The sequence below is a fragment of the Nerophis lumbriciformis genome, linkage group LG15 (assembly GCF_033978685.3).
Source record: "Nerophis lumbriciformis linkage group LG15, RoL_Nlum_v2.1, whole genome shotgun sequence".
NCBI lineage: Eukaryota > Metazoa > Chordata > Actinopteri > Syngnathiformes > Syngnathidae > Nerophis > Nerophis lumbriciformis.
In genome coordinates this window covers 13,247,538-13,535,895 of record NC_084562.2, presented here as the reverse complement: position 1 = coordinate 13,535,895, position 288,358 = coordinate 13,247,538, and the positions used below count along the sequence as shown (strand labels likewise).

At 39.9% G+C, this 288,358-nt stretch overlaps 2 protein-coding genes and 1 long non-coding RNA gene across 4 annotated transcripts in view; 1 reads left to right on the top strand and 2 right to left on the bottom strand.

The window, feature by feature from the left end:
* trpm5 (transient receptor potential cation channel, subfamily M, member 5) overlaps positions 1-29,351 on the bottom strand; it is an 87,246-nt gene extending 57,895 nt beyond the window's left edge. The window contains exons 1-9 of the mRNA XM_061974818.2: positions 29,284-29,351; positions 20,600-20,741; positions 20,352-20,532; positions 17,313-17,479; positions 17,047-17,224; positions 10,612-10,676; positions 6,436-6,621; positions 1,416-1,515; positions 1,142-1,260 (exon numbers count right to left, since the gene is read on the bottom strand). Of these exons, the coding sequence (XP_061830802.2) occupies positions 1,142-1,260; positions 1,416-1,515; positions 6,436-6,621; positions 10,612-10,676; positions 17,047-17,224; positions 17,313-17,479; positions 20,352-20,532; positions 20,600-20,741; positions 29,284-29,312 (1,167 nt within the window). The 5' untranslated portion in view covers positions 29,313-29,351. The remainder of the gene's footprint in view (positions 1-1,141; positions 1,261-1,415; positions 1,516-6,435; positions 6,622-10,611; positions 10,677-17,046; positions 17,225-17,312; positions 17,480-20,351; positions 20,533-20,599; positions 20,742-29,283) is intronic.
* A 17,454-nt stretch (positions 29,352-46,805) lies between these two features.
* On the top strand, positions 46,806-47,585 carry LOC140679443 (uncharacterized). Its single transcript, XR_012050861.1, has 3 exons — positions 46,806-47,107; positions 47,236-47,328; positions 47,473-47,585. It is a non-coding gene; the product is annotated as an uncharacterized lncRNA (long non-coding RNA).
* Positions 47,586-63,662: 16,077 nt separating this feature from the next.
* Positions 63,663-190,959, bottom strand: kcnq1.1 (potassium voltage-gated channel, KQT-like subfamily, member 1.1). 2 transcript variants are annotated; one of them, XM_061974820.2, is made up of 16 exons: positions 190,440-190,959; positions 169,390-169,480; positions 155,056-155,182; positions 154,690-154,768; positions 152,534-152,630; positions 141,567-141,689; positions 138,014-138,124; positions 137,404-137,499; positions 137,143-137,259; positions 131,398-131,536; positions 116,556-116,685; positions 89,131-89,206; positions 79,865-79,959; positions 79,514-79,560; positions 76,413-76,474; positions 63,663-63,731 (listed from the first exon to the last, which is right to left on the bottom strand). In XM_061974820.2, the coding sequence occupies exons 1-16, from the start codon at positions 190,796-190,798 to the stop codon at positions 63,675-63,677; spliced, it is 1,806 nt and encodes a 601-aa protein (XP_061830804.2). In that variant the 5' UTR covers positions 190,799-190,959; the 3' UTR covers positions 63,663-63,674. The 2 variants fall into 2 exon arrangements, with proteins under 2 accessions (XP_061830804.2, XP_061830803.2); XM_061974819.2 differs by lacking the exon at positions 63,663-63,731 and adding an exon at positions 66,795-70,652.
* Between the last annotated feature and the right edge of the window lie 97,399 nt (positions 190,960-288,358).

The window sequence follows — 288,358 nt, the reverse complement described above, 5'->3', positions numbered from 1 at the left end:
GGTCTGTAAAACATAATCTATGCAACATTTTTGACCAAAGAACCACCATTACATGTTATGTAGACCTGTGATTTTCAACCACTGTGCCGCGGCACACTAGCGTGCCGTGATATATTGCCTGGTGTGCCGTTGGAAATTATGCAACTTCACCTAATTGGTCCAAAAAATATTTTTTGCAAATCAATAATCATAATAATGTGCCGTTGTCTAGTGCCTGTGCTGTGTAGAGCTTGGCAGGGTAACCATGTAATACTCCATATCAGTAGGTGGCAGCAGGTAGTTCATTGCTTTGTAGAAGTCGGAACGCGTCGAGGATGGTTTGTCGTGATCCCAATAGGCAGAGCACAGCGGGAGACAGCGTGCAGGTAAAAAGGTATGTAACGCTTAAACCAAAAATCAACAAAAGGCAAGTCCCGCTAGGAAAAGGCACAGAAGCATAGGGATGGCTATGTAAAACAAAAGTAAAACTGAACTGGCTGCAAAGTCAACAAAAACAGAATGCTGGACGACAGCAAAAACTTACAGCGTGTGGAGCAAAGACGGCGTCCACAAAGCACATTCCGTACATGACATGACAATCAACAATGTCCACACAAAGAAGGATAGCGTACGCACAACTTAAATAGTCTTGATTGCGAAAACAAAGCAGGGACGGGCAATAGCGCTCAGGAGAACACGAGAACACCAACAAAACAGGAAGGGTCACCAAAATAACAGCGCAAGACAGGAACTAAAGCAATACACACAGGAAACAACAACAAACTCAAAATAAGGCAAGACAACCTGGTAGAGTCTAATTTTTTAACCATTTCTGCTGGTGGTGTGTCTCCGTATTTTTTTTTATGAAAAAAATGTGCCTTGGCTCAAAAAAGGTTGAAAAACACTGATGTAGACCACAAGGAAGTGTTTTCCATTTAGAAAAAAATTATAATAATATGACTCCTTTAATGCGCCCTATCATCCAGTGTGCCTTATGGATGAAAAAAGATCAAAAATAGACCATTCATCGGCAGTGCGCCTTATAATCCGGTGCACTTTATGCCTCGGAAAATACGGTATTCATTTTGAGAAATCTATATGGGCACCATTGTATATGACTTGTTAATTGGGCGGGGGTGAATAATAACCATGCGTGTCTCACCTTCCACTCCACATCTCCATTGAAGATGTCACTCTTGGCAATGTCCACACGGTTCCAGGCGACGGCCAGCTTCAGTTCGTCAAGGAAGTCCTGAGCTTCCTGACTTTGGCTCTTACAGGCTGACACACGCACACAAAAGCACACAAATGTCAGCGTGTCATAACCCGCAAACGGCTCACATTTCAAGCTCCGATATCCACTGAAGTGTCAAGCCCAGTGTCCAAAAATGTCATGTTTGTTGAATAGTATCAAAGAGGAAAAAAGTGCTCTTTACCTTTGACAAGAGCTTTGAGGATGACTGTGTCTAACTCGGAGCTTTCTTGTTCAGGGTCATGGACTGTGAGAAGATGTCCATTATCCAGTATCCTCTGGATCTGATGGACGACAGAGTACTGTTTTACAGACTTTCCCTTTATTTACGATGCTAGTGGAGATGTCCTGATCGATATTTGTGGCTTCTGATCCCGTTCCAATTTTTTGGACTCAGATCCGATCTGATTTTGAGTCCAGATCAATGAATTATAGAACCTAAAATGTTTTATAGCAAGTAACTAGCGGTAAAGACATTTGTATAAAATGTGTCTTATAAAATGTAAAATGTGCTTCTATTGTTGTAAATCACATGATGTATTAAATGTGTGGTTGTGGGGGGGCGTGGCCTGCGGACCTGCAGCGAAGCGGGGTGTGTCAGGATCGGCTTCGAGATTAGTGACAGGTGCGTAGAAGACACAGCTGTGAGTGTTTGTCTGATCACCTTTCGATCTGTTAAAGGCAGCAGTCGGGAAGGAGAGGAGGTGGTTGATGGTGGAGAACGAGCGAGAGATACTTTAACATGGCTGAAAAGCACAACTTATTGCAAAATAAATCATTGTTCGCAAAGATGAACACGGCTGTCATGTCCGTCTTTGGTGGTCCAGAGAACCCGGAGGAGCAAGACCTCCACAGTGGTATTGAATGCTAGCTGCATTGAATTGTTTTTACCACAATAAAGTGGCTAGTGCACAGCAACTAAGCAAAAGCTATTATTGGCTCCTACTTCCAAACCCCAAATCCAGTGAAGTTGGCACGTTGTGTAAATCATAAATAAAAACAGAATACAATGATTTGCAAATCCTTTTCAACCTATGTTCAATTGAATAGACTGCAAAGACAAGATACTTAACGTTTGAACTGGAAAACTTTGTTATTTTTTGCAAATATTAGCTCATTTGGAACTTGATGCCTGCAACATGTTTAAAAAAAGCTGGCACAAGTGGCAAAAAAGACTGAGAAAGTTGAGGAATGCTCATCAAACACTTATTTGGAACATTCCACAGGTGAACAGGCTAATTTGGGAACAGGTGGGTGCCATGATTGGGTATAAAAGCATTTATCAACAATACCCAGAAACGCCGCCGGCCTCGCCGGGCCCGAGTTAAAAAAGTTAAAGTACCAATGATTGTCACACACACACTAGGTGTGGCGAAATTGTTCTCTGCATTTGACCCATCACCCTTGTTCACCCACCCCATTGGAGGTGAGGAGAGCAGTGAGCAGCAGCGGTGGCCACGCCCGGGAATCATTTTTGGTGATTTAACCCCCAATTCCAACCCTTGATGCTGAGTGTCAAGCAGGGAGGTAATGGGTCCCATTTTTATAGTCTTTGGTATGACTCGGCCGGGGTTTGAACTCACGACCTACCGATCTCAGGGCGGACACTCTAACCACAAGGCCACTGAGTGTTCTGTAGTCTGACGAGTCCACATTTCAAATTGTTTTTGGAAACTGTGGACGTTGTGTCCTCCGGAACAAAGAGGAAAAGAACCATCCAGATTGTTATAGGCGCCAAGTTGAAAAGCCAGCATCTGTGATGGTATGGGGGTGTATTAGTGCCCAAGACATGGGTAACTTGCACATCTGTGAAGGCACCATTAATGCTGAAAGGTACATACAGGTTTTGGAGCAACATATGTTGCCATCCAAGTAACGTTATCATGGACGCCCCTGCTTATTTCAGCAAGAATATGCCAAGCCACATGTTACAACAGCATGGCTTCATAGGAAAAGAGTGCGGGTACTAGACTGGCCTGCCTGTAGTCCAGACCTGTCTCCCATTGAAATTGTGTGGCACAATATGAAGCCTAAAATACCACAACGGAGACCCCGGACTGTTGAACAACTTAAGCTGTACATCAAGCAAGAATGGCAAAGAATTCCACCTGAAAAGCTTCAAAAATTGGTCTCCTTGGTTCCCAAACGTTTACTGAGTGTTGTTAAAAGGAAAGGCCATGTAACACAGTGGTAAAAATGCCCCTGTGCCAACTTGTTTGCAATGTGTTGCTGCCATTAATTCTAAGTCAATGATTATTTGGAAAAAGAAAAAAAAATAGGTTTCTTAGTTCGAACATTACATATCTTGTCTCTGCAGTCTATTCAATTGATTATAAGTTGAAGATGATTTGCAAATCATAGTATTCTGTTTTTATTTACGATTTACACAACGTGCCGACTTCACTGGTTTTGGGTTTTGTACATTATACATACTACATTATATATCAATATATATCAATACAGTCTGCAAGGGATACAGTCCGTAAGCACACATGATTGTGCGTGCTGCTGGTCCACTAATAGTACTAACCTTTAACAGTTAATTTGACTCATTTTCATTAATTACTAGTTTCAATGTAACTGTTTTTATATTGTTTTACGTTCTTTTTTATTCAAGAAAATGTTTTTAATTTATTTATCTTATTCTATTGTATTAATTTTTTTTTAAAGTACCTTATCTTCACCATACCTGGTTGTCCAAATTAGGCATAATAATGTGTTAATTCCACGACTGTATATATCGGTTGATATCGGTATCGATAATTAAAGAGTTGGACAATATCGGAATATCGGATATTGGCAAAAAGCCATTATCGGACATCCCTAAATACTACTTGAAGAAACGTTGTTTATTTCCTGCCACGCCAGTGAGATTTGGTTGGTTGGTTGAAGTTTATTTGAAAAATGTGGACAGTTACAATATGACACGTCACATATTTTAATGTCTCTTTACTTGTCCGAAAAGGAGTAGGAAGAAGCAAAGCTTATTTTGTCCTATACCTTTTCCATTTTAAATACAACAGTTCTCTTAATAAATAGGTCAGTTGTGATTCACATCATGAGATGAACTCGATCATGTCGAATTCTTAATAAGTTCAAGACGTTCATCATAATTCTTCTTCCTTGTACTTTGTAAACACTTGTAGCCTCTTAAACTGGATCATATTAGTACATTGTTTGACTTACTTGCCTAATCCGTTCCATGATTTAATTCCACATACTGATATGCTAAAGGTTTTAAGTGTTGTACTTGCAAAAAAATCTCTAAGGTTATATTTCTCCTCTTTTGTTTGGAGAAATTGTTGTATATTTTCAAGTAGCAGGTTATAGTTTGCTTAGTGCATAATTTCAGCCGTTTGCAAATGCACAAAATCATTGAATTCCAATATTTTTGAAAGTTCTTTATATCCAACATTATGTATTCTACCAACTGACCTTTTTTTTTTAAAGGGGAACATTATCACCAGACCTATGTAAGCGTCAATATATACCTTGATGTTGCAGAAAAAAAGACCATATATTTTTTTAACCGATTACCGAACTCTAAATGGGTGAATTTTGGCGAATTAAACACCTTTCTATTATTCGCTCTCGGAGCGATGACGTCACATCGGGAAGCAATCCGCCATTTTCTCAAACACATTACAAACACCGAGTCAAATCAGCTCTGTTATTTTCCGTTTTTTCGACTGTTTTCCGTACCTTGGAGACATCATGCCTCGTCGGTGTGTTGTCGGAGGGTGTAACAACACAAACAGGGACGGATTCAAGTTGCACCAGTGGCCCAAAGATGCGAAAGTGGCAAGAAATTGGACGTTTGTTCCGCACACTTTACCGACGAAAGCTATGCTACGACAGAGATGGCAAGAATGTGTGGATATCCTGCGACACTCAAAGCAGATGCATTTCCAACGATGAAGTCAAAGAAATCTGCCGCCAGACCCCATTGAATCTGCTCGAGTGTGTGAGCAATTCAGGGATAAAGGACCTCGGTAGCACGGCAAGCAATGGCGGCAGTTTGTTCCCGCAGACGAGCGAGCTAAACCCCCTGGATGTCTTGGCTCACACCGTCCCTTATGCCACCGAAGATGATCAAGAGAAGAATATCAACCCTAGCTTCCCTGGCCTGCTGACATCAACTCCAAAACTGGACAGATCAGCTTTCAGGAAAAGAGCGCGGATGAGGGTATGTCTACAGAATATATTAATTGATGAAAATTGGGCTGTCTGCACTCTCAAAGTGCATGTTGTTGCCAAATGTATTTCATATGCTGTAAACCTAGTCCATAGTTGTTAGTTTCCTTTAATGCCAAACAAACACATACCAATCGTTGGTTAGAAGGCGATCGCCGAATTGGTCCTCGCTTTCTCCCGTGTCGCTGGCTGTCGTGTCGTTTTCATCGGTTTCGCTTGCATATGGTTCAAACCGATATGGCTCAATAGCTTCAGTTTCTTCTTCAATTTCGTTTTCGCTACCTGCCTCCACACTACAACCATCCGTTTCAATACATGCATAATCTGTTGAATCGCTTAAGCCGCTGAAATCCAAGTCTGAATCCGAGCTAATGTTGCTATAAACTTGCTGTTCTATCCGCCATGTTTGTTTGTATCGGCATCACTATGTGACGTCACAGGAAAATGGACGGGTGTATATAACGATGGTTAAAATCAGGCACTTTGAAGCTTTTTTTAGGGATATTGCGTGATGGGTAAAATTTTGAAAAAAAAAAAAAAAAGCCACTGGGAACTGATTTTTAATGGTTTTAACCCTTCTGAAATTGTGATAATGTTCCCCTTTAAAATCCAGCGATAAAACATGTATGGTCGTTACACGGAACGTAGAAAAGGCAGGATATTGCTCATTGTGTGATCCTCGGATCACACAATGAGATGCGTGTCTGGTGTGACTTGGAAAACACTCGACAGACATCGCCTCCAGCACCAAACCGAGTAATATTTCACACTCCTGTGACGCCGTTTTGTCACTCCACACTCACAGCTCTGATTATACCTCCGAAAGTGGAAGATTTAATTGCGTGGTTTTCACGCTCCTCTCTTCAACACAAAATGATGCTATCTTCCCCTAATCAGGCCGTCGCTTTTGGACAGAGTGAATCCCATTTTTCGCCGATCTCTTTCCCAGCACGCCATATTTCACATGCTTCACCGTACGCCCGCCGACAGGCCGCGCACATCACCCTCACCAGCTTGACCCAGTTTCCCATGTCCTCGCTGTGGTGGGCATCGGGAAAGGTGTCCAGCAGCAGCTCGTCAACACCTTCCGTATCCCAGCCGCCCCTGTTTATGAGCGTGACCAGCATGTCAGCCACGCCTCCCGAGCCCGCTAGAATCAGCCATGGCGTTGAATTGCCGATGCCTTTGCACATCCGCTGCGGGAAAAAAAAAAAAGGACACATTTATCGGCGTCAAACTCTTCCGTTTTTGGCGAAGAACCCAAACAGACAATTACAGAAAACATTGCCGGCGTTAGTTTGTATAATCTTCTCATTGACGGATGTATTTATGCAAATAACTTGGTGGCATTTTCCTGGCCAAGGAGATTATGCTGAGAGAAATAAATGATGTGTTTCTCCGTCTGGCTTTGGGCTGCTACTTCATGAGGGCACACGACCAGAAACATAATTCTCAGCTACTGAGCCACCATTCAGCACCAGATAGTGCAGTTAAGTGGCCAACAATGGCTGTTTTAAGGCCACGCTCACGCTGCACGATAAGATGCCCAATTTTCTTTCTTAAATCCAATCTTTTACATGTTGTCGTTCGCATGCAAAGAAAAATTGTGCGACTTCCTTAATCCGAACAAAAATGTGAAACGTGAAATGATCATGAATACACTGCAAAAACTGAACTCTAAGTAAGATTAAATATCTCAAATAAGGGTGATATTTGCTTATTTTCTGTCTGATAAGATAATTCTTCTCACTAAGCAGATTTTATGTTAGAGTGTTTTACTTGTTTTAAGGGTTTTGGTCCTAAATGATCTCAGTAAGATATTACAGCTTGTTGCTGAGATTTGATGACCTATGTTGAGTAAAACATGCTTGAAACTAGAATATCAACTGTTGCAAAGCTGTGTCATCAACACTCACAAGTACAAACCCCGTTTCCATATGAGTTGGGAAATTGTGTTAGATGTAAATATAAACGGAATACAATGATTTGCAAATCATTTTCAACCCATATTCAGTTGAATATGCTACAAAGACAACATATTTGATGTTCAAACTGATAAACTTTTTTTTTTTGCAAATAATCATTAACTTTAGAATTTGATGCCAGCAACACGTGACAAAGAAGTTGGGAAAGGTGGCAATAAATACCGATAAAGTTGAGGAATGCTCATCAAACACTTATTTGAAACACCCCACAGGTGTGCAGGCTAATTGGGAACAGGTGGGTGCCATGATTGGGTATAAAAGTAGCTTCCATGAAATGCTCAGTCATTCACAAACAAGGATGGGGCGAGGGTCACCACTTTGTCAACAAATGCGTGAGTAAATTGTTGAACAGTTTAAGAAAAACCTTTCTCAACCAGCTATTGCAAGGAATTTAGGGATTTCACCATCTACGGTACGTAATATCATCAAAGGGTTCAGAGAATCTGGAGAAATCACTGCACGTAAGCAGCTAAGCCCGTGACCTTCGATCCCTCAGGCTGTACTGCATCAACAAGCGACATCAGTGTGTAAAGGATATCACCCCATGGGCTCAGGAACACTTCAGAAAACCACTGCCAGTAACTACAATTGGTCGCTACATCTGTAAGTGCAAGTTAAAACTCTCCTATACGAGGCGAAAACCGTTTATCAACAACACCCAGAAACGCCGTCAGCTTCGCTGGGCCTGAGCTCATCTAAGATGGACTGATACAAAGTGGAAAAGTTTCATGTGGTCTGACAAGTCCACATTTCAAATTGTTTTTGGAAACTGTGGACGTCGTGTCCTCCGGACCAAAGGGGAAAAGAACCATCCGGACTGTTCTAGGCGCAAAGTTGAAAAGCCAGCATCTGTGATGGTATGGGGGTGTATTAGTGCCCAAGACATGGGTAACTTTCACATCTGTGAAGGCGCCATTAATGCTGAAAGGTACATACAGGTTTTGGAGCAACATATGTTGCCATCCAAGCAACGTTACCATGGACGCCCCTGCTTATTTCAGCAAGACAATGCCAAGCCACGTGTTACATCAACGTGGCTTCATAGTAAAAGAGTGCGGGTACTAGACTGGCCTGCCTGTAGTCCAGACCTGTCTCCCATTGAAAATGTGTGTGGCGCATTATGCAGCCTAAAACACCACAACGGAGACCCCCGGACTGTTGAACAACTTAAGCTGTACATCAAGCAAGAATGGGAAAGAATTCCACCTGAGAAGCTTAAAAAATGTGTCTCCTCAGTTCCCAAACGTTTACTGAGTGTTGTTAAAAGGAAAGGCCATGTAACACAGTGGTGAACATGCCCTTTCCCAACTACTTTGGCACTAAGTTCATTATTATTTGCAAAAAAAAAAAAATAAGTTTATGAGTTTGAACATCAAATATGTTGTCTTTGTAGTGCTTTCAATTGAATATGGGTTGAAAAGGATTTGCAAATCCTTGTATTCCGTTTATATTTACATCTAACACAATTTCCCAACTCATATGGAAACGGGGTTTGTATGAAACTACTTTTTTAAAGTAATCATTTCTTATTTCAAGCATGAAAAAAAACATGACTTTGACACAATTGTGTCCCATATTAAAACAGATTAGACTTCCTTTTTATTGTCATTCAAATTTGAACTTTACAGTACAGATAAGAACGAAATTTTGTTGCGTTAGCTCATGGTAGTGCAGGATAAAAAAGCATTAAGGTGCATATTTAAATAAATAAATAGGTTACTGTACAGATAAATATATTGCACTTCTTCATATGCATCCATATTTATGGATGTATGTTATATTGTCTTTTTTATTCCAGCGAGTTAATCCATTTTGGGGGGAGTTGAGGGTTTAATTATGATGCGTTCAAGAGTCTTACGGCCTGAGGGAAGAAGCTGTTACAGAACCTGGAGGCTCTGCTTTGAAGGCTGCGGAACCTCTTTCTAGAGTCCAGCAGTGAAAACAGTCCTTGGTGGGGGTGGGAGGAGTCTTTGCAGATTTTCTGAGCCCTGGTCAGGCAGCGGCTTTTTGATGACAGCCAAATGGACTTTGCTGATTTATTTTCAATGAAACAATAGAAAATACGTACTCGTATAGTAGTACAGTTGTTATTAGTGAGAATATACTTATTTTAAGGTATTTTTGGGTTCATTGAGGTTAGCTAATTTTACTTGTTTTTGAAAGTCTTGACAAGCCAAATTTTCTTATTCTATTGGCAGATAATTTTGCTTCGTTCAAATAAAATACCCCTAATTTTTGTATTTTTCTTTCTCGTTTTTGAACACTGACTTTTTGTAGTGTACGATTCGTTTGGGTGTTTGTCCTGGTGCATTTGTGGCAATTTCAAGGAGTTTGTGCGATCATTTATTATCTTTTTTTTTTTTTTTTCTTTTCTTTTTTTTTTTCCCTACGCTTTGAACTCTGCGGCTAGTTTATGGGTTTGTCTTCGCTGACGGCCATAAAAAACATAGTTTCGGAAAAGAAAAAAAAAGAAAATACACTGAGGTGTTTTATTATTTGTGCAATGGCGCCATCTTTTGGATGAGTTTGCTCACTGCAGGTGCTGCAGTGTCTTTCCATTTACCGTATTTTTCGGACTATAAGTCCTACTTTTGCTCAAAACTATGATGAATTTCGTCTTTTCTGACATAAATGTTGTTACAATGTCGGATGCACGTGTTAAAATCATAAAGTTTCATGCATTTTGGCATACGCTTTCACACAGTTTGCTGGGTTTTGCAGTCTGGCTAACCAGTGTACCGTATTTTTCGGACTATAAGTTGCAGTTTTTTTCATAGTTTGGCCGGGGGTGCGACTTATACTCAAGAGCGACTTATGTGTGAAATTATTAACACATTACCGTAAAATATAAAATAATATTATTTAGCTCATCCACGTAAGAGACTAGACGTATAAGATTTCATGGGATTTAGCGATTAGGAGTGACAGATTGTTTGGTAAACGTATAGCATGTTCTATATGTTATAGTTATTTGAATGACTCTTACCATAATATGTTACGTTAACATACCAGGCACGTTCTCAGTTGGTTATTTATGCCTCATATAACGTACACTTATTCAGCCTGTTGTTCACTATTCTTTATTTATATTAATTCCAGGTCTTGAGTTTGACACCTGAGGCCTGAACTATTTTTTTTTTTTCACAGTCACGACTTAAAAATATGAACCAACTAAGGCACATTGTGTGAAATGAGACTAACCTTTAGTATCTGAGGTTCTCCGTGGACGAGTAGACACAGGACAGGGATCTCAAAGCTTCCAGTACCTTCAAAACAAATTAAAAGCTCATTTGGAAATGTAATGCTACTGACCCACACACAAAAGTAGAACAATATTTACTTGTTGGATTGTAGATTGTGAGGACATTTTATATGAATGCTTGGAAAAACTGTCACTCAGCCAAAATATTAAAGAAAGAGAGGATTTGGGGACACTGATGCAGAAAATTCTGCTAATAAAAAAATATACCCAGCAGGCACAACGTTGATTATAAATACAAAACCCAAAACCAGTAAAGTTGGCATATTGTGTAAATTGTAAATACAAACAGAATACAATGATTTGCAAATACTTTTTAACCTATATTCAATTGAATAGACTGCAAAGACAAGATATTCAATGTTCGAACTGGTAAACTTTTGTTATTTTTTTAAATTTGATGGCTGCAACATGTTTAATAAAAGCTGGCATAAGTGGCAAAAGAGACTGATAAAGTTGAGGAATGCTCATCAAACACTTATTTGGAACATCCCACAGGTGAAGAGACTAATTGGGAACAGGTGGGTGCCATGATTGGGTATAAAAGCAGCTTCCATGAAATGCTCAGTCATTCACAAACACGGATGGGGCGAGGGTCACCACTTTGTGAAAAAATGCGTGATGAAATTGTCGAGCAATTTAAGAATATTTCTCAACCAGCTATTGCAAGGAATTTAGGGATTTGACCATCTCTGGTCCATAATATCCTCAAAAGGTTCAGAGAATCTGGAGAAATCACTGAACGTAAACGGCAAGCCCGAAAACCAACATTGAATACCCGTGACCTTCGATCCCTCAGGCGGTACTGCATAAAAAAACAACAACATCAGTGTGTAAAGGATATCACCACATGGGCTCAGGAAAACTTCAAAAAAACACTGTCAGTACTTACAGTTGGTCACTACATCTATTAGTGCAAGTTAAAACTCTACTATGCAAAGCGAAAGCTATTTATCAACAAAACCCAGAAATACCGCCCGCTTCGCTCATCTAAGATGGACTGATGCAAAGTGGAAAAGTGGAAAAGTGTTCTGTGGTCTGACCACATTTCAAATTGTTTTTAGAAACTGTGGACGTCGTGTCCTCCTGACAAAGAGGAAAAGAATCATCTGGATTGTTATAGGCACAAAGTTCAAAAGCCAGCATCTGTGATGGTATGGGGGTGTATTAGTGCCCAAGGCATGGGTAACTTATTGATTGATTGATTGATTGAAACTTTTATTAGGAGATTGCACATTCCGTACAATTGACCACTAAACGGTAACACCCGAATAAGTTTTTCAACTTGTTTAAGTTGGGGTCCACGTAAATCAATTCATGGTACAAATATATACTATCATCATAATACAGTCATCACACAAGTTAATCATCAGAGTATATACATTGAATTATTTACATTATTTACAATCCGGGGGGTGGGATGAGGAGGGTTTGGTTGATATCAGCACTTCAGTCATCAACAATTGTATCATCAGAGAAATGGACATTGAAACAGTGTAGGTCTGACTTGGTAGGATATGTACAGCGAGCAGAGAACATAGTGAGTTCAGATAGCATAAGAACAAGTACATACATTAGAAATACATTTGATTATTTACATTTGGTTATTTACAATCCGGGGAGGTGGGATGTGGCGGGGTGAGGGTGTTAGTCAAGGGTTGAAGTTGCCTGGAGGTGTCTGTGAAGGCACCATTAATGCTGAAAGGTACAAACGTATATAGGTTTTGGAGCAACATATGTTGCCATCCAAGCAACGTCCTTTTAATGGACGCCCCTGCTTATTTCAGCGAGATAATGCCAAGCCACATTCTGCATGTGTTACAACAGGGTGACTTCGTAGCAAAAGAGTGCGGGTACTAGACTAAATATTTCCACCTGAAAAGCTTCAAAAATTGGTCTCCTCAGTTGTTAAAAGGAACGGCCATGTAACACAGTGGTAAAAATGTCCGTGTGCCAACTTTTTGGCAATGTGTTGCTGCCATTCAATTCTAAGATAATGATTATTTGCATTAGTTTGAACATTAAATATCTTGTCTTTGCAGTCTATTCAATTGAATAATTTGAAAATGATTTGCAAATTATTGTATTCTGTTTTTATTTATGATTTACACAAAGTTCTAACTTCAGGGGTTTTGGGTTTTGTACATGTCCTCTAAAACAACGGTGCAAAACAATAGTATTTGTAAATTGAGACATTGTTGATGTCCAACATTGGATCCACGTTATTGGTTGGGAAATTACCACATTTCAATGGTTAAATCAACGTCAGAACCTGACATTGAATAAACGTAGTCAAAAAGTATGTTGTTTCAACGTTGTATTTGTGTTGTAAAAGTTTGGGTGAGAAATGACCAACATTCAATGGTCAAATCAACGTCAGAACCCGACATTGAATAAACGTCGTCGGAAACATCTTGTTTCAGCGTTGTATTTGTGTTGTAGAAGTTCGGTTGGGAAATTACCAAAATTCAATGGTCAAATCAATGTCAGAACCCGATATTGAATAAACTTTGTCGAAAAGCATGTTGTTTCAACGTTGTATTTGTGTTGTAGACGTTTGGTTAGGAAATAACCAAATTTCAATGGTAAAATCAACGTCACAACCCGACATTGAATAAACGTTGTCAAAAAGTCTGTTGTTTCAGCGTTGTATTTGTCTTGTAGAAGTTTGGTTGGGAAATGACTAAAATTCAATGGTCAAATCAACGTCAGAACACGACATTGAACAAACGTCGTCGAAAAGCATGTTGTTTTTGTGTTGTAGAAGTTTGGTTGGGAAATGACCACATTTCAATAGTCAAATCAATGTCAGAACCTGACATTGAATAAACGTAGTCAAAAAGCATGTTGTTTCAACGTTGTATTTGCGTTGTAGAAGTTCGGATGGGAAATTACCAAAATTCAATGGTCAAATCAACGTCAGAACCCAACATTGAACAAACGTCGTCAAAAAGTATGTTGTTTCAGCGTTGTATTTGTGTTGTAGAAGTTCGGTTGGGAAATGACCAAAATTCAATGGTCAAATCAACGTCAGAACCCGACATTGAACAAACGTCGTCGAAAAGCATGTTGTATTTGTGTTGTAGAAGTTTGGTTAGGAAATAACCAAAATTCAATGGTAAAATCAACGTCCGAACCTGACATTGAATAAACGTAGTCAAAAAGTATGTTGTTTCAACGTTGTATTTGTGTTGTAGAAGTTCGGTTGGGAAATTACCAACATTCAATGGTCAAATCAACATCAGAACCCGACATTGAATAAACGTCGTCGAAAACCTTGTTGTTTCAACGTTGTATTTGTCTTATAGAAGTTTGGTTGGGAAATAACCACATTTCAATGGTAAAATCAACGTCACAGCCTGACATTGAACAAATGTCGTCAAAAAGTATGTTGTTTCAGTATTGTTTTTGTGTTGTAGATGTTCGGTTGGGAAATGACCAAAATTCAATGGTCAAATCAACGTCAGAACCCGACATTGAACATACGTCGTCGAAAAGCATGTTGTATTTGTGTTGTAGAAGTTTAGTTGGGAAATGACCACATGTCAATAGTCAAATCAACGTCCGAACCTGACATTGAATAAACGTAGTCAAAAAGTATGTTGTTTCAACGTTGTATTTGTGTTGTAGAAGTTTGGTTGGGAAATGACCAAAATTCAATGGTCAAATCAACGTCAGAACCCGACATTGAACAAACGTTGTCGAAAAGCATGTTGTATTTGTGTTGTAGAAGTTTGGTTGGGAAATAACCACATTTCAATGGTCAAATCAACGTCACAACCCGACATTGAATAAACGTCGTCGAAAAGCATGTTGTTTCAACGTTGTATTTGCGTTGTAGAAGTTCGGATGGGAAATGACCAAAATTCAATGGTCAAATCAACGTCAGAACCCGACATTGAACATACGTCGTCGAAAAGCATGTTGTATTTGTGTTGTAGAAGTTTAGTTGGGAAATGACCACATGTCAATAGTCAAATCAACGTCCGAACCTGACATTGAATAAACGTAGTCAAAAAGTATGTTGTTTCAACGTTGTATTTGTGTTGTAGAAGTTTGGTTGGGAAATGACCAAAATTCAATGGTCAAATCAACGTCAGAACCCGACATTGAACAAACGTTGTCGAAAAGCATGTTGTATTTGTGTTGTAGAAGTTTGGTTGGGAAATAACCACATTTCAATGGTCAAATCAACGTCACAACCCGACATTGAATAAACGTCGTCGAAAAGCATGTTGTTTCAACGTTGTATTTGCGTTGTAGAAGTTCGGATGGGAAATGACCAAAATTCAATGGTCAAATCAACGTCAGAACCCGACATTGAACATACGTCGTCGAAAAGCATGTTGTATTTGTGTTGTAGAAGTTTAGTTGGGAAATGACCACATGTCAATAGTCAAATCAACGTCCGAACCTGACATTGAATAAACGTAGTCAAAAAGTATGTTGTTTCAACGTTGTATTTGTGTTGTAGAAGTTTGGTTGGGAAATGACCAAAATTCAATGGTCAAATCAACGTCAGAACCCGACATTGAACAAACGTTGTCGAAAAGCATGTTGTATTTGTGTTGTAGAAGTTTGGTTGGGAAATAACCACATTTCAATGGTCAAATCAACGTCAGAACCCGACATTGAACATACGTCGTCGAAAAGCATGTTGTATTTGTGTTGTAGAAGTTTAGTTGGGAAATGACCACATGTCAATAGTCAAATCAACGTCCGAACCTGACATTGAATAAACGTAGTCAAAAAGTATGTTGTTTCAACGTTGTATTTGTGTTGTAGAAGTTTGGTTGGGAAATGACCAAAATTCAATGGTCAAATCAACGTCAGAACCCGACATTGAACAAACGTTGTCGAAAAGCATGTTGTATTTGTGTTGTAGAAGTTTGGTTGGGAAATAACCACATTTCAATGGTCAAATCAACGTCACAACCCGACATTGAATAAACGTTGTCGAAAAGCATGTTGTTTCAACGTTGTATTTGCGTTGTAGAAGTTCGGATGGGAAATTACCAAAATTCAATGGTCAAATCAACGTCAGAACCCAACATTGAACAAACGTCGTCAAAAAATATGTTGTTTCAGCGTTGTATTTGTGTTGTAGAAGTTCGGTTGGGAAATAACCACATTTCAATGGTCAAATCAACGTCACAACCCGACATTGAATAAACGTCGTCGAAAAGCATGTTGTTTCAACGTTGTATTTGCGTTGTAGAAGTTCGGATGGGAAATTACCAAAATTCAATGGTCAAATCAACGTCAGAACCCAACATTGAACAAACGTCGTCAAAAAATATGTTGTTTCAGCGTTGTATTTGTGTTGTAGAAGTTCGGTTGGGAAATAACCACATTTCAATGGTCAAATCAACGTCACAACCCGACATTGAATAAACGTCGTCGAAAAGCATGTTGTTTCAACGTTGTATTTGTCCTATAGAAGTTTGATTGGGAAATAACCACATTTCAATGGTCAAATCAACGTCACAGCCTGACATTGAATACATGTTGTCAAAAACATGTTGTTTCAACGTTGTATTTGTCTTATAGAAGTTCAGTTGGGAAATGACCAAAATTCAACGGTCAAATCAACGTCAGAACCCGACATTGAACAAACGTCGTCGAAAAGCATGTTGTATTTGTGTTGTAGAAGTTTGATTGGGAAATAACCACATTTCAATAGTCAAATCAACGTCAGAACCTGACATTGTATAAACCTAGTCAAAAAGCATGTTGTTTCAACGTTGTATTTGTATTGTAGAAGTTCGGATGGGAAATGACCAAAATTCAATGGTCAAATCAACGTCAGAACCCAACATTGAACTAACGTCGTCGAAAAGCATGTTGTATTTGTGTTGTAGAAGTTTGGTTAGGAAATAACCAAAATTCAATAGTAAAATCAACGTCACAACCCGACATTGAATAAACGTCGTCAAAAAGTATGTTGTTTCAACGTTGTATTTGTCTTGTAGAAGTTTGGTTGGGAAATGACCAAAATTCAATGGTCAAATCAACGTCAGAACCCGACATTGAACAAACGTCGTCAAAAAGTATGTTGTTTCAACGTTATAATTGAGTTGCTCAACATCACGACCTAATTCAACAAGTTCCCAACGTTGTTTCAATGTCTTGTGCCGACCCTCCTGAAAACCAGCGTCCTCCTCTGTGGATTTGTTTTGGGTCTATTGTCAGAATTGATCATGTTTGTTGCAGAATCACACAAATACTCTCAAAATGTACACAATGGATAATGAATCCTCCAGCCTGCATCAACACCCCCCCTCCCCCCCAAATTAAATCTGATAAGATAAACATCTGCAATGCTTCCCTCTCAACCAGAACAGATATGATATGATGATGTTCAACAATCTATTTACCGCCATAGCCCGTGCGCTGAAGAGAGATGTGTTTGAGCAGCTTCACTGTCATCTCGCTGGTCGCTCCAGGTCTGCTCGGATCCTCCTCCACGAGCACAAAGTGGGAGTGGTGGCTGTCGAGGGCATAAACCGAGCCGTGGGGCAAGTCATGTGGCTTGTACACTGCTGGCTCGCCCAACTTTAAAAGAGAGACACACAAGATGCCAGTATTTGCTTAGGGACATTACTCTTGGCTGGCTGAGGATTTGACGAGTGCATCGTGACACCTTGGCACCGAGTAGCGCCTCCCGGTTGTGGATCATGTTCCAGGGCGCGACGCCAATGGCCACGACACAGACCTTTGCAGAAGTGCTCGCCAAGGAGTGATCCCGTACAGCCTGGCCCAAGTGCTTGGTGATGCCGAATCGAAGACCGTTGGTTAAAATCCACGCCCCTGCAGCACATGGTGGTACACTGCAAAAACTGAACTCTAAGTAAGATGAAATATCTCAAATAAGGGTGATATTTGCTTATTTTCTATCTGATAAGATCATTCTTCTCACTAAGCAGATTTTATGTTAGTGTTTTACTTGTTTTAAGGGTTTTGGACTTAAATGATCTCAGTAAGATATTACAGCTTGTAGCTGAGATTTTATGACCTATATTGAGTAAGACATGCTTGAAACTAGAATATCAACTGATGCAAAGCTGTGTCTTCAAAGGCCTACTGAAACCCACTACTACCAACCACGCAGTCTGATAGTTTATATATCAATGATGAAATCTTAACATTGCAACACATGCCGATACGGCCGGGTTAGCTTACTAAAGTGCAATTTTAAATTTTGCGCGAAATATCCTGCTGAAAACATCTCGGTATGATGACGCCTGCGCGTGACGTCACGGATTGTAGAGGACATTTTGGGACAGCATGGTGGCCAGCTATTAAGTCGTCTGTTTTCATCGCAAAATTCCACGGTATTCTGGACATCTGTGTTGGTGAATCTTTTGCAATTTGTTCAATGAACAATGGAGACAGCAAAGAAGAAAGCTGTAGGTGGGAAGCGGTGTATTGCGGCAGGTGTTGTGCCGGATAACGCACACCCGCCGTAGAATGCACCCCTTGACTGTTGTGCCGGATAACACAGCCGGTCTTTCATTGTTTACATTCCCGGAAGATGACAGTCAAGCTTTACCATTGGCCTGTGGAGAACTGGGACAACAGAGACTCTTACCAGGAGGACTTTGAGTTGGAAACGCAGACGCGGTACCGTGAGTACGTATGCAGCTGCGGCTTCCAAACATTTGATCGCTTGCCCGTACGTGCGTTCCGCTATGTGCATGTCACGTACGTAACTTTGGGGACTTTGGGGAAATATATGTGCTGTATGAACTTTGGGGAGGTGAACTGTACTTTGGGCTGTGGGATTGAGTGTGTTGTGCAGGTGTTTGAGTTGTATTGGCGGGTTATATGGACGGGAGGGGGGAGGTGTTTGTTATGCGGGATTAATTTGTGGCATATTAAATATAAGCCTGGTTGTGTTGTGGCTAATAGAGTATATATATGTCTTGTGTTTATTTACTGTTTTAGTCATTCCCAGCTGAATATCAGGTCCCACCCGCCTCTCACAGCATCGTCCCTATCTGAATCGCTCCCACTGCCCTCTAGTCCTTCACTCTCACTTTCCTCATCCACAAATCTTTCATCCTCGCTCAAATGAATGAGGAAATCGTCGCTTTCTCGGTCCGAATCGCTCTCGCTGCTGGTGGCCATGATTGTAAACAATGTGCAGATGTGAGGAGCTCCACAACCTGTGACGTCACGCTACTCGTCTGCTACTTCCGGTACAGGCAAGGCTTTTTTATCCGCGACCAAAAGTTGCAAACTTTATTGTGGATGTTCTCTACTAAATCCTTTCAGCAAAAATATGGCAATATCGTGAAATGATCAAGTATGACACATAGAATGGACCTGCTATCCCCGTTTGAATAAGAAAATCACATTTCAGTAGGCCTTTAACACTCACAAGTATAAAACTACTTTTTTAAAGTAATCATTTCTTACTTCGAGCATGAAGAAAAAAAAAATCATGATGCCGAGCGCATATCATTATGTCAAGATAATGACACTAGCATTTACTTAATTTAAGAATATTTTTCAACATATTGAGCAAAAAGGTGTCTTTTTTTTCTACCAAGAAAAGTTCACTTGTTATTAGTGGGAATATACTTATTTTAAGGTATTTTTGGGTTCATTGAGGTTAGCTAATTTGACTTGTTTTGGAAAGTCTTGACAAGCCAAATTTTCTTGTTCTATTGGCAGATAATTTTGCTTAGTTCAAATAAAATACTTGTTTTTGAACACTGACTTTTTCCAGTGTACCGATATATACAGTCGTGGAATTAACACAATATTATGCCTAAGTTTGTTGTGATGCCCCACTGGATGCATTAAACAATGTAACAAGGTTTTCCAAAATAAATCAACTCAAGTTATGGAAAAAAATGCCAACATGGCACTGCCATATTTATTATTGAAGTCACAAAGTGCATTGTTTTTTTTAACATACCTCAAAACAGCAGCTTGGAATTTGGGACATGCTCTCCCTGAGAGAGCATTAGGAGGTTGAGGTGGGCGGGGTAGGTGGTAGCGGGGGGTGTATATTGTAGCGTCCCGGAAGAGTTAGTGCTGCAAGGGTTTCTGGGTATTTGTTCTGTTCTGTTTATGTTGTGTTACGGTGCGGATGTTCTCCCGAAATGTGTTTGTCATTCTTGTTTGGTGTGGGTTCACAGTGTGGCGCATATTTGTAACAGTGTTAAAGTTGTTTATACAGCCACCCTCAGTGTGACCTGTATGGCTATTGACCAAGTATGCATTTGCATTCACTTGTGTGTGTGAAAAGCCGTAGATATTATGTGATTGGGCCAGCACGCAATGGCAGTGCCTTTAAGGCACGCCCCCTATATTGTTGTCTGTGTGGAAATCGGGAAAAATTCGGGAGAATGGTTACCGCGGGAAATTTGGGGGAGGGGCACTGAAATTTGGAAGTCTTCCGGGAAAATCGGGAGGGTTGGCAAGTATGACTGGGAGACGCAACTGCTCTGTATTTCTCCCTACGTCCGTCCGTTTACCGCTCCGTACAGTGGGGTTTTAAAAAGTCGTACATTTTACTTTTTGAAACCGATACCGATAATTTCCGATATTACATTTTAAAGCATTTATCGGCCGATATTATCGGGCATCTCCAGTTAGAGTGCACTATTTCAATTATTTCTGGACTCCAGTCTACAAAGACCAAAGCTTGTTTTGGCTCCGAGTCTCATACCTGTGCTCTGTGCCGCTTTCACCAGACCTTTTCTGAGGGTGTCCCTCAGCCAGGGCTTCATCTGAGCCAGCTCGTCTCCTCCCACGAGTGCGACTACCAGGTGCGGAGCAGCGAGACCCCACTCCTCCGTCAGCGTCTGGAAGATGTGCGCTGGGTCGGCATCGCTCTGCACTCTCAAAAACTGGAATGGAAGTGGAAAAACATGCAAATGACCTTCTTATTAATTGCCTTCATTGTCTCCGCTCTACCTTTCCTTTTGTTTTGGTGGCACCGACGAAGTCAATGTCACCCACTCTTCCAGCTGGCCAGTGACCCTCCTTTGCCTTGATTGTGGTTACATTCTCTGTCGTTTCATCCACTGTGGAGCAGCATGAACACCCCTGGAGGATGCTGAAAGTGAAAATGCAAGATGTGCTGCCGTTAAAGAGGAACTGCACTTGACATGCATCATTCAAAACAAAAACATGCATGTCTTTGTAAGTGACAAAAAACTGCTAGCAAGAGGCAGATAAAAATGCAGGGAATGGGGATTTACCTATGTCTTGTTTTTGTTATTACAAAACTCAAAACCAGTGAAGTTGACACGTGTAAATGGTAAATAAAAACAGAATACAATGATTTCCAAATCCTTTTCAACTTATATTCAATTGAATAGACCAGTGTTTTTCAACCACTGTGCCGCGGCACACTAGTGTGCCGTGAGATACAGTCTGGTGTGCCGTGGGAGATTATGTCATTTCACATATTTTGGTTAAAAATATTATTTGCCAACCACTAATTATAATCTGCAAATTATGTGCCGATGTTGAGTGTCGGTGCTGTGTAGAGCTCGGCAGCGTAACCGTGTAATACTCTTCCATATCAGTAGGTGGGAGCCGGGAATTAATTGCTTTGTAGATGTCGGGAACACGTTGTGTGAGACGACAAGGGTTTGTCGTCGTATCTAATGCTTAAACCAAAAGCAAACAAAAGGTGAGTGCCCCTAAGAAAAGGCATTGTAGCTTAGGGAAGGCTATGCAGAACGAAATTAAAACCTAACTGGCTACAAAGTAAACAAAAACAGAATGCTGGACGACAGCAAAGACTTACTGTGGAGCAAAGAAGGCGTCCACAAAGTACATCCGAACATGACATGACAATCAACAATGTCCCCACAAAGAAGGATAAAAACAACTGAAATATTCTTTATTGCTAAAACAAAGTAGATGCGGGAATTATCGCTCAAAGGAAGACATGAAACTGCTACAGGAAAATACCAAAAAAATAGGAGCGTAAGACAAGAACTAAAACACCACACACAGGAAAACAGCAAAAAATACAAAATAAGTCAGGGTGTGATGTGACAGGTGGTGACAGTACACCTACTTTGAGACAAGAGCTATATTGATACAGTACACCTACTTTGAGACAAGAGCAATAGTGATGCTTGGTTGGTTATGGTTTAAAGTAAAATCCAAAAATTGCGACAACGACTTTTTACTGTCAACTGAGTTTTGTTATTTAGTGATTTCTGCTGGTGGTGTGCCTTTGCATTTTTTCAACGCAAAAAATGTGCCTTGGCTCAAAAAAGGTTGAAAAACACTGGAATAGACTGCAAAGACAAGATATTTAATGTTCGAACTGAGAAACTTATTTTTTTTTGCAAATAATCATTAACTTACAATTTAATGGCAGCAACACATTGCAAAATAGTTGGCACAGGGGCCTTTTTACCACTGTGTTACATGGCCTTTCCTTTTAACAACACTCAGTAAACGTTTGGGAACTGAGGAGACCAATGTTTTAAGTTGTTCAGGTGGAATTATTTCCCATTCTTGCTTGATGTACAGCTTAAGTTGTTCAACAGTCCGGGGTCTCTGTTATGGTTGTCATAGCGAGGGGGTTTTGGCATCTTACTGCGAGGATTATTCTCCCAGGAAGCAAACTGACTTTTCCGGACAAAGGTAGCAGGTAGGAACATATTTATTAATTAATAAAACCTACACAGGACAAAAGTCAGGAACTAAAACAAAAAGGAAAGCGTGCCGATTGCGTGAGAGGCTAAGGGACATAAAACTTAAAACAGAAAACATACGCTAACTCTTAGCCTGAACTATGGACATGAAACAAACACAACTTACTGTGGCAAGAAACGAGCAACATGAACTAAGCATGAAACAATCAGCATGAACTATGGTATCTCCAGAAAACAAGCAATGACGCCAGGATGACTAACTGGCAAAGACAGGCTTAAATACTGGTCTCTTGATTACAGACAGGTGTGACCCGAACGCAAGAGGCAGGTGAAAATCATAAGTCGTCATGGAAACTAAAACAAACGAGGGTGCACAAAAACAGGAACTATTGGAGTCTTAATCTAACAGAAAATAACAAAAAACATGACCCAGACCTCAGATCATGACAAAGGTATTTTAGGCTTCATAATGCGCCACACATTTTCAATGGGAGGCAGGTCTGGACTAGGCACGCCAGTCTAGTACCCGCACTCTTTTACTATAAAGCCACGCTGTTGTAACATGTGGATTGGCATTGTCTTGCTGAAATAAGCAGGGGCGTCCATAATAACGTTGCTTGGATGGCAAAACCTGTATGTACCTTTCAGCATTAATGGTGCCTTCACAGGTGTGTAATTTACCCATGCCTTGGGCACTAATACACCCCCATACCATCACAGATGGTTCTGTAACAGCTTCTTCCCTCCAGCCGTAAGACTCTTGAACGCATCATAATTAAATTATCCCCTCAACTCCCCCCAAAATGGATTAACTCGCTGGAATAAAAAAGACAATATAACATACATCCATAAACGTGGACGCATGTGAAAAAGTGCAATATATTTATCTGTACAGTAATTTATTTATTTATTTATATATATTTATATATATTTATTCATTTTATATATATATATGTATATATTATTTATATATATATATTTATTTATATATGCACCTTATTGCTTTTTTATCCTGCACTACCATGAGCTTATGTAACGAAATGTTGTTCTTATTTGTGCTGTGAAGTTCAAATTTGAATGACAATAAAAAGGAAGTCTAAGTCTAAGTCTAAGTCTCTAAGATGCTGGCTTTTGAACTTTGCGTCTAAAACAATCCGGATAGTTCTTGTCCTCTTCGTTCTGGAGGACACGACGTCTACAGTTTCCAAAAACAATCTGAAATGTGGACTCGTCAGACCACAAAACACTTTTCCACTTTGCATCAGTCCATCTTAGATGAGCTCGGGCCCAGCGAAGCCGGCGGAGTTTCTGGGTGTTGTTGATAAATGGCTTTTGCTTTGCATAGTAGAGTTTTAACTTGCACTTACAGACGTAGCAACGAACTGTAGTTACTGACAGTGGTTTTCTGAAGTGTTCCTGAGCCCATGTGGTGATATCCTTTACACACTGATGTCGCTTTTTGATGCAGTACCGCCTGAGGGATCGAAAGTCACGGTCATTCAATGTTGGTTTACAGCCTTGCTGCTTTCGTGCAGTGATTTCTCCAGATTCTCTGAACTTTTTTATTATATTACGGACCGTAGATGGTGAAATCCCTAAATTCCTTGCAATAGCTGGTTGAGAAATGTTGTTCTTAAACAATTTGCTCATTTTGTTCACAAAGTGGTGTTTGTGAATGACTGAGCATTCCATGGAAGCTGCTTTCATACCCAATCATGGCACCCACCTGTTCCCAATTAGCCTGTTCACCTGTGGGATGTTCCATATAAGTGTTTGATGAGCATTCCTCAACTTTCTCAGTCTTTTTTTTTGCCACTTGTGCAGCTTTTTTGAAACATGTGGTAGGCATCAAATTCCAAATTAGCTAATATTTGCAAAAAATAACAAAGTTTTCCAGTTCGAACGTTAAATATCTTGTCTTTGCAGACTATTCAATTTAATATAGGTTGAAAAGGATTTGCAAATCATTGTATTCTGTTTTTATTATGTCAACTTCACTGGTTTTGGGTTTTGTATTTCTCCTCTATGTTAGTGTTAATTCCTGTTGTGATCCCAGAATGCAGAGGCAGAAGCAGCATGCAGGTAGGAAATGTCTTTAATTCAAATATCAAGGCAAAAACACCAGGGAGCGTGCTGCTGAGTAGCGCACGTGAAGCATAGCAAATTCACAGCTTTTAGCATAGCGTAATAAAACAAAGCTCGAAGGTCAGCAGTCGCCAAGGGCGAACAATAATCCTGCGCCGACTGGACGGCGAGACGGGTTTATAATGGGCAATGATTAGTGTTCGCAGCAGGTGGAAACACTCATCATTGAACGGAGGCAGGTGTAGCAAATGGGCTCATAGGCAGTGGTCAAGTCACTGCAGATAAAACACAACACAGGAAACGGAAACCAAAATAAGAGCGCTAGACAGAAACTAAACACTAACAGAGGGAGGAAATATTAGCAACCGGTCATGACAATTTACCCTCTAAAGCCCTCAAAAACCATTACCTCCAACAATGTTTTATACATTTTGTAAGTATGTATGTAATGTAGTATTAGGTACATTCATAATAACGTGCAATATTTACAGTATTTGGGTCATTTTAAGCATTACCGAAACTTTTTTTCTGGGCATTTTGAATTAACAGAGCACAAAACAACAAACGTAGTTTGTCAGTGTTAGCTCCTACAATAACAAATTTATGCATGTTGGCTGTTTTGGGGTGGGTCTTTTTTAAGGGCTTGAGGCAGAATAGATGATGAGCATTGTTAGCCGCCTCTTGTTAGCATTTTTTCACTGTTTAAAATGCACAGAAAAGACATGTGTCAAAGGGGAATTCAATTTTGCCCATCTTTCAAAATCCCTATTTGAGACAAGACTACACATTTGTTTCTCTTTTCCAGTGCGTACTAAATAATAAACTGCTAGCAAGAGGCAGCTAAAGATCTAGGTCAGGAGTCGGCAACCCAAAATGTTGAAAGAGCCATATTGGACCAAAAATACAAAAACAAATCTGTCTTGAGCCGCAAAAAATTAAAAGCCATATTACATACAGATAGTGTGTCATGAGATACAAATTGAATTAAGATGACTTAAAGGAAACTAAATTACCTCAAATATACCTAAAAATGAGGCATAATGATGCAATATGTACATATAGCTAGCCTAAATAGCATGTTAGCATCGATTAGCTTGCAGTCATGCAGTGACCAAATATGTCTGATTTGCACTCCACACAAGTCAATAACATCAACAAAACTCACCTTTGTGCATTCATGCACATCGTTAAAAGTTTGGTGGCCAAAATGAGACAGAAAAAGAAGTGGCATAAAACACGTCCTAGAAAGTCGGAGAAAGTTATACATGTAAACAAACTACGGTGAGTTCAAGGACCGCCAAAATTAGTAGGACAAAACGGCGCTCGCCAAATACTCAAATCAGTGAGGCATGTTTAATTTAAACAGTGTGCTTTATAACAATTAGGGAGGCTTGCGTCATGTTTGTCCTCCTACGGAAACCATATTAAAACAAACAAAAAATTTTTTTTACCCTCATCTTTTTCCATTTTTCATACATTTTTGAAAAAGCTCCAGAGAGCCACTAGGGCGGCGCTTCTAGAGCCGCGGGTTGCCGACCCCTGATCTAGGTAATGGGGATTGACATATTTTGCCTATAAAGCCCTCAAAAATCCTTGTTGGGTCATTGTTGGCGGTATTTGGATGTTTTTTTAGAGGGGTTTTGGCGGAATAGATGGCTAGCATTGTTAGTCGCCTCTCGTCAAAGGTTTTTCAGTACCGTATTTTCCGGACCAAAGGGCGCACCGGATTATAAGGAGCACTGCCGATGAATGGTCTATTTTTTATCTTTTTTCATATATAAGGCGCACCGGATTATAAGGCGCATTAAAGGAGTCATATTGTTTTGAAAACACTTCCTTGTGGTCTACATAACATGTAATGGTGGTTCTTTGGTCAAAATGTTGCATAGATTATTTTTTACAGATCATCTTCGAGCCGCTTTCTGACAGTCGCTTCAGGATGCGCCGTTTTGTGGGCGGTCTTATTTACGTGGCTCACCTTCGGCAGCGTCTTCTCCCCGTCATCTTTGTTGTAGCGGTGTAGCGTGCAAGGACGGGAGTGGAAGAAGTGTCAAAAGATGGACCTAACTGTTTTAATGACATTCAGACTTTCCTTAAATAGAAAATGTGTCCCGTGAAAACCCGTCCAACCGGAACTCTCTAAAAACTAAAGTTCCTTGGGTGAATAATGTAAAGTCACTACACCGGTATGTTTTAGCGCTTTCATGGCGAGTTTACTGACAGATATAAGTAAGAACTTTACACTACTTTTATATTAGAAATGGCAACAGCGGAGGATGAATGTCCCATAACAAGAAGATAGAGAAAAAGAAGAAACTTATCGATTACAAAGGCGGATGTGCGCAATTTTTCAGAATTTATGCAGATCCCAAATACAGATCAGCAGGTAACAGAAGGTAAGATAAGTGGCTTTTGCATAATATTGCAAAACAAAACACAATATAATATGTCTTACCTTATACACACACCATAACAATACTCGTATAGTTAATGCGCCGACAATCCATCAAGCGGTTATGCTTACCAAAGTCGTACTAAAACATTTTGACAGATTTTTGAGCGCCGTGTGTAATGTTGTATATTTTCAATATAAAATATAAAATGTTGTTGTTGTTTACTTGAGTCATATTGCAGTCTACACGTATCTCTTATGTTTGACTGCCATCTACTGGTCACACTTATCCTTACACCATGTACCAAATAAAATTGCTCCGAGGTCGGTAAGCAAAACGAGAATTATTCCGTACATTAGGCCGCACCGGGTTATAAGGCGCACTGTCGAGTTTTGAGGAAAAAAATGATTTTAAGTGCGCCTTATAGTCGGGAAAATACGGTATTTAAGACGCTCAGAAAATAAATGAGTGTCCCATAAAGACAAAAAGTGCAGTTCCCTTTTAATGCTTTGGGTTTCTTGGAAAACCATTGAGTGAGCTTTGATTGATATATTATGTAAAAAAGTGTCTGTATAATACTGTAATATACGAATATATTTGCAAACACTTGGTTTAGTGTCGCATATAGCATACTGTTTTGAAATGAGATGCACTTCCGGAGCCGTGCTGGGTGTTGTTCTCCTGAGCGCTGGCATCTTCTTTGTGTTTCGCATAACAGGGATATTATTATTTTTTCGAAATGTGTAGCTCTGACAAAAGAAATTGACAAAAATGATAGCCCACTGCACCTCGTTGCGGGTCCTTAAGGGGGTCATTAGTTAATCTCATAATGACTCAAACCCCAGCAAGTTTCAAATTAGATTACATTTGTGAATGAGTATCTCAGCGAGACGCAAAAAAAAAATTAAATTGAATGTTCAAAATGCCTCATTCTTAATACATTTACTGCACAGTGCCTCAGTTATTTGGAATTTTAATAATAACAGTTTTTCTCAATCGCTTTGGAGCATTTCTCTGATCAGAATTAAAATGTTCATAACTGTTAGTCCAACCTCAACCATTATACTAAAGGTTAGCGTGTATTAAAAACGCATGCAAACTTAAAGGCCTACTGAAACCCACTACTACCGACCACGCAGTCTGATAGTTTATATATCAATGATGAAATCTTAACATTGCAACACATGCCAATACGGCCGGGTTAGCTTACTAAAGTGCAATTTTGAATTTCACGCGAAATATCCTGCTGAAAACGTCTCGGTATGATGACGCCTGCGCGTGACGTCACGGATTGTAGAGGACATTTTGGGACAGCATGGTGGGCAGCTATTAAGTCGTCTGTTTTCATCGCAAAATTCCACAGTATTCTGGACATCTGTGTTGGTGAATCTTTTGCAATTTGTTCAATGAACAATGGAGACAGCAAAGAAGAAAGCTGTAGGAGGAAAGCGGTGTATTGCGGCCGACTGCAGCAACACAAACACAGCCGGTGTTTCATTGTTTACATTCCCGGAAGATGACAGTTAATCTTTACCATTGGCCTGTGGAGAACTGGGACAACAGAGACTCTTACCAGGAGGACTTTGAGTTGGATGCGCAGACGCGGTACCGTGAGTACGCTTCCAAACATTTGATCGCTTGCCCGTACGTGCGTGCCGCTATGTGTATGTCACGTACGTAACTTTGGGGACGTTGGGGAAATATATGTGCTGTATGAACTTTAGGGAGGTGAACGGTACTTTGGGCTGTGGGATTGAGTGTGTTGTGCAGGTGTTTGAGTTGTATTGGCGGGTTATATGGACCGGGGGGGGGGGGGCATATTAAATATAAGCCTGGTTGTGTTGTGGCTAATAGAGTATATATATGTCTTGTGTTTATTTACTGTTTTAGTCATTCCCAGCTGAATATCAGGTCCCACCCGCCTCTCACAGCATCTTCCCTATCTGAATCGCTCCCACTGCCCTCTAGTCCTTCACTCTCACTTTCCTCATCCACGAATCTTTCATCCTCGCTCAAATTAATGTGGAAATCGTCGCTTTCTCGGTCCGAATCGCTTGATTGTAAACAATGTGCAGATGTGAGGAGCTCCACAACCTGTGACGTCACGCGCATATCGTCTGCTACTTCCGGTACAGGCAAGGCTTTTTTATCAGCGACCAAAAGTTGCGAACTTTATCGTCGATGTTCTCTACTAAATCCTTTCAGCAAAAATATGGCAATATCGCGAAATGTTCAAGTATGACACATAGAATGGACCTGCTATCCCCGTTTAAATAAGAAAATCGCATTTCAGTAGGCCTTTAATCTCATAATGACCATCGTCCTGTATGGATGCAAAATATTACATGCATAGTTTGCTAAGGATGGTACACATTTTCAACCAACATTTTTCACAATAAAACATATTTTGCCATTTCTTTGGCTATGAAACAAAACAAAACAAAAAAACTGGCTCGGGACTCAACTGAATGTGACAGCCAGCCCACGCACAATTACACACCCGCCATGCTCCTCTGACCAGTGCAGCATGTCCCCACATCGCAGGCATCGCGTCCTTGGCTGTAGCCCCTGCAAAACATGCAAACATGCCAAAATCAAATCCACTCATGACTCACTCACCACACTTTTCCGCATAATAAAAAGGTTCTTAGGGGCACTTGTGGTCAATGCAAAATTTGCAGGATTTCCATCCTTGCTTCATATGCAAAGTGTCTCCGGTCTTATGTCTGATCTGGAAATGCACAAAGCAACCATGGCTCAATGTCGGATGCCAACCACGTCTGAATCCGATCCGCCTGATCTATTCGTGTTTGTTTGTGTTCCATGAAAGACGTTTAGTTTCTAATTAATACTCAGAGTCTCAGTAGTTCTGCTAGTTTCATTCTATAGATGATGCGTTTGACTAAGTGTTAGATACATGGAAACGTCTTGTAAATTAAAAACGCTCATCTCCCGGGACCTTGAAGTAATCAGTGGGTATGAAAGAGCCCCAGGTTGTCAGAAAGGCTGCGAGTCAATTTGTGTTTAGTCGTCTGTTGTAATGTACAAACACCAACCTGTTGTGGAAGACATTTGATTACAGGTTTGAGTTTGGTCAACTAAAGACCATTGGTTATGCAAATTAACTCATTTGCATACAATAAGGAAATAGGCGCCCGACTGTTTGTACAAAACAAACACAACTTTGATGTGTATTGGAGGCACACAAAAAGAAGGTTTCCCCTTCAGGAACAACATTACTAAATTCATTGGCGTTGTTAGGCCTATTTTAGGGGGGCTCAAGCCCCCCTAAAATATTCTTAAGCCCCCCTAAATAATTTGGTGTTTTTTTGTTTTTTTTTACAAATAAATGTCGACATATTCATTATAAAGTGGCCCAAATATGAGTTTAAATAAATAATCATATAACCTGTTATTATTCACTCAGTTTCCCCTCACTTCGTAGCGTAAGGTAGAGAGCCCCTTTAGTGCGTCGGTATCCAATCCATTCCACTTGTTCATATAGAAAATTCCCACATCACTCAAATTCCAGCCCGCATTTTCTCTGTGACCTTGCCTGCGGTCCTGCAGGTGTACGAAGCACATTATCTTCCTTTACAATGAGTTAGCTGCACAAAACCTTGTGTGTGCAATTGTAAATAATTAATTTTTTAAGTTTTGTGTTTCTTGTAGAATCTATATAAAGTAATATACATTAGCCCATTGTTAAAATAATGAAAAAAACATCATTAAATATATTTGTTTTATTGTATTGTTACATTAATAGCTGTTTTATTATTATAGGATGGCTTGTTAAACATTTCATAGGATTTTCAGAGGGAGGAAAAACCAAGACATTTAATATAAAATGTAAAATGAATAAATACATAAAAAGAAAAAGAAAATATATGGTTAAAAGCCATCGTCCCGGGGAGCATTTCATTTCGTCCCGTGCATTTTTTTTAAATAATAATAATAACAATGAATAATTTCTAAGTCTTTGTTAGCCGTTTGTGAAGTTTTGTGCTCGTGCGTAACATTCGCTCGCATCCTGTGCATCTCTTGGGGGCAAAGCCCCCCCTGTCCTTAAAAGCTAGTGACGCCCCTGACTAAATCTATACCTGGACATGTAGAAAATACAAACCCCAAAACCAGTGAAGTTGGAAACAGAATGCAATGATTTGCAAATCCTTTTCAACTTATATTCAATTGAATAGACTGCAAAGACAAGATACTTAACGTTCCAACTGGTGAACGTTGTTATTTTTTGTAAATATTAGCTCATTTGGAATTTGATGCATGCAACATGTTTCAAAAAAGCTGGCACAAGTGGCAAAAAAAAAAAAAGACTGAGAAAGTTGAGGAATGCTCATCAAACACTTATTTGGAACATCCCACAAGTAGACAGGCTATTTGGGAACAGGTGGGTGCCATGGTTGGGTATAAAAGCAGCTTCTGTGAACTGCTCAGTCATTCACAAACAAGGATGGGGCGAGGGTCACCACTTTGTCAACAACATTTCTCAACCAGCTATTGTAAGAAATGTTTCACCATCTACGGTCCGTAATATCATCAAAAGGTTCCGAGAATCTGGAGAAATCACTGCACGTAAGCGGCAATGCCCGTGACCTTTGATCCCTCAGGCGGCACTGCATCAAAAAGCGACATCAGTGTGTAAAGGACATCACCACATGGGCTCAGGAACACTTCAGAAAACCACTGTCAGTAACTACAGTTTGTCGCTACATCTGTAAGTGCAAGTTAAAACTCTACTATGCAAAGCCAAAGTCATTTATCAACAACACCCAGAAACGCCGCCAGCTTTGTTGGACCTGAACTCATCTAAGATGGACTGATACAAAGTGGAAAAGTGTTCTGCGGTCTGACAAGTCCACATTTCACATTGTTTTTGGAAACTGTGGACGTCGTGTCCTCCTGACAAAGAGGAAAAGAATCATCTGGATTGTTATAGGCGCAAAGTTCAAAAGCCAGCATCTGTGATGGTATGGGGGTGTATTAGTGCCCAAGACATGGGTAACTTACACATCTGTGAAGGCACCATTAATACTGAAAGGTACATACAGGTTTTGGAGCAACATATGTTGCCATCCAAGCAACGTCTTTTTCATGGACACCCCTGCTTATTTCAGCAATACAATGCCAAGCCACGTGTTACAACAGTGTGGCTTCATAGTAAAAAAGTGCGGGTACTAGACTGGCCTGCCTGTAGTCCAGACCTGTCTCCCATTGAAAATGTGAGGCGCATTATGAACCCTAAAATACCACAACGGAGACCCCGGACTGTTGAACAACTTAAGCTGTACATCAAGCAAGAATGGGAAAGAATTCCACCTGAAAACCTTCAAAAATTGGTCTCCTCGGTTCCCAAACGTTTACTGAGTGTTGTTAAAAGGAAAGGCCATGTAACACAGTGGTAAAAATGCCCCTGTGCCAACTTTTTTGCAATGTGTTGCTGCCATTAAATTCTAAGTTAATGATTATTTGCAAAAAAAAACAAGTTTCTCAGTTCGAACATTAAATATTTTCTCTTTGCAGTCTATTCAATTGAATATAGGTTGAAAAGGATTCGCAAATCATTGTATTCTGTTTTTATTTACCATTTACCAAACGTGCCAACTTCACCGGTTTTGGGTTTTGTACTAGCTCGCTAGCTGTGTCTAATAGTTAGTGAGATAGACAGATAGCTAGTTAGACAGTTAGCTAGTGAGCTAGCTAAAACTAAAATTAACTAGTTAGCTACTTAGCAAGCTATGTAGTTAGTTAGATAACTAAACAGTTAGCGAGTGAGCTGACTAAAAAAATTGCTGGTTCGTGAAGGATTTTAATATTTTTCAAGCTATCTACAAATTTTGCTAGCATACAAAAACACCTAATAAAATAAGTATATTGATATTACCATCATATTTCTGCATTATAACTACCATATAGTTGTTTTATTAAATCATTAGGTATTACAGTCAATGGTTAGTTCTAAAATAACACATTTAAAGAGACACACAACAGAGCCCTGACATGGCCGTGTGAGGTATTTGCGAGTGGCAATGATCATCAAGATAAGCCTGCAGAGGAACAGTTACCATAGAAACCGGAGTCAGACGAGCCAGAGACAACCCAACGCCCCTAATTTGGAACAGTTTATCAGACTTTGTGGGGAAGGAGAAGACGGACATTTTGCGAGGAACCAGAGGTGACAGGATATCTCCCTTTCTTTGCTTGTGGCCATGAAGGAATTTTATTCATTTGCTTTAGTCACACTGTAAAATAAATCGAAGATGGTGAGTCTGAAAACGACTTGGTGAGCTTTATTAGAGATTTAACAAAGTTCTCCTCCCTTCATTAGCGAGCTGGACAAATTATTAGTTAGCTAGATTGACAGTTATCTAGCTCGAAAAATAGCCAGTTAGCTTGCTCGATATATATATATATATATATATATATATATATATATATATATATATATATATATATATATATATATATATATATATATATATGTATGTATATATATAAAAAAAAAAATAAAAAAAAATATATATATATATATATATATATATATATATATATATATATGAAAGGCCTCACCTTTTCTCCTCCAAACATATTGCTGGGTATTGTGGCCAAACAGCTCGAATTTTTGTTTCATCTGACCGCAGAACTTTCCTCCAGAAGGTCTTATCTTTGTCCATGTGATGTCAGATGAAACAAAATTTATGTTCATTATGTTATTTACAAGTGTATGTAAACTTTTGATCCCGACTGTATATATATATATATATATATATATATATATATATATATATATATATATATATATATATATATATATATATATATATATATATACAATTTTTTTTCATCTGACATCACATGGACAAAGATAAGACCTTCTGGAGGAAAGTTTTGCGGTCAGATGAAACAAAAATTCAAGCTGTTTGGCCACAATACCCAGCAATATGTTTGGATGAGAAAAGGTGAGGCCTTTCATCCCAGGAACACCATTCCTACCGTCAAGCATGGTGGTGGTAGTATTATGCTCTGGGATTGTTTTGCTGCCAATGGAACTGGTGCTTTACAGAGAGTAAATGGGACGATGAAAAAGGAGGATTAACTCCGAATTCTTCAGGACAACCTAAAATCATCAGCCCGGAGGTTGGGTCTTGGGCGCAGTTGGGTGTTCCAGCAGGACAATGACCCCAAACACACGTCGAAAGGGGTAAAGGAATGGCTAAATCAGGCTAGAATGAAGGTTTTAGAATGGCCTTCCCAAAGTCGTGTGGACTATGCTGAAGAAACAAGTCCATGTCAGAAAACCAACACATTTAGCTGAACTGCACCAAGAGGAGTGGTCAAAAATTCAACTAGAAGCTTGCCAGAAGCCTGTGGATGGCTACCAAAAGCGCCTTATTGCAGTGAAACTTGCCAAGGGACATGTAACCAAATATTAACATTGCTGTATGTATACTTTTGACCCAGCAGATTTGCTCACATTTTCAGTAGACCCATAATAAATTCATAAAAGAACCAAACTTCATGAATGTTTTTTGTGACCAACAAGTATGTGCTCCAATCACTCTATCACAAAAAAATAAGAGTTGTAGAAATTGTTGGAAACTCAAGACAGCCACGACATTATGGGATTTACAGCTCTTCGAAGAAAACCGGATCTTGGTGAGCCGTTAAAGAGTTGTTCAAAAGACCGGGTCGACTTTGTAACTCAAATATCAAGAAAACTATCACTGGTAGCAGTTATAAGGTCCGAATATCAAAAATAATTCCAATTTACATATTATACATTATTGGGTTAATTACTTTATTGGTAAAAAAAAAATTCTGAAATATTATTAGAATTTAAAATTTTGTTGTATTTTTGTTGTCTACATTTTACAAGGTGGTGTCATGTCCCCATGATTTGACAATCAGATCGCTATTTTGCGAGCCGTGCAAATTTAAATTTGGAACATTTTAACAATACAGAAAAGCTATACGAATAATAATCAAATGCTTATGTGTTTATAATACATATAAATACAACTATATACATATACTTAAAAGGAGCTTTTGAAATGACTCGAATCGTTCGCAAACTTCACATCGCAAATAATGTCCCAACTGAACAAATTAATCTGAATTCAGTGATGGAAGGTTTTAGACATCTTTGATCAAATATACAAACTGGACTTACAAACATAAAATAAGGACAAAGCTATGAACAATGGGACTCCGAGCTTTCTGCTCCCAGTCTGTGGAACTCTCTCCCTGACCACCTGAGGGCACCACAGACTGTGGATGCTTTCAGGCTTAAAAGCACTTCTTTTTAAAAAAGCCTTAAAAGCCCTTCTTTTTAAAAAAGCATTTTTTTTTAGATATATGCATACTAGTTATAGCTATTTGGCTGTTCTAGTTTTATCTTTATTTATTTCTATATTATCTTTTTATTTATTTACTTATTTTTTATTTTATTTTTTAATACACTGTAGCACTTTGAGATTGTTTACTCAATATAAAGTGTTTTTTTACAAATAAAATCTATTATTATTATTTATTATTATTAAAATAGGTTGATCAGACTTTTACAACAAAGCAACAACATGTGTTCGGAGAGATTGTCCACATATATATTTTTTTATATATAAATTATTAGCCGGATCATGAAGCATTATTTTTTTTAATGAAAAGATAATTATTCTCCTCCTTGCAAATGTCAATACAAAATAACTAAAATAAAAATAAATACATTAAAAAACTATGCTAATTTACATTGGATTTGCCATATGCATGCTACTAATTAGCATTAGCGATTTGACATGGCGATTTCAACACATCCAAATTTGGCGATGAAAACTACAACTAAAATGCACGTTACAATCAAACAGCTGGTGTGTAATGAATACAATACTTACAGTATAAACACTTTGTAGGCTTTAAATGTGGTTTTTTTGGTTAAAAGTTACATAAAATATGCAGAATATGATTTAATTGAATAATAATATAGTTTTCAGTAATATGAGTCTCACACATATTTCTATCTAACTCCAAGCAAGGTTGACAATTTGACGACTCACCAGAACATCGTCTCGTTTGTCCGACATCCCTGAACGATCCTCTCCTGGTCGCGCACACCTGAGAGGGCTGAGGTTCACCTCAGGAGCTACATCAATCCGGTTAACCAATCCCGTCCCTGCACCAATACCAACAACAACACACCTCATTTGCATACTAGTCAGCCACTGCACATGCGGACTTAAAAGTCAATTTAAAACAATAACTTTATTTTGCTTTTCAGCTTGTCTAGAAATGCCACTGCAGCTTCTCTATTCTGATGTATAATGTTGCTCTGCTTTATTTGTTATTTATTGGATGAGCAACAGGTTTTGCACGGGCAATAATCAGATGTCTTTTTTCTGGACTTTTCAGACTGCCGAGCATATTTATAAAGGGGATTTCAAATTAAAATTGGATGTCATTCATTTTATTTTATTTTATTTAAACAAAATCCACAGCTTTTAATTACCCGGTGGCAAAAAAACATCATCAATCCATCAAAATGCAGTAAAAATACAAATGTATTTTGACATTTTTTTCTCATGAAACATGGGTTTAAGAGATTGCATTTTACCTGCATATTATAAAAGCTTGAAAATAGGTATTGACAACCTAAATTTGAGTCAATGCCAAATTAATATATAATATTGGTGAATCCCAATACATTTGACAGCATGCAAATGTTAAAGGAAAACTGCACTTTCTTTGGAAATCGTTAAGTGAGACAAGAACACACGTCTTTCCCTTTTCTGTGTGTTCTAAATAGTGAAAAACTGATAGTACGAGGCGGCTAGCAATGCAGGTGCACGTGTCTTTCCTGTGATCCCCGGGTATAAATTGAGAGTCAAAGATGACCAACTTCTCAGTTTATGGCCACAACTTTCTACAATACCGTCCTTCATACCGACAGCCATCAGACTGCATAATGCATATGTTCCTTTTTGACTGTACTTAAATGTATAATGTATGTATATTATTTACATGTGAATAATGCTGTATAATAGACTGTATTTATGTTATTCACATGTGAATAATGCTGTATAATAGACTGTATTTATATTATTCACATGTAAATAATGCTGTATAATAGACTGTATTTATGTTATTCACATGTGAATAATGCTGTATAATAGACTGTATTTATTTTATTCACATGTAAAAAATACCTAAGTGTTTATTGTCTATTGTGAGCAAACTGTGGTGCTGAATTTCCCCCAGGGATCAATAAAGTACTTTCTATTCTATTCTATACAAGTAAGAGGCATGATTTACAAACCTCGTTTCCATATGAGTTGAGAAATTGTGTTAGATGTAAATATAAATGGAATACAATGATTTGCAAATCCTTTTCAACCCAACACGTGCCAAAGTAGTTGGGAAAGGGCATGTTCACCACTGTCTTACATGGCCTTTCCTTTTATCAACACTCAGTAAACGTTTGGGAACTGAGGAGACACATTTTTGAAGCTTCTCAGGTGGAATTCTTTCCCATTCTTGCTTGATGTACAGCTTAAGTTGTTCAACAGTCCGGGGGTCTCCGTTGTGGTATTTTAGGCTTCATAATGCGCCACACATTTTCAATGGGAGACAGGTCTGGACTTCAGGCGGGCCAGGAAAGTACCCGCACTCTTTTACTATGAAGCCACGTTGATGTAACACGTGGCTTGGCATTGTCTTGCTGAAATAAGCAGGGGCGTCCATGGTAACGTTGCTTGGATGGCAACATATGTTGCTCCAAAACCTGTATGTACCTTTCAGCATTAATGGCGCCTTCACATATGTGTAAGTTACCCACGTCTTGGGCATTAATACACCCCCATGCCATCACAGATGCTGGCTTTTCAACTTTGCGCCTATAACAATCAATATGGTTCTTTTCCTCTTTGGTCCGGAGGACACGACGTCCACAGTTTCCAAAAACAATTTGAAATGTGGACTCGTCAGACCACGGAACACTTTTCCACTTCGTATCAGTCCATCTTAGATGAGCTCAGGCCCAGCGAAACCGACGGCGTTTCTGGGTGTTGTTGATAAACGGTTTTCGCCTTGCATAGGAGAGTTTTAACTTGCACTTACAGATGTAGCGACCAACTGTAGTTACTGACAGTGGGTTTCTGAAGTGTTCCTGAGCCCATGTGGTGATATCCTTTACACACTGATGTCGCTTGTTGATGCAGTACAGCCTGAGGGATCGAAGGTCACGGGCTTAGCTGCTTACGTGCAGTGATTTCTCCAGATTCTCTGAACCCTTTGATGATATTACGGACCGTAGATGGTGAAATCCCTAAATTCCTTGCAATAGCTGGTTGAGAAAGGTTTTTCTTAAACTGTTCAACAATTTGCTCGCGCATTTGTTGACAAAGTGGTGACCCTCGCTCCATCCTTGTTTGTGAATGACTGAGCATTTCATGGAATCTACTTTTATACCCAATCATGGCACCCACCTGTTCCCAATTTGCCTGTTCACCTGTGGGATGTTCCAAATAAGTGTTTGATGAGCATTCCTCAACTTTATCAGTATTTATTGCCACCTTTCCCAACTTTTTTGTCACGTGTTGCTGGCATCAAATTCTAAAGTTAATGATTATTTGCAAAAAAAAAAAAAAACGTTTGTCAGTTTGAACATCAAATATGTTGTCTTTGTAGCATATTCAACTGAATATGGGTTGAAAATGATTTGCAAATCATTGTATTCCATTTATATTTACATCTAACACAATTTCTCAACTCATATAGAAACGGGGTTTGTATAATAGAGCACACACTTTAACCAATTTAGAGGCGATGCAGCAGCTCCTTATGTCAATATAGCAGCATAAGCTCGTTACTAGGGGCGTAAAAAAAAAATATATTTTCGAATTGGTCTCCTCAGTTCCCAAACGTTTACTGAGTGTTGTTAAAAGGAAAGGCCATGTAACACAGTGGTAAAAATGCCCCTGTGCCAACTTGTTTGCAACGTTTTGCTGCCATTAAATTCTGAGTTAATGAGTATTTGCAACAAAAAACAACATGTTTCTCAGTTGGAACATTAAATATCTTGTCTTTGCAGTGTGTTTAATTGAATATAAGTTGAAAAAGATTTGCAAATTATTGTATTCTGTTTTTATTTACCATTTACACAACGTGCCAACTTCACTGGTTTTGGGTTTTGTACATGATAAATGCAATCATTTGTGATATATTATTTTTGACATCCCTGGTCAAAATATGTGAGAAAGTGAAACATTTAAATCCATCCATCCATCCATTTTCAACCGCTTGTCCCTTTTGGGGTCATTACAGTGAAAATGAATCAACCTGAGAAAATATGTGCACTTATTTTTGTTAAATATTTTTAATACACTGATGTATTTTTCAAGATCCACCACCAAAACTTGAATTTTCAGTTTCAAAGTTATTTCAAGTAAAAAAACTTTTATCATCCGTTCTTCTTTTTTTTATTGAGTTGTTTTAATTGAACAATTGAACACACAGATAATATATATTCACAATGTACAAAGGAATTAATGCACTTCTTTCAATATTTTTAAAAATATCCACTAGGTTTAGCAATCCACACTCTAATACAAACAAAACGATGTTTAAAGAAAGTAAAAGTAAGAGACAATAATACAATACAAATATATATTCCGTTTTTTTCTCCTGCGTGTAACGCGATTCAAACGAACGTCATAAAAACAAAGCTCTTTGTGACGTCACAAGTGCTGCAACCAATGAGCAGCCGGTATTTACAGCATGTGGGAAAAAAAACCTTTGTTTCGTTTCGTCGCGCCGCTCTTTAAAGAATGTGACCTGAGCTGGGAGCCACAACACAACTTTCGAGAAGATGAAAAGCAGCGTGTGCAGATGTTTGTTCGGCCCGGCGGATCACGACCAGCGACGCGGGGACTTGAAGCTGAGACTCGGTGAAATGTCGGCGGAGAACAACGAGCGATGGAACTTTAACTTCGTCACCGACACGCCGATGCCGGGGAGGTTCGAGTGGGAGTCCACCCACGTCACCGCCGAGTTTTACCTGGAGATGGAGGCGGCCTCCCCCGGGAGGGACTCTTCCACGCTGGAGGGGAGCAACCGGGAGAACCGCGGCAGCTCGTCCAAGAAACATCCCGATGAAGTGACGCCTGTCCGGGGGAGGAGGACAGTGCAGAAGGCCCGGAGGAATGCAAGAATCACAGGTTAGGAAATGGATTATTAATTCATGCAGGGGTGTCCAAAGTGTGGCCCCGGGGGCCATTTGGGGCACATTTTTAAAAACACTCTAAAAAAAAACAACAACATTAAAAAGTGGAATTAAAGAGAAAACAGGTTAAATGTAAGGAGAAAAAGAAAGCTACTTTTTTTTTTTTTAACTATAAAACTGTCATTAAAAAAGACAAAAAATCACCCATCCATCCATTTCTACCGCTTGTCCCTTTAATGTTATGAATTATTGACATATTGAAAGCTCCATACTTCACACCAAATATTCCACTTTTAAATACTTTTTGGCGGGAAATATTACATATGTTGTGTTTATCATATAACAAAATAAAGTTTTATTTGACAAAAAACAGACTTTGTGTTTAAAAATGTATAATTGATGGATAGGTCTGAAGTTTAATCAAAAAAAGAATATACGACTTATTTTTAAGACTTTTATGACTTGGGGCCCTTTTGGATCCCTGAGAATTTTTGTTTGTTTAAAAAATAATAAATAAAATCAATGTTGTTATGAACTATTTACCTATTTCGGGCATCAGATATTCCACTTAAAATATTTTTTCTGGGAAATATTGTATATTTGGTGTTTATTTAATATTTATTTTTATATTGGTTTTATATTTATTATATTTTTTGTTTTTATTCAGTCATTGGTGGAGCTAAGGATAATATTTGAATATTGTTTTTAATATTGTTGTGCAGCACTTTGGAAACATTTTTGTTGTTTAAATGTGCTATATAAATAAAGTGGATTGGATTTATCATATAACAAAACAAAAGTTTTATTTGACAAAAAACAGACAAACTAAAAAAATAAAAAAATGCTATATAAATAACGTGGATTGGATTTATCATATAACAAAACAAAAGTTTTATTTGACAAAAAACAGACAAACTAAAAAATAAAATAAAATAAAAATATATGTATATATATATTGATGGATAGGTCTAAAGTTAAATCAAAAAAAGAATGTATGACTTATTTTTAAGACTTTTATGACTTGGGGCCCCATTGGATCCCTGAAAATTTAACTGAGATTTTTTTGTTGTTGTTTAAAAATGTATACATAAAATCAATGTTGTTATGAATTATTGACCTATTTAGGGCATCAGATATTCCACTTTAAAATATTTTTTGGGGGAAATATTGTATATTTGGTGTTTATCATATAACAAAAGTTTTATTTGACAAAGAACAGACAAACTAAAAAAAAAAAAAGTATAATTGATGGATAGGTCTAAAGTTAAATCAAAAAAATAATGTATGTTTTTTTTTAAGCCTCTTATGACTTGGGGCCCTTTTGGATACCTGAGAATTTTAGTGAGATTTTTGTTGTTGTTTAAAAATTCATAAATAAAATCAATGTTGTTATGAATTATTGAGCTGTTTAGGGCATCTGATATTCCACTTTAAAAATATTTTTTGGAGGGGAATATTGTATATTGTATGTGTTTTGCCTTCAAGGTTTTCTTTAACAGAAAGGGCATAAAACATTAAAAAAGGATTTCAAACTTTATATTGACAGATCTGAAGTTTGCCCTTTTGGATCCCTGAGCATTTTTGTGAGATTTTTTTTTATTTTTTTTGTTTAAAAATTGATAAATAAAATCAATTTTGTTGTGAATTATTGACCTACTTAGGGCATCAGAAATTCAACTTAAAAATACTTTTTTGCGGGGTAATATTGTATATTGTATGTGTTTGCCTTCAAATTTCAAGGTTCTCTTTCACAGAAAGGGCATACAACATTAAAAAAGGATTTCAAACTTTATATTGACATATCTGAAGTTTGATTTAGAGATGTAAGCGTTGTATGACTTATTTTTACGACTTTTATGAGTGGGGGGCCCTTTTGGATTCCTCAGAATTTTAGTGAGGCTTGTTTTTAAACTGTCATTGTTCAAAAAGTATTAATTAATGTTAATTAAAATTAATGTTGTTGTGAATTAATGATTGTTTAAGGCTCCAATTACTCCACATCAAATATTCCAGTTTAAACATTGATCTTTTTGGTCTTTAATCTGGAGATTGAAGTGTTGAAAATATAAATACATTATTCAACACTTATTTTGTAACATTTTAATGACTGAGACCCTTTCTGGGACTAAACTTAAGAGGAGCTCTAAAGGTTAAAAAAAAAAGTCTATATGTTGTATTGGGCCCTGATTTAATGGAAGTTATTGATCTCTTAACTTGTAATAACATGTAATGCACTTTTATTTCCTTGCAGACTTTTTTGTCAAGAGGAGGAGGACCTGCACAGAAAGCAAACTCAGCAACTTTGTGACAAGTTCCACGGACGCATCTTTGTGCAAAACACTGAGATGATCGTTTTGCCACTTCTACCCTATGTGGCTAACATACTCTTAACTCATGGGGGGGCAAAAACTGATTGTCTGACAGTGCATTTTTGCTGTATTTTGTTCCATTTTACATCGTTTTTCCTGTAAAACCAACATTTTTTGATGTTCAATAAGTTACTCCAAAGTTAAACAGGACATTAAAAGTCCTTAATTTTTAAAATATCATTTTTGTTTTTACTTATTTTTGCTCACTCAACCAACTTCAACAGAAATACCAAACATGTTGTCAATATTTTAACCTTTTATTCAAATGATGTCACCATTTTCAGTTGGTCTAAATTTGCATAATTACTTATTTTTCTTCAAAGGGTTTTAATTTCTAAGTTATTTGCATCAACATTGTCGCTTTTTCTGCTTTAAATTATGCCTTGTTTTGTTTTTAGTTTCTCTTTTTTCCCTGTTTGTTGTTGTTAGTGTTGTTGAGTTCCTACAATGTGCAGAATGTCACAAGTGGCCCCCAGGCCTCACTCTGGACCCCCGTGCTGTACACCATGTATGGGAATTTCTCTGCTGCTTTTATTTATATTCTTAATTTTATTCAATTGAAAATTTGTATTTTTTTTATTTATTCTATTTATCTTCACTTTAATTTAACATGCTTGTTTTTATTTTTATTATTTTAATAATTATTATTGATTGATGAGTAGTTAGTTTTTATCATTTTTAATATACGATGCTGTCTTTGTGAATTATAAGGAAAGCACCAGTGAAACGAAGTGATGTGCAGATGAAACCCAAAGTTGTAAGTTTTAATAAACTATTCATAAAAATATCTATCAAGTGTTTGGTTCATTAATGGATGCTTGACTAACATACACAAATTATAAATGAAAAACGCTAGTTACCAATATACAATGCATCTGGAAAGTATTCACAGCGCTTCACTTTTTCCACATTTTGTTTTGTTACAGCCTTATTCCAAAATGGAATAAATCTGTTTTGTCCTCAAAATTCTACACACAATACCCCTGTGGAGGTCTTGCCCCTCCGGGTTCTTCAGACCATCTTCCAAGTGTTTTATTTTACAGTAAAAACGTGCAAAGTCTTTTGGGTGCTTTTCAGCAGTTGTCTACCAAGTGAGCACACGAATGGTTTCTCTCCAGTGTCGTGTCTCGTCTTCGCTCACCACCATCAATCCAACCAACTCTCTCCCCACTCCTTCCCGGCTGCTGCCTTTTAACAGAGCGACAGGCGATTAGATAAACGCGCCCAGGTGGGCCATCTACGCACCTGTCGCTGATCTCGAAGCCGGTCCTGGCACACCTCGCTACGCTGCAGGTCCGCAGGCCACGCCCCCCCACAACCCCATAATGACAATGTATAAAGTTTTTTTTTTTTTTTTTAAATAGAAAATACAAACCCCGTTTCCATATGAGTTGGGAAATTGACTTAGATGTAAAAATAAACTGAATACAATGATTTGCAAATAATTTTCAACCCATATTCAGTTGAATATGCTACAAAGACAACATATTTGATGTTCAAACTGATAAACATTTTTTATTTTTTTTGGAAATAATCATTAACTTTAGAATTTGATGCCAGCAATGCGTGACGAAGAAGTTGGGAAAGGTGGCAACAAATACTGATAAAGTTGAGGAATGCTCATCAAACACTTATTTGGAACATCCCACAGGTGAACAGGCAAATTGGGAACAGGTGGGTGCCATGATTGGGTATAAAAGTAGATTCCATGAAATGCTCAGTCATTCACAAACAAGGATGGGGCGAGGGTCACCACTTTGTCAACAAATGTGTGAGCAAATTGTTGAACAGTTTAAGAAAAACCTTTCTCAACCAGCTATTGCAAGGAATTTAGGGATTTCACCATCTACCGGTCCGTAATATCATCAAAGGGTTCAGAGAATCTGGAGAAATTACTGCACGTAAGCGGCTAAGCCCGTGACCTTCGATACCTCAGGCTGTACTGCATCAACAAGCGACATCAGTGTGTAAAGGATATCACCACATGGCCTCAGGAACACTTCAGAAACCTACTGTCGGTAACTACAGTTGGTCACTACATCTGTAAGTGCAAGTTAAAACTCTCGTATGCAAGGCGAAAACCGTTTATCAACAACACCCAGAAACGCCGTCGGCTTCGCTGGGCCTGAGCTCATCTAAGATGGACTGATACAAAGTAGAAAAGTGTTCGAGTCCACATTTCAAATTGTTTTTGGAAACTGTGGACGTCGTGTCCTCCGGACCAAAGAGGAAAAGAACCATCCGGATTGTTATAGGCGCAAAGTTGAAAAGCCAGCATCTGTGATGGTATGGGGGTGTATTAGTGCCCAAGACATGGGTAACTTACACATCTGTGAAGGCGCCATTAATACTGAAAGGTACATACAGGTTTTGGAGCAACATATGTTGCCATCCAAGCAACGTTACCATGGACGCCCCTGCTTATTTCAGCAAGACAATGCCAAGCCACGTGTTACATCAACGTGGCTTCATAGTAAAAGAGTGCGGGTACTAGGCTGGCCTGCCTGCAGTCCGGACCTGTCTCCCATTGAAAATGTGTGGCGCATTATGAAGCCTAAAATACCACAACGGAGACCCCCGGACTGTTGAACAACTTAAGCTGTACATCAAGCAAGAATGGGAAATAATTTCACGTGTTGCAGCCATGAAATTCTAAGTTAATTATTGTTTGCAAAAAACATAAAGTTTATGAGTTTGAACATCAAATATCTTGTCTTTGTAGTGCATTCAACTGAATATGGGTTGAAAAGGATTTGCAAATCATTGTATTCCGTTTATATTTACATCTAAAACCATTTCCCAACTCATATGGAAACGGGGTTTGTGCATTAATCAAAAACAAAACATGTACATACAAATTCACAGCCTTTGCTCAATACTTAGTTGATGCACCTTGGGCAGAAATGACAGCCTTAAGTGTTTTTGAATACGATGCCATAAGCTTGGCACGCCTATTTTTGGGGCAGTTTCGCCCATTCCTCTATGCAGCACCTCTCCAGCTGCGTCAGATCGGATGGGAAGCAATGTTTTTTTTTTTTTACCAGGATGTCTCCGTGCATTGCACAGTGTTTGCACCATCCAGAGAAGGACAATAATCATAATGGGCACAGACGTTCTTATTAGAGACGCTGTGACATAACATAATGAGTAAACATCGTGAACAGTAAAAGTATGAATGCAATGCGTGGATGCTTTCTAGGCCATGTAAGTCTGCAGAGTTTTACTTTATTACGTCTTGTTGGTCTCAGCTTGCAAACTGCAGTCTCACTATTGATATTAAAACCATCACGACACACACAAAAAAAAATCAATGTCAACCTTTTTGATGATCTTCCCCATCAGGCTCTGATCCAGGGCTGTTAGGTAGTGTGAGTTGTTAGCGACGACTCTGCAGGTCTGATATGTGTCTAAAAACAAACAACACACATGAACTAGACCAGATCTAGGAAAAATACGGCCCGCGGGACACATGCGGCACGTTAAGATTTTCAATCCGGTCCGCCGGACGGTCTACATCATTTTTTTTTAGACCTTTAACATCAAAACCGTCGCCGCCATTCAATCAATCAATCACTGTTTATTTATATAGCCCTGAATCACAAGTGTCTCAAAGGGCTGCACAATCCACAACGGCATCTTCGGTTCAGATCCCACATAAGGGCAAGGAAAAACTCACAACCCAGTGGGATGTCAATGAGAATGACTATGAGAAACCTTGGAGAGGACCGCAGATGTGGGTGACCCCCCCCCTCTAAGGGGGGCCGGATGCAATGGACGTCGAGTGGGTCTAGCATAATATTGTGAAAGTCCAGTCCATAGTGGATCTAACATAATAGTGAGAGTCCGGTCCATAGTGGGGCCAGCAGGAGACCATCTCAAGCGGAGATGGGTCAGCAGCGCAGAGATGTCCCCAACCGATGCACAGGCAAGCGGTCCACCCCGGGTCCCGACTCTGGACAGCCAGCACTTCATCCATGGCCACCGGCAGAGCCGGCCCAAGGCATAAGCGTACTAAGCGCTTGCTTAGGGCCCCGCGGCCACCAGGGGGCCCCCAAAAGCAATTAACAAAAATTTCTTATTTTTTATTTTTTGCATGTACGAGTCTGACTGATGATTTCTAAATGATCAAAGATATATTATTGTACAAAAACACAATTTTAGGTCAACAGAGTGCTGCTGCTGATCTAGGCCTAGTGATTCTTCCTGCGTCTCTTTAAATGTAAAACTGCCTCTGCTGCACCTGTGACGTTTGCCGCCCGCCGTGCAATGCCAGTGCGCACTGGGCATCAAAAGCGCAGATAGAGGCAAAACAATGTCACAAAAAAGGACATATCCTTCAGGTGCAGAAAAAAGGAAGAAGAAGAAAGTGGAAGAGGAGAAAAAAATGCCATGATAAAGGTATGTTTGCATGACTTGGTAATAAAAAGTTTATCAAAGAGATTTGTAGCTGTAATTAGCTTTAGCTAGGTGACGTTAGCTAGCTAGCAATATGTTTTTAGCATCAGGTGCTAGCAATATGTTTTTAGCATCAGGTTACTAGTGAGATATGTTGTTTGCACAAATTGTTTGCAGCAGAGCACGGTAATTTATTTGAGTAAAATAAACATTATTTTTTACATCAACTCATAAGTTATGTGAAACTTCCCCAGGAGCATTGTTCAAATACTTTGGAGGCACAGAATCAGCCCAGAGCCAGTCCACATCCTCAGGCTCAACTGTGAGTGATGAATCAGGTGAGGAAAAGACTGTCACGGTATACATTTAATTTCTTAGTATAAACATTACACTTGAAGGGAAATTAATTAATATAGTCAAAGTATCTCATTAATATGTGTGCCTATATGTATGTATTTCATCTTAGGTCCATCTCCATCCTCTACAGTGCTCTCTCACACACCTCCACCCTCTGTGCCCACTGTCCCCTCCATGTCTGAAACCACAGCTGATTTATCTAGTAAGTTAACTGCAAAACACCCTTTGTAATTGCTCATTGTACTGCAGAACATTCTGAGATTAATAATTATGTCCAACAGTGCAATTTAATGACCTTATAGGTCCTTCTTTTTTAGTCATTGTCTTTCTTTGGTCACTTCCTCAGCAACTTCCACCACAACGTCCCCTTCACACCATGGACCATCATCAGCTCCGCCAGTTGACCCAGCTGAGTGGCCTTCTTTCCTCTCAGATTCAGACAGGACTGAGCAGATGATCAGAGGACCACTGTCTATTAAGGAGAACTTTTCATTCCCCAAACGGCATGATGGCCGAAGTTTTCATTATCATTATACCTACAGACAGCTAGTCAATGGAGAAAAAGTCAAGCGTAGCTGGCTGACTTATTCAAGAAGTAAAGATGCAGTCTATTGCTTTTGCTGCAAATTATTTTCCAAAAAGTCCTAAAAACTGGCAGCCGAGGGACAGCTGGATTGGGTCAACATAGGTGCACTGCTGAAACAGCATGAAAACAGTGAAGATCATTGTAGCAACATGGTGAAATGGAAGGAATTTCCCTTGCGTCTTTCAAAGGGGAAAACTATTGAGAATTTAACTTCAGTAGACTGCGCTCTCTTTGTACAAAGTAAACATTAAATATGAACAATTAACTAAAAATATAAACTAGTAATTAAAGACTAATATGTACAAGACTGATGAGACAAGATGACACTTTTACCGTAAATGCAAAGCTTTATCACTTGGACTGTTCAACCCCAGGCCACTCTTGTAGCTGAATGTTTTCTACATTTTAAGATTAGGAACCATATGTGGCACTCTGGACATCATTCGTTCATTCATTGGTATTATTTATGTTATAAACTGGGCCACCCCCATATCTTTATAAATGACATGTCATTTGTAAAGACATGCCAGGCTGACAATAGGATAATGTAAACAACACTGCCAGAGCCGCAATGAGTTTATAGTAGGTGTGTGAATGATCAACAATCAATATTATTGGCAGAAATAGAGGGCCCCAAAATCTAATTTTGCTTAGGGCCCCATGGAGGCTTGGGCCGGCACTGGCCACCGGACCTGTGCCGCCCCTTCCACAAGGGAGAGGGGGGCAGAAAAGAAAAGAAACAGCAGATCAACTGGTCTAAAAAGGGGTTCTTTTTAAAGGCTAGAGTATACAAATGAGTTTTAAGATGGGACTTAAATGCTTCTACTGAGGTAGCATCTCTAACTGTTACCGGGGGGGCATTCCATAGTATTGGATCCCGAATAGAAAATGCTCTATAGCCCGCATACTTTTTTTGGGCTCTGGGAATCACTAATAAACCCGAGTTCTTTGAACTCACATGTTTGTTTGTTACATTTTTGTTGTGTTTTGCTTGATTGTAAAAGATGTCCATCGAGGAGCTGGTCTGGGAAGTAAAAGACGAGGGATATGTTGTTAATATTCAGTGTTTTATTGTTCGTAGTTAATATTGTAAATCTCACTTTCTTTATTTTAATGTACATTTTGGGTGTCCCATTCAGTAAAAAACTATAAAATTCCATTTCGTTTTTTTTTTGAGGTGGTCTCGCATAACTAGAGATGTCCGATAATATCGGCAGTCCGATATTATCGTCCGATAAATGCTTTAAAATGTAATATCAGAAATTTTCGGTATCAGTTTCAAAAAGTAGAAATTATGATTTTTTAAAACGCCACTGTACAGAGTGGTAAACGGACGTAGGGAGAAGTACAGAGCAGTTGCGTCTCCCAGTCATACTTGCCTACCCTCCCGGGAGACTCCTGAATTTCAGTGCCCCTCCCGAAAATCTGGGGGCAACTATTCTCCCAAATTTCTCCTGATTTCCACCCAGACAACAATATAGGGGGCGTGCCTTAAAGGCACTGCCTTAGCGTGCCGGCCCAATCACATAATATCTACGGCTTTTCACACACACAAGTGAATGCAAGGCATACTTGGTCAACAGCCATACAGGTCACACTGAGGGTGGCCGTATAAACAACTTTAACACTGTTACAAAAATGCGCCACACTGTGAACCCACACCAAACAAGAATGACAAACACATTTCGGGAGAACATCCGCACCGTAACACAACAGAACAAATACCCAGAAACCCTTGCAGCACTAACTCTTCCGGGACGCTACAATATACACCCCCCGCTACCCCCTACCCCCAACCCCGCCCACCTCAACCTCCTCATGCTCTCTCAGGGAGAGCATGTCCCAAATTCCAAGCGGCTGTTTTGAGGCATGTTAAAAAAAAGAATGCACTTTGTGACTTCAATAATAAATATGGCAGTGCCATGTTGGCATTTTTTTTCCATAACTTGAGTTGATTTATTTTGGAAAACCTTGTTACATTGTTTAATGCATCCATCACAACAAAATTAGGCATAATTAATGTGTTAATTCCACGACTGTATATATCGGTATCGGTTGATATCGGAATCGGTAATTAAGAGTTGGACAATATCGGAATATCGGATATCGGCAAAAAAGCCATTATCGGACATCCCTACTCATAACGTTTTTAGAACTCTATGGGTCGACTTTTGGTGTTAGTGTTCCTGAAAAAAAGGACCCACACACATATACTGTACAGCAGATTTTTAAAGCTAAATGTGTATATATCATTTATACACACATACACTTTGGCCCCACAGACACATTTTTTTCTCTCAATGTGGCCCCCGAGGCAAAATATTTGCCCAGCTCTGAAATAGACTCTAGTGTGCAAGGATCAACGATTAACACAACTAAGCTTGCAATCACATTTTTCTATCAAACCGCATATTATTATTATTTTTTATTGATCCCCTCTTTGAAAACCTTGCAGTAGACATGTAAAGTAAAAAAACACATTTTCAGCAGTCCACAAGGCTTAAAGTGAGTCACGTAATGAGTCATACTTGAGCTGGTTTACAGCAAAAAGGAAAGGACTTGACTGTGCCCATCGAAAGGCAATCAATACATCTTGTCAGCAGAGAACTAATATTTCAAATTGGAACGTCTCCAGCAACATTTTTGGCCTCAGATCCTATCCCATTTCGAGTCCTGATCCGATACTTTGACGATAGATTGAAGAAGTGAAAATGATTCATAGCAAGTAACTAAAGTAAACACAAGCTTATATTATTAAAGGGGAACATTATCACAATTTCAGAAGGGTTAAAACCATTAAAAATCAGTTCCCAGTGGCTTATTTTTTTTTTCGAAGTTTTTTTCAAAATTTTACCCATCACGCAATATCCCTAAAAAAAGCTTCAAAGTGCCTGATTTTAACCATCGTTATATACACCCGTCCATTTTCCTGTGACATCACATAGTGATGCCAACACAAACAAACATGGCGGATAGAACAGCAAGCTATAGCGACATTAGCTCGGATTCAGACTCCGATTTCAGCGGCTTAAGCGATTCAACAGATTACGCATGTATTGAAACGGATGGTTGTAGTGTGGAGGCAGGTAGCGAAAAAGAAATTGAAGAAGAAACTGAAGCTATTGAGCCATATCGGTTTGAACCGTATGCAAGCGAAACCAACGAAAACGACACGACAGCCAGCGACACGGGAGAAAGCGAGGACGAATTCGGCGATCGCCTTCTAACCAACGATTGGTATGTGTTTGTTTGGCATTAAAGGAAACTAACAAATATGAACTAGGTTTACAGCATATGAAATACATTTGGCAACAACATGCACTTTGAGAGTGCAGACAGCCCAATTTTCATCAATAAATATATTCTGTAAACATACCCTCATCCGCTATCTTTTCCTGAAAGCTGATCTGTCCAGTTTTGGAGTTGATGTCAGCAGGCCAGGGAAGCTAGGGTCGATATTCTTCTCTTGATCATCTTTGGTGGCATAAGGGACGGTGTGAGCCAAGACATCCAGGGGGTTTAGCTCGCTCGTCTGAGGGAACAAATTGCCGCCATTGCTTGCCGTGCTACCGAGGTCCTTTGTCCCTGAAATGCTCACACACTCCGGCAGATTCAATGGGGGTCTGGCGGCAGATTTCGTTGACTTTATCGTTGGAAATGCATCTGCTTTGAGTGTCGCAGGATATCCACACATTCTTGCCATCTCTGTCGTAGCATAGCTTTCGTCGGTAAAGTGTGCGGAACAAACGTCCAATTTCTTGCCACTTTGGCATCTTTGGGCCACTGGTGCAACTTGAATCCGTCCCTGTTCGTGTTGTTACACCCTCCGACAACACACCGACGAGGCATGATGTCTCCAAGGTACGGAAAACAGTCGAAAAAACGGAAAATAACAGAGCTGATTTGACTTGGTGTTTGAGAAAATGGCGGATTGCTTCCCGATGTGAGAGCGAATATTAGAAAGGCGTTTAATTCGCCAAAATTCACCCATTTAGAGTTCGGAAATCGGTTAAAAAAATATATGGTCTTTTTTCTGCAACATCAAGGTATATATTGACGCTTACATAGGTCTGGTGATAATGTTCCCCTTTAAACTTACAATTTGGTACTACGGTGGTACCTCAACTTAAGAATGCCCCGACCTCGGCTAATTGTTTTGCCGTTCACAATCATTATGAAAGACATGATGAGGAATATGAGGATGGTGTTCTGCTGACTTCAACTGCGAATGTTGTGGATCGGTGGAGGGAATACTTCAAAGACCTCCTCAATCCCACCAACACGTCTTCCTATGAGGAAGCAGTGCCTGGGGAATCTGTGGTGGGCTCTCATATTTCTGGGGCTGAGGTTGCTGAGGTAGTCAAAAAGCTCCTCGGTGGCAAGGCCCCGGGGGTAGATGAGATCCGCCCCGGAGTTCCTTAAGGCTCTGGATGCTGTGGGGCTGTCTTGGTTGAAAAGACTCAGCAGCATCGCGTGGACATCGGGGCAGTGCCTCTGGATAAGCAGACAGGGGTAGTGATTCGTCTCTTTAAGAAGGGGAACCGGAGGTTCCAACTATCGTGGGCTCACACTCCTCAGCCTTCCCGGTAAGGTCTATTCAGGTGTACTGGAGAGGAGGCTACGCCGGATAGTCGAATCTCGGATTCAGGAGGAACAGTGTGGTTTTCGTCCTGGTCGTGGAACTGTGGACCAGCTCTATACTCTCGGCAGGGTCCTTGAGGGTACATGGGAGTTTGCCCAACCAGTCTACAGGTGCTTTGTGGACTTGGAGAAGGCATTCGACCGTGTCCCTCGGGAAGTCCTGTGGAGAGTGCTCAGAGAATATGGGGTATCGGACTGTCTGATTGATACTATTACTGGCCATGTAGTACTTTATTAAATTATTATGTCGTGGGCATGCCGTTAAAGTGCATCCAGCAGTGGAGGCTCCTCTATGGGGTTTTGGGGCACTAGGACGTTAACCCCTGTACTAGTTACCCCAGGTGGCCCTTGGCAAAGGCCTAGTACCTGACTGCCCCCTAGCCAGGCATACGGTGAAGACCTCAACGGCGAAGCAGGTGGAAGACGGTAGATTTAAGAACTACCACAACGGCTACGATGGCGGAAGAAGGCTGCAGCAGAAAAGGGTCCCCAGTCGTCTTGGACTCCATGCCACTGGACCCTGAACCGATTCTGTCAAGGATCGGGTGGTGACTGTCTGTGCACCAGTCTCCCCACGTAAAACAAAGTCACGCACAGGCATCCTCCATAAAGGGATACACCCCTACCAGGAGGACCGTCATACTCGTTCAAGTGACCGCCGATGACTTTATTAAATGTACACTGCAAAAACTAAAATCTAAGTAAGATTAAATATCTCAAATAAGGGTGATATTTGCTTATTTTCTGTCTGATAAGATAATTCTTCTCACTAAGCAGATTTTATGTTAGCGTGTTTTACTTGTTTTAAGTGTTTTGGTTCTAAATGATCTCAGTAAGATATTACAGCTTGTTGCTGAGATTTGATGACCTATATTGAGTAAAACATGATTGAAACTACAATATCAAGTGTTGCAAAGCTGTGTCATCAACACTCACAAGTATAAAACTACTTTTTTTAAAGTAAGGATTTCTTATTTCAAGCATGAAATAAAAAATCATGACTTTGACACATTTGTGTCTCATAATTAAAACAGATGACAGCCAAATGGACTTCGCTGTTTTATTTTCAATTAAAGAATAGAACATACGTACTCATATAGCAGTACAGTCGGCACAGTACAGCAAACTGACAGATAATATTGAAACATTTAACATGTGACATTTTAAAACAATTTTGAACAGAAATAGTCCATGCACATTCAGATAAATTCTTCAAAATTACAATAAAAAAAATGTTGGGTCGGGGGCCGGGCTGTAAATATATATATATATATATATATATATATATATATATATATATATATATATATATATATATATATATATATTCCTTGCGCACTAATTGACTGAAAGAGCACGCATTTGGCGCGATGATGTCATGTTATCGATGGAAAAATGCAAGAAATGTAATGCCGAGCGCATATCATTATGTCAAGATAATGGCACTAGCATTTACTTAATTTAAGAATATTTTTCAACATATTGAGCAAAAAGGTCTCTTTTTTTTTTTTTTACCAAGAATAGTGCACTTGTTATTAGTGAGAATATACTTATTTTAAGGTATTTTTGGGTTCATTGAGGTTAGCTAATTTGACTTCACTGTAAAAAAAAAAGAAAGTTGAGAAAACGCAAATTTTCCAGGCAACATGATGCAACAAGATTTTTGCGTTTTCTCAACTTTTGACTACTGCTGGCCAGACACTGTTTTGGTATATTTTGGTGGACTAATTATAGTTTTCAAGTTAGTCGGACTCAGAAATAAGGTTTCACTATGTTTAACTACCAAAACAGTGTCTGGCCAGCAGTAGTCAAAAGTTGAGAAAATGCAAAAATCTTGTTGCATCATGTTGCCTTGAAAATTTGCATTTTCTCAACTTTTTTTTTTTTACAGTGTTGTTTTGGAACGTCTTGACAAGCCAAATTTTCTTGTTCAATTGGCAGATAATTTTGCTTAGTTCAAATAAAATACCACTAATTTTTGTATTTTTTTTAACTTGTTTTTGAACACTGACTTTTTGCAGTGTAGTTTCCACCAAAGTAACGTTACCATACATAGGCGTCCAACAATACATGGCAAACGGCTGATTTGGTGCGACAAAAACTAATCAGAAGTGCTAATAACCGATTTTATAGAAACCTATATCATTGTGGGGCGTTCCAGTCGAAATTCCGATGAGGAACTTGGAAATCCTGACTTCCCAGCACAAATTTGAAGCGCTCCGCACTGCGGATAGATGAGCCAGTGTTCTGGCAGGACACTTTATCCCATGATCGGGATTGGGACATCTCTAATTTCAAGTCATAGATCAAACATCCGTCACAGAATATTCCTAAACAGAAGCATTGGCTGAAGAATAGATACAAATATGCCAAATGAACTCATTGAGGCCAAGTCCCAGGGATAAGAACACACTGACATTATGTTGGGTTTTCAGCTCTAAAGAATTCAAGAGGCCATCTGGCCAGAGAACAAAACAATGGCCACAAAGCAGACATGTGCCATCTATTTCACCTGCAAATCAGCTTTTGGAAGGGCTTGACCCCCCGAGGTCTTTCCTAAACTCTTTTCACTTGCTCCCAAAGCCTCTTTTATCACCGACATGTGCCCAAACCTTCTAATAATCTTTACTCTCTTGTTGGCTCATGTTTACTTGCAGCTCGCTGTCCCAATGGAAGCCTCTTTTTTTTTTCTTTTTAATTCCGAGTCAAGAAATAACGACATAAAAGTTACATTTCAACAGTTTAAACTTTAATAATGGTAAATATGATGTTTCATAACTTACCAGATCCACAAGTTTGCATTTGCTTGTACAAACTTTTTACACCAGGGGCCGCACACTGAAAAGTCAAAGTATGCAGATATTTTTTTATTTTGTAAAACAATTGATTACTAAAAAAAAAAGCCATTACATATATTTAAAGACAAAACTTCCTGTCATATTTGTGTTGTAGGTCAGTGTTTCTTAACTATAGTGTCGGGGCCCTGGACAGAGGGCTACCAAAAAATATCTGTGGTCCGTATGGGCTGCAACGGTATTCGATTGTAATACACTTTTCCACCACTTGCGGCAGTAATGATAATAATAAACAAACAGAAGAAGTCTGGAGCTAAAGTCATGGAGAAGATTCTCAAGCGCAGAAATTATGACTAACGTAGTAAGGCTATATTTTCATTTTAACTTAATTTTTATTAACAATTTATTAAGAAACATATATTATTATTATCTATTATTAATGTAGTTATAATTTATTAATTTTAGCACTCTGTCTGTATGTACATTAATTTTTCATCAGTTTCTATGAGTCCCTTCTTTTGCAGTATATTTGATTAGTATTTTTTTTTGGTAATCAGCCTGACCTAAGCGGTATTCGGTTGTAATACACTTTTTCACCACTTGCAGCAGTAAATATAATAATAAACAAACAGAAGAAGTCTGGAGCTAAAGTCATGGAGAAGATTGTCAAGCGAAGAAATTATGACTAACATAGTAAGGCTATATTTTCATTTTCATTTAATTTTTATTAACAATTTATTAAGAAACATATATTATTATTATCTATTATTAATTTTAGCACTGTGTCTGTATACAAATTAATTGTTCATCAGTTTCTATGAGTCCCTTCTTTTGCAGTATATTTGATTAGTATTTTTTTTTTGTAATCAGCCTGACCTAAGCGGTATTCGGTTGTAATACACTTTTCCACCACTTGCAGCAGAAAATATAATAATAAACAAACAGAAGAAGTCTGGAGCTAAAGTCATGGAGAAGATTCTCAAGCGCAGAAATTATGACTAACGTAGTAAGGCTATATTTTAATTTTCATTTAATTTTTATAAACAATTTATTAAGAAACATATATTATTATTATCTATTATTAATTTAGTTATAATTTATTAATTTTAGCACTGTGTCTGTATGCAAATTAATTTTTCATCAGTTTCTATGAGTCCCTTCTTTTGCAGTATATTTGATGAGTATTTTTTTTTTCTTAATCAGCCTGACCTGAGCGGTATTCGATTGTAATACACTTTTCCACCACTTGGGGCAGTAAAGATAATAATAAACAAACAGAAGAAGTCTGGAGCTAAAGTCATGGAAAAGATTCTCAAGCGCAGAAATTATGACTAACGTAGTAAGGCTATATTATCATTTTAACTTATTTTGTATTAACAATTTATTAAGAAACATATATTATTATTATCTATTATTAATTTAGTTATAATTTATTAATTTTAGCACTGGGTCTGTATGTAAATTATTTTTTGTATCAGTTCTTTTGCAGTATATTTGATTAGTAATTTTTTTATAATCAGCCTGACCTAAGCCTTGATAATAATCCTTGTGATTAACACATGGTTTCATATCATTTGACAAGTTTTAAGACGGTTAGATATAAATATTGAATACGATTCAAATCAAAACTAAGGTTACTTATCCAGTGTTAATATTTGAGTGGGCCCCGGGGCCTTTGTAGTGGAAAAGTTGGGCCCCGAGGTCAAAAAGGCTAAGAACCCCTGTTATATGTGACAAAGTGTATCCCGAGTTGTCACAGGGATGTCCAAAGTGCGACCAGGGGGCCATTTGTAGACTGCAGCTCGAGTTTTTATGGAAATACAACAGTGAAAATGTAAGAAAAAAGACAAAAAGCTGCAATTTTGATACCAATAACTATAAGAATATTCATATAAGTTGTCACTTATTACATAACACTGACACTTAGCTTTGATATAAGGGGATTCATATGGCCCCATTCGGTGCAGTTTACCTGACACATGAAGAGTGACGAATTGGAGGGGGTGAACGATCCACTGTAGCCGCCAGATGGTAGTAGTGTGTTGAATATCTTAAAATGTGTTTTGTGGCAATTCCAACCTTGAACACAGCGTCAGTTGTAATATAGAGTGGCACTTTCCATAATTTTCAGCAGACTGCATTGCAAAACGATCAACCCTCCACCCTTTTGCAGCATTTTTTTTTTTACAGATGTCCCCCACATAATTAGACTTTTTACATTTTGTGTCAAACTATCAGCTTTTTTCTTTACATTACCCACATTTTTATTGTTGTTTTTTCCCCCCAACATGTTGTGGGCCAACAAAACTAAAGCTGTGGGCTGCAAAAGGCCCACAGCCACACTTTAGACACCCCTACTTTAAATGTTCCTTCATTTTGATGCAGTTTCTTATGAGTCCCAACAGTTTTCGCCAAGCCACAATTCTAATTAGAATTGGCTTCAAAATTATCATCAGTGTCGTTATTAAGTTCGGCTGCGAGTGTGTAAAAACATTATTCTAATATGAATAAACTGCAATCTTGTGGATGCCACAAACAAGTGTGATGTTATGTCTTGGGTATTTTTTCGTTAATTAGGTAAAAATCCCGAAGGAATACCATTAACGATACATGTTATTAATAGCACTGTCAAGAATTCTAATTTAGTATTGACAGACACATCTTTCACATTGTTTGTTTATGACTGCTACCCTGATTACTGATTTCCTGTCAAAATACCCAAAATAGCACAAAGACCAGCCACACTTTAAGGGGGTGCGGTCTATTGTTTTTGAGACCAGAGGCAGATGGTCACTTCGGCCTAGTCGCCACATGACCACTTGTGCGGAGGAATGCTTGGTCACCCCGTGGATGACCAGTGAAGAGAAGGTCACCATCTGCTGCCCCAGAGGTCACTGGTCTATGGAGCATGGTGCTCGGCATGCTTTAAGCATTTGCATACTCCCCCGCACCCAACCACTACAACCTCACAGTGACAAAGGAATCCTCGCTGCCAACATGAGTGATGTACGACTCCGAAGGCAGGTCATTTGAATGCTACTAATTCAACTGAAAGGGGAGGGGAACCATTGAGTGACGCCTGAGTCGAGTAATAGGATTACAACATTTACTGACAGCCTTAAAAGTATGGAAGAAAGTGAATAAAGTCCTACACATGAGATGCTGATAGTTTGCACTTGAATGGTGATATCATACGTTAGCCCAACTGTACTTGTAGACCATTTAATCGATCGCAACCGGACTGTTTAGTTTGTCTTAGAAGAGCTTCCGTCTTTCATCCATGTAGGCTTCATCAGTTCATTCTCATAGACTTAAGACTGGTCTTAGACTTACAAACCCCGTTTCCATATGAGTTGGGAAATTGTGTTAGATGTAAATATAAACGGAATACAATGATTTGCAAATAATTTTCAACCCATATTCAGTTGAATATGCTACAAAGACAACATATTTGATGTTCAAACTGATGAACTTTTTTTGTTGTTGCAAATAATCATTAACTTTAGAATTTGATGCCAGCAACACGTGACAAAGAAGTTGGGAAAGGTGGCAATAAATACTGATAAAGTTGAGGAATGCTCATCAAACACTTATTTGGAACATCCCACAGGTGTGCAGGCTAATTGGGAACAGGTGGGTGCCATGATTGTGTATAAAAGTAGATTCCATGAAATGCTCAGTCATTCACAAACAAGGATGGGGCGAGGGTCACCACTTTGTCAACAAACGTGTGAGCAAATTGTTGAACAGTTCAAGAAAAACCTTTCTCAACCAGCTATTGAAAGGAATTTAGGGATTTCACCATCTACGGTCCGTATTATCATCAAAGGGTTCAGAGAATCTGGAGAAATCACTGCACGTAAGCAGCTAAGCCCGTGACCTTTGATCCCTCAGGCTGTACTGCATCAACAAGCGACATCAGTGTGTAAAGGATATCACCACATGGGCTCAGGAACACTTCAGAAACCCACTGTCAGTAACTACAGTTGGTCGCTACATCTGTAAATGCAAGTTAAAACTCTCCTATGCAAGGCGAAAACCGTTTATCAACAACACCCAGAAACGCCGTCGGCTTCGCTGGGCTTGAGCTCATCTAAGATGGACTGATACAAAGTGGAAAAGTGTTCTGTGGTCTGACGAGTCCACATTTCAAATTGTTTTTGGAAACTGTGGACGTCGTGTCCTCCGGACCAAAGAGGAAAAGAACCATCCGGATTGTTATAGGCGCACAGTTGAAAAGCCAGCATCTGTGATGGTATGGGGGTGTATTAGTGCCCAAAACATGGGTAACTTACACATCTGTGAAGGTGCCATTAATGCTGAAAGGTACATACAGGTTTTGGAGCAACATATGTTGCCATCCAAGCAACGTTACCATGGACGCCCCTGCTTATTTCAGCAAGACAATGCCAAGCCACGTGTTGTATCAACGTGGCTTCATAGTAAAAGAGTGCGGGTACTAGACTGGCCTGCCTGTAGTCCAGACCTTTCTCCCATTGAAAATGTGTGGCGCATTATGAAGTCTAAAATACCACAACGGAGACCCCCGGACTGTTGAACAACTTAAGCTGTACATCAAGCAAGAATGGGAAAGAATTCCACCTGAGAAGCTTAAAAAATGTGTCTCCTAAGTTCCCAAATGTTTACTGAGTCTTGTTAAAAGGAAAGGCCATGTAACACAGTGGTGAACATGCCCTTTCCCAACTACTTTGGCACGTGTTGCAGCCATGAAATTCTAAGTGAATTATTATTTGCCAAAAAAAAAAAAAAGTTTATGAGTTTGAACATCAAATATCTTGTCTTTGTAGTGCATTCAATTGAATATGGGTTGAAAAGGATTTGCAAATCATTGTATTCCGTTTATATTTACATCTAACCCAATTTCCCAACTCATATGGAAACAGGGTTTGTAGATTGGTCAGATAAAGTCTAGTGGCTGGTGCCCAAACCCCAACTATGTATACTCCAACACAAGGAGGGTGTGCCTGGGTAGTTCTAGAAGGAACCAAGAACAGAGTGGATGAGGAGGAAAGGGGTGCCAGAGGCAAACATATTGTTATTCCATACGTATTAGGTCTAACTGAGAAACCCAGAAGAATTTTAACCAACACAACATCTCAGTACACTTCAAACCAGGCAACACCTCAAGACAAAGACTAGTGCGTTCTAAAGACCGGACACCCCGCACCCATAAAAACAATCTGGTGTATGCTGGCCAGTGTAATGACTCGTATATCGAGGAAACAAAACAACCACTAAGCCGACACAAACTCAGGTGTCTACCTGCACCTCAGGGAGAAACGGCACTTCTTTGAGAAGAAAAATGTACAGATTCTGGACAGGGAGGACGGATGGTACGAAAGAGGAGTGAGGGAAGCCATCAATGTCAAGGTTGAAAAACCATCCCTGAACAGAGTAGGTGGTCTGCGACACCACCTGTCTCCCACATACAACACCATCCTAAAAGACTCAGCAATTCAGCCTCCAAAAAAATAACAGGAGTTAGAAACATTCTGGTCACAGATGCTCCTTTTGTGCCATTTGTTGAATAGAACTGAATGGACTGCTAACGTGGGTGATAGTAGTCGTTGGTAGTAGTCTTTCCACAGCAATTGTTTTGCCAGACAATATCTCAATGCAAAAGAGGGGAAATACCACTTTAACGACTGTCGTTGGCATTGACAGTAGGGTTGCTCTTTTGCATCGCAACAGTTGTTTTTCTCACTACAATAGGGCAGAACCATCCTTGCCCAGGCACATCCTCCTGGTGTTGGAGTATAAATAGTTTGGGTTTTGGCACCAGCTGCTAGACTACATCTGACCAATCTAAGACTAAATCCGACCAATTTAAGTCTATGAGCATGAACTGATGAAGCCTACTTGAATGAGAGGCGGAACGTCTTCTAAAACAAACCAAACAGTCCAGTTGCGATCGTTTGAGTGCCCTGAAAATACAATGACCTGAATGAACGAGAACATCCATAGACATAGTGTAGAGATTCCAGAATGTTGCACTAATGAGCAAACCCTATCAGTCCGGTCTGTGTCAATCTACCTAACACACAAGTATAATTTATGCCGAATGGTAATGTGGTTCTTCTCCGTGGATCACCTCTTTATCACGGTGGAAGGGTTTGAGTGCCCAAATTAACTTAAAAAAGCTATGTTATCCAGGGCCATATGCCCCTGGTAGGAGCCCCCAAGGCAAACAAGTCCGAGGTGAAGGGCCAGACGAATATTAGTCAGAAAACCCTTTGGAAAATATCAAAACAGACACCACACTTCACTTGGATGTGGGACAACAGAGCCTCACCTAGTAGCTAGTCTCGGGGTAAGGGCTTGCCGGTCTGCGTCCGGTAGTCCAGCCTACACCTGTGGGAGAAGGCTTGGTAAAGCCCGAAAAACCCACACAGGAACCCTCCCGCTGTATACCCACCACCAGCACGGTTAAACATTATGGTCATACGCATTGTGTGTTGGGGGGAAATCGAGGGCAGTTACCTGGGGGACCTGGTCTCCGTCCGTCAAATCTGGTTCATCACCATGAAATGACACCTCCCTGGTGGGAAAAGAGCCTGATACCGTGTGATAGGTAGAGAATCAAATCAAATCAAATCAACTTTATTTATAAAGCACATTTAAAATTTACCACAGGGGTAGCCAAAGTGCTGTACAATGAACAGGTTAAAAGATAAAACGAGTACCGAGCAAACACAACACAACAGAACACGATAAAAAATAAATAATTAAAATAGAATAAATAAAAACATAAAAACATAAAAACAGGTTCACAGCAGGTGTATTATGGGGCGCCATTGCAGGATGGATATCACGCAGTGTTAAAAGCCATGGAATAAAAGTATGTTTTTAAGAGAGATTTAAAAACAGGAAGAGAGGAGGCTTGTCTAACACTCAGGGGTAGGTCGTTCCAGAGCTTGGGAGCAGCAACGGCGAAAGCTCTGTCACCTCTAAGCTTCAGCCTTGTGTCAGGGACCGTCAACAGCAGCTGATCGGCTGATCTTAAGGATCGGGTGGGGCAGTAAGGCTAGTTCCGACTATACATATTAGGACTCACCTTAACCCACAGTTCGTGTTCTTGAACCAAACTCCCTGAGAGAAGCTGGATCTTGTTCTACTCAGGCGTTGTGGGTATATTAACAGCTCCTCAGCTTGGTGTCTACGTGTAGAGGTAATCCCAAGCAAAAGAGAAAGTTACTTGAATTGATTAACATGGACCCTGACTTAAACAAGTTGAAAACCTTATTCGGGTGTTACCATTTAGTGGTCAATTGTACGGAATATGTACTGTACTGTGCTAATAAAAGTCTCAATCAATCAAAACAACTTTCCCTTTGCCGTTGGGTCAGAAAGAGCGCCCTGAATGTCATTGGTGCATGTGCACCAAACGGCAGTTCAAAGTAACAGGCCTTCTTGGAGTCTATCAGGAAGGTACTGGTGAGCAACCCCACAGGTGAATCCATAGTTCTACTGGGGGACTTCAATGCCCATGATGGCAATACATGTGTGACGTGGAGGGGCCTCCCCGATTTAAATCCATGCACTGTTATGGTATTGGGCTTCTGTGCTGACTACATGTCCATAAGTGCAGCTGGCATTAGGACACTCTAGATCACATGTCCATGATTGACTTTGTAGTTGTCATCATCAAACCTGTGTCTGTTTATTTTTAAAGTACGGGTGAAAAGAGGGGCTGAGCTGTCAAGTGATCACCACCTGGTGATGAGTTGTATTAGAAAGGGAGAATGCTGGCAGTCCTGTAAGACCCAGGTGTATAGTCAGGGTGGGCTGGAAACGTTTGGCGGAGTCTCTCGATTGTGGATTTTTCAACTCAGACCTCTGACAAAGCTGCACTTGCATGCCGGGGGAGGCCTGGAAATTCTGAATCTGAATGGGCTGTATTCCGTGCCACCATTGCTGCAGCAGCCGATCGGAGCAGTGGTCCCCAGGTGGTCGGTGCCAGTTGAGGCGGCAATGGCAGACAACAGAGGATAGAGAGCCCCCAGGTGGAGGAAATGGAGGCGAGGCAGGAGTGCGGGATAGATTAATCTGTGCAGTCTGCAGTAATGTGGTTACTTTACCACACCCTTGTGGTGAGGAGACAGCTGAACCAGAAGGCAAAGCTATCTATTTACTGGTCGATTCTATGTTCCTATCCTCAGCTAAGCTTTGGTAGTGACCAAAAGAGCAATGTCGCGGATACAAGCAGTCAACATTTATTTTGTGTATAGGGTGGCTGGACTTACTATATTGGTGAAGAGCTCGGTCATCCGGGAGGAGTTTAGAGTAGAGCTGCTGCTCCTTTGCATCGAGAGGAGCTCGTTGAGGTGGCTTTGGGATCTAATCCGGAAGCTTTCTGGACGCCTCCCTGGTGAGGTGTTCTGGGTATGCCTAGCCAGAAATGGCCACAGGGCAGACCTAGGACACACTGGAGGAATTCTGTCTCGCAGATCCGTCTTTCCGTGGTGAAACTAGAAGATGTAGCCAATCCGTCTTTCCGTGGTGAAACTAGAAGATGTAGCCAGAGCCTGGGAAGTTTGGGTTTTTCCACTGAGACTGCTTCCTCTGTGGCCCGGATAACCGTAAGAAAATGGATGAACGAACAGGTGATGGAAAACACTGACCATTGCTTCTTTAATCAACGAAGAAAGCAAGTGATTACATAATTAAGGTTGAACCTCTGCAGCTGTCAATTCTGCAAGGCAACAGGACATAGCAACAATATTTGCTAAAAGCATGTTAAGTACCATGGAGAGATTTGATAAACCTTTTATTGCGAATAATGAATACATCAATACAAATACCATGGCGTTCATATAGTTAGTAGAACATGTAATAGTAATAAGTGTTTTAATATTGAAATATAAAAAAGTGCTTTCAAAAATGAGGCACTTGGAAAAAAGACAACATCATCTGATCCCAGGTGGAACAATCCCAAAACACAGGAGGGAAAAATACATACACTGGCCAAATAATTCAGACCTGTCAAGCCTGCGTTTTACCGAGCGAGGTAACAACCGTATTTTACCCTCCTCTTTGTGCGCCCCCAACCATCGCTGTACTTATCAGTATTTTTAATTTCATGAAAAACAATCCTCTCCATGGCCTCATGTACAAACCCCGTTTCCATATGAGTTGGGAAATTGTGTTGGATGTAAATATAAACGGAATACAAATGCAAACCCTTTCTAACCCATATTCAATTGAATGCACTACAAAGACAAGATATTTGATGTTCAAACTCATTAACTTTATTTTTTTTTTTTGCAAAAAATAATTAACTTAAAATTTCATAGCTGCAACATGTGCCAAAGTAGTTGGGAAAGGGCATGCTCACCACTGTGCTACATGGCCTTTCCTTTTAACAACACTCAGTAAACATTTGGGAACTGAGGAGACACATTTTTTTAAGCTTCTCAGGTGGAATTCTTTCCCATTCTTGCTTGATGTACAGCTTAAGATGTTCAACAGTCTCTGTTGTGGTATTTTAGGCTTCATAATGCGCCACACATTTTCAATGGGAGACAGGTCTGGACTACAGGCAGGCCAGTCTAGTACCCGCACTCTTTTACTATGAAGCCACGTTGATGTAACACGTGGCTTGGCATTGTCTTGCTGAAATAAGCAGGGGTAACGTTGCTTGGATGGCAACATATGTTGCTCCAAAACCTGTATGTACTTTTCAGCATCAATGGCGCCTTCAAAGATGTGTAAGTTACCCATGTCTTGGGCACTAATACACCCCCATACCATCACAGATGCTGGCTTTTGAACTTTGCACCTATAACAATCCGGATGGTTCTTTTCCTCTTTGGTCCGGAGGACACGACGTCCACAGTTTCCAAAAACAATTTGAAATGTGGACTCGTCAGACCATGGAACACTTTTCCACTTTGTATAAGTCCATCTTAGATGAGCTCAGGCCCAGTGAAGTCGACGGCGTTTCTGGGTGTTGTTGATAAGCGGTTTTCGCCTTGCATAGGAGAGTTTTAACTTGCACTTACAGATGTAGCGACCAACTGTAGTTACTGACAGTGGGTTTCTGAAGTGTTCCTGAGCCCATGTGGTGATATCCTTTACACACTGATGTCGCTTGTTGATGCAGTACAGCCCGAGGGATCGAAGGTCACGGGCTTAGCTTCTTACGTGCAATGATTTCTCCAGATTCTCTGAACCCTTTGATGATATTACGGACCGTAAATGGTGAAATCCCTAAATTCCTTGCAATAGCTGGTTGAGAAAGGTTTTTCTTAAACTGTTCAACAATTTGCTCACGCATTTGTTGACAAAGTGGTGACCCTCGCCACATCCTTGTTTTTGAATGACTGAGCATTTCATGGAATCTTCTTTTATACCCAATCATGGCACTCACCTGTTCCCAATTTGCCTGTTCACCTGTGGGATGTTCCAAATAAGTGTGTGATGAGCATTCCTCAACTTTATCAGTATTTATTGCCACCTTTCCCAACTTCTTTGTCACGTATTGCTGGCATCAAATTCTAAAGTTAATGATTATTTGCGAAAAAAAAAATGTTTATCAGTTTGAACATCAAATATGTTGTCTTTGTAGCATATTCAACTGAATATGGGTTGAAAATGATTTGCAAATCATTGTATTCCGTTTATATTTACATCTAACACAATTTCCCAACTCATATGGAAACGGGGTTTGTACAAAGAGTTGCGTGGCTTTCCTACTAAATACGGATGTGCGATCAAATCCAGAAAATGCCGTACGCCAGTAAAAATTCAGATGTATGAAAGTGTTTGCACGCTCAAATCCAAGCACGTTTCTTTGTTACATGGCAATCTACCGCAGACGTCTGTAATGGCCAGATCACGGCCACTAATCAATACAAAAATCATATAGCTGGTATTCCGACATGTGATTTCTTCCCGCAAGTGAAAACCAATGGTGGTCGACCAAGCTAAAATGGCAGTGCGCCTTATAATCCGGTGCGCCCTATGGTCCGTAAAACACAGTATCTGTATTTTACACTGTTGTCTGAATGTAAAACTATAATTACTCTCTATAAAATCTGTTTGTGTTAAAGGGGAACATTATTACAATTTCAGAATGGTTAAAACCATTAAAAATCAGTTCCCAGTGGCTTATTATATTTTTCGAAGTTTTTTTCAAAATTTTACCCATCACGCAATATCCCTAAAAAAAGCTTCAAAGTGCCTGATTTTAACCACCTGTCCATTTTCCTGTGACGTCACATAGTGAAGCCAACACAAACAAACATGGCGGATAGAACAGCAAGCTATAGCGACATTAGCTCGGATTCAGACTCGGATTTCAGCGGTTTAAGCGATTCAACAGATTACGATTGTATTGAAACGGATGGTTGTAGTGTGGAGGCAGGTAGCGAAAACGAAATTGAAGAAGAAACTGAAGCTATTGAGCCATATCGGTTTGAACCGTATGCAAGCGAAACCGACAAAAACGACACGACAGCCAGCGACACGGGAGAAAGCGAGGACGAATTCGGCGATCGCCTTCTAACCAACGATTGGTATGTGTTTGTTTGGCATTAAAGGAAACTAACATCTATGAACTAAGTTTACAGCATATGAAATACATTTGGCAACAACATGCACTTTGAGAGTGCAGACAGCCCAATTTTCATCAATTAATATATTCTGTAGACATACCCTCATCCGCGCTCTTTTCCCGAAAGCTGATCTGTCCAGTTTTGGAGTTGATGTCAGCAGGCCAGGGAAGCTAGGGTCGATAGGGGGTTTAGCTTGCTCGTCTGCGGGAACAAACTGCCGCCATTGCTTGCCGTGCTAGCGAGGTCCTTTGTCCCTGAATTGCTCACACACTCCGGCAGATTCAATGGGGGTCTGGCGGCAGATTTCTTTGACTTTATCGTTGGAAATGCATCTGCTTTGAGTGTCGCAGGATATCCACACATTCTTGCCATCTCTGTCGTAGCATAGCTTTCGTCGGTAAAGTGTGCGGAACAAACGTCCAATTTCTTGCCACTTTCGCATCTTTGGGCCACTGGTGCAACTTGAATCCGTCCCTGTTCGTTTTGTTACACCCTCCGACAACACACCGACGAGGCATGATGTCTCCAAGGTACGGAAAACAGTCGAAAAAACGGAAAATAACAGAGCTGATTTGACTCGGTGTTTGAGAAAAAGGCGGATTGCTTCCCGACGTTGTGACGTCATCGCTCCGAGAGCGAATATTAGAAAGGCGTTTAATTCGCCAAAATTCACCCATTTAGAGTTCGGAAATCGGTTAAAAAAAAAAAAGGTCTTTTTTCTGCAACATCAAGGTATATATTGACGCTTACATAGGTCTGGTGATAATGTTCCCCTTAAATATTTTTGTGTGTTTGGAACGGGTGAATTTAACTTGCACTATTTCTCATGGGAAATTTTTTCTTTACGGTTTTTCGTACGGTTTGATCTTCATAGGACCATTTGGAACAGCTTTCTAACTAAAACCGAGTTACCACTGTACTTGTGTGTTAAATTGTCCACAATTAATTTCCTTTATTGGTATTTCAGCTAAGCACACAGCTGGCCTGGGGGAATATGCATTTGTGGTTTAACAATACATAGTACATCTTAATATTGTGCGTCGTAGTGAGAGGTCTTTTTATACTAGAACTCTCAGCACGACTAGGTTAGGTTTTGTTAGTCATCTTTCTGTCAATCAAAACATAATTATTTAGAATTTGTAGTTATAATCGTTAGATTTAACCTGATTGTTTAGGTATATTATTTCTGGTGTATATTGAATATATACTTTATGTTTATGTCTGTAAACAAAAAGTAATGTATACAGTCGTGGTCAAAACTTTACATATGCTTGTGAAGGACATAATGTCATGGTTGTCTTGAGTTTTCCAATAATTTCTACAACTGTAGTAAATTGTCTCATTTACTCTCTGTAAAGCACCAGTTCCATTGGCATCAAAACAGGCCCAGAGCATAATACTACCACCACCATGCTTGACGGTTGGCATGGTGTTCCTGGGATTAAAGGCCTCACCTTTTCTCCTCCAAACATATTGCTGGGTATTGTGGCCAAAAAGCTCAATTTTTGTTTCATCTGACATCACATGGACAAAGATAAGACCTTCTGGCGGAAAGTTCTGTGGTCAGATGAAACAAAAATGGAACAATGAAAAAGGAGGATTACCTCCAGGTTCTTCAGGACAACCTAAAATCATCAGCCCGGCTGTTGGATCTTGGGCGCAGTTGGGTGTTCCAACAGGACAATGACCCCAAACACACATCTAAATCAGGCTAGAATTAAGGTTTTAGAATGGGCCTTCTCAAAGTCCTGACTTAAACGTGTGGACAATGCTGAAGAAACAAGTCCAAGTCAGAAAAACAATACATTTAGCTGAACTGCACCAATTTTGTCAAGAGGAGTGGTCAAAAACTCAACCCGAAGCTTGTGGATGGCTACCAAAAGTGCCTTATTACAGTGAAACTTGCCAAGTGACATGTAACCAAATATTAACATTGCTGTATGTATACTTTTGACCCAGCAGATTTGCTCACATTTTCAGTAGACCCATAATAAATTCATAAAAGAACCAGACTTCATGAATGTTTTTTGTGACCAACAAGTACGTGCTCCAATCACTCTATCACAAAAAAATAAGAGTTGTAGAAATTATTGGAAACTTATGGAAGTGTATGTACACTTTTGACCATGACTGTATGTTTTAACTGACCTCTAAAGGGAGCTAAAGACCCACTGATGGATTAGATCAGGCCTGGGCAATTATTTTGACTCGGGGGCCACATTTAGAGAAAAAAATGTGTCTGGGGGCCGGTATATCTATTTTTAGGAACACTAATACAAAACCTCACAATAATGTCTGATTGAATGCTAAAAACGTTATGACAGACCGCCTTAAAAAACATAATGGAATTTTAAATTTTTCTATGAACAATAAAACACTGAATATTGACTAAATATGAACGTCACACCCCCTTTCAATCGACATATTTTACAATCAAGTGAAACGCAACAAAAATGCAACAAACAGTGAAATATGAACACGAAGGGTACAAAATAAACCCACCTTCAATCTGATAAATCACTAAGCTTTAGAACTTTGTTGTGAAAAGCTCCTTCCGCGTCTGTGGAAACGCTTCCCGCCCACACGGCTTGGTGCCTCGTCTGAGCTGCTGTGACGTAGATTACCATAGTAACTAATTAGACTATAGTAACTAGTTTTAATTTTCCTGAGGGAACTCTCCTGAAGGAATCAATAAAGTACTATCTATTAGATCAGTGTTTTTCAACCTTTTCTGAGCCGAGGCACATTTTTTTCCATTGAAAAAATTCTGAGGCACGCCACCAGCAGAGTTTCATTAAAAAATTTAACTCAGCAGCCGATATTGACAATAAAAAGTCATTCTCGCAATTGTTTGATATGAATTCAAACCATAACCAATCATGCATCACTATAGCTCTTGTCTCAAAGTAGGTGTACTGTCACGACCACGCTGTGACTTATTTTGAGTTTTTTGGTGTTTTCCTGTGTGTAGTGTTTTAGTTCTTGTCTGCGCTCCTATTTTGTTGTAGATTGTCATGTTATTTACGGATGTACTTTGTGGACGCCGTCTGCTCCACGCGCTGTAAGTCTTTGCTGTCGTCCAGCATTCTGTTTTTGTTTACTTTGCGGCGAGTTCAGTTTTAGTTTTGCACAGCCTTCCCTAAGCTTCAATGCCTTTTCTTAGCGGCACTCGCCTTTTGTTTATTTTTGGTTTAAGCATTAATACCTTTTTACCTGCAAACCATTGTCGCTGTTCCCGACATCTACAAAGCAATTAGCTACCTGCTGCTACCTACTGATATGGAAGAATATTACACGGTTACTCTGCCGAGCTCTAGACAGCACAGACACTCAACAACTGCACATTTACGGATTATAATTACAGGTTTGCAAAAAAATTTTTTTTAACCCAATTAGGTGAAATGACATAATCTCTCATGGTACACTAGTGTGCCGCGGCACAGTGGTTGAAAGACACTGTATTAGATGACCATAGTATCTAGTGTATCATGCATAAGCGCAGATTCCAACCATTGAAATACTTTGTTTAGTTCAAGACTTACGGTCATTAGAAAACATGAGTGCACATCATAATAGCAGCTACACTTTCCATCTAAAAGATCTAAAAAAATTATTTGGGAATGTCCGGCGGGCCAGACTGAAAAACTTAAGGGCCGCATGTGGCCCCCGGGCCTTAATTTGCCCAGGTCTGGATTAGATTGATACGTAGATATTAGTTGCTATCCTCTGATGTGCCAGACATTGTGATTGGACAACTTGGCGACAAACTCAGCTGCTCATAGCTTGGCAGGCTATCCTGGCTGTGTAAGACATTGGTCGTCTGTCCAGGCTGTAGCCTCAGTCTACCGCCACCTTCAACCCCACTGGCGTCCCTCTGGTCCAGCAGGGAGTTCGCAATGCGCTTCAGCATCAGATCCATGTTTGTCATCTATGCAGAGTTAATTGCATGTATGAATAATAGTTGAGAAAGTACAACTTTTATACTCATGATGCAGTCAGCTTCGTAGTAAAACTCATTTACGGACCTTTAAATGGATGAACTCACAATTGGAGTAAAGTTACTCTCAGTTCTGAGGAAGTTGGTAAATACGTTTCAACAAAATAAAAATGGCAGCAGGACGCAGATACATGCTATTTGTGTTAAAACAAGTGATTCACAATTAAGTTGCCATTTTTATTTTTTCAGATTCTAAATCGATTCAAAATTATAAAATGTAATTTTAAAACGTTGTGATTTGATTTAATTTTTTATTTATTTTTTTATATTTAATTTTTTTAAGAATTAATGTTTTGATTAGTAACATTAAACAACTAATATTGATATAATCATTGATACTGTTTTCGTTTTTTAGTATCGTATTTTATTCAGTTCAGTTCAGTTTATTTTGAACATGCATACGATACAATGTAATGCATCACATATTTCCAGTTGTTTCACGTCCGAAAAGGAGTAGGAAGAAGCTGAGCTTATATCCAACCCATTTTCATACCATAGCAATTTTATCCCATTTCCTTGTTCTCTGTAACAGAGCAGTGAATAAATACCGTATTTTTCGGACTATAAGTCGCAGTTTTTTTCATAGTTTGGCCGGGGGTGCGACTTATACTCGGGAGCGACTTATGTGTGAAATTATTAACACATTACCGTAAAATATCAAATATTATTTAGCTCATTCACGTAAGAGACTAGATGTATAAGATTTCCTCGGATTTAGCGATTAGGAGTGACAGATTGTTTGGTAAACGTATAGCATGTTCTATATGTTTTAGTTATTTGAATGACTCTTACCATAATATGTTACGTTAACATACCAGGCACGTTCTCAGTTGGTTATTTATGCCTCATATAACGTACACTTATTCAGCATGTTGTTCACTATTCTTTATTTATTTTAAATTGCCTTTCAAATGTCTATTCTTGGTGTTGGGTTGGGTTTTATCAAATACATTTCCCCAAAAAATGCGACTTATACTCCAGTGCGGCTTATATATGTTTTTTTTCTTCTTTATTATGCATTTTCGGCACGTGCGACTTATACTCTGGTGCGACTTCTACTCCGAAAAATACGGTAAATGCTAAATAAATAATATACCATAGTAAGTAAACAAATATTAAATACATAAATAATCTTGATCTAAAAAAAATGCATTGTATTTGTATGTCTTCGCAATTGATTTGTAAATTTCTATCCCAGGTATTGTAAAGCTGGAATTGGGTTGGAGTTGGGGTTCTTTTTTTTTAGATCGGTTAACATTCTTTGATGTTTTAAAATAAGAACCACCAAAAAAATTTGGTGTGGAAATACACTTTTCCACCATTAGTGGCAGTAAAGACAATATCAAACAAACAGAAGAAGTCTTGCGTTAAAGCAATAGAGAAGTTCCTTAAGCGCAAAAAATTATGACTAAGTGGTGAACTTGTATTTTCATTTGGACTTTAATTACATTGACAGTTTAGTGTATTTATTTTAGCACAACATAATTGAATGTAAATTCATTTTCCATGAGATATTTATGAGTATTAGTATTTATTGTTCTAATTAGCCTGACTTTGGCCTAATGTTTTGAGATTAACACATTATTTCATATCATTCGACACGGTTTATCTTGTTAAACTGTAAGTAGGTTAGATATAATTATTGAATATGATTAAAATCAAGAGTAAGGTTACTAATTCAGCGTTAATATTTGAGTGGGTCCCGGGCCCAAATGTAGTGGAACATTTGGTTCCCAAGGTCAAAAAGGTTAAGAACCCCAGATTTCCAGTATATATCAAATACTACTAGCAGATAGTATTTGTGGATTGTCTTGAATCCTGAATTATAAGCACAAAATAAGTGCATGTTTCAAATAAGTGCACGACTAATTTCTTAGGGTAAAGCAGATATGGTAAATAGACCACAATATAGCCATCTTATTCTGCAGTCAACGTTCCATTCAGCCCCCACAATAAAACTATTATAGTCATGATAGAGTCCCGGCACTGAATCTATTTCGAGTGGGACATTTTATTGTGAAAATCCGAGACAACCAACAGCAATTTCCTTTCAGCTTTGTAGCGCATATTGCAAGCACAGACAGGCATTTACTGTGAGTTCACCGAGGAGATTACTTTTAAAATAGCAAGAAATATTACTGACAATCAGAGGTGGGTAGAGTAGCCAGAAATTGTACTCAAGTAAGAGTACTGTTACTTTAGAGATTTATTACTCAAGTAAAAGTAAGGAGTAGTCACCCAAATATTTACTTGAGTAAAAGTAAAAAGTATGTTGTGAAAAAACTACTCAAGTACTGAGTAACTGATGAGTAACATACACACACATATCATATATATACATATATACACACAAACATATATATATATATATTTATAAACACACACACACACACACACACACACACATATATATATATATATATATATATATATATATATATACACATATATATATATATATATATATATATATATATATATATATATATATATATATATATATATATATATATACACACATTGATATATACAGTATATAATTTATATTTATTTATTTTGCCGTTTTTGTTTGCATGTTAAAGGTGTTTTAATGAATATACATGCATGTTTAACACATATAGATTCCTTTCTTTCATGAAGACAAGAATATAAGTTGGTGTATTACCTGATTCTGATGACTTGCATTGATTGTAATCAGACAGTAGTGCTGATAACGTCCACGTTTTCAAATAGAGGAGAAAAAAAGTTCCTCCTTTCTGTCTAATACCACATGAAAGTGGTTGGTTTTTGGCATCTTATTTGTCCAGCTTCCATATTCGTTTTTATACACTTTACAAGAAATACATTGGCGGCAAACTCCGTAGCTTGCTAGCTTGTTTGCGCTGGCTTTCGGAGACTCTTATTTTGAAAGCGCAGGCGCGATGGAGCGGCACTTTTATTGTGAAGACAGGAACTGTGCAGTCAGTCTTTAGGCATTTGACGGGATGTACGGTTGAAATGGAAAAGGGTCTTTTTTCCTTCACACTTTTGATTGATTGGAACTTTTATTAGTAGATTGCACAGTACAGTACATATTCCATACAAATGACCACTAAATGGTAACACCCGAATAAGTTTTTCAACTTGTTTAAGTCAGGTCATGTGACCCCTGGCTCTGTTTGATTGGTCCAACGTCACCAGTGACTGCATCTGATTGGTGGAACGGAGTGAACGTCACCAGTGACTGTATTTGTTGAAACGCAGGCACTTTGAAGGTCTGTCTGACAGACCAAAACAAACAAAGCGTGCATTAACAGATCAATAAAAATTAGTAGCGAGTAGCGAGCTGAATGTAGATAAAAGTAGCGGAGTAAAAGTAGCGTTTCTTCTCTATAAATATACTCAAGTAAAAGTAAAAGTACTCTTAGAAGTACAATTTATCCCAAAAGTTACTCAAGTAGATGTAACGGAGTAAATATAGCGCGTTACTACCCACCTCTGCTGACAATACAGTGAAACCTCAATTTAAAAATCCCTCATTCTAGAAACTTTTTGATTTACAAACCACAGACTGAATCTGCGTTGTTATACGACCCCTGTCTCAGTGTGCCCGGCAGCACATACATTGTCAGCAGAGCACTGCTGTCATTAGCAACTGTGCTAATTACAATTTTATGTGCCTTTTAACTGCTTTCAGGCTTTTTACAACATTTTTCTAGTTTTGCTAGCTCCATATGTGTCCGAAGAAAAGGTGGTGTGAAACATTCAGGAAGTATCTACAGCGTTGTCGACACTGCCTCCCCCTTTCTTCGGCTGCACACCAAAAATATGAACCAAATAAAGCGGTAAAGGGGATTTTTTGTTTATAATCATTGTAGTGACCTGGCTGTTAAAGTTAAGGAGATTTGTGAGTTCAAACTGTGAGTGCACCACAGGGCTAGTGACAATGTGTGTGTGTGTGTCGGCAGGGCGACTACAAATGAAGACAGTTCTGTTGTTCTTGTTCTGTTATGTTTGTTGAATATAAAGTACTGGATAGCGCTTTATATTATGTTCAGAGTGTACAAACTTTTACTAAAATATATACTTTTGTCAAGGCATTATTCATATTTACATTGTTTCTTATGGAGACATTTGCTTAGATATACAAACTTTTCTATTTACAAACCCTGTTTAAGAACTAATTAGGTTCGACTTTATTATTTGTAGGGAATTAACTATCACTGACTAGCTATCATGCATACCTATTAATCTTACCGTATTTTTCGGAGTATAAGTCGCACTGGAGTATAAGTCGCACCGACCGAAAATGCATAATAAAGAAGGAAAAAAACATATATAAGTCGCACTGGAGTATAAGTCGCATTTTCTGGGGAAATGTATTTGATAAAACCCAACACCAAGAGTAGACATTTGAAAGGCAATTTAAAATAAAGAATAGTGAACAACAGGCTGAAAAAGTGTACGTTATATGACGCATAAATCTTACCGTATTTTTCGGAGTATAAGTCGCGCTGGAGTATAAGTCGCACCGACCGAAAATGCATAATAAAGAAGGAAAAAAAAATATATAAGTCGCACTGGAGTATAAATCGCATTTTTAGAGGAAATTTATTTGATAAAACCCAACACCAAGAATAGACATTTGAAAGGCAATTTAAAATAAATAAAGAATAGTGAACAACAGGCTAAATAAGTGTACGTTATATGACGCATAAATGACCAACTGAGAACGTGCCTGGTATGTTAACATAACATATTATGGTAAGAGTCATTCAAATAACTATAACATATAGAACATGCTATACGTTTACCAAACAATCTGTCACTCCTAATCGCTAAATCCCATGAAATCTTATACACATAGTCTCTTACGTGAATGAGCTAAGTAGTATTATTTGATATTTTTCGGTAATGTGTTAATAATTTCACACATAAGTCGCTCCTGAGTATAAGTTGCACCCCTGGCCAAACTATGAAAAAAACTGCGACTTATGGTTCGAAAAATACGGTATGTTGTATTTTTCCGCCATCTAACACAATAATATGATGGACTGATCTGTTTAACATTTGATTTGGCTTTTGAAATTGAATTTAATGTTGTTTTTTTAAATTGAATTACTTACAAATAGTTTAGTATTGATTGTATAAGAGCACAAATAGGTTAAGTTAACTTAGCATCCGACCCTCAAAGTGTCTGCTGAGAAAATGTTGGGGAGAAATTGTAATACTGTATAAGTGACAATTACATTTTGGTACAGTTAGCAATTAACTAGTGGTCAAGTTTGTTATTACAGACTCATAATTTTTTTGAAACCTCTGACTAAAATATTATTAATTTATAAAAATTGAGGGGGATATACTGTCATTTGTACCACATGTTGATATAAATAAACTGAGAAATGCAGTGTGTAACAATTAATTTTAAAGCCTATTATAGCCAGATGTATGAATCTAATGCACTGTATTCTGTTGTTAGATTTAATAAGTACTTATACGCAAATGTTTGCTATAGATGTCCCATTTACTTATGTTTGATGCAGTTTAATTTGGACATTGTCAAAAAGACAACAAAGCGACTGCGGATGTGGTGCATTTCCCGTTTGTGAGTTTAAAGCACTGTTTCTGACCTGACATTTTTACAGAATGACACCATTAGATAAAATGTGTAGACAGGCAGCAGAAATCTGCCCAACATGACATAAACCTCACCTTGTCCTCCATCCTGCTGAGACGGGTTCCAATGGAGTTGTTTCCCCTGTCTCTGGCACCGTCTACAAACAGAAACAAATCACTAATTTAGCCTGCCTCTTGGTAATGTTGCAATTGTCCCTGCCAACAAAGCAAGAGTGCCTGACAGAAAACACCTAACGTAGAGTAAGGCTCTACTTTTCAAAATGTGCTAGCTGGATGCTAGTTTACGTTGGATTTGCCACAGACATGCTCCTGATTAGCTATTGCGATTTTACATGGTGATTTAAACACATCCAAATTTAGTAATGAAAACTACAACTGAAATTCACCTTACAATCAAACAGCAGGTGTGTAATAAGTACCATACTTACAATAACAACACTTTTTGGGGCGCAACAAAATACAAGCTTCAGCTTGATGGCAAAAACTACTTCCTGGCTAGGCAACACATGATAGTTTATACAATCCTGCTGTCTATCGTCTTGAAACTGCAACTGCATGCAATGTTCTATTATATAATACTTGCAAATGAGACGCAGGAGTGTAAAAAATATAACAATTGGACAGCACAGTTAACATAATCAGCTCATTGGTAAATTGTACATTCTACAGAGGCACTATAGAGAGCCTACAGACCAACTGCATCTATGTCTGGACTGGAGCCTGCAGTGCCTCAGACTGGAAGTCTCTGCAGAGAGTGGTGAGGACGGCGGAAAAGATCATCAGGACTCCTCTTCCTCTTATACATGAATTGATTAACGTGGACCCCGACTTAAACAAGTTGAAAAATGTATTCGGGTGTTACCATTTAAGTGGTCAATTGTACGGAATATGTACTGTACTGTACAATCTACGAATACAAGTTTCAATCAATCAATCAAAATCCGGGAAATCGCAAAAAGCCGCTGCCTGACCAGGGCTCAGAAAATCTGCAGAGACTCCTCAAACCCCCACCAAGGACTGTTTTCACTGCTGGACTCTAGAAAGAGGTTCCGCAGGCTCCGTACCAGAACCTCCAGGTTCTGTAACAGCTTCTTCCCTCAGGCCATAAGACTCTTGAACGCATCATTATAATCCCCTCAATTCCCCCCAAAAACGGATTAACTCGCTGGAATATAAAGACAATATAACATACATCTATAAACGTGGATGCATATGCAGAAGTGCAATATATTTATCTGTATTTATATCTGCACCTTATTGTTCTTTTATCCTGCACTACAATGAGCTAATGCAACGAAATTTCGTTCTTATCCTTACTGTAAAGTTCGAATTTGAATGACAATAAAAGGAAGTCTAAGTCTAAGTCTGAGTCTAGTCTAAATGTTAAATATATTATATTAAACAAATTAACATCGGATCGGTTAATCGGATCGGTTCGCAGCTGAGTGTGAAGCGACTGGGATGAGAATCAGCACCTCCAAGTCCGAGTCCATGGTTCTCGCCCGGAAAAGGGTGGAGTGCCATCTCCGGGTTGGGGAGGAGATCTTGCCCCAAGTGGAGGAGTTCAAGTACCTCGGAGTCTTGTTCACGAGTGAGGGAAGAGTGGATCGTGAGATCGACAGGCGGATCGGTGCGGCGTCTTCAGTAATGCGGACGCTGTATCGATCCGTTGTGGTGAAGAAGGAGCTGAGCCGGAAGGCAAAGCTCTCAATTTACCGGTCGATCTACGTTCCCATCCTCACCTATGGTCATGAGCTTTGGGTTATGACCGAAAGGACAAGATCACGGGTACAAGCGGCCGAAATGAGTTTCCTCCGCCGGGTGGCGGGGCTCTCCCTTAGAGATAGGGTGAGAAGCTCTGCCATCCGGGGGGAGCTCAAAGTAAAGCCGCTGCTCCTCCACATCGAGAGGAGCCAGATGAGGTGGTTCGGGCATCTGGTCAGGATGCCACCCGAAAGCCTCCCTAGGGAGGTGTTTAGGGCACGTCCGACCGGTAGGAGGCCGCGGGGAAGACCCAGGACACGTTGGGAAGACTATGTCTCCCGGCTGGCCTGGGAACGCCTCGGGGTCCCACAGGAAGAGCTGGACGAAGTGGCTGGGGAGAGGGAAGTCTGGGCTTCCCTGCTTAGGCTGCTGCCCCCGCGACCCGACCTCGGATAAGCGGAAGAAGATGGATGGATGGATGGAAATTAACATGTATTTACACATGAACACACACAGAAGTACCGTAAAATGGTACTGTTTTTAACTTTTAAACTGTTTTTTATCAAACAAATTGTTCTTAGGGTAATTTATATTTGCTTTTTCAATGTGTATTTTTATTTCTGTTTTAACTGTTATTTTTTAGTCTGTCCTTTGCCTCTATTTCTTTGTGGTGTACAGCCCTTTGTTTTTCAACTGTGCTTGTTTTTAAAGGGCTTTATAAATAAAGTTGGTGTGGTATGGTATGGTATGGTACTGTTGAGTATTCGTATCCATTTTTAGGGTACTGGTGAATTGGTACCGTATCGTTTTTTTAATAAAAATGCAGACCTCGGATAAGCGGAAGAAGATGGATGGATGGATGGGGTTTAAATAAACCTTGGTGGCTTATACAGTGTGTGTATAAGTACTTTTTGTGCACATTCAACAATACCATGATGATAATCAGGGGCGCCGCTAGGGATTTTGGGCCCCATGAAAATAATCTTTACAGGGCCCCCAACACAGTGTCATTATTTTTTCTGTATTATAATTTCATCATCATTAGGGGCCTCTCTGGGCCCCCCTCCATCATGGGCCCCTAGAGTCCGTCTCCTTTACACCCCCTTTTCAGCGCCCCTGATTGATAACCGTGATAATTTTGGTCACAATACCCTGTTTTTTATCGTTACAGAATGTAGTGAAGTGTGAAGTGAATTATATTTATATAGCACTTTTTCTCTAGTGACTCAAAGCGCTTTACATAGTGAACCCCAATATCTAAGTTACATTCAAACCAGTGTGGGTGGCACTGGGATAAAGTGGGTAAAGTGTCTTGCCCAAGGACACAACGGCAGTGACTAGGATCGCAAAAGCGGGGATCGAACCTGGAACCCTCAAGTTGCTGGCACGGCCATTCTACCAACCGAGCAATACCACCCCAAAAAAGGTGTAAAAGTTGTAGCACTCAAAAGAGGAGTGAAACCGTGAATTACCTGCTCCTGTCTGGAACATAGTAATCTTCCCTAATGACTGGTCCAGTCTGAAAGAAATAAGTAGACGTTCAACTCAAATCAATTGGTCTGTCATTTGAAAAAAACCCTGTAAATTTAATTTCCCAAAAAGATAAAGTCAATTTGATTGCACTGCATATGAGTAGCTCACAGTTGAGAACAAGACCACACACATGCAGGGATGCTGGCAAGGATGAGTCAGAGCGATGGGGATTCAAAACCAAAGCTAATGCAGCCCCTACTCTCTTATCGACCCAACATCTTCCGTGTCTGCTGTTCTGGTGAAATCGTCGAGGGCTTATCTGTGCAAAGTTTGTCAGTGACGACATTTACCTTCTCTGGACTTCTTTGATTCGCACCATGAGGTTGAGGTGACCCTGGGAGTATTGCTCAATCACATCCCGGACATCATATGGCTTACGAGCTTGCTGTTAAGAAAAAGCACATTGGGGTCTCCTTTAAAAAAAAAAAAAAACAGTTCTTAAAAAAAAAAGTTTGCTCAAGCACATTCACCACTGTATGCTTTCTTCGAAATACACCGCGAGATACTTATAGGAGGACTGCACTTTTTGGGGAATTTTGCCCGTCATCCATAATCCTTAGGATACAGCTCTATTTTAAAGTTAAAGTTAAAGTACCAATGATTGTCACACACACACTAGCTGTGGCGAAATTATTCTCTGCATTTGATCCATCACCCTTGCTCACCCCCTGGAAGGTGAGAGGAGCAGTGAGCAGCAGCGGTGGCCACGCCCGGGAATCATTTTTGGTGATTTAACCCTTCAATTACAACCCTTGACGCTGAGTGTCAAGCAGGGAGGTAATGGGTCCCATTTCTATAGTCTTTGGTATGACTCGGCAGGGGTTTGAACTCACGACCTACTGATCTCAGGGCGGACACTCTAACCCAGGCCTGGGCAATTGTTTTGCCTCGGGGGCCAAATTCAGGGAAAAAACTGTGTCTGGGGGCCGGTATATTTATTTTTAGGAACACTAACACAAAACCTCACAATAATGTCTGATTGAATGCTAACGGCCTTAAAAAACGGAATGAAATTTCACATTCATGTATGATTTACAATATTAACTATGAACGATAAAACACTGAATATTGACAACATATGAACGTCACACCCCCTCTCGATTGACATATTTTACAATCAAGCGAAACGCAACAAAATGCAACAAACACACTGAAATATGAACACAAAGGGTAAAAAAACCCACCTACAATCTGATATATCACTAAGCTTTAGAACTTTGTAGTAAAAATCTTCTTCCACGTCTGTCCCTGACACCCGCATTTCAGGCTATTTGCTCTGGAAACACTCTGTGGAAATGCTCCCCACCCACACTGCTTGGTGCCTCGTCTGAGCTGCGGTGATTTAGATTACCATAGTAACTAATTAGATTACCATAGTAACTAGTATATCATGCAAAACGCAGATTCCAACCATTGAAATACTTTGTATAGTTCAAGACTTACGGTCGTTTGAAAACATCACTGCACATCTTACTGGCAGCTACAGTTTCCATCTTAAAGATCAAAAAAAAAAAAATTGGGAATGTCCGCCGGGCCAGATTGAAAAGCTTAACGGGCCGCATGTGGCCCTCGGACCTTAATTTGCCCAGGTCTGCTCTAACCACTAGGCCACTGAGCAGGTTTTGAATTTTCTGTGCATTCTAAATAGTGAAGAACTGCTAGAAGAAGGTGGCTAACAATACAGGTAATGAGGATTAGGCCAGGGCCGATATTCTATAAGTCAATTAACCAACGATAAATGAAAATTAAAGTCGGTAAGTTTTCCAGCGTCGATAAATTGCCATGTGCATGCTTCAAGACCATTTATGCTTTTTGTCGCTTCTAGTGGGTACGTGCGTTTGTACATTAGCGGAATGAAAAGACGGGGGTGAATTATCTTGTCCTCATGAAGTGTTTTGACTCTTTGTGCCGCTGTCCTGCTAGCACCATCCAGTTAGCATGTAGCAGCTAACCTGGACAAAATGATCACCACCAATATTTTAGTTTAAACCTTTGGAACAAGATGAGCCTGTCAACACTGAGAAGCCAATTTGCCGAATGTGCGCGACTACAACAACGCCCACTTTGAACACAATCACTCGACATTCCACACTCCCTTTGCGATTGGTGAACAAGCCAGGTCAAAATGGTAGGTTCAGGTGCCTAATATACTCCTGCCCGAAGTTAACTGCCCGCCTGAGTGCATGCGCACGATAGCGTTCACATGAATAGAGACTTCTGGGACGACTTTAACTCAGTGATGTCCTTAATCCTTCAATAGTTTAGTTTTATAATACACCTCACGGTGCAACCTGGACACATCATCAGTGATTCTCCCGGGGTCATAGGGTGTTTCGGGTCTTAATCAAATACCCTCACCCGGGCGACCCAGCCGAGGGTGATCAGTCCCTCGACTTGTGTCCAGGTAGCGCTCTATGCCACGCGTCCCCCCTCCGAGGGTCTGCCCTCGGGCTGCGCCGGTGGTGCTTGGAGGTTCTGGGCACTGTGGGGAGTGTCTGGGCACTGTGGGGAGTGTCCGGGCCTGGATCCTCCTCCGTCTCATCAGGTGCCGTACAGAGTACTGGCACTGTGCGTTGCACCACGGGTTTCCCTAGGCAGCCTATCTTGGTCTGATGTATCTTCAGGGTTTTTCGTAGCGCTGTATGGGTGCTCCCTTGCGAGAGCTGCAGCTTGGGATGCTACCCCTCCCTGCCCCGGTTGCCGTCTTTCCGGGCAGTCAACTGTCTCTCCAGTTGTCACCACTCTTTCGGGGTTGTCATCCTGCCTCTTCCTGGAAGTCAATGGCGATGCCATACTAGAATAGTTTTATAATACACCTCACGGTGCAACCTGGACACATCATCAGTGATTCTATATTCTATAAATAAAGCCAATGAAGCTGATTTTCATTCTGATTCTGAATGTGATTATGCGCAATTTGCATAAAGAACAGCTCTCTAATGAAATATTTTTCGGTTCTCATCTTCACTTGAAAAAGCCGTTCAAAAAATTTCACTCGTTCGCTGACGTCAAATCTCGATTAATGACATTTTAAAATAAACTTTCTTAAGACGAGTTCAATGCCGATGTTCTTGTGAACAGCCATATTACTTCAGTTAAGGCGTCATGTAAGCTACGTCATATAGCTGGAGGCGTGTCTTAATGAAATTAAACAATGGATGTTTGCTAACTTTTTGCAACTCAACACTAAGAAAACGGAAATGCTGATTATCGGTCCTGCTCAACACCGACACCTATTTAATAATACCACCTTAACATTTGACAACCAAACAATTACACAAAGCGACTCGGTAAAGAATCTGGGTATTATCTTTGACCTAACTCTCTCGTTTGAGTCACACATTAAGAGTGTTACTAAAACGGCCTTATTTCATCTCCGTAATATCGCTAAAATTTCTTCCATTTTGTCCACTAGCGACGCTGAGATTATTATTCATGCGTTCGTTACGTCTCGTCTCGATTACTGTAACGTATTATTTTCGGGTCTCCCTATGTCTAGCATTAAAAGATTACAGTTGGTACAAAATGCGGCTGCTAGACTTTTGACAAGAACAAGAAAGTTTGATCATATTACGCCTATACTGACTCACCTGCACTGGCTTCCTGTGCACTTAAGATGCGACTTTAAGGTTTTACTACTTACGTATAAAATACTACACGGTCTAGCTCCATCCTATCTTGCCGATTGTATTGTACCATATGTCCCGGCAAGAAACCTGCGTTCAAAGAACTCCGACTTATTAGTGATTCCCAGAGCCCATAAAAAGTCTGCGGGCTACAGAGCGTTTTCCATTCGGGCTCCAGTACTCTGGAATGCCCTCCCGGTAACAGTTAGAGATGCTACCTCAGTAGAAGCATTTAAGTCCCATCTTAAAACTCATTAGTATACTCTAGCCTTTAAATAGACCCCCCTTTTTAGACCAGTTGATCTGCTGTTTCTTTTCTTTTCTCCTCTGCCTCCTCGCCGGGTTATTCCGGTTCCGGTGACCATGGATGAAGTGCTGGCTGTCCAGAGTTGGGACCCGGGGTGGACCGCTCGCCTGTGCATCGGTTGGGGACATCTCTGCGCTGCTGACCCGTCTCCGCTCGGGATGATCTCCTGCTGGTCTCCTGCTGGCCCCACTATGGACTGGACTCTCACTACTATGTTCTTTCACAATATTATGTCACTCGACATCCATTGCTTTCGGTCTCCCCTAGAGAGGGGGGGTTACCCATATATGCGATTTCTCATAGTCATTCACATCGACGTGCCTTATGTGGGCTCTGTACCGAGGATGTCGTTGTGGCTTGTACAGCCCTTTGAGACTTTTGTGATTTAGGGCTATATAAATAAACATTGATTGATTGATTGATAGTATGTGATGTTTATTTAACACATTATTAAGATAAATGACTGCAACAAAATGTGTTTATGGTCCCAGGGACAGGCCTGCAACAGCAGAACTAAAGAAAAGTCAGCAACCTTGTTGACACTCAGCAGCAGCTGGGGATTAAATGTGTCGATCCAGCTCTGATATTGCTGGCTAGTCCACCCCGCCATTTAAAATCCGCCCACGGTCTGTGATTCAGCACCTCTCGTCTTTCAACATTTCGCAATTCTCATCAACGGTACTCAATTTGAGTGTTTGGAAGAATGTGGGGAAACAAGGAGTGTTATGTTAGTTAACGATTGGGAGTGAAAACCAACGGAAAGTGTCAGAACTCTGTCAATCCAACAGATTTTTTTTCGTAAGAAGTTTTCTGAGAACCCCTTAAAACATTCTCATAATCATATTGGTGAATCAGGCCCATTGTCCTGAGTGGCCGTAGTCGATTCGCGAGGGTTAAATTCTGAGACCATTCGAGGATAGCAAATGAACGTGAGTAATTGATAGGCCCATAAATATTATCTTGAACTCTGGCTCAATCCTGAACTCTCCTTTAAGCCACTCATTGATCTCATTGTTAAAAAAAAACACTTTGGGCCTGATTTACTAAAATCCAAATACCATGCGCTAAACTATGAATTAGCATGCACTATAGAGGGCTTTGGATTTTTGGCTAAAGTTTCTCACAATGCATTGCCAGAAGCCATATTGAAGAGTTACACGTACAATTTCCTAAATATTCAGTGGAAAACAACATTGCACCATCTTTGATACGATGGAGAAATACTGTGAGTCATTGGATAAGAAGTCCCTTTGTTGTTACAAGGAGAAAACAGTCGTAATTGGATACAAGGATCCGTACAAGAATGACAATGACGATCTTCCCTCCATTTTTCAACCAAGTCCACTTTATACCTTGAAGGACTTTCAAAATGAAAGTCTAGAAAGCTTTGACCGCACAAACCAAACGTTTGTGTTTATCTCTAAAAACCCAATAGACATTGTGTCGTCAAACCAGGCCAGAGTAATGCACTCTCAGAAATGATCCGACCCAAGTCTGACACCCTGGATAATCACGGATAACCAATCAACACACTGTGACTGAAAGGCAGGATTGGGAGAATGATGTTCTTAGGTCACTTTTGTTTTTTCATATGTAAAGGCTACAGTCCGGATGAGAGAAGTGAGTACTATTTTTATCAATACAATCACAATCAAAGTTCTTCGACCAAGCACATCAAGTTAATGCAAAGTAGGGCTGTCATATATTTTAGATCCATTTTCATTTACAACATTTTCTTAATTACTTGAAATGAAATGATCCGAAGAAGTCGTCTTAGCATGTCACATCTCGGTTGATTGCAGCAATTAATGCTCGTCGTCTTTTTTTTTTCCAGAAATACACTAAAGGATGCACTAAAAGCTAGGAATGTCTCTCCCACCTCGATCGGGGCATTTGACAATCACACACGTCGTCGGCATTATGCGTATCACTACTTGAATGATCAGCAACAATGTATGTATTATAGCCATTGTGGGAAATGTATAAAAATCTGAACCCCTCTATTAGTGGGTGTGTTGCGTGTCACCTACTTAGACTGCATGTACAATTGAAAAGTAGTGCAGGCCGCCTTATTTAAATGAGGTTTTTAGCGTGTTAGACTGACATTATGTGCCTTCCACATTCATGTTAAAGGCCTATTGAAACCCACTACTACCGACCACGCAGTCTGATAGTTTATATATCAATGATGAAATCTTAACATTGCAACACATGCCAATACAGCCGGGTTAGCTTACTAAAGTGCAATTTTAAATTTTGCGCAAAATATCCAGCTGAAAACGTCTCGGTATGATGACGCCTGCGCGTGACGTCACGGATTGTAGAGGACATTTTGGGACAGCATGGTGGCCAGCTATTAAGTCGTCTGTTTTCATCGCAAAATTCCACAGTATTCTGGACATCTGTGTTGGTAAATCTTTTGCAATTTGTTCAATGAACAATGGAGACAGAAAAGAAGAAAGCTGTAGGTGGGAAGCGGTGTATTGCGGCAGGTGTTGTGCCGGATAACGCACCCCGCTGTAGAATGCACCCCCTGACTGTTGTGCCGGATAACACAGCCGGTGTTTCATTGTTTACATTCCCGAAAGATGACAGTCAAGCTTTACCATTGGCCTGTGGAGAACTGGGACAACAGAGACTCTTACCAGGAGGACTTTGAGTTGGATGCGCAGACGCGGTACCGTGAGTACGCATGCAGCTGCGGCTTCCAAACATTTGATCGCTTGCCCGTACGTTCGTGCCGCTATGTGCATGTCACGTACGTAACTTTGGGGAAATATATGTGCTGTATGAACTTTGGGGAGGTGAACGGTACTTTGGGCTGTGGGATTGAGTGTGTTGTGCAGGTGTTTGAGTTGTATTGGCGGGTTATATGGACGGGAGGGGGGAGGTGTTTGTTACGCGGGATTAATTTGTGGCATATTAAATATAAGCCTGGTTGTGTTGTGGCTAATAGAGTATATATATGTCTTGTGTTTATTTACTGTTTTAGTCATTTCCAGCTGAATATCAGGTCCCACCCACCTCTCACAGCATCTTCCCTATCTGAATCGCTCTCACTGCCCTCTAGTCCTTCACTCTCACTTTCCTCATCCACAAATCTTTCATCCTCGCTCAAATTAATGGGGAAATCGTCGCTTTCTCGGTCCGAATTGCTCTCGCTGCTGGTGGTCATGACTGTAAACAATGTGCGGATGTGAGGAGCTCCACAACCTGTGACGTCACGCGCATATCGTCTGCTACTTCCGGTACAGGCAAGGCTTTTTTATCAGTGACCAAAAGTTGCGAACTTTATCGTCGATGTTCTCTACTAAATCCTTTCAGCAAAAATATGGCAATATCGCAAAATGATCAAGTATGACACATAGAATGGACCTGATATCCCAGTTTAAATAAGAAAATCGCATTTCAGTAGGCCTTTAATATGAGTGTGATGTTGTTGAACTAGCATTAATTACCTATAATATTCAACAATTTTTCTGCAATATAGAATCACAGTCTATAGACAACGGAAACTATTTTCAGCGCGCTGATGGTGCGCTCGGCAGGGAGGCAACGGACCATCTCAACAGATTACAATTATCCAATTGGAAGAAAATGCCTAGTGGCCTAGTGGTTAGAGTGTCCGCCCTGAGATCGGTAGGTTGTGAGTTCAAATCCCGGCCGAGTCATACCAAAGACTATAAAAAAAATGGGACCCATTACCTCCCTGCTTGGCACTCAGCATCAAGGGTTGGAATTGGGGGTTAAATCACCAAAAAATGATTCCCGGGCGCGGCCACCGCTGCTGCCCACTGCTCCCCTCACCTCCCAGGGGGTGATCAAGGGTGATGGGTCAAATGCAGAGAATAATCTCGCCACACATAGTGTGTGTGTGTGTGACAATCATTGGTACTTTAACTTTTTAACTTTATATTGAAATATATTTTTTCAAATAGCAGATACAATTACAGAGTCAATTTTAAAATTATTTTACTCGTTTTTAAATCCTTACGTGGTCTTGCCTCACCTTACCTTTCTGAGCTGCTCCACCTCTATGCCCCCATCCGGTCCCTCAGGTCAGCTGATCAGCTGCTCCTGGAGGTACCCAAATCAAAGCGCAAGCTTAGAGGGGACAGAGCCTTCTCTGTTGCTGGTCCCAAACTCTGGAACGATCTCCCTCTCCATGTGAGACAGGCCCCTTCTGTGGCTACTTTTAAGACCCTTCTTAAAACCCATTCTTATTCCCTGGTTTTTAACCCAGCATGAGACTTTAAACTGTTTTTAACTTTTTAACTGTTTTTTTAACTTTTTAACTGCTTTTTATCTAACATATTATTCTTAAGATCATTTGTATTTGCTTTTTCAATGTGCATTTTACCTCTGTTTTAAATGTTATTTTTTAGTCTGTCCTTTGCCTGTATTTCTTTGTGGTGTACAGCCCTTTGTTCTTCAACTGTGGTTGTTTTTAAAGGGCTTTATAAATAAAGTTGGTATGGTATGGTATGGTATGGTAATATATCTGCTATATGAAAAAAACACTAGCAGACACCAAAACACATCAATCGTATTTGTTTTAATCAGCCCCTTAAGTCATCCAGCAGCTATGAAATTATAAAATGATATTGCTGAATAGACAATATGTCTAATACTTTTTTTTTCTTTCTGGAAGTCCATATATGTTGGCAAGCATTGTCCGTTTTTGTAGCGCGAGCACCTCTTATCTCACAGCCTTCTGCGCAACTGCCAATTTGCAAGTACTTTTCAGACGTACTAAAAATAGACGCCAAATAGCACTGGCAAAACAGTGATCAGTCTTGATAGATCACACTGCGTGTGCTGAATATCTTTATTTGCATCGTCTCCTCCCAGTATTGTGGACGTTCTGATGATCAGCACATATTCTGCATATTAATGTAGACAGACACGCTAAATGGATTGCACTCCTTATTCTGCTCACTCGAGAGACACACTCCAAGTTTAGTCGATCAGCTTTATCAAGTTTGCACATGTTTTAGTACACGCACAGCTTTAGTAGATCAGGCCCTTTATTTGCTCAGTTGACTGTTTTACACTTCAAATCAGAAAAATAATAATTTCTCAAAATTGATTATGCTGATGTTATATTTTAAATCACCCCTGACACAAACCTTAGGCCACTTAACCCCTCTGTAAATATTATCAGAATATTACTGACTTAGGGTAATTGAGATACATTTTTAAGAAATAAAATATTTTTGACAAAGATCTGCAAAGTACTAGGGTCACAACAAATGCGGAATTTTACAAAATTATTATTTACACATTTTATCTATCTATCTATCTATATATATATATATATATATATATATATATATAAATTGTTAAAATATTTAATTTTTTTTAAAATGACAATTGTAGTTCGTCAGTAATTTAGGCCTACATTCCGTAACTATGACATATTGTTCTAGCCTCTGATGAATATTAAGATATTATAAATATCAGGTTTTTTTCAGTATGATCAACACAGTTCTACACCACTGCAAACAACAACTTCAAATATGACAATATTATCCATTTTCAACTTTTTTCCACACTGTCAACTTTGTTTTTAGCTAAACAACAAAGTGCCCCTGTTCTTCACAACACAATATGTCATACTGACCTGAAACTTTGTCCTGGCCACATAATAGCACATCCTCTGGATCACACGGATGGCCCGTCTGTGAGACTCAGTTAGTCTGTTGAAAGGATTTCACATGAAAAAAAGTTTGATTATTCCTATGTATTACTGTCTAAAATGAAGAAACCATCCATAGCAATATTTCACTTCAAATAAATATATATCATGGTGTCAAGAAGAGAGAGGGGTCATATTATGATTTGTTTTCTACATTTAAAACACTTCCTTGTGGTCTACATAACATGTAATATTGGTTCTTTTGTCAAAATGTTGCATAGATTATGTTTTACAGATCATCTTCAAGCTGCTTTCTGACCGTCTCCTCAGGATGTGATGTTTTGTAGGAGGTCTTATTTACGTGCTTCCACTTCGACAGTGTCTTCTCCCCGTCATCTTTGTTGTGGTTTTTAGGGCTTTCTATATTTAGACCACTAAGTTATCGGAGTATGCATGTGCACGTACGAGCCCATCTGCCCCACAACAAGAGGATATAGAAAAAGAATGAACTCATTGACTACAACGTCGGACTACAATGGCGGACTCGGAAAAAGCTCTTCGGGTAAATCTCTACCATCTATGAAGATATTGGGAAAAACGTTACAAATTGGAAAAATTCCAAATAGCTCGTTTGGAGGAAGTATGAAGGAAGCCAAAATTGCTTTATTAATATCTCTGCCATGCCTCCATGGTTTGATTTAACATTTTCTGGACTTATGCAGATCACAAATACACAAAAACAGGTACCAATATGTAAGAAAAGTTGGTTTTGCATAATAGGTCTCCTTTGAGTGCTTATTATGATCATCTATTTCAAATTGTGACATCAAAGTAATCATTAGGTAATTTTAATACACTGTGTTCCAAATTATTATGCAAGGTACATTTTACTCAAAGTTTCAGAAATAATTGATGCAAATGTCAGTCAGTATAATTTTCAAGTCATCAGTCGTTAGAGTTTAGTTAACATTTTAATTGAACAAATCTCGAAATGATAACAGTATTTTTACAATAAATTAATACAATAAATAACCCAAAGTCCTCTGTTCCAACCTATTAAAGGCCTACTGAAATGAATTTTTTTTATTTAAACGGGGATAGCAGATCCATTCTATGTGTCATACTTGATCATTTCGCGATATTGCCATATTTTTGCTGAAAGGATTTAGTAGAGAACATCGACGATAAAGTTCGCAACTTTTGGTCGCTGATAAAAAAAAGCCTTACCTGTACCGGAAATAGCGTGACGTCACAAGTTGAAAGTCTCCTCACATTTCCCCATTGTTTACACCAGCAGCGAGAGCGATTCGGACCGAGAAAGCGACGATTACCCCATTAATTTGAGCGAGGATGAAAGATTTGTGGATGAGGAACGTGAGAGTGAAGGACTAGAGTGCAGTGCAGGACGTATCTTTTTTCGCTCTGACCGTAACTTAGGTACAAGGGCTCATTGGATTCCACACTCTCTCCTTTTTCTATTGTGGATCACGGATTTGTATTTTAAACCACCTCGGATACTATATCCTCTGGAAAATGAGAGTCGAGAACGCGAAATGGACATTCACAGTGACTTTTATCTAGACGACAATACATCGGCGAAGCACTTTAGCTACGGAGCTAACGTGATAGCATCGTGCTTAAATGCAGATAGAAACAAAATAAATAAACCCCTGACTGGTAGGATAGACAGAATATCAACAATACTACCAAACCCTGGACCTGTAACCACACGGTTAATGCTGTACCGCCTGTTGAAGCCTAGCAATGCTGTTGCTAACGACGCCATTGAAGCTAACTTAGCTACGGGACCTCGACAGAGCTATGCTAAAAACATTAGCTCTCCACCTACGCCAGCTCTCATCTGCTCATCACCACCCGTGCTCACCTGCGTTCCAGCGATCGACGGCGCGACGAAAGACTTCACCCGATCGGCGGCCCGGAGACGGAGGAAGTCAAGGTGAGGACAGCAAAGCTGTAGTCACGGTAGCGCGTCTGCTAACCAACTCAAAGTCCTCCTGGTTGTGTTGCTGTAGCCAGACGCTAATACACGATCCCACCTACAGCTTTCTTCTTTGCAGTCTCCATTGTTAATTGAACAAATTCCAAAAGATTCACCAACACAGATGTCCAGAATACTGTGGAATTTTGCGATGTAAACAGAGCTGTTTGTATTGGGATACAATGGTGTCCGAATACTTCCGCTTCAACCCTTGACGTCACGCGCAAACGTCATCATACCTAGACGTTTTCAACCGGAAGTTTCCCGGGAAATTTAAAATTGCACTTTATAAGTTAACCCGACCGTATTGGCATGTGTTGCAATGTTAAGATTTCATCATTGATATATACACTATCAGACTGCGTGATCTGTAGTTGTGGGTTTCAGTAGGCCTTTAAGCACAACAACGTTTCAAGACATTTTATAGGCTGGAAAGAACTCAAAATGGTCACATGTTGAAATTGTAAACATTATAAGACCATTTCAATTAGAATATTTTTGATTGAAATAACTTTTCAACAAACAGGCTGAGTTACTTGTTAATTTAGGATCCCTTGCTTGATTTCACTTTCATAAGCGTTGCGTCCATTGAACTTGTGAGTTCTTGAACAGTTTCAGCTTTAATTTCTTTGCAGGGTGTTAGAATCGCATCCCAGGGCTGCTGCTTGGATATGAACTGTCTCCCACCCTCATAGATCCTTGGCAAAACAAATGGCAGAACAAAGGCTACTCAAATAGTGAAAAGTAAGTGTTGTTTTGTTTTTTTAGTAAGCAGCAAGCTGTGCTTCTGGCTGCAAAGCATTGCACTTTCAAGTACAACAATGAGTAGATGAGTGTTATGTGTGTGCATATGTGTAAAGAAATGCACACTGAAATTCAAGTATTTCTTTTATTTATATATATATATATATATATATATATACACACACATATATAGCTAGAATTCACTGAAAGTCAAGTATTTGTTATATATATATATATATATATATATATATATATATATATATATATATATATATATATATATGAAATACTTTTGGTGAATTCTAGATGTAAATATACTCCTCCCCTCTTAACCACGCCCCCTCCCCACCCTCGACGACGCCCCCCACCCCCCAACCCCCCATCTCCCGAATTCGGAGGTCTCAAGGTTGGCAAGTATGTTGGGACATTGTGGCCATTCACCAACCATCCTCTGCTCCAGCCATCTGGGCCATCTAGTGTTGCACGGCACTCATCGGTAAACACAACTGTTTAAGAATGAGTCTTCATGTATTCCTGAGCCCACTGCAACCGTTTCTGCTTGTGAGCATTGTTCAGGGGTGGCCAAATATTAGCTTTAAGCACACTTGCAAACTTCTTGAGGATCCTACGCCTTAGTAATAGCTCTTTGCTGCTTTGCAATGGCCTTTTGGCAGCTTCTCTCTTAATCCAATGAAGTTGTCTGGCAGAGACTTTTTTTTATTTTGCCTTTAACTGCACAAACTCTCCTGCGCTCTAAATTAGCAACACATTTCTTTACAGTTCGATGATCACGCATACGTTTTTTGGAAAAATCCAATCATACCCTGAGCAAGGTAGTGTACTATCTTACGCTTTTCAGCAGCAGAGGGATCGTTTTTATTCCCCATATCGCTTGAAACCTGTGGCCTGCTTAAAGGTCTACTGAAATGCGATTTTCTTATTTAAACAGGGATAGCAGGTCCATTCTATGTGTCATACTTGATCATTTCGCCATATTGCCATATTTTTGCTGAAAGGATTTAGTAGAGAACATCGACGATAAAGTTTGCAACTTTTGGTCGCTGATAAAAAAGCCTTGCTTGTACCAGAAGTAGCAGACGATATGCGCGTGACGTCACAGGTTGTGGAGCTCCTCACATCTGCACATTGTTTACAATCATGGCCACCAGCAGCGAGAGCGATTCGGACCGAGAAAGCGACGATTTCCCCATTAATTTGAGCGAGGATGAAAGATTTGTGGATGAGGAAAGTGAGAGTGAAGGACTAGAGGGCAGTGGGAGCGATTCAGATAGGGAAGATGCTGTGAGAGGTGGGTGGGACCTGATATTCAGCTGGGAATGACTAAAACAGTAAATAAACACAAGACATATATATACTCTATTAGCCACAACACAACCAGGCTTATATTCAATATGCCACAAATTAATCCCGCATAACAAACACCTCCCCCCTCTCGTCCATATAACCCACCAATACAACTCAAACACCTGCACAACACACTCAATCCCACAGCCCAAAGTACCGTTCAACTCCCCAAAGTTCATACAGCACATATATTTCCCCAAAGTCCCCAAAGTTACGTACGTGACATGCACATAGCGGCACGCACGTACGGGCAAGCGATCAAATGTTTGGAAGCCGCAGCTGCATGCGTACTCACCGTACCGCGTTTGCGCATCCAACTCAAAGTCCTCCTGGTAAGAGTCTCTGTTGTCCCAGTTCTCCACAGGCCAATGGTAAAGCTTGACTGTCATCTTTCGGGAATGTAAACAATGAAACACCGGCTGTGTTATCTGGCACAACAGTCAGGGGATGCATTCTACGGCGGGGGTGCGTTATCCAGCACAACACCTGCCGCAATACACCGCTTCCCACCTACAGCTTTCTTCTTTGCTGTCTCCATTGTTCATTGAACAAATTGCAAAAGATTCACCAACACAGATGTCCAGAATACTGTGGAATTTTGCGATGAAGACAGACGACTTAATAGCTGGCCACCATGCTGTCCCAAAATGTCCTCTACAATCCGTGATGTCACGCGCAGGCGTCATCATACCGAGACGTTTTCAGCAGGATATTTCGCGCAAAATTTAAAATTGCACTTTAGTAAGCTAACCCGGCCATATTGGCATGTGTTGTTGCAATGTTAAGATTTCATCATTGATATATAAACTATCAGACTGCGTGGTCGGTAGTAGTGGGTTTCAGTAGGCCTTTAATAATGTGGAACATCACTTTCAACCAGTTTCCCTTTGATTGGGCTCACCTGGGAGACTATTTATCACAGGTGTCTGAGATTGATGTCAATGATCTACAGAGCCTTGAGACAGAATACCATCCATGAGTGTACTGGAAAAACAAAAAAATCTATGTTTTTGTCTCTTAAATCTAATTTGCATAATAATTTGGAACACAGTGTAGCTGAATAGAAATGAATCCAGCATTCATTAACATTAAGTTTAATATAATAAGGCTTTCTACCAAGAAACAGACCATAAGCCTCAGTTTAGAGGTAATACATGTATTTTCACATAGTTATGCTGATTATAAATAAAAACAATTGTTTCCCTAAAGAAAATGATCGTCAAGCCAGTAAATTGCAAAAATTAAATGTAAGCATAAATTAACTTTAAAAAAAAATACAATAAAAAATTGGCTGTTGGAATTTAGCTGTTTGATGACATCTTCACGAAAAAGACTTAAAGGGGGAACACAATTGGTATGATGAACTATTGCTACCCGTCAGGGTTCATTACACAAACAGCAAAACAACAACAAAAGAGAAAAACATAATTATGTGGAGGAGCAATGTGTATATAATATTTATATTTGGCTTTGGCTTGAACTGGCGTTGCTATCAGCCAGTCGCTGCAGCGGAATGTAGAAATAGGCTTATATCATGAATGCTGGGCATTGTGAAATAAAATAGAACGCCATTATCCACCGCAAAAGGGTGAACGGATAGACAGACACAATTTTTTCTTCCACTTGAACAAGGTTGAAGAATGAAAAAAAAATCCTTATCTTGATCAGGGTAAGTGTATAAATCCTAATCCAACACAGAGGATTTTTAGTTTTAACAATGCTTTTATCATTTTCCTTTGAGCAAGGGGAGGCTTACTAGACTTACACCAGTGATGAAATACATCTACCCACTAGACACTCGATATCTTAGAGCTTTTGAACATATCAAATCGTACATATTCCATACAAAAGCTGATACATAGCGCAGCCAGATTGTGAAAAAGACAGAGCTTCTGGCAGGCACAGATAACTCAAAGAGACTGGAAGAAAGAAATTGAAGGAGCACTTTGTAGTGTGGATGTTCCATCAGTGTCCTATGCTGCCGATTGTGATCTGTCATGAGTGAGATCCTTTAGTTTTTGCCCTCACTTCTCCCGTGTCCCGGGAATTTTTTGTAAAAACCAAAAACAACATATTGAGAAAATAAAAATATCGACCTTATCACTCTAATACCCTTGGTATCCACAATACCAATTTATGGATGGATCCACACTCTAACATGTTGTGTACTGACTGTGACAAAGCTGGCACACCAACAGTTGTTATTATATTATCCTCTCTCTAGAGCAGAGGTGCCAAACTCATTTTAGCGCAGGCGCCGCATGGAGGAAAATCTACGCCCACCTGGGCGGGACGGGTAAAATAACTTAAAAACAAAGACAACGTCAGATTGTTTTCTTTGTTTTTACTTCGGCCCAGACTAGAACAAGCACATTCTGAAAATGTAAGATGTCGCAAATAATCCTCTTGACAAAACACTTCAATTTAGTTGAAAATTCTGAGGGAAAAAAAATGGTGCAGTTTCATAAACACCAAGAAGAACACACTGAACTTAGACTGAACTTGCATCTGCAAAGCAATTAGACTCTAAGTCCCAGCCCATCTAGGATTGAACAAGAAACTAAATAAAGCATACCGTATTTTCCGGACCATAGGGCGCACCGAATTATAAGGCACACTGCAGATGAATGGTCTATTTGTGATCTTTTTTAATATATAAGGCGCACCGGATTATAGGGCGCATTAAAGGGGTCATATTATTATTATTTTTTTCTAAATGTAAAACACTTCCTTGTGGTCTACATAACATGTAATGGTGGTTCTTTGGTCAAAATGTTGCATAGATTATGATTTACAAATCATCTTCAAGCCGCTTTCTGACAGTCGCTTCCGGATGCGCCGGTTTGTGGGCGGTCTTATTCACGTGGCCCACCTTCGGCAGCGTCTTCTCCCCGTCACCTTTGTTGTAGCGGTGTAGCGTGCAAGGACGGGAGTGGAAGGAAGTGTCAAAAGATGGAGCTAACTGTTTTAATACTTAAATCAATAACGGAGCAGCATCAACAAGGCCAGAAATGTGTTACGTGAAAAATCGTCTGACCGGAACTCTCTAATAACTAAAGTTCCTTAGGTGTATAATGTAAACTCACTACACCGGTATGTTTTAGCGCTTACATGGAGAAGTTTACTGACAATTATAAGTAAGAACTTTACGCTACTTTATATTAGAAATGGCAACAGCGGCGGATGAATGTCCCATAACAAGAAGATAGAGAAAAAGAAGAAGCTTATCGACTATGGTGTCAGCACAGACTACAAAGGCGGACTCGCGCAATTTTTCAGGATTTATGCAGATTCCAAATACAGATCAGCAGGTAACAGAAGGTAAAAAAAGTTGCTTTGACTGCCATCATATTGCAGTCTACACGTATCTCTACTGGTCACACTTATCACTACACCATGTACCAAATAAAATTGCTTCGAGGTCGGCAAACAAAACCAGAATTATTCCGTACATTAGGCACAATATTGACTTTTGAGGAAAAAAATGATTTTAAGTGCGCCTTATAGTTCGGAAAATACAGTAAATAAAAACTCTTCTATGTATCAACTACCTCATTTGTCATTTTTACTGTTCACTTTGTTTAAATTTGCACAAGCCCCACTTTACCGTGTACCTCTTGCTTGGTATACTTGGTATACTATTTGCTTGCCTAACAGAATTGCTATTGCAACATCCAGTGGACACATTTAGAACAGCAGTTTCTTTCATTTAAAAATGCAGCTCAATTTTACACTTAGCAAACTCATCTCACAGGCCGGATTGAACCTGTTCGCGGGGCGCATGTTTGACATCCCTGCCCTAGAGTCTAGACTCTTAAAAATCGAATTGTTTATCTCGAGTTGATAACTGCTCACTGTTCCATCTACCGTATTTTTCGGAGTATAAGTCGCACCGGAGTATAAGTCGCACCTGCCGAAAATGCATAATAAAGAAGGAAAAAAGCATATATAAGTCGCACTGGAGCCCGGCCAAACTATGAAAAAAACTGCGACTTATAGTCCGAAAAATACAGTATTTATTTCTTAGTGGGTAGCTGAACTATTAGCATGCCTGCTCCGGTTTACTCTCGGTGTGTTACATGTTTTTGAGTTGAGTTGAGTTTGTGTTTATTTGGAACATGCATGCATACAACATGATACATCACCATTTCCAGTTTCTCTATTCAACATGTTCGAGAAGGAGTAGGAAGAAGTAGAGCTTAATTAATCCTACCCCTTTTCCTTTATATAGCAACTTTTGTCCACTTCCTGTTCTCAATGTATTCACAATATACTCCATAAGTAATAACATTAAAAATAAAGAAATAAATAATAATTAGTGAAGTAAGTTATATTTCTTATGGTGAGATACATAACATTATCTAGAAAATGAATGGATGGATGAAATCATTTCAGAATGTTTATCATAGTTGTTTGTAAACACTAAGTTTGAAGAGTTTTTTGAAGTGAATCATATTAGTACATTGTTTGATTTCTTTGCTTAATCCATTCCATAATTTAAAGGCCTACTGAAACCCACTACTACCGACCACACAGTCTGATAGTTTATATATCAATGATGAAATCTTAACATTGCAACACATGCCAATACGGCCGGGTTAGCTTACTAAAGTGAAATTTTGAATTTTGCGCGAAATATCCTGCTGAAAACGTCTCGGTATGATGACGTCAGCGCGTGACGTCACGGATTGTCGAGGACATTTTGGGACAGCATGGTGGCCAGCTATTAAGTCGTCTGTTTTCATCGCAAATTTCCACAGTATTCTGGACATCTGTGTTGGTGAATATTTTGCAATTTGTTCAATGAACAATGGAGAGAACAAAGAAGAAAGCTGTAGGTGGGAAGCGGTGTATTGCGGGCGGCTGCAGCAACACAAACACAGCCGGTGTTTCATTGTTTACATTCCCGGAAGATGACAGTCAAGCTTTACCATTGGCCTGTGGAGAACTGGGGCAACAGAGACTCTTACCAGGAGGACTTTGAGTTGGATACGCAGACGCGGTACCGTGAGTACGCATGCAGCTGCGGCTTCCAAACCTTTGATCGCTTGCCCGTACGTGCGTGCCGCTATGTGCATGTCACGTATGTAACTTTGGGGAAATATATGTGCTGTATGAACTTTGGGGAGGTGAACGGTACTTTGGGCTGTGGGATTGAGTGTGTTGTGCAGGTGTTTGAGTTGTATTGGCGGGTTATATGGACGGGAGGGGGGAGGTGTTTGTTATGCGGGATTAATTTGTGGCATATTAAATATAAGCCTGGTTGTGTTGTGGCTAATAGAGTATATATATGTCTTGTGTTTATTTACTGTTTTAGTCATTCCCAGCTGAATATCAGGTCCCACCCGACTCTCACAGCATCTTCCCTATCTGAATCGCTCCCACTGCCCTCTAGTCCTTCACTCTCACTTTCCTCATCCACAAATCTTTCATTCTCGCTCAAATTAATGGGGAAATCATCGCTTTCTCGGTCCGAATCGCTCTCGCTGCTGGTGGCCATGATTGTAAACAATGTGCGGATGTGAGGAGCTCCACATTCTGTGACGTCACGCTACTCGTCTGCTACTTCCGGTACAGGCAAGGCTAATTTATCAGCGACCAAAAGTTGCGAACTTTATCGTCGATGTTCTCTACTAAATCCTTTCAGCAAAAATATGGCAATATCGCGAAATGATCAAGTATGACACATAGATTGGACCTGCTATCCCCGTTTGAATAAGAAAATCGCATTTCAGTAGGCCTTTAATTCCACATACTGATATACTGAAGGTCTTAAGTGTTGTACGTGCGTACAAATGTTTTAAATTAAATTTCTCTCTAAGATTATATTTCTCCCGTTTAGCCTCGTCCTTCAGTGATAATGCTATTTAAGATACCAATAAATGCAGTTAATGTGCCTTAATGGAGGTGATTATTAATAAGTTAAAGAAGTGGCTTCACACTAGTGATGGTTCTTTGAAGTGAACAACGGGAGCCGGCTCGCGATGGAGAGAGCCGACTCTTAAACGAGAGCGATTTCTTTTTTTAAAATGGCCTTTTAAAGCCGCATTGTTCAAAATGTGTGGCTGTGGCAGCGTCTGTGTGACTACACAGTCCAGAAGGGGAGAGAGGAATAGTTACACACGCACACACACACACACACACACACACACACACACACTGCAGCGTACACAAACAGGAGTGAGCGAGACAAGAGCGAGAAAAGCGCAAAAGGATTTTACCATTTTCCCAAAGATGAGTGACAGGAGGAAAAGGAGTGAGACTTGGACACATTTTAAAGTGTTAGAGTACGGAGAAGCAGAGTGTACACTTTGTAAAATATACATTTCCACAAACAACCTGCACAGGCGTATGCGAATGAATCATCAAACTAATGGAGTTGGAAAAAAGACCAGCAACTCCTGCAACTGTTGCCGCTCATATGTCTGTAGCACCGGCCAGTATATTACCACCACAGAAACCAGAACTCTATGAGACAGTTTTTTGCAAAAGGCTAGTGTATGACCCCAGCAAAACAGGACTCAATTGATGAGAAACTTTTACAAATCAAAATGTTTTTTTACTTATTTCAAATGAATTTATGTATATGTTATGTGAAGTTTATTAATAAAGCCACATACAGTTGTGATCAAAAGTTGACATACACTTGTAAAGAACATAATGTCATGGCTGTCTTGAGTTTCCAATAATTTATTTTTTGTGTTAGAGTGATTGGAGCACATACTTGTTGGTCACAAAAAAACATTTATGAAGTTTGGTTCTTTTATGAATTTATTATAGGTCTACTGAAAATGTGAGCAAATCTGCTGGGTCAAAAGTATACATACAGCAATGTTAATATTTGGTTACATGTATCTTGGCAAGTTTCACTGCAATAAGGTGCTTTTGGTAGCCATCCACATCACATCACATGGACAAAGATAAGACCTTCTAGAGGTAAGTTCTGTGGTCAGATGAAACAAAAAGTGAGCTGTTTGGCCACAATACCCAGCAAGATGTTTGGAGGAGAAAAGGTGAGGCCTTTAATCCCAGGAAAACCATTCCTACTGTCAAGCATGGTCGTGGTAGTATTATGCTCTGGGCTTGTTTTGCTGCCAATGGAACTGGTGCTTTAAATGGGACAATGAAACAGGAGGTTTACCTCCAAATTATTCAGGACAAACTAAAATCATCATTAGAGAGGTTGGGTCTTGGGCAAAGTTGGGTGTTCCAACAGGACGATGACCCAAAACACACGTCAAAAGTGGTAAAGGAATGGATAAATCAGGTTGGAATTAAGGTTTTAGCATGGCCTTCCCAAAGTTTTGCCTTAAACGTGTGGACAATGCTGAAGAAACAAGTCCATGTCAGAAAACCAACAAATTTAGCTGAACTGCACCAATTTTGTCAAGAGGAGTGGTCAAAAATTCAACCAGAAGCTTTCCAGAAGCTTGTGGATGGCTACCAAAAGCGCCTTATTGCAGTGAAACTTGCTAAGAAACATGTAACCAAATATTAACATTGCTCTATGTATACTTTTGACCCAGCAGATTTGGTCACATTTTCAGTAGACCCATAATAAATTAATAAAAGAACCAAACTTCATGAATGTTTTTTGTGACCAACAAGTATGTGCTCCAATCACTCTATCACAAAAAAATAAGAGTTGTAGAAATTATTGGAAACTCAAGACAGCCATGACATTATGTTCTTTACAAGTATATGTAAACTTTTGATCCACTATACATATGTTATATTTTATGTTTTTATTTACTTTAGTTATTCATTTTACACATAATTTGTTTTGGTAACACTTTAGTATGGGGAACATATTCACCATTAATTAGTTGCTTATTAAAGTAACAAAGACTTAATTTAGTTATTTGGACACTAGCGGAACATATAAGGGTTAGGGTTACTAATAAGCAAAACATCTGAGGTTATTGAGGGAACACTCTTAGTTAATGGCTTACTGGTTCTATAATAAGGCCATGCAGAATAAGGCATTAATAAGTACTTAATAATGACTAATTAAGAGTCATTTTGTTACTAATTTGAATGTTAATAAGCAACCAATTAATGGTGAATATGTCTTCCCCATACTAAAGTGTTACCAATGTTTTATATTACTGAATCTCCTAGTATGTATGTCTTAACTTCTGTGCAGCACTTTGTGAATCTTCTATTGTTTTTTTGAAATGTGCTATATAAATAAAGTGGATTGGATTGGATTGAATAAATTAATTTAAGTAACAAAAAAATCTGAGGAACCACTTGGGACCTTTTTAAGGAGCCGAACCAAAAGAGACGGAATTCCAAACACTACTTCACACTGAGTATGGAGACACACAATTAGCTGCTGGCCACTCGGAAGCCGGGTTATTAAAAATGAATACAGTGTGGATCAGTGACGTGCGGTGAGGTTGATGGCTGGTGAGGCACTGACTTCATCACAGTCAGATTTACAAACATATGAACCCTAAAGAGTATCTTATTCACCATTTGATTGGCAGCAGTTAACGGGTTATGTTTAAAAGCTCATAACAGCATTCTTCCCTGCTTGGCACTCAGCATCAAGGGTTGGAATTGGGGGTTATTAAATCACCAAAAATTATTCCCGGGCGCGGCGCCGCTGCTGCCCACTGCTCCCCTCACCTCCCAGGGGGTGATCAAGGGGATGGGTCAAATGCAGAGGACAAATTTCATTACACCTAGTGTGTGTGTGACAATCATTGGTACTTTAACTTAACTTTAACTTTACACATACAAACTGTAGCACACCTACTCAGTGGCCTAGTGGTTAGAGTGTCCGCCCTGAGATCGGTAGGTTGTGAGTTCAAACCCCGGCCGAGTCATACCAAAGACTATAAAAATGGGACCCATTACCTCCCTGCTTGGCACTCAGCATCAAGGGTTGGAATTGGGGGTTAAATCACCAAAATGATTCCCGGGCGCGGCCACCGCTGCTGCCCACTGCTCCCCTCACCTCCCAGGGGGTGATCAAGGGTGATGGGTCAAATGCAGAGAATAATCTCGCCACACCTAGTGTGTGTGTGACAATCATTGGTACTTTAACTTTAACTTTAACTTTAAAAGCATATTTAATTAAAAAAACGTTATTATGGTCTTACCTTTACTTACAAAATAAGTCCATGAGCCGCTGTTGTGCTGGATTAATGCACCCCCTGACGAGAGTGTTATATCAACTAAAGCCCTCACTTAAACTTTCCACGTGCAAGATTGAATCTATTTAAAAAAGTGTAACCGAGGGTTTATAAATGTCGCCTATACTGTATGAAACTACAAAATAACAAACACGGAGGCTCCAGTTTACACGATGACCACTTTATTTACCTTCTTTCAAAAACTTCCGCTCCACTCCAACGTGTCATCACTTCCGCTCTTAGCGCCTTCAAAATAAGAGCTCAAGGCATATACTGTATAACAGCGCATAACAGGAACTTAACATCACAAAGAGGAAAGCCCATAAAAATAGGTTATAAAAGTTATTTAATAAGAAGCCAAAAAGTGCAAAAACAATAATGTTCGTGTTGGAGGAGTTGTGAATTAGGTACACCTGCAGTCTGCAGGTGTACCTAATGTTGTGGCCCTGCAGTCATTCACAACTCCTCCAACACGAACATTATTGTTTTTGCACTTTTTGGCTTCTTATGAAATAACTTTTTTAAATAGATTCAACCTTGCACGTGGAAAGTTTAAGTGTGGGCTTTAGTTATATAACACTCCCGTCAGGGGTTGCCGTGCATTCTACGACGGGGGTGCAGGAGGCGAGCCTCAGCCAGTGCGTCTTTTGCAGCCGTTTTATGATCGCTCAGCACAAGAAATACTTTACACACATACAGTTGTTGACAAAATACACTGTACATTATATACCTCAGCTAACTAAACTATGGAAATGTATAATATAATTCATATAGCAATATGGTCTCACTGCACAGCAGGCCAGCAGTTAGCCGAGTCCGCAATCCATGGTGAGGCACAACGCAGTGACGTGCCTCAACTGGCTGCTGTTCACCGCACCGTCTCTTCTCAGTATTTGAACGGCAAATGTGAAAATTCAGCGATTTTAAATAAAAATTATCTAAAACGGGTGAAGTTAAATGGAAAATAAGTTTATAGTATAATCACTGGATACATATAACAATTTAATAAAAATGTTTTCTTTTTACATTTTTTTTCTTTCCATGATGGCAGGTGAAGCCCTGCCTCACCTGCCTCTAGTGACTGCACGTCACTGGTGTGGATAGTCTATTGTGAACGGCATAAAAAGGCAAAAATCGACAAATTCGATCAAATACGTTTATACAGATTGCTGGCCGATCGATCGGCACATCCCTGCTTTGTAGAGCACCTAATCTCACCAAACACCGATATTCTGTGTGTGGTGGGAATGTCCACATTGTCTAGCAAAATTGATTGACAAGGCAATTCACAGAGTCTGCAGGTATTTGCAGGTTTTAGGGTACCGCATTTAAGTTTGTTAATCAATTTTAAGACACTGTTTTTACATAAACATGGATAAGTTGAGGGGAAACAGATGAACAAATTGTTACATACACTACTTACAAAGAGTCAGGGATATTTGACTTTCAGGAGAAATTTACAGATGCACAATAAAATGCACTATAACCTTTACAAATGAGTTAAATTTCACCTTCTCTGAAACCGCGTCCAACTTTTTTGGACTACTTGTTTTGCAACACGGAGCTGAACAACATCATGTGCTGGAGTCATAATAGTATGTAAACATCCTGTTCATCATGGTGTTTACATTTTAACAACATGAGACCAAGACATCAGCAGTACCTCACCATTGCGAGGTGTCAAACAAGCTGTGCTCAGAGGGAAGTGGCCACTGAGCTTAGAGCAGGGGTGTCCAAACTACAAAATGCGGGCCAAGAGCGGTCCGCCGGCGTCCTCAATCTGGCCCTGCAGGGTGATTCACAAACTTCAGCTTCTCCAGAACTCTGCAGCCCGGATAATCACCAGAACCCCTTCAATCCAACACATCACCCCTGTTCTGCAGCAACTCCACTGGCTACCCATCAAACATCGCATCTACTTTAAAATAATTCCCCTCACTTTCAAAGCCATCCATAACCTCTCTCCATCATATCTCTCTGACCTGATCCATGTCGCCACACCCTCACGTTCCCCAAGATCTTCTTCATCCATCCATCTCACTGTCCCCTTATTTAAACTGTCCATCATGGGTGCCCGAGCTTTCAGCCGCTCTGCCCCACATCTTTGGAACTCTTTACCACCAGACCTTCGCAACTTAGATTCAATATCCCTCTTCAAATCAAGACTCAAAACACACCTATTCCTGACTGCCTATTCATTGTAATAATCTTTTCTTCTCTATCTTTGTTGTTGTTGTTGTTGTTTTTTTATCCAACTAGATTTTATTGTTGTGATTTTGTACGGTGTCCTTGAGTGCCCAGAAAGGCGCCTTATAAATAAAATGTATTATTATTATTATTATTATTTATATCAAACTTAAACATCTGATTGGTGTCAATTTGTCGCCATCATGTGGAAAACGTGACTTTTCCTTTAATGTAATTGAATGTGGCACACAGCCACGGCATTTTTATTACTGCCATACTTTGAAAATAAGGGCTTTTTTTAAAACTTGTACACGAATTAAAGTAATATAATATATTATAGCCCCCAGAAGCAATTACACCTCGCCGACGCTATTTTCAACTTTTATTACCAATCTTGTGATAACACAATTCCAACAGGTTTTACTTCCAATGAAAACACTTTCGTCTCCGTGAGTCTTCGCTTCCCCCGACTAGGGATGTCCCGATCCGATATTTGGATCGGATCGGCCGCCGATATTTGCAAAAAAATGCGTATCGGCAAGGCATGGGAAAATGCCGATCCAGATCCAGTTTAAAAAAAACTCCGGTCCGTGTTTTCCAACGCACCGATTTAAATAATACATTTCACTTTTCTGCTGCTCCCTAATTTCCGTTCCGCATTTTCCAGCACACCTTCAACACATCCACAGGTCTGGGGATTCTCACACAGTTGCTTTTAGCTGCTGGCATTACACGACAGGCTCTTCTCACTCTTTCCTGTGTCTCCCTCTCACAGACAGCGAGCGCACCTTCTTACACACGTCACATACTGTCACGTCATACGTCACATACTGTCACGTCATACGTCACATACTGTCACGTCATACGTCACATACGTATACGCCCTCTCCCAGCAGAGAGCGAGGTAGCGGCATGGCTAACGTTAGCTGTGATGCTAGCACAGCCGCTAAGGTGCGCGCCTGCTCAAGCGTCCTCTGCGCACGGCAAATCTATGCCACGCACAAAATCAAATAAAAAAATAAGCGCATGAGAATTTTCGACACACGGACACGACAGAGAAAACAGTTTTCGTCATCATTGTTCAAATATTGTAACGTCTGTCGAGACGCTTATCTCCATTCGGTGCCACACGCCCACACCATCAAAATGCCGAGGCAAACATTTCCACATCAACACCGTATGAAAAAAATTGTGATTTTTTTAGTTGTGATTTCCCTCTCTGCATGAAAGTTTAAAAGTAGCATATATTAATGCAGTATGAAGAACAATGTTTTAATGTAGACACATAGAATCATCCTACTGCTGTGATTATATGCATCAAGTGTTCATTCAAGGCTAAGGCAAAATATCGAGATATATATCGTGTATCGCAATATGGCCTTAAAATATCGCAATATTAAAAAAAGGCCGTATCGCCCAGCCCTAGTTCAATGATGCCATTTCTGTTTGTCATGTATAATTTTGTGTTTATCCTTGAATAAACAGGTCAGTTTCTTGTTACCAACCATTGTGTATTATTCAAACTCCCCTAATTCAGCTGGCTAGTTGTTATCAAGAGTACTAAAACCCTTTTCAACATGATTCTGACAACTAAGTAGGCTAAATAACTTTAAACTTTAATACATGCTCGGATAGGCCAGTATCGGTCAGTATCGGTATCGGTCAGTATCGGTATCGGATCGGAAGTGCAAAAACAATATCGGTATCGGATCGGAAGTGCAAAAACCTGGATCGGGACATCCCTACCCCCGACACACAACAACACTTCCTCCTATGATAATTATTAATTATATATAAATTGTGTTATCAAAATATGTATGTAAGTTTCGACACCCCTGGCGTAGAGTGTCACAGAGTATCAACAGCAGGTGGCAACAGAGATGAACAGAGACAGGAAGAGTCATAGAAATGATGAACAAGTATTAATTGATATATATGGCTCACACACTTGTACATTTTGAGATTCAGTTCTTCGTTACAAAATAAAGTTTTGCAAAATGTAATGAAATATTGAACAGTTGCTCACAATTTTAAAGAGTGTAACATCAAGTTCACATGTGAAGGTTATAGTGTATTTTATAGTTAATCTTGAAATTTCGTCCAATAGGGGGGGGGGCTTCAGGGGAGGCTGGGAGAACGTTGCAACCCCTGTCCCAGGCCCTAGTAGGGTCCTACCTGGAACGGGGATGTGGCCCAGCTCTGGGCCGGCCTCTACCACAGTTTAGGACCGGAGGTGCTCAGGTCATGCAAACAGTTTTATTGCAACCACCACTAATGAAAGAGTATGTGGGCTTATACGTTGCCCTAGTCAGGATGAGTCATGGTTGCTAAAAACTTTACAAGACTGACTTTAGTGATTTAGAAGGTGTAAGAAAAAACGTTGTGCTGTATGACTGGCTTTTTTTTCCGCTCCCACATTTCACTTTGCGACGTGCACATTAACAAGTGGATCGACCATATTGTTTCCAAGTGTATTTTGGGTAAAATTGACATCCACCGTCCACCAATGTCATTCGTCACTTGTCAACAGAGTACAAGCTGGGTGAGCATTTTTACTACAAAGTTGCCATCAGTTCATATAAACATAAAAATGAAGGAAAGGAAACAATAAACTAAATGTAGCGGTTGTGTACTCTCTCGACTGCGTTGAGTTTTTCCTACTGCTCCGAGCGGGGCGTAAACCCATGTCACCGGCATGAGAGGCGAGCGTCCTGACCACTGAGCTAAAATCCCCAGTCTTGCCACCCGATAGCACAGGGTTTAAAGCAATGTTTTTCAACCACTGTGCCGCAGCACACTAGTGTGCTGTGAGATACAGTCTGGTGTGCCGTGGGAGATTATCGAATTTCACATATTTGGGTTAAAAACATTTTTTTGCAAACCAGTAATTATAGTCTGCAAATGATGTGTTGTTGTTGTTGAGTGTCGGTGCTGTCTAATACTCTTCCATGTCAGGAGGTGGCAGCCGGTAGTTAATTGCTTTGTAAATGCAGGTAAAAAGGTGTCTAATGCTTATACCAAAAATAAACAACAGGTGAGTTCCCTTAAGAAAAGGCATTGAAGCTGGCTACAAAGTAAACAAAAACAGAATGCTGGATGACAACAAAAACTTACTGTGGAGCAAAGACGGCGTCCACAATGTACATCCGAACATGACATGACAATCAACAATGTCCCCACAAAGAAAGATAAAAACAACTGAAATGTTCTTGATTGCTAAAACAAAGTAGATGCGAGAAATATCGCTCAAAGGCATACTTGCCAACCTTGAGACCTCCGATTTCGGGAGGTTGGGGGCGGGGCGTGGTTAAGAGGGGAGGAGTATATTTACAGCTAGGATTCCCCAAGTCAAGTATGTCATATACATATATATATACTGTATATATATATATATATATATATATATATATATAAGAAATACTAAGTCAAGTATTTCATATATATATATATATATGTATATATATATATATATATATATATATATATATATATATATATATATATATATATATATATATATATATATATATAAGAAATACTAAGTCAAGTATTTTATATATATATATATATATATATATATATATATATATATATATATATATATATATATATATATATATAAATATATAAATAAAAGAAATACTTGAATTTCAGTGTTCATTTATTTACACATATACACACACATAACACTCATCTACTCATTGTTGAGTTAAGGGTTGAATTGTCCATCCTTGTTCTATTTGTCACTATTTTTCTAACCATGCTGAACGCCCTCACTGATGATGCATTGCTGTGTGGCACGCAAAAAGTGCTTTCATCAAATGCACTAGATGGCAGTATTGTCCTGTTTAAGAGTGTCACAACATTGCTGTTTACGGCAGACGAACTGCTTCACGGTAGACGAAATGCTGTTGTTGTGTGTTGTTACCGCGCTGGGAGGACGTTAATGAAACTGCCTAACAATAAACCCACATAAGAAACCAATAACTCGCCCTCGATCATTCTACAGTTATAACGTGATTGGGCAGGTACGCTGTTTATATTGTGTGCCTGAATTTCGGGAGATTTTCGGGAGAAAATTTGTCCCAGGAGGTTTTCGGGAGAGGCGCTGAATTTCGTGAGTCTCCCGGAAAATCCGGGAGGGTTGGCAAGTATGCTCAAAGGAAGACATGAAACTGCTACAGGAAAATACCAAAAAAAGAGAAAAAGCCACCAGAATAGGAGCGCAAGACAAGAACTAAAACACTACACACAGGAAAACAGCAAAAAAACACAAAATAAGTCATGGCCTGATGTGACAGGTCGTGACAGTACACCTACTTTGAGACAAGAGCTATATTGAAGCATGGTTGGTTATGGTTTAAAGTCATACCAACAATTGCGACAATGACTTTTAACTGTCAACTGAGTTTATGATTTCTGCTGGTGGTGTGCCTCTGGATTTTTGCAACGCAAAACATGTGACTTGGCTCAAAAAAGGTTGAAAAACACTGGTTTAAAGGACCCGGTCATTTGTTCCGCCACTGCTGCAATTAACAACTATTTTGATAGTCGACAAGTCATCAACTATCTTAACGATCGATTAGTCGACTAATCGTATTATAAAGCGTACAACCATAGGTTGATTGGCAACGCTAATTTGGCCCTAGTGTGTGAATGTTGTCTGTCTATCTGTGTTGGCCCTGCGATGAGGTGGCGACTTGTCTAGGGTGTACCCCGCCTTCCGCCCGAATGCAGCTGAGATAGGCTACAGCACGCCCTGCGAACCCGAAAGGGACAAGCGGTAGAAAATGGTTGGATGGACAACCATTCACTGCTTTCAATTTAGCCATCAGTTTTTAAAATTCAGCTTGAGGTCTGCTAACAATAAAGATGAATACTTTATTTAGAAATATGTCAGGGGTCCCCAAACTCCTGCACCCCCAGCGTCCAAAATCCGGCCCGCAGGAAGTCCGAAGTAAAAAAAAAAAAAACATTTAAATTTTTTTTTTTTTTTTTTTTAAATCTGTTCTTTCTAATCAATTTTCCACCGCTTGTTACTCTCGGTGTCTCCTAGCCGCTCAGGCAAATCATATTGTCTAAAAATGCACTAATGTGACATCATTATGCTCGGACTATATAGATAGATATTTCTGATGGATTACAAAACAGGTTGTCACGGAAGTAAACAAGGTAGAAGTTAGAATATAAATATATATATATATATATATATATATATATATATATATATATATATATATATATATATACTGTATATACACACAACCAGGCCCCTGGCCAAATTTTTTTAACCAAATGCGGCCCCCGAGTCAAAAGGTTTGGGGATCCCTGATTTATACTGTAATTGTGCTTCTCATTAGGTTGTTACAACAATATTAACTCTATTAAGCTTTTGTCCATTTAAAAGAAAGGGCAGGCAAAGTAACAATTAAAAAGTAGATTAATTAATTAAATTAAAAAAGTAATACAATCATTTATATGTAAACAAAGGACAGTCAAAATAGTAGCAATAAAAACAAACAAAACAGAGCTATCTGACACTTTGATAACATTTTTTTTGATGATGATGATGATGACTTGTTTAGAAAGATGGAAACAAGTAAAAAGACAAGGTTTAGTTGGCAAAATTTGTCTACAATGATTGTTGAAAACATCTTTGTCTCTCTGTTGTTAGCCAACAAGCGAACATGCTGACATGTCTCCGCTTAAAATGCCCCCGCATCTCAGATGTACTGCCTTGAAAAGCCGGATCCGCGTTGACGTTTTTAGTGCGAAATATTTCCTTACTTTTTATGTTTTCACCCACTGTGTTCTTGCCTGTCGCCACGGCCTTTTTTCTTTTTCTGTTGCTGCTGTTCATCGTTAACTCGCAAATGTTTGCTTCCGTCCATAAAAACCCGAGCTGTGACGTCACCAACTCTTAACCGGCAAATCAATTTGTCGGCAACAAATTTTACTGTCAAGTTTTGTCGGTTAATCGTTGCACCTCTACCTCTAACTATTTGTAAGTAGGGTGTTAAATTTTGCACAGACGTGCCCTTTCCCAACAACGCCATACCAAGCATTGCGAGACTCATTACAAGACAATTTAGAAAGGAAGTCCCAAGGGTCAAAATTGTAGCCCCATTTGTTTCACTTAACTGTAAGCTCTTACATCACAGCTCAGTTACTTTACAGTTATTTCCTCTGATTAGTCTTTCACTGTCCATATGGTTTAATCGGGAAGCAAAAGTACCACTTCCCTATTAGGGAATTACAGTCTCTGTTCGCCTGCGAGTTGCCTCGCCCTCTTCTTGGGCTATGTCTACAAGGTATAGCGACATTAGCTCGGATTCAGACTCGGATTTCAGCGGCTTGAGCGATTCAACAGATTACGCATGTATTGAAACGGATGGTTGTAGTGTGGAGGCAGGTAGCGAAAACGAAAACGGCCGATTGCCGCTATTTAGGATACAACACATCTCAGATGGCAACATAGCAATGTTGAGCAACGGTTTTGGATAAGCCCTGGAAGAACGGCAGCCTGGTGGGATATGTTTGTCAACGAGTGTGTTGTGTGAGAGGAACGGCAAGAGAACTTTCAAATGTCCAGGTCAGCTGTGATTCTACTTAGTGAAAAACTTTGTCCATTTGTCTAAGGGGAGACGACAATGCAGGCTCCCGTGGACAAGAGAAGACTACAAAAAATAGCGAATGCATTTGGACTGGCAAAGCAGACCGTCAGTTATTGTCCGCGATGTATGTCGAGCGATTACTCAATGTTTAGTTTTGTACTCCATAATTATTGTGAAGCCATGAAGTGGTTGCGGCCGTCAAGTACGACCGCCGGTGTCCTGTTGTTAGTTGTTGTAAAATGTTCTTTATCACCTTGTTTACTTTCAAATGACCATTAAAGATATGATTAATATATGATGGCTCAGGTGTGATTCACTACAATAGTCTAACAGCTGCTGATGGTGAGGCAAGCAAGGTTTACTGTTAAACTGTTTACGTTAAAGTGCATCCGGCAGTGGAGGCTCCTCTATGGGGTCTTGGGGCACTAGGAGGTTAACCCCTTTACTACTGTTACCCCAGGTGGTCCTTGGCAAAGGCCTAGTACCTGACTGCCCCCTAGCTAGGGATACGGTGAAGACCTCAACGGCAGAGCAGGCGGAAGACGGTAAATTTAAGAACTACCACAACGGCCGCGATGGCGGAAGAAGGCTGCAGCAGAAAAGGGTCCCCAGTCGTCTTGGACTCCATGCCACTGGACCCTGACCCGATTCTGTCAAGGATCGTGTGGTGACTGTCTGTGCACCAGTCTCCCCACGTTAAACAAAGTCACGCACAGGCATCCTCCATAAAGGGATACACCCCTACCAGGAGGATCGTCATACTCGTTCGAGTGACCGCCGATAATAATAATTTGCAATTGCAGTCTAAGAGTCAACCACCAAGTGTACATTTATTCTCTTAAAATTGCATCTTATTTAACTGCAACATTTGATTGCATGGTAAAACTCCCCCAAAACACTGATACTACACAAAGAAAGTCAAACTATTATCAGGAAAAAAATCATAATATAACGACTCAAATTTACCTTTTTACTCCTGTAGAATTAGAACTGTATTTATAAGAGAGAAGTGAGGCCTCACTTTGTTTATATTAAAACAGATCACAACCTATGATCATTTGTTCTCACTTGAATTAAGTCACAGAACAGCTGTGACCCTGACCCGATTCTGTCAGGGATCGTGTGGTGACTGTCTGTGCACCAGTCTCCCCACGTTAAACAAAGTCACGCACAGGCAACCTCCATAAAGGGATACACCCCTACCAGGAGGATCGTCATACTCGTTCGAGTGACCGCCGATGATGACTGTTAAAAGAAATGTGGCAAGAGTCTACATAGAAACACAGGGTAAGGAATAGGGATGTCCGATAATGGCTTTTTGCCGATATCCGATATGCCGATATTGTCCAACGCTTTAATTACCGATACCGATATCAACCGATATATACAGTCGTGGAATTAACACATTATTATGCCTAATTTGGACAACTAGGTATGGTGAAGATAAGGTACTTTTTAAAAAAATTAATAAAAAAAGATAAATAAATTAAAAACATTTTCTTGAATACAAAGGAAAGTAAAACAATATAAAAACAGTTACATAGAAACTAGTAATTAATGAAAATTAGTAACATTAACTGTTAAAGGTTAGTACTATTAGTGGACCAGCAGCACGCACAATTATGTGTGCTTACGAACTGTATCCCTTGCAGACTGTATTGATATATATTGATATATAATGTAGGAACCAGAATATTAATAACAGAACGAAACAACCCTTTTGTGTGAATGAGTGTAAATGGGTTTGTGCACTAATTGTAAGTGTATCTTGTGTTTTTTATGTTGATTTAATATAAAAAAATAAAAAATAAATACAAATAAAAAATAAAAAAACGATACCGATAATAAAAAAAACGATACCGATAATTTCCGATATTACATTTTAACGGATTTATCGGCCGATATCGGACATCTCTAGTAAGGATACACTTCCAGGTCAGAGGTGACTATGACGCGCGCATTTTTCCGCGCATTGGCATTGTTGTGTGTGGACATGGGTAAGGTTAGGTGGGATTTACCCTGGATAACCTTATCCGGCTTAGTGTAGAAGGGGTCTTGTAGAGGGTGAAAAACAATGGTCAATCACTCTTTGAAATGGTCATTGATTGGCTTTCATCGTGTTTGGGCTCGTTCAGCAGAAGCGGATTGGCTCCTATTGTAGCCGTGCGGGAAAAAGGAGGAGCGATGAGTAGTACCACTGCAAGCGAGTAATTATGATCACTTTGAGAGCCAGAATGGACAATTAAAGCAGACAAACGGTTGGAATATGTTTGCTCAGCCTAACCAAAACCATTCTTATTTACAAAACGGCTTCCTCTGCAATGCTGTAAACACCCCAGCAAGACCAATTCAGCGAAAATCCCTTGCCACTTTGACTCGAGCAGAGCGACCCCCTAGGCTTATAGAAATAACACGCACCCATGAACGACGACACAGCCACGCACACGTACCCCCACCTCCTAACCTACACCTTCGCCGCTTCTACCCCCTGCGGTGATGGCTTACAGAGCAGCGCTCTGATGGCTGCAGATAAGAATCAAATCATTACATTTTGAGGATGATGTGGATAACTTCTACAACGTTATCTTACGTTTACATTGAAAGCTTCAACTTCTCTGTGTGTGTATATGCTACGGGCCCCGCCTACACTCACAGAGGAAAAGACAGTGGATGACTGAAAAGAGTCCTTACCCCATTTCTTTCATTCTTCTATAGATACAGTCGTGGTCAAAAGTTTCCATACACTTGTAAAGAACATAATGTCATGGCTGCCTTGACATCACATGGACAAAGATAAGACCTTCTGGAGGAAAGTTCTGTGGTCAGATGAAACAAAAATTGAGCTGTTTGGCCACAATACCCAGTAATATGTTTGAAGGAGAAAAGGCGAGGCCTTTAATCCCAGGAACACCAAACCTACCGTCAAGCATGGTGGTGTAGTATTGTTTTGCTGCCAATGGAACTGCTGCTTTACAGCATGGGTGTCAAACTCTGGCCCGCGGGCCAAATTTGGCCCTTGAGGCGATATCAAATTAACACTAAAGCTGGCCCGCCGATCCTCCCGGGAGTCTTCCGAACGCCAGCCAGCCAGCCAGCCAGCTAGCCCAACGAGTGCTGGCCCAGTCACATAACATGTGCGGCTTCTGCAACGCATACTTCATCAACAGCGATACAGGTTACACTGAGGGTAGCCGAATAAAAAACTTTAACACTGTTAGAAATATACGCCACACTGTGAATCTACACCAAACCAGAACCCTTTGCAGCACTAACTCTTCCGGGATGCTACAAGGTGTGTATGTGTGGGGGTGGGGAGGTTTGGTGGTAGCGGGGGTGTATTTTGTAGCGTCCCGGAAGAGTTAGTGCTGCAAAGGATTCTGGGTATTTGTTCTGTTGTGCTTATGTTGTGTTACGGTGCGGATGTTCTCCCGAAATATGTTTGTCATTCTTGTTTAATGTGGATTCACAGTGTGGTGTATATTTCTAACAGTGTTAAAGTTTTTTACACTGGCACCCTTAGTGTAACCTGTATCGCTTTTGATGAAGTATGCGTTGAATTCACTCGTGTGTGCGTACAGAAGCCGCACATATCTTGTGACTGGGTCTGAACGATGTTAGAATGGATGTAAAGCGGACGTGACGATAGCTCGTAGAGTATGTTAAAGGTTAATTTGTTCAACCTTGGCCCGTGGCTTTGTTTAGTTTTAAATGTTGGCCCACTCTGTATTTGAGTTTGACACCCCTGCTTTACAGAGAGTAAATGGGACAATGAAAAAGGAGGATTACCAACAAATTCTTCAGGAAAACCTAAAACCATCAGCCCGGAGGTTGGGTCTTGGGCGCAGTTGGTTGTTCCAACAGGACGATGACCCCAAACCCATGTCAAAAGTGGTAAAGGAATGGCTAAATCAGGCTAGAATTAAGGTTTTAGAATGGCCTTCCCAAAGTCCTGACTTACCGTATTTTGCGGAGTATAAGTCGCACTGGAGTATAAGTCGCACCTGCCGAAAATGCATAATAAAGAAGGAAAAAACATATATAAATCGCACTGGAGCCCGGCCAAACTATGAAAAAAACTGCGACTTATAGTCGAAAAATACGGTAAACGTGTGGACAATGCTGAAGAAACAAGTCCATGTCAGAAAACCAACACATTTAGCTGAACTGCACTAATTTTGTCAAGAGAAGTGGTCAAAAATTCAACCAGAAGCTTGTCAGAAGCTTGTGGATGGCTACTGTCGGAGGCAGATATTTACATATATCCGAATTTAAGTGTTACTTCTTTTATTTCATAATCATATTACAAAACAGCTAGTGTTTTTCTTCCAATTGTGGTCTTTTGGTTGTCTGCAAAACTGTGTGCTTAACCTTGAGTGAGGAATGTAAGAAAGAGAGATAATGGGCATGTGTTTTGGCTAGAGAGACATGACTGCCAGGGTGGGAGGAAGAGAGACTTAAGAGGGGAGAGGGTTTTTCGGGAGAGGCAGACCATCTTGGCGGCGCGATTGAATGTTCTATGCTGGACTGGTCTCAATGTATTTACAAAGCTTTGCAAATATATTACAAAATACCTATTCTGTCTCTGGTGGTTTTTCTACTCAGCTTTAAGTGTCGTAAAGAGCTTGGGAGCGTCTTGTGACTTGAATTCCCTGGGAGGCACAACTGGTCCAAACGCAACACTACCAAAAGTGCCTTATTGCAGTGAAACTTGCCAAGGGACATGTAACCAAATATTAACATTGCTGTATGTATACTTTTGACCCAGCAGATTTGGTCACATTGTCAGTAGACCCTTAATATATTCATAAAATAATCAAATTTCATGAATGTTTTTTGTGACAAACAAGTACTCTATCACAAAAAAAATAAGAGTTGTAGAAATGATTGGAAACTCAAGACAGCCATGAGATTATGTCCTTCACAAGTCTATGTAAACTTTTGACCACGACTGTATCTCAAAAAGGAATAGCCAATTGTTTATTAAACTATTAGGAAATGTCAGAAATGGGACAAGGAGCAAGTGAATATATTTTGGGGCTGATCCAGAACACCGTCAGGATTATTTTTTACCGTTGGGATTTAGGACCTGAAGGAGGTCTCTGCTGTCCGAGTGCTTTTCAAGATTCTAATGTTTTATTTCCTTGATTTTGTACTCAGACCGCAACATTAACTTCTCAGTATGAAGCTGTGCAGTTCTACACCACCGCAAACCACAGTGTAATTAGAAAAAACATTGTGACAGATTTTGTAATATATGTGTCAATCAAACCAGAATGTTTTTGCGAAGGTGCAAAAGTGTTAACTAAGCCCCGCCATGAAACCAGCATCATGGCAATTAACAGCTGAGAGTCAACTCACTGTGACACAGAAGTAGCCGCATCCAGACCACAGTCTCGCTCTGACTCCTGTTCCAGGTCGTCGGCAAAAGAGCAGTTTCTCTGCAGGCCACTGGGAGAATCGACATCCTGAAGGTCGGGACTTCTTTTCTCTAGAAATACACACACCGTCTTGTTTACAAGACTTTCATTCCAATTTTGTGTGAAGGGTCTTTACATGATGAGGCTTTCTGGGAACCACTCAGCGTGAATGCCAGTAATCACAGTTACAACATCACATCTGCAGAACAAGAGCAGGTGACATAAAAAATAATGAAATCCCAGACAGATTGAACCAACTGAAGAAAATACCTCCACTGAAATATTTGCAGCTATTCACCAATCATGGTAATGTGAATACTAGATGGAAATGTTTTCTTTTCTTCGGGTTTCCTTACAGACTATATAAGGAATGACAAAGAAGACAATGATTGGGTCCTTTTGAAGTACATTATTATTAGGGATGTCCGATAATGGCTTTTTGCCGATATTCCGATATTTTCCAACTCTTTAATTACCGATACCGATATCAACCGATATATGCAGTCGTGGAATTAACACATTATTATGCCTAATTTGGACAACCAGGTATGGTGAAGATAAGGTACTTTTTAAAAAAATTTATAAAATAAGATAAATACATTAAAAACATTTTCTTGAATAAAAAAGAAAGTAAAACAATATAAAAACAGTTACATAGAAACTAGTAATTAATGAAAATTAGTAAAAATTAACTGTTAAAGGTTAGTACTATTAGTGGACCAGCAGCACGCACAATCATGTGTGCTTACGGATTGTATCCCTTACAGATTGTATTGATATATATTGATATATAATGTAGGAACCAGAATATTAATAACAGAAAGAAACAACCCTTTTGTGTGAATGAGTGTAAATGGGGGAGGGAGGTTTTTTGGGTTGGTGCACTAATTGTAAGTGTATCTTGTGTTTTTTATGTTGATTTAATAAAAGAAAACTAACAAACAAAAATCGATACCGATAATAAAAAAAAACATACCGATAATTTCCGATATTACATTTTAACGCATTTATCGGCCGAATATCGGCCTGCCGATATTGTCTCTAATTATTATACATAATTCTCCTAATCAGGGTTGTCTCATAAATGAACACGGTGGTTTTGATAGTATTAATAGTCGTAGCCAATTAGTAGTATACCGTATTTTTTGGACTATAAGTCGCAGTTTTTTTCATAGTTTGGCCGGGGGTGCGACTTTTACTCAGGAGCAACTTATGTGTGAAATTATTAACACATTACCGTAAAATATCAAATAATATTATTTAGCTCATTCACGTAAGAGACTAGACCAGGGGTCGGCAACCCGCAGCTCTAGAAGCGCCGCCCTAGTGGCTCTCTGGAGCTTTTTCAAAAATGTATGAAAAATGGAAAAAGGTGAGGGGAAAAAAAAATATTTCTTTGTTTTAATATGGTTTCTGTAGGAGGACAAACATGACACAAACCTTCCTAAATGTTATAAAGCACACTGTTTATATTAAACATGCTTCACTGATTCGAGTATTTGGCGAGCACCGTTTTGTCCTACTAATTTTGGCGGTCCTTAAACTCACCGTAGTTTGTTTACATGTATAACTTTCTCAGACTTTCTAGGACGTGTTTTATGCCACTTATTTTTCTGTCTCATTTTGTCCACCAGACTTTTTATGTTGTGCATGAATGCACAAAGGTGAGTTTGTTGCTAATCAGACATATTTGGTCACTGCATGACTGCAAGCTAATAGATGCTAACATGCTATTTAGGCTAGCTATATGTACATATTGCATAATTATGCCTCATCTGTAGGTATATTTGAGGTCTTTTAGTTTCCTTTAAGTCATCTTAATTCAATTTATATCTCATGACACACTATCTGTATGTAATATGGCTTTTAATTTTTTGCGGCTCCAGACAGATTTGTTTTTGTATTTTTGGTCCAATATGGCTCCTTCAACATTTTGGGTTGCCGACCCCAGGACTAGACGTATAAGATTTCATGGGATTTAGCGATTAGGAGTGACAGATTGTTTAGTAAATGTATAGCATGTTCTATATGTTATAGTTATTTGAATGACTCTTACCATAATATGTTACGTTAACATACCAGGCATGTTCTCAGTTGGTTATTTATGCGTCATATAACGTACACCTATTCAGCCTGTTGTTCACTATTCTTCATTTATTTTAAATTGCCTTTCAAATGTCTATTCTTGGTGTTGGGTTTCATCAAATAAATTTCCCCAAAAAATGCGAGTTATACCCCAGTGCGATTTATATATGTTTTTTTCCTTCTTTATTATGCATTTTCGGCAGGTGTGATTTATACTCCGGTGCGACTTATACTCCGAAAAATACGGTACATCAAATGTAAATAACAGTGCTGTCACATCAGCCCAGTATAATCCTTATTTGTCTTTTCAGCTGACAAATAATTTGAGCCTGCACCACATTAGCACGTTCCAGTCATCTGTGCTCAAACACGAGATTCCTTTCCGTGATGCCGATAGTGGATGTCTTTTCAAGCAGACAGGATTGAGATCATGCTGCAATTACTGGGCTCGTAGCACAACGGAGTGGCAATTTGAATTTGGAAAAGGCAAAAAGAACTCAATTACTTTGGCCGTGATTGTTGTGAAAGGTACATGCGTTAACTAGAAAACGTGTAGAGTACGGGTGTGATTTGGATTTTATTTCAACATGCGGCTACAGAAAAACAAACAACATGAAGGGCAGAGGTATTAGATATACAAAACCCAAAATCAGGGAAGTTGGCACGTTGTCCATCCATCCATTTATTTTCTACCACTTGTCCCTTTTGGGGTCACAGGGGGTGCTGGAGCCTATCTCAGCTACATTCGGGCGGTAGGCGGAGTTGGCACGTTGGAAGCGGGGTCCCTACACTGCAAAAACTGAAATCTAAGTAAGATTAAATATCTCAAATAAGGGTGATATTTGCATATTTTCTGTCTGATAAGATAATTCTTCTCACTAAGCAGATTTTATGTTAGAGTGCTTTACTTGTTTTAAGTGTTTTGGTCCTAAATGATCTCAGTAAGATATTACAGCTTGTTGCTGAGATTTGATGACCTATATTGAGTAAAACATGCTTGAAACTACAATATCAAGTGTTGCAAAGCTGTGTCGTCAACACTCGCAAGTATAAAACTACTTTTTCAAAGTAATAATTTCTCATTTCATGCATGAACAAAAAAATCATGACTTTGACACAATTGTGTCTCATAACTAAAACAGATGACAGCCAAATTGACTTTGCTGTTTTATTTTCAATGAAACCAGAGAAAATACATACTCATATAGTAGTACAGTTGGCACAGTACAGTAAACGGAGAGTTAATTTTTAAACATTTAACATGTCACATTTCAAACTATTTTGAACAGAAATAGTTCATGCACATTCAGGTAAATTCCTCAAAATTGCAATAAAAAACAATTTGGCTGGGGGCCGGGCTGTATATAGATATATATATATATATATATACACACATATATATACGTAAATATATATATATATATATATATATATATATATATATATATATATATATATATATACGTAAATATATATATATATACATATATATATATATATATATACATATACATATATATACGTAAATATATATATATATATATATATATATACATATATATATATATATTTATATATATATATATTTATATATTATATATATAAATATATATATATATATATATATATATATATATATATATTATCGGGGCGGCATAGCTCGGTTGGTAGAGTGGCCGTGCCAGCAACTTGAGGGTTCCAGGTTCGATCCCCGCTTCCGCCATCCTAGTCACTGCCGTTGTGTCCTTGGGCAAGACACTTTACCCACCTGCTCCCAGTGCCACCCACACTGGTTTAAATGTAACTTAGATAAATTGGGTTTCACTATGTAAAGCGCTTTGAGTCACTAGAGAAAAGCGCTATATAAATATAATTCACTTCTCTTCACTATATATACGTAAATATATATATATATATATATATATATATATATATATATATATATATATATATATATATATATATATATATATATATATATCTCGCGCACTAATTGACTGAAAGAGCACGCACTTGGCGCGATGATGTCATGTTATCGATGGGAAAATTTTTTTTTAGACCATATGATTTGCCTGAGTGGCTTGTAGACCCCGAGAGTAACAAGCGGTTGCCTTGTTGCCTTTCCATTATGAAAAATAAACTAGTTTTTAGTGTAAGTTTGCTTGTTGCAAGAAATGTTATGCCGAGCACAGATCATTATGTCAAGATAATGGCACTAGCATTTACTTAATTTAAGAATATTTTTCAACATATTTATTTTCACTTGTTATTAGTGAGAATATACTTATTTTAAGGTATTTTGGGGTTCATTGAGGTTAGCTAATTTTACTTGTTTTGGAAAGTCTTGACGAGCCAAATTTTCTTGTTCTATTGGCAGATAATTTTCCTGAGTTCAAATAAAATACCACAAATTTTTGTTGTTGTTTTTGCAGTGTACATCTGCGGCCTCTTCCCAAGGTTTCTTCTTTTTCCCGTTTTGGGCTTTTAGAGTTTTTCCTTGCCTGGATGTGGGTTCAGATCAAGGGATGTCGTTGTGGTTTGTGAAGTCCTTTGAGGCATTGTGATTAAGGGCTGTACAAACAAACTTTGATTGATTGATTATTTTATTTCTACAATATGCCGTTCGTCCTTAAAAAAGCTGCGTTCAGCAAATGGCCCCCAGGTCTCAGCTGGTGAAATAAATAAACCAGCGGTGCTCAAATGACGAAAGTGTGTCCGTAAGCTGTGTTTTCTTAGCAAATGATAAAGGTTGGGTTTTCTGCACATTGTTCGAATGTGCACTCCCTGGGCTTGTGGTGGCGGACCTCAGCTCTCACTTGTGCAGAGAACACTTTCGTGACCGCTTGTACAAACCCTGTTTCCATGTGAGTTGGGAAATTGTGTTAGATGTAAATATAAATGGAATACAATGATTTGCAAATCATTTTCAACCCATATTCAGTTGAATATGCTACAAAGACAACATATTTGATGTTCAAACTGATAAACCTTTTTTTTTTTTTGCAAATAATCATTAACTTTAGAATTTGATGCCAGAAACACATGACAAAGAAGTTGGGAAAGGTGGCAATAAATACTGATAAAGTTGAGGAATGCTCATCAAACACTTATTTGAAATATCCCACAGGTGTGCAGGCTAATTGGGAACAGATGGGGGCCATGATTGGGTATAAAAGTAGATTCCATGAAATGCTCAGTCATTCACAAACAAGGATGGGGCGAGGGTCACCACTTTGTCAACAAATGCGTGAACAAATTGTTGAACAGTTTAAGAAAAACTTTTCTCAAGCAGCCATTGCACGGAATTTAAGGATTTCACCATCTACGGTCCGTAATATCATCAAAGGGTTCAGAGAATCTGGAGAAATCACTGCACGTAAGCAGCTAAGCCCGTGACCTTCGATCTCTCAGGCTGTACTGCATCAACAAGCGACATCGGTGTGTAAAGGATATCACCACATGAGCTCAGGAACACTTCAGAAACCCACTGTCAGTAACTACAGTTGGTCGCTACATCTGTAAGTGCAAGTTAAAACTCTCCTATGCAAGGCGAAAATCGTTTATCAACAACACCCAGAAACGCAGTCGGCTTCGCTGGGCCTGAGCTCATCTAAGATGGACTGATACAAATTGGAAAAGTGTTCTGTGGTCTGACGAGTCCACATTTCAAATTGTTTTTGGAAACTGTGGACGTTGTGTCCTCCGGACCAAATAGGAAATGACCATCCGGATTGTTATAGGCGCAAAGTGTAAAAGGCAGCATGTGTGATGTTATGGGGGTGTATTAGTGGCCAAGGCATGGGTAACTTACACATCTGTGAAGGCACCATTAATGCTGAAAGGTACATACAGGTTTTGGAGCAACATATGTTGCCATCCAAGCAACGTTACCATGGACGCCGCCCCTGCTTATTTCAGCAAGACAATGCCAAGCCACGTGTTACATCAACGTGGCTTCATAGTAAAAGAGTGCGTGTACTAGACTGGCCTGCCTGTAGTCCAGACCTGTCTCCCATTGAAAATGTGTGGCGCATTATGAAGCCTAAAATACCACAACAGAGACTGTTGAACAACTTAAGCTGTAAATCAAGCAAGAATGGGAAATAATTCCACCTGAGAAGCTTAAAAATTGTGTCTCCTCAGTTCCCAAACGAGTGTTGTTAAAAGGAAAGGCCATGACACAGTGGTGAACATGCCCTTTCCCAACTACTTTGGCACATGTTGCAGCCATGAAATTCTAAGTTAATTATTATTTGCAAAAAAAAAATAAGTTTATGAGTTTGAACATCAAATATGTTGTCTTTGTAGTGCATTCAATTGAATATGGGTTGAAAAGGATTTGCAAATCATTGTATTCCGTTTATATTTACATCTAACACAATTCCCCAACTCATATGAAAACAGGGTTTGTATTTGATTCCAGAATAAATACACAACACAACATCCACTTCTCTTCCACTTTTATTACATAACTCTACCTTTCGCTAAAGTCCATCGGAGATCATCTCTCTTAAGTCTTACAGTATTTTCTGGCAAACCAGGCGCATATGAGATGTGTTGTGATTGTGAAGCGGAATTACGCCACACCTACAGTTATGCTACACTGCCATACAGTTCCATTATTATCTTGTTTATGAGCAAGGGCGAACTGGAAGGCCAAATCCACATTTGCGACAGGCTTTCATGAGTAAGTAAACATACGGAAACTGGCAAAAAAAAAATGCAAGCTTTCTTCTTTGACGACAATTGACGCGGCTCGGAAATAGTGTTGATACTGAGGCAATGTATTTTTTTGCGTATGGATATCGACTTGGTATCAACGTATCAATACAATAACATCAACACAGCACACCAAACACATTATGATTATTTCCCACCCACAAGTCAGACTCCACTCCATAAGTCACAGGACAATCTTATAGGACAACCCTATAAGACAGTGGTCCCCAACCTTTTTGTAGCTGCGGACCGGTCAACGCTTGAAAATTTGTCCCGCGGACCGGGGGGGGGGGGTGATTTTTTTTAAATTTTTTATAAAGAAATACAATCATGTGTGCTTACGGACTGTATCCCTGCAGACTGTATTGATATATATTGATATATAGTGTTTTATGTTGATTTAATAAAAAATAAAAATAAAAAAATAAAAAAAAAGTTTTCTTGTGCGGCCCGGTGGTTGGGGACCACTGCTATAAGACATAAGATAATCAGGCATTTAATATCTTTGGTCGAAAGAGGGAAACATCGCAACAAAAAACAGCCCAATTGTCTTTATGTGTGTACCCCGCCTGAGCCAATGCTTCTCAAATAGTGGGATTTTACACTGCAAAAAGTCAGTGTTCAAAAACAAGAAAAAAAACCACAAAAATGAGGGGTATTTTACTTGAACTAAGCAAAATTATCTGCCAATAGAACAAGAAAATTCGGCTTGTCAAGACTTTCCAAAACAAGTAAAATTAGCTAACCTCAATGAACCCAAAAATACCTTAAAATAAGTATATTATCACTAATAACAAGCGCACTTTTCATAACAGAAAAAAAAATAAAAAATCTTTTTTCTCAATATGTTGAAAAATATTCTTAAATTAAGCTCCTGTAGAACTTTGTAGTGTCTGGCCTCTTTCTGTATGCTGTCAGTACTTTCAGTCCCTACACTGCAAAAAGTCAGTGTTCAAAAACAAGAAAAAACATAAAAAAAATGAGGGGTATTTTACTTGAACTAAGCAAAATTATCTGCCAATAGAACAAGACAATTTGGCTTGTCAAGACTTTCCAAAACAAGTAAAATTAGCTAATCTCAATGAACCCAAAAATAATTTAAAATAAGTATATTCTCACTAATAACAAGTGCACTTTTCTTGGTAGAAAAAAAAAAAATTAGACCTTTTTGCTCAATATGTTGAAAAATATTCTTAAATAAGTAAATGCTAGTGCATTATCTTGACATCATGATATGCGCTCGGCATCATGATTTTTTTCCCCCCATGCTTGAAGTATGAAATTATTACTTTAAATAAGTAGTTTTATACTTGTGAGTGTTAATGACACAGCTTTGCATCAGTTGATATTCTAGTTTCAAGCATGTTTTACTCAATATAGGTCATCAAATATCAGCTACAAGCTGTAATATCTTACTGAGATCATTTAGGACCAAAACCCTTCAAACAAGTAAAACACCCTAACATAAAATCTGCTTAGTGAGAAGAATTATCTTATCAGACAGAAAATAAGCAAATATCACCCTTATTTGAGATATTTAATCTTACTTAGATTTCAGTTTTTGCAGTGTAAGGGGTCGTGAGATGGCATGGGGGCATTGAGTATTGCTTTAACAACACACAAGCTTCCAGTTAGGTGGCAGCAGTGCTGTGATTAATCAACATGCTGACCAGGAAATATGATTGAAAATAGTTAAGAACCACTGCACACCGCAGAGAGGCAAAATGCTCTCGGGGTGTATGTCGTGGGCGCGCATCTGTTTGTGCAAGTGTGTGGGATGCGTGTAAAAATTGGTTCCCTGTTGCATGTACAGAAGAACACACGTACAGTTAGCACATATGGTGCACAGTCAGGAAGTTTTGGTCTGAATGTCAGCTCTGGCCTTTCTGTGTGTGGAGTTTGCAATTTCTCACCGTGCTTTTGTGGGTACTTGGTGCTACGGTTTTGTTTTCGGGATTGGTTTTGAGGGGTCGACTGGTGTCTGGGCTGTCGCCTTTGGTGGGGTTTGTGACACTGCCCTTAGACTGCTGTGGCTCGTTGATTTTCTTGAGTGGTTCTGGGTGGCTACGGCAGTTCCTGGGGCGGGCAGTCTGTATTTTAACAGTGCAATTTAATGACCTTATAGGTCCTTCTTTTTTAGTCATTGTCTTTCTTTGGTCACTTCCTCAGCAACTTCCACCACAACGTCCCCTTCACACCATGGACCATCATCAGCTCCGCCAGTTGACCCAGCTGAGTGGCCTTCTTTCCTCTCAGATTCAGACAGGACTGAGCAGGTGATCAGAGGACCACTGTCTATTAAGGAGAACTTTTCATTCCCCAAACGGCATGATGGCCGAAGTTTTCATTATCATTATACCTACAGACAGCTAGTCAATGGAGAAAAAGTCAAGCGTAGCTGGCTGACTTATTCAAGAAGTAAAGATGCAGTCTATTGCTTTTGCTGCAAATTATTTTCCAAAAAGTCCTAAAAACTGGCAGCCGAGGGACAGCTGGATTGGGTCAACATAGGTGCACTGCTGAAACAGCATGAAAACAGTGAAGATCATTGTAGCAACATGGTGAAATGGAAGGAATTTCCCTTGCGTCTTTCAAAGGGGAAAACTATTGAGAATTTAACTTCAGTAGACTGCGCTCTCTTTGTACAAAGTAAACATTAAATATGAACAATTAACTAAAAATATAAACTAGTAATTAAAGACTAATATGTACAAGACTGATGAGACAAGATGACACTTTTACCGTAAATGCAAAGCTTTATCACTTGGACTGTTCAACCCCAGGCCACTCTTGTAGCTGAATGTTTTCTACATTTTAAGATTAGGAACCATATGTGGCACTCTGGACATCATTCGTTCATTCATTGGTATTATTTATGTTATAAACTGGGCCACCCCCATATCTTTATAAATGACATGTCATTTGTAAAGACATGCCAGGCTGACAATAGGATAATGTAAACAACACTGCCAGAGCCGCAATGAGTTTATAGTAGGTGTGTGAATGATCAATCAATATTATTGGCAGAAATAGAGGGCCCCAAAATCTAATTTTGCTTAGGGCCCCATGGAGGCTTGGGCCGGCACTGCACCCGCCTCTCACAGCATCTTCCCTATCTGAATCGCTCCCACTGCCCTCTAGTCCTTCACTCTCACTTTCCTCATCCACAAATCTTTCAACCTCACTCAAATTAATGGGGAAATGGTCGCTTTCTCGGTCCGAATCGCTCTCGCTGCTGGTGGTCATGATTGTAAACAAAGTGCAGATGTGAGGAGCTCCACAACCTGTGACGTCACGCTACTCGTCTGCTACTTCCGGTACAGGCAAGGCTTTTTTATCAGCGACCAAAAGTTGCGAACTTTATCGTCGATGTTCTCTACTAAATCCTTTCAGCAAAAATATGGCAATATCGCGAAATGATCAAGTATGACACATAGAATGGACCTGCTATCCCCGTTTAAATAAGAAAATCGCATTTCAGTAGGCCTTTAAGCAAGCCCTGCCAGGAGGGTCACTTAACTTTCGGCATGGGGTGGGATCCTTTTGCTGGCCTTATCTAGGTTTTGGTGTCTTTGTTCTACTGCTTTATCAAAGCTGGGTGCTCAGCTTTTCTCCAAATTTCAGGTCTTATCGTGCGTTACTTTTTTCCTGGTAATTTAAACATATTTGTATTTATTTATTTTTTATTTCAGGGGGGAACAATGGTGTCGTCCCAGGGTCTTCGTGCTTGGGGTTTGGAGCTATGGGTCTGGGACTGATAGGTCCTGTTGCCCATCTGCACTCTGGGCGCCATGCTGCTAGAGGTTTCGTTGGGGTCCGAGTTTGAAATTTACCTCCTTAATGTTCTAGAAATAAACTGAACCATGAACTTTTGAGGGGTACTATTAAGATTTGTTTCTACATTTCAAACACGTCCCTGTGGTCTACATAACATGTACTGTAATAGTGGTTCTTTGGTCTAAATTTTGCATTTTATTTTACAGACCATCTTCAAGCCGCTTTCTGACTGTCCCTTCAGAATCTGCCGTTTTGTGGGCGGTCTTAAATTATCCTCAATGTCAGGGGTCAGGAACCTTTTTGGCTGAGAGAGCCATACAAACCAAATATTTTAAAATGTATTTCCGTGAGAGCCATATAATATTTTTTTAAACTCTAAATACAACTAAATGCGTGCATTTTTAAGTAAGACCAACATTTTTAGAGTATAATAAGTCTCTTAGTCTTTTTAATAACATTGTTATTCTGAAGCCAACCAATAATAAATAAAATACTTCTTACCATTAATGCGACTTCTTGAACAGGTGCGGTAGAAAAATGGATTAAGATGCATTATAATGTTTTATATTTTGAACGTTTTTTTCAATTGGACTTATTCATTACTTATCGTGTTAAGCAATGTCAGCTAAGATTTATCTGAGAGCCAGATGCAGTCATCAAAAGAGCCACATCTGGCTCGAGAGCCATAGGTTCCCTACCCCTGCTCTAGGTCATGCCACCTTTGACTGCGTCACCACCATGTTGTAGTTTTTAGTGCTTCCATATTGAGTCTACTGACAGACACAAGGTAGAACTATACGCTAGTTTGTATTAAAAATGGCAACAGCGGAGGATTTTAGCATGCATATGCACATACAACTCAGTCCGACTTTGGACTAAAACTGGATGAAAATGGTGGACTCGCGCATAGTTTTTGGGTAAACCATTACCATGTATGGAGATGACATAATTAAAACAAAATATGTCACTAATGTCTCAAATTTCCAAATGGTTCAAATTTGGAAGAAGGCAAGATTGTTTTGATAAATATCTCCGCCATGCATCCATGGTTTGATTCAGATTTTCGGGACTTTTGGGGAACCCAAATACAAAAAACAGGTACCATCAGGTAAAAAGACCATGATAGGGATGCCCTGATTAGCATTTTTGGCCTCTGATCCCAATCCGATTTTTTGACTTCAGATTAGACTCTAATCTTCCGATCCGATACTTTGACAATAGTTTATGGAGTTGGTGGTGAGTTCAACGGCAGTGAAGAAAAAGACGTCAAAGATGGCTGCTGATCTGCAGCATGAAAAAAAACCCAACAACAACCTCTACCAATGATGGTGACATATAATGAAACAAAGCAAGTAGAAAAACAATATTAGTCACAATTATGTTGCCAACAATGTAAATGTGCTTACATAAAAAATATTGCATCAACGGCATGTCCTCATACAAAAATAAAAAGACAGTGGCTGTAGTGAGGACATGAGAAAGACGTGTGGACACTTATCAACAGCTCACCATTTCCTTTGACAGTGTGACAAGGCGCTAAACCATGGAGACTAATATCAAGACCGGACAAAAAGATAGGAAATTAATCATCAAAAAAATCAGTCATTCAGGAGACATTCATTACCAGCTGCAGAAAGCCATTAAATAATGAAAGATGTCCTCCTCTTTGCTTTTTTTTTTTTTTTTTAACATTTTTGAACCGTTTGTCAGTATGAGGCACCTTATTATATTCATCGTTTAAAGTAGGAACTTTTCTACTTGTACTTCTATACACACACACACCAACCCTTTTGTTTGACAAAAATGGAAAGTTTTGAAATATAACTTTTAGAGATGTCCGATAATGGCTTTTTTGCTGATATCCGATATTCCGATATTGTCCAACTCTTAATTACCGATTCCGATATCAACCGATACCGATATATACAGTCGTGGAATTAACACATTGTTATGCCTAATTTTGTTGTGATGCCTGCTGGATGCATTAAACATGGTAACAAGGTTTTCCAAAATAAACCAACTCAAGTTATGGAAAAAAATGCCAACATGGCACTGCCATATTTATTATTGAAGTCACAAAGAGCATTATTTTTTTTAACATGCCTCAAAACAGTAGCTTGGAATTTGGGACATGCTCTCCCTGAGAGAGCATGAGGAGCGGGGTTGGGAAGGGCGGGGGTAGCGGGTAGCGGGGGGTGCATATTGTAGCGTCCCGGAAGAGTTAGTGCTGCAAGCGGTTCTGGGTATTTGTTCTGTTGTGTTTATGTTGTGTTATGGTGCGGATGTTCTCCCGAAATGTGTTTGTCATTCTTGTTTGGTGTGGGTTCACAGTGTGGCGCATATTTGTAACAGTGTTAAAGTTGTTTATACGGCCACCCTCAGTGTGACCTGTATGGCTGTATGCATGGCATTCACTTGTGTGTGTGAAAAGCCGTAGATATTATGTGACTGGGCCGGCACGCAAAGGAAGTGCCTTTAAGGTTTATTGACGCTCTGTACTTCTCCCTACGTCCGTGTACACAGCGGCGTTTTAAAAAGTCATGAATTTTACTTTTTGAAACAGATACCGATAATTTTGAAACCGATACCGATAATTTCCCATATTACATTTTAAAGCATTTATCGGCCGATATTATCGGCAGTCCGATATTATCGGACATCCCTAATAACTTTATGTGCAAGCTCTTTTAGACCCGATTTAAATGGCTATACTCCTGAGAAGTTACGTTTTCTGTGACGTTCGTTTGTGTGCTCGTAGCCATGGAAGCAACACACATCGAAGAATGCACCACATTGAAGACTATCATAGCAAAATATGAGAAAACTACAGTAAAATGGCAAAGTATTTGGACAGTGAGTTTTTATGAATATATACATATAATATACAAAGCAGTAGGGATGTAACGGTATTATAAATATCGCGGTATTTCGGTGGCCTAGTGGTTAGGCTTTTTTTTTACGGACGCTTTAACGCACACTCCGACAGTAAGGCTTGTGGAAGTGACCTGCATGTCTGGATGTCTGCACCCGCAGTGTCCGATTGCCGGTGATGCAAAAACCACTTCCTTTTCCTTACTAATAAATGTGCTCCGCGTAGGAATTCGGTACGCCTCTGCACCAAACCGAATGCACTATTATATTACACTAATATACACATGTGCTAATGCACTGCCCTGGTAAGCCTTGAGATCCTGATGCACTGCTGGCTTTTACGGCATATTCTTCAATGTTTTTTGATGTATTTACTGCTAAAAAACATCAGACGAAATACTCTATCCCTCTGATGTTGTTAGTCATTATGTCTTTGAACAGAATGTACTAATGGCTTGAAGCATTGATGGTGGTGCAACATTATTTTTTCACAGTCAGTGAAAGAAAATTAATTTGAAACGTGCAACATGAAATTAAAAAATAAATGTGCTTTGAGTCAGGGTTTGACAAAAACACGTGATCTAAACAATGAAAAACAGTCGACTTTTTCCATCTCGACAGATTTTTTCAATTCAACATTTTTTTTTTGACAAGGGATCGATTTTTTAATGGATTTAAGCAACTATTGCATCAAGATGCAATATTCTAAGAGCTTACAAATTGTGACAGCACCTCTATGATGGCGTGCACAATTAGGGAGGAAGTTCAGTTGAAATGATTGTTGGATTTTGTGTGGTGTTGGTAAGTGGGTGTTAAAAAGCATTCTGTATTCTGCTCATAACATAACAGGAAGTTAGAGCCAGACAGTGATGGCAAAGAAACACTCTGTCTTGAATGGGAATTACTTTTTTTTTCATAAATGTAAGAGGACATGATCAGGGTGAGCAAAGAGCACTGACACTGAAAGAATGCACACACGGTTTTCTTCTTATCCTAATGCCCACAATGACTTTATTATATCATGCAGTGCTGTGCGCTTAGGGGGGGTTTTGTAGGTTCTGTTTACTCCTTCGTATTTTGACGTCGTAATGTGCTGGTCCGTTTGTAATGATGACAGTTTGTCACACTTCAGAAACACGGTTCGAATCAAAGCATGTTTTCATAACAGTGCCTATCAGCATCCAATACATTGTTTTAATTTCAAACGCATATTTAATGCGTGAATAATTAAAAATAGACTCAATGAGTTTATGTTCAACGAAAAATCTAATGAAAAACAAATGATTCATACTCGACTGTCAACATTGGACTAAAAACATTCTGTGCCTTACCTATATCCACAGTGCTGTACGCATTAGAGTCCGGGTACCTCCTATTTTCGTAAACAGAGTCACAGGTATTGCTCGGAGCTCCAAGAAAATTTGGATTCATGTCTTCGTTGATGCTCTTCTGCTTCTTTCTCATCCTCACCTGTTCAAGAAATACAATATACATACAATATGTAAAATGTCCCAGGAGATTGTTTCTTGCGTTTGTGTTGTCTATTTATAAACTATTTTACACAAAGACGACAGCTTTACCGCCACAGATGGTTTTCTCTCCGGACAACATTTTCCTGAGGGTTTTCTTTGAATGAATATGTTTTTTGTGAACACAAAAAAATAATAAAAAACCCTAAAATGTTTCTGTTTAGTCTCATTATTTAGTGCAAGGGTGTCAAACTCATTCTCATTGGAGGAAAATCAACTCCCACGTGGGCCGGACGCTTAAAATCATGGCATAATAACTTAAAAATACAACTACAACAACTTCAGATTGTTTTCTTTGTTTTACTTCGGCCCAAACTAGAACAAGCACATTCTGAAAATGTAGATGTCGCAAATAATCCTCTTGACAAAACACTTCAAGTTAGTTGAAAAAAACGTCTGAGGGAAAAAAATGGTGCAGTTTCAAAAACACCACAAAGAACACAATTAACTTAAACTTCATCTCAGTGTATCTACAACGCAATTAAACTTTAAGTCACAGCCCATCTAAGATTGAACAAAAAACTAAATAAAGCATATATAAAAGCTCATCTATGTATCAACTACCTCATTTGTCATTTCCACATATTAATCCTGTGCTAACTCAACAAACCATACAAACTGAGGTAGAACCTATTCAAGAGGGTTGAGTTCCTCCCTGCCTTCTGGGCATATTGATAGAAAATAAAAGCTGTGCAATGTTTGAACAATTTCAAAAAAACAAAAATAAAAACTAGAGATGTCAGATAATGGCTTTTTTGCCGATATTGTCCAACTCTTAATTACCGATTCCGATATCAACCGATACCAATATATACAGTCGTGGAATTAACACATTATCATGCCTAATTTTGTTGTGATGCCCTGCTGGATGCATTAAACAAAAGGTTTTCCAAAATAAATCAACTCAAGTTATGGAAAGAAATGCCAACATGACACTGCCATATTTATTATTGAAGTCACAAAGTGCATTATTTTTTTTTAACATGCCTCAAAACAGCAGCTTGGAATTTGGGACATGCTCTCCCTGAGAGAGCATGAGGAGGTTGAGGTGGGCGGGGTTGGGGTGGGGGGGCGGGGTTGAGATGTGTGTGTGTGGGGGGGGGGTTGGGGGGGGGGGGGTAGGGGCTAGCGGGGGGTGTATATTGTAGCGTCCCGGAAGAGTGAATGCTGCAAGGGGTTCTGGGTATTTGTTCTGTTGTGTTTATGTTGTGTTACAGTGCGGATGTTCTCCCGAAATGTGTTTGTCATTCTTGTTTGGTGTGGGTTCACAGTGTGGCGCATATTTGTAACAATGTTAAAGTTGTTTATACGGCCACCCTCAGTGTGACCTGTTGACCAAGTATGCTTGCATTCACTTGTGTGTGTGAAAAGCCGTAGATATTATGTGATTGGGCCGGCACGCAAAGGCAGTGCCTTTAAGGTTTATTGGCGCTCTGTACTTCTCCCTACGTCCGTGTACCACTCCGTACAGCGGCGTTTTAAAAAGTCATACATTTTACTTTTGGAAATTTTCGATATTACATTTTAAAGCATTTATCGGCCGATAAGATCGGCAGCCCGATATTATCGGACATCTCTAATAAAAACTTAAGACTGACAGTATTGCAGTAAATCACACACTGTTCACTTTCATTAAATTTAAATAGAAGACAATAATTTTCCCAGAACTATGTCAATGTGCAGCATTTATTTTAAGTCTGGTTACCAATTGTTTATTTTACTCCTGTTTGTTTTACGTTGGGTGCAGGGGGAGGAGTCGCAACACCACTTTACCATGTACCTAATGCCTGGAATACTTGCTCGCCCCGGTATAAATTATTTGCTTGCTTAACAGAATTGCTATTGTGACATCCAGTGGACACATTTAGAACAGCATTTTATTTAATTTAAAAATGCAGCTCAATTTTACACTTAGCAAACTCATCTCGTGGGCCGGATTGAACCTGTTTGCGGGCCTGATACGGCCCGCGGGCCGCATGTATGACCTCCCTAATTTAATGCCTCCAGAAATTTGTGAGCTTTATATGTGATTGTGGCAGCTTTTTCAGAAAGTTACAGGAAATTGTTTTTAAATTCATATTTTTTGGAATGTGTTATCAGTTTCTTTAAGTGTTCCTTAAACAACAACAACCAATTTAAAACAAATAGTGTATTGATGTTGTACTTGTTTTATACCACACCGACTTAAAGTAGACACTAGATGGCAGTAGAGGCACATACTTAGAGATTATTGTCAAATTAATGTACTGTTTTAATTGATTATAACTAATCATTGTAATAATTCTAATTATAGAAAGAAACTCCACCAATGGCTTCCTTATTGTCTGCTCTGTCATCCACAAGTTGTAGACATTCTCCGTGTATGTTTTACATTTGAAAAGTTACGAACCATTTCACACTGGAATGTTAAAATCATATGTTAACTGTTAAAAGCGATTCATAGCGAAAATGTTTTTGTTGGTAAGAAAGAAACGAGGAGGGATTATCTTCAAAAGTCAACATCTCTAACAGCTGCCTCTTTGCAAATAAGAATAGGTTCTTAATTGTCTTATGTATTATATGGGCGTGCTGCTGTTTTGCAGGTTAGCTTGTAGCTAATGATGCAGTAGAGTTAGAGAAGCAAATGTTGATAACTTTTATCATGGCAAAACGAATGGGTACTATACACCCACACTCCTGCATCAAATATGCGCTTATTTTAGTATAATTTATTTAGAATGTTGTTACTAGATTACAGAAATGCTAAGAAAAAGTGTGTAATGATATTTTTTACAGACAAAAAGTTACAGGAATATACACTGCATCCCACATTTATACAGCATACATCTCATTGTGCAAAATGTGAATGTTTTAAGGTGAAAATACATTTATGTCTGAAAGACTCAAGTTCTTACAAAGCAGGAACCTCGCCCAGACATACAATACTACCAGTATGACACGGCTCATGAAAAATATTATTTTTATTGTTCGGTGGCCAAATTACTTACTGTATATTAGAAAATAATCAAAAGGAAATGACTACTGTAATGCGATTCTTGTAATAAGCCATTTAATTTGTTATGATGCCCACTTTGGGACAGGTGTGATGCTGGTGTGGCCAAAGTATGCATGTCTTAAGTTGCTCACATGTGGTCCAAGAAATGCTCAGGGAGTTTGTGTGTTTGCTCAGGCATGAAAAATTTGGGGGAACATTGTGAAGTGAATTATGTTTATATAGTGCTTTTCTCTAGTGACTCAAAGCGCTTTAGATAGTGAAACCCATTATCTAAGTTACATTTTAACCAGTGTGGGTGGCACTGGGAGCACGTGGGTAAAGTATCTTGCCCAAGGACACAACGGCAGTAACTTGGTGGAAGCAGGGATTGAACCTGGAATCCTCAAGTTGCTGGCACGGCCGCTCTACCAACCGAGGCACGCCGCCCTATTCGTCTGGGCTTCATAAGAGGACGCCAATTGTGTTATTTACACTGATTGCCCAAAATGTGCGGAAAATTGGTGCAATTATGACATGGCAAATTTCTGGAGGGACATACTATTGTTGCAGATCTGCTTCTTTTGTCACTCTTCTGGACTTATACTACACTTAAAACTGGTAGTGAAATGTATAATTTTACACACCATACACCAGTATTTCTAAAAGGGTCCTATAATGCAAAAACAACTTGTCTTACTTATTGGTACCTGCTTATTTGCATGTTAAAATTAGAAATCAAATCGTGGAGGCATTACAGACATATTCATAAAATATTCTTGCCTTTCTTCAAATGGTCCGTTTGGAATTTGCCCTAGGCGTCACGTTTTTCCCCAAGCGTGACGTCAGCGGATTACCCATAAACATCTTTGCGCAATTTTTTATTTATGTAGGATCGGGTGTACCACAATATTTTCGCGATAAAACCCAATGAACAAACTGTTGTTGGTTGCTTTAACCAGCACAAATTACTACTCAAACTTTCAGCCTCATCTGAAGTAAAAAGTGCCTTACTTTTAACTTTTATGATTTGTGGCAATGTGCCTTCAACTGTGAGGAAGTAGCTCCGACTGTGTGCAAAGAAGAGTCCTGCTTCACAAACCACAGATTCCTTCACAAAAAAATAGATTTTTCCAAAAAAGTACTTTTAATGGTGGGCTCAATGATTACTATTTATGTCAATGGAAGTGACAATGGAACGGTAAGTAATAGTAGGTTAAAAATGTGTGAATGATACTTTAGCAATGTTAGCTCAATTTGTTGTGGAGCTAGCTTAGCCTTTCAATGTAAAAATAATAGTTTTCCTAAAAAACTACACTGTAAAAAGAAAATCCTATTTTTATGGGTAATTTACTCAAAATTTCTACTGTAATTTTTCTATTTTTTTTAAGTAGTTTATAAAACTGTAGAGTTGAAGACATTATCTGCAAATAAGCAATCTGCCTGTTACTTTAAGTAATATGCCAGTAATGACAAACTATGTATATTTCAATTTTTTTTACAGAAAAATACCAAATTAATTATACATAGCATTTTCTGTTTTCTTAAATTACTTTCAAATTCATGTAATATTACGATATTTTTCCGTAAAACGTTTCATGAAAATTTCTGTAATTATAATGTTTTTGATCATTATTTGGTTTACAATGTTTTACTTTAATTTTATGGTTTTCGTTTGGCAGCAGTAGCTGCCAGTAGATGACCGTTTATTTACAGAATTCATTTTTACAGTGTACTTTTAATTGTATCAATGTCTACTGTGTTTGGCAACAGATCAGTTAGTATTATAATCTGTTGTTATGTTCGAGAAATGGCTCGTACATAGTATGTCAAGCTAACCGTGGGGCCGGCTTGAGCCTCTATTGTTTACAATGTTTCGAAGCAACAGTGCAATAAGATTATTAACATGAGGTTGATTAGAAACACATATATTATAGTCAATATACACATGTATATGTCCAGGATTTAGAATGATAGAAATAAAGGCTCGGTAGAAGTTTAACCTTAGCCAGCGTATCATACTAGATTTACAGGCCTGGCTTCTTTCCTTTCTCTCTGCGCTCGCATCATCTCCTTGAGCCGACAACAAACCACGGTGAGCCGCTGGTCTCGCTATATCATCTAGGATGTTGTGTTGAGGTGAAAGTCAAGTAAAAATTGGATGGCTGGTGGCGATCACCGGTGTCCATTTTCCATACAGTCTTAGCCGAACAAAACAAACTAACTACTGAACAAGGCTGCAGGGTCAAAAGTCTAGTTAGCATCTAACAATTCCGCCTTTCAAAATGAACAGTTTTTGAAGACAGCCAAAAAGTGGCTTGATTATAGGTCTTTACAGCAAAATCTATGTAAACCAAAATGACCAAAAAATCAAGTTTTTTTAAAATACAAAAAAAATAACAATTAATATAAAAAACATTTTAAGTGTACATATGCATGTGCAACCACAGATTAGGCTGTGGGAAGATACATATTATTCAAATTAGCTTTTAGTCAGAATTTCTCTTAGTAAACTATCTATGCTTTCATAAAGAACCTGCAATGGCAGGGAAATATTTAAAAAGGAGTACACTCACCGTTGACTTAGGCTTTGTGGTTGACAGTGATGAGTTCTGGGAGCTGGATTTCTTTTTCAAAAACATCTTAAATGTGGCTGAATCACTGTTTGCCACTGCAAAACATCTCCATGTTGTCTGGAGAGAGGAAAGATGAAATATACGAGGGTTGTACAAGACAAATGTACAATAAATGTTGTGTGCGGAAGTGTAGGGAGCCAACATTTGACAACAAATGAGGCTTGTCTCAGTCCTTTAAATTTGGGGTTTTTGGTCAAATACCTGAATAAGACTTGCAGCAGCCGGGATTTGTCGGTTGAAATGTTTCTGTCTTTGTTTCTGCTGTACTTTCAGTGCCAAGCCTGAGCCTAAAATTCCCTGTGAAGAAAATCATAGCTCATTAGGGTCCAGCAACACACTTGTAGGCGGCAGCAGGAACAAAAATAGTACAGCCAAGACTGAAACAGTTCATCTATGCAATAATGTCATCAGGAAAATAAAAGATAAAATGTGATATTTTGTTCAGGAACAACACAACTGTGAACTGCTCTAACTACAGAATATTCAGCAATGTGTGAAGTGACAAGAACAGGTCACAAGAAATTAATCAAGCATTTGAATGTTTGTTTGTAGCGTTGACAAACCATATTAATTTCTCACATTTGTTCAAATGTATGTGGATCCTTGCTTCGACAGACATACATACAGGTAATCCCAGATAGTTTTAAGGATAGTTTATACAATTGAAAATTGGCATGTAAGGGTTTAGTTCAGTTTATGGTCTACTTCAGGATTGAAAAAATACGCAAAATCTAAGCATATTTTCAAGAACCTGTATCAACACTGAACCTAAAAAGCAGACACACTCAGTGGTACCTCAATTTGCACTTACCGCAGGAAGTGCAAAGAAGGGTATGGCGAAGATAGAGAAAAACGACGCTATAGTCCTTCCAAGCCAAGTTACAGGGATGATGTCGCCATAGCCGACGGTTGTTACTGTTATCTTGGACAAACACATGCGATTAGATGCATTCTTATAAACCAATACACCAGCATGACAACAAAACATGTCTATCTTGCATTCAATTAAGAAATAAAATATTAGATATGAAAAAAAAATCATAATAAGGAGTCACAGTTTTTGTCTGACTATGAAGGTTTCAGTTTATTACCAAAACATTTTTTTATAAAAAAAATATATTTACATGTAAAATGTGTGTATAGTAGCTGGACACAGGAAACAAAGAACCAAACATATGCTATTTTTATATCAAATCTATAGTTCAATGCATTTTTAAAGTGACCTATAGTAAATTTAGTATACAATTAAAACACTTACTTGTGGTCTATATAATATGTATTTATGAATATGCTTAAGTGTAAATTTTGCTCCACAGTCACAATTATAACTCGTTTTTTGTGTCTGTCTACATGATGTTCGATTCTGGAGGCATTCCTCAAATTGCAAATGAAACCACGCCCCACCCTCCTCAAAAGTATCATCATTTATGTACACTGGTTAAATAGATATCTATCTTGATGACATCACTGCTATTTTATTTTATTCCCAGACAAGATCGAAAATAAACTTCATAAACATTATATAGATTCACCCGTTCTCAACATTAGGTACACATGCACTCGCCGATCGATTCAAAGCTCCTCTCCTTCTGGCTGAGAGCTTTACTTAATGTTTAAATAAGTGCTTCCACCTCGATGGGACGCCACGACACAGCCAGACTGCAAAATCCCGCAAACTGTGTGAAAGCGTATGCCAAAATGCATAAAGCTTTATGATTTTAACACGTGCATCCGACATTGTGACAACGTTTATGTCAGAAAAGACAAAATTCATCATAGTTTTGAGCAAAAGTAGGAATAAATACCGTAGTCATCTTATGATTTCAGCAAAACTCTTGCCAATCATCATGCTGTTTGTCAAAACTACAGAATTAGTCAAACTAAAACTATACGTGAACAACGCTACATAAAGAATCCTCACGGCCAAATCGATACTGGACTGTTCAAATTATTTTAGAAGATGTTTCGCTTATCATCCGATCAGGCTGCGGACCAAACCATCATTGTCTGGGCATGTCCCCTCTTGTAGAGGATACATGCTTTTGTTCAAGCACTCAGGCAAAATCTGTCCGATCTAAGTCTGTGAGCATGAACTAATGAAAAGTATTCTCAGACCATTTGAACAGTCCAGTTGAGATACATTCAATGCTCCGAAAATACAACCTGGATGAATGAGAATATTCACGGGCAAAGATGAACAACCAGACTGATGTTAGGTTTGAAAATAGTTTTCTTTGTATTTTTCTGGCAAGTATCCGTTTTATTCAGCTTTTACTCTAACAGCAAAGTGGTGTCAAAGCATGCATGCTAGAATATTAGACTCTAATGCCCATGAATGTGAGTTTTTTGACCAATCCAGAGTGTACCCCAGCTCCCACCCGAAGTAAGCTGGTATAGGCTCCAGCTCAGTAGAAAATAAATGAATGGATGCGTTGACTTCCTAATTCGCTACCGTTACATACTGTGTGAGTGGTATCCATCATACATTTCTCGTCAATTATTTCAAACTTGCTGTCAAACGAGTCATATTTTAAATCAGATTAACCACATTTTTAAAATGTGATTAATCATGATTAATCACAGGAAATTACTTACTGACCTAATTCAAATTACCTTGAAAAGAGACTACAATATTTTGACACAGATGCAATTTTATTGTCATATTGTCATGTACCAAACATTTTTTAAATGTTTACTTGAATGTACTTCAAATATTTGCTCAAAACGTGGGTGTACAGAAGTACCTCAACTTAAAAGTACCCTAACTTACGAGTATTTTGACATACGAGCTGTTTCTCGGCTTTTTGTTATGCGTTAAGTATAATTATAGTTACGAGCATCCTTATCGCCGCGGTAGAAGTACCATAATTGACGGACGATAGAGCGCACCTTAATATAAGCGGTACGCACCTAATTTTTAAACAAATTTTGTTTTATACATACAGTTTATTGGCCGCATATAAGCTGCAGGTGTACACATTGAAACTAATATTTACACAGGCGCTTGTCTTCTAATCTTCTTCAGGGCATGGCAGTCTGGCATTTCGGGGCCCATTTTTGGTTGTGGATTTATGGTCCTTACGGAGGCTTTTTCCTTTTTCAATGCTCGGTCAAAGTCTTAGCTTTGGGGCTGTGCTGAGTGCATTTTGGCGTGTTTTGATGAGAGTGAGTGCATAACGCACTAAATGGCTGACTGATTGTGTGAGTGCATTTGATTTAATGTGAAAAATATCATTGGTGACGTGTCTATGAATGCTCTCATTCATCCAGGTCATTGTCATCTCAGGGCATTCAGTCGATCGCAACTGGACTGTTTGGTTTGTCTTCGAAGACTTTATGCCTCTCCTCCGAGTAGGCTTCATCAGTCCGTGCTCATAGACTTAGATTGGTCAGATCAGTCAGATCTGATTGGTCAGATCTGATTTGTCAGATCTGGCCAATCTAAGTCTGTGAGCACAAACTGATAAAGCCTACTCGAGACAAAGACAAACCAAACAGTCCAGTTGCGATTGATGGAATGCCCTGAGATCATTGGTGACCATTATTGAGCTGATATGACAAGGATACATCTATTGGTGGAATGTGTATCTTGAGAACCCGTAAAAATCTATAAATTAGCCGTAGTATTGTATAAAACGCAGGGTTTAAAGCGTAGGGGGAAAAAGTAGCGGCTTATACACCGGAAATGATGGTAGTGATTGGCTACAGATCTACATGGTCCTGCACTCTAACCAACAGAATTAAGAAGCAAACAACCAAATCAAGGAAACAAATGATAAAAAATAAGTCCTACTGGTTAGTCGACCCGGTGAGTCGGCTGGTTAGTCTGCATTGCATGAAACCACAGCCAGCCTCCGCGGTATGCAGCCAAAAACACCCAAAAGACGGACATATATCTATGAAAATATTGAGAAGCTGCCGATGCGTTGTTGCTGTGTTTTAGTTTATTCTGTCTAATCCTAACTCTGCAAAGTGGACGATCGAGCCTTACCTCTCACCTACAGTCCTTGTGCAACATAACCAACAGTAACAGTTCCTATTGTTACACAAAGTCTAGGCCACCAAGAAGTCTCCTTACTCATCTTTCCACTGATGTATGAATTGACCTAATCACTGACCTACAACGCTTTTCAGGTAACCATCCACGGTTAAGGTCAAAGAGCATGAAGGGGCAAAAAACAATTATGTGATTAGTCTGAATTTCTACATTCATGTGATATATTTTTTGATTAATCATATTTGTTAACTTGTGACAGCCCTAATATATACATGTATATATAAACATTGTATTACATATAAAAACATACACTGTGCTCGTTAAAGAGACCGGAAGAACCAACTTAAGCAAATACAGAGATTCTTACCACACCCCACCACAGGGCGTCAGCATAGCTGTCTAAGTGGCCGTTTTCTTTTTCTGCCAGGTAGAGAATGTAGGAAGCGAAGACCAGGCTTAGAAAGCCAATATATAAGGTTGTGATCAGCTCCTAAAATTCACAAAACACATCCACAAAGAAACAGAAGGATAATTAGTTAAACAAAACATGTTTGTCACAGACTGTTTTGATCAGTTTAATGATGCATCTTATTCTTGAAGTGTCTGCCCTCTGCCTTATTTTGTTTGTCAAAGTTAGTTTGTTTCATAAACTACTCGTGAATGTAGCATTCTTTATCATTCGTCAGGATGGCAATACATAACAATACAATAAAGCAATGTGACCCATCTTGTTATGGTTATATAATGCTCTGCGTCTGCAGCAGTGGTTCTTAACCTGGGTTCGATCGAACCCTAGGGGTTCGGCGGACCCTCCGCCGCGGATGTCGAGACACACCTGACTCATTGTGTAAATAAAAACTTCTCCATATCGGCGTATTATGGATACGGCAACAGCAGAAGTCACACTGATTTGCAGGTGTGTAAATTGTTGTGAGTTCATGCACTGTGTTGGTTTTGTTCTTTGAACAAGGTGATGTTCATGCATGGTTCATTTTGTGCACTGGTAAAAAAAAACATATAACTTTGTCTTGAATTTGAAAAAAAAAGATATATATTTTTTACTGAAGAAGCATTCGGTGAATGCGCATATGAAACTGGTGGGGTTCGGTACCTCCAACAAGGTTAAGAATCACTGGTCTACAGTATGACAGTAAGATAGATAATATCCCACAGTCACTGCAATATCAGGAAATCTCTGTGTTGTGTATTTGTATGCAACCTGACAACAAATTGAAAACCAAAAAATGGATTTGAAAAAAGTATAAATACTTTTTTGGTTGCAAAACTGTTAGGGATTGCAAAAAATGTTTTGGGTTTAGAATTTTTTTTTTTTTGCTAACACATTTTTTTGGGGTTGTATATCTTATTTGGCTGCAAATCTTTGTTTTGGTTACAAATATTATTTTGGGAACACTTTTTGGTTGAAAACCTATTTTTTGGTTACTCATGTTTGTTTGTTATGCAAATCTTTTATTTTTGGTTGCAAATCTTTGTTTTGCTTACCACTCCACTTCAATTGTGTGGCCATGGCCTCCTCTGAACAATTTTTTATAAGTCTTTTTATTGGTCAGTCTCGGAGGATGGTGCGACCATATTGGCGTGAGTGCTGACTAAACTCTCCCTCAACATATTTGGAGGAAAAATACCAAAGATTAGGAGTGGGCGACAAAGACCAATATAGAGGTTTCTAACATATTGTTCAGAAGAGGCCATGCCCACAAGATTGAAGTTGAGTCCAAACCAAAAAAAATTGCAACCCCAAAAAATATTTTAACCAAAACAATTATTTTTAACATCCAAAAAATATTTGCAAACAAAACTTTTTTTGTTTAGTTTTTGTATAAAAAGACAACATTCTCAGAATAGAAAGAAAACAATGTACTGATCTGAAAATCTACACCACTGACTCATAGTTGAACTTCCAGACAAATATTTTTGCAGATCCGATGCCTTTTGACAACTATGTTGCTGCTCTTTAGTTTTGTAGTACGTGAACTTTCTCTTTGTTTTCACTTAAAATGTTATTTAAAATATATGCAACCACAGAGAGTACTCATTTTACTCAGTTGGACCCCATTCAATGATGTTGATTTCTTGTACTCAATTTGGTCCAGATGTTTTACCACATGTTTTTACAGCATGTCACAAAGGACAAGAGGCAGGCCATTGCACAAGTTGTTATAAAACCCCTAAGAACGGACCTCTGCATTCATCTTCAAATGTGTTACTGTTTTCACATGTGTCTTCCTGGAGTCATTACCAAAAGTTTAGTGGATCTGGCAACCACATTTAAGAGGCAGTGCTGCCCATCTGCTTCTGAGCCAGCGAGGAGCAACTGTGCAAATTGTGTTTACAAGGCAGCGGCATGAGAAGGCTATTTAGTGTGTATTTAAATTAGTTTATACCATTAAGACTAGATTGTGATTGGAGTACGGTGAATGAAACTGAACTGAATTTTAAACTCCCAGATGTTACCACAGAAGGCTGTTCACCTAACCATTACAGTGGAAACAACAACAAGAAGTATACTGGCTCACCTGCACTGGCTTCCTGTGCACTTGAGATGTGACTTTAAGGTTTTACTACTTACGTATAAAATACTAAACGGTCTAGCTCCATCCTTTCTTGCTGATTGTATTGTATCATTTGTCCCGACCAGAAATCTGCGTTCAAAGAACTCCGGCTTAATAGTGATTCCCGGAACCCCCAAAAAGTTTGCGGGCTTTAGAGCGTTTTCTATTCGGGCTCCAGTACCATGACTTGATTAACGTGGCCCCCCGACTTAAAGAAGTTGAAAAACTTATTCGGGTGTTACCATTTAGTGGTCAATTGTACGTAATATGTACTGTACTGTGCAATCTACTAATAAAAGTTTCAATCAATCAATCAAAGTACTCTGGAATGCCGGTAACAGTTAGAGATGCTACCTCAGTAGAAGCATTTAAGTGCCATTTTAAAACTAATTTGTGTACTCTAGCCTTTAAATAGACCCCTTTTTAGACCAGTTGATCTGCCGTCTATCTTTTCTGCTCTGCCGCCCTCTCCTGCGTGGAGAGGTTATCAGGTGACCACGGAGGAGGTGCTTGCTGTTCCAAGTCGAGACCCAGGAGGGACCACTCTGTGCATCAATTGGTGACGTCTCTGCGCTGCTGACTTGACTATGATCCCCTGCTGGCCTCCCAATGGACTGGACTTTCACATGAAATCGGGACCCGGGGTGGACCATTCTTTGTCACATGGGGGTTATGCAGCTTGCTGCGGTTCGTTCTCTCAATGCAAAAAGACGGCTCCGGACGAAGGTGTAAAGGTAGGATTGGATTTATTAACATAAATCACTCAACTACCAAAAACACAAACAACACAACAAAAAGAAAGGCGTGCCTAAAACATGTGAAGCTACAACTAAACAGAAACTATGGCATGGAACAAGAAATTTACTTGGTACAGGCGTGACACAAACAGTGTGACATAATCAATGAAGCCAGGCCGACTGACTGGCAAAGGTAACTTAAATAATGCCTCTGATTAGTGCTCGGGAAGCAGGTGAGCGGGCGAGCACTAATCAGAGACAGGTGAACACAATAAGTCGCCATGGTGACAAAGACAAACAAGGATGCCTATACGGGAACTAAAGAAGTCCAAAACTAACAGAACATAACCAAACAAAACATGATCCGGACCACGGATCATGACATTCTTAATGCATCAGTCGGTGACGTCTCTGCGCCCCCGACGTGTCTACATGCAAGAAGATCCCCTGCTGGCCCCATTATGGACTAGAGCAGGGGTCGGCAACCTTTACCAGTCAAAGAGCCATATTGACCAGTTTCACAAATTAAAGAAAACAATGGGAGCCACAAAAATCTTTTGAAATTTAAAATGAAATAACACTGCATACAAAGTTTTTTTTTTGCTTTGTGCTATGTATAAACTAAGGGTCTCAGACACGCGGCCCACACCTTAATATGAAAATTGAATGTTAGTGGCCCGCTGGTTGATGTGTGAGGGAGCAGTGTTGGGGTGGGGGCGGGGTTTGGTAGCAGGGGTGTATAATGTAGCCCGGAAGAGTCAGGGCTGCATGGGATTCTGGGTATTTGTTCTGTTGTGTTTATGTTGTGTTAAGGTGCAGATGTTCTCCCGAAATGTGTTTGTCATTCTTGTTTGGTTTTGGTTCAAAGTGTGGCACATTATTAGTAAGAGTGTTAAAGTTGTTTTATATGGCCACCGTCAGTGTAACCTGTGGGGCTGTGGACCAAGTATGCCTTGCTGTCACTTACGTGTGCAAGCAGAAGATGTAAATAACAAAAAACTGAGCTGGCACGCTGTTTATACAGATTGTAGAGGGCGCTAAATGCTGTACCATCATGGCACACCCTTATTATTATTGTAAGGGTGAAAATCGGAGAATATACTGTAAATCCCGGGAGTTAACTGCGAGAGGCACTGAAATTCCGGAAGTCTCCCGGGAAAATCGGGGGGTGGGGGGGTCGGCAAGTATGCAGCTGAGCCGCATCAGAGTGATCAAAGAGCCGCATGCGGCTCCGGAGCCGCGGGTTGCCGACCCCTGGACTAGAGTCACATTATTAACCGTATCCACTTGGCATCCAATGCACCCTTTCAGACATTTGTGATTAAGGGCTATATAAGTAAACTTTGATTGATTGATTGAAATGCACATTGAAGTTATTATGCAGCATAATACATAATGTAATGTGACCTCCAGTACTCGATAAGAATAACGATCCAGCTACAGTTAGTTGATGATATTGCAATAATGTGGCAAATAATGTAATTATGGATTTTATGGAGTATATGTGTAAACACAAAACTCAATCGCCGTAAATCTGAGGAAGTATGTCTGGGCGTAACTCCCTCTTTCAGAAGTCATAAGTTCTGTGCATTGCCAATTTGGGTCATTGTGACTCCCCAGCACCGAGCTTTTTACCTGAGGCTACCTCAAACTGTGGAGTTAATGACACAATTTGCAGAAAGGCTGAAAAACCATTTACATAACCCTTCACAATTTAATGAAAACCATTACAGTACATGAGCTGTATCGAAAATGCCGTCTTTACAATATACTAAATTGTGATGTTGAAGAGGAACTCATTTAACAATGTTTGTTTGCAGAGAACTACTGTACACAGCAACCTGATCATAGCTATTTGGACTCTCAATTGGAGTTAAATAATAACATATGATGTTGTGTATAATTTTACATTAGAGCAAACAACAACAGAAATATATATATCAATTATTATATGTGTATATTAATACAAACCAATCTCTATTACAGTAGGGATCTGATCTACTCAAGGTCTCTGTGTATTAAAACGATTTCAAACTTGATAGCGCACGCAACGTTCATCTACTACGCTTGTGCGCTGAGGATCTTTTAAATGAGCAAAATAGAGAGTGCAGTACTTTTCTTAGTGTAAATGCAGACTATATGCTATTACCGGTATTAAGAACTACCACAATACTGGGAGGAGGAGATTCAAATGTAATCGTTGAGCGCTTGCTGTGATTTATCAAGGTTGGAACTGTTTTACGGCTGCCGCTTTCTGTCTACAATTAGCAGGTTTGAAAGGTACGTGCAAACTGGCACAGTTAAGTATTAATGATATTGTTATTATAAGTGCTAACACAAACTAACTATTTATAGCGGTGCCGTGATCACGAGCTTGTGTGCCAATGTTAATATGATCGACTGCTTCCTCGCTTCCTTGCTCATTAAACCTTATCGTAGGTCATAAATCCCGCCTCTCACCTTGATAGTAGAAGGATGAGGATGTAATCCGACAAGTTTGTACACTCTGACAGCCAATTTAATACTGGAAATGGCGAGAATGACACAACAAGAGGCTTGGTTCCACCCTCTTTCGCTTCGCGAGGATTATGAGTGATTTTTCATCTAAATGGGAATATATAAACATCCTAGTAGAATGCCGACATTCTAATGAAAACAGACATTGTACAGTAAGTGATGTTTTATTTTGTTTGTTGCCTCCAAAGACATGCACCTGTGGATAGGTTGATTGGCAACACTAAATTGGCCCTAGTGTGTGAATGTGAATGTGAATGTTGTCTGTCTATCTGTGTTGGCCCTGCAATGAGGTGGCGACTTGTCCAGGGTGTACCCCGCCTTCCGCCTGATTGTAGCTCCAGCGCCCCCCGCAACTCCGAAGGGAATAAGCGGTAGAAAATGGATGGATGGGGCTCTTAAAATCTGCAGTGAGTAATAATAAGTGATGTTGATAAAAAAAAAAGCAAACACCGTGATGCGTTTTTTTAAATCAATGCACCGGGTATGCTTAAATTGGGCAACATACAAAAATATTAAATGCTATTATAAATGTGCCTATTACTACATTACATATTTCCTAACATTATGCATGTAAAACCTTAATGGAGGGGTTTTTTAGGGGCTTTAGAGGCAGAATATAGAGCGGCTCCAATAGGCTTTTAAACTGACTATTGATTGCCATTATTTAATATTTAGAATGCATGAAAAAGTATATATCCGTTGTCATGTCTTTCATAATGATTGTGAACAATAGGCAAAATTCCAAAAAATAGTGCAGTTCCCCTTCAGAGGATTGTGACATTTTGCCATATCAACTCAGAACAACAGCATGGAACTTGAAAAAATGCTCTGGCAGGGGTTTATATTTCAAGCTCGCTTATTTGCTTGTTTTGCTGTCAATCAAAAAGCCCATTTTCCATACACTTCCAGAGACGTTTGGAAATCCGAGCATTTATCCACTGACTGTCTAGTTTGGCTGCAGTGGAACAACCCACTCTATGCTCCTCTATTGAAGTCAATGGGCGCTCAGCTTCAACACTGTTTAATACACTGGGACGCAAACATATTGAATGAGAAGAAAATCGCATCAGCAGTTGTGAAAGTAGCTGATTCTGAACAAAAGCTGAACGCCTTCTAGTGCATATTTAGTCAAAGAAATGTAAACAGAAAAGGACATATTTGACTTAGAACACACACAGTAAAACACCACATGTTGGAGCACAACTTCATTTAAATAGGGCGGTCTCCACTACTTTTACACTCGTTATAAATTGGGCATGCAATCTTAGTAGATCACCTAAATTTCATAGTTTCCACACTCTATTCAGCGCATATTATTTGGAAATTTAGTATTAGGCGCATTGATGAACGTCTCCCTGTTATGTTGTATACAAATTTTCTTTATACGGTTGTGGTAATACAACTGGTAATTGTTTTATTTGTTTCAGACAATTGATCTAATGTTTACACTTGCACAATTCAACATGTCTTAAAAAGAGTTGAATTAATCCTACACCTTTTCCATGTCCCAACAGTTATTGATATTTCATTTACATCCTGTGTTTTAACATTACCGTTTTCTAACAGTGAACGGAACAGAGAATATGTAGTGATCAGACCATCCAGGATTTCATACTGTAAGTACAGATTTCTGTTTCCAGTTGAGAGCGAGAGAAATAATCATGTGCTCTCATAGGGCTTGAGAAAGGGTGCCAATGACTGACTGGGTACTTTCTTTTTTTTACGACTCAGGACAAAGGCTGTTGATGACCAATCTCTGCTGGGAGCAATTTGTCCATTACACAGGACTAACAGAAGTAAGAACACCTGGCGGGGAGTGAAACTACTGTGGTCATAAGATATAATCATAGTTACTGTAGCTGTAGCTACCTCCATCCATATCGCTCAGCTGAATAACACCCAAGAGGAAGCATTAGTACTCTCCATCAAACTAGCTGAAAACTCTAATATTCTGCAAAAAAGCTTTATTTAAGGCAGGGGTCGGGAACCTTTTTGGCTGAGAGAGCCATGAAATTCAAATATTTTAAAATGTATTTCCGTGAGAGCCATATAATATTTTTTAACACTGAATACAACTAAATGCGCACATTTTTAAGTAAGAGCAACATTTTTAGAGTATAATAAGTCTCTTGTTCTTTTTGATAACATTGTTATTCTGAAGCTAACCGATAATAAATAAAATCATTTTTACCAGTATTGTGACTTCTAGAAAACAGATGGATGGATTAAAATGCATGAGAATGTTTTATATTTTGAACATTATTTTAACACTGTGATTACCAGCGGAATTATTCATTACTTATCGTGTTAAGCAATGTCAGCTAAGATTTACCTGAGAGCCAGATGCAGTTATCAAAAGAGCCACATCTGGCTCGAGAGCCATAGATTCCCTACCCCTGATTTAAGATATTCATCAAATATTCTTGCAATATCTTATTCCACAACAAGCAGGTTGCACCTACTGTAGTACGTCAAATTAATTCATGCAGTTTTTCTTAACCAGGGCCGCGAGCGCCCTGTCGAGGGCTGACAAATAATATCTGTTTCTCAGCTGTGGTCCGTATGGTCCGCAGCGATAATCAGTTGTAATATACGTTTACACCACTTGTGGCAGTAATGACAATCTCGAACAAAGAGAAGAAGTTTGAATCTTAAGTTTTAAAGAAGTTTTGAGAGCGCAAAAATTTGGACTAAAGTGGTGAAGCTGTATTTTCATTTCATTGACAGTTAAGTTAAGAAACATATTCATTATCAACTGTATTAATTTATTTTAGCACAACATAATTCTTTGTAAAAAAAAAATCTGCAGTTATTGATGAGTCCCATTTCCTACAATATATTTGGTTAATATCATCAGCCTGACCTAAACCTAAGGTTTATGTGTTAATTAAAAATAATATTTTTGTTATTTACACATGGTTTCAATTGGTTTTATTTGACAAAGTTGTAAACTGTAAGTAGGTTGGATATAATTATTGAATGTTATAAAAATTGAGAGTAAGATCACTATTTCAGTGTTAATATTTCTCTGTAGTGGAAAAGTTAGGCACCCAGGTCAAAAAGGTTAAGAACCGCTGGATTTAAGGACCCATAGTATCCAAATGACCGAAATCCATCCATCCATCCATTTTCTACCGCTTATTCCCTTTTGGGGTCGCGGGGGGCGCTGGAGCCTATCTCAGCTACAATCGGGCGGAAGGCGGGGTACACCCTGGACAAGTCGCCACCTCATCGCAGGGCCAACACAGATAGACAGACAACATTCACACTCACATCCACACACTAGGGCCAATTTAGTGTTGCCAATCAACCTAACCCCAGGTGCATGTTTTTGGAGACATGACCGAAATGTAACCAAAAATTTCTCTTTATGTGTTTTTTGCTCCTGAAAATGAATCTAGCAGTCACGCAATGTTCCCTCTAATTGTTCATGTGTCTGAGCAAACACAAAAACTCCCTGAGCATTCAGTGGAGCACATGTGAGCAACATTACATGTGGCAATACCAGCAGAACACCTGTCTCAAACCAATCTTTTATAATAACACTCAAATGAGAGGAGTAATTTTCATGAGATTATTTTGTAATATTAGTGATTTGGCCCACTTGTAATGAAAATAAAATACATCTTGTTTTTCATAAGCTATGGATTAGTATTGTACAATATGTCTGGGTGGGGGTCCTGCTTTGGAAATCATTTGTACCCCTTTCAGAGATCACATTTAGTTCCCCTTAAACATCCTCATGTTGCACAATGAAATGAAAGCATAGGATGAAGTGTGCATTACTGTAACTTTCTCTAGTAACAGCATTCCATGATTAATATCAATAAATGAACATTAATAATAAATGACAGTAAAATAAGCACACGCATGACTGAGGAGTCATAGTGTAACTTTGTTTGGTGTTTGAGTTGTCCGACTTTTTGTGTGGCCATAAACGCACCAGTGGCTTAGTGGTATGCGTGTTGGTGACAGATGACAAGTTGGTTTTGGCCTGGTTTGTATGGCAGAAAATGACTAGTTTTTCGAGATAGAAGTGTTTTACTCATGTTTTTGGTGTGGTTATGGCCGAATATAAACAGTTTTGCTCAATAAAGTGATCGATATAATTCCTGTCCTCGAAGCATCTCGATAGACGTTACAATAATTGAACGGTGTTCAATTGAACGGTGTTGATGAACACCGTTAGGGCCGCTTGTTGTCACTGTCACTCAGAGTTGCATTGCAAAATTACACAGAATAAATGTGTTTATTTTGTTTAGAATTCAGATGGGATTTGATTTGGTGCGCGGCATATATTTGCTGTGCGCAGAGGACGCTTGAGCAGTGCGCAATTGCGCAGGCGCGCAGCTTAGAGGGAACGTTGCAGTCATGTACTTAATATAAATTGGTTTTGGAGTAAACGCCCCATTTCCATCGCCAGACTCGATATGGTGTGACATCATCTATAGAACTGGTGCACATTTCTCCACATGGACAGTTAATTGCATGTTCTTGTCACCCTGGTCTATGATTACTTTAAAACAGATACGGTTAATTTTATGACCAAAAAATCAATACAAATTAATCTGCGTTTATGAGCGTTTTCTCATGCTCTTTCAGCATTTCCTCTAGCATCTTGATGGAAACATCAGCAGAGGAGAACACAAAATAGAATACTAACAGCTTACCGTATTTTTCGGACTATAAGTCGCAGTTTTTTTCATAGTTTGGCCGGGCTCCAGTGCGACTTATATATGTTTTTTTCCTTCTTTATTATGCATTTTCGGCAGGTGCGACTTATACTCCGGTGCGACTTATACTCCGAAAAATACGGTACATTCTTTTTTCTCTAATGTTTTAACGCTGGGTCTGCTCCTCTTTCGCCGTTTTTACACAGGTTCTGACTCAGTCTTACGCCCCTCGACGGTGCTCCTGGTTTTCGCGATCGCATTTGGCTTGAGTCTTCAACATCTTCTCCATCCAAAGTCTGATCAAAATACTTCTTCTCCAAAGTCAGAATCATTAAAACAATCTCTCCGAAGTACACTCTTCTCGTTTGGTGCGCCCGATTTTCTCAGGAGTCAATTTGCCTGGAGAGGTCCATACTTTTCTCATATTGTCATCATTACAAAATGCATGCAGGCTGACCCCTTCTTTAGTTGTGTTGCTACAACCTGCAACAATGTATCTGGCAGACATATTTGCTCTTTAAAATTCTGTGTGTAAAAAAATTTACATTTTGGATGACGAAACTACCAAAACACATATTATGCAATATGAAATTGCTTTCAGTCCTCTGTAGGTGACGTCAGCAGGCTGATGAAGGCTAAAAGTGGGCATTCCAGAATGTGGCAAATTTCTAAAATCATTACTTTGTGTATTTCAGGGGGAATTATGCCTGTAGACATAATCTTTAGGTTATGAGGGCCAATGTTGTCAACAATAGAGGGGCCATTTAACAATGATGGTGAGGATATTTTGAAAGCCCAGAAGACCTGAACAAAATATGAACCTTGATGGTGTACCTGTCGATGCATGTAGACAACAGAACCCAGAAGACGCCATGTTCCCCCCTGGCGGTCTACATGGAGCATTCGTACGATCTGCAGAAAGCGAATCCCTCTGAAATATAATCAATATAGTCATGTATAATATACGGTATATATTATATACTCAATCCCATGCAACATTTCCCTATTGAACGATGACTAAGGTCATTGATCAAACTGCGTATTCCTTGATCCAGCACTAAGAATTCATTGCTTTTTTTTCACACTTACACTGTATTGTGGTTGTTAGTAAATATTGATATTTGTATTTGAACATCTCTGTGTGGAGTGTGCATGTTCTGCCCGATCTTGTGTGGGTTTTCCACAGGTAAACCAGCTTCCTTCCACATCCCCTATATACAAACCCCGTTTCCATATGAGTTGGGAAATTGTGTTAGATGTAAATATAAACGGAATGCAATGATTTGCAAATCCTTTTCAACCCATATTCAGTTGAATATGCTACAAAGACAATATATTTGATGTTCAAACTGATAAACATTTTTTTTTTTTGCAAATAATCATTAACTTTAGAATTTGATGCCAGCAACACGTGACAAAGAAGTTGGGAAAGGTGGCAATAAATACTGATAAAGTTGGGGAATGCTCATCAAACACTTATTTGGAACATCCCACATGTGTGGAGGCTAATTGGGAACAGGTGGGTGCCATGATTGGGTATATAAGTAGATTTCATGAAATGCTCAGTCATTCACAAACAAGGATGGAGCGAGGGTCACCACTTTGTCAACAAATGCGTGGGCAAATTGTTGAACAGTTTAAGAAAAACCTTTCTCAACCAGCTATTGCAAGGAATTTAGGGATTTCACCATCTACGGTCCGTAATATCATCAAAGGGTTCAGAGAATCTGGAGAAATCACTGCACGTAAGCAGCTAAGCCCGTGACCTTTGAGCCCTCAGGCTGTACTGCATCAACAAGCGACATCAGTGTGTAAAGGATCTCACCACAGGGTCTCAGAAACACTTCAGAAACCCACTGTCAGTAACTACAGTTGGTCGCTACATCTGTAAGTGCAAGTTAAAACTCTCCTATGCAAGGCGAAAACCATTTATCAACAACACCCAGAAACGCCGTCGGCTTTGCTGGGCCTGAGCTCATCTAAGATGGACTGATACAAAGTGGAAAAGTGTTCTGTGGTCTGACGAGTCCACATTTCAAATTGTTTTTGGAAACTGTGGACGTCGTGTCCAAAGAGGAAAAGAACCATCCGGATTGTTATAATCGCAAAGTTGAAAAGCCAGCATCTGTGATGGTATGGGGGTGTATTAGTGCCCAAGACATGGGTAACTTACACATCTGTGAAGGCACCATTAATGCTGAAAGGTACATACAGGTTTTGGAGCAACAGATGTTGCCATCCAAGCAACGTTACATGGACGCCCCTGCTTATTTCAGCAAGACAATGCCAAGCCACGTGTTACATCAACGTGGCTTCATAGTAAAAGAGTGCGGGTACTAGACTGGCCTGTCTGTAGTCCAGACCTGTCTCCCATTGAAAATGTGTGGGGCATTATGAAGCCTAAAATACCACAACGGAGACCCCCGGACTGTTGAACAACTTTTTTTTTTTTTTTTTTTTTTCTTTTCTTTTTTTTTAACTACTTAAGCTGTACATCAAGCAAGAATGGGAAAGAATTCCACCTGAGAAGCTTAAAAAATGTGTCCCCTCAGTTCCCAAATGTTTACTGAGTGTTGTTAAAAGGAAAGGCCATGTAACACAGTGGTGAACATGCCCTTTCCCAACTACTTTGTCACGTGTTGCAGCCATGAAATTCTAAGTTAATTATTATTTGCAAAAAAAAAAAAAAGTTTATGAGTTTGAACATCAAATATCTTGTCTTTGTAGTGCATTCAATTGAATATGGGTTGAAAAGGATTTGCAAATCATTGTATTCCGTTTATATTTACATCTAACACAATTTCCCAACTCATATGGAAACGGGGTTTGTATATATACATATGCATGTTAGGTTAATTAAAGACAAAAGGTATGAATGCTGTCTATAAGTGCCCTGGGACTGAATAGTAATCAGTCCAGGGTGTACCCTGCCCTAAGAAGGACAAGTGGTACAGGAAGTGGATGGATGGATCGACATTGTCTTGTCTTACCTCATTGCAGAGGCGGCAAACATCTGTCCTTTGGAACCAAATGCTAGCACGAGTATGGAAGCAACCACAACAATCAAATCTGTTATTAGAGAATGAAAGACATTAATGAAAAACGGACCTTGGAAGAATGTTCAACAAGGTGTCAAAGACAAGATTAGTCAAGCAATCACATATCAAGTAGTATGTGAGCTATTTACAACAAATGAACAATTACGTATATGTTACACGAAATAAATCAAGACACAGTCAAAAATTACACAGAATATTAACTGTTGAGAATAATGCATTGACAAATGAGACGAAAACGTTGATTAATAATTCCATTGGTAGCTTGGATATGTGTTGGTATTGGTGTGTTGTTCAAACCTATAAGAGATATTGGCTTCCTGGCAAATCGTAGTCGGCCCCAGAAGCCGACATATTTACTGCGGCAACCTGCTGACCAGAGCCGGACAATGTATTCCACACCGAAGAAGACCACAAGGAAAATTTCCTAGGAAGAAAGGACAAAGAGGGGATAAGGATGAGGTCATAGATGGATAGAATCTTACATATTTTCATCACATGACACACTCCTATCCAGTTTAGTAATGTGGAAATACAATTAGAAATATAATATTGTGTCATACTGAAGTTAAACAATGCCCAAGCATCAAATCATAAGGTAACGCATTTGGGCGTGAGCTTGTGCGCCGTTTTGGAAGACTGTCAACGCTATTTTGCAGTCTTTTTTTTAACGGTGAGTCATTTGTGACATCACAGATTGGCGGACATACACATCTGACCACTTCTAGTACAAAACCCAAAACCAGTGAAGTTGGCACGTTGTGTAATTTGTAAATAAAAACAGAATACAATTACCGTATTTGATGATTTTCAACTTATATTTAATTGAATAGACTGCAAAGACAAGATATTTAATGTTCGAACTGAGAAACACTTTTTTTTTTTGCAAATAATCATTAACTTAGAATTTAATGGCAGCAACACACTGCAAAAAAGTAGGCACAGGAGCATTTTTACCACTGTGTAACATCGCCTTTCCTTTTAACAACACTCAGTGAACGTTTGAGAACTGAGGAGACCAAATTTTGAAGCTTTTCAGGTGGAATTATTTCCCATTCTTGCTTGATGTACAGCTTAAGTTGTTCAATTGTGCGGGGTCTGTTGTGGTATTTTAGGGTTCATATTGCGCCACACAATTTCAATGGGAGACAGGTCTGGACTACAGGCAGGCCAGTCGAGTACTCACACTCTTTTACTATGAAACCACGCTGTTGCAATACGTGGCTTGGCATTGTCTTGCTGAAATAAGCAGGGGCGTCCATGATAACGTTGATTGGATGGCAACATATGTTGCTCCAAAACCTGTATGTACCTTTCAACATTTATGGTGCCTTCACAGTTGTGTAAGTTACCCATGCCTTGGGCGCTAATACACCCCCATACCATCACAGATGCTGGCTTTTGAACTATGCGCCTATAACAATGCGGATGGTTCTTTTCCTCTTTGTTCCGGAGGACACGACGTCCACAGTTTCCAAAAAAAAATAATTAAATGCAGACCCGTCAAACCACAGAACACTTTTCCACTTTGCATCAGTCCATTTTCGATGAGCTCGGGCCCAGCGAAGCCGGCAGCGTTTCTGGGTGTTGTTGATAAATGACTTTCGCTTTGCATAGTAGAGTTTTAACTTGCACTTACAGATGTAGTGACCAACTGTAGTTACTGACAGTGGTTTTCTGAAGTGTTCCTGAGCCCAAGTGGTGATATCCTTTACACACTGATGTCGCTTTTTGATGCAGTACCGCCTGAGGGATCGAAGGTCCGTAATAGCATCGCTTACGTGCAGTGATTTCTCCAGATTCTCTGAACCTTTTGTTGATATTATGGACCGTAGATGGTGAAATCCCTAAATTCCCTGCAATAGCTCATTGAGAAATGTTGTTCTTAAACTGTTGGACAATTTTCTCATGCATTTGTTCACAAAGTGGTGACCCTCGCCCCTCCAGGCAGCTACAACCCTAGCATAACCCCCTCCCCCCCACCACATCCCACCTCCTCGGATTGTAAATAATCAAATGTATATACTTGTTCTTGTGCTTTCTGAGCTCACTATGGTATGTACTCTGATGATTAACTTGTGTGATGACTGTATTATGCTGATAGTATATATTTGTACCATGAATTGATTAACGTGGACCCCGACTTAAACAAGTTGAAAACTTATTCGGGTGTCACCATTTAGTGGTCAATTGTATGGAATATGTACTGTACTGTGCAATCTACTAATAAAAGTGTAAATCAATCAATCAATCAATCCTTGTTTGTTAACGACTGAGCATTCCATGGAAGCTGCTTTTATACCCAATCATGGCACCCACCTGTTCTGAATTAGCCTGTTCACCTGTGGGATGTTCCAAATAAGTGTTTGATGAGCATTCCCCAACTTTCTCAGTCTTTTTTGCCACATGTGCCAGCTTTTTTTAAACATGTTGCAGGCATCAAATTCCAAATGAGCTACTATTTGCAAAAAATAACAAAGTTTTTCAGTTCGAACGTTAAGTATCTTGTCTTTGCAGTCTATTCAGTTGAATATAGGTTGAAAAGGATTTGCAAATCATTGTATTCTGTTTTTATTTATGATCTACACAACGTGCCAACTTCACTGGTTTTGGGGTTTGTATCTGCTCTCTCCCAGGTCCCTCCTCTCTACACCCTAGCCTCCATTGTTATTCCTTCTCCTTTCATGCCATACCCTGATGTCTATGTTTATTTGTCCACAATGTCACATGGGACTGTGTCAACTTGGAACAGTAAGTACACGTTGGATTAATCACTAAACTCAGACAAAAACGGCGCCATTACCACATTACAACTTGGTTTGTGGAAACACAAGAGTAGGCTGGACAAAGTAGTGTCTAATCACGGCATGCACATAATATCACCGATGTGCCACATGCAGTGACATAAATGCTGGGGTTTTTTATGCGGCTCTGTCTCTCTCTCGGAGTGTGCAGGTGTGCCTAATGTTGTGACCGGCAAATCTATATACTGTATTGTTCATGAAGTCTTTTTTTCAACCATTACTAAAAAAAACAGCGATAATGTTCTTCCTGAAAATCTAAATTTAACTGTACATTTTCAAAAGATAATTTCAAATACTTTTTGAGAGGGTTTAATTTGCAATCTTGGAATACTTCCACACACGAACCGTTTCCAGACACACTCAAAATACGGGTTATAATTTTACACCAAAGCATATCAAATACATCTTATCCAGATGCCCTCATTTTTAATGAGGGCAACATCGCAATTATGGTTGCCCTCAGAGGGCCACATGTAGCAGTGAATATTTATGAATTTAAATGCATAAAAGCATTGCAAAGGCAACTGTTTTTGATTATTGTATTTTTTACAGATTGATGGATAACTTGCTTTGAAATCATAAGTCAAGATGACAAGCAGATATTTAAAGTGTTTGTTTTTATAACAAAACAATTGTTTGGACGATCAGTTAATATTAAAGTGTAGAACATATGCCAATGCATGTGCAACATTTTTCGGCCAAAATTTAAAGAACACATACATTTAGCCTTATTTAAGGCCTTTCACAGGCCACATACATTATGTTGTGGGCCACTTAAAATGGCCTGGTGGGGCACATTAAAAATATGTGTCTAGCCATCTAAATGATGTGACGTACCAGAGAGTGCTTTTTTATTTACAGCCTTTCGCAGGCCACAATAAATTGATATGGCAGACCACATAAAATGATATGGCGGGCCACATTTAAATTCTGTGACGGGGCAAATTAAAATGATGTGGCGGGCCAAATATGGCCCGCGGGCCTTGAGTTTGATACCAGTGATCTAGATCACTTGATAGTGTGTTCAATTTAGATTAGAATCGTCATAGATCTAATTTAAAACCAACAGTGATGTGTTGGAGACATTGATGTATTCAATTAACACATTATTGGAAACAAACATTTAGTAGATAAAAATGATATGTACAGAATGTTACACTTACAATTAAAATGAAATACATTCGTAAAACAGATAAATATATATAAATATATATATATATATATATATATATATATATATATATATATATATATATATGGAGGAGTTCAAGTACCTCGGAGTCTTGTTCACGAGTGAGGGAAGAGTGGATCGTGAGATCGACAGGCGGATCGGTGCGGCGTCTTCAGTAATGCGGACGCTGTATCGATCCGTTGTGGTGAAGAAGGAGCTGAGCCGGAAGGCAAAGCTCTCAATTTACCGGTCGATCTACGTTCCCATCCTCACCTATGGTCATGAGCTTTGGGTTATGACCGAAAGGACAAGATCACGGGTACAAGCGGCCGAAATGAGTTTCCTCCGCCGGGTGGCGGGGCTCTCCCTTAGAGATAGGGTGAGAAGCTCTGTCATCCGGGGGGAGCTTAAAGTAAAGCCGCTGCTCCTCCACATCGAGAGGAGCCAGATGAGGTGGTTCGGGCATCTGGTCAGGATGCCACCCGAGCGCCTCCCTAAGGAGGTGTTTAGGGCATGTCCGACCGGTAGGAGGCCACGAGGAAGACCCAGGACACGTTGGGAAGACTATGTCTCCCGGCTGGCCTGGGAACGCCTCGGGATCCCCCGGGAGGAGCTGGACGAAGTGGCTGGGGAGAGGGAAGTGTGGGCTTCCCTGCTTAGGCTGCTGCCCCCGCGACCCGACCTCGGATAAGCGGAAGAGGATGGATGGATGGATGGATGGATATATATATATATATATATATATATATATATATATATATATATATATATATATATATATATATATATATATATATATATATATATATATATATATATATATATATATCTATATCTATATATATATATATATATATATCCATCCATCCATCCATTTTCTACCTCTTATTCCCTTTTGGGGTTGCGGGGGGCGCTGGAGCCTATCTCAGCTACAATCGGGCGGAAGGCGGGGTACACCCTGGACAAGTCGCCACCTTATCGCAGGGCCAACACAGATAGACAGACAACATTCACACTCACATTCACACACTAGGGCCAATTTAGTGTTGCCAATCAACCTATCCCCAGGTGCATGTCTTTGGAGGTGGGAGGAAGCCGGAGAACCCGGGGGGAACCCACACAGTCACGGGGAGAACATGCAAACTCCACACAGAAAGATCCCGAGCCCGGGATTGGACCCAAGACTACTCAGGACCTTCGTATTGTGAGGCAGACACACTAACCCCTCTACCACCGTGCTGCCCATATATATATATATATATATATATATATATATATATATATATATATATATATATATATATATATATATAATCTAGCTGTTTTACGAATGTATTTTATTTTCAAGAACTTTAATTGTAAGTGTAACATTCTGTACATATTATTTTTTCATATATATATATATATATATATATATACATATATATATATATATATATATATATATATATATATAATCATTTAACAGAATCACTTATACTCAGTACAGGGACTAGGGAAGATGGGAGGATTTAAAATGTTTTGTGTTATATCTGAGTACTAAAACATTGTTTTTAAGCACGTAATGTTGACGGGAATTCAATTATAAAAGATGAAATGTGCAGCATATGAAGAAAGGAATGTAATATTTGATAGAACAAAGACACTCATCTGAGCAACACTGCAATGACAATCACAAAGGAAGAAAACGACACCAACAATAATGTTCCCCAGCTCGCAGGGTGTAATTTCTATCAGCTGCCTTGAGGGACATCTAATTGAAATGATGGCAGGAGCAAGGTATGTTGCAATGCGGCTCAACGCCCGAGTGCTTGTATAAAGAAGTCCCTGCTATCCACACATGTAACCTTGAAGAAACGAAGATAAGCAGCGTGTTTACCAAGTCGTAGCTCCTATATAGTTGAAGGCCCTTTTCACTGCGACGAAAAGAACCCAGTATGGCCGATAATTCTGCGGCCAATAAGACCAAAAGACATTGCTGTGAATAACTTAAAGGGGACCTGACTTTTCTTACCTATAGGTACCTGTTTTTGTGTATTAAAGATCTGCATACTTCGAGTCCGGTAAATATGAAATCAAACCATGGAGGCATTGCAGAGATATTTGTGAAACAATCTTGATTTCCTTCATACTTCCTTCAAACGAGCCGTTTGGAATTAACCCAGAATGTGATGTTTTTACCAAGTGTGACGTCAGCGAATATCAACATACAGTACAGGCCAAAAGTTTGGACACACCTTCTCATTCAATAGGTTTTCTTTATTTCCATGACTATCTACATTTCAGATTATCATTGAAGGCATCAAAAATATGAATGAACACGTGGAGTTATCTACTTAACAAAAAAAGGTGGAATAACTAAAAACATGTTTTTATATTCTAGTTATTTCAAAATAGCCACCCTTTGCTCTGATTACTGTTTTGCACACTCTTGGCATTCTCTCAATGAACTTCAAGAGGCAGTCACCTGAAATGGTTTTCACTTCACAGGTGTCATAGTTTTGATGCCTTCAGTGACAATCTACAATACAAATAGACATGAAAATAAAGAAAACACATTGAAATGAGAAGGTGTGTCCAAACCTTTGGCCTGTACTGTATATGGTGAAGATTTACCAGAAGAGCTTTGCGCGAGTCCGCCATTGTAGTCCAACACTGTAGTCAATAAGCTCACTATTTTTCTCTATCCTCTTGTTGTTGGGCAGACTGGCTCGAACATGCACATGCATCCTCCACTGATGCCATTTCTAATACAAAGTAGCATCTAGTTCTAACTTAATATGTCAGTAGACTCCATATGGAAGCGCTAAAAACTACAACATGGATGACGGGGAAAAGACGCAGTCGAAGTGTAAGCACTTAAGTTAAACCGCTCACAAAACAGCGCACTCTGAAGAGACCGTCATAAAGTGGTTTGAAAATGGTCTGCAAAACATAATCTATGCAATATTTTGACAAAAGAACCACAATTACTTGTTATGTAGACAACAAGGAAGTGTTTTAAATGTAGAAGAAAAAAAATCATAATTCGACCCAGGGCCGGCCCGTGGCATAGGCCGTATAGGCAAATGCTAAGGGCGCCGTCCATCAGGGGGCGCCATGCCAGTGCCACAAATGTTGGAGAAAAAAAAAAAAGAAAAAAAAAGTTGTTACTATTATTTCTAAATACAAAAAATAATCTCACGTTAATTAAAATGCAAAGTAAAGCCTATTTAATAGAAATATTATTTGTTACAACATTACGTCCCCCCTCCTCCCCACACACGGTGCGCCCCCTCCCTTCCCGTATCATGACTCTTTTTGGACGTCACCACATCAAAAAATCAACACAAGATGTCAAAACGGCCAAAACTGTCAGGTGCCCAGGGAAGAAAAAAGAGAAAAGAAGAGGAGAAACGAGAAAAGACAGAGGTAGCAGGTAGGTAACGTTAGCCTACATGAAATTATTTGTCTGTTACAGAATGTGATAGTAACCTGGCTTTTTAGCATTAAGCTAATGTTACATGATTCGGCAATTGCTAATCAATAAATAGCTAGTTCTGTTTTAATGTCGGGTTAATATTGTGGAGGGGGCTAAATTGTTATGGAAAATAATAATGTAACGTTAGGTAATTACAGTACTCCCACCTTACATTCCTCAGGGACATTTGTATTAGATCTTTTAAGCAGGTGTTTTTTGTTTACATTATTGCCTTCTGGTTAGCTAATGTTTGCCCTGCAGGTAATAGTCACTTTTCCACCCCTTTATATATTAGGTATAGTTGTAAGTAAAAAAAAAAAGGTCAAAGACAAAGCTATTCGGGTTCTTGTGAGTATATACACTTCACTGCCGATGTGGGGGGGCGCCACCTAAAATCTTGCCTAGGGCGCCAGATTGATTAGGGCCGGGCCTGATTCGACCCCTATAACATACAAAAAAGCTTCACAAACATTTACACTATATTGCCAAAAGTATTTGGCCACCCATACAAATGATCAGAATCAGGTGTCCTAATCACTTGGCCTGGCCACAGGTTTATAAAATCAAGCACTTTAGGCATGGAGACTGTTTCTACAAACATTTGTGAAAGAATGGGCCGCTCTCAGGAGCTCAGTGATTTCCAGCGTGGAACTGTCATAGGATGCCACCTGTGCAACAAATCCAGTCGTGAAATGTCCTCGCTCCTCAGTATTCCAAAGTCAACTGTCGGCTTTATTATAAGAAAATAGAAGAGTTTGAGAACAACAGCAACTCAGCCACGAAGTGGTAGGCCATGTAAACTGACAGTGAGGGGTCAGCGGATGCTGAAGCGCATAGTGCAAAGAGGTCGCTGACTGTCCATAAAGACATGGATGACAGAATCTGGTGTGGATGAACTTGACTGGCCTGCACAGAGTCCTGACCTAAACCCGATAGAACACCTTTGGGATGAATTAGAATGGAGACTGCGAGCCAGGCCTTCTCGACCAACATCAGTGTGTGACCTCACTGATGTGCTTTTGGAAGAATGGTTGAAAATTCCTATAAACACACTCCGCAACCTTGTGAACAGTCTTTCCAGAAGAGTTGAAGCTGTGATAGCTGCAAAAGGTGGACCGACATCATATTGAACCCTATGGGTTAGGAATGGGATGGCACTTCAAGTTCATATGTGAGTCAAGGCAGGGGGCCAAATACTTTTGGCAATATAGTGTATATAAACATCTATATAGATACTAGGGATGTCCCGATCCAGGTTTTTGCACTTCCGATCCGATACCGATATTGTTTTTGCATTTCCGATCCGATACCGATACTGACCGATGCCGATACTGACCGATACTGGCCTATCCGAGCATGTATTAAAGTTTAAAGTTATTTAGCCTACTTAGTTGTCAGAATCATGTTGAAAAGGGTTTTAGTACTCTTGATAACAACTAGCCAGCTGAATTAGGGGAGTTTCAATAATACACAATGGTTGGTAACAAGAAACTGACCTGTTTATTCAAGGATAAACACAAAATAGACAAAATTATACATGACAAACAGAAATGGCATCATTGAACTAGGGCTGGGCGATATGGCCTTTTTTTAATATTGCGATATTTTAAGGCCATATTGCGATACACAATATATATCTCGATATTTTGCCTTAGCCTTGAATGAACACTTGATGCATATAATCACAGCAGTATGATGATTCTATGTGTTTTGATTGATTGATTGAGACTTTTATTAGTAGGTTGCACAGTGAAGTACATATTCCGTACAATTGACCACTAAATGGTAACACCCGAATAAGTTTTTCAACTTGTTTAAGTCGGGGTCCACTTAAATTGATTCATGATACAGATATATACTATCAGATATATACTATCATCATAATACAGTCATCACACAAGATAATCACATTGAATTATTTACATTATTTATAATCCAGGGTGTGGAGGGGGTGCCGGATGTAAGTGTCAAAAAGACAGCCAAAAGAGTTTAATATGAGAATAAATCTAAAGTTAAAATATAGGGTAGAAATGCACCCATTTGCAGGAAATGTAGTCTTGATTTTCAAAATTTTCTTTCAAGGCTTGCATGTCTACATTAAAACATTCTTCTTCATACTGCAATAATATATGCTACTTTTAAACTTTCATGCAGAGAAGGAAATCACAACTAAAAAAAATCACACATTTTTTCATACGGTGTTAATCTGGAAATTTTTGCCTCGGCATTTTGATGGTGTGGACGTGTGGCACCGAATGGAGATAAGCGTCTCGACAGACCTTACAATATTTGAACAATGATGACGAAAACTGTTTTCTCTGTCGTGTCCGTGTGTCGAAAATTGTTATGCGCTTATTTTTTTATTAGATTTTGTGCGTGGCATATAATTGCTATGCGCAGAGGACGTTTGAGCAGTGCACAATTGCACAGGCGCGCACCTTAGAGGGAGCGTTGGTCACACGGCTGCGCTAGCATCACAGCTAACGTTAGCCATGCTGTTACCTCTCTGCTCGGGGAGGATGTATACGTATGTGACGTATGACGTGACAGTATGTGACGTATGACGTGACAGTATGTGACGTGTGTAAGAAGGTGCGCTTGCTGTCTGTGAGAGGGAGACACAGGAAAGAGTGAGAAGAGCCTGTCGTGTAATGCCAGCAGCTAAAAGCAACTGCGTGAGAATTCACAGACCTGTGGATGTGTTGAAGGTGTGCTGGAAAATGCGGAACGGAATATGGGAGCAGCAGAAAAGTGGAATGTATTATTTAAATCGGTGCGTTGGAAAACACGGACCGGAATTTTTTTAAAAACTGGATCTGGATCGGCATTTTCCCATGCCTTGCCGATACGCAATTTTTGGCAAATATCGGCAGCCGATCCGATCCAAATATCGGATCGGGACATCCCTAATATAAACATCTATATAGATACAGACCATTAACATTACAGACCACCTTGGACTTCATGTAGTCAGTCGGGCACGTTGCAGCAATAAAAAAAAAAAAAACAATACGTTTGGAAAATCCTAGACAACATTATTCTGTACATTCTGGTTCCCATTTTGAAAACATCAAAATGTTATATTGGGTAACGCTGGAGAGGTGAGAACAAACCCAACTTTACCGTTCCGTCCAATTTTAATATTACTAATTAGCTTGACCACGGATGGCAACTAGAAAAAGTACTCGGATATGAGATGTAAAATGTAATCACTAGTTCCTTATCCCATTTTGGACATTTTCTGAAAATGTATTCAACATGTGCCGTAACTTTTAAAGGTGTTTATAGTAGAATGGAAGAAATGAAGTGAACCCTCATGTCAGTCATCTATTGTTTTTCTCTTTGTGGGTGGAGGTGAGGGCGGCGAGCATACACACACATAAAGTTGACACTTGCAACGACACGGTAAGATAACTAGGGCTGCAAAGATTCTTTGCAAAGATTTTTTCCTTATTCCTTACCCCATTTTAAGCATTTTCATAAAAGGTTTGATGTAAATCCTATACATTTTTAAGCTATCACTAGCATAATAAAAAAACAAACTAAGTGAACCTTCTTGTCAGTTATCCACTATCTTTGTCTCTATAGAGCTGCCAGCATACATACACATTAATGTTGTACGGTATACCTGTATTAGTATAGTATCGCAATACCGTATTTTTCGGACTATAAGTCCCAGTTTTTTTCATAGTTTGGCCGGGCTCCAGTGCGACTTATATATGTTTTTTTCTTTTTTTATTATGCATTTTCGGCAGGTGCGACTTATACACCGGTGCGACTTATACTCCGAAAAATACAGTACTAATGAATCATATTCGGTACTATACTGCTTCTAAAAAGTACAGTTAAAATACTTTTGAAATAAAGCCAATAATGCAATTTTTTGTGGTCGCCTTTATTTAGAAACCGAAAAGTATTGATATACATTTTGGTACCGGTACCGCTCCCGAAATATTGGTATCGGGACAACACTAACACACCTAAATGAAAGCTTGTAACGTAATTGTAAGGTAACATAGTTGAAATGATCCGGATCAGGCCCAAAATATAATTCATGGTTCCTTATCCTATTTTGGAAATTTCCTAAAATTTTCATGAAAATTCATCCAAAACCTTTTGAGTTTGGTTGATAACTAACAGACGAACAAACCCCAACGATCACAATAGGTGTTAATTAAAACAATCCTACAAAAAACAGTGCTGATTCAATCTTCATCGCCGGTGGAGTGTGCAGATGACAAATGAATTGAAAAAGGAATTAGGCCACACAATAACACCAACATGTAGAAGTTAACAATCTGGTTTAAAATTAGGAAGCAATTACCTGTTCATCGACCTTTGTCAAGTCAGTGAGAATGTTTAAAAATAAATGAATATAGCCTCAAAAGAGCATTTCATATATTTAGAATGGTCTCATATTCCAAATTGGCAAATAATGTTTCCCTTTTTAATTTTGTTGAGTGTGGTAATAGTTGGTAAGGGGATTACCGTATTAAATATTTTTTCTCATCACAGTCAATTATTTAAAAAATAAATATGCTGAAGCAAATTGCATTAAAATTATGTTAACTGGTTCTCTTGAATCTAAGATGTGTGCCTGTATCGTTCAATGTATTCATTGTGGACTTCTTGAAGTCTTTGGAATCCCACAGGTCCCATTGCCAGTATTCAGCAAAGGTTCCAGCTGGTGTGGTTTTGGGGCCTGCATTGGAGGACATCTTCACATTCTTGTAGGTCAGACATGGTCTGCACTGCTACACAATGTCTTTTGTGTGGAAGTTCTATTTTTTTCATCAGTGCTTTACCCTGCTCCACACACATATTCTGTTGAGGGTCTTCCAGGTCGGTCATAGAAGGTGGTAACCATTGCTAAGGCATTTCCTTGGTGTGATTGCTCTCTCCATCAATTCATGGGCTCCGGGTTCAAGTTGGAACTATGTATCTTTCCAGATGTTAGTCGTTCCAGTTTCTTTGGATTTCTGGAGTGGTTGGACTGTCACCAGGAAGCTAACTTTAGACTTCAGCTGGGGCATAAAGGGCATGGGGCAGGGGTTGACTCTATGCATCCCATGATGATCCGGCAGGCTATGTAGACCGGTTTGGTATGATGGGAAAGGTTCCAGCTTGAACACGCATATTCTGCTCGAGGAAAAGCACATGGCTAAAGCGGTTGTTTGGACAATTGATGGGTCAGCGCCCCACTTAGAAGTCACTAGTTTGTGCAGGATGTTTTTAAAGGTGTATAGCTTGGCTGTGGTGTTCTGGAGGTGTGATTTAAAGAACAGTGTCCTGGCGTAGGTGAAACGGCAACATTTTGGGAAAAGTAGCTGGTCATTGGTGTAAATGTTGAAGAGAGGGGCCCGTACGTAGCCTTATGGGAGGGAATATCTTCTGGATTTCCATTTTCTTTTCTTGGTGGACTCGCCTTTAGTCAAATAGGCTTTTAATGACTTTGCATAGTTAGAGGTTACCTGTTATTTGACATGCCCAGAAGTTTCTTTATGATGGTGCAGTGCTGAACCGTGGCGTAGGCTTGTGCTGGGTTTGTGCTCACAACCATTCTTTATATGTTTGATGAGGTTGAGTCACTGTCCAGCACAGGAAAGGCTAAGACATAAACCAACTTGTGTTTGGTCATCTTGAAGTCTCTAAGTCGGTCTTCGCTTTAGGACTTATGCACTGATGTGTCAGACACATTGTGGAGGACAATTGGGATGATTATCATTTAATCTTCAGTGCATGGATGCAGACCTGTTCGTTGTTGAGGTTTGGTCTGCTAAATAAAGCTGATCCATTCTGTCTATGTTGGCTCTCAGCCGCAAGCTTTAAGCCAGGGTTGGGAGGTCTGTGTTGTGCAGGGTCGATGTAGCTTTTCTGCTTACCGAGTAGAACTGTGTGATATGGACAAACATAAATATCCCGATTAGGGTTGTACGGTTTACCGGTGCCAAGAAAGTACTGCGGTACTAATGAATTAAAGACGTTACTCCTGCAATCTGCAATCAACACACCTGACGCTGATGAAACTCCTGTCTTCATAAACCAGCGTGTCCTGCGTTCTAGTGCCAGAACATAGCTACTTGTACTTGTACAGAAAGCCTTCTACGTCTCTCGCTTCCTTGCTCATGTGCTCTTTTTGTTTCCCTTCCGTTGTGCTCATTGTGTCTTGTCCTGTGTCGTCATCCAGCAGCCCTTTGTCATCCCTTGGTTTCGAGCAGTGTGTCTCGTCTCCCTGGATCCCCACTGGACTCTCTGCTGCCTCCCTGGATCTCGACCTCACGCCTGCTCTTGGACCCCGACGCCTTGCTCCAGCCCTGACCTATTGCCTGTCCCTGGACCTCCGAGCCTGCCTTGCCCTTTCTGGACTTCTGCACCGATCTCAACACACACCTTCAACACCACCTGGTAACACGCCTCATATAATCGCTACACATAGTCACACCGTATACATTTGGGTTAATCACACACTTCATATATGTATATATTTCAATAAACACGCTGCAAGCTAATTGCTAATTGAATGCAAATATATGTGATCTGAATGTGAAATGTTTTTTTAACAATGGAAGACAAGCACTTTCCCAGAGCAGATTGCGCTTTGTCTTTGAAAAAGTGCACTTGGCAATACGTTTTAAGTCCAAGACGTTTTTGATTTTTGGATGAGTTTTACTCCATGCACTGTAGATTGTTATCATTGCTTACTGTATACATAGGAGTTGTTTTTCTTATGTTGGGAAGTCTGAATCTGAAACTGAACGTTTTAATGCACCACAATCCAGCACTAACCTAATAAAAGCTAACCAGCTGAGAAGAAACAGTTCATGTCAGGATACCGCAGAGAAAAATGGTGCAGCCAGTAAGAGCAATGAAAACAGCAGTGTTATTGGGAAGATGTGCTTTCCCTCTGAGATTTCTCAGAAGTCCAATCAATCTGCATCTACCTGCCACCTCTGACTCATAAAACACTGATCCGAGTAAGTCAGCGCTTCTAACTCAATAACATTGCGCGGCTCGTAAATACAATCTTTAAGAATATCTGTAAAGCTATTGTTTAAGTTGTTTGTTTGTCTGAAACTTTAGATTAGCACTGAATTATTTACATTAGCAGTCTCTGTTAATGTAAATGATGCATCACTTCCAGATCAAATCAAATCAAAGTTGATGAAGAAAAAGTAACAATCACACAAATAAAGACTCACCACCCAGTAGAGGCTCCTGTAAGTCAGGGTGTGGTACTCGGCCATGGTTGAGAGGACACTGAGAATCAGGCAAGCAATAACTATCAGGAACCTAAAAAAAGGAGGGAAAAAAATGTCTTATTTTATGCATAAATACAGCATTCTTAATCACATAATTGCAATATATGTAGCAAATTCTATTACTCACATTTTGCCCTAAATATCAACGATCCATATTTAATATGGATTGCAACCCACTTTATGAATGCAAAAAATGCATTCAGTTGAAACCGTTTGAAAACCCAACAATGTTTTTATATTTGCAATATTATTCCATTTTTATTTTTAGTTGTTTCAAAATTATTACGCATTATTATTGATATTTATTATAATTATATAATTTTCTTGTTCCCTTTTATTACAGACAAAATGTATAATAAAGTCAATAGTGCAAAACAATTAAACAAAACCAAACATTACCATTGGCTCGTATTATTTGAGTTTGTATATAATTTTAAAACATTTTATAATATAAAATATCGATCTAATCACTGTAGTAACTGATACGATCAGTCTGCCCACCCGTCTATATTCAAGAGCTCTAGATTAACAGTTAGCTATGCCTTTCGTACCCTCTTACAGTGTGTAGTGTAGCCTGTTTAGATATTCATTGTTCTCTAGTCCTCCAGTGATAATATTACATTTTTTTTCTTTTTTTTTTTTTTTTCTTTTTTTTTTTTGTGTGTGTGTGTGTCCTGTCCAGCTTCTCAGGCAAATCATATAGTTGATGTAGATGCCCATGTCGGCTGTTCAGATTTACTTTACAAAAGAGAAGTGTAGGATACTTCTCTTGTTGCCTTATTTGTATTTGACTTTATTAAATGTATTTATATTATCATTTAGTGCAGCCGGGCCGGAGCAGGAGGGGATAGAAAGAGAAAAAAAAAGAAGACAGAGGGGGAAATTGTGGGGACAAGAGGGGGATTAGACAGAGAGACAAAAACAACAACAGCAAACAACAACAACAACAACAATAGAGCAACATCAGCAAATATGACATGTACAAATATGATGGTAAAAGTAATAGCAAATAAGCAGTTAGCGAAAAATAAAGAATAATACAGAAATGACAATGAGCATTATTACACTACAAATGGATCAATACAAATACCGATAGAAATAGCGCTATTGATAATGAACAATACCAATAATTTACCTTTATTATCAACAATACAGTTGTTTAAATGCAACAATACATATACGTAATGATAACTTGAGATACGAAAGAATGCAGAAAAATGGAGGGGGAGAAAGAGAAGCAACCTACATTAACCTTGTAGATTGTTATAGTCACAATAGGTTAAGCTTTGTCAGTGTGCCATGTGTTACACCCAGTTTACCCTAGGGCAACAACGTTAATATATGTTTGATGAAACGTGATTATGTGCATGAGTGTAAGTATGCATATGTACTTGTATATGTACAGAATGTGTATATGTGTTTGTACAATGAATGTATATGTACAGAATGTGTATATGTGTTTGTACAGTGAATGTATATGTGATAATATTACTTGTAAAAAACACAATTAATTAGCTGCCGTGGAGGCGGAGATTATTGATTGAGAAGCTGCAGAGTGGAGTGACGTTAGCCGCTAGCTTGCAAACGAGGATGCTACATTGCGTTGAGGACGCTGTATACGATTATATTAAAAGCTCTATTGTCTGCCAAATGTATATAATTTATATTTTCAATTGTCTTTATCGTGCAACCTTAAAAAGTTAGCGGGCACAAAGTTTGGTGACTATATATACCTAAAGGTAGAAATGTATTTGCAATTTTTCAACAATTTTGTTCCTTTAAAATCTCTTTTGTTACGCATTTGTAAAAGTTTAAAACGATCGCGATGCTATTTTTTCGTTAGCCTGTCAATGGGCTTGTCCATTCTATGTTAGCATTAAGCTATCGGCATAGCCAACCTTTATACTGTATGTTTTTTTTTTACAGATTAAACCAAACAGTATTGTTGATTTAACATGACTCCTACATGTATGTGCACCTCATGTCATACTTTACTTTTTTATTTTTTTTTTTATAATTAGCCTGTCCTGTACAGCCACATGGGCAAATAATGTTGTTAATTTTTCCTTTGTGTGCAGAGTTTTACTTCCATGTGGAGACTCTTAATAATCAGCCTCAGGTTGGAAGTTTTTTTAATTTCTAATTTAAAGGATTGCTTACCTAACTGCCAAACTAAACTCCAACATTCAGGAGGGGGAGGATAAATGATGTCAATAAACCACGAGTGTGGAGCTGGTGTTACAGTGTAATAATAAAATAATTGAAACAATGTAATGTAGAAGAAAAATATATGTTGATACTAATCACACATTTCTATTTTGAAATATACGTATACATTTTTTTAAACCTTTTTTCAAAAAAATACATGCATCACAGCCAATTATGCAAATCTGTTTTCATAAACAATAATCCATACACAAAGCAGGCCCAACTGCAATATACATATATATGTAGGAAATGAGCTATTCACTCCCAAGTTTCATGGACGCTTCCACCCCTGGAGTTCTCTTTAGATCTATCACAACAGTATTCTCTTAGGAATGAGGGGCTTAAGGTTTGCGTGTGTAGCAGAGAACACCAGAATATCCATGCAGTGTACATCAAATGATTTCAGAGCGCCACTAATGAATAGGTAGACAATTTAATTTGCAAGAGGCTGTGGCAAATTGCATCAAATACACTGCGGTGAAAAAAACCCCAACAATACAAAAAAACAATGCTAATTAAACTGTATGTGACTATTGAGAAATGCCATTGTGGAGCCAAATTGACAAATGATTGATAAAAACAATTGTTAATGGAGGATTATGATGCCCTTAACATGATAATAAATTGTAGCAATCCTCAACTACTTTTGCAAGAGGTTCTATTAGTGTATTACAAATATGTCCATCCTAAGGATTTGTGGACAGCATGTGGAATGTTCTCGCAACACAAGATACGCAATTATTTATTATTGTGTGTTAGTGAGGCCACAACAATATTACTCCACTATTTCCGCCATGGGCGATATGGCCTAAAAATAAAATCTCAATCACAAACAATTTGATATAACGATAGATTTCCTACCTTTAAAGAAACCAATGAATACAAATGACAGAGATAATTCATAACAAGTTTTGCTTGTGTTTGATCAAAACTATAAGCCGCTACTTTTTTTTAATACGCTTTGAACCCTGTGGCTTATAAAACAGTGTGGCTAGTTTATGGATTGTTCTTTGCCAACGGCCATAATGTTTTGTGTTAAAAAAATGTCATTAAACCCACGTAGAGACACTGCCATGGTGTTTTATTGTATATGCTGTGGCGCCATTTTTGGACAAGTTCGCTCACTGCAGATGTTGCGGGTTGAAAATGTACTTCCTGTTTTAATGCCTTGAATCGGAAGTAAAACCGTCCATAGCGTTTCTGCTCAAAATTCATCACGCCAAGCAACATTTGTAAGTTTTACAATATAACTAAAACTATGTTTACTTACTAATCCGTCCCATGTGTGATGTCTGTAAGAGCATTTTCATGCATATTTATACGTGCTATCGTAACGTAATGAAGCTAGAGTCGTTAACATTAGCTAATATGCTAACATGTTTACTAGTGTCTGTTTTAGTATTATTAACTTATAACAACATTCTTTTTGTATTCTTTTTGTCTTTCAAATTCCTCAGTAAATTCACCAAAACGCTACCATGGAGTTATTGAGTCTGTTTAGCTGATTGGAGAGCTAGCTTCTGGAGCTAGTGGGTCCATGATGATGACTTCTGTTTTGTTTGATCACCTGTTTTACTGCCGTGTTACAGACACCATTTGGAAACAATGAAGGTATGTAAAGAAACATTTGCAAAATCTTTCTTTGTAAATAACTAATTTCACAATGTATATATCTGCGGCTAATATATGGAGAAAAAAAAAACATTCTGAAATTTAGTGGGTATAGCTTACAGTCCGGAAAAAACAATAGTTTGAAATGGCACGGCATACACTACATCTTAATCTTAGCACAATGTACATTTTTATGAAGTGGGTTATTTTTAGAACATAAACAAATTATATTTTTTATTAAATCATTTTCAAAAAAAATATACAGATGAAATTTAGCTTATGTAGCAATTTTGGCATATTTACTGTGATTATGTTGCTTGTATGTTGATCAATATGTATTGGTCTAATCAAATAAAGTTATTCAATATGGAGCTGACTATGGTAGGTAAAACTTATGTCTTGAATAAAATACCTTTTTAAATAAGAATGTAGCATTGAGAGGTGTCTATAGTTTTCATGGGTTGATAAACACAGGTTTTTCCACTGTTTGGGTTAAAACAAGATAAATTAAGTTTATATTTGGGCATGTTGATCTAAAATGTCTTATTTTATAAAACGGTGCTCAGTGCTGGTGGAGGCTGCACTGTCTTGGCATGTAATATGTTGATTAATTTTCATTCAGCAGACCTTAGAACTCTCTCTAATTAAGCGCTATCTGCTCTATGTGAGCGGATGTGATGGAAACTGTGTTGGTGGAGGTTTGTTTGCGAGGTATCACCTTGATCCACAGCCTGAAACTAGCCAGGATCCAAATAAACCTCTTTTTCAAGGGAGTCCAGGCAAAGAGGCAGCAAAGTTACACATAGAATTACATTTGCAATTACATACACACTAAAATGAAAGGATAGACATCAAGTAAAACGGGATACAAATAACTGAAACCGCTTCAAATGCTCTCAGTTTAGATTTCAAAGTATTTAAGGATAAAAACTCAGCTCCCAGTCTCTTTGTAGCATTTTCCAAGCACAAGGAGTTGCATAGACAAACTTTTTTTTTCTCTGTGCAAGCAAAAGGGGCAGATCATTAGATCTTAGTGCATAAGAGTCCGTACTTCTCTGTGTAATCAATGTACGAGGGCAATAGTCCCTGAAGAGCCTTGTAAATAAAAAAGTACCATTGACACTGTCTCCTAGTGGACAGAGAAGGCCATCCCACCCGAGAGTATAAGTCACAGTGGTGTGTCATGGCTTTACAGTTTTGTGACGAACATCAAAGAAGCATGGTAAACAGTGTCGACCATCTTCAGATGGTCGACAGAACTTCACAACTAAGGTCGACAACATCCGCTCCCTCCTTTCTGGCAACGTCACTCAAATTGTCCCAACCATCGTCCCACTGCCTCTGATCCCTAACCCCCTCTCATCTTTCACCAGCACTACACAGCAAGAGATTGAGGACATTGTCAGAGGAATGAAGCCCCCTACCTGTGCCCTGGACCCTCTTCCCACCACCCTAGTCAAAACCAACATCTGTACAATAAGCCCCCTGATCAACATCATCATCAACCTCTCCTTTCAGACCGGCCACATTCCATCAGCTCTTAAGACCGCCATCCTCACCCCTCTTCTTAAAAAACCCTCCCTTGACCCAGACACCCTCTCCAACTACAGGCCCATCTCAAACCTACCATTCTGGCATGGCGTAGTGGGTAGAGCAACCGTGCCAGAAACCTGAGGGTTGCAGGTTCGCTCCCCGCCTCTTACCATCCAAAAATCGCTGCCGTTGTGTCCTTGGGCGGGACACTTCACCCTTTGCCCCCGGTGCCACTCATACCGGTGAACTGAATAATGAATGATAGGTGGTGGTCGGAGGGGCCGTTGGCGCAAATTGCAGCCACGCTTCCGTCAGTCTACCCCTGGGCAGCTGTGGCTATGAAAGTAGCTTACCACCACCAGGTGTGAATGAATGATGGGTTCTACATGTAAAGCGACTTTGGGTACTTAGAAAAGCGCTATATAAATCCCAGGTATTATTATTATTATTATTATTATTCCTCCCTAAAATACTGGAGAAAGTAGTCTCCTCACAGCTTCAAACTCATCTCAAACTCAACAACATCAGCGAAAAATTTCAAACTGGTTTCCGTTCTGCCCATAGTACAGAAACCGCCCTGGTCAGGGTCACTAACGACCTCCTGATGGCGGCGGACGCCGGCTCTCCCTCTCTGTTAATCCTATTGGACCTTACAGCCGCATTTGACACTGTCGATCACAACATCCTAATCAGTCGCCTTCAATCCACCATCGGTCTCAACAATACAGCACTCCAGTGGTTCAAGTCCTACATCTCCGGTCGGTCAGAATATGTCTCCCTGGGAGGTTCACATTCACGCACCCTGCCTGTCACCTGCGGTGTACCCCAGGGATCTGTCCTCGGCCCAACCCTGTTCACCTTGTATCTGCTACCCCTTGGCTGTTTCATCAGCAGGCATGGAATTCCCTTCCATTGCTATGCTGATGATACACAGCTCTCCCTGCAAACTGTTACACTTGCGTGGCATTGTGATGCCGGAAGTCGTCTTTTCAAGATGCAGAGGGATGTCAGGAAGTGGCTTGCAGGTGAGAATAAATGATTTATTCTAGTTGCAGGGAGCAAACAAGACCAACAGACCGAGTGAGGCCAGCACGTAAACTAAATAGCCCTCTGATTAGTGCCCGGGAAACAGGTGCGCGTCCGGAACACTAACCAGAGGCAGGTGACTATAATCTGCCGTCATGGCAACTGAGAAACACAAACTCAAAAGGTGCTGAGAACACAAGCGAACTGAAAACATAAACAGAATATGATCGACGCCGCCGTGGAAGCAGGAGGAGTCGACGTCGCCGTGGAAGCAGGAGGAAGCGCCGGTGTGGGCGGAGCCAGTGGCGGAGCAGGCGGCTCGTCTGCCGGCGTAGGCGGAGCAGGCGGCTCGTCTGCCGGCATGGGCGGAGCAGGCGGCAAAGCAGGCGGCTCAGCTGTTGGCATGGGCGGTGTCAGAGGCGCAGGCGTCTGGGCTGTCATTGTCGTTGCCGTGGAAGCAGGTGCTGGTGCGGAAACCAGCCTTGGGGTCGGTGCTGGTGCGGGACACAGACTTGGAGTCGGTGCTGGTGCAGGAACCAGACTTGGAGTCGGTGCTGGTGCGGGAACCAGACTTGGAGTCGGTGCTGGTGCGGGAACCAGACTTGGAGTCGGTGCTGGTGCGGGAACCAGACTTGGAGTCGGTGCTGGTGCGGAAACCAGTCTTGGGACTTGGCGTGGTGGAGCTTGACGTGGTGGAGCTAGCCTTGGACTTGGCGCTAGCTTAGGTGCAGGTGGAGGTGGCCTAGCTGGCGGTTGCGGCTTAGCAGGCCGGAAAACCAGTGGTGGCGGCTGGGCAGGAGGTTGCGGCTTAGCACGCCGAAGAACTGGTGGCGGTGGCCGGGCAGGAGGTTGCGGCTTAGCATGCCGAAGGATTGGTGGTGACGGCCGGGCCGGAGGTTGCTGTCTGGCTGGGCGCAGCTGTGCCCTCCCACCAGCAAAGCACCCTGCACTAGCCCCCCCCCTCTAGAAGCGGATCCCAGACGCGTTCTGTGCAGTCTGGAACAGTGTTTAGGGGTGGGTGGGAGGAGGTGAGGAGGGGGGTAGGCTCCTCTCCTTTTGATTGTTCAAAATGTCTATTATGCTGTTCAATAGCAGGCGGAGTGTCCTCTGCCGCTTGGGATTGTTCCTCAAGTTTTAGTTCAATTAGTACCTTCCGGTACCACTCATCTACCCAAGCAGGACTGTACTTTTCAAGGATTGTCCCGGAAGATGACTGGGCTGGAACAGGAAGCGGAGAAGGCTGAGCAGCACGTGGCACGGCAGACAGAAGAGGCGGAGACGGGCTTGGAGCAACAGCAGGCAGAGAAGGTTTTGCAAGGCGGGGCAGTTCGGCTGGCAGGAACTGAGCCACCCCCGTAGTGGACTGTAGTGACGACCAGGAGGGAGAAAACGTAGGAGTGGGCGGCGCTTGAGCCATAGGGGGTGGGGCCAAAGTAATTGGGGGCTGAGCTTGAAAGTCAGAAGGTGAGTGGGACTGACTAGACCTAGAATTTAAAAAAATGTCCTCATAGTGTTTAATTGTCGAATTAAAGTCATTAAGAAGTGGCTGACAGTAAGAATTAACAGAATGTAAAACAATGTATTTTTCTATGACGTCATCAAAAGTGGACGGGGGCATGTCATCAGGGGGCGTGTCATTAGGGGGCGCCAACGGGATGACGTCATAGCTGAAGTCCCAGTGATTGACAGGCCAGCCGGAGAAATCTTTGAAAATGTGGTCATTATAATTACCAACTATTTGAGGAGAATCCTGGGCTGCTTGAAGCTGGCTGTGCTCCGGAGGCAAAAGTTGTGGGATAGGTGCGTATTTGCCGCGAGCCGACGTCTTCTTGGCTGACTTCCGCTTTCGCTGACACGTTCGGGCTGGCTGTGAGTGGACATCCCCGGGCCAGATGGAGTCGATTTGGACCAACGAACAGTCAGGCCCCCACAAAATGTCTTCGCGCTCCAAAGGGGAATACTGGAGAGTCTCTCTCTCCATCGCCTTTAAGACCAGCCACGTCCCGTAGCCGGAATCATCCACGCCCTCTTCGAAAAGACTGTTTGCTGTTGGTCTTCTGTTACGGTTGCGGGGCATTGTGATGCCGGAGGTCGTCTTTTCAAGATGCAGAGGGATGTCAGGAAGCGTCTTGCAGGTGAGAATAAATGATTTATTCTAGTTGCAGAACAAAATATGCTGCGCGGTGCCCACGGCACGGAAAACAAAAGGGTAGCTAAAAGATGCTAATATCAAAAATGCAGACTATGAGCGAAACCAAGAGCGTAACTTGTTGCATGGGAGCAAACAAGACCAACAGACCGAGTGAGGCCAGCACGTAAACTAAATAGCCCTCTGATTAGTGCCCGGGTAACAGGTGCGCGTCCGGAACACTAACCAGAGGCAGGTGACTATAATCTGCCGTCATGGCAACTGAGAAACACAAACTCAAAAGGTGCTGAGAACACAAGCGAACTGAAAACATAAACAGAATATGATCCGGGCAGCGGATCATAACACAAACAATGCGAACCTCACCCTCATCTCCAACGCCCCTCTCCATTCTCACCACCTGCCTGAAGGAGATAAAGGCATGGATGAGCATCAACTTCCTGCAGCTCAATAGCTCAATAACCATGGTCATGAAAATAGGCACCCACGCCAGATCAACACATGCCCCATAACCAACATCACCTTCTCTTGACAGGACCTGCCACTCTCCCTATTTGTCACCAACCTGGGAGTGAAAATGGACCGCCACCTGAACTTTGAAGCCCACATCAACCATCTGTGCAAAACCTCTTTCTTTCACCTCCGCAACATCTCAAAACTCCGCCCCTCACTCACCCCAGCCGACACTGAAAGACTCGTCCATGCCTTCATCGCCTCCAGGCTTGATTACTGCAACACACTTCTCGTCAGGGTCCCCAAAAAGAGCATCAAAAAGCTCCAGTACATTCAAAACAGCGCAGCGAGGATCCTGACGAGAGTGCGCAAGCGTGATCATATCACACCTATTCTGAAATTACTCCACTGGCTCCCTATCGCATCCCGGACCCAATTTAAGATTAACCTGCTCACTCACCAATGCATCTACGGCAACGTCACCTCCTACCTCAAGGACCTAGTTTCCCCTCAACCTCCTACCCGCAACCTCCGCTCCTCAAACACTAACCTCCTCAAACCCATCAGGACAAAGTTACAATCTATGGGCCGCCGGGCTTTCTGCTCGACCGCTCCCGAACTTTGGAACGCTCTCCCCGACCATCTTAGAGCACCACAGTTGGTCGACCATTTTAAGAAGGGACTAAAAACCCACCTTTTTAGCACAGCTTTTATCTAATTTTCTTGTTTTTAAAAACACTTCTTGCTTATCTGTTTTTATACAGTGCTTTCATGCTTTTATTTCTATTTTTATCTATGTTTCTGTTTTATCTAGTGCAGTGGTTCTTAACCTGGGCTCGATCAAACCCTAGGGGTTCGGTGAGTCGGCCTCAGGGATTCGGCGGAGCCTCCGCCGCTGAGGTCAAGACACACCCAACTAATCGTGTAAATAAAAACTTCTCCCTATCGGCGTATTATGTATACCCCCAAACAATTTCCCCTCTAATTTTCCATCTGATTTGCAGGTGTGGAATTTGTTGTGTTTGTGTTGTTCTTTGAACAAGGTGATGTTCATGCACGGTTCATTTTGTGCACCAGTAAAAAAAAACATAACTTTGTCTTGAAATAAAAAAAAAAAACATTTTATTTTTCACTAAAGAAGGGTTCCGTTAAGGCGCATATGAAACTGGTGGGGTTCGGTACCTCCAACAAGGTTAAGAACCACTGATCTAGTGTTTATCTAGTGTGTGTCTTGATTTCATTTCTATTTTAATTTTTTTATTATATATTCTTACTTTCTATTTTTATTTTTATACTTTGTAGCACATTGAGATTTTAACAAATGTAAACGAGTATTATTCACATAAAAAAGTCACCATAATCTAGCACAGATAAAAATGTGGTAGAGACAAAAGAAAAACATCCCTTATTACGGAAGAAAAAGCCCAGTTTAGGTTTGAATTTATTTACCATTTTATCAATAAAAGTAAGGAAGTCATCAATTAAAACACAAAGGTATTTATATTCATGCACCACTTCTATGATATTCCCTGGACACAGCGTGAGGCACCTTCTTATGATTGGAAAACAACATACGTTTGGTCTAGTCAGCATTGAGAACCAGTTTGAGATAAATACGTGATTGCTGCAAAGCAACAAAGGCTTTCTGCAAGGAATTAACAAGACTGTTTAAGAGATGGCCCAAAGCAATAAATAATCGTATCATCAGCATAAAAATGCATATTAGCATCAGAGAAATGTTCTAAATCATTGATGTACAAGATAAATAGGAAGCCCCAAAACAGATTCCTGTGTCAGAGCCATAAGAACAGTAACAACTTCAACCTGCACTAACAAACTACAGCTCACTTCCTCCCCTCCAACACTGCAGCATCACTGGGTCTCCAACACAACACACGCGCGTTTCCATGCACTAAGTTAGTCTGATTCCTCAAATAGTTTGTATTTTCACACTTACGTGTGAAGTCCAAGTGTCCATGCACTCTCTCTAATGCGACTTTGATCATGCCCCATGCGCCTCCCATACACTGGGGGGTGCTATTTCCTTTTAGCCCGGTTAAATTTACTTTCTGGTTGACCTGTGATGTCACCCGAGGCATTTGCGGATCCTTACAACTTGTTTTAACTGATGTCCGCTGTAATATTGGCACAGATGACAAATAATACGTATGTACCTGCCTCTCAATCTCCGTTCTAATTCATCCCAAAGGTGTTCTATCGGGTTCAGGTCAGGACTCTGTGCAGGCCAGTCAAGTCCATCCACACCAGACTTTGTCATCCATGTCGTTATGGACCTTTCTTTGTGCACTGGTGCACAGTCATGTTGAAAGAGGAAAGGGCCCGCTTCAAACTGTTCCCACAAGGTTGGGAGCATGGAATTGTCCAAAATATTTTGGTATCCTGGAGCATTCAAAGTTCATTTCACTGGAACTAAAGGGCCAAGCTTAACTCCTGAAAAACAACCCTACACCATAATTCCTCCTCCACCAAATTTCACACTCGGCATAATGCAGTCCGAAATATACCGTTCTCCTGGCAACCTCCAAACCCAGACTCGTCCATCAGATTGCCAGATGGAAAAGAGAAGGCGTCTCCACTGCTCTAGAGTCCAGTGGCGACGTGCTTTACACCACTGCATCCGACGTTTTGCATTGGACTTGGTGATGTATGGCTTAGAAGCAGCTGCTCGGCCATGTAAACCCATTTCATGAAGCTCTCTGCGTACTGTACGTGGGCTAATTGGAAGGTCACATGAAGTTTGGAGCTCTGTAGTAACTGACTGTGCAGAAAGTTGGCAACCTCTTTGCACTATGCGTTTCAACATCCGCTGACCCCTCTGTCAGTTTACGTGGCCTACCACTTCGTGTCTGAGTTGCTGTTGTTCCCAAACTCTTCCATTTTCTTATAATAAAGCCAAAAGTTGAGTTTGGAGTATTTAGGAGCGAGGACATTTCACGACTGGATTTGTTGCACAGGTGGCATCCTATGACAGTTCCACGCTGGAAATCACTGAGCTCCTGAGAGCAGTTATTTTTTCACAAATGTTTGTAGTCTCCATGCCTAAGTGCTTGATTGTATACACCTGAGGCCGGGGGCAAGTGATTAGGACACCTGATTCTGATCATTTGGATGGGTGGCCAAATACTTTTGGCAATATTGTGTATTTTCGAAGGAATTTTTGGACGAAAATCATGGAAACAAAACTTTTGAATGTCTTAAAGTTCATCTTAAAGGCTCTGTAGATTGATTGAAGGATTTTTACATCTGAAGAAAAAGACAGTTTGTGCCCTGACTGACACTATTCTAGAGGAAGTTTGCTATTGTTTTGGGCTATCTTGCCGAAAGTAAATCAGTTGGCTTGCAGAAATGCAGCGTGAAGCGTTTTGTGTACGCTTTATTATTCGCCATTAATATACCTGCTTTATTCTATATCTCATTCGTATTTTGTTCGGGAGTCCGAATTAAGCCGGCATTCTACATTTCCTTAGCTAACTTCTTAAATGAATGTCTGTTTCTTTTATTAGACTTAGACTTAGACAAACTTTAATGATCCACAAGGGAAATTGTTCAACACAGTAGCTCAGTTACAATGATGGAAAGTGTAAGGATGGAAAGGACAATGCAGGTATAAATAGACTAACATAGTGATAAAAAAATCTAACATATATACAAATATATACATAATATGTGTACAGAATAATATATATACAGATATATTATATTATGTCTATAACATATATACAATATATACCAATGACCATGTACAATATTATAGTATATACAGTATATGTGACAGCAGCAGCTGTTTTTCTACCATTGATGCACTTAAAAAAAATTTGAATGGCATCTGCTACTAAGGGTCGTCTCCTGCCGCACGCCCCCTCGAGAGATCTTGTTTCCAATCGCATAATCCAGGTGTGTTCGGCCGACTCTTCAAAAACTGAACACGATGGGATTAAGGTGTTTCCGTGTCGGAGGCTCGTTTAGAGCCAAACAATTTGAGAAGTCGGACTAATTTAGTGCAAGGACACATACTGACTACTGATCACAGACAGACACATATTGCCAGTTATCAGTGCACACACCGCTCAGTATCACAGCACAGATGGAAGTGAGCGAAAGGATTACATCCTACATTCCAAACGACTTCCATATGTGGAATGTGCATCCAACTGGTTTTCATAGCCTCTAAGAAATGTGTGGTACACTGGAACAAATAAGAGTTCACTTGGCACACATGTGGAAATAGGCCTGGGTTACATGGGTTTTATCAACTAATATACAGTCGCGATCAAAGGTTTACATACACTTGTAAAGAACATAATGTCATGGACGAACATAATGTTTCATCTGACCACAGAACTTTCCTCCAGAAGGTCTTATCTTTGTCCATTTAATGTCAGGTGAAACAAAAATGTAGCTGTTTGGCCACAATACCCAGCAATATGTTTGGAGGAGAAAAGACGATGCCTTTAATCCCAGGAACAGCATTCCTACCGTCAAGCATTGTGGTGGTAGTATTATGCTCTGGGCCTGTTTTGCTGCCAATGGAAATGGTGCTTTAAATGGGACAATGAAAAAAGGAGGAATACCTCCAAATTCTTCAGGACAACCTAAAATCATCAGCCCGGAGGTTGGGTCTTGGGCGCAATTGGGTGTTCCAACAGGACAATGACCCCCAAACACATGTCAAAAGTGGTAAAGGAATGGCTAAATCAGGCTAGAATTAAGGTTTTAGAATGGCCTTACCAAAGTCCTGACTTAAACATGTGGACAATGCTGAAGAAACAAGTCCATGTCAGAAAATCAACACATTTAGCTGAACTGCACCAATTTTGTCAAGATTAGTGGTAAAAATGTCAACCAGAAGCTTGCCAGAAAATTGTGGATGGCTACCAAAAGCGTCTTATTGCAGTGAAACTTGCCAAGGGGCATGTAACCAAATATGAGCATTGCTGTATGTATACTTTTGACCCAGCAGATTTGGTCACATTTTCAGTAGACCCATAATAAATTCATAAAAGAACCAAACTTCATGAATGTTTTTTGTGACCAACAAATATGTGCTCCAATCACTCTATCACAAAAAAATAAGAGTTGTAGAAATTATTGGAAACTCAAGACAGCCATGACATTACGTTCTTTACAAGTGTTTGTAAACTTTTGATCGCGACTATATTCATTTTTGTTTTGGACAATTTAAAAAATAAAACATTTTAGTTTTGCCTTATCTTGCTAAGGTGCATCTTTGCCCCAATGAACTTCCATATACGTTTTGCACACCTCCCCTTACGTTTGTTGAGTCTTGATCAAACAAAAATTTTATTTTCCTAAATTATCTCTGTCATTTCTACTTATTGTTTTATTTGAAAAAGTAAGACACTTTTTGTGAAGAATATCTGAGTTTGTTTTTCATTGCATATTGTATGTCGGGGTGTACAGGCACATACATTCATTAAAACAACAACCTTGAAGCTAGATACAGGCATCTGAGCACCCTTTTAAAAAAAAGAAGAGTAAAACTGATGAAAAAAGAGGAACATTTCTATCGCCACAGACTGCGTTTTTTAGATGCATTTCTACATTATATTTTACCTTTAGATGTATTCTCATCGACCAACCTTTTTTGGCTGACTTTTTGACACTTACATGTCCTATGTACCACATTATTTTTGTTTTTTTAGTAGATAATTTACTAACATTATAATCATTGAAAATGTAATGCAAAATGATATTCTATTACCGTATTTTTCGGAGTATAAGTCGCACCGGAGTATAAGTCGCACCTGCCGAAAATGCATAATAAAGATGGAAGAAAACATATATAAGTCGCAATGGAGCCCGGCCAAACTATGAAAAAAACTGCGACTTATAGTCCGAAAAATACGGTACTCAGAAAACGTTTCCCATTTAGCAACTCTATCCTGTAGCCACACCCCCTTGGGTAATATACTTCCAGTGATGTGACCTCTGTTTACATTCGTCACGTCCAAAATATACCTTCTCGCGGGCTAAATACTCTAGAACTACAAACTGGTTCGGTGTGCATCGCTCTCAGCACTTGAGCACGTGTATTCAACAGAAGAATTAACTGAACACAGTGAGCCCTCTTTTCATTCACTCACAATATTTGTATCGGTGGAAGGAGATGGAGGCGTCAGCTTTACACACACTGGAAGCACAGTCACGACTCACGACCTGCTGCAAAATAACACAAATTCGGAAAAAAAATATGATTACAAAGCCAAATGTCCCGTTTGTGGCAATATTTCAGCTTCAAATTGGATGGGTAATATGAGCCCATCAACACAAACAAATGGGCGAGAATGCCCTGATCACATGACGGTAGGGGTGCGCATATTAAGTATAATACCGGTATATTTTAGAAAGCAGTATATATTTGAGACAATACCGCTATACTGGTACTTTTTTGATGTGGCCGTTTGATCTTCTCTTCGCCTGACACGTAAAGAACAGGGCATCCTCTTTGGCTCACCCCCGCCCCTTACTACCTGCTGATCTGTATTTGGGATCTGCATAAGTGCTGAAAATGTGTGCGCATCAAACGTTGTTGTCAATAATCTTCTTCTTTTTCTCTATCTTCTTGTTATAGGGCATTCATCCTCCGCTGTTGCCATTTCTAATATAAAGTAGTGTAAAGTTCTTACTTATATCTGTCAGTAAATTCGCCATGGAAGCGTTAAAACATACCGTTGTAGTGAGTTTACATTGTTCACCCAAGGAACTTTAGTTATTAGAGAGTTCCGGTTGGACGGTTTTTCACGGGACTCATTTCTGGCGTTGTTATTGCACTAGGTACAACAAAGATGATGGGGAGAAGACGCTGTCAAAGGTGAGCCACGTAAATAAGACCGCCCACAAAACGGCGCATCCTGAAGTGACTGTCATAAAGCGACTTGAAGATGGTCTGCAAAACATAATCTATGCAACATTTTGACCAAGGAACCACCATTACATGTTATGTAGACCACAAGGAAGTGTTTTCAATTGAGAAAAAAATCATAATATGACCCCTTTAATATTAAAAAAGACCTGAATAGACCCGCTCATCGGCAGTGTGCCTTATAATCCGGTGCGCCGTATGGTCCAGAAAATACGGTAGCTAATTCATTGAGAACCGGTACTGATTCCCACGTACCAGGAAACAAACACCCTGAATGTAATGGTGGAGGTAACACTAAGCAAGGCCTGCTGTAACTCTCCATTGTAAGTGTTGTATTCCTCAAAAAATCCTGAAGGTTACGAGTCAAGAAAGTCAAGTGGTAGACACCAAAAAATTGTCCCTGAAGACATACGCTGATCCTCCACCAACATTAAAACCCTTACCGATGCTGACAAAAGCCCATAGTAACCATTAAACGGTATATGCGAGACTGGGACTTAGAGACTGAGCTTCAAGTTGGGCAGTGGGATCAACTCATGATTAGCTATGTGCAGATATTAAAGCATTGTCCTGTTGAAAGAAAGACTCTCGCCGTCTTCGGACAGATTTAAGCCTATCTCCACATAGCCAAATGCCAATTGATCCATGAGTAAGCCCTTTCAATAAATTGTAGACCCTTAATTTTTTGGTCATCAGTTTCAAATTTTATGTGGATTATTTATTTGCTAAATGTGAATATATGCAGGGTTTGTATAAGAGTTTATGATTTAAGTGACATAATTTAAATAGTGCTTACTTTCTGTTCTGTTTTGTTTACACACCTATCTCATTAGTCTTCCTTATGTTTTTGACCAATCAGCTCCTTGCCTTCCTTTTTGTTCCGAACTTCCAAATTCTTTATTCTAATTTTTTTCTGGAGTCGACTTTTTCACAATCTCTGGAGTTTTCCGTCTGTAGCTCCGACTGTCCTATTTGCCATCAATCAAAATAGGTTGGCATAAATTAGACTTTACATTCAGGGTGCAAGCCAATAGGAGGAGAAAACATTCACTTTTATTTCCGAGAATTGAACTTCCCTTTCTCTGCATCCAGTTTTTGCCTGTGGCAAAGGATAATGACATGCACTTCTTCCACTCCCGTCCTTGCACGCTACACCGCTACAACAAAGATGACGGGGAGAAGACGCTGTCTTAAGGTGAGCCACATAAATAAGACCGCCCACAAAACGGCGCATCCTGAAGCGACTGTCAGAAAGCGACTTGAAGATGATCTGTAAAACATAATCTATGCAACATTTTGACCAAAGAACCACCATTACATGTTATGTAGACCACAAGAAAGTGGTTTCAATTTAGAAAAAAAAAATAATAATATGATTCCTTTAATGCGCCCTATAATCCGGTGTGCCTTATATATGAAAAAAGATCGAAAATAGATCATTCATCGGCGGTGCGCCTTATAATCCGGTGCGCACTATGGTCCGGAAAATACGGTACTTATTTTTTTGCTGATAGTGGACTGATATCAATATTGTACCAGAACACTCCTACAAATTAGTGCAATACATGCAGTGGCGGGCCGTGCGTTTTCCACCTTGGCCTTCAGTGATGTCCGACTTCAATGATTACCTCTCAAAATACCATCAATGATGTCACCACATGACCATTGTTGGAGATATACTATACAGGAACACATTTACGCACTACTGGGAATTGTACAAAACGGGTTATTTTCTGGCGCATTTAAAAATCAACAAACCTGTATCAGCAATTAAAACATATCGTATGTGATACTGTCAAAATTTAAATTGCAAAAAACATATTAACCGTGAAAAAATAAAGAAATAAAATATCTGAACTCACATTTCATCGCCGGGACAGCTGAGCTAGCTTCCGGGGCTGGCCGACATCGTCTCACAAGATGTAGTTTCTCTTTAAATATCCTTCTTGAAAATGGCCTTGCAAATATATGTGTTGTCTTGTCTAATCATAAAAGATGCAGACGAGGCGTGTTGGCTGAGTTCTTAAAGTTTACTCCACAGCGTGCTCATCAAAAACATCCCGCTGCATGTCTACAGTCAACAACCTAAACGGGGCTACTGCGCATGCTCTTCACTACTGTGGCATGCTGGGTAATGGAGTTCTTATGTTACCTAGCTCATAACATCACTATATATCTGCCTTAGGCCAGTGTTTTTCAACCTTTTCTGAGCCAAAGCACATTTTTTTCATTGAAAAATTTCTGAGGCACACCACCAGCAGAAAACATTAAAAAATGAAACTCTGTAGCCGATATTGACAAGAAAAAGTTGTTCTCGCAATTGTTGGATATGAATTCAAACCATAACCAACCATGCATCAATAAAGCTCTTGTCTCAAAGTAGGTGTACATCACGGCGTGACTTATTTTGAGTTTTTCTGTGTTATTTCTATGTGTAGTGTTTTAGTTCTTGTCTTGCGCTCTTATTTTGGTGGCTTTTCCTCTTTTTTTTTTTTTATTGAATTGATTGAAACTTTGTTTAGTAGATTGCACAGCACAGTACATATTCCGTACAATTGACCACTAAATGGTAACACCCGAATAAGTTTTTCAACTTGTTTAAGTCGGGGTCCACGTTAATCAATTCAATCTTTTGTTGGTATTTTCCTGTAGCAGTTTCATGTCTTCCTTGAACGCTATTCCCCGCACCTGCTTTGTTTTCACAATCAAGACTATTTCAGTTGTGCGGACGCTATCCTTTTTTGTGGGGACATTGTTGATTGTCATGTCATGCACGGATGTACTTTGTGGACGCCGTCTGCTCCACACGCTGTAAGTCTTTGCTGTCGTCCAGCATTCTGTTTTTGTTTACTTTGCAGCCAGTTCAGTTTCAGTTTCATTTTGCATAGCCATCCCTAAGCTTCAATGGCTTTTTTTAGCTGCACTCGCCTTTTGTTTATTTGTGGTTTAAGTGTTAGATACCTTTTTGCTTACAAGCTGCCTCCCGCATATTCCCGACATCTACAAAGCAATTAGCTACCTGCTGCCACCTACTGATATGGAAGAGTATTACACGGTTACTCTGCCGAGCTCCAGACAGCACCGACACTCAACAACGGCACATTTGCGGATTATAATTACTGGTTTGCAAAAAATATTTTTAACCCAATTAGGTGAAATTACATAATCTCCCACGGCACACCAGACTGTATCTCACGTCACACTAGTGTGCCATCACAGTGGTTGCAAAACACTGCTTTAGGCCATCTAGAAGGCCTTACTGACAACAACTCGTGATCTGATTGGCTATCGCAACTGTCTGTCAAACGTTTGTGTCCGTTCACTTACAGTGCAGACACCTGCATTATTGATTCTGAAGGCTCTAGGCAGATTTCGTACAACATGGCAACATAAGATAGCTGAATTCTGATTGGATAAAAACTCTATAACCTAAAAACAACAGTGCTGGAAGGAGCATAACATGACATGAAGAGAATATGAATACTTTTAGATATTTAGGGAAAGTAAATTAAAAAATTACTTTTATCTTTAATTATGAACATGATTTCTGGTTATGTTAGGCCAGCAGAGAAGGCGTTGCTCGCCCTGACGGCTAGGGATGATACTCGAAACCGATTTTCCCGGTTGTTCGATAAGAAAAGAACCGAGTCCTCGGATTCGAATCCCTTTTTGAAAACCGGTAACCGTTATCGAGACCACTATAGTAAAGAAAAAGAGCTGGTTCTTTATTCGAATCCCTGGGAACGAATCCCGTCCCGACCAGAAATGCTCCGTGGGACATCACAAGAAATGACGTCACGTAGCTCAGTCATTAGGCGCAGATAGGGAAAGCAGGAAAAACAATGGACCGGAAAAAGCGCTCCAAGGTGTAATAAAGTTCAAAACAAAAGGTATAATCCAATGAATAACTTTACTGAGAGATTTGAGCAGGGTACAAACACATGACGAACACTTTTACGACCAACCGGAAACATAGCAACCAGGCTAGCAACGCACCTCCTTTACGGCAGCTGTCGCAACGTTCTTAAAGCAACCGCAGCACATACATACATCTCCCTTTTTTAACTTTTGTTTTTCTTTCCTTGTAAACAAAACAAAATCACACTGTATATGTGTTGTCTGTCTAATTATAAATAATGCAGACGAGGCGTGTTGGCTGAGTTCTTGACGTTTACTTTCACAGCGTGCTCATAACCTCATTCTGAGCTGCCGGGTGACGACATGCAACAACACTTTTCGGGGCTACCGAGCATGCTCGTCACTCCCGTTGCATGCTGGGTAGTGTAGTTTTTATATTCCCTAGCTCATAACATCACATATTTCCCTCTATAAAGAAATAATGTTAACTCAATAAAGTGTATTTCTTTTTTTAGCTTTAACTTTTCATTTTTTTAGCATTGTAACCACATTTGCAAACAACTTTTCGCTTCATAGAATTTTTTTTCAATAAAGAAATAAAGTGCAAAAATGTCAAAGCATCATAACAAACAGTTATGTCAAATAGCAGCAGAAGTGCACTTTTTGGAGAGCTGTATTATTTTCAGTTTTGTGCCCAAGGGACTGATTTTATTTAACACTATATTATTATTTATACACATATAGTGATCACAGAGACAGGTTGTTTTTGTGTTACTGTATATATTTGTTTTTCTGAAAAATCCCACTTAATATACTTTGGGTAACAACAGTCAATATTTATTTATTTTATTTTATTTTTTTAGGGGGGTAACAGTCAATATTTATTTATTTATTAGATTTTTTTTTTCTTATATAATAAAAGTGAGCTTTTATTAAACCAAATATTGGGTGTTTTTTCCCATATACAACAACCTATCTGGACTCGATAAGATAATCGATACGGAATCAGTCCGATAAGAGGATTCGATAATAGGCTCGAACTCAATAATTTCTTATCAAACATCATCCCTACTGACGGCACACCACTGAATACATGTGATTTAAAGATATATACATTTTAACTTACAATATAACGAGGGCCAATAAAAAAACGCATCTTTTGGCCAAATTGGCCCCCGGGCCACTCTTTGGATACCGTTTTCTTCATACCCTTGTACCTCAATGGATTAGAAATAAGTTAACACTCACACAGTGCAGTGATAAATGACGCATTTCCAGCCGGACGGCCTTTCTAGAAAGTTATAGACACGTCCTTGGATGTAGGAGTGGGTGAGGACGGGCCGAGCTCCGCTGCTGTACACCGACATTCGCCCCGACATGCGGGGTTGAAGCAAGTAGGGCTGGAGATGAATTTGCGTCGGCTCGCTGGTTGTTTGGCGCTTGTCTGAATCCCGAGCGGGCATTTTGTTCATCTGAGAGAAAGAGTTGTCTCTGAATGTCCCTGGAGGGTCCGTCCCTGATGATGGCTCCCGGTCCGGTGAGCTCTGTCCCGGGGCCGCATCTGGATACTTCCGCCCGGTCCCCTGATGGTGAGGAAAAGTCGACATTTTCGCGTCTTCTCCGTGTGCTCTCAACGCTTCGTTAACTTTTTACTCCGGTTGTTTTTTTCGGTCAGTGATTCGAAAAGACACTCGCCCTGTGCGGGGGAACTAAATAGAAGTGACGCGTTTAACCATTTAGTTACCCGGGATTTGAACTTTCATGGTTGTTTACGTTTAGTGTGCCTTCCTTCAGACCCTCCTCCTCTCTTCCTTCAGACCCTCCTCCTCCTCTCGTATACTTGATTTAACTAAACTGTCACATTCACGCAGCGTCATTGGCAGACTCATACATTTATAGCTACTTATATGATGCCAAATGTGTGTTGCAAATGTCACGCTTCAATAAAAAAATTACTATAGACCCTTTTTTTTTCTTCTTTTTTTTTTCTAAAAATCTTTATTTACAATATGCAACATTTACCTAAAATCAACAAATAATAATAATTAAAACAAGTACAGAAATAGTACAACAACAGTACAAAACAGCGCCAGTAAAAAAGCATAACGCAACTAAAGAAGAATGCAAAAAAAATAATAATATATATATATATATATATATATATATATATATTTTTTTTTTTTGGTGTTTATTGTTAAAAAAAAAAAAAATATATATATATATATATATATATATATAATTTTTTTTGCATTCTTCTTAGTTTCTTTATGCTTTTTTGCTTTATTTATTTTTTTAACAATAAACAGCAAAAAAAATAATATATATATATATATATATATATATATATATTTATATATATATATATATATATATATATATATATATATATATATATATATATATATATATATATAATTTTTTGCATTCTTCTTTAGTTGCGTTATGCTTTTTTACTGGCGCTGTTTTGTACTGTTTTTGTACTATTTCTGTACTTGTTTTAATTATTATTATTTGTTGATTTTAGGTAAATGTTGCATATTGTAAATAAAGGTTTTTAGAAAAAAAAAAGGGTCTATAGTAATTTTCCTATTGAAGCGTGACATTTGCAACACACATTTGGCATCATATGGGGCGGCATGGCGTAGTGGGTAGAGCAACCGTGCCAGAAACCTGAGGGTTGCAGGTTTGCTCCCCGCCTCTTACCATCCAAAAATCGCTGCCGTTGTGTCCTTGGGCGGGACACTTCACCCTTTGCCCCCGGTGCCACTCACACCGGTGAATTGAATGATGAATGATAGGTGGTGGTCGGAGGGGCCGTTGGCGCAAATTGCAGCCACACTTCCGTCAGTCTACCCCAGGGCAGCTGTGGCTATGAAAGTAGCTTACCACCACCAGGTGTGAATGATTGATGGGTTCTACATGTAAAGCGACTTTGGGTACTTAGAAAAGCGCTATATAAATCCCAGTTATTATTATTATTATATAAGTAAGTAGCTATAAATGTATGAGTCTGCACAATGACGCTGCGTGAATGTGACAGTTTAGTTAAATAAATAAATATATATATATATATATATATATATATATATATATATATATATATATATATATATATATATATATATATATATATATATATATATTAGGGGTGTGGGAAAAAATCGATTCGAAATCGAAACGCGATTCTCACGTTGTGTGATTCAGAATCGATTCTCAAAATCAATTTTTTATTTATTTATTTTTATTTATTTTTATTTTTTTAATTTATCAATCCAACAAAACAATACACAGCAATACCATAACAATGCAATCCAATTCCCAAACCAATCCCGACCCAGCAACACTCAGAACTGCAATAAACAGAGCAATTGAGAGGAGACACAAACGCGACACAGAACAAACCAAAAGTAGTGAAACAAAAATTAATATTATCAACAACAGTATCAATATTAGTTACAATTTCAACATAGCAGTGATTAAAAATCCCTCATTGACATTATCATTAGACATTTATAAAAAAAAAAAAAAAAAAAGAACAATAGTGTCACAGTGACTTACACTTGCATCACATCACATAAGCTTCACAACACACTGTGTCCAATATTTTCACAAAGATAAAATAAGTCATATTTTTGGTTCATTTAATAGTTAAAACAAATGTACATTATTGCAATCAGTTGATAAAACATTGTCCTTTACAAATATAAAAGCTTTTTACAAAAAACTACTCCTCTGCTTGCATGTCAGCAGACTGGGGTAGATCCTGCTGAAATCCTATGTATTGAATGAATAGAGAATCGTTTTGAATCGGGAACATATCGTTTTTGAATCAAGAATCGTGTTGAATTGAAAAAAAAAATCGATTTTGAATCGAATCGTGACCCCAAGAATCGATATTGAATCGAATCGTGGGACACCCAAAGATTCACAGCCCGAATATATATATATATATATATATATATATATATATATATATATATATATATATATATATATATATATATATATATATACATACATATACATATATACATGATGTAAAGCCATAGGCTCACACAAGTTCCGTAAGTAATCCAAATTTGGAGCACAGCATCCTCGTTTTCACAGCTTTTTGGTTGTTAGAGGTAGAAAGTATTTTAAAGTAGAGTTCAAATTTTTTTTTTAAAGGCACAAAAAACAGGTTGGGTATTGAGAAACTTACATTTATGGATATAAAACTTAGCCAATAGTAAAATGAGGTTCCATCCATCCATCCACCCATCTTCTTCCGCTTATCCGAGGTCTGGTCACGGGGGCAGCAGCCTAAGCAGGGAAGCCCAGACTTCCCTCTCCCCAGCCACTTCTTCCAGCTCTTCCCGGGGGATCCTGAGGCGTTCCCAGGCCAGCCGGGAGACATAGTCTTCCCAACGTGTCCTGGGTCTTCCCTGTGGCCTCCTACCGGTCGGACGTGCCCGAAACACCTCCCCGGAGGCGTTCGGGTGGCATCCTGACCAGATGCCCAAACCACCTCATCTGACTCCTCTCGATGTGGAGGAACAGCGGCTTTACTTTGAGCTCCTCCCGTAGCTTCTCACCCTATCTCTAAGGGAGAGCCCCGCCACCCGGCGGAGGAAACTCATTTCGGCCGCTTGTACCCGTAATCTTGTCCTTTTGGTCACAACCCTAAGCTCATGACCATAGGTGAGGATGGGAACGTAGATCGACCGGTAAATTGAGAGCTTTGCCTTCCGGCTCAGCTCCTTCTTCACCACAACGGATTGATACAGCGTCCGCATTACTGAAGACGCCGCACTGATCCACCTGTCGATCTCCTTCACTCTTGAACAAAACTCGGAGGTATTTGAACTCCTCCACTTTGGGCAGGGTCTCCTCCCCAACCCGGAGATGGCACTCCACCCTTTTCCAGACGAGAACCATGGACTTGGACTTAATAATAATAATAATAATAATAACGAGGTTGCAAAGGTAAAATTCCTTTTCAATTTTTTTCTTATACAGTGTAAATCCAAATAGCACATCTTTGAAACAAAGCACCAATTTGTCATGAATATTGTCCAAGATGAAAAGACAGATGCCCTGCCATAGTGATCGAGTGCTTTCACAAGTCCAAAACCGGTGGTAAACGGTCTCTGGATGCATGTTACATAAGGTGCAGGTAACATCAATGTCCTTCTTGTATCTATCACAGTCTTTACAGGGTAATAACCATGAATGATTTCAAAAGAAATCTCTTTGACTTTGTTCGTAAGTAAATACCTGTTAGGAAGAGACCATGTTGTGACCCAGCAGATGTCATTCACAACATTATTCCAGAGCGCAATTACATAGGAGACGGACACACGATCATTTTGGAATAAGCTGCGGATTTTTCTGTTATTTTTTCTGATTAAAACAAGTGGACCATTCACAATTTTTACAGCAGAAAGAGGAAACGGGTAAGCCCTGTACAACACAACAACACCTGATGGAATGGCATCAAATACAATGGCAAATTGTTTAGGAGTTTAAAGGTAGTAGCTACCCACCAACCACTTTGACCACCTGACGTCATACTGACACTGATTTACAGTTATGTCAACAGAACAGACCCTCACCTACCAGACATGTATTTTCTTAGTGTGTCTCCCCTATGATTGCTCATATATAAATCTAATATATTAATTTTCAATTCTATTTCCTTTATTTAACCAGATAAAGACTCATTGAGATTAAAATCTCTTTTTCAAGAGCGACCTGACAAAGAGGGCAGCACAAACAAAGTTACAATAAGACAATACAACAGAACAACAGCAGTCATACCACAACAGGTCAAAAATAATTTAAAACAATAAAGTAATAATTTAATTCAAAAGCAAGTACATTGCCCAAGATAACTGGTTTCTCTGTCTTTTAAAAATAAATAAATGGGTTGTACTTGTATAGCGCTTTTCTACCTTCAAGGTACTCAAAGCGCTTTGACACTACTTCCACATTTACACACTGATGGAGGGAGCTGCCATGCAAGGCGCTAACCAGCACCCATCAGGAGCAAGGGTGAAGTGTCTTGCTCAGGACACAACGGACATGACGAGGTTGGTACTAGGTGGGGATTGAACCAGGGACCCTCGGGTTGCGCACGGCCACTGTCCCACTGCGCCACGCCGTCCATGGACTTAAACTCTCCCAAAGCGATCAATTTTGGTAGCCTCAGATCTTTCTGGATGTCATTCCATGACCAGGGAGCAGCATAACTGAATGTTCTTGTTTTCCAAGTTCTGTGTTGGCTCTAGGAACCAACATGTGGAGGACATCCTGTGAGCGTAGGCTGTAATGACCGGAGTTTCTACACACAAAGGAACACAGATAGGTGGGGACAAGTCCAAGAAGATATTTATATCTAAAAATTATCCATCGAGAAAGTCTTCAGGCAGTTAAAGATGGACAGTGTGCCTTTGCATACAGAGTACAATGGTGGACAAAATTTCCACAACCAATAATAAAATGTAAGGCACAGTGCTATACAGTGTCTAGTTTTTTTTAAAAGAGCCACAAACATCATCAAAGACCCCACCCACCCCACACACAAACTGTTCACTCTCCTACCATCTGGCAAGCGCTACAGCAGCATGCGTTGCAAGACTACCAGACTCAGCAATAGCTTTTTCCCACAAGCCATCAGACTGCTCAAATCATTTATGAAAACTGGATTACAAATCCCACACACAAAGACCTGTGGAACTGTGAAAAAGACAAACTCAATGTCTGCAAAATACCCTTATGCACATAGGCCAATATCCCCTTGTACAAGAATGTAATACGTTTACAAAACTATTCATCTCCATGCTGCTACTCTGCACTCTGCACTTTGCACCTTGGCGATATTGCACGTTGTGTTGCACTACAGTAAATACCTCATCCTGACTATACTCTTGAACAGTATGATAGGTTGGTAGCTGTAAGCTCACTGTCTGTCATTTGGTTATCTGTTAAATATCTGTCCTATGTTTAGTCTAATGTTTAGTTTATGCTGAATGTGTGTCAAATCTTGTTTTAATCTTGTTTTAATATCGCACATTGGAGTATGGGAGAAACGCAATTTCAGTCTGCTGTGTAATGTAGGCTACTGTTGCATGGTCTGACTGACAATAAATGTGACTTAAACTTGAACTTGAACTGTCGTAACTAACAGTGGTGTTCCTGAGCCCATGTGGTGATATCCTTTACACACTGATGTCGCTTGTTGATGCAGTACCGCCTGAGGGATCGAAGGTCCGTAATATCATCACTTACGTGCAGTGATTTCTCCAGATTCTCTGAACCTTTTGATGATATTACAGACCTTAGATCAGTGGTCCCCAACCACAGGGCCACGGCCCGGTACCGGTCCGCGGACCGATTGGTATCGGGCCGCACAAGAAAAAAAACCACAAAAAAAAAAACAACTTTTTTTTTTTTTATTAAATCAACATAAAACACAATATATACACTATATATCAATGTATATCAATACAGTCTGCAGGGATACAGTCCGTAAGCACACATAATTGTATTTCTTTATATATATATAAAAAAAAAAGCGTTGACCGGTCCGCAGCTACAAAAAGGTTGGGGACCACTGCCTTAGATGGTGAAATCCCTAAATTCCTTGCAATAGCTCGTTGAGAAATGTTGTTCTTTAACTGTTGGGCAATTTGCTCACAATCATGATCCGTAAATTCGTACACGAGGACACTTGTGATTTAGGGCTATATAAATAAAGATAAAGAAATAAAGATTGATTGACAAACCAAATTGGCATACATGGTTGGATCCCCTGCTGTTTGTAATGCGGAAGGTTCCCCAGGCCTCCACGGGGTTTTCCCCCTTTGAATTAATATACGGCAGGAAGCCGCGCGGGGTTTTGGACCTCATTAAGGAAAGCTGGGAGGAAGGTCCAAGCCCCAGCAAAAATGAAATACAATACGTTATGGACCTGAGAGCAAAACTCCACACGGTGGGGCACTCGTCACGCGAGAATTTGCTCCGGGCCCAGGACGCAGCTAAGGAAATTTTCAACGGGAGAAAAGTGCTTGTTTTACTCCCGATGTCCTGCTCGGAATTACTCGCCAAGTGGCAAGGACCCTTTGTGGTCACACGGTGAGTGAGCGATGTGGATTATTAGGTCCGGCGCTCGGACCGGGGCGGAGGCACCCAAATTTACCATCTCAACCTCCTGAAAGCATGGAAGGAGGAGAGAGGGGGGGGTACTAGGCGCGGCCGGACGGCTTCCCGGCCTGAGTCTGGCGGTGGAGGTATGTGGAGGGGGGCGTGGCCTGCGGGCCTTCCGCAGAACGGGGTGTGCCAGGACCGGCCTCGAAGACAGCGACAGGTGAGTAGATGGCCCAGGTGGGCCTTGTTATCAGGAAAGCTGGGAGGAAGGTCCAATCCCCAGCAAAAATGAAATACAATACGTTATGGACCTGAGAGCAAAACTCCACAAGGTGGGGCACTCATCACGCGAGAATTTGCTTCGGGCCCAGGATGCAGCTAAGGAATTTTTCACCGGGAGAAAAAGTGCTTGTATTACTCCCGATGTCCAGCTCGAAATTACTCGCCAAGTGGCAAGGACCCTTTGTACCCGCACTCTTTTTTTACGAAGCCACGCTGTTGTAACACGTGCTGAATGTGGCTTGGCATTGTCTTTCTGAAATAAGCAGGGGCGTCCATGAAAAAGACGGCGCTTAGATGGCAGCATGTGTTGTATAATCTGTATGTACCTTTCAGCACTAATGGTGCCTTCACAGATGTGTAAGTTACCCATGCCTTGGGCACTAATGCACCCCCATACCATCACAGATGCTGGCTTTTGAACTTTGCGTTGATAACAGTCTGGATGGTTCGCTTCCCCTTTGGTCCGGATGACACGATGTCGAATATTTCCAAAAACAATTTGAAATGTGGACTCGTCAGACCACAGAACACTTTTCCACTTTGCATCAGTCCATCTTAGATGATCTCGGGCCCAGAGAAGCCGGCGGTGTTTCTGGATGTTGTTGATAAATGGCTTTCGCTTTGCATAGTAGAGCTTTAACTTTTACTTACAGATGTAGCGATTAACTGTATTTAGTGACAGTGGTTTTCTGAAGTGTCCCTGAGCCCATGTGGTGATATCCTTTAGAGATTGATGTTGGTTTTGGATACAGTGCCGTCTGAGGGATCGAAGGTCACGATCATTCAATGTTGATTTCCGGCCATGCCGCTTACGTGGAGTGATTTCTCCAGATTCTCTGAACCTTTTGATGATATTATGGACCGTTGATGTTGAAATCCCTAAATTTCATGCAATTGCACTTTTAGACACGTTGTTCTTAAACTGTTTGACTATTTGCTCACGCAGTTGTGGACAAAGGGGTGTACCTCGGCCCATCCTTTCTTGTGAAAGACTGAGCATTTTTTGGGAAGCTGTTTTTATACCCAATCATGGCACCCACCTGTTCCCAATTAGCCTGCACACCTGTGGGATGTTCCAAATAAGTGTTTGATGAGCATTCCTCAACTTTATCAGTATTTATTTCCACCTTTCCCAACTTCTTTGTCACGTGTTGCTGGCATCACATTCTAAAGTTAATGATTATTTGCAAAAAAAAAAATGTTTATCAGTTTGAACATCAAATATGTTGTCTTTGTAGCATATTCAACTGAATATGGGTTGACAATTATTTGCAAATCATTGTATTTCGTTTATATTTACATCTAACACAATTTCCCAACTCATATGGAAACGGGGTTTGTAGGTAATTTGTAAATGTTACTTACTGTAAATAAAAGTACCAAAATTTGTATCATTGAGAACCGGTATTGATTCCTAGGTACCAGGAAACAAACACCCTGAATGTAATGGTAGAGGTAACACTAAGCAAGGCCTGCTGTAACTCTCCATTGTAAATGTTGTATTCCTCAAAAGATCCTGAAGGTTATGAGTCGAGAAAGTCAAGTGGTAGACCCCAAAAAATTGCCCCTGAAGACACATGCCGATCCTCAAACCGAAATTAAAACCCTTACCGATGCTGACGGAAGCCCATAGTAACCATTAAACGGTATATGCGAGATTAGGACTTAAAGACTGAGCTTCAAGTTAGGCAGTGGGATCAATTAATGACTGGCTATGTGCAGATATTAAAGCATCGTTCTGTTGAAAGAAAAACTCTCGCCGTCTTCGCACAGATTTAAGCCTATCTCCACATAGCCAAATGCCAATTGATCCATGAGTAAGCCCTTAAATGTGAATATATGCAGGATTTGTTTAAGAGTGTATGATTTAAGTGGCATAATTGAAAAAGTGCTTACTTTCTGTTCTGTTTTGTTTACACACCTATCTCATTAGTCTTCCTTATGTTTTTGACCAATCAGCTGCTTGCCTTCCTTTTTGTTCTGAACACCCAATGTCTTTAATCTAATTTGTTTCTGGAGTCGGCTTTTTCAGAATCTCTGGAGTTTTCCGTCTGTAGCTCCGACTGTCCTATTTGCCATCAATCACAATAGGTTGGCACTTGACATTTAGGGTGCAGGCCAACAGGAGGAGATAACATTCACTTTTATTTCTGACAGTTGAACTTCCCTTTCCCTGCATCCAGTTTTTGCCTGTGGCAGAGGATAATGACATGCACCTTTCCTTGCATTGATAATGCAGACAATAAATCACGAGCACTACTGAGTGACCCTCAGCTCATAACATAGCGAAACTGTGTGCCGGCTTGAAAAATAGAGCAGGAAAATTGTGTGTCAGCATCTTGCGCTTCAAAATACTTTAGTTTTGTGGCATTACAGAGTGAATTACATCCCCGGCTTGCCATAAAAGTTTGTTTTAGAAGCTTTTCTTGACATCCCAGTTGGTAGAAATATCACAGTATAAAAGTAACATTCAATCTAGTGTTTTTTTGTCTGTCAGTTTTGACAAGCTCCCCAATCATCTCCTCACGTGCACGCATATGTTCTTTACTGACAAATGCAATTGCTACTCTAATGGAACTCTGTGCCATGAATCTCCCCAGAGTACCAACGTACGTGAATTGAATGCAAGCAAGAATATAATTTTTCATTTGTTGACCTACTTAAGCTACTACTTTCAATAATAGCAACAACTCAGGTCAACATTAGTTGTTACTTGTTTGTTATACGCAGTGTTTATATCATAAAATACTGTTACTAATAACAAGTAATCTAATTACTAACTTTTATGTACGTTACAAACAGTGATGGGCAGTAACCAGGTACATGTAGCGAAGCTACGTCGCTTAACTACATTTTCCAGTAGCTTGGTAGTAGCTTTGCTACTTTTTGAACGAGTTGCAATTCCTGGAGCTTAGCTACTTTTTAGACCCATGTAGCCAAAAAATATGGAGAAGATACAATGACCTGGATGAATGAGAACATCCATATATACGGAGAAAATCCATAATGATGTTGGTGTTCGTATAATGAGTCAGAATTGGCTAAGGTTAAGGCAGAACATTACAGACTGGCCAATCAGAGGCTAGATACGGCGGGTCATCGAAACCAGGAAGCAAAATTATAACACACGTCATGTCACACGACGAAAAGGGAGACAGAGACAGAGGGACGCTTCAAGCTGACGACTCAAAAAAAAAATATACTTGAAGATGGCAGAGAGATTCTCTCCCGTATATTTGATTTTTCCTTTAGTGATGAAGTCCAGGAAACCCACAATAATGCGTGACCTTGGCCATATTTATTCAGGTCAACTCAGGTCAACATTAGTTGTTACTTGTTTGTTATACGCAGTGTTTATATCATATAATACTGTTACTAATAACAAGTAATCTAATTACTAACTTTTATGTACGTTACAAACAGTGATGGGCAGTAACCAGGTACATGTAGCGAAGCTACGTCGCTTAACTACATTTTCCAGTAGCTTGGTAGTAGCTTTGCTACTTTTTGAACGAGTTGCAATTCCTGGAGCTTAGCTACTTTTTAGACCCATGTAGCCAAAAAATATGGAGAAGATACAATGACCTGGATGAATGAGAACATCCATATACAGAGAAAATCCATAATGAGGTTGGTGTTCGTATGATGAGTCAGAATTGGCTAAGGTTATGGCAAAACATTACAGACTGGCCAATCAGAGGCTAGATACGGCGGGTCATCGAAACCAGGAAGCAAAATTATAACACACGTCATGTCACACGACAACAAGGGAGTCAAAGACAGAGGGACGCTTCAAGCTGACGACTCAAAAAACAACATACTTGAAAATGGCAGAGAGATTCTCTCCCGTAAATTTGATTTTTCCTTTAGTGATGAAGTCCAGGAAACCCACAATAATGCGTAACCTTGGCCATATTTAGACAATGTGTTTAGAGAAAACAATGCCCAAACCTAGAGATGTCCGATAATGGCTTTTTTGTCGATATTCCGATATTGTCCAACTCTTAATTACCGAATCCGATATCAACTGATACTGATATATACAGTCGTGGAATTAACACATTATTATACCTAATTTTGTTGTGATGCCACGCTGGATGCATTAAACAATGTAACAAGGTTTTCCAAAATAAATCAACTCAAGTTATGGAAAAAAATGCCAACATGGCACTGCCATATTTATTATTGAAGTCACAAAGTGCATGATTTTTTTTTAACATGCCTCAAAACAGCAGCTTGGAATTTGGGACATGAGTTAGTTCTGGGTATTTGTTCTGTTGTGTTTATGTTGTGTTACGGTGCAGATGTTCTCCCGAAATGTGTTTGTCATTCTTGTTTGGTGTGGGTTCACAGTGTGGCGCATATTTGTAACAGTGTTAAAGTTGTTTATACGGCCACCCTCAGTGTGACCTGTATGGCTGTTGACCAAGTATGCATTGCATTCACTTGTGTGTGTGAAAAGTCGTAGATATTATGTGTCTGGGCCGGCACGTAAAGGAAGTGCCTTTAAGGTTTATTGGCGCTATGTACTTCTCCCTACGTCCGTGTAAACAGTGGCGTTTTAAAAAGTCATACATTTTACTTTTTGAAACCGAAACCGATAATTTCCGATATTACATTTTAAAGCATTTATCGGCCGATAATATCGGCAGTCCGATATTATCGGACATCCCTACCCAAAACCATAGTTTTTAGTTGTTTACTCTGTAAAATCATAACGGCTCTCTTTAGACTATGGTACATACAATTTGTACTTTATACAGTACCTGCATTATCCTTTCCATCCTTACCCTTTCCATCCTTTCTAACTGAGCTACTATGTGAAGCAATTTCCCTTGTGGATCAATAAAGTTTGTCTGAGTCTAAGTTCATCGATGACGTCGAACACACATTTAGGAACACACATTAAGGTGAGTTTTACTGCACATAACCATTACAAACTGTTCCCAAACAACACACAAGTCATTGTTTTTTTCTGTCAAGATATAAATAGACGCTGTTTTTTTTTTTTTACCGTAGGTAGAGAAAATTAATAACATTATAGGGGTGAGCCAAAGAAAAGGCAAACTAAATTAATACGTACAGTGGGGTGCGGGGACCCCTAGAGGTAGTTGTAGGGTGTCCCCAGCTAAATGACAGATAGTTAATAGTAATGGACCCTTAGTGGGTTCGTTTGTACACTCTCAGTTACATGAACATTGATATTATACATGTGGGCCCATAGACATACAGTAAATGCAGTTAAAGATGCATCTACTCTCTATTTTATGCTGCAGCTGTATATATATATATATATATATATATATATATATATATATATATATATATATATATATATATATATATATATATATATATACTGTAATATTGTACATGGTAATTGTTACATATTGTATACATGATATAAACGTATATATCATATACTGTACATACAGTATATTATGTAAATATTACATAGATGTTATATTTTGTATTGCTACTACGGTACATTTTTTGTCCATTTTATACCTGCATTGTCCTTTCCATCCTTACACTTTTCATCCTTTGTAACTGAGCTACTGTGTGGAACAATTTTCCTTGTGGATCAGTAAAGTTTGTCTAAGTCTAAGTCTAAGTTAGCATAATGCATGTCATACTGGAGGTCATACATATATATATATATATATATATATATATATATATATATATATATATATATATAGTGTCCGACCTGAGATCGGTAGGTCGTGAGTTCAAACCCCGGCCGAGTCATACCAAAGACTATAAAAATGGGACCCATTACCTCCCTGCTTGACACTCAGCATCAAATGTTGGAATTGGGGGTTAAATCACCAAAGATTATTCCCGGGCGCGGCCGCCGCTGCTGCTCACTGCTCCCCTCACCTCCCAGGGGGTGATCAAAGGTGATGGGAATCATTTGGAATAATTTCGCCACACCTAGTGTGTGTGTGCCAATCACGGGTACTTTAACTTTAACTAACATGAACGTGGTGTCGAATAAGAAGAGGCGACATCCCACAGCAAACAAGTGGTAATACACGCACACATAGGACTACAGATGGAAATTTGCATGGTGTTAAATCTGGTGCAGCCATCTTTTTTCAAATAAACAATACAACCATACACACTACTACTACGAGGGAATAACAAACAACAAATAAGTGATTGAAGGGGCAATCCAAACAATACCCCGTTTGTGGACGGCCATCGAAGCACATTCAATCTCTTTATCCACAATCCGGTGAAAAGATTCAACACAGCTGCAATCACTGCCAAAAACGGCTGCTACTAAGCTAGATGTATGTATGTTTGTAGAGTGACTAATTCTAGCAACTTTTAGGACAGCCAATAGCTACTTTTCTTACTGAGGAGTTGGCAACACTGATTGTCAGCAAACAGTATGTGCATTGTTAATCAATTAAAGCATCATCAATAATTCCTTCCTTCCCCGTGTGTGTGTGTGCGTGACCCTGCTGAGTGTGTGTGTGTGTTAGGTTGTTACAATGCAATCTCAAGGGACACTTGCAGCTTATTCTGACAAGGTCACTTGTCGGCACCATTTTCTTTTCGAGACAATGGCTAAGCTTATCCAATAAGGGGGGAAAATTCAGGTCTACTGCAGCAGATTTTAATAAGTCCAAAGGCTTCCACGGGATGACAGGTGCTGTTACCAAGAAGAAATCTGACCTACGGTTTTTAGTGTTATGATATGACCTTACACAGTATATTAAAGCTCCTTTTGCCATTTCCACAGAAAGTGCAGTGATCTCCAGGGCTATTGGCCTTTTATTATTAGCACTTTTGAATACTTTCGTACATAATGCATATGTGTTTGAGTGTGTAAGTTACTTTATTAAGACATCACATAATTGTGTCTGCTTTGCCTGTGTTCTGACCTTTTATAGGTTAGAAGAACCAAACAGAGGGATTATAAAGAAGATACTTTCAAAGGTTTTTGGTAGGGCAGAATTGACTGACAGGACTGCTGCTACAGTTGTAATACAAACCCCGTTTCCATATGAGTTGGGAAATTGTGTTTGATGGAAATATAAACGGAATACAATGATTTGCAAATCATTTTCAACCCATATTCAGTTGAATATGCTACAAAGACAACATATTTGATGTTCAAATTGTAAATAATCATTAACTTTAGAATTTGATGCCAGCAACACGTGACAAAGAAGTTGGGAAAGGTGGCAATAAATACTGATACAGTTGAGGAATGCTCATCAAACACTTATTTGGAACATCCCACAGGTGTGCAGACTAATTGAGAACAGGTGGGTGCCATGATTCGGTATAAAAACAGCTTCCCAAAAAATGCTCAGTCTTTCACAAGAAAGGATGGGGCGAGGTACACCCCTTTGTCTTCAACTGTGTGAGCAAATAGTCAAACAGTTTAAGAACAACGTTTCTCAAAGTGCAATTGCAAGAAATTTAGGGATTTCAACATCAACGGTCCATAATATCATCAAAAGGTTCAGAGAATCTGGAGAAATCACTCCACGTAAGCGGCATGGCCGGAAACCAACATTGAATGACCGTGACCTTCGATCCCTATGACGGCACTGTATCAAAAACCGACATCAATCTCTAAGGGATATCACCACATGGGCTCAGGAACACTTCAGAAAACCACTGTCACTAAATACAGTTTGTGGCTACATCTGTAAGTGAAAGTTAAAGCTCTAATATGCAAAGCGAAAGCCATTTATCAACATCCAGAAACTTCTCTGGGCCCGAGATCATCTAAGATAGACTCATGCAAAGTGGAAAAGTGTTCTGTAGTCTGCGAGTCCAAGTCATGTGACTCGAGTCCACACCTCTGCCATACTGTGAGTAGACCCTCACTCAAACACAACAAATACAACATAGTATCATGGTGAGTGATACAAAGGGCCCAAAACTAAATAAGTATTATGGCCCCTAATTGGGCACTTCTTGGATCCCATCTACCAGTTCTGGTTTAGAGGAAAAGACGGACGACACCTTGGACCGGTTACCACTCTGTCACAGGGTTGCCCATCTTTATGAAGGTCAGCTATGTAAATCATTGCTCTACCAAGCTGAGTCGTAATGCCTTTAAACTAGGAAAGCACTCTGATAACGCAGTCCTATCTACCAATAGCAAAAAAGCTCTGAATCCAAACGGTGAGTCCCAAAAATGTAATCACTTGTTCCTTATCTCATTTCTGAAATTTCCTGAAAGTTAAATCGAAATATATATTTTTTTTCTTCCCTATATCAGAATGAAAGAAGCAAAGTGAAGACTCTTGTCAGTCATCCACTGTCATTGTCTCTGTGGGTGTACCAGAGGTGGGACCAAGTCATTGTTTTGCAAGTCATAAGTAAGTCTCAAGTCTTTGCCCTCAAGTCCCGAGTCAAGACAGGCAAGTCTCGAGTCAAGTCCAAAGTCAAGACTGGAAAGTCTCAAGTCAAGTCCCAAGTCCTGCATTTTGAGTTTCGAGTCCTTTCAAGTCCTTTTAACCACAGACTAATATATTGACACAGATTGTGTATGCTTTTAAAACGCTGTATTTATTTATTAAAACAAGTGCATTTGAAATTGCAGGGAAAAAAATAGTGCTGACATTGCACTTCATAATAGCACTATTAACCAGTCATTTTAAACATTTAACTCATTCCTTTACAGAATAAACACATTTGAAAAAACAAGTGCAACTGTACTTATTTGCACATTATTTGTTATTTGCATTGTAACTAGTTCCACAGCAGTTTCTGTCCTGTTCTTACCTTATCTCATTGATCTCATCTCATACTGTATGTGTGTTTATGTGTGCGTACGCATGAAAAACATAACAAATACATGAACATAACAATGAAAGAGATGCACTTTTTAGATGTCAGGGCCCTATGCAATATGTACACATATTCTTAAGATAGTGTACATTTTAACTGACCTTTATTTGACTATGTTTGTCTTTTTGTAGTTGGCTAAAATACGCGGTGCTGCTGACCGCCGTCTAACGTTACATTACTGTGTGTGATACATTGTCTAACGTTACTGTGTGTGATACATGGACTAACGTTATGTTATGCCAATAAACGTTAGCGTACATAAAAACCTACCCATCTTTGTGCAACTTCAAATGTCGAACAAAGTTGGAAGTTGTTGCGTCTCCGTCTGTAATCTTCGAACCGCATGTTTTGCATACTGCAATTCCTTTTTTGTTGACCAAGTCGTAGTTTTTATACCCAAACGAAACTATCTTTGGTGTCATTTTTCCTCACTGTCGTGTTGTTTGACAGCTCTTCTTCGTTGGTTGTCCAGCAATTTGATTGGATGAATGCTGTGGGATGAAAACAACGTGGATCTAATTTGATTGGCTGTTGTACTGACAGGCAGCACACACGCTGACAGACACAAGTACACAATGAAAGATACGGAGCGCTCCTGAATAACTTTTTAATCTTTGGGTTTTGGGGAAAGTAGTCAAGTCAAAAGGCTCAAGACCAAGTGAAGTCACAAGTCAATGATGTTAAGGTCGAAGTCGAGTTGCAAGTCTCTTTACATTTTGTCAAGTCGAGTCTAAAGTCATCAAATTCATGACTCGAGTCTGACTCGAGTTCAAGTCATGTGACTCGAGTCCACACCTCTGTTGTCTACGCACAAGCTCGTAACATAATAAACGTGTTCCGGGTGAGCCCCAAAATGTAATGACCTAAATCTTATCCCGTTTCGGACATTTCCTGAAAGTTAGATGGAAATATACCAAAACATTTTGAGTTATCTATAGCGGAATTGAAAGAAACGGAGTGAACTCTCTCGTCACTCATCCACTGTCTTTGTCTCTGTGGGGCCGCTAGTGCGCACACACACAGAAACGTAAAGGTAAGGTAACATAGTCAAAATTTTTGATTGATTGATTGATTGAAACTTTTATTAGTAGATTGCACAGTTCAGTACACATTCCGTACAATTGACCACTAAATGGTAACACCCGAATAAGTTTTTCAACTTGTCTAAGTCGGGGTCCACGTAATCAATTCATGATCCGGATCAGGCCCACAACTTGTTACTTATCCTATTTTGCACATTTCCGGAAAGTTTCATATAAATCCACCCATATCATTTTGAGTTATGTTGCTAACTAACAAGCAATGGTAATGATTACATCACCTGGTGGAGGTATAAAGTGTTTGTTCTAAATATATATTTGTAGCTGTACGTTATGATCTGACCTCATTTCCAATGATGCTCAGTGTCCACAATCCACATACATCACATGGACAAAGATAAGACCTTCTGGAAGAAAGTTCTGTGGTCAGATGAAACAAAAAGTGAGCTGTTTGGCCACAATACCCAGCAATATGTTTGGAGGAGAAAAGGTGAGGCCTTTAATCCCAGGAACACTAAGCCTACCGTCAAGCATGGTGGTGGTAGTATTATGCTCTGGGCCTGTTTTGCTGCCAATGGAACTGGTGCTTTACAGAGAGTAAACGGGATAATCAAAAAGGAGGATTACCTCCAAATTCTTCAGGACAACCTAAAATAATCAGCCCAGAGGTTGGGTCTTGGGCAGCAGTTGGGTGTTCCAACAGGACAATGACTAAAACACAGGTCAAAAGTGGTAAAGCAATGACTAAATCAGGCTAGAATGAAGGTTTTAGTATGGCCTTCCCAAAGTCCTGACTTAAACGTGTGGACAATGCTGAAGAAACAAGTCCATGTCAGAAAACCAACAAATTTAGCTAAACTGCACCAATTTTGTCAAGAGAAGTGGTCAAAAATTCAACCAGAAGCTTGCCAGAAGCTTCTGGATGGCTACCAAAAGCACCTTATTGCAGTGGAACTTGCCAAAGTACATGTAACCAAATATTACCATTGCTGTATGTATACTTTTGACCCAGCAGATTTCCTCACATTTTCAGTAGACCCATAATAAATTCATAAAAGAACCAAACTTCATGAATGTTTTTTGTGACCAACAAGTATGTGCTCCAATCACTCTATCACAAAAAAATAAGAGTTGATTGGAAACTCAAGACAGCCATGACATTATGTTCTTTACAAGTGTATGTAAACTTTTGACCACGACTGTATGTAATTTGGTCCAACTGAGGGACAGTTTTCTTTGAAGTCCATGTTTGTCCAAAAAAGTAACAAGAATCTAATTCCCGAATGCTCCTCTGTGTGCAGACTGAGAAAAAAAAAACATGTTTTCTTTCCCCAAAAAACAAGTCATCTGTATTGAATTGTCAATCAATATAAAATTGCTGGCATCCATTTAATCATACAAAAGTAATAAATTGATTCTTGTTTGTGGCAGCCATACAGTCCTGTAAAGCTAGGCTTGGGTATTTTATTCAGCCTCGCTTGCAAATTACATTTTTTATTATGCGTGGGAAAAAATAAGAACTCCAAAAAGCAGAGAGATTGGTTGAGAGTGAGACTTCCAGCCCCGAATTAGCACGGCCGTCAAATGTCATAACGTCTCTGGCTCTCACAAAGAGAAAAAGCATCTGCAAGTTGAAAGACGATTGGACGGAAATTGTGCTCTGAGAAGGAACAACATGGCCAAAAACATGATAATTCAGTTCTTCCATGGACATTGCTCAAGAACATCCAAAAGCTTAGAATAAGATTGCTTTAGAATTGTAGTCTTGAAGGACACAAAAGGACTGTAATGCATGGACGCAGTCTTTGTGCACATCTATATGTACTTGAGTCCCAAGTACATATAGGGGGGGGGCGCGGAAGGCGGGGTACACCCTGAACAAGTCGCCACCTCATCACAGGGCGATTTCAAAGACCATAAAAGATTTGGGACAACCATGGCTCCCCCATGAGGAATCGGAGTGTTTGTGTGTGAGGTCATTACAAACTCAAAAGGCAATTTTAGATATTATATAACGATGTAGTAAAATCTGCAGTTATAATTATCCTTACTAAACTATTTCCAAACAAGATTCCTGAATCTCAGCCATTGTAAACATTGACGTCTTGGACATCTCTTTCCAGGCGCATAGAACCAAATTCCGGGTCCTGTCGGAGGCAGATATTTACATATATCCGTTTTTAAAGTATTACTTCTTTACTTTCATAATCATATTACAAAACAGCTAGTGTTTTTCTTCCAATTGTGGTCTTTTGGTTGTCTGCAAATACTGTGTGCTAACCTTGAGTGTGGAATGTAAGAAAGAGAGATACTCCTTCTTCTTATCTATTCTTATGTCCAGGTGCGGAGGACAATGGGCATGTGTTTAGGCTGGAAAGACAAGACAACGAGGGTGGGAGGGAGAGAGACTTTATAGAAGAGAAGGTTTCCATTTTTGAGGGGAGACCATCTTAGCTGCGCGATTGAATGTTCTATGCTGGACTGGTCTCAGTATATTTACAAAGCTTTGCAAATATATTACAAAATACCTATTCTGTCTCTGGTGGTTCTTCTACTCAGCTTTAAGTGTCGTAAAGAGCTTGGGAGCGACCAGCGACTTGAATTCCCTGGGAGGAACAACTGGTCCAAACGCAACAGTCCCCACAATCTTAAAACTCCTAAAGGGCCCCCAATCCCACCCTGAAACCCAACGTCGTCGCGCCATATGCACACACTTGGTATGTTTAAAAAAACAACAACCTCAAATTATTGTATAGATTTGTTTGAAACCAGCTATTTTAAACATGTGTAAAAATCCTTAATTATGTTTTTTTGACTTTTTAAAGATGGAATTAACATATCCTAGATAATTTGGTTTTGTTTAAAGGCCTACTGAAATGCGATTTTCTTAGTTAAACGGGGATAGCAGGTCCATTCTATGTGTCATACTTGATCATTTCGCGATATTGCCATATTTTTGCTGAAAGGATTTAGTAGATAACATCGACGATAAAGTTCGCAACTTTTGGTCGCTGATAAAAAAAGCCTTGCCTGTACCGGAAGTAGCAGACGAGTAGCGTGACCTCACAGGTTGTGGAGCTCCTCACATCTGCACATTGTTTACAATCATGGCCACCAGCAGCGAGAGCGATTCGGACCGAGAAAGCGACAATTTCCCCATTAATTTGAGCGAGGATGAAAGATTCGTGGATGAGGAAAGTGAGAGTGAAGGACTAGAGGGCAGTGGGAGCGATTCAGATAGGAAAGATGCTGTGAGAGGCGGGTGGGACCTGATATTCAGCTGGGAATTACTAAAACAGTAAAACACAAGACATATATATACTCTATTAGCCACAACACAACCAGGCTTATATTTAATATGCCAAAAATTAATCCCGCATAACAAACACCTCCCCCCTCCCGTCCATATAACCCGCCAATACAACTCAAACACCTGCACAACACACTCAATCCCACAGCCCAAAGTATCGTTCACCTCCCCAAAGTCCATACAGCACATATATTTCCCCAAAGTCCCCAAAGTTACGTACGTGACATGCACATAGCGGCACGCACGTACGGGTAAGCGATCAAATGTTTGGAAGCCGCAGCTGCATGCGTACTCACGGTACCGCGTCTGCGTATCCAACTCAAAGTCCTCCTGGTAAGAGTCTCAGTTGTCCCAGTTCTCCACAGGCCAATGGTAAAGCTTGACTGTCATCTTTCGGGAATGTAAACAGTGAAACACCGGCTGTGTTATCCGGCACAACAGTCAGGGGGTGCATTCTACGGCGGGGGTGCGTTATCCGGCACAACACCTGCCGCAATACACCGCTTCCCACCTACAGCTTTCTTCTTTGCTGTCTCCATTGTTCATTGAACAAATTGCAAAAGATTCACCAACACAGATGTCCAGAATACTGTGGAATTTTGCGATGAAAACAGACGACTTAATAGCTGGCCACCATGCTGTCCCAAAATGTCCTCTACAATCCGTGACGTCACGTGCAGGCGTCATCATACCGAGACGTTTTCAGCAGGATATTACATGCGAAATTTAAAATTGCACTTTAATAAGCTAACCCGGCCGTATTGGCATGTGTTGCAATGTTAAGATTTCATCATTGATATATAAACTATCAGACTGCGTGGTCGGTAGTAGTGGGTTTCAGTAGGCCTTTAACCTCTATAACAGTGGTTCATAACCTGGGTTCGATTGAACCCTAGGGATTCGGTGAGTTGGCCTCAGGGGTTTGGCGGAGCCTCCGCCGCCGAAGTCAAGACACACCCGACTCATCGTGTAAATAAAAACTTCTCCCTATCGGCGTATTATGAATACCCCCAAACAATGTTCCCTCTAGTTTTCCATCTGATTTGAGGGGGGGAATTTGTTGTGAGTTTATGCGCTGGGTTGGTTTTGTTCTTTGAACAAGGTGATGTTCATGCACGGTTCATTTTGTGCACTGGTAAAAAAAACATATAACTTTGTTTTGAATTTGAAAAAAAATATATATATATATTTTTCACTAAAGAAGGGTTTGGTGAATGCGCATATGAAACTGGTGGGGTTCGGTACCTCCAACAAGGTTAAGAACCACTGCTCTATAATCATTTAAACATGTTGTGGGGGGGGGGGGGGTCGTGGTCCGCGGGCCTGCCGCGTAGCGGGGTGTGTAAGGACCGGCCTCGGTGCCAGCAGCAGGTGAGTAGATTGCCCAGCTGGGGCTGGTTATCTAATCACCTGTCGCCTTTATTAACAGCAGCCGGACCGAGACACGTTGATGGAGTTGGAGTTGAGACGGACGCTGGACACACACATGCTGGAAAGACACGCCGAATAGACTGAAAAGTCGGGGAGAAGAGTGCTGTTGCTGTGTGGGAGCAACATTAAAAACTTGTTAAATCAGACTTCCTGTGCTCCAGTGCGAGTCTGTCGGTGTCAGGGGAACCCACGGGAGAGGAACTGTTACACATGTATATAAGTCTGTCAAGTTTTCCTTTACTTTAGAGTGTAACCTAGAGATTATCTGATACACATTGGATTATCATCAGTGGTTAATAAGAATTTTAATAGTACACCGTTGTTATGATTATATTAATAGTGCATGTCATGGAAGAAAAGTCTCCCTCAGCTTTGAAAAACTAGTGAAACCTAATAAAGAACATTACACACGGAACTCAACAATCCGTCAAAATGATTTTAGTATGACTTTGAAGCCGCACCACTTGATGGATTGTTGGCCCATTACGGCTACCGTAGTCTGAGATACAAGTATTACTATGGTGTGTGTATAAGGACTGCAAAATAGCACCCGTTAGCAGACATATTATCTGCCGTTTTGTTTTCGCAATATTATACAAAACCAACTTTTCTTACCTTCTGGTACTTGCTGTGTATTTGGGATCTGCATAAGTCCTGAAAATGTGCGCGCGTCCGCTATTGTAGACCGTGCCGACACCGTAGTCATAAGCTTCTTCTTTTTCTCTATCTTCTTATGTGGCATTCATCTTCCGCTTTTGCCATTTCTAATATAAAGTAGTGTAACGTTGTTACTTATATCGGTCAGTAGACTAGCTATCAAAGTGCTAAAAACTGTAGTGGGTTTACATTATTCACCCACGGAACTTTAGTTATTAGAGGGTTCCGGTCGGACGTTTTTTCACAGGACACATTCCCGTCATTGATGTCGCATTATTGAGTCACGGATGAGGAGATGCTGCTCCGTTATTGATTTAAGTAAAGTCTGAATGTCATTTAAACAGTTAGCTCCATCTTTTGACACTTCTTCCACTCCACTATGATTGGTGAAATATTGCAATTCCAATTGTTATTTTTAGTAGACATGACTGCACTTAGCCCTCCAAAAATAAATTTGTTCGACATAATAAGCACTAATCTAAAAATATCGCCTTCTTTTGGAGTTGTCGTCTCTATCGTCTGTCATTGATAGTCCAACACGTCATCCTTTAGATCATCACCATATTCATAAGCTAATTAGTGTCTTTATAAATCAACATACAGTGTTAAACATAACTGGCATTTAGTTTAATAGGCACAACCACGTATTGTTCTTTGGCTCTTCTCATGCAGATCAAATGATTATACCTCGTTTCTTTCTAGAAATGTTGTCAAAAAAACTATGGTAAACCCCCATTCAAGTCAGTATCAGTTTCAAAGAGGAGCATTCTTCCATTCCTCGCCATGAAATTTGGCTTCAAGCATGGCCTGCAACAGCTGTGAGCTACACTTGATAGATTTCTCACTCTACATTACACGCCCATACTTTATGCTGTCATGCTGTCCAATCTTGTTGCATGCTGTGCCTTCAAATGTTTATACATTCATCCTTCTGCCAAACACACAACGTGTATACGGGAAAAAACATTTACACAATGCTGCTAGCATGTCATTTTGAATGTAGAATCGTCAATTTGAGAACAGTGTGAAATTAAATCTATTTTTGCGACTCCGAGGTTTTGTGAAATCTGTGTTGTACGGGTCGGTCAGCCTAGACCAGACCTGGACATTCTGCGGCCCGCGGGCCACATCCGGCCCTTTGTGCGTCCCGCGTGATGCCAATCATAAATTCCATCCATCCATCCATCTTCTTCCGCTTATCCGAGGTCGGGTCGCGGGTGAGAACCATGGACTCGGACTTGGAGGTGCTGATTCCCATCCCAGTCGCTTCACACTCGGCTGCGAACCGATCCAGTGAGAGCAAGGGCTCTGGAACCAGTTCTCTTGAGAGGGGCTGGACTCTCTTCCACTCTGGCGTTGCCGGCATTGAGAGACGACGGGCCGGGGTGGCAATTCTTGTTGCCCCCCGGCTCAAAGCCTGCATGTTGGAGTTCAACCCGGTGGATGAGAGGGTAGCTTCCCTCCGCCTTCGGGTGGGGGGACGGGTCCTGACTGTTGTTTGCGCTTATGCGCCGAGCGGCAGCTCAGAGAACCCACCCTTTTTGGATTCACTCGAGGGAGTACTGGCCAATCATAAATTACAAAATAAATTTAAAAAAGCATCTATGTCGAGTGTGCAATACAACTGTGCTGCTTTTATTTTGAAAAGTGTTATTTATGGGCATATGCAGAGGTGGGTAGTAACGCGCTACATTTACTCCGTTACATCTACTTGAGTAACTTTTGGGATAAATTGTACTTCTAAGAGTAGTTTTAATGCAACATACTTTTACTTTTACTTAAGTATATTTATAGAGAAGGAACGCTACTTTTACTCCGCTACTTTTACTCCGCTACTTTTATCTACATTCAGCTCTCTACTCGCTACTAATTTTTATCGATCTGTTAATGCACGCTTTGTTTGTTTTGGTCTGTCAGACAGACCTTCATAGTGCCTGCCTTACTGGTGACGTTCCACTTCGTTTCACCAATCAGATGCAGTCACTGGTGACGTTGGACCAATCAAACAGAGCCAGGTGGTCACATGACCTGACTTAAACAAGTTGAAAAACTTATTGGGGTGTTACCATTTAGTGGTCAATTGTACGGAATGTGTACTGTACTGTGCAATCTAATAATAACAGTTCCAATCAATCAATCGAAAGTGTGAAGGAAAAAAGATACTTTTTTATTTCAACCGTACATCCTGTCAAAAGCCTAAAGACTGACCGCACATGAGGACGTTCCTGTCTTCACAATAAAAGTGCCGCTCCATCGCGCCTGCGCTTTCAAAACAAGAGTCTCCGAAAGCCAGCGCAAACAAGCTAGCAAGCTACGGAGTTTGACGCCAATATATTTATTGTAAAGTATATAAAAACGAATATGGAAGCTGGAAACTTTCATGTGGTATTAGACAGGAAGGAGGAACTTTTCTTCTCCTCCATTTGAAAATGTGGACGTTATCATCCCTGCTGTCTGATTACAATCAACGCAAGTCATCAGAATCAGGTAATACACCAACTTATATTCTAGTCTTCATGAAAGAAAGGAATCTATATGTGTTAAACATGCATGTATATTCATTAAAACACCTTTAACATGTAAACAAAAACAGCAAAATAAATACATATAAATGATATACTGTATATATCAATGTATATGTATCTATGTATATATATATATATATATATATATATATATATATATATATATATATATATATATATAAATATCTATGTATATATATATATATATATATATATATATATATATATATATATATATATATATATATATATATAAATATAAATATATATATATATATATATACAGTATATATATATATATATATGTATATATATATATATATATATATATATATATATATATATATATATATATATATATATATATATATATATATATATGATATGAGTGTGTATGTTACTCATCAGTTACTCAGTACTTGAGTAGTTTTTTCACAACATACTTTTTACTTTTACTCAAGTAAATATTTGGGTGACTACTCCTTACTTTTACTTGAGTAATAAATCTCTAAAGTAACAGTACTCTTACTTGAGTACAATTTCTGGCTACTCTACCCACCTCTGGGCATATGTCCGGGTGTAACCTGTGAGTGAAGGTGCACAGCGACAAGTGATGAGACGCTAAAAAGAGAAAAGTTGATGACGAATGCCGTGTTTCCAACAAGACATGGACTGCCAAGTATTTATTTACAGAAATTAAAGGTAAAGCCGTGTGCTTGATTTGTGGTACACAGGTTGCTGTGTTTAAAGAATATCATTTGAATCGCCACTACACGACGAAGCACCAGGAAAAATACCGGAATCTGTCTGATGAAGAGCGCGCAACGGAGGCTGATGCGTTGATGGTAAAACTGCAAACCCAACAAGGACTTTTTGCCAAATTTCACACCCCCAGAAATGCAGCTGTCAGGACAAGTTTCGTCATTTCTCACAAAATCGCCAGAAAAAGTAAGGCGTTTTCTGACGGAGAGTTTATTAAGGAGTGCTTATTGGACTCTGTTGCGCTGATATGCCCGGAAACTTTGACTGTTTTTCGCTGGCTTTGGATGAGAGCTGCGATGTACGTGACACCGCCCAGCTGCTCATCTTCTTACGTGGGATAACTACAGACTTTCAAATCCCGAAGGAGCTGGCAGCCGTGCAGTCAATTAAAGAGACAACCACAGGTAATGACTTGTTCACATAGGTAAATGCGTGTTTGGACATGAAATGGGACAAGCTGGCAGGTGTGACAATCCAATCCAATCCACTTTATTTATATAGCACATTTAAACAACAAAATGTTTCCAAAGTGCTTCACAACAATATTAAAAACAATATTCCAATATTATCCTTAGCTCCACCAATGACTGAATAAAAACAAAAAATAATGACATCCATCCATTTCTACCGCTTATTCCCTTTGGGGTCACGGGGGACGCTGCAGCCTATCTCAGCTACAATCGGGCGGAAAGCGGGGTACACCCTGGACAAGTCACCACCTCATCGCAGGGCCAACACCGATAGACAGACAACATTCACACTCACATCCACACACTAAGGCCAATTTAGTGTTGCCAATCAACCTATCCCCAGGTGCATGTCTTTGGAGGTGGGAGGAAGCCGGAACCCACGCAGTCACGGGGAGAACATGCAAACACAGAAAGATCCTGAGCCCGCGATTGAACTCAAGACTACTCAGGACCTTCGTATTGTGAGGCAGATGCACTAACCCCTCTCCCACCGTACTGCCCCCCACCCAAAAAAAAGATAAAAAAACGATTTTTAACAACAGATGGTTGTCCAAATCTGACGGGGAAAAATGTTGGATAATGCAGGATGAAGTGACAGAAATGGACATTTTTGCATTGTATTATACATCAGGAAGTGTTGTGTAAGACAGTGTTAAAAATAAAACCATCAAAAGCAATCTGCTTTTGTATAAAGTTAAGTTAGGTTAAATGAAATTATTATTATTATTATTATTATTATTAATTATTATTATTATTATTATTTATCTTATGGTATATCAATATGGCGTGGTTGGGGGCGTGGCTAAGAGGGGAGGAGTATATTTACAGCTAGAATTCACCAAGTCAAGTATTTCATATATATATATATATATATATATATATATATATACATATATATGTATATATATATATATATATATATATATATATATATTTATATATATATATATATATATATATATATATATATATATATACTTGATACTTGACTTTCAGTGAATTCTAGCTATAAATATATATTCATTTTATTGTATATATATATATATATATATATATATATATATATATATATATATATATATATATATATATATATATATATATATATATATATATATATACATATATATATATATATATATATATATATATATATATATATATATATATATATACAGGTATATATATATACTTGACTTTCAGTGAATTCTAGCTATAAATATATATCTATTTTATTATATATATATATATATATATATATATATATATATATATATATATATATGTATATATATATATATATATATATATATATATATATATATATATATACTTGAATTTCAGTGTTCATTTATTTACACATATACTTGTTGAGTTAAGGGTTTAATTGTCCATCTTTGTTCTATTCTCTGTCACTATTTTTCTAACCATGCTGAACACCCTCTCTGATGATGCATTGCTGTGTGGCACGCACAAAAGTGCTTTCATCAAATGCACTAGATGGCAGTATTGTCCTGTTTAAGAGTGTCACAACATTGCTGTTTACGGCAGACGAACTGCTTTACGGTAGACGAAAACGTGACTGCTGTTGTTGTGTGTTGTTACCGCGCTGGGAGGACGTTAATGAAACTGCCTAACAATAAACCCACATAAGAAACCAACAACTCGCACTCCATCATTCTACAGTTATAAGGTGATTGGGCAGACACGCCGTTTATATTGTGGGAAAGCGGAATTTCGGGAGATTTTCGGGAGATAATTTGTCCCGGGAGGTTTTCGGGAGAGGCGCTGAATTTCGGGAGTCTCCCGGAAAATCCAGGAGGGTTGGCAAGTATGGCTTATGCGGCCCCCGGTAAAAATTAATTGCCCTGTAGGATTCTGTCAGCTGGCAGGTATCTGTTGGAATAGCATACTGTTCGGCTGAAAACTGTGAATTTCTGGCATCAGAAAAGGTACATGGATGACAAAGTGTAATTGGGTAAAAGTAACTATCACATTCCACTGATACATTACCAACTCCCTGGACCTAGAAATCAATACCTTCTGAAAACTGCAACAGAGGTATCGAAATATAATACCGTTCTAATTCAGGTTACCCATCTGCATAACGTCGAAAGGATCAGTTTTACGTAAAGTTGCACCACACAGGCTATTTTGTGCTGGGGACTTGTGTGAAAATGCTTGAATACTCAAGTCAGAGCAGTGTTCTTTTTTAACTCTTGTATCCAAGCTGGAAGACCGCAATGTAACAAGGGACCCAGCCTATACACTGCACAATGTAGTCCATAATGAATGAACCGGCGTCACAGAGATTTTCCAGCTGACGGACTTTTAACGGGTATACAGTATATCACGTGCTATTCAGCCTAAAAATATCTCCCCTGTCTTCTCCATTGTTCTTTTAAAAGTGCCACCATGCAGTTATGAGGGTGGCACACAGCAGTGAAAGCATAAAATACATGTCCTTCTCAACTCATCATAGCTTGCATTTGGGCGTGCATGGGGGAAATCAAAGAAACTGGATTGAAGACAAGATCGCAGCATTCATTTACACAAAAGCACATTGTATCATATTTTGTATTCAGTACAATGAGTCAAGCCTTACAAATAATGGTCAGCGCTGTGCTAGGCAATGATTCATAGCCAATTAGGAGAAGAGTGTGTGGGGATTTCAGGCTGCACACAAGAGGAAGTGCACAGTCGAGAGAAATTAGAGGAGTGCATGCAGCGGTGCCGTGAGGCCTATTTTAGAGAGGGACTTCAGAATTTATCTGAACATATGTATTTTTTCTACAAAAAAGGCACAGCCAAATTAAATTTAAAAAAGTGGCCATAACACAAGTTTAATTAAATAAACATATCAACTGTAATTATTAAATAGGTTTAAAAATATACTAGTTTCTTCTCACTTTTTAATTTAAGGTGGATAGAGCACCGTTATCCATACCATTCCACTTGTTAATTTTAACCACCGATATACACTTTATTGCCAAAAGTATTTGGCCACCTGGCTTGACTCACATATGAACTTGAAGTGCCATCCCATTCCTAACACATATGGTTCAATATGATGTCGGTCCACCTTTTGCAGCTATTACAGCTTCAACTCTTCTGGGAAGGCTGTCCACAAGGTTGCGGAGTGTGTTTATAGGAATTTTCCACCATTCTTCCAAAAGCGCATTGGTGAGGTCACACACTGATGTTGGTCGAGAAGGCCTGGCTCTCAGTCTCCGTTCTAAGTCATCCCAAATGTGTTCGATCAGGTTCAGGTCAGGACTCTGTGCAGGCCAGTCAAGTTCATCCACACCAGACTCTGTCATCCATGTCTTTATTGACCTTACTTTGTGCACTGGTGCACAGTCATGTTGGAAGAGGAAGGGGCCCGCTCCAAACTGTTCCCACAAGGTTGGGAGCATGGAATTGTCCAAAATGTTTTGGTATCCCAGAGCCTTCAAAGTTCCTTTCACTGGAACTAAGGGGCCAAGCCCAACTCCTGAAAAACAACCCCACACCATAATTCCTCTTATACCAAATTTCACACTCGGCACAATGCAGTCTAAAATGTACCGTTCTCCTGGCAACCTCCAAACCCAGACTCGTCCATCTGATTTCCAGATGGAAAAGCGGGATTCATCACTCCAGAGAAGGCGTCTCCACTGCTCTAGAGTCCAGTGGCGACGTGCTTTACACCACTGCATCCGACACTTTGCATTGGACTTGGTGATGAATGGTTTAGATGCAGCTGCTCGGCCATGGAAACCCATTCCATGAAGGTCTCTGCGTACTGTACGTGGGCTAATTGGAAGGTCACATGAAGTTTGGAGCTCTGTAGCAACTGACTGTGCATACAATCTTTGCACTGAGGACTTCAGCATCTGCTGACCACTCTCTGTCAGTTTACGTGGTGTACCACTTAGTGGCTGAATTGCTGTTGTTCCCAAACTCTTCACTTTTCTTATAATAAAGCCCACAGTTGACTTTGGAATATTTAGGAGCGAGGACATTTTACGACTGGATTTGTTGCACAGGTGGCATCCTATGACAGTTACACACTGGAAATCACCGAGCTCCTGAGAGCAGCCCATTTTTTCACAAATGTTTGTAGAAACAGTCTCCATGCCGAAATGCTTGATTTTATACACCTGTGGCCGGGCCAAGTGATTACGACACCTGATTATCATCATTTGCATGGGTGGCCAAATACTTTTGACACTTTAGTGTAGGTTTTCCCTAAATTCCTGTGTGAACTTCTGTCCACTGAATATCCAGGGTTTTCCCTTTTAAAGTACCTTTGACAACATTGAGATTTCCACGTAAACCCTGCAAAAATAAAGGGAACATGCTATAATAGAATGCTTTATTTTCATCAAAAATGAGAGCATGACGAAATTACAGGTGATTACTCTGTTAGGTGCTGTTAGAAGACAAGACATACATTAAATAACATGTTAAGAAATAATACATACTATAATACCAGTATGAACAATGCAACAGTGAAAAACAGTGTAAGCTATTGAGACAAATTCAATATCCTAATGCCCGACGGGTAAAGAAAACTGTTTTTACCTCTGTTTGTCTTGCTCTTGTGTGGCGGAAATTTCTTCCCTGATGGCAGCAGGTTGAACAAGTGATGACTAAGGTGAGAGCAATGTCCCCTAGGGAGGGCTGAGGGCGGCCAATAATCTTCTCCGCTGTCCTGGTCATCCTCTGCGGGGCCTTCCAGTCTGCTGCAGAGCAGGACGCAAACCACACAGTTAAGGAGACAGACTTTGCCATTATGTCCTTTGGAACAGTTGGGAGTTTTTTAAAAATTTGTCATTGAAACCCGAGAAAAAGATAAAGCATTCTTTTATTTTGGAAAAGGCCAAATCCATTGAAGTAGAATGTAACAGGTGTGCGTTTCACCAAAACTAATATTTGGCTGCAATGTACTCGGTTGCGTATGTCGATCATTGCCTGTGCTTGTTTTTGTGTGTCTGTTGTCATGGTGATGTAAGTGTGTGTGTGTACGCTACAACCAAAACGTTTTCTTCCTGGCTTGATGTAAATGCTGTATTAACTCTGTAGAGCAGGGGTGTCAAACTAATTTTAGCTCAGGGGCCGCATGGAGGAAAATCTGTGCACACGCGGGCCGGACTATTAAAATTATGGCATTAAAACTAAAAAATAAAGACAACTTCAGATTGTTTTCTTTGTCTTACTTTGGCCAAACATACAACAAAAACATTCTGAAATTAAAGCTGCAAGCAGCGATGGTAGGGACCGACTTTGACGACACATAAAATCCAAACCGCAGCAGTAATTAAAAGTCTTTGGTCAACTTTTAATCAGAAGGGTTCAATCTCTCTCCTGTGCTAGTTTGAAGCCGACACGACAAACACGCTCAGAGGAGATAATGTTTGAAAAAAGGTGACCGGTTTTTACCAAACTTTTGTTTTGAAGGGGGAATTACATACTTCCTGTTGATTTTTGCGGGGGGTTGTCCATCCATCCATCCATTTTCTAACGCTTATTCCCTTCGGGGTCGCGGGGGCCGCTATCTCAGCTACAATCGAGCGGAAGGTCAATATATGAAATGTAGGTCTAAGTGAGACCTACATAGAGGTTTTTGTTTCATGTCTCTACGACATTCTTATTGGAAGTTACAGGCAGTTTTGTCTGAGTTTTCTTCCTAGGAGCAGTTGTGTCTGTGTTTTCTTCGTAGGGGGCGCTAGAGCGCAATTTTGAGTTTTGGGGTTGAGTTTTTTTATTACATCGCAATTTTTGCCAGTCATGATGTGTGTGTCCAGTTTGGTGAGTTTTGAAGCATGTTAAGGGGGTCAAATTACAGCTCAAAGAGGCAAAAGTGACTGTTTTTACTAAACTTTTGTTTTGAAGGGGGAATTGCCAACCTCCTGCTGAATAATGTTAATGTATGAAATCTAGGTCTAAGTCAGACCTGCATAGAGGTTTTTGTTTCATGTCTCTACGACATTCCTACCGGAAGTTAAAAGCAGTTTTGTCTGTGTTTTTTCCTAGGGGGCGCTAGAGCGCAATTTTGAGTTTTGGGGTTTAGTTTTTTGGTTTGATGGCAATTTTCGCGAGTCCTGATGTGTGTGTCAAATATGGTGAGTTTTGAAGCATGTTAAGGGGGTCAAATTACAGCTCAAAGAGGCGGTGGAATAAAAATAATACAACCTTACAATTACAATAGGGTCCTCTGTCTCAAAGGGACATTGCGGTCCCTAAATATTACAATAAAAATACAGACAAAAACTACCGGCAGCGGTAAAGTTTAGATCCATGAAGGAAAGATGAATGTGAATGAATGCTTATAACTGAATACATTTACATATGAATAAACATTTGTTTTCTTTTGTATTATTTTCTTTAATGAATTAAGTAACATTTATGACAACCTTTTATCAAAACACAATTTAGAATGTGAGATATAACAGGATAATGCTTACATATATTATCATTTGTTTTCAAAACGGTTACAAAAAAGTGGGACCCCAAAAATTTACCGTGGGACACCATTTTTATGACTTGATGGGACCCCATTTTGAAAATTTCTAGCGCCAACACCGATGGAGTATTGGTGCGTGCAAAACAGCAGCAGGCGGCTGTGGCCTGCGGGCCGCTTCTAATACTAATCAACTATCAGGCCCGTGGGCCTTGACTTTGACACAAAGGCTGTAGATCAAACTTTGTTTCATAGTGTACTGTAGACCAGAGGGGAGTAGTAACTCTCTAAATTTACTCCATTACATTTACTTAAGTATCTTTTTAGATAAATTGTACTAAGGAACACCCTCATTTTAGGGTTGCTCCACCTAGAGGGCGTATCTTGAATAAAGGCGCGTAGTGACAGATTTAAATCGATGGCGGAGAATCCCGTTGGGCCAGAATGTGCTTTTACACGCATGGGAGAATAGGGCCTATTGAAAACACCAAAATCACTTGCTTGCATTCAGTATGAGCACACGAAAAAACAAGAAACGATAAAGTAAAAGCCCCCCCAGTGACGCCTCTGAGTGCATCTCTTTGCCGCAAAATCAGCTCAATCATCACAAGCAATCTGTTGAATACCGCAATTCCGTTTCAGCCAATCAAGCAGTTATCTATAATGTCAGCGATTAATTACCAACTCGGTGATTGCAGTCAATAGTAATCTGAGCAGGATGACATTAACACATTAATTTGTATCTTTAACAGACAGACTGATGTAATTATTGCTGGGTTTTCCAGCATAATACGAGATTTTTATGTGAACTTTCCTTTCAGTGAGCTGTTCAAAAAGTAATCAACTGCCTCAAGAAACTATGAGAGGGCAGCGAGGTTGCAATGGTAGGTAGGTAGGTCTTTATTGCCATTGCACAAGTACAACAAAACGTTGTTTTCAGCACAAACCCGTTCAAGATTAGACAAACAAACAGTGTACAGGGTTACAGAACAGGAGCGCTGATGGGTCGCCACAAGGTGCCCCGTAAAAGATGGGAAAAAGGTAAACGCTGAGGGGAGGATGAGTAAAAAAAATACAATCTAGACTGGGCTCCTAAGGGGGCCCAGTCTGGAGTGGGAAAAAAATAACTCCATAGCAAAACACATTTACATGTTACGACATACAACTCGAGACTTGCAACAGAGGGGAGGGAGTAGGGGTTACGGTGGCAGGCTGCAGCTCTTCAGGCGCTGTTAAGCCGTCCATCACCCCTAAGGGATTCTCATCAAGGGTGTTGGATAGGCATATCCTGCTGGCTGTCGTGTTGTTTTCGTCGGTTTCGCTTGCATACGGTTCAAACGGATATGGCTCAATAGCTTCAGTTTCTTCTTCAATTTCATTTTCGCTACCTGCCTCCACACTACAACCATCCGTTTCAATACATTCGTAATCTGTTGAATTGCTTAAGCCGCTGAAATCCGAGTCTGAATCTGAGCTAATGTCGCTATAGCTTGCTGTTCTTTCCGCCATGTTTGTTTGTGTTGGTTTCACTATGTGACGTCACAGGAAAATGGACGGGTGGTTAAAATCAGGCACTTTGAAGCTTTTTTTAGGGATATTGCGTGATGGGTAAAATTTTGAAAAAAACTTCGAAAAATATAATAAGCCACTGGGAACTGATTTTTAATGGTTTTAACCATTCTGAAATTGTGATAATGTTCCCCTTTAAATCACTCATATCTCATAGCGAGAGGCTCAGCGGACATAAGCAGTGCATGAGAGACCTTACAGTGACGGTGTAGTCCCTCTCCGAAAGTATGGATCACGTGTTCTCATGGCTGGGCACCAGCACCACGACCTCGGTGGGTGACCTCATCTGGCTTCTCCAACATTGCAACTTCCTCTTGGTCATATGAAGGAACCCAGCATACCTGCTTGTCTGAGGATATTGAGCTGTCCGTTGTTTATACTTGCCAACCCTCACGATTTTCCCGGGAGACTCCCGAATTTCAGTGCCCCTCCCGAAAATGTAACCCGAATTCCACCCGGTTAACAATTTTGGGGGTGTGCCTTAAAAAGCACTGCCTTTAACGTCCTCTAAAACCTGTCGTCAGGTCCGCTTTTCCTCCATACTAATAGCGTGCCGACCCAGTCACATAATACACGCGGCTTTAACACACACACATAGCCATACATGTCACACTGAGGGTGGCCGTATGAACAACTTTAACACTGTTACAAATATGCGCCACACTGTGAACCCACACCAAACAAGAATGACAAACCCATTTCAGGAGAACATCCGCACCGTAACACAACATAAACACAACAGAACAAATACCCAGAACACCTTGCAGCTCTGACTCTTCCAGGACGCTACGATATACACCCCCGCCCCCTCAACCCCGCCCACTTCGACCCCACCTCAACCACGCCCCCGACACCACCCCCATCTCCCGAATTCGGAGGTCTCAAGGTTGGCAAGTATGTTCCACTAAGTATCACAAATTGCGGGAAGTGTTTATGGTAAGAATAAAGCACTTTCATTGCCCCGCCACCGTCCGTAGGACTGTAAGATTGACCTTTAGCCTGAAGCTACACTTTCCATCGCACACCTCTTTAATATTTCTCTGCCTGAGCGTCCTTGGATGTGGGACTCATTCAGCCTTCTTCTCCGCTGCCTGGTGCTGATTTTTTTTATTTTTTTTATATAGACAAGGAGGATAAATCGCTTCAACCTTGCATTGATTACCGCGACCTGAATGATATTACCATAAAAAACAAATATCCTCTTCCAATTATAGATTCTGCCTTCACACCCCTCCACTCTGTCACCATTTTTTTTTTTCAAACTCGACCTACGCAACGCGACCACTTCATCAGAATGAGGTAGGGGGATGAGTGGAAAAGAGCCTTGAATCCACCTCCGCTCAGAGTAACTATGATGTTGGGAACAGGGAGTTGGTGGCAGTGGTTTTAGCACTTCAGGAATGGAGGCAATCGTTGGAAGGATCCGTGCACATCCGACCGACTGTCCTCCAGGTCTTCTCTATGCGACGAGTTAAGACGCAAAAACCGATCAAAGCCATTTCGCCGATATTGAGCTGTGAGTACCACTAAATACTTTACACCAGACCTGGGCAAATAAAGGCCCGGGGCGTTAAGATTTTCAATCTGGCCCGCCGGGGCGTGGTTGGAGGCGGGGCGTGGTTAAGAGGGGAGGAGTATATTTACAGCTAGAATTCACCAAGTCAAGTATTTTATATATATATATACATATATATATATATATATATATATATATATATATATATATATATATATATGGTTATACATATATATATATATATATATATATATATATATATATATATATATATATATATATATATATATATATCTATATATATAAGAAATACTAAGTCAAATATTTCATATACATATATATATATATATATAAGAAATACTAAGTCAAGTATTTCATATATATATATATATATATATATATATATATATATATATATATATATATATATATATATATATATAAGAAATACTAAGTCAAGTATTTAATATTTAATATATATATATATATATATATATATATATATATATATATATATACACATATATACATATATAAATACTCGACTTTCAGTGAATTCTAGCTATAAATATATATTTATTTTTATATATATATATATATATATATATATATGTAAAATAAATACTTGAATTTCAGTGTTCATTTATTTACACATATACACACACACACACACACACACACACACACACACACACACACACACACACACACACACACACACACACACACACACACACACACACACACACACACACACACACACACACACACACACACACAACACTCATCTACTCATTGTTGAGTTAAGGGTTGAATTGTCCATCCTTGTTCTATTCTCTGTCACTATTTTTCTAACCATGCTGAACATGCTGGTTGATGCATTGCTGTGTGGCACGCACAAAAGTGCTTTCATCAAATGCACTAGATGGCAGTATTGTCCTGTTTAAGAGTGTCACAGCATTGCTGTTTACGGCAGACGAACTGCTTTACGGTAGACGAAAACGTGACTGCTGTTGTTGTGTGATGTTGCCGTGCTGGGAGGACGTTAATGAAACTGCCTAACAATAAACCCACATAAGAAACCAAGAACTCGCCCTCCATCATTCTACAGTTACAACGTGATTGGGCAGGTACGCTGTTTATTTCGGGAGATTTTCGGGAGAAAATTTGTCCCGGGAGGTTTTCGGGAGAGGCGCTGAATTTCGGGAGTCTCCCGGAAAATCCGGGAGGGTTGGCAAGTATGCATTAAGAACAATAAATTAGTTTTTAGTATAAGTTTGCTGGTTTCAAGAAATGTAATGCCGAGCGCATATCATTATGTCAAGATAATGGCACTAGCATTTACTTAATTGAAGAATATTTTTCAACATATTGAGCAAAAAGGTCTCTTTTTTTTTCTACCAAGAAAAGTGCACTTGTTATTAGTGAGAATATACTTATTTTAGGGTATTTTTGGTTCAATGAGGTTAGCTAATTTTATTTGTTTTAGAAAGTCTTGACAAGCCAAAATTTCTTGTTCTATTGGCAGATAATTTTGCTTAGTTCAAATAAAAAAAACCTCACTTTTGTATTTTTTTTTTCTTGTTTTTGAACACTGACTTTTTGCAGTGTGCAGTTATGTTTTCAAATGACCGTAAGTCTTGTACTATACAAAGTATTTCAATGGTTGGAATCTGCGCTTATGCATGATATACTAGTTACTATGGCAATCTACGTCCCAGCAGCTCAGACGAGGCACCAAGCAGTGTGTTTCCAGAGCGACCAGCCTGAAATGTGGGTGTCAGGGACAGAGGCGGAAGGAGGTTTTTACAACAAAGTTCTAAAGCTTAGTGATATATCAGATACATCAGATCGTAGGTGTTTTTTTTTTTAATCCTTCACGTTCATATTTCGCTGTGTTTGTTGCATTTTTGTTGCGTTTCGCTTGATTGTAAAATATGTTGATCGAGAGGCAGTGCGATGTTCATATGTTGTCAATATTCAGTGTTTTATCGTTCATAGTTAATATCGTAAATTCTTTATTTTCATGTACATTCTGGGTGTCTCATTCAGTAAAAAAAAATCAAATTCCATTCTGTTTTTTAAGGCGGTCTGTCATAACGCTTTTAACATTCAGACATTATTGTGAGGTTTTGTATAAGTGTTCCTAAAAATAGATATGCCGGCCCCCCAGACATATTTTTTTTCTCTAAATTTGGCCCCTCGAGGCAAAATAATTGCCCAGGCCTGTTTTACACCATTCTCGTCAAGGAGGTAAAATCAAATTTTCGGCAAAGGCGACTTATTTTTCGCATTTCACTGTTGAGTATTCTGTTTTACTTCAGGAAGCGACAAGCCCCCTGCTGTCTTTCTGGCACAAACAGAAAACAGCATTGAAATTTGATGACGTCGTCCAATATCAGTGTTCATGTTCAGCCCAATTCGTAGCTGTTTTGCTGTGATTGTAACTGCATTTAAGAATCAATAATGAGTAACTTTGGTAAAATCTGTCATGATCCGTGCTCCGGATCATGTTTTGTTTAGTTATGTTCTGTTGGTTTTGGACTCCTTTTAGTTCCTGTTTGTGCACCTCCTGAGTTTAGTCACCATGGTTACTTATGATTTTCACCGGCCTCTATTGTTTGGGACACACCTGTGTCTAATCAAGAGACTACTATTTTAAGCCTGCCTTTTCCGGTCACTCGTCGTGGCTTCATTGTTTGCGGTATGCAACAAGTTACTGTTTGTTTATTCTTTGTTCTCGATTCCTGATTCCTGTGCTAAGTTGTTGCCTTAGTTTCTCGTGCAATCGGCACACCTTTCTTTTGTTTGTTTCCTGTCTTTTGGTATTGTGTATGATTTATGGATTAAATCATCTCCTACCTGCCTGAGTCGTCAGTTTTGCGTCCCGGGATAACGAACCGCAGCAAGCTGCACCACAACACGTGGTAAAATCAGTGAGTGTGTGGTGCCCTCGCCTACTGGGCACCAAGATACATCCTGGCCTGATAAATCAGAAAAGTCCCTGAGAACAAGAACGTTTGACACAGTGCAGTGGGGAAAAAAAATCCTGTCTATTGCCTTTGTACATAATGTGAAGGATATGTGTGCAGCCAGTATTCTCTCCAGGGTCAAACTGAATGGTGTGTTTACTGTGCTGTTGTCTTGTAATGATGTCAAGATGCAAACCCTGAACCCCACTGTCCAGGGATCACCCCAAAAAGGTGTTTGGAGTTATCTGTTTTTACTGCAAAATCAGTACAAAATGATCAACATTACATTTTTGTAATAAACGTGTATTTTTTTTCATCATCATTTTGGTTGTAAGTAAAATTTCAATTGCAAACACTAATATCGACAATAAACTGTCGATTATTCATTTAAACAGCAGAAGTTTAAATGCAAACTACAATAATGAGAGATCAAAGTTGGGACAATGTATACAGTGAAAATTATGAAGATGATGCATATGGAATTTTAAAAAAATACTTTCATGATGCAATATGACAAACACTGTCCATTGACACAACTTAGTAAGAAGCAAAATAAAAACAACCACGGATGACTATAGGACTGAAAAATGCTTGCAACAAGAAAAATACATTATATACAAACCCCGTTTCCATATGAGTTGGGAAATTGTGTTAGATTTTTGCAAATCATTTTCAACCCATGTTCAGTTGAATGCACTACAAAGACAAGATATTTGATGTTCAAACTCATAAATGTTGTTTTTTTTTTCCAAAAAATAATTAACTTAGAATTTCATGGCTGCAACACGTGCCAAAGTAGTTGGGAAAGGGCATGTTCACCACTGTGTTACATGGCCTTTCCTTTTAACAACACTCAGTAAACGTTTGGGAACTGAGGAGACACATTTTTAAGCTTCTCAGGTGGAATTATTTCCCATTCTTGCTTAATGTACAGCTTAAGTTGTTCAACAGTCCGGGGGTCTCCGTTGTGGTATTTTAGGCTTTATAATGTGCCACACATTTTCAATGGGAGACAGGTCTGGACTACAGGCAGGCCAGTCTAGTACCCGCACTCTTTTACAACGAAGCCACGTTGATGTAACACGTGGCTTGGCATTGTCTTGCTGAAATAAGCAGGGGCGTCCATGGTAACGTTGCTTGGATGGCAACATATGTTGCTACAAAACTTGTATGTACCTTTCAGCATTAATGGCCCCTTCACAGATGTGTAAGTTACCCATGTCTTGGGCACTAATACACCCCCATACCATCACAGATGCTGGCTTTTGAACTTTGCGCCTACAACAATCCGGATGGTTCTTTTCCTCTTTGGTCCGGAGGACACAACGTCCACAGTTTCCAAAAACAATTTGAAATGTGGACTCGTCAGACCACAGAACACTTTTCCACTTTGTATCAGTCCATCTTAGATGAGCTCAGGCCCAGCGAAGCCGACGGCGTTTCTGGGTGTTGTTGATAAACGGTTTTCGCCTTGCATAGGAGAGTTTTAACTTGCACTTACAGATGTAGCGACCAACTGTAGTTACTGACAGTGGGTTTCTGAAGTGTTCCTGAGCCCATGTGGTTATATCCTTTACACACTGATGTCGCTTGTTGATGCAGTACAGCCTGAGGGATCGAAGGTCACGGGCTTAGCTGCTTACGTGCAGTGATTTCTCCAGATTCTCTGAACCCTTTGATGATATTACGGATCGTAGATAGTGAAATCCCTAAATTCCTTGCAATAGCTGGTTGAGAACGGTTTTTCTTAAACTGTTCAACAATTTGCTCACGCATTTGTTGACAAAGTGGTGACCCTCGCTCCATCCTTGTTTGTGAATGACTGAGCGTTTCATGGAATCTACATTTATACCCAATCATGGCACCCACCTGTTCCCAATTAGCCTGCACACATGGGGGATGTTCCAAATAAGTGTTTGATGAGCATTCCCCAACTTTATCAGTATTTATTGTCACCTTTCCCAACTTCTTTGTCACGTGTTGCTGGCATCAAATTCTAAAGTTAATGATTATTTGCAAAAAAAATTTTTTATCAGTTTGAACATCAAATATGTTGTCTTTGCAGCATATTCAACTGAATATGGGTTGAAAATGATTTGCAAATCATTGTATTCCGTTTATATTTACATCTAACACAATTTCCCAACTCATATGGAAACGGGGTTTGTAGAACATTTGTAACACAAAGATCAACAGAGGCAGAAAACAAGTACAAAACGTATAAGAACAAGCTAACTAGCATACTACGAACACGAAGGAAATAATATGAGGGTCAATTTTTGGACTGCAACAAAAACAATATGAGAGCAACATGAGGCATCCTAAATAGCATTACTAGAAATAGTGTTAAATACTTCTCAGATGGAAATGTAAAACTTGACATTATGAACAAAGTAGTTGAAAGCTTCAATAAGTGCTTTGTGAACGTTGAACAAAATCTGGAGGAAGATTCCAGACCCTGAGTCAGATGAGGACTTGAAAGACACTATAGACAGAAACCAAGGAACATGGAGAGATCTGTTTTTGCATCTGAACTCCTCTTGTCATCCCATGAACTCTGCTCTAATGTGCTTTGCTGGGGCCTCAACTCTAATCTAGCCTGCCATCCGGGACTCAAGCACACAATGTTCATCATCTAACAACGCTTTTGGTGGCCCTCCTTCAGAACTGACAATGAGGAGTTTGTTGCTATCTGTGCAGTGTGCGCACAGAATACAACTGTCCAACAAACACCATGTGGTTTTCTCTGCACACTCCTTATCCTGTCTCGGCCATGGTCCCACATTGCACTGGACTTTGTGACGGGATTGCCTCTGTCGAACGGAAACTCAGTCATCCTCACCATTGTGAACTGAATCTCTAGTCTTCATCGCCCTACCAAAACGTTCCTCAGCAGTGGAGATGGCTAAACTACTGGCAATCCATGTCCTCTGTCGACATGGTATCCCTTTAGCCTTTCGATATTGTATCCTCAGCAGACTGGAGGGCGTTTTGCAAGGCATTGGAGGCCACAAAGAGGTTATTGTCAGATACCAACCGCAATCCAATGGCGAGACTGAGACAACTAATCAGAACCGATGCGTCTGATGGCTGGTGATCTCCAGGTGATCGCAGGTTCATACTGGCCTTATTGGACACCCGATCCCATTACTACATCTGTTCCCCCAAAATATGCTTATTAGGGACCGCAATGTCTCTTTGGGACAGAGGACCCTATTGAATTTGTAAGGTTTTATTATTCTTTATTATTATTCTTTATTATACCGCCACCTCTTTGAGCTGTAGTTTGACCATCTTAACATGCTTCAAAACTCACCATATTTGACACACATCAGGACTGGCGAAAATTGCTATCTAATGAAAAAACCAAACCCCAAAACTCAAAATTGCGCTCTAGCACTCCCTAGGAAAAAACACAGACAAAACTGCTTGTAACTTCCGGTAGGAATGTCGTAGAGACATGAAACAAAAACCCCTATGTAGGTCTGACTTATAACTACATTTCATACATTAATATCTTTCAGCAAAAATCAACAGGAAATTGGCAATTCCCCCTTCTAAACAAAATGTTAGTAAAAACAGTCACTTTTGCCTCTTTGAGCTGTAATTTGACCCCCTTAACATGCTTCAAAGCCCACCAAACTGGACACACACATCAGGACTGGCGGAAATTGCGCTCTAATAACAAAACCCCTAAAACTCAAACTTGCGCTATAGCGTCTCCAAGGAATAAAACACAGACAAAACGGCTCCTTGGAAGAAAACACAGACAAAACTGCTTGTAACTTCCGGTAGGAATGTCGTAGAGACATGAAACAAAAACCTCTATGTAGGTCTCACTTAGACTTACATTTCATTCATTAACAACCCCCAGCAAAAATCAATAGGAAGTTTGCAATTCCCCCTTCAAAACAAAAGTGCGGTCAAAACAGTCACCTTTTTTTTTAAACATTATCTCCTCTGAGCGCGTTTGTCGTGTCGGCTTTAAACTAGCACAGGAGAGAGATTAAACCCTTCTGATTAAAAGTTGATGAAAGAGTTTTAACTACTGCTCCGGTTTTGATTTTATGAGCCTTCAAAGAACCGCTGCGCTGGTGCTGCTGCGCTGCTGCCGTCTCAAGAAGCAGGAAGCACCAGCGTGACCACACAATGCGGAGAAGGTAGGTACTGTGCGGGTAAAGATATGTTAACTGGGTAAAGGCAGAAAGCACAAGTGTGACCCCAATATGCAGAGAAGTTAGGTAATGTGCTGATGAAAATAGGTTGAATGGGTACAGGCAGGACATACGAGCGTGACCTTACTATGCAGAGAAGGTTAAATTACATGATTACATAGATATGTTGTATGGGTGAAAGAAAGAAGCACCAGTGTGTCCCCAGGATGCAGGGAAGGTAGGTAATGTGCAGGTAAAGATATGTTGAATTGGTAAAGGCAGGAAACACCAGCAAAAGTCAGAGAAGACGGAATGAGTAAAATTAAAACTTTATCTGATTGTGATATTAGCCAAAACAGGAAAGGTTTGGTCAAACATTGGGAAAGGCAGAAATACAGCATCGATCACAAAAGAAACCCATTTAGAGATCAACCTTTTAGACATTAAACAGCACTATAGAAGACATCAAACTTGACTAAATAGAGGAAGTAAAAGTCGTAACAGACATACAAAACGCATGAACAGTTTGCACAACATGAACAAATATTTTAGTTTATCCTACAGTTTTTAGTTTTTTAAGCTGTGTTTTTCATTGTTTTACATCTTTGTGTTTTTTTAATTGTATATTTAATCATCAGCTGCTGTTGACACAGTCACCCAACAAAATTGTGTTATATTCTTTTACAATGACAAAGTATTCTGTTCTAATGCAGTTAAGAGCAGCATATTAATGATCATTTTAAGGCTGTCTTCATATAGTGGAAGATTTGATCATTCCATTTGGTTGAGCCTGATTTGACTATCACCCTGGCAGTGCCTTTGTGGGAGGGAGGCGAGTCAATACCTGTTTGGCCACCCGTGTATAGCAAGTGTGTGGGAGGATGAATTGATTGCCTTCATCATCATGTCTTCTTTAAATATTAGCAAAATATTCCTGTGTTCAGGTAAATAATTCCGAAAGATTAAGCAATAAAGCTTAGTTTTGACTGTCACTTCAGCCTTTCTCAGAGGGGTTACTGCTTCCTGCTGTGAGGAAAAATTATCTGCCGTGTTCTGGCCTCCCACATCTCTAAATATATCAAATCTATTTGTCTGAAAAATATATTTTCTACTTATAATGTTGGATGTTTCTCCGAGAGGGATATAATTGAGGCTTGTCGGAGACAGTACGCAGTCAGATATGGAGCTTGCTGTGACACCAAATCCCGTTTTCTAGCATGGTGAATATTGCCGAAAATTGTTAATGGTATGGCGACAGGCAGCTCTCATCTTTATAAAAGGTTTTAATCCTTCTGCTGGTTTTACATATGGAAACTGTGTCCCGACTTATACTTTCTCGATTTGGTCAAGTTTGATGTCCGCTTGGTGCTGCACCAAGAACCTGAGAAACTGTGGTCGAGCCTTTTTTAGTTTTATACTGTGTTGATGAATAATAACTTTGGAATATTCACATATAAGTGGTAGAGCACATCCATGCGACATTGCTGACACCTAGTGACCAGTCAGTATTTGGGGTGTATACTGGTATTTGTTGGTTCCGTTCCTATTGGTATCAAAGATTCCTCGTTGGTGTCTCCTTGGCTCGTCACCCATCACACGACCAACAAATATACAACACAATGTTTGGGATTGGCCACCAACAACTTGGTATATAATGCGTATAACCAATCAACGGTTTGCTCCTCTGCGATACAAAAGTGAAAACATCATCCAAAGTGGACCTCCAGGGTCTCCTTTTACAAAAAAATCATACTGTGTTGCAGCCTATTTCACACAAAAATATATATTTACTAATCCTGATATAGACTCTTAATATGAAAGGGACTTGGAGAAGGCATTCGACCGTGTCCCCCGGCAAGTCCTGTGGGTAGTGATCAGAGAGCATGGGGTATCTAATAGTTTGATTGTGGCGGTACGCTCCCTGTACGATCAGTGTCAAAGCTTGGTAAGTCGGACCCGTTTCCAGTGAGGGCTGGACTGTGCCAAGGCTGCCCTTTGTCACCGATTCTGTTCATAACTTTTACGGACAAAATTTCTAGGCGGAGTCAGGGCGTTGAGGGGATCCGGTTTGCTGGCTGCAGGATTAGGTCTCTGCTTTTTGCAGATGATGTAGTCCTGATGGCTTCATCTGGCCAGGATCTTTAGCTCTCACTGGATCGATTCGCAGCCGAGTGTGAAGCGACTGGAATGAGAATCAGCACCTCCAAGTCCGAGTCCATGGTTCTCGGGTGGAGTGCCATCTCCGAGTTGGGGAGAAGATCTTGCCCCATGTGGAGGTATTCAAGTACCTCGGAGTGAGGGTAGAATGGATCGTGAGATCGACAGGCGAATTGGTGCGGCGTCCTCAGTAATGCGGACGCTGTATCGATCCGTTGTGGTGAAGAAGGAGCTGAGCCGCAAGGCAAAGCTCTCAAATTACCGGTCGATCTACGTTCCCATCCTCACCTATGGTCATGAGCTTTGGGTTATGACCGAAAGGACAAGATCACGGGTACAAGCGGCCAAAATGAGTTTCCTCCGCCGGGTGGCGGGGCTCTCCCTTAGTAAAGCCACTGCTCCTCCACATCGAGAGTAGCCAGATGATGTGGTACAGGCATCCGGTCAGGAGGCCACCTGAACGCCTCCCTCGGGAAGTGTTTAGGGCACGTCCGACCGGCAGGAGACCACGGGGAAGACTGAGGACACGTTGGGAAGACTATGTCTCCCGACTGGCCTGGGAACGCCTCGGGATCCCCCGGGAGGAGATGGATGAAGTGGCTGGGGAGAGGAAGGTCTGGGTTTCTCTGCTTAGGCTGCTGCCCCCGCGACTTAAAGGGGAACATTATCACCAGACCTATGTAAGCGTCAATATATACCTTGATGTTGCAGAAAAAAGACCATATATTTTTTTAACCGATTTCCGAACTATAAATGGGTGAATTTTGGCGAATTAAACGCCTTTCTAATATTTGCTCTCGGAGCGATGTGACGTCACATCGGGAAGCAATCCGCCATTTTCTCAAACACCGAGTCAAATCAGCTCTGTTATTTTCCGTTTTTTCGACTGTTTTCCGTACCTTGGAGACATCATGCCTCGTCGGTGTGTTGTCAGAGGGTGTAACAACACGTACAGGGACGGATTCAAGTTGCACCAGTGGCCCAAAGATGCGAAAGTGGCAAGAAATTGGACGTTTGTCCGCACACTTTACCGACGAAAGCTATGCTACGACAGAGATGGCAAGAATGTGTGGATATCCTGCGACACTCAAAGCAGATGCATTCCCAACGATAAAGTCAAAGAAATCTGCCGCCAGACCCCCATTGAATCTGCCGGAGTGTGTGAGCAATTCAGGGACAAAGGGCCTCGGTAGCACGGCAAGCAATGGCGGCAGTTTGTTCCCGCAGACGAGCGAGCTAAACCCCCTATCGACCCTAGCTTCCCTGGCCTGCTGACATCAACTCCAAAACTGGACAGATCAGCTTTCAAGAAAAGAGCGCGGATGAGGGTATGTCTACAGAATATATTAATTGATGAAAATTGGGCTGTCTTCACTCTCAAAGTGCATGTTGTTGCCAAATGTATTTCATATGCTGTAAACCTAGTTCATAGTTGTTAGTTTCCTTTAATGCCAAACAAACACATACCAATCGTTGGTTAGAAGGCGATCGCCGAATTCGTCCTCGCTTTCTCCCGTGTCGCTGGCTGTCGTGTCGTTTTTGTCGGTTTCGCTTGTATACGGTTCAAACCGATATGGCTCAATAGCTTCAGTTTCTTTTTCAATTTCGTTTTCGCTACCTGCCTCCACACTACAACCATCCGTTTCAATACATGCGTAATCTGTTGAATCGCTTAAGCCGCTGAAATCCGAGTCTGAATCCGAGCTAATGTCGCTATAGCTTGCTGTTCTTTCCGCCATGTTTGTTTGTGTTGGCTTCGGAAAATGGACGGGTGTATATAACTATGGTTAAAATCAGGCACTTTGAAGCTTTTTTTAGGGATATTGCGTGATGGGTAAAATTTTGAAAAAAACTTCGAAAAATATAATAAGCCACTGGGAACTGATTTTTAATGGTTTTAACCATTCTGAAATTGTGATAATGTTCCCCTTTAACCTCATATAAGTGGAAGAAAATGGATATGAGAGGGATTAAATCTTGGTATCTCGGAATAGTATAAATACCTGAGCTACTTGCCCGTGCGATTTGTAATACTGCGAGTCAGTGTGTGCAGCACTCTTAAGATGTGCGTCATGTTGTCTTCTCTTGTGCCGTGAAGCAGAAGCTGTCCCTTCCTGTGCCTCCTGAGATCACACTGCACTGCCCTGTCAAGAGCGCGACATGGCTAGAGATGAGGAGCAAGAAGAAAAAAGAGAGCCCGAGAAGCAGCACAGAAATGAAAGGAAAAGAAGACAATCAGGTGTTAATAAGCGGAAAAAGGAGAAAGCGGAAAATCCTTTATATAGGAGATACAGAGAAAGCCCGCTTTTCAAGGGAAGCAGTGAGGCAACATGGCTGACCGTGTTTTTGTTGGGATTGCTTCATTCCAAGCTGCTAAACTAATTGGATCAAGCTCAAGTGAATCGCACCTTGACCATCCTGGAACGGATTGAACGGCATTGAATATTTTAAAGACTCGTGAATCGACGTGTCAATAAATCAATCAACCAATCAAAGTTTATCTACAAACCCCGTTTCCATATGAGTTGGGAAATTGTGTTAGATGTAAATATAAACGGAATACAATGATTTGCAAATCATTTTCAACACATATTCAGTTGAATATGCTACAAAGACAACATATTTGATGTTCAAACTGATAACCTTTTTTTTTTTGCAAATAATCGTTAACTTTAGAATTTGATGCCGGCAACACGTGACAAAGAAGTTGGGAAAGGTGGCAATAAATACTGATAAAGTTGAGGAATGCTCATCAAACACTTATTTGGAACATCCCACAGGTGTGCAGGCTAATTGGGAACAGGTGGGTGCCATGATTGAGTGTAAAAACAGCTTCCCAAAAAAATGCTAAGTCTTTCACAAGAAAGGATGGGGCGAGGTACACTCCTTTGTCCACAACTGCGTGAGCAAATAGTCAAACAGTTTAAGAACAACGTTTCTCAAAGGGCAATTGCAAGAAATTTAGGGATTTCAACATCTACGGTCCATAATATCATCAAAAGGTTCAAAGAATCTGGAGAAATCACTCCACGTAAGCGGCATGGCCGGAAACCAACATTGAATGACCGTGAGCTTCGACATCAATCTCTAAAGGATATCACCACATGGGCTCAGGAACACTTCAGAAAACCACTGTCACTAAATACAGTTCATCGCTACATCTGTAAGTGCAAGTTAAAGCTCTACCATGCAAAGCGAAAGCCATTCATCAACAACATCCAGAAACGCCGCCGGCTTCTCTGGGCTCGAGATCATCTAAGATGGACTCATACAAAGTGGAAAAGTGTTCTGTTGTGGTCTGACAAGTCCACATTTCAAATTGTTTTTGGAAATATTCGACATTGTGTCATCCGGACCAAAGGGTAAGCGAACCATCCAGACTGTTATCGACGCAAAGTTCAAAAGCCAGCATCTGTGATGGTATGGGGTTGCATTAGTGCCCAAGGCATGGGTAACTTACACATCTGTGAAGGCACCATTAATGCTGAAAGGTACATACAGATTTTGGAACAACATATGCTGCCATCTAGGCGCCGTCTTTTTCATGGACGCCCCTGCTTATTTCAGCAAGACAATGCCAAGCCACATTCAGCACGTGTTACAACAGCGTGGCTTCGTACAAAAAGAGTGCGGGTAATTTCCTGGCCCCGCCTGCAGTCCAGACCTGTCTCCCATTGAAAATGTGTGGCGCATTATGAAGCGTAAAATACGACAGCGGAGACCCCGAACTGTTGAACGACTGAAGCTCTACATATAACAAGAATGGGAAAGAATTCCACTTTCAAAGCTTCAACAATTAGTTTCCTCAGTTCCCAATCGTTTATTGAGTGTTGTTAAAATAAAAAGTTTATGAGTTTGAACATCAAATATCTCGTCTTTGTAGTGCATTCAATTGAATATGGGTTGAAAAGGATTTGCAAATCATTGTATTGCGTTTATCTAACACACTTTCCCAACTCATATGGAAACGGGGTTTGTATATAGCCCTTAATCACAAGTGTCTCAAAGGGCTGCACAAGCCACAACAACATCCTCAGCTCAGATCCCACATCAGGCCAAGAAAAAACTCAACGCAATGAGATACATTGAGAATACTTGGAGGGGACCGCAGATGTTCTAAAAAAAAGTATATTTAAGGCAGAGTGGTTTGAACAATGATACTCTTTAAAAAAAAGAGTGGATTAGGAGACAGCATCAGTTTCCATAGTTACGGTGATGATACACAGTATACACATTGCCGTGTCTCTTGATGACAGGACCAATAGATACCTTTTTTCACTCCATTGTAGACATCAAGTTATGGATGGCAGGGATGTTCCTACAGCTCAACCAGGACAAAACAGAGGTTCTAGTTATAGGCCTTGAAGGCCAGAGGGAGAAACCTTTACCAAAATTAGAAAAACCCACACAAACCCACGTAATTTTTGTCTCTGAGCTGACTTTCATCCCACATATCAGAAATATTACAACATTTTTTTTTTGATCATCTTAAGAATATAGCCCGAGTCCTCTCGTTTCTCTCTCAGGCCAACACGGAGGTGCTTATGCATGCTTGTATTTCCTGTGCTTTGGACTATTGTAATACCCTGCTCTCTGGCCTTCTCATAAAGAATATAAGAAGTCTGCAATTATTACAAAACGACGAGGACCAGAGGGCGGGAGCACATTACACCAGTTTTAAAGTTTTAAAGTCGCTGCATTGGCTCCCTGTCCACTTCAGGTTACAAACTTCTATTGTTAGTTTTTAAATGTCTTAATGGCCTTTTCCGCCTATTCATCTATCTGACCGTCTTTTATCGTATCAACTCTCGCGGATCCACTGGAACTGGCCTTTTAGCTTTGCCAAATACCGGAAGAAAGACCCATGGTGAGAGACGGCATTTAGCCACTACGGACCCCACCTGTGGAACAGCCTGCCAGAGAGCCCTCACGACTGCAGAGACCGTTGATGTTTTTGTAAAAAAAGGCTAAAGACACACCTTTTAATCAATATTTTTACTGATCATATTAAACGGCTTCCTCCCACCTCCAAAGACATGCACCTGGGGATAGGTTGATTGGCAACACTAAATTGGCCCTAGTGTGTGAATGTGAGTGTGAATGTTGTCTGTCTATCTGTGTTGGCCCTGCGATGAGGTGGCGACTTGTCCAGGGTGTACGCCGCCTTCCATGTCCTGGGCATGACGTTAAAGTGCAACCGGCAGTGGATGCTTCTCTATGGGGTCTTGGGGCACTAGGAGGTTAACCCCTTTACTACTGTTACCCCAGGTGGCCCTTGGCAAAGACGTAGTACCTGACTGCCCCCTAGCCAGGGATACGGTGAAGACCTCAACGGCGGAGCAGGCGGAAGACGGTAGATGTAAGAACTACCACAACGGATGCGATGGTGGAAGAAGGCACCCCCACATCCATGTGGGCTCAGTTATGGGGAAATAACAACCCAAGACCTCAACGGTGGAACAGGCGCAGGATGATTGCTAACCCTATTGAGCGTCACAACGGCTGGGATGGCAGATGAAGGCTGCAGCAGAAAAGGGTCCCCAGTTGTCTTGGACTCCATGCCACTGGACCCTAACCCGGATCTGTCAAGGATCGTGTGGTGACTGTCTGTGCACCAGTCTCCCCACGTTAAACAAAGTCACGCACAGGCATCCTCCATAAAGGGATACCCCCCTACCAGGAGGATCGTCATACTTGTTTCGAGTGACCGCCGATGATGATGATGATGATGACCCCGCCTTCCGCCCGAATGCAGCTGAGATAGGCTCCCGTGACCCCAAAAGGGACAAACGGTAGGAAATTGATGGATGGATGGATTAAATTATTATGTTCTTTATAATTTATTGTGTTGTTTTCTACCATAATTAATAATATTACTACTAGTATTCTCTCAATGTTTAGTTTTTATGAACTTATTAATGTATTATTTAGAAATCATTTTTACATACAGTACAGGCCAACAGTTTGGACACACCTTCTCATTCAATGCGTTTTCTTTATTTTCATGACTAAATGGTAAATGGCAAATGGGTCGTACTTGTATAGCGCTTTTCTACCTTTTTTTTTAAGGAACTCAAAGCGCTTTGACACTATTTTCCACATTCACCCATTCACACACACACATTCACACATTCACACACTGATGGCGGTGTTGTGGCATTTTTGCATACAGTACAGGCCAACAGTTTGGACACACCTTCTCATTCAATGCGTTTTCTTTATTTTCATGACTATTTACATTGTAGATTGTCACTGAAGGGATCAAAACTATGAATGAACACATGTGGAGTTATGTACTTAACAAAAAAAAGGTGAAATAACTGAAAACATGCTTTATATTCCAGTTTCTTCAAAATAGCCACCCTTGGCATTCTCTCGATGAGCTTCAAGCACACCTTTGAAGTGAAAACCATTCCAGGTGACTACCTCTTGAAGCTCATCGAGAGAATGCCAAGAGTGTGCAGGTAAACATGACTGTAATGTCAAAAAGTGCAACTGGTAAGTGCACATGCAGGGACAACAGGAAACAAGAAACGGTTAACAATCATCGAGCCCTGACTGGAGGGCGAGGCAGGCATAAATAGCAGCCTGATTGGCAACTGCAACCAGGTGTGCCAGGCTGACAATCAGGGACAGGTGAGGGAATGGTGCAGTAAGTGGAACTAAAATAAGAGCGCTGACACAAACGCACAGGAAAACCCAAACATAACCAAACTGTCAGTAACAATTCTGACAAAACTAGCTAATTGGTGTTATTAAAGTTGATGCACATTTGCAAGTAGCAATGATCTTAACAATGTATTTAGTTTCATTATTGGAAAATGGTAATGTCTTCATTATCTCCAACGGGGCACGTTATTTATTTTGGGTCTTGCATCACTGCTCAAATTCTACTAAACTATTTTTACTGTGTTATCTTACATGTTTTTTTTTTACATTTGAGTAAAACATTTTAAATAGTTTTCAATGTTCATCTTATCAGTATGTTAAATCAAATTTGAACCATGGTTTTCATTCATTTTTGAGCACAGATGCTTTAAAACTCGCAGGTTAAAAACAATAACAAACACCATGACATTAATAGAGATCGGATGATATGAAAAAAAAATTAATTGTGATACATTTTTTTTTCCATATCGCCCAGTCCTATTGTAGGCCATCAATGATGTATTCCTCATGGCAGAGAAGCAGTAATCTAAATAAGGAAGGAGGGTTGTGAGGTTCTTGCCTGGGAGCTTCAACGGCCTGCGAGCATTTTAATTATTGACATTAATACCAAATGGCATGTTGGAAGAAATAGCCCGCAGGTATTCTGAGAATATATTTGAGACAATTATCCACGCCTAAATAATCAGAACATTTATTTTTTCTGTAATGCCACTGACACAAGCAAACTTGATTTCTAAAATGTCAAGTATGACAATATTTCACAGTTTTGGGAATGTTATGCTGCACTAATAGGCGGTTCAATTCAATCCAATAGATCAGTGGTTCTTAAACTTTTTTCAGAAAAAAACTTGGCTCTCCAAGTACCGCCATAATGACCAACATTAAAATACAGTAGCGATGTAGGTCTAAGTATTCATTAAAAACAAGGCATAGGTTTTATTTTAGAAAAATTGTTTTACATATATTACCCGCATCGGACTATAAGCCGCAGATATATACGTTGCAAAATGAGTTATTTACACAGTACCATTCTGTAAATGTTTATTTACATACCTTGTTTCCAAGCGATGTCTGTAGCACGACAGTAAAATGGCTGATCAAACAAAACAGAAGTCTCTGTCATGGACCCATTAGCTGCAGAAGCTAGCTCTCCAATCAGCTAAACAGACTCAATAACTCCACGGTGACGTCTTGGCGAGTTTACTGAGGAATTTGTGAAACTGAAACAATACAAAAATAATGCCGGTGTAAGTTAATAATGCTAACACAGACACTCGTAAATGTGTTAGCATATGAGCTAATGCTAACGACGCTAGCGTGATTACCTTACGATAGCACGTACAAATATGCATGAAAACACTCCTACAGAAATCCCACATGAGACCGTTTAGTAAGTATAAACAGTTTTAGTTATATTGTAAAACTTAAAAACGTTGAAATTAAGAATTCAATTGAGCAAAAAATGCTATGGACGGCAAAAAGACTGACCAGTACTCTGGTTGAATTTTTTTTTTTAAAAGAACTGCCAGTAAATGGAAGGACACTGCAGCACTTGCAGTGAGCGAACTTGTCCAAAAGATGGCGCCATAGCACAAACAATAAAGCACACTGTCAGTAATTTTGCTTTTTTAAATTTTCTTTATATAATTATTTTTATTATGGCCGCCAGCGAAAAAAAACCATAAATCTTATAAGCCCCAGGGTTCAAAGTGTAGGAAAAAAACAAAGGCTTATAGTCCGGAATTTGCTGTATATTTAACACTGTAACATTAGACACAGCTTGAACAGTAACACTGTGTTTGAATACAGGAACATAAAACACTGGACTTAATTAATCAAATATTTGGCGTACCAATAGTTGTACACGTACCACAGCATGAGAATAGCTGCAATAGAACCTATGCGGAGGTGGTTCTTTTTTGTGCTTTCTAATTACTGTAGTAAAAAACTACTAACAATGCAAGTAATGGGAATACAAACTATTCCGTCTATAGAACCTTCGAAAAAACCTCCCAACAATATTTTATATACGTGCTGTAAGTATATGGAATGCAATAACAGGAGCATTCATGACAACATGGAATTCAGTGCTTCTTAACCATAGGGCAGGGGCCCACTGTTGGGCCGCGAGTGCCCCAAAAATATCTGTTTCTCAGCTGTGGTCTGTATGGGCCGTAGCGGTATTCAGTTGTAATCCATTTTTCCACCACTTGCGGCAGTAATGACAATATCAAACGAACATAAAAAGTCTGGAGCTAAATTCATAGAGAAGTTTCTTCAGCGCAAAAATTATGACTAAAGTTTTTATTTTTTTTATTTTTTTTTCTGTCTTGCTTCTGGTGAGGGTGGTCGCATTTTTCTCCGGTCCCTCCTTCCCTGCTTGCTCTCTTCGTTTTGAAGCCTCTTTCTTTGCGCTGTCCTCAAATTTAAACATCAAACATGGATATGATCAGCTGGACTCTCAACGCAATTGACAAAGTCTTTTCGACAAGAAAAAGAGGTTCGGGGGAGCCTTGCTGTCCTGATGGAACCATTGCTGCGGGGTACGTGAGAGACTCCTGGGATAAATGGAGAATCGTGTGCCTCTCAGTCCTTTCCATCGAGGACGTGGAAGACATCTACCTATTTGGAACCGTGATCACAAGGCACATGTTGATTGGGCTGGGCATTGCTCTGGTGTATCGTCAAATTCGGAAGACGATGGCAGCCACTCAAGGTGCCCAAAGGCTGTTCGTCATAATGGAAGGATTGGGCTGGGCTGTGGGATCACAGACTGTGGCGATTTCTGAACTGAATCGCAAAATAGATCACATCATGGAGAAGTTTGCTGAGAAGGAGAGTTGAATTGAATTTGAGAGAAACCAGCACGGACACATAGAGCAGGCAAGTCATTGTTTTGACTGCTCGAAGAAAACAACATCCTAATCTAAGATTTGACTCACTCGAATGGCCTTGACGCTATCAGGAACAGGCTGTTCTAAAAAACACCCCCGAGGATACCTCAACGTTGGACGCTTTTGACCTACCTTTTTCTCAACAACACCTGGTGTCGAACTCTGAGATCGGCCCCAGTCCACAAAAACATTTCAACATCACACCCAAGTTAATTGGGCATACATGCACGCACCCGCCCCTTCCTCAACCAACGCCTTCACCACTGCTTAATTCCTGGGGTTATGGATGGCTAGTAGCGCTTTATAGCAGCAGGCCGGCCTCCAGGGCCCCAAACCCCCCCCTCTGTTGCGAGTTGTTGTGATTATATGTAACATGTTTATGTGTGCTATGCTATGTGAGTTTTTTTCACTTACACTCAGTCTGGACCCCCTCCCGAGGGTCCAGCCTTAGACTGATATTTTTTTTACTCTTCCCCCCTTTCCCAATATCACCTTTTTCCCACCTTTTTTAAGGAGCGCCGTAAGTGGCTGATCCGTTGGCGGTCCCGTCTTGTCTCCCTGTAAACGTATGTCTGCTATTAGTGGGACTGTGCCGAAAATGAAATTTCAGTAATATGTGTCTTGTACGTGTTAAAGAATGGACAATAGTAAATCATCTTGAATCTTGAAAGTTGTTTTTGCATTTGAACTTTAATTTTATTGACATTTTTTTAATTCATTTCAGGACAGCATAATTGTATGTAAATGTATCTTTCATCAGCTTATAGGAGTCCCTTCTTTTGCAGAGTATTTGATTCATATTTATTTTGTACTCAGCCTGACCTAAGCCTTGGTAATAATCTTTGTGATAAACAAATGGTTTCAAATCATTTGAAACGGTTTGTTTTGTTAAACTGTAATTAAGTTAGATATAATTATCAAATACAATTAAAGAGTAATATTACTAATTTAGTGCGATTTGAGTGGGGGTGGGTGGGGGGGGCGTCACCTCTATAGTGAAAAAGTTGGGTTGAATGTCAAAAAGATTAAGAACCCCCGATGTAATATTTACTGTATTTTGGTCTTTTTAAGCATTACCAGAACTTCTTTACTGGGCACGTTGATTTCACATAGCAAGGTTCGCTATTTCCACCACCAACAACAACTACTACTACTACTAACCATGGCAGAGTTCATGAGACACAACAATGACTTATTTGAAACAAATGATCCAAAAACTTATCTTTTTGAGCCTGAATATAAAGAGGATGAACTACAAGTTTTAGAAGCTGGATGCTAAGCAGATCCAATTATAGCGAAACACTAAATACTAGTGCTAAGCAAGAAATACAAACCATGAACATAATAAAACAACCACTTACTGTACAATGTCTGCTACCACTGGGATGCCGACTGATCTGGTGGTTGTATCTTTTCAGCACAAGACTTTTTCCTTTTTTTAGAAGATTTCAGCAAAATTCTCACTCCTCAGGTAAAAAAAAATGTGTAGATGAAACGAGCATCTTCCGAGCTATGTCTTCAGTTCTAGGTTGAATTTCAGAGTTGCCCAAATTTTTGGCTTATGACCACAAAATTTGTCTCTAATCTAGCAGAAACTCAGTAGCTAGCTTATCTCTTTGTGAGCAATTCTCAGACTCTTACCCATGCTTCTGACGATAGCAATGTCGCTATAGCTTGGTTATCAATATGCAGGCCACGGCAGGTAAATGGAGCGTTGTTGGCGGTTTTTGGATGCTTTATGGGCGGAATTGATGACTCCTCATTACCTGCATTGTTAGCCACTGATTGCCAGCATTTTATTCACACTTGCAAGAAGTAGAAGTACAAAAGTAAGCATGCAGGCACTTCATCTGGATGAGTCATAGAATCTCGCATTAAACCAGGGTTGTCAACCTTGTTGACCTCGGTGCCCGGCTTTTCCACTACAAAGGGGCCCGGACCAACTCAAATAGTAACACGGAGTGAGTAATCTTACTCTTGATTTTAATGATATAAAAAAATGATATCTAACCTAATTACAGTTAACAATCTTGTCAAACGATATGAAACCATCGTATTTTTCGGAGTATAAGTCGCTCCGGAGTATAAGTCGCTCCGGAGTATAAGTCGCACTGGCCGAAAATGCATAATAAAGAAGGAAAAAAACATATATAAGTCGCACTGGAGTACCGTATAAGTCGCATTTTTTGGGGAAATTTATTTGATAAAACCTAACACCAAGAATAGACATTTGAAAGGCAATTTAAAATAAATAAAGAATAGTGAACAGGCTGAATAAGTGTACGTTATATGAGGCATAAATAACCAACTGTGGTTGGTTAATCGTTGTGGCTTGTGCAGCCCTTTGAGACACTTGTGATTTAGGGCTATATAAATAAACATTGATTGATTGATTGAACTGAGAACGTGCCTGGTATGTTAACATAACATATTATGGTAAGAGTCATTCAAATAACTATAACATATAGAATATGCGATACGTTTACCAAACAATCTGTCACTCCTAATCGCTAAATCCCATGAAATCTTATACGTCTAGTCTCTTACGTGAATGAGCTAAATAATATTATTTGATATTTTACGGTAATGTGTTAATAATTTCACACATAAGTCGCTCCTGAGTATAAGTTGCACCCCCCGGCCAAACTATGAAAAAAACTGCGACTTATAGTCGGAAAAATACGGTATGTGTTAATCACAACAAATATTATTTATCTAACACATAAACCTTAGGCTTAGGTCAGGCTGATTAGAAAAAAAGTACCAACCAAACATACTGGGTGAGAAGTGACTCATAAATGACACAAAATGAACTTACATACAATTACAGTCGGGGTCAAAAGTTGACATACACTTGTAAAGAACATAAAGTCATGGCTGTCTTGAATTTCCAATCATTTCTACAACTCTTATTTTTTTGTGATAGAGTGATTGGAGCACATACTTGTTGGTCACAAAAAACATTCATAAAGTTTGGTTCTTTTATGAATGCATTATGGGTCTACTGAAAATGTGAGAAAATCTGCTGGGTCAAAAGTATACATACAGCAATGTTAATATTTGGTTACATGTCCCTTGGCAAGTTTCACTGCAATAAGGCGCTTTTGGTAGCCATCCACAAGCTTCTGGCAAGCTTCTGGTTGAATTTTTGACTACTCCGCTAGACAAAATTGGTGCAGTTCAGCTAAATTTGTTTGACTTGTTTCTTCAGCATTGTCCACACGTTTAAGTCAGGACTTTGGGAAGGCCATTCTAAAACCTTAATTCTAGCCTGATTTAACCATTCCTTTAACACTTTTGACGTGTGTTTGGGGTCATTGTCCTGTTGGAACACCCAACTGCGCCCAAGACCCAATCTCCGGGATGATGATTTTAGGTTGTCCTTAAGAAATTTTCATCGTCCCATTTACTCTCTGTAAAGCACGAGTTCTATTGGCAGCAAAACAGGCCCAGAGAATAATACTACCACCACCATGCTTGATGGTGGGAATGGTGTTCCTGGGATTAAAGGCCTCACCTTTTCTCGTCCAAACATATTGCTGGGTATTGTGGCCAAACAGCTACATTTTTGTTTCATCTGACCACATAACTTTCCTCCAGAAGGTCTAATCTTCGTCCATGTGATGTCAGATGAAACAACAATTGAGCTGTTTGGCCACAATACCCAGCAATAAAAATAGAGTTGTAGAAATTATTGGAAACTCAACACAGCCATGACATTATGTTCTTTACAAGTGTATGTAAACTTTTGACCACGACTGCATATACCTCACATAACTGTCTTTCTTTGTGTGTTAGCTTGAAAAATGACAATTGCTTATTAATTTGGGGGGCCATGTCGCCCAATGTGTACAACAAATGTAGTGGTAGAGTAAGCAGTCTCTCTCCTGCTCTACCGTCTTAATGATAACAGTAATTCAGTACAGATGGAGTAATTTCGAAATATTAGCTTTGGCCAACTTACGTATGTGTACGGACGATCAGCCTGCAGATGGTGCGTAAAGTTTGTAGTATTTTTACCGGAGAGAATACATATTGTAAACATATTGTATTGAGGTGTAAAGTCTTGTTTTCCAAGTGAAAAACCAAAACAACCGTGCCTTACAACGACAGTAACTCTGATTGGATCGCCTCTGTGATTTACCCCTCCCCCCTCCCCCACTCCAAAATGCAACTGTGATTGGATAGTTTTTCCCACCCGTCAAAATATGAAATATGATTGGATTTCCTATCTGTCAACATTTTTGTCTTGTTTTAATTTGTTGACTAAATTGTCAATTAATTTCGTAGTTGTTTTAGTCAACGTGCATTCGTTTTGATTCGTTATCGTCCCATTTTAGTCAAGGGATATAGGTTGTTGACGATAACTGAGATAAAACATTTCATAGGAAAAGTCTTAGGAAAACAACTAGCTAGGGTTGTACGGTATACCGGTATTAGTATATTACCGCGATACTTATGAATCATATTCAGTCCTGTACCGCCTTTGAAAAGTACCGTTTACAATGTAAACGGTGGATCTACACTTAACATCCAGTGTAATTATACCAAGTACAGGAGCGTATCTAGTCGATATTACTATGATTACGTCGATATTTTTTGGCATTACAACATCTTTTTTCGTTTTTTTTAAAATGTATATTATGTTTATAAACTGAGAAAATATGTCCCTGGACACATGAGGACTTTGAATATGACCAAAGTATGATCCTGTAACTACTTGGTATCGGATTGATACCCAAATTTGTGGTATCATCCAAAACTAATGTAAAGTATCAAACAACAGAAGAATAGGTGATTATTACATTTTAACAGAAGTGTAGATAAAGAGAAAGTAAGCAGATATTAACAGTAATTTTCTACCACTTGTCCTTAATAATGTTGACAAAATAATAGAATGGAAAATGACACAATATGTTACTGCATATGTCAGCAGCTAAATTAAGAGCCTTTGTTTGCTCACTTACTAATAAAAGACAAGTTGTCTTGTATGTTCACTATTTTATTTAACGACAAACCCGCAATAAGAAACATATGTTTAATGTACCCTAAGATTTTTTGTTAAAATAAAGCCAACAATGCAATTTTTTTGTGGTACCCTTTATTTAGAAAAGTACCGAAAAGTATCGAAAAAATGTTGGTACCGGTACCAAAATATTGGTATCGGGACGACACTACAGCTAGTGCACTAATCGTTATCTGGCCTAAATGCCAACATGAATAAAAGACTAATTAAACTTGGTAAAAAGATTTCAGTATGTGTATAAGTACTTTGTGCGCACATTCAACAATATTGTCAATAATAACGTCAATTGTGATAAGTCACAATAACCATGGTATGGAATTGTTATATCGTTAAAGGGGAACATTATCACAATTTCAGAAGGGTTAAAACCATTAAAAATCAGTTTTTTTCAAAATTTTATCCATCACGCAATATCCCTAAAAAAAGCTTCAAAGTGCCTGATTTTAACCATCGTTATATACACCCGTCCATTTTCCTGTGACGTCACACAGTGATACCAATACAAACAAACATCAAGGTATAGTGACATTAGCTCGGATTCAGACTCGGATTTCAGCGGCTAAACACTGTCTGATAAGATAATTACTAACAACTATGAACTAGGTTTACAGCATATGAAATACATTTGGCAAAAACATGCACTTTGAGAGTGCAGACAGCCCATTTCAGGCGCGCTAAGAACATATATTTTTCCACGATTTCAGCACTCAGGTTAACCATACCTATATAGACACAAAATACTGCATTACACAAGACTACCCGAATGTACTCGATTGATTGAAAAAAAAAAAAAGTTTTTAAGCTAAATTATTGGTAAACACAGTTTATGTATAATAATTTACGTAAAACCGCGGGTAATGAATAAAGTTTTCATCAATTAATATGTTCTGTAGACATACCCTCATCCGCTCTCTTTTCCTGAAAGCTGATCTGTCCAGTTTTGGAGTTGATGTCAGCAGGCCAGGGAAGCTAGGGTCGATATTCTTCTCTTGATCATCTTCGGTGGCATAAGGGACGGTGTGAGCCAAGACATCCAGGGGGTTTAGCTCGCTCGTCTGCGGGAACAAACTGCCGCCATTGCTTGCCGTGCTACCGAGGCCCTTTGTCCCTGAATTGCTCACACACTCCGGCAGATTCAATGGGGGTCTGGCGGCAGATTTCTTTGACTTTATCGTTGGAAATGCATCTGCTTTGAGTGTCGCAGGATATCCACACATTCTTGCCATCTCTGTCGTAGCATAGCTTTCGTCGGTAAAGTGTGCGGAACAAACGACTGACCATTTCGTCGGCTTTCCCCACAGCCTCGTTTTTTGAACAAATTTCGTCCAATTTCTTGCCACTTTCGCATCTTTGGGCCACTGGTGCAACTTGAATCGTCCCTGTTCGTGTTGTTACACCCTCCGACAACACACTGACGAAAGTGAGAACATGGCGGATTGCTTCCCGATGTGACTTCACAACGTGACGTCATCGCTCCGAGAGCGAATAATAGAAAGACGTTTTTAATTCGCCAAAATTCACCCATTTAGAGTTCGGAAATCGGTTAAAAAAATATATGGTCTTTTTTCTGCAACATCAAGGTATATATTGACGCTTACATAGGTCTGGTGATAATGTTCCCTTATAAATTCCAACTGCAAAGCAGGAAGGCTCTTTGAAAAAGTTCAAGAGAAGGCAAGATCAAGGGCAGGCATCATCCCAAACACACTGTACTGACAGTTTTAAAACATTGCTGAGACAACCATGACCCGTGATTTACTCGCTTACTGCCCACATAAACAAGGTAACGAGCTGTCAGATGCAAAATTGATGAAAACACATTAATTTTATTCACTCCTACTACTGATAGCAGAATTACTACGTGTTGTAACGAAACCGTTTTGAAACGAGGGCACATTTCTGCTGCGAGTTTATGCAGGCACACTCGGCCCTGAGGCATTTCTGTTGATAGAAATTCATTATGTACAAAATCGAGCACTTTGTGCACACTTATACAGCCTTCTGATAATAGTTTGCCACGGAATATAATTCCTCCTCTGCAGAAAAGAAGGGGCTCAAAATGTACCATTATGGCTGCACAATGACACAATTAAATATTCATGTAACCCACCATGCAGAAATGTGCGAGGATTAAAGGCCGTTTTACTCTTTTGTCGGCTGTCAGTGGCTATTTAAGAAACTATTCACTGTGCCTTTTTTGGAATGACTTGCCTCAGAGTCATAAAGGTCAGAGATTGGAAATAAAAAGTCCTTGAATAGGCTTTGAATTCAAATGGCTTCTTTCGTCCCGGACCCGGCATTCCTCAACAGAAAGTCACTTCCTGTGCTGTCGGTCTATAGCTGGGGGTCAGCAACCCACGGCTCTGGTCTTTAACGCCGTCCTAGTGGCTCCCTGGAGCTTTTTCAAAGGTAGGTCGGTCTTGATTGTCATTGCACAAGTACAACGAAACTGAGTTTCCTGCACCAACCCCTTCAAGATTAGACAAACAAACAGTGTACAGGGCTACAGAACAGGAACGCTGATGGGTCCTCACAAGGCGCCCCGTAAAAGATGGGAAAAAGGTAAAAGCTGGGGGAGGATGAGTAAAAAAATACAAGGGGTCCCAGTCTGGAGTGGGAAAAAACCTCCATAGCAAAGCACATATACATAATACAATATCTCGAGTCTTGCAACAGAGGGGAGGGAGTGGGGGCCACGGTGGCAGGCTGCAGCTCTTCAGGCGCTGCCCATCCGTCCATCACCCCTAATGGATTCACGTCAAGGACGTTGGATAGGTGGTGAGGTATGTGTGTGTGGCGTATATTTTGCGTGGATGCATGTGCGTGTGTAAGCCTGCCACGTGTCTCTATTCCGCGGCCTTGATGTCGTGCAGCCGCTAGTCCAAAGTCAACGACAACAGGTGTGTGTCCGTGAGAGACAAGTAGGGAGTTTGTTGTGTCTTCGCCGCACTGTCCTTCGGGAGAGTCTCGAAGCCGGGGAAGCAATCCAAGTTAGAAGGTTTTGTATGCGAGTGAAAATAAAACGCGCTTTTCACTCTTAATTGTCAATGACTGATCCTCAAAAAAAGTGTGAAAATGGAAAAAGATGAAAAAAAAAAAGTATTTTTTTTGTTTTACTGTGGTTTCTGTTGGAGGACAAACATGACACAAACCTTCCTAATTGTTAGAAATCCCACTGTTTATATTAAACATGCTTCACTGATGAGAGTATTTGTTTTGTCCTACTAATTTCAGCGATTCTTGAATTCATCGTAGTTTGTTCACACGTACAACTTTCTCCGACGCTGCCACAGAAACCGTGTTTTATGCCACTCCTTCTCTGTCTCATTTTGTCCACCAAACGTTTTATGCTGTGCGTGAATGCACAAAAGGTGAGCTTTGTTGATTTTATTGATTTGCCGGAGTACTTACCAGGCATATTTGGTCAATCCATCGATGTTCATATGCTATTTAGGCTAGCTGTGTGTAGGTGTATTTGAGCTCATTTAATTTCCTTTACCTCTGACACACTACCTTTGGCCATTCTGAGCCAGTATTTTCCAGAAGTTATCTCATCCTGTGAGAAGCTTCCATTTTTCTAATGATTTCTAATGTTGCAAAAATGTGTAGACTAAAAATTTAAATACAACATTTCTGTCAACGAAGATTTGCGTCAGTAGTAGGCTAATATAGCTAATATAGACACTTACGTGTGAGAAAGAAAAAAGATGACAAAAATAATTATTTTGTTTTACTGTGGTTTCTGTCGGAGGACAAACATGACACAAACCTTCCTAATTGTTAGAAATCCCACTGTTTGTATTCAACATGCTTCACTGATGAGAGTATTTGTTTTGTCCTACTAATTTCAGCGGCCCTTGAACTCATCGTAGTTTGTTTACACATACAACTTTCTCCGACGCTGCCACAGAAACTAATTTTGAGCACCAAACGTTTTATGCTGTGCGTGAATGCATGAGCTTTTTTGATTTTTATGGATTTGCTGGAGTGCTTATCAGGCGTATTTGGTCAATCCATCAATGCTAACATGCTATTTAGGTTAGCTGCATGTACATATTGCATCATTATGCCTCGTTTGTAGGTATATTTGAGCTCATTTAATTTCATTTACTTATGACACACACATCCATCTACCTTTGGCCATTCTGAGCCAGTAATTTCCAGAAGTTATCTCATCCTGTGGGAAGCCTCCATTTTACTAATGATTTCTAATGTTGCAAAAATGTATAGAATAAAAATTTAAATGTCAACGAAGATTTTGCATCAGCCTTTGATAGTAGGCTAATATAGCTAATATAGACACTTTCACATGCATTTACTGTGTATATAATTGAACAGTGTTTATGTTGTGTACCATGTGTATTTATAATATGTTGTGAAAAGAAAATTTCATAATGTCATGTCTGTGTGATCATGTTTTTGTTTTGGTCATGTTCGGTTTTGTTTTTGGACTTTTTGTGCACTTTTGTTTTGTCACCATAGCAACCATTAGTTTTCACCTGTCACGTCACGCACCTGTTTCACGTTTTGAGTCACGCACCTGTTTTCGTTAATCATGTCTATAGTATTTAAGTTCATTGTTTTCAGTTTGTCGTTCTGACGACATCCCCACATTTATGCTCTGCACATTTCTGACTCTTTTTTCATGTCCATCGTTCACGCTGCTCCTTTTTGTCCATGCCAAGTAAGTTTTGTTTATTATTGCCACAGTTAGTGTTTTTTGTTGTTCATAGTTTTTGCCTTTGTGCAAGTATCTGGTTTCATAGTTTGTTCTCCGCCATTGTGCGCGCCTTTTGTTTACTTCCTTGTTTTGTATTTATAGTGTTTAAATAAAAATGTACTTACATTCCCGTCTCGCCCGAGCCAACTTTCCGTTGCATCCCGGAAAAGCAAACACCCAGGACCAAGTCATGACACATAAATTTTGGAAGCTCATCTTGTATTTGAGATTGTTTATAGAGTTAGGCGCAATAAGTGTTCAACTTCAGCCTAAACCCTTTCGGTCTGCAACATTTTCAATTTCTGAATGTACAACTGTTTGTTTATGTAAAACTGTTTGTTTATTTTGTTGACCATTGACCGAAGAAATAATAATAATACAATGTGTTGTCTTCATTATAACACTTATTTAAGGCTTTTAATATTTTGCGGCTCCAGACAGATTATTTTTTTGTATTTTTGGTCCAATACGGCTCTTTCAACATTTTGGGTTGCCGACCCCTGGTCTATAACGCACAATGTATGTATTTGTCGTTTGTTCTGTTTTGTTTTGGACTCCATGTTCAATACAGATATTTACTTCTTTTTTTTTTTTTAAATATGCACTTACGTTTAATGAGAAATATTGAATATTTCTCATGTCATAACACAATGCTTACAAATTCATCCTCTCAAGGATTGTTGACGACTATCACCAAACAGTGCATGCCTATTAATCTGATTATGTTGGTGGATAATGTTGTATTGATCCAGTCCTATTGTAGTAAACAATACATCGCAGTGAATTGCCATATTTCCTTGTATGTGTTGTTGTTTGGAGAGTTTACGATCGGTTTTCTTCAGCAGTTCAATGAGCCTGAGGGATGTAACCATGTTTATTTAGACGAGTAGGGTCCAATCGCATCATTACGTCGGTCGATTATTGACTGCAAGAAAAAGTCAACGTTAATATAATCGAGATATAGCATCCTGCATCGTTTTACTAACATTTGAGCCGAAAGCAATAGCTTTATGGAAGATGTGTATCCTGATCACTATAACTGACCACTACATCGCCAAGCTTGTGACAAATTAGCTTTATCCAAGGACTCATTAAACTCTACATACTAAAGTGTTTGTCTGCTTTAACCCATCTCTGCTTGTAAAATACATGCTTAAATGACGAGCATCTCCGCAAAGCAGATGTATTTAACAATTAAAACATGTATTATTTCTGTCTTTTCTACAAAATTGTATTCATTGTATTTATGTTTTTTAAAACGCAATCCTGAGGGAATACTTCGAAGACCTCCTCAATCCCACCGACACGTCTTCCTATGAGGAAGCAGTGCCTGGGGAATCTGTGGTGGGCTCTTCTATTTCTGGGGCTGAGGTTGCTGAGGTAGTTAAAAAGCCCCTCGGTGGCAAGGCCCCGGGGGTGGATGAGATTCGTCCGGAGTTCCTTAAGGCTCTGGATGCTGTGGGGCTGTCTTGGTTGACAAGACTCTGCAGCATCGCGTGGACATCGGGGGCGGTACCTCTGGATTGGCAGACCGGGGTAGTGGTTCCTCTCTTTAAGAAGGGGAACCGGAGGGTGTGTTCAAACTATCGTGGGATCACACTCCTCAGCCTTCCCGGTAAGGTCTATTCAGGTGTACTGGAGAGGAGGCTACGCCGGATAGTCAAACCTCGGATTCAGGAGGAACAGTGTGGTTTTCGTCCTGGTCGTGGAACTGTGGACCAGCTCTATACTCTCGGCAGGGTCCTTGAGGGTGCATGGGAGTTTGCCCAACCAGTCTACATGTGCTTTGTGGACTTGGAGAAGGCATTTGACCGTGTCCCTCGGGAGGTCCTGTGGGGAGTGCTCAGAGAGTATGGGGTATCGGACTGTCTGATTGTGGCTGTCCGCTTCCTGTACGATCAGTATCAGAGCTTGGTCCGCATTGCCGGCAGTAAGTCGGACACGTTTCCAGTGAGGGTTGGACTCCGCCAAGGCTGCCCTTTGTCACCGATTCTGTTCATAACTTTTATGGACAGAATTTCTAGGCGCAGTCAAGGCGTTGAGGGGATCCGGTTTGGTGGCTGCAGGATTAGGTCTCTGCTTTTTGCAGATGATGTGGTCCTGATGGCTTCATCTGGCCAGGATCTTCAGCTCTCACCGGATCGGTTCGCAGCCGAGTGTGAAGCGACTGGGATGAGAATCAGCACCTCCAAGTCCGAGTCCATGGTTCTCGCCCGGAAAAGGGTGGAGTGCCATCTCCGGGTTGGGGAGGAGACCCTGCCCCAAGTGGAGGAGTTCAAGTACCTAGGAGTCTTGTTCACGAGTGAGGGAAAAGTGGATCGTGAGATCGACAGACGGATCGGTGCGGCATCTTCAGTAATGCGGACGCTGTATCGATCCGTTGTGGTGAAGAAGGAGCTGAGCCGGAAGGCAAAGCTCTCAATTTACCGGTCGATCTACGTTCCCATCCTTACCTATGGTCATGAGCTTTGGGTTATGACTGAAAGGACAAGATCACGGGTACAGGCGGCCGAAATGAGTTTCTTCCGCCGGGTGGCGGGGCTCTCCCTTAGAGATAGGGTGAGAAGCTCTGCCATCCGGGAGGAGCTCAAAGTAAAGACACTGCTCCTCCACATCGAGAGGAGCCAGATGAGGTGGTTCGGGCATCTGGTCAGGATGCCACCCGAACGCCTCCCTTGGGAGGTGTTTAGGGCACGTCCAACCGGTAGGAGGCCACGGGGAAGACCCAGGACACGTTGGGAAGACTATGTCTCCCGGCTGGCCTGGGAACGCCTCGGGATCCCCCGGGAGGAGCTGGACGAAGTGGCTGGGGAGAGGAAAGTCTGGGCTTCCCTGCTTAGGCTGCTGCCCCCGCGACCCGACCTCGGATAAGCGGAAGAAGATAGATGGATGGATGGAATCCTGTACCCTCGCGAGGTGGCTGGGAAATATAGGGTTTATAGTATAATTACATTTTTAATCAGAATAGGTTGCTGTGGAATAATTTAGACTGTTCACAAATAAATATCATTAAGTTTTAGTGTTTATTAAGGGAGTTTAATTTTCCATGAGAAAATCCTTTGTTTAGTTTTTTTTTTAAAGGGGACCTATGATGCGAAACCTACGTCTCTTACATATTGGTACCTTGTTTTTGTGTACAAAACCCAAAACCACTGAAGTTGGCATGTTGTGTAAATCATAAATAAAAAACAGAATACAATGATTTGCAAATCCTTTTCAACTGATATTCAATTGAATAGACAGCAAAGACAAGATATTTAATGTTTGAACTGAGAAACTTAATTGTTTGGGCAAATAATCATGAACTTAGAATTCAATGGTAGCAACACATTGCAAAAAAGTTGGCACAGAGGCATTTTTACCACTGTGTTACATGGCCTTTCCTTTTAACAACACTCAGTAAACGTTTGGGAACTGAGGAGACCAATATTTGAAGCTTTTCAGGTGGAATTCTTTCCCATTCTTGCTTGATGTCTGGCTAAAGTTGTTCAACAGTCCGGGTCTCCGTTGTGGTATTTTAGGCTTCATATTGCGCCACACATTTTCAATGGGAGACAGGTCTGGACTACAGGCAGACCAGTCTAGTACCCATACTCTTTTACTATGAAGCCACGATGTTGTAACACGTGCAGAATGTGGCTTGGCAGTGTCTTATGGAAATAAGCAGGGGCGTCCACGAAAAAGACGTTGCTTGGATGGCAACATATGTTGATCTAAAACCTTCAGCATTAATGGTGCCTTCACAGATGTGTCAGTTACCCATGCCTTGGGCACTAATACACCCCCATACCATCACAGATGCTGGCTTTTGAACTTTGCGCATATAACAATCCGGATGGTTCTTTTCCTCTTTGGTCCGGAGGACACGACATCCACAGTTTCTAAAAACAATTTGAAATGTGGACTCATCAGACCACAGAACACTTTTCCACTTTGCATCAGTCCATCTTAGATGAGCTCGGGCCCAGCGAAGCCGGCAGCGTGTCTGGGTGTTGTTGATAAATGGCTTTCGCTTTGCATAGTAGAGTTTTAACTTGCACTTACAGATGTAGCGACAAACTGTAGTTACTGACAGTGGTTTTCTGAAGTGTTCCTGAGCCCATGTGGTGATATCCTTTACACACAGATGTCAGTTTTTGATGCAGTACCACCTGAGGGATCGAAGGTCACGGGCATTCAATGTTGGCTTTCGGCCTTGCCGCTTACATGCGGTCATTTTTCCCTATTCTCTGAACCTTTTGATAATATTACGGACCGTAGATGGGGAAATCCCTAAATGCCTTGCAATAGCTCGTTGAGAAATGTTGTTCTTAAACTGTTCGACAATTTGCTCACTCATTTGTTCACAAAGTGGTGACCCTCGCCTCATCCTTGTTTGTGAATGACTGAGCATTTCATGGAAGCTGCTTTCATACCCAATCATGGCACCCACCTGTTCCCAATTAGCCTGTTCACCTGTGGGATGTTCCAAAAAAGTGTTTGATGAGCATCCCTCAACTTCCTCAGTCTTTTTTGCCACTTGTGCCAGCATTTTGATACATGTTGCAGGCATCAAATTCCAAATGCAAAAAATAACAACATTTTCCAGTTTGAACATTAAATATCTTGTCTTTGCAGTCTATTCAATTGAATATAGGTTGAAAATGATTTGCAAATTATTGTATTCTGTTTCTATTTACAACTTACACAAAGTGCCAATTTAACTGGTTTTGGGTTTTGTATTACGCCACAGTATTTGTTGTGTTTTAGATTATTATTTCGTGGTGATTGCAACATTCACACAACAAATGTGGTAACCCAAAGTACAACTAAGATGCACATTACAATCAAACAGCTGGTGTGTAATAAGCACAATACTTACAGTTCAAACACTTTGTAGGGCTCAACAACAACAAAAAAAAGACATGGCACATTTAACTTAATGGCAAAGACTGCTTCCTGGCTAAGACATTTCAAAATGAGGCTTTGTAGAGTGTGGTTGACAGATTTTCTTTCTGTGCAATCTCTTTCATGACCTGGATCAGGGCATCGGTCGAACCCTGGACAGTCTGGTGGAGGGAACGAAACACTGTGTCCTAGAAATGCTTGATTGGATTTAGTTGTGGGGAACAGGCAGGCCCAGCCATCGTCATGCGGGAGCTGCTGACACACTTCAGCCCAATGAGGCCAAAACTATCACTAATCCATCGCCAAACCGGTCCAGCTGGAGGATATTGAAGGCACAGAAAATGTCTGTCTGTCACATGTGCTCACTGGGAACCTGTTCTCATCCGTGAAGTGCGCTGGGCACCAATGGCAGATCTACCAATCCTGGTGTTCTTTGGCTAATGCCAAACGGGCTGCACGGTTTCGGGCTGGGAGCACAGTCCACACATGTGGATGTTACCACCCTCTTTCAGTCTGTTTCTGACAGTTGGAGCAGAAACATGCACATTAGAGACCAGTTAGAGGTGGTTTTGTCAGGCTCTGGCAGTGCTCCTCCTGTTCTTCCTTGCACAAAAGAGTAGATAGCGGTCCTGTTGGTGAGTCCTCCTTCTTCAGGCATGTGATTTGACCACAATGAAAAAGACTGAAAAAATTACCGGAGGTCTGGGGGGAAGCTCCTGGTTTTTCACCAATTTAACATGCTAAAATTAACAAAGACAGCACCATTTGAAAAAAATATTTTAGTGTTTAAAGACATGAAAACATCATTAATAGAACATACATAACCCAATTATCCTAATGAATCACTGTTCATGGTTCAGTCCCAACAGTATTTAGTCACAAATATTTACATCTTGTGTTCATTTCACATCCACAGGTGTCACATTGATCAGTGTTATTATCTACAGGAAAATAGGATATAGGATATACATTTATGAAAATAATTAAACATGTTTAGTATTGTTTACTCATATTTGAAAATAGGAAATAATAATAATGTGAGGACACTGACATATTGCATGAAACAAGTGTGAAAATATTTACCTTCAAGATTGTCACACCACTGACAATATTGTTTCAAGAGACTACATAAGAACTTAATATTACAAAATAGTATTATATGCAGATTTATTTCAAATAAGTTGTTAACTGGAATCAATAATGCGACTCTTTGAATTTCTGTAATTTCATAATATATTTTCACGTGGCTTTTTATTTTTAGAAAAACCCATTTATATTTCGCAAAGCAATAATTGGTTAATATTTAAAACAAACAAGCGTATTCCGCAAGCAAATATTTTTTAGCTTACCTCATTATTAACAACCCTGTCTGCAACTGAAATGGGTTGTTTGGGTGGATCTTTCCTCTCGATGTCTACGGCAGTTGTCGATGTAAACAAAGGATGAAGTCCGTAAGGTTTGCTCACTTTCGGTTGACGTTCAAAAGTACCAGCTAGTGAAAAGTTTTTTTTCCTTGCTTCAAGTTGTTTCATATGTTTTTGGCGTTTCGCATGTACTTCCAAAGCCTTGAAACCTCGTGATCCATAGTCAATATTATCATGACACCACGTGCACAAAACCTTTCCGGGACGATCGATTTTCCGAATAAAATCACCGAACAAAGTCGTAACTTCCTTCTTTCCAACAGTATCAGTGATTTCCCTTTCCATCCAGTCCCATCGAAACTTATTTTTGACATGTTTATCAATTTCTTTTACTCGTAAAGCGTCCTTTCTCTCGAGAACCGACATCGTTTACAAATGGAAAATGGCGGTAATAACCATTATGAATGATGACGTTATTAATGTCATCATTCATAACAGATGTCCTGATTGGTCACAAGGAACATATCGACCAATCAACTACGGCGTAATATAAACTACGTCTCGAATCTTGATTTAGGGTCGGAAAAAAATACAGAAAAACGGGAGATAATTTTTTTTTTCTTCCCGAGATTAAAAAAGACGGAATTCCGACTTTAGATGGAAAAATCACATGCCTGCTTCTTCCCTCTCCATGTCTCATGTTGTATATGTTTAAACTTTAGAAGTTCTACACATAAAAGTTGACAATTTTATTTTTTTCTTTAAGTGCAAAATGAATTGAATTGATACGTGATTAATCTACAGTATTTTCCGGACCATAGGGCGCACCAGATTATAAGGCGCACTGCCGATTCAGCTCTATTTTCACACAAAAGGAGCACCGCATTATAAGGCACATTAAAAGAGTCATATTAATATATATATTTTTTTAATGGAAAACACTTCCTTGTGGTCTACATAACATGTAATGGTGGTTCTTTGGTCAAAATGTTGCATAGATTAAGTTTTACAGATCATCTTCAAGCCGCTTTCTGAGAGTCCCTTCCGGATGCGCCGTTTTGTGGGCGGTATTATTTACGTGGCTCACCTTCGGCAGCGTCTTCTCCCCGTCATCTTTGTTGTAGCGGTGTAGCGTGCAAGGACGGGAGTGGAAGAAGTGTCTAAAGATGGCGCTAACTGTTTTAATGACATTCAGACTTTACTTGAATCAATAACATAGCTCACCAGTGCAACAATAACGCCGGAAATGTGTCCCGTGAAAAACCGTTCTACCGGAACTCTCTTGGGTGAATAATGTAAACTCACTACACCGGTATGTTTTAGCACTTTCATGGCGAGTTTACTGACAGATATAAGTAAGACTTTACACTACTTTATGTTAGAAATGGCAACAGCGGAGGATGAATGTCCCATAACAAGAAGGTAGAGAAAAAGAAGAAGCTTATCGACTACAAAAGCGGACACGTGCACATTTTCAGGACTTATGCAGATCCCAAATATAGATCAGCAGGTACCAGATGGTATGAAAAGTTCCTTTTGCATAATATTGCGAAACAAAACGGCAGATAATACGTCTTACCTTATACACACACCATAATAATACTTGTATGTTGAAGCACAGTACAGTCCATCAAACGGTGCGGCTTCACAGTTTACCTAAGTCGTACTAAAACATGTTGATGGATTGTTGAGTGCCGTGTGTAATGTTCTATATTTTCAATGGAATATATAACATTTTGGTGTTGTTTACTTGAGTCATATTGCAGTCTACGCGTATCTCTTATATTTGACTGCCATCTACTGGTCACACTTATCATTTCACCATGTACCACATAAAGGAGCTTGGAAGTCAGTAAGCACAACCAAAATTATTCCGTACATTAGGCGCACCGAGTTTTGAGAAACTGAAAGGATTTTTAATGCAGTATTTACATGATAGTGAAGTGAATTATATTTATTTTTATATAGCGCTTTTCTCAAGTGACTCAAAGCGCTTTACATAGTGAAACCCAATATCTAAGTTACATTTAAACCAGTGTGGGTGGCACTGGGAGCAGGTGGGTAAAGCGTCATGCCCAAGGACACAACAGCAGTGACTAGGATGGCGGAAGCAGGGATCGAACCTGCAACCCTGAAGTTGCTAGAACGACTGCTCTACCAACCGAGTTATACCGCCCCATCCGAGTCACTGCCGTTGAGTCCTTGGGCAAGAAACTTTACCCACCTGCTCCCAGTGCCACCCACACTGGTTTAAATGTAACTTACATAATGGGTTTCTGTTAGAATAATTATGTAAATATTATCACACTAACTTTAGTATGCTTAAAGTCCGTTGCTTTAGTTATTTAGCTATTGTGCTCAAGTTGGACTTTTTCTAATGTGAGCAAGGGCAAATACTTCTTGTCTGAGGGGTGGCCTCAGCTGTAGATGTTATCTTTGTTTGAGCCCACCAACAGCCAATGACTTCAACCGACTTCAGCGAAGATGGGATGACGGCACGCGGACGAGGCAGAGACTTCAAGGACCTCAACAAGATAAGATTCCAACACGCAGACGAAGCGGTGACGGGGCGAAAGCACACGGCCCCCAGAACATTCCGTCACGTATCGCGCGTCCTGGACCTGCTTTGCATAAAATATGTGACCACTCCTCTTGGAGGCAACCTTAGTATTGCTGACAGTGGAACTCCTGAATAAAAAGAGGAATGCAAGAGCTGGACCTTAGAGCGTAAGGCGAGACTGTGACTAAGGGTCCGGCTCCATGCGTTCTCCTCATGAGCTAAATTGAACTCTGTCTCTGATTGATTCCTTGCTTCTTGTCTGATTAATAGATGTCATCAGTGTTTGAACCTGACATCTTCTTGGTCCTTCAAGCCGGATAAGACAACCTGTACAAAAGATACATTAACCTTATTAAATCATCTACACAGTGAAGGACACAAAGTAAGCAAAACAAAAGTCCAATTATGCAAAACAGAAGTAAACTATCTAGGACATTCTCTAAATAAAGATGGACACACTATTGTGGGAAGCAGAAAAACAGCAGCGCTTTGAGTCACTTGAGAAAAAGCGCTATATAAATGTAATTCACTTCACTTCACTTCATTTCACATGATAAACAGCCTTAATTCCTTATGCTTGACTTTGGAATCTTTATGAGTGGCATTTGCATGTTCACCTCATGCCTTTGTGGGTTTTTCTCTGGGTGACATGTTTCCGCTAAAAAATAATTTCCAGTCAGCTAGTTGTCAAAAATATCGATACCATGCCGATACCGACACGCAAAAAATACATCCATACCTGCTTTTGTCAGTATCGTCAGTGCTAAATACTGTACAACACGTTTTCAATTCCCAGCGTGTGAGCGCTGAGTCAGTGCCGAGGCAGACAACCTGCTGTCTAAAAAAAAATGAGCCAGTGTTTCCATATCTTTACTTATTCATGGGAGTCTGTCACAAATGCGGATTTGGCGCTTCCAGTTCGCCTTCGCTCATGAACAAATTATAACAGAAGTGTGGCAATGTAAGCAAAACTGTAGGTGTGGCGTAACTAACACACTTAATTCACGCCTGATTTGCCAGACAATTAAATGTAGTAAAAATTATTTGTGATGCATTTATTTAGGGAGTAGACATACCTATTAAAAGTGAAAGAGCGTAAGTATTTATCGCGCGAGTGAGAGCAGAAATCCGCCACCACAAGCCCAGAGAGTGTGCATTACCACAGGGTAGGGTTGTCCCGATACCAATATTTATGTATTTCGATATTTTTCTAAATAAAGGGGACCACTAAAAAAGGCATTATTGGCTTTATTTTAACAAAAAATCTTACGGTACATTAAAAACATATGTTTCTTATTGCAATCAAAGAACAATTTTTTCTTTAAATAAAATAGCGAACATACTAGACTAGTGTTTTAGTGTGCCATGAGATACAGTCTGGTGTGCTGTGGGAGATCATCTAGTTTCACTTATTTGGGTTAAAAATATTTTTTGCAAACCAGTAATTATAGTCTGCACATTATGTGTTGTTGTTGAGTGTCGGTGCTGTCTAGAGCTTGGCAGAGTAACCGTGTAATACTCTTCCATGTCAGTAGGTGGCAGCCGGTAGCTAATTGCGCTGTAGATGTCGGGAACAGCGGGAGGCAGTGTGCAGGTAAAAAGGTGTATAATGCTTAAACCAAAAATAAACACAAGGTGAGTGCCCCTAAGAAAAGGCATTGAAGCTTAGGGAAGGCTATGCAGAAGAAAACTAAAACTGAACTGGCTAAAAAGTAAACAAAAACAGAATGCTGGACGACAGCAAAGACTTACTGTGGAGCAAAGACGGCGTCCACAAAGTACATCCGAACATGACATGACAATCAACAATGTCCCCACAAAGAAGGATAAAAACAACTGAAATATTCTTGATTGCTTAAACAAAGCAAGTGTGGGGAATAGCGGTCAAGGAAGACATGAAACTGCTACAGGAAAATACCAAAAGAAGAGAAAAAGCGACCAAATTAGGAGCGCAAGACAAGAACTAAAACACTACACACAGGAAAACAGCAAAAAAACTCAAAATAAGTCAGGGCGTGATGTGACAGGTGGTGACAGTACACCTACTTTGAGACAAGAGCAACATTGATGCACGCTTGGTTATGGTTTAAAGTCATACCCAACAATTGACTTTAAACTTTTTACTGTCAACTGTGTTTAGTTTTTTAATGATTTCTGCTGGTGGTGTGCCTCCGAATTTTTTCAACGCAAAAAATGTGCCTTGGCTCAAAAAAGGTTGAAAAACACCATACTAGACAACTTCTCTTTTAGTAGTAAGTAAACAAACAAAGGCTCCTAATTAGTCTGCTGATGTATGCAGTAAAGTATTGTGTCATTTTCCATTCTATTATTTTGTCTGAATTATAAAGGACAAGCTGTAAACATTGATCATTAATCCACTTGTTAATTTACTGTTAATATCTGCTTACCGTATTTTTCGGAGTGTAAGTCGCTCCGGAGTATAAGTCGCACCTGCCGAAAATGCATAATAATGAAGGAAAAAACATATATAAGTCGCATTTTTTGGAGAAAAGTATTTGATAAAACCCAACACCAAGAATAGACATTTGAAAGGCAATTTAAAATAAATAAATAGTGAACAACAGGCTGAATAAGTGTACGTCATATGAGGCATAAATAACCCACTGAGAACGTGCCTGGTGTGTTAACGTAACATATTATGGTAAGAGTCATTCAAATAACTATAACATATAGAACATGCTATACGTTTTACCAAACAATCTGTCACTTCTAATCGCTTTAATCCCATGAAATCTTATACGTCTAGTCTCTTATGTGAATGAGCTAAATAATATTATTTGATATTTTACGGTAATGTGTTAAAAATTTCACATATAAGTCGCTCCTGAGTATAAGTCGCACCCCCGGCCAAACTATGAAAAAAACTGCGACTTATAGTCCGAAAAATACGGTACTTTCTCTTTAACATGTTCTATTTACACTTCTGTCAAAATTTAATAATCACTTATTCTTCTGTTGTTTGATACTTTACATTAGTTTTGGATGGTACCACAAATTTGGGTATCAATCCGATACCAAGTAGTTACAGGATCATAAATTGGTCATATTTAAAGTCCTCATGTGTCCAGGGACGAATTTCCTGAGTCTATAAACATAAAATGGTTTTTTTAAAAAGGAAAAAAGTGTTAAGACTTGATCCTTGGGTTTAGTTTTTCCAGAAGGCAACGGAAAGTTGGCTCGGGCGAGACGGGAATGTGAGTACATATTTTATTTTTTTTACACTAACAAAGGACAAAAAAAAGAAGCAAACAAAAGGCGCACACAATAAAGTACAAAACTTGACTATAAACAAAAAAACTTGCACAACGGCAGAAACTATGAACAATGAAACACACTAACTGTGGCATTAATAAACAAAAACTTACTTGGCATGGACTAAAGGAGCAGCATGAACGATGGACATGAAAACAAGTGTCAGGAATGTGCAGAGCATAAATGTGGGATGTCGCCAGAAAGACAAACTGAAAACAATGAACTTAAATACTACAGACATGATTAGTGAAACCCGGTGCGTGACTCAAAACGTGAAACAGGTGCGTAACGTGACAGGTGAAAACTAATGGTTGCTATGGTGACAAAACAAACAAAAGTGCACAAAAAGTGCACAAAAAGTCCAAAAACAAAACCGAACATGACTAAAACAAAACATGATCACACAGACATGACAAAAAGATTTTGTGACAATAAAAAATATCGATGTAATCGTAGTATTCTCGACTTGATACACTATTGTACTTGGTATCATTACAGTGGATGTCAGATGTAGAGCCACCCATGGTCAAAAGTTGACCAAATTCTCGGTTTATGGCCACAACCTTCTACTATCCAGGTGAGAGGCATGGTTTAAAATCGAAAATGAGCGTTTACCAACTCAAAGGCGATGCAGCAGCTCACCAGCTCATGATGTCAATATGGCAGCATGCGTTATAGCTTACTGTATAATAACAAAATGGCTAATATTTGGTGAATATGCAGGTCACAAAATCTAAATGGAGTATTTTTGGCAGTTTTTAGATGTTTTTTAGAGGGCATTACTCCCTCAAAAAACAGTATTTGCATTAGTTACATTGTTGTATATGTCGTATTTTATAAATAAGAATGTGTAAACAAAGAAATACTTATGTGTTCTTGTCTCCCATAAGGATTGTAAGTGATAAGCAAAATCCCCCAAAAAGTGCAATTCCCCTTTACTGAGATAAGAATGAAATGTCAATCCTAATAACAAAATACAACACAAAGATTTGTTTAAAAATATATGTTTTAGCCTTTTTAATGCCTATATCATTACAAGTTACATGATGACATCACACCACCACCATACTGGAAGAATTATTAAGAACAATATTGTTTGTTTTATATACTTTCAGGCTCCACACAACTACTGTTCTTAAAGGGGAACATTATCACCAGACCTATGTAAGCGTCAATATATACCTTGATGTTGCAGAAAAAAGACCATATATTTTTTTAACCGATTTCCGAACTCTAAATGGGTGAATTTTGGCGAATTAAACGCCTTTCTATTATTCGCTCTCGGAGTGATGACGTCAAAACGTGACGTCACATCGGGAAGCAATCCGCCATTTTCTCACTTTCGTCGGTGTGTTGTCGGAGGGTGTAACAACACGAACAGTGACGGATTCAAGTTGCACCAGTGGCCCAAAGATGCGAAAGTGGCAAGAAATTGGAGGACATTTGTTCAAAATACGAGGGTGTGGGGAAAGCCGACGAAATGGTCAGTCGTTTGTTCCGCACACTTTACAGACGAAAGCTATGCTACGACAGAGATGGCAAGAATGTGTGGATATCCTGCGACACTCAAAGCAGATGAATTTCCAACGATAAAGTCAAAGAAATCTGCCGCCAGACCCCCATTAAATCTGCCGGAGTGTGTGAGCTATTCAGGGACAAAGGACCTCGGTAGCACGGCAAGCAATGGTTGATCGATTGTGACGTCACATCGGGAAGCAATCCGCCATTTTCTCAAACACATTACAAACACCGAGTCAAATCAGCTCTGTTATTTTCCGTTTTTTCGACTGTTTTCCGTACCTTGGAGACATCATGCCTCGTCGGTGTGTTGTCGGAGGGTGTAACAACACGAACAGGGACGGATTCAAGTTGCACCAGTGGCCCAAAGATGCGAAAGTGGCAAGAAATTGGACGTTTGTTCCGCACACTTTACCGACGAAAGCTATGCTATGACAGAGATGGCAAGAATGTGTGGATATCCTGTGACACTCAAAGCAGATGCATTTCCAACGATAAAGTCAAAGAAATCTGCCGCCAGACCCCCAGGAAAAGAGCGCGGATGAGGGTATGTCTACAGAATATATTAATTGATGAAAACTGGGCTGTCTGCACTCTCAAAGTGCATGTTGTTGCCAAATGTATTTAATATCCTGTAAACCTAGTTCAGAGTTGTTAGTTTCCTTTAATGCCAAACAAACACATACCAATTGTTGGTTAGAAGGCGATCGCCAAATTTGTCCTCGCTTTCTCCCGTGTCGCTGGCTGTCGTGTCGTTTTCGTCGGTTTCGCTTGCATACGGTTCAAACCGATATGGCTCAATAGCTTCAGTTTCTTCTTCAATTTCGTTTTCGCTACCTGCCTCCACACTACAACCATCCGTTTCAATACATGCGTAATCTGTTGAATCGCTTAAACCGCTGAAATCCGAGTCTGAATCCAAGCTAATGTCGCTATAAACTTGCTGTTCTATCCGCCATGTTTGTTTGTATCGGCATCACTATGTGACGTCACAGGAAAATGGACGGGTGTATATAACGATGGTTAAAATCAGGCACTTTGAAGCTTTTTTTAGGGATATTGTGTGATGGGTAAAAATTTGAAAAAAACTTCGAAAAATAAAATAAGCCACTGGGAACTGTTTTTTAATGGTTTTAACCCTTCTGAAATTGTGATAATGTTCCCCTTTAATAGAATGTAAAATAGTTGACTATTGTTATTCATGAGCATATCTTTCAGCACGGTATTGTTTGTTTTGATCTACTGGGAAGTTGATATGTTGTTCTTTTTTGAATGCATAATTACCTCTAGGCAGCAAATTATTCCTAATTACTGGACACTGTGAAACAGTTTTCAATAAAGTACTGGGTTTAAACTTATATGTGTTCACTTTTATCCTATTTTTTACCTTGTTTTAGAGAAGTATAGAGAATCATGGAAATTCATAGGCGTTGGTATAGACTCCTGAACTTCTGATATTGTGACAACCCTCGGTTTGACTTTGGATCTGAATTCGGCCCCTGGTGACTTTACAGTTGACTTACATGAGACCACCTCCATCCTCAGGAGGGTGGTCTTTACACTGTCTTGGAACTTTACCTGTTCGCATGAAATGTTTCTGTCTTCCAAGTCTTAATCAATTGGTTTTCTTCATTTTGTAAGTGGTATTTCTCTCTTCCTCCTTCCATCTATCGCAGGGATTTTAAACGTACGGCCCGGGGGCCGGAACTGGCCCGCGAACAGGTTTTATCCGGCCCGCGGGATGAGTTTGCGAAGTATAAATATGAGCCAGAAACTGCTGTTCTAATAGTGTCCACTAGATGTCGCAATAGCAATTTTTTGTATCTTTGTAGATTATGCTACATATGTAAAATAAAATAAAAACACATGATGTACACCAGTCGAGGAAAATGAGAAGACTACATAAATAACATCCTGTACTAATAAATAAAGATAATAAAGATAATATAATACCATTAACCGCAACATGTAAGTGTAAAAAAACCCAACAACATTATGATTTGTACATTTTCAGAATGTGATTGTTCTATTTTTAAACAAAGAAAACAATCTGAATTTGTCTTTATTTTTAAGTTATCGTGCCGTGATGTTACCAGTCCGGCCCACTTGGGAGTAGATTTTTCTCCATGTAGCCCCCGATCTAAAATGAGTTTGACACCCCTGATCTATTGGCTTCCACTCAAGTCTATTTTGGGGACTATGTAGTCATCCATCCGGCGTTTACTTCTGCTATACTTTTCAGAACTTCCCTCTTGGTTTTTTGCCGTACTTCTTTGTTTATAAAATTTTTATCTCTATTAAATCCCTACAATTCTTCTTCGGCATCCACTTTTGTTTGTCCTTAGCCACGTCTCAGAGGCAACACAGAACAGCTGCCTTAAATATTTCGATTTTTATTTCTAACTTAAAATGTATTCTCTTTCATATATTGTACAAGCTGCCAAATGTTGAATTTTCCTTTCCAATTATCATCTGTAGTTCCTCAGAGCTCTTGCCATTCTTTCTCTTTCTCTTGCCGATAATTATTATTTTTTTACAGTTTCCTTTTCTTCCTAAAGCTCTGACTACCGGACTATAACGCACACTTAAAATACTGTTTTCCCCTCAAAACTCGACAGTGCGCCTTATAACCCGGTGTGCCTAATGTACGGAATAATTCTGGTTTTGCTTACCGACCTTGAAGCAACTTTATTTGGTACATGGTGAAATGATAAGTGTGACCAGTAGATGGCAGTCAAACATAAGGGACACGTGTAGACTGCACTCAAGTAAACAACACCAAAATTGTATATGCTCCGTTGAAAATATAGAACATTACACCGGCTGGTTTCGGTCGGTGCCAAAAAAGTACCGGATCCGGTGCCCACCCCTAGTGACGAAGCATGATCGTAATGTAAGACATTTTCATTTTGTAAATGCAGTATAGCATAGCGCTTTTATTTTGAAGCCGGAAAAGTGTGTGATTGGTATCTTGACATGTTTTGATGTCGGATCGACTATTTGCAATTTTAAAAAAAGTCTCCTTTTGACCCCCTGCCAACCGTCTTTCATTTTTGTTGAACTTTTATGTCACAGTAACAATCCAAATGTTATGTTATCGCTTCCCCTTAACCGTAATCTGAACACGGAAGTGAAGCACCACCCACCTGAACTATGCGCACAGCAGGCGTTTGCTGCAGGGATGTCGCCTCTTCTCACAGCAGAAAATAGCCCCTAGCTTGTCGGGAGAACAACTTGCCATGGCTTTAAAACTGATATTTTCATAAGGCAGACTTTCCTTTGTCCATTTCTGCTTGCTTGTGGCTCATCAGTTGCAAGTGAACTAAAGCCAAGTTCACCCCACTACGGCACTCCCTGAGGGTCGAAATGGACATTTGTGGGTTAATTGTTCATTAAAAAAATTAGTGCCGTTATTGAAATTAATAGTTAACTGGTTAACACATTAACTTTGGGAAACCTGGGAAACAGGCGTGTAGGGATGATATAGCCTTTGTGTTTTTTCTGACCTAATGTATATTCCGCTCTACCCCGGTATTGAGCACTGTCTAACGGATAAACCACAGAATTTTTTTTTCCCACACATACATATATATATATATGTATGTGTGGGAAAAAAAATCACAAGACTACTTCATCTCTACAGGCCTGTTTCATGAGGGGGTTCCCTCAATCATCAGGAGATTGAGGGAACCCCCTCATGAAACAGGCCTGTAGAGATGAAGTAGTCTTGTGATTTTTTTTCCCACACATACATATATTGCGCTCTACTACGGTATCGAGCACTATTTTTTGGATAACCTTAAGACATATATATATATATATATATATATATATATATATATAATATATATATATATATATATATATATATATCTATATTTATATATATATATATATATATATAGAGGTGGGAGTCTTTGGGCACCTCACGATTCATTCCTTACGATTCAGGAGCTACGATTGAATTAAAATGCATCTTTAATTTATGTATATTGATGCAGTTTTACATTTCTTTTTGTTTCACTAAATCAGCGTTTATCACTTGCAACTTTAAAAAACCCAGTGCATCTATATTAAGAAACAGTTAAATTAATTCCCACATTAATTAAATTACTGAAAATGTGTGCAAAACTGGAACATAAGTGCCATATCATAAAGGAGCTGGTCATATCTCTCGGTAAGGTAGTTTGCTGCAGTTTGAAAAATTTTAGAACTGTCTGAACTACTTCATTTACAATACGTAAATCAATTACCGATTATTCACATTTACTAATCGATTTTATAATTGTCCATGTCCGAACTGCGATGTATCTAAAAATCGATTATTTCCAATATGACCGATTAAAAGGTCATTACTATTAACTATCTGTCATTTAGCTGGGGGCACCTCACAACTACCCCTAGGAGTCCCCACAATAAAAAACGTTTCATGAGCAAATGAGATCAATGTAACTCACTTCCATGTGTCTTTTTTACATTTGTGTTGGACGTCTTAGAGATGAAGAGAGCAGTTTTCTCTAAACACATACATTTATCTAAATATGGCCAAGGACACACATTATTGTGGGTTTCCTAGAAGTCGTCCTAATCACTACAGGAACAATATAATCTGCGGGAGAGAATCCCTCTGCCATTCTCAAGTATGTTTTTTTTTTTTTTGAGTCGTCAGCTTGAAGCGTCCCTCTGTCTCCGACTCCCTCGTTGTCATGTGACATGAGTGCGTGTCTGTTATAATTTTGCTTCCTGGTTTTGATGACCCACCTTATCTTGTTTCTATCGATTAAGATATCAAAACATATTTGGGTAGGGGTTTGATAACAGCAATTTTTTTTTTTTTACACAGGGAAAAGGATGTTTGATCACCACTAGGGTTCTATTTGTGCTTGATTTGCTATTAAAGGCCTACTGAAATACGATTTTCTTATTTAAACGGGGATAGCAGATCCATTCTATGTGTCATACTTGATCATTTCGCGATATTGCCATATTTTTGCTGAAAGGATTTAGTAGAGAACATCGACGATAAAGTTCGCAACTTTTGGTCGCTGATAAAAAAGCCTTGCCTGTACTGCCGGAAAGAGCAGACGAGTAGCGTGACGTCACAGGTTGTGGAGCTCCTCACATATGGACATTGTTTACAATCATGGCCACCAGCAGCGAGAGCGATTCGGACTGAGAAAGCGACCATTTCCCCATTAATTTGAGCAAGGATGAAAGATTCGTGGATGAGGAAAGTGAGAGTGAAGGACAAGAGGGCAGTGGGAGCGATTCAGATAGGGAAGATGCTGTGAGAGGCGGGCGGGACCTGATATTCAGCTGGGAATGACTAAAACAGTAAATAAACACAAGACATATATATACTCTATTAGCCACAACACAACCAGGCTTATATTTAATATGCCACAAATGAATCCCGCATAACAAACACCTCCCCCCTCCCGTCCATATAACCCGCCAATACAACTCAAACACCTGCACAACACACTCAATCCCACAGCCCAAAGTACCGTTCACCTCCCCAAAGTTCATACAGCACATATATTTCCCCAAAGTCCCCAAAGTTACGTACGTGACATGCACATAGCGGCACGCACGTACGGGCAAGCGATCAAATGTTTGGAAGCCGCAGCTGCATGCGTACTCACGGTACCGCGTCTGCGTATCCAACTCAAAGTCCTCCTGGTAAGAGTCTCTGTTGTCCCAGTTCTCCACAGGCCAATGGTAAAGCTTGACTGTCATCTTCCGGGAATGTAAACAATGAAACACCGGCTGTGTTTGTGTTGCTGCAGTCGGCCGCAATACACCGCTTCCCACCTACAGCTTTCTTCTTTGCTGTCTCCATTGTTCATTGAACAAATTGCAAAAGATTCACTAACACAGATGTCCAGAATACTGTGGAATTTTGCGATGAAAACAGACGACTTAATAGCTGGCCACCATGCTGTCCCAAAATGTCCTCTACAATCCGTGACGTCACGCGCTGACGTCAACATACCGAGACGTTTTCAGCAGGATATTTTGCGCGAAATTTTAGTAAGCTAACCCAACCGTATTGTCATGTGTTGCAATGTTAAGATTTCATCATTGATATATAAACTATCAGACTGCGTGGTCGGTAGTAGTGGGTTTCAGTAGGCCTTTAAAGTAACTCAAAACAATGTCCGAACTCAGTTTTAATTTTCTTTCCTGTTACTTGAAACAAACAGCATCTGTAAAATCAATAAATGCTCCAATGCCTAATGGGGATCCTTAAAAATATGACACAACAAAACCTGTTTTTATGAACCCTTTAACCCTGCAGCCTTGAATGAAGGTGACTAAAACAGACAATCACTTTAAAAATGTCAATATTTCATTTCGTGGACTTACAGGGTTGCCGTATAGGCGACGTTAAAGCACAGCAATGTTTAGCCAGCAGAGAAACGCACTCCAATACAACAATACATGCGGTCACTCAGTTTTTTTTTTATGAACTTTTATTATAGTCAAAGCTGATCCATTTAAACATGACTGGAAATGATTTAACACTAACCCCACAGCTTGACTCGAAACATTTCTTTTTTTGTGTGTCTCGTTCTAAATTGCATTCCACTCCTGTAAGACTTGTGAAGCCGACAGGATGTTGTGCAGTCAAGTGTAACCACTTATGCTTCAGTTCAGCTCCTGCCGACAGATTATGATCTATTGCTATATTACGATAAAAAGGAGAAAAATAGCAATGCTTCTAAGTTACTAGAGGGATTCTAGAGTGTCTGCTCAGCATTTCCTCCTGCTGTGATTCTCATTGAAACAAGACAAATTAATTAGCATCATACGTTCACATAAATTGTGTTATCCAATACAATGAGTACGAACTAAAAGTTATAGTACAGTTAGCTTTTGTGATTATCATTGGGGCCACCATTTGAATTACCGGTAGTAACATCCTGCTGAGCTTATGTGCAAGTTAAATGTGTGATCACAATCTATTTACAGAGGTGTCGTGCCATCATCGTTGCACATGAATTACAGGCAAATACACTATATTGCCAAAAGTATTTGGCCACCTGCCTTGACTCACATATGAACTTGAAGTGTCATCCCATTCCTAACCCATAGAGTTCAATATGATGTGGGTCCACCTTTTGCAGCTATTACAGCTTCAACTCTTCTGGGAAGGCTGTCCACAAGGTTGCGGAGTGTGTTTATAGGGATTTTCGACCATTCTTCCAAAAGCGCATTGGTGAGGTCACACACTGATGTTGGTCGAGAAGGCCTGGCTCTCAGTCTCCGTTCTAATTCATCCCAAAGGTGTTCTATCGGGTTCAGGTCAGGACTCTGTGCAAGCCAGTCAAGTTCATCCACACCAGACTCTGTCATCCATGTCTTTATGGACCTTGCTTTGTGCACTGGTGCACAGTCATGTTGGAAGAGGAAGTGGCCCGCTCCAAACTGTTCCAGCAAGGTTGGGAGCATGGAATTGTCCAAAATGTTTTGGTATCCTGGAGCATTCAAAGTTCCTTTCACTGGAACTAAGGGGCCAAGCCCAACTCCTGAAAAACAACCCCACACCATAATTCCACCGCCACCAAATTTCACACTCGGCACAATGCAGTCCGATTGCCAAATGGAAAAGCGTGATTCATCACTCCAGAGAAGGCGTCTCCACTTTTCTAGAGTCCAGTGGTGACGTGCTTTACACCAGTGGTCCCCAACCTTTTTGTAACTGCGCTTGAAAATTTGTCCCACGGACCGGGGGGGAGGGGGGAGGGTGTATGGTATATATATATATATATTTTTTGTTTGTCATAAAAAAATACAATCATGTGTGATTTCGGACTGTATCCCTGCAGACTGTATTGATCTATAATGATATATAATGTAGGAACCAGAATATTAATAACAGAAAGAAACAACCCTTTTGTGTGAATGAGTGTAAATGGGGTTGGTGCACTAATTGTAAGTGTATCTTGTGTTTTTTATGTTGATTTAATAAATAAATAAAAAATATATATATTTTTAAATTTTTTATTTCTTGTGCGGCCCGGTACCAATCGATCCACGGACCGATACCGGGCCGCGGCCCGGTGGTTGGGGACCACTGCTTTACATCACTGCATCCGACGCTTTACATTGGACTTGGTGATGTATGGCTTAGATACAGCTGCACGGCCATGGAAACCCATTCCATGAAGCTCTCTGCGTACTGTACGTGGGCTAATTGGAAGGTCACATGAAGTTTGGAGCTCTGTAGCAACTGACTGTGCAGAAAATCTTTGCACTATGCGCTTCAGCATCCGCTGACCCATTTCTGTCAGTTTACGTGGTCTACCAGTCGGTGGCTGAGATGCTGTTGTTCCCAAACTTTCTTATAATAAAGTTGACTTTGGAATATTTAGGAGCGAGGAAATTTCACCACAAAATTTGTTGCACAGGTGGCATCCTATGACAGTTAAAGTTAAAGTAAGTTAAAGTACCAATGATTGTCACACACACTAGGTGTGGCGAAATTATTCTCTGCATTTGACCCATCACCCTTGATCACCCCCTGGGAGGTGAGGGGAGCAGTGGGCAGCAGCGGTGGCCGCGCCCGGGGATCATTTTTGGTGATTTAACCACCAATTCCAACCCTTGATGCTGAGTGCCAAGCAGGGAGGTAATGGGTCCCATTTTTATAGTCTTTGGTATGACTCGGCCGGGGTTTGAACTCACAACCTACCGATCTCAGGGTGGACACTCTAACCACTAGGTAATCACTGAGAGCGGCCCATTCTTTCACAAATGTTTGTAAAAACAGTCTCTATGCCTAAGTGCTTGATTTTATACACCTGTGGCCGGGCCAAGTGATTAGGACACCTGATTCTGATCATTTGGATGGGTGGACAAATACTTTTGGCAATATAGTGTACGTTCACATAAATTGTGTTATCCAATAAAATGAGTGTGAACTAAAAGTCATCGTACAGTTAGCTTTTGTGATCATCATAGAAAAAGTAATGGGGCCAAAATTTGAATTACCGGTTGTAACATCCTGCTGAGCATATGTGCAAGTTAAATGTGTGATCACAATCTATTTACAGAGGTGTCGTGCCATCATCGTTGCACATGAATAACGGGCAGAAAACTGTAGCCCTAATATTGTGTCAAAAGTCCGGGAAGCTGTGGGTTTAAGTAAGTTACACCACATCCGAAAGATAGGCGTTACTCGGTTTTATCCAAGCTCAGAAACACTCGAACACTGGAAAAAACTCAATGAAGGTGCCATGGTGTAGGAGTGCGTGAATAAAATAATGACTAAATATAACATGTGTTACTTTAAAACACTGTATTAATACTTTGGTGCAATAATAATTCAATAATTATTACTGCTTAATAGGGTTATGCAGTGTACCGGTACTAATAAAGTAAAGCAGTACTTGTTAGAAGAATTATGTGTAAGTTATTACACAACTCTTATGCTTAAAGTCCGTTGCTATAGTTATTAGCTATTGTGCTCAAGCTGTACTTTTTCTGTCTGTGCAAGGACAAAAGTTGTTATCAGCTACGGCATATGAGGGGTTGCCTCGTCGCAGATATTTTGTTTGTCTTAGCCCACTAACAGCTAAAGACTTCAAGGACCTCAACGAAGATAAGACGACAGCACGCAGACGAAGCAGAGACAAGGCAATCACAAGGCCCCCAGCACATTCCGTCACGTATTGTGCGTACTGAAAGCTGCTTTGCATGACATGTGTGGCTACTCCTTTTAGAGGCAGCCTAAGTGATGTAGCCAGGGACCTCCCAAATAAATAGAGGAGCACGTGGGACTGTTAGCTCCAAGCGTGGTGGGAGATTGTAACTGAGCGTGCAATCCCAAACGTCTCTCTTCATTGAGCCACATTGAACTCTGTCTCTGCATGATTCTTTGCTTCTTGTCTGTTTAATATATGTCATCAGTGTTTGAACCTGACAGTACTATTTAATTATAAAAGTAGTATACTGTTCTTTTTTTATGGACATGATGGTGCATCGTGGTGACATTGCTGGTAATACACACAGAGCATTTACACGCAGAAACGGTGTGACGGCAGAAGAAGGAGAATGGACGTATTTTGGCCTAAAACTTAACGATAAGGGTGAAGCTATAAACACTGTAGTGCTGTTCTGCAAGCGGTATTTTAAAATATAGCTAGTGAGCGGCTAATGTCCCTCCACAACGTTTTAGCTACGTTGAAATTACTAATACTAAAAGATAAAACTGTGTTTCTTCCAAGTATCATCCCTGCAGGACCAAGAGTAGCTAAACATGTTTCACTACACACCGTAATAGGATACAATAGCAAACGGCTAACAGCAAGCTGGTGTTCCCGAATGTAAACAAATGGTTGGATCGAGACAAATATCGACTGCAACGATACTAAATACAAGAGTTGTATCAAGTCAGTACTACAATGATAACGTCTATTTTTAATTACTCTCAACCTACCAACACCTACGCTCTTACATGAGTGGGGTCAAAAATGACCTCAATTAAAATCAATGCGTCTTTGCAATAAACTACGTTGTTAGTGTTGAAAATCTTAAACAAAGAGTTGTAAAATTGTCATATTCCAGGTATTCCTCATCAAACATGTTCTTGACATGAGGCCATTTGCATTTTTTTTTTTTTTTGTTATTAATTTTAAGAAATTGCAGTTTTTGTATCGCGACTCCACTCATCCACAAGGGGGTCAAAAAGTTCCTATGGAATCCTCTATGAACCTTTAATTCAAAGCCACTATGACTGCCCCACTTACACATCTGATGCAACTTTGACTGTCAATACTGTCCCATTTACACATCTGATGCAACTTTGACTGTCAATACTGTCCCACTTACACATCTGATGCAACTTTGACTGTCAATACTGTCCCACTTACACATCTGATGTAACTTTGTTTGTCAATACTGTCCCACTTACACATCTGATGTAACTTTGACTGTCAATACTGTCCCATTTACACATCTGATGCAACTTTGACTGTCAATACTGTCCCATTTACACATCTGATGCAACTTTGACTGTCAATACTGTCCCACTTACACATCTGATGCAACTTTGACTGTCAATACTGTCCCACTTACACATCTGATGCAACTTTGACTGTCAATACTGTCCCACTTACACATCTGATGTAACTTTGTTTGTCAATACTGTCCCACTTACACATCTGATGTAACTTTGACTGCCAATACTGTCCCACTTACACATCTGACGCAACGTTGACTGTCAATACTGTCCCACTTACACATCTGATGTAACTTTGACTGTCAATACTGTTCCACTTTAAATCTCATGCAACTTTGACTGTCAATACTGTCCCACTTACATATCTGATGCAACTTTGACCGTCAATACTGTCCCACTTACACATCTGATGCAACTTTAACTGTCAATACTGTCCCACTTACACATATGACGTAACTTTAACTGTCAATACTGTCCCACTTACACATCTGATGCAACTTTGACTGTCAATACTATCCCACTTACACATCTGACGTAACTTTGACTGTCAATACTGTCCCACTTACACATTTGATGCAACTTTGACTGTCAATACTGCCCCATTTACACATCTGATGCAACTTTGACTGTCAATACTGTCCCACTTACACATCTGACGCAACTTTGACTGTCAATACTATCCCACTTACACATCTGACGTAACTTTGACTGTCAATACTGTCCCACTTACACATTTGATGCAACTTTGACTGTCAATACTGTCCCACTTACACATCTGACGCAACTTTGACTGTCAATACTGTCCCACTTACACATCTGACGCAACTTTGACTGTCAATGCTATCCCACTTACACATCTGATGTAACTTTGACTGTCAATACTGTCCCACTTACACATCTGATGCAACTTTGACTGCCAATACTATCCCACTTACACATCTGACATAACTTTGACTGTCAATACTGTCCCACTTACACATCTAGTGTAACTTTGACTGTCGATACTGTCCCACTTACACATCTGACGTAACTTTGACTGTCAATACTGTTCCACTTACACATCTGATGCAACTTTGACAGTCAATACTGTCCCACTTACACATCTGATGCAACTTTGACTGTCAATACTGTCCCACTTACACATCTGATGCAACTTTGACTGTCAATACTGTCCCACTTACACATCTGATGTAACGTTGACTGTCAATACTGTCCCACTTACACATCTGATGCAACTTTGACTGTCAATACTGTCCCACTTACACATCTGACGTAACTTTGACTGCCAATACTGTCCCACTTACATATCTGATGTAACTTTGACTGTCAATACTGTCCCACTTACACATCTGATGCAACTTTGACTGCCAATACTATCCCACTTACACATCTGACATAACTTTGACTGTCAATACTGTCCCACTTACACATCTAGTGTAACTTTGACTGTCGATACTGTCCCACTTACACATCTGACGTAACTTTGACTGTCAATACTGTTCCACTTACACATCTGATGCAACTTTGACAGTCAATACTGTCCCACTTACACATCTGATGCAACTTTGACTGTCAATACTGTCCCACTTACACATCTGATGCAACTTTGACTGTCAATACTGTCCCACTTACACATCTGATGTAACGTTGACTGTCAATACTGTCCCACTTACACATCTGATGCAACTTTGACTGTCAATACTGTCCCACTTACACATCTGACGTAACTTTGACTGCCAATACTGTCCCACTTACATATCTGATGTAACTTTGACTGTCAATACTGCCCCATTTACACATCTGATGCAACTTTGACTGTCAATACTGTCCCACTTACACATCTGACGCAACTTTGACTGTCAATACTGTCCCACTTACACATCTGACGCAACTTTGACTGTCAATGCTATCCCACTTACACATCTGATGTAACTTTGACTGTCAATACTGTCCCACTTACACATCTGATGCAACTTTGACTGCCAATACTATCCCACTTACACATCTGACATAACTTTGACTGTCAATACTGTCCCACTTACACATCTAGTGTAACTTTGACTGTCGATACTGTCCCACTTACACATCTGACGTAACTTTGACTGTCAATACTGTTCCACTTACACATCTGATGCAACTTTGACAGTCAATACTGTCCCACTTACACATCTGATGCAACTTTGACTGTCAATACTGTCCCACTTACACATCTGATGCAACGTTGACTGTCAATACTGTCCCACTTACACATCTGATGCAACTTTGACTGTCAATACTGTCCCACTTACACATCTGATGTAACGTTGACTGTCAATACTGTCCCACTTACACATCTGATGCAACTTTGACTGTCAATACTGTCCCACTTACACATCTGACGTAACTTTGACTGCCAATACTGTCCCACTTACATATCTGATGTAACTTTGACTGTCAATACTGTCCCACTTGCACATCTGATTCCTACGGTTTGAATAAGAATACAAAGTGTAATAAACGCCTACAATATGATATATTATCACGTAAAAATCTGCTTCCGCATCTGTTTCTGACACACGTGTTTCGGGCTGAATGCTCTGAAAACAAACCCCGCCCACTCTGGTTTGTTCCTGGTCTGAACTGCTTTGACATAGATTACCGTAATAACTCGCATAACTCCCAAAAGTGCAGATTTTGACCATTGAAGTACTTTCTATAGATCAAGACTTATGGTCATTTAAAAACAAAACTGCACATCATAATGGCGGCTACAGTTTTGATGTTAAAGGTCTAAAAAAATCCGGGGGGCCAGATTGAAAATCTTAACGGGCCACACGTGGCCTGCGGGCCGTATTTTGCCCAGGTCTGATGTAAAGTATATCAGGACCAGGGCGTCAAAAACATAGAATTAGGTGATCAAAATTCATTTACATAATTTTATCCACACCGTCAATGCGGGGAAAATGGATTTTAATTCACACCAAGATGAGGCGGCACACCGATTACTCAAAAAAATATTGATATTACGGGAAATTATTAAATCTGAAGAGCAAAAAATACTTCAAGTAAAACTTGTAAGAGAAATTTCGTCCATCCTTTTATGTGTGCTTCTGAGTTTGCAGGCCACATGAAGAATAACACATTCTGTTGTCATGGCAACAACACTGCATGGACCTTCCTTTTATTATCTCCATCACGTCGTAAACACACGGTTGTTACCAGGTACTGTCAGCGTTGTTACAGCTAAATGATGAGGCTTCTTCTCTTTGACCGAATGTTGCCGGGACTCATTCATGGCCAATAATTTGGGGGAAAGAAACAACGGATCTAATTATCTGCCTGCGACTGCTGGATATCAAAGAGTGACATGAACCGCAGGCAGCAGCTGCAGTGCAAAGACATGATAACTTAACAAGGCCAGGAACTAAGGGGATATAAGAAAGAGTTTTGTCTTAAAAAAAAAAAGAACTTTGTACTTTTGACATTGCAAATATATACTATATATTCTAAAACTAGTGCATCAGCCTATGTAATCGCCCTGAGACGGGAGATGTTTGAGTATAAAGATACTTTGTTCTGCTCACGTCTGTAATGACTGCAGGGTAATAAATCGAATACAAACATGTGCAATTAGTTGGCATCATATGTATATTCACTGTACTGCAACAAATATTCATAAAATACACTCCAGTGTAGGGCTGTACGGTATACTGGTACTAGTATAGTACCGCGATACTAATGAATCATATTCGGTACTATACCACCTCTAAAAAATACCGGTCCCTCTCCCCCCGTCGTCGTCCCATCATGACATTTGCTGGTTTTGCGAGCAGAGGAGCATGTTCGGCAGTGCACTATCACTGAGTACTTACAAGCAGACAATGTGTGTGGACAGAAAAGGGAGGATGGACGATAAGTTGAGTTCAAACCACCGGCCGAGTCATACCAAAGACTATAAAAATGGGACCCATTACCTCTCTGCTTGGCACTCAGCATCAAGGGTGGGAATTGGGGGTTAAATCACCAAATGATTGCCGGGCGCGGCCACCGCTGCTGCTCACTGCTCCCCTGTGGGGATGGGTCAAATGCAGAGGATAATTTCACCGCATTTAGTGTGTGTGTGACAATCATTGGCCATTTAACTTTAAAGGTTAAGTTATAACACTGAAACACCCTCAGGAAGAGGTGCTTTAAGACATGGTTAAAGTCCATCCGCAGTCTGCAGTGTTGTAGTTACTTCTAAGTCACTAATCCTTGTCTCCATGGCGACAAATAAAGTAAGACTGATGACTGATGACACAAAAGGAAGGGCAAGTGACCTGAAACGAGAGGAGTTACTTATCAAACTAAAACATGTGTGAGGAACTCGCATGGCTGCCGTTTGTGTGACCCCAAGATGCAAGAACCAGGAGGAGGATGAGCAGGTAAGATGATTTTAATAATAAAACAACAGAGAAATGTAGCAGTCTTGCATACAACAGTTCCAAACATAGTCTATCGTCGAGCACTGAGGAGTGCTCGAGTGAAAACATAAATAGACATATGCTGATTGGCAGCAGGTGTGGACCGGCTGCCAATCAACGGCAGGTGAGGAGAAAACAGTGCTCAGCGGAACCAACAGGAAATATAACAAAATAAGAGCACTGACAGGAAGTAAATACAAAAACATGGAGACAAACCGAAATGAAGTGACAGATCGTCACAACATGCAATTCACAAGACAGAAGAAACCAAGACAAGACATCCCTCATTACATTTTAATAGAAGTGTAGACAGAACATGTTGAAACGGAAAACAACCAGATTATTAACAGTAAATGAACAAGTAGATTAATAATCCATTTTTACAGCTTGTCCTTTATAATGTTGAGAAAATAATAGAATGGAAAATGACACAATATGTTAATGCATACGTCAGCAGACTAATTAGGATCCTTTGTTTGCTTACTTACTAATAAAAGAAAAGTTGACTTGTATGTTCACTATTTTATTTAAGGACAAAATTGCAATAAGAAACATATTGTTGTGTTATAGTGTTTTCCTGCCTTCTCCTTTGTCTGCACCTGTGTATTTAGTGATTCATCCTCGGCGAGGGGCGGACCTTGAGGCACACCTGCTCGCTATTAGCCCGCCAGTTTTTCGGCTCGTCCCTGACAGCTTGGCCTTGCCGGTTATTGTATCCTGAACTCCTCTCTTGCATACGCCTGCTTCACCTCACCAGACCTGGTACGTTGTCGTTACTTAGCCCTGAATTCCCTAACCTCTTCTGTATTTATTTTCTAGCCCCCATGAGGTAAAAGGGATTATTTTGTTGGACTCTTGCCCTGCTCAGTGCGCCCTGGCCTTTTCTCCTGCCGACCTCTGAGGAACCTATTTTGTCCAGGTTACATGGTGTGCGCTTCTGCCCCATCGCCCTAAGTTATCCCTTTTTGTCTAATTACATTTTTCATTTTTGTAATTCCACCTTGTCACCCGTCTCTGCATCCTGGGGCCACCCCCCCTTGACCAAAACCTTAACACATAAGTTTAAGCAAGGGTCACCACTTTGTGAACAAATGTGTGAGAAAATTGAAAAAAAAAAAGTGTAAAAATAAGAATTAGCATGTCACTAAACATGAAGTACACGTTTGTTACTTATGGACTAAGTGCATCATATCAAAAGATGATTCTTAGTTGTTATTCTAATTATGGTCCAATAAGCCCAAATAAAAAGAGAAATAAAAAAAGCATGTAAGCAAACAGCTTGGGCCTTAAGAGGTTTTTAATGATTATTTGCAAAAACAAAATAAGTTTCTCAGTTCGAACATTAAGTATCTTGTCTTTGCAGTCTATTCAATTGAATATTAGTTGAAAAGGGTTTGCAAATCATTGTATTCTGTTTTTATTTGCGAATTACACAACGTGCCAACTTCACTGTTTTTGGGTTTTGTATCTCGAAACCTTCATTAGGAAAACCCTTTTTTAAAGATAAACATTTTATAAACTCTGCAGCACTCTAGCTGTGAACAATGTTTAACCATCTTCACAGTAGCGCTGTTAAAATTTGAACAAAACCGTATTTGACACTTTTGGGATGCCATGTTACATGGTGCTCAGTAGGAAACAGTATGCTGTCACTCAAAGGGCCCTTTTTCAGAAATGTATTCAACATTTTGCAGATTGTCGACCTTTAATGAATAGCTACTTTTAGTGCAAGCGTGCCTGCAGCCTGCTGACAGATATTTAGGTTGCATAGCAGTTAAATAAAGCAATTGCACTGTCATTTAAATGGGATCATGTTGAGGTGAGCACCGTCTTGCACAGTGTTATTCTACACAAAGGCTGCAGATATGCCAAGACTGAACATTTTTTACCCCAAAGTGAAGGAGAATTTGGAGGGTATAATTTCAAACTGTTGCTTTTCACTCAAAGTACTGTAGTTCTTAGTTTAAACCTATCCATCTATTGATTGGCCAATCTATCTTTTAAAGGAAAACTGAACTTTTTTTTTGTTTGTTTTTCCCATCATCCACAACTCTAACAACGCTAGCTATAATCTATTAGGATAACACATACAAATATGCATGAGAACACTCCCTCAGACATCACCCACGGGACGGATTAGTAAGTATAAAATATCCATCCATCCATCTTCTTCCGCTTATCCGAGGTCGGGTCGCGGGGGCAGCAGCCTAAGCAGGGAAGCCCAGACTTCCCTCTCCCCAGCCACTTCGTCCAGCTCTTCCTGTGGGACCCCGAGGCGTTCCCAGACCAGCTGGGAGACATAGTCTTCCCAACGTGTCCTGGGTCTTCCCCGCGGCCTCCTACCGGTCGGACGTGCCCTAAACACCTTCCTAGGGAGGCGTTCGGGTGGCATCCTGACCAGATGCCCGAACCACCTCATCTGGCTCCTCTCGATGTGGAGGAGCAGCCTCCCGGATGGCAGAGCTTCTTACCCTATCTCTAAGGGAGAGCCCTGCCACCCGGCGGAGGAAACTCATTTCGGCCGCTTGTACCCGTGATCTTGTCCTTTCGGTCATAACCCAAAGCTCATGACCATAGGTGAGGATGGGAACGTAGATCGACCGGTAAATTGAGAGCTTTGCCTTCCGGCTCAGCTCCTTCTTCACCACAACGGATCGATACAGCGTCCGCATTACTGAAGACGCCGCACCGATCCGCCTGTCGATCTCACGATCCACTCTTCCCTCACTCGTGAACAAGACTCCGAGGTACTTGAACTCCTCCACTTGGGGCAAGATCTCCTCCCCAACCCGGAGATGGCACTCCACCCTTTTCCGGGCGAGAACCATGGACTCGGACTTGGAGGTGCTGATTCTCATCCCAGTCGCTTCACACTCAGCTGCGAACCGATCCAGTGAGAGCTGAAGATCCTGGCCAGATGAAGCCATCAGGACCACATCATCTGCAAAAAGCAGAGACCTAATCCTGCAGCCACCAAACCAGATACCCTCAACGCCTTGACTGCGCCTAGAAATTCTGTCCATAAAAGTTATGAACAGAATCGGTGACAAAGGGCAGCCTTGGCGGAGTCCAACCCTCACCGGAAACGTGTCCGACTTACTACCGGCCATGCGGACCAAGTATAAAATAGTTTTCGTTATATTGTAAAACCTATACAAACGTTGCTTTAACCCTTGTGTAATGTTCATATTGTTGTTACTCAGCCAGCGTTTATGAGTCTGATTAACCCCGCTGCCTTTTGTGGCTTTTAATGCCTCACAATCAAACACTTTTATGTTAAAATACTGAACAGGTGTTTATTGGAATAAGGTAAACATCTGTTCAGTATTGCATGGAAAATTTCTGTGCCAGTTTCTGCATCACACAGGGATTCTTATTTTGGTGTTTCTGCACCTGCAGTTCCCACACAAGGTTGCAACATTGCTTGTCAACACTGTCTGCTCTCATTTTCTCGCACATTTGACCCTCTGATGTTCTGTGTACCTACACCTCCTCCTGTCTAGGCCTGCCGTGTGTGTGTGTGTGTGTGTGTGTGTGTGTGTGTGTCTGTGGGTGTGTGGTACACAGAACATCAATTTCCACACTTCTATTAGATTGCACATCTTATATGTATTAGAAATGTTTAAGGGGGGGTGTATAGTGTGGGGTCATTAAATATGTATTCTGATATATGTTCTTCACAGAAAATGATCCAAAGTCAGTGAGTCTCAGTTTGACAAATTAATTAATTGTATAATTTTTCTTTTAATAAAAAATGAAAACGGGTCCCACAGACCCAAACACCACACAAGGGTTGTTAAGTGATGAATGATGAATCCATACGAGTAGAAGCGCTACGGACAACTAGAAGATGGAACGGCGAGTGTACTTCTGGTTGAAAGCTCTAAAGCAGGGATGAGTTTGCGGAGTATAAAAATTAGCAAAACATTTTGGATGAAAGAAACTGCAGTTCTAAATGTGTCCACTGGGATGTCGCGATAGCAATTATTTGAATCTCCTGCAGCGAGAGCGCACATGACTTCTAAGAAGGCGGAGCTATGTGCCATATTAAGATCAGTGACGTGCGGTGAGGTTGATGGCTGGTGAGGCACTGACTTCATCATAGTCAGATTTACAAACATATGAACCCTAAAGAGTATCTTATTCACCATTTGATTGGCAGCAATTAACGGGTTATGTTTAAAAGCTCATACCAGCATTCTTTCCTGCTTGGCACTCAGCATCAAGGGTTGGAATTGGGGGTTAAATCACCAACAATTATTCCCGGGCGCGGCGCTGCTGCTGCCCACTGCTCCCCTCACCTCCCAGGGGGTGAGCAAGGGGATGGGTCAAATGCAGAGGACAAATTTCACCACACCTAGTGTGTGTGTGACAATCATTGGTACTTTAACTTAACTTTAACTTTACACATACAAACTGTAGCACACAAAAAAGCACATTTAATTAAAAAAAACGTTATGGTCTTACCTTTACTTATAAGTGCGGGAACCGTGGTGTTCGTGTTGGAGGAGTTGTGAATGAATGAAATATGTCATCCGTGCTGCAGTCTGAAGGTGTACCTAATGTTGTGTCCCTGCAGTCGTTCACGGCTCCTCCGGCGCGAGCAAT

What these genes read in the sequence shown, in the direction of transcription:
- kcnq1.1 (XM_061974819.2), bottom strand. Translation starts at nt 190,798, where the DNA reads ATGTCGACTTTTCCTCACCATCAGGGGACCGGGCGGAAGTATCCAGAT. An exon ending in ACAGGAGCCTCTACTGGGTG is followed by an intron (nt 155,183 to 169,389) that starts GTGAGTCTTTAT and finishes CTTTCTTCCTAG; the next exon opens with GAAATTTTCCTTGTGGTCTT. An exon ending in TATGTTCCAGACAGGAGCAG is followed by an intron (nt 76,475 to 79,513) that starts GTAATTCACGGT and finishes TTCTGTTTGTAG; the next exon opens with ACGGTGCCAGAGACAGGGGA.